Below are 280,957 nucleotides of genomic sequence, written 5' to 3'. Positions count from 1 at the left end.
TCTCTGACACTTAGGATTCTCACTAAATGGAAGCATACAGTTAACTGGAAGAACTTCCCAGCATAGACAGCGAGGAATTTTTATTCTAGTATTTATGGCTTTGCTCTCCTTCCAGAATGAGTCATACCTTCTTGCTTTCATTCTTACATTTATAAGACTCCTCAACCTCGGACTGTGTTCAGCTTTATGCCCATCACATGGTTTTTCCTTAAGGAACTTGCCAGGCGTTTAGCATGGGCCATCTTTGTCTGAAAGGCACCTACATGAACAGTTTTTAAAAATTGTTATTACTCTAAACAGATGACAACTATTAACTGATATTTGGTAGCTAGGGTAGTGGGGACACGGAGGTGAACAATATTATTAGTAAAGTTGAATGTTTGGGGGGGGTGGGGGGATGGAATGGATGAAATAGCAGCCCTTGGGGAAAAATGCAAGTGCCAGCTTTTTAGGGAGGGACTATTGACGAGCTGGGTGGTTTAGTACCATGTCAACTCGGCTATGCAGGAATTACGCTGCCGAGAAAGCCCTTCCTTATATGGTTCTAGGTTAGAATTGCTCAAAAGAGCAATGGGCGTGTGATGAAGGTGGAGTGAGCCACAGCTGTCTGTCTGATGCCATGGGGCAAGATGCATGAGTGAGGACACAGGGGCGCTGTGAGGTCCATCCATCCTCCTCCTCACCCCCCCCCCCCCCCCGCTTTGCCTGTAACTCTCTTCCCACTGCTGACCAGGTTGACCTTCAGCCATATCAGGCCAGCAGAGCAACGGGCTTCTCCAGATTTCTTCACGGACTCCCCTTCACAGGCCCTCTGCAGCTGGAGGTGCTTGTCCAGATTTTTCCTGAAGAGCTCTGATTTGTCCAACAGCGCAGAGCCTGAGGAAGCCTGATCAGTGACTTTTCTCTCATCCTCCAGCTTCTTTTCCCTGGGTCCCATTTCCCTAGTCTCTCCCACTAGGGTGTAAGGTCTAATCCCTGAGATAAAACCCTTGTACCATAATACTCATGGTGGTTCTGTTTCCCTGATCAACCCTTGACAGACAAACCCACCTTTTATCTTCTATCATCGTGCATTGGGGGAACACATTCCATTGCTTCCGAATGCAGACCCAGGCCCAGCAATGTGAATGCTTTTGAGCATGTCCTAAGACAATGAGTACAGGCTGTTCCTGCCCTAAGGGGATCAGGTTAGTGGGGGGGGGGGGGGGGGGGACACAGACATATAGGAATATATCAATCAGCATAAAAATTACAATGGTAGGTAGAGGTGTGTTTTCAGGAGAGTGAGATCCAGAAGGAAGAGTCAAGTTTGAGACCGTAAGCAAGCCATTGGGCAAGGTCCCATCTTGTACAGCATCATATTCCCAGGATCAAGGCATCGTGCCTTAACAGAAAATTAGGGCCCCAGAAACATTTCTTGGGGCGCCTGGGTGGCTCAGTCGGTTAAGCGTCCAACTCTCAGTTTTGGCTCAGGTCATGATCTCATGGTTTCGTGGGTTTGAGTTCTGGCAGTGTGGAGCCTGCTTGGGATTCTCTCTCTCTCTCTCTCTCTCTCTCCCTCTCCCTCTCTCTGCACTTCCTTGCTCACGCTGTCTCTCTTCCAAAACAAATAAACTTTTTTAAAAATTTCTTTTTTTTAAAAATTTTTTTCAACGTTTTTTATTTATTTTTGGGACAGAGAGAGACAGAGCATGAACGGGGGAGGGGCAGAGAGAGAGGGAGACACAGAATCGGAAACAGGCTCCAGGCTCCGAGCCATCAGCCCAGAGCCTGACGCGGGGCTCGAACTCCTGGACCGCGAGATCGTGACCTGGCTGAAGTCGGACGCTCAACCGACTGCGCCACCCAGGCGCCCCTAAAAATTTCAAAAAAAAAGGAAACATCTCTTGATTTGACTTGAACTAAACGGAACTCAATTTGCATATGGAGCAGTGTTAAGCCCAGGAATACGGCACTGAAAAAGACAAACACAGCTCACGCCTTTAGCTCACAGTCTAACGCCGTGGTTCACAAATGTAAGCATGCAACTGAATCTCCTGGGAAGCTTGTTAAAACCCAGATCGCTAGGGGCGCCTGGGTGGCGCCGTCGGTTAAGCGTCCGACTTCAGCCAGGTCACGATCTCGCAGTCCATGAGTTCGAGCCCCGCGTCAGGCTCTGGGCTGATGGCTCAGAGCCTGGAGCCTGTTTCCGATTCTGTGTCTCCCTCTCTCTCTGCCCCTCCCCCATTCATGCTCTGTCTCTCTCTGTCCCAAAAATAAATAAACATTAAAAAAAAAATTAATTAAAACCCAGATCGCTAGGGCCCATTTTCAGAGTTTCTCACCCCACAGGTCTGTGACGGGGACCTGGAGCCGAGTTTCTAACAGGTTACGGAAGAGTCCAGGGACCACACTTTTCAGAGCTGCTGTTCTCAGCCGGGCTACACATTAGAATCACTTGGACAACTTTTAAAAATACCTCGCTACAAGCATCCTCTCAGACCTGTTAAGTCAAGTTTTAAGAGCTCTGCAGGTGGGGCTCCTGGGTGGCTCAGTCGGTTGACTCTTGATTTCAGCTCAGGTCATGATCTCACGGCTCATGAGGTCGAGCCCTGCATCGGGCTCTGCACTGAGAGCATGGAGACTGCTTGAGATCCTCTTTCTCCCTTTCTCTCTCTGCCTCTCCCCTATTCATGCTCTCTCTCTCAAAATAAATAAATATTTTTAAAGAAAAAGAGCTCTGCAGGTGATTTTAACCTGTAGGTCAGGGTTGAAACCACTGATGTGCCATATGGGAGTAGTTACCATTTATTACCTGCCTGCTACGGGCTAACATCTGACGATCCCATACACAGGATCACATCAATGAATCCTATTTTTCAGGTAAGTAAACCAAGTCTCAAAGAGATGAGATGACGCTGGCCAAGGTCACAGATCAAGTGTCAGGAGGGGAGGCAGGACGGAACCCAGGTTTCTCTGACCCCGGAGTCCACGCTCGTAACCACCAATGACCGTGCCACACGAGCCTCACAGAAACAGTGCACCTGGTTTGAATATTGGATGATGAGTAGAAGTTCTGAGGCAGACAAAGGGGGAAGGGCATTTCAGGCAGGCGCACTGAGCTCCACATCTTTGGAGGTGCTGAAGTAGAGGCCGGAAGTCAGAGGTATCCGGAAGCATTTCTAGCCGGGCAGGAGGGTGGGACAAGATGACAGCTGTGGCCCATTCTCCCTAAGGGTCTAGAGTTATGTGATGGGGGCGCCTGGGTGGCTAGTTGGTTGAGTGTCTGACTTCGGCCCAGGTCATGATCTCACGGTTCGTGAGTTCGAGCCCCGCATCGGGCTCTGTGCTGACAGCTCAGAGCCTGGAGCCTGCTTCGGATTCTGTGTGGCCCTCTCTCTCTGCCCCTCCCCTGCTCATGCCCTGTCTCTCTCTGTCTCAAAAATGATAAAAATATTTTAAAAAATAGAGTTATGTGATGAAGCCATCTAGAACCTGATGGACCAAGAGGAGAAGGAGAAAGATATGGGTGACAATTTGCTCAGAGTTGCCCTAAAAGAATATTTAGCAGATGCCTCTGTCCTGTATTTAGTCTCTCTAGTTTGAACGGCTACTACTGCTCAGTTCTGAAACCATATCCAGGCCCAAACAACTTGATGCTCCAAATATGTGCCACATCAATATTAATAAGTAAAAGCCAGGACGTATGACAGGAAAACAGGAAAACGTAGGACTAAGATTGAGGCCATTCATATTTAAATATTCATTTAAAGGTTGAAATCCCCGATTAACGTCTCTCTCAGGTATGTGTGCTCTTTCTTTTTATATATCTTGTGGTATATCGTAGTTTAATGTTTCATGTAGGAAATTTAGAAAATACAGAATGAAAGGGGTGCCTGGGTGGCTCAGTCGGTTAAGCGTCTGACTCTTGATTTCAGCTCAGTTGATAATCTCACTGTTGGTGGATTTGAGCCTTGTGTCTGGCTCTGCATTAACAGTGCAGAGCCTGCTTGGGATTGTCTTTCTCTCTCTCTCAAAAATAAATAAACTTTAAAAAAAAGAAAAAAGAAAATACAGAATAATGTAAAGCAGAAAATACAAACTATTGTAATCTCACCAGCCAGATGAAACTGCTGTCGAAATTTCGGTTATAACTCTCTAGAAATGTTTTCTCCAAATGTCTGTAGGTGTGGGTATTCCAAAAACAGAATCATGCTGTAAATGTAGTATATAATCTCTATTTTTTACTCACCATATATCATGACCATTCTTTATGTCATTAGATTTGATTCCCATAAATTCTTTCCTAATCATATAAAGATATGAATATATTTTATTTTTATTTTTTATTTAAAAAAATTTTAATGTTTATTTTATTTTTTAAAATTTTTTTTTAGTGTTTACTTATTTTTGAGACAGAGAGAGACAGAACATGAACAGGGGAGGGTCAGAGAGAGAGGGAGACACAGAATGTGAAGCAGGCTCCAGGCTCTGAGCTGTCAGCACAGAGCCCGACGCGGGGTTTGAACCCACGAACTGTGAGATCATGACCTGAGCCGAAGTCAGACGCTTAACCAACTGAGCCACCCAGGCGCCCCTTTTAATGTTTATTTTTAAGAGAAAGAGTACGAGTCGGGGAGGGGCACAGAGAGAGGAAGACACAGAATCCGAATCAGGCTTCGGGCTCTGAGCTGTCAGCACAGAGCCTGACATGGGGCTCGAACTCATGAATTGTGAGATCGTGACCTGAGTGGAGGTCAGACACTTAACTGACTGAGCCACCCAGGCGCCCCCCACCTCCACATCTTTTAAAGATGTTTTTATTTTTAAGCAATCTTTACACCCACATGGGGCTCAAACTCCCAACCCAGAAATCGAGAGTCACATGTTTCCCCCCCATACACACCAGCCAGCCAGGCACCCCAAATACACAAATACCTTTTAATGGCGATACACTGCCCCAAACTTGCAGTGGGTTAGAACATCCAGTAAGTATGGTATTTGTTGTTGCTGTGACCATACTGACCAGGGGATAATAGTACAAAAGATGGACCCGTAAAATGGGTGGAGACCCCCTTCTGTTAGTCCCTTGACTCAGAAGGAGAACCAAGTCTTCACTTTTTGAACGCTTGAGAGGTGATTCAGCTGAAAAGGTGATCACTTAAAAGGTGATTCAGCTTTTTCTGGTGAGTGAGGGTTCTTCGCGAGATTCCAACCTCGGCAGGAAGCAGGTTTTCCCTCACTAGTGAAATGAGAAGCGGAGTGAAGAAGGGCTACGGTCCAAGCTCTTTTTCCCAAGGTTATGTTTCTTGCTTTACAGGGAACTGCTGCCCCCCAGAGGACAAACACGTGGCTGAAGGTCCTTCTAGGAAACCCCAGGCCGCTGGGAGGCGGCTTTCTCAGTGAGTACATTTCTATCCCTTTTTTCCTTGTTCTTACCGAGTTGCTGTACAATTTCCACTTGCCTGAGAGTTTACTAATTCCTTTTGTTATCTGGCTATGATCTTCCCCCATGTGAAAGTCCATATGTACCCAGGAGGATGTGGGACTCAGGAAGGGACTCTGGCCTTTTTTTTTTTTTAATGTTTATTTATTTTTGAGAGAGACAGAGCGCAAGTGGGAGAGGGGCAGAGGGAGACACACACACATAATCCGAAGCAGGCTCCAAACTCTGAGCTCTGAGCCGTCAGCACAGCGCCCAACATGGGGCTCGAACCCACCAACTCGGAGATCATGCCCTGAGCCAAAGTCGGAAGCTTAACTGACTGAGCCGCCAAGGCGCCATCAAGGCCCTTCTGAAGCCTGTGGCAGGAAAAGGTATCCCGTTCCTGGAGGGCTGGTGTGGATATGCCACAAACACCAGAGAACAAGAGGCTCCATTGGCAGAAGCCTTAGAATTATCTAGGATAACTCAACCATGGAGGACATTAGAAAACAATTTCCAGTAAAATATCTCTTATTCAACGGGGTGCCTGCAATTGGTCTCAAAAAACCGCTAAGACTTTACACGAATCTAGCAGAAAGGATGCTAAAGTTTCTCAAGAAAAGTGACCCATTAAGTCTGAAGGAACAAAATTCTCCTGGCTGGGAGGGAAGGCAAATAAATGCTTTTCTGTGACTCTGTCAGTGCCTGGCAATAAAATTACACTGTGTGGCTTGTAGAAATGCCTCGAGTAAGTTAAAGTTAGTCTTCAGAAGACAGCAAGTTAAAAGGGATTTTTTTTTCCCCCGGGAGAAGGTGACTTCCAAGTGGATAAGTTTAGGTTTAGATGAGAATTAATATTATGTCTGATTAAAATAAAGGTAAAAAACATAAATTATGGTATTAAGATAACTAAAGTATTAATAAAAGTTTAAACGGTATATCAAGTGTTTTCTAATATGAAAATCAAAAACATTTTTAGATGAGAGAAAGGAAAACTTAGCTTTCATTGAATGACCTGGTGTCCCTTTCAATTATAAAATAAAAAATAGAGATAGGCAAATTTACATTGAGCCAACAATTAGTAGTTATGAAAAGGGAATGAAAAAGACAAATTCATTTGTCTTTTCAGGAGACCCATTTCATTTGTAAAATATTAATCATAGACACAGCTTCCAATTGAAAAGACCCTAAGAAATCCTTTTGACTAAGATTTATAGGGTTTTCATTTTACTTTTAAAATATAAGAATAGGGGCGCCTGGGTGGCTCAGTCGGTAAAGCGTCCAACTTCAGCTCAGGTCATGATCTCACGGTTTGTGGGTTCGAGCCCCCCGTTGGGCTCTGCACCGACAGCTCAGAACCTGGAGCCTGCTGCAGATTCTGTGTCTCCCTTTCTCTGCCCCTCCCCTGCTCATGATCTGTCTCTCTCTGTCTCTCAAAATAAACGTTAAAAATTTTTTTTAAATAAATGAAGTATAAGAATAAAAAGTAAATATAAGCCAAGTTTATGTAATACTACTCAACTACTTGGATAAATCATGTTTTAAAATATTCATTTACTTTGAGAGAGAGAGAGCAGGGGTGGGGGGTAGAGAGCGAGAAGGAGGATCCCAAGCAGACTCTGCGGCTGACACAGGGCTTGATCTCACCAACTGCAAAATCATGACCTGAGCAGAAACCGAGAGTCAGATGCTTAACTGACTAAGCCACCCAGGTGCCCCTGTCTTTTTATATATTCTGGATGTGAGTGATAGCTATATATTTTCTCCTGGTTTTGCCATTTGAGAAAGAAAAATTAAAAAACGTAACATATAATTTCATGAGAAAAGTTTAGCATTTCACAAAACGGTAAATTAAATGCAAGTTTCAAGATTCCAAACACGCAGCTTATAAAATAATGCTTACACTCATATTTTAAAGTGTATAAAGATAAACATGGGCACGCAACTGGGTTTCTCCGTGTTTATTTGAATAACAGGTATAATCAGAAACCAGTCTCACAGACCTCAGACAACACTTCAATTTATGAGAACTGCAGAGTTCCTCTATTTACCCTTCATGTGTAAACTTAGAAGATAGGACATCTCTGTGATAAAAGTGTAAAAACAGCACTATAGCGAACTTTCCTGCCAACTTAATATTTTTTTCTAATCCACAATTGTCTTTAGAACCTTGAACTACTACACTATTGAGATACTTAGCTAATACTCAACATTTCACCTGGAGAGTTTAAAAAATGTTAGAGTTCAGACGGCCAAGAACTGAATAATCTAACATTTCACTCCAGTTTCAAGCTAACACGTTAGCCTCCACAGTTCTATGATCCTGACAGAAGGTATAGGACACCTGGATCAGAGACGATATTACACAAAGCCACCCCTGCAGTTCACAGGGTGACACAAAAGGGGTCAGCCGATCGCCGCGTTGCACGCACGGTGGATTGCACAGCAGGAGAGGACCCCCAAATTTTAAGAAGACAAATATTTTATAATAAGCAGTAAGCCCGCCTGACCTTTGTGCTGGAAGGAGACATTATCTTTATTATAATGGCCAGTAAATAAAATTGCCCTTTGCTCAGGAAGGAGACACAATCTCTACTCCCAGGGCCGTTCGTTGTACAAACATCCTTGAAAGATATTCCAGACCTAAGTTAGCCATTGCCTCCGCTCTTAAGATGTGCAGAATTATGAGAAACCCAGGGAGGCCTGTCTCTGAACAGAGAGAAAGAAAATATACAATGTATAGTTCCTACATAACACCTAACATGTTTTTTATAGATGTATTCTTGTTTATGCATAAATACTTTTTTCCTTCAGAATCCCCAATTAAGACAAAATAAACACCAAATTATGTATTTGATAAAGTTTTTTTAAAACCTAGAGTTTTAGGGGCGCCTGGGTGGCTCAGTCGGTTAAGTGGCCGACCTCAGCTCAGGTCATGATCTCGCGGTCAGTGAGTTCAAGCCCCGCGTCGGGCTCTGTGCTGACGGCTCGGAGCCTGGAGCCTGTTTCGGATTCTGTGTCTCCCTCTCTCTCTGACCTTCCCCCATTCATGCTCTGTCTCTCTCTGTCTCAAAAATGAATAAACGTTAAAAAAAATTTAAAACCTAGAGTTTTAAAGCTTTAAGTATTGTCATTTACATTGATAGGACTATCTAAGTGTATGCACGTGTACATATCAGAGCTATATCAAGGTTAATGAATTTTTAAAAATTATTTACAAAAGAGGAGAGAGGACTTCCAGTTTGGAAAAAGAAATTGGTCTCTGGGTATGTCATCTGCTGTCAACATGAAGCAGGTAAAACTTCTTTGCCTGAACGGTGTTCCCACATGGTTGCAAAAGTTTTCACACCTCTGGGTGTATACTCTCACTTCTCACAAGTGTGCCAGTATTTATCCTGATCCCTGCGATGTTTTTCAGTACTTCGTGACCACACGAGTGTGAAAACAGCACAAGTCCCTTGTGCTAAAAGGATTGTATGTCTGCTATTAACCTCCGAGTGGCTGTTATAAAATATCCATTCAAAAATTTCAGTTACCTTTTTTAGTATTTAATCAAGTGCGCAGCCCCTTAGGGCTATTTTTTCATATATCATCCATTTCTACAATTTGACCCCAAACTCAGAAGCTCTGGGCACTTACAGGATGTCCCACTGGCCAAGGATCTTGTAAAAAAAAAAGGGGGGGGGATTAAAATGGCCAGAAATACTGCCCCATAGCAAAGAGGTAAGTCGCAATGGTTACCTCGGGGGAGGGCAGCTGGAAGGGAATGGAGTATGAGAAAGACTACTTTGTAACCACTCACCTTTTCTTTGGACATTTTGTAAAAGGTGTATTATTACTTACCCAGAAGTGCATGTAATAAAGTAACCCTCTTCTAAATGACAATTTCACATACCTGCCCCTTGAGTCCGGCTTCTCAAGGACAGATCTGCACATGCGCAAATGATGATGGTGCGGGGCTGTTCGGGCAGTGTTGTGTGTAACAGCAACAGGTGCGAAATGTGCACGTGTCCGTGAAAGGGGATCAGTGAAATGAACTGTGTAACCATACAGTAGAATGCGGACGGAAGGAAGGATCAAGATTATGTACGCATATGGAAATAGTATCTCCAAATATATTAAGTAATAAAAGAGAGAGAGAGAGAGATGCAAAAAAGTAAAGTATCTCTCATTTTCCGTAAAATAGATATGCATTTCCTTGCGTGTGTGTTAACAAATATATCTAAAGGATACAGAAGGAATTAATATAATTGGTTGGATTTGAAGAGAATAATTAGGTGGCAGTGAGGCAAGAGTGAGAGGGTGACTCTTCACTGTATATACTTGTATATCTTTGACACTGTAAATCGTGGGGCACCTGGGTGGCTCAGCGGGTTGAGCATGAGGCTCAGGTCATGGTCTCACGGTTCCTGAGTTCGGGCCCCACATCAGCCTTGCTGTGCTGTCAGCACAGAGCCGGCTTCAGATCCTCTATCCCCTTCTCTCTCTGCCACTCCCCTGCTCACGCTCTCATGAGAATCAACATTAAAAAAAAAAAAAAAAACTGTAAATCACATAAATGTATTACCTATTCACAAAATAAAAATCAAAATTTTTAGAAGAGGAAGATACTAGTGAACCGTTACCAATTTCAAAAAAGCTCAGCGGTGTGCATTTCTACAACTCCACCAAAGTTCACTTGGTGTCCCAATAAAGTCCATCTACACTGTCTCAGAATGGATCCTGAGATTGTGCCAAGTAGAAAGAATTGAGCTTTTACTACTGTAGCAGTAAATGAGGAAACTCAGGTGGTTTTTTATAGATACATACTTCTTTAAATGTGTGAATAACCACCTATCACAGTGCTCTTCTTCCAATGAGCTTTTCCAAACTTCTAAAATTGTGACATGAGTTTAGACTGACAGAAGAGTTGCAAAAATAACAAGATAGCTCTCGTATACCACCTTTCACCCAGTTTCCCCTAATGTTAGCATCTTACATAGTGCAGTTATCAAAACTAGGAAATTAACACTGTATAGTATAATAAAATAGTAGACATCGTACACTATAACACAATATAATACATAGTTATAAGACTACTGACCACACTATAACTTTATTCTGATTTCCTGTGAGCTTTAAACATTTTTTTTTCAACGTTTATTTATTTTTGGGACAGAGAGAGACAGAGCATGGACGGGGGAGGGGCAGAGAGAGAGGGAGACACAGAATCGGAAACAGGCTCCAGGCTCTGAGCCATCAGCCCAGAGCCTGACGCGGGGCTCGAACTCACGGACCGCGAGATCGTGACCTGGCTGAAGTCGGACGCTTAACCGACTGCGCCACCCAGGCGCCCCTCCTGTGAGCTTTTAAATGATGTTTCAAAACCTACTTGATTCAAAAGGCAAGCCATTAGTAGGAGCATGAACATATTGTTTCTTTCTGTTCACAGCAAAAATTCTATTTTTGTTTTGGGTTGTTTTTTTTGTTTTGTTTTTGGGGTTTTTTTGTCCTCAGGTCTTAACTTTTTGTCACAGATATTTTTGCAAATGTTCAAAATAGCTAGACTGTATCCTGAAGATGTTTAAATTTTCACATGTATGTACTAGAAGGCACATTTGTGTTTGTAATGAGAAAAAGCAGGATGCTACAGAATTGTGGATCTGCCTTCAGGGAGTGCTTAAATTATGGCTGGAGGGAGCTGCTTCTCTGTTTCATTGCTTGATCACATTTCACTAGTCAACAATTCTGTTAATTATCCAGTTAATTGAAAAAATTTCAGTTCCATTCCTCAGTCTACCATCAAAAGCAGTGGCTCTCAAAGTGTAGTCCCGAGTGGGGCGCCTGGGTGGCGCAGTCGGTTAAGCGTCCGACTTCAGCCAGGTCACGATCTTGCGGTCCGTGAGTTCAAGCCCCTCGTCGGGCTCTGGGCTGATGGCTCAGAGCCTGGAGCCTGTTTCTGATTCTGTGTCTCCCTCTCTCTGCCCCTCCCCCGTTCATGCTCTGTCTCTCTCTGTCCCAAAAATAAATAAACGTTGAAAAAAAAAATTAAAAAAAAAAAAAAGTGTAGTCCCGAGACCAGAAGGTCGGCACCACCTGGGAACTTGTTAGGAATGCCGATTTCCAGCAATCTGTGTTTTAGAAAGCCCTGAGTGATTCTGACGGTTAAGCTTTAAAAGACTCTGATGAAAAGAATTGTTTTGATGACTAAAGGGAGAAGAGGGAGGGAAAGAAGAAACTAAAACAGAAATTCCCACTGGGACATTTAACCTGTCTGTTCGTTCATAGAAAGGTCTTTGTTCAAACTTTTTTTCTAAGAAATGAGATTGTATGTACTCTCTCTCTGTCTCTCTTTTAAGTCAAATTTTATTTTAATTTTTTTAGGTCATCTCCATGCCCAATGTGGGGTTCAAACTCATGACCCTGAGATCAAGAGTCCCATTGCTCTAATGGACTGAGCCAGCCAAGCGTCCGTATACTTCCGTATACTTGGTTTCTCTTAAGTACTGACACACTTCCCCAGGCACCAGGCTTTGACCTTAGCCACCTTTTGACCTGAGTGAACTAATTCCGAAGTAATTAACTTAGAACTTCTTTTTTTTTTTTTTTTTTAATTTTTTTTAACATTTATTTATTTTTGAGACAGAGAGAGACAGAGCATGAACGGGGGAGGGTCAGAGAGAGGGAGACACAGAATCCGAAACAGGCTCCGGGCTCTGAGCTGTCAGCACAGAGCCCGACGCGGGGCTCGAACCCACGGACCGTGAGATCATGACCTGAGCCGAAGTCAGCGCTTAACTGACTGAGCCACCCAGGCGCCCCTAGAACTTCTGTATCGATAACCTCTTCTGCCAGAAACCAATTCGACCCTATTCTGGACACGAAATGAGTACTGGCAATCATTACTTGGCACAAATTTCAGCAGCAGCAGTTGAGTTAAATTAAGACCAGTCCCTCAACAATACGGTGCAAATTGCAGTTACCACGGTATATTACCTGTGAGTAATTACATAGTACAAATTTCATGGTTCTGCAAACACCAGGGAAATAACAGACGTCCATCCTGATTAGTGGCCAATTTCATAGATTCCTGTTGACTCCGCTGATGGTTCGACACAGCACATCTGTTATTCAGTTCACGCAGTCTGCCAAGGTGTGTGGTTGCTGTGGAGGCTGCTTGTAGGCACCAACTTGAACAGTGGAAACCTGAGTAAGGTCAAAGGACGCACAGTGACCCCCAACCCCCGGGCTGAATACAAACAGGCCCATCAGGCGACCGCCTCAAAATAGCCACAAGCCCTAGCTGACCAATTGGTTACTTACATCCAGATGCAGGTTCCAAAAAAGGAAGATTCCATTGGTTTCCAAACCTCCTCACCTTCCGCATTTAACCACAGCTCCCCCCAACCTCATGGCAGACAGTCTGTGCTTTGCTGTCCCTGCCCCCTCCTCCCTTCCCCGCCCCCAGCCCTTGCGATGTATTCAGGAAACTTGTATCTCCCTTGTTCTGTCTTGGGTGAATTCTTTCACTGCCCGTGCTGCCTTCTTCCACCGGATTGGATTGCCCCCCATTTGGTGGCCCCTCCCATCCAACTGGGAGACACCACAGTTGCCACTGCATCTCCCAGTGATAAACCCACATGACGTTTTACAAAAATGGATGATGAAAAGAAAGAATTGTCCAACACAGATGAAAGGGCAGCTAAGAAAGGAAAAGTGGTGTCACTAGGAGAGAAATTGGGTGTGATTAGAAGTTACTGATGGGCTGGGGTGCCTGGGTGGCTCAGTCGGTTAAGCCTCCGACTTCGGCTCAGGTCATGATCTCACGGTCTGTGGGTTCGAGCCCCGCGTCGGGCTCTGTGCTGACAGCTCAGAGCCTGGAGCCTGTTTCAGATTCTGTGTCTCCCTCTCTCTCTGCCCCCTCCCCTGTTAATGCTCTGTCTCTCTCTGTCTCAAAAATAAATAAACGTTAAAAAAATTAAAAAAAAAAGAAGTTACTGATGGGAGAATGTTGATGAATCTGCCCGTCTCCAGACTCCAGGTATACAGCCAGGGGGATCTCATGAAGAGGAACTCACTGATAGAAACACAAAACTCAATGTGACACGAGGGATGAAGATGTCCCAGTGAAAGTGACACTTGAGTCCCTTCGCATCAGAGGACCCTCCGGGGTGTTTTATAACACTAAAAGCACGAAGGATGGAATCTTGTAAGCAAAAGTAAGCTGCCAAATTAAATACTCCCCTGAGAGCTGGGACCTGTATAAATGTCCTGGCAGACCCAGGGAATTAGGGCTGAAAAACTGTATAATGAGTTGGAAAATGGTAGTTCAGAGACTATTGCCATGGCTTGTGTAAGTTACTCTTTTTAATGTTTATTTATTTTTTGTATTCTGAGGGGGGAAGGGCAGAGAGATTGGGAGAGAGAGAGAATCCCAAGCAGGCTCCATGCAGAGCTCGATGTGGGGCTTGATCCCAGGACTTCGAGATCACTACCTGAGCCGATATCAAGAACTGGTCACTCAACCGACTGAGCCACCCAGGGGCCCCTCGTGTAAGCTACTTATATCCTCTAAAGTTGGATTTCTTCCTGGTTGTTATTCTTAGCAACTTACTAGTCTGGTTGTAATATTTAAATTATTGTCTCTTTTTTTTTTCTGAAAGATGTAAATACTTGTGATTTTTTTTTTTTATTATTAAGCTAGAAAAGGATTTTTGGCTCTCCTCCTGCATTTGTGGTGGTTAAAAGGAAGGAAGGAAGGGAGGGGGCGAGAAGGGGAGACAAAGAGCAAAGAGGAGCCCTGTTCTCCACCCACCTTCTGAATTGTTCTCCCTTGTCTAGTGTCTCCTTCTCTTCTTAGGGACTCAAGTCATCTATGTATTAATCATTTTACATGTTCTTATTTCACATTTTCTTTCAGATAGCCTTTCCATTATCTGAAGTTCATGACCACTGAATTGCTTGTTTTAAGTACACTCTCGGGTGTGGTACACTGTTTCCATGTGTGTCCATGTTTTGATTATGAGCTCATCTGTAGCAGAGATTGCTTTTTCCCCAGAGAATCCATTGTGCCCCGGGGTGAAAAAGAGTCCTGGAAGATCCATTCTCGGTTGATTCTGCCAAGAGTCTTATGATGTCACTGCATTTGACAGGTTCTTACGTTCAAGTCTCAATTTGGGGTGTGGGGGACTTCATTGTTGAAAGAAATTCAAACTCCAAACCTCTCTGAGGAGCTCGACTCTGAGATTTTAACAATGGGGGAATCCAGGCGAGGGGTACGCACAGGAACTCTGTGTGCTAGCTCTGAGACTTCTCGGCCGACCTAAAATTAGCCCAAAATCAAAAGATAATTTTTATTTTTTATTTAAAAAAATTAAAAAAAAATTTTTTTTAATGTTTATTTATTTTTGAGACAGAGAAAGAGCATGAATGGGGGAGGAGCAGAGAGAGAGGGAGACACAGAATCGGAAGCAGGCTCCAGGCTCTGAGCCATTGGCCCAGAGCCCGACGTGGGGCTCAAACTCAGGGACAGCGAGATCGTGACCTGAGCTGAAGTCGGATGCTTAACCGACTGAGCCACCCAGGCGCCCCTAAAAGTTTTTTTAAAGCCTATTTATTTATTTATTTAGAGAGAGAGAGAGAGAGAGAGAGACGTGGGAGGGGCAGAGAGAGAGAGAGAGAGAGGAAGAGAGAGAATCCCAAGCAGGCTCCACACTGTCAGTGCAGAACCCGAGGTGGGGTTTGAACTCACGATCCATGAGATAATGACCAGAACTGAAACCGAAAGTCAGACAACTGACTGGGGCACCCGGGTGCCCCTAAAAAGTTAATTTTTAAACAATGAAGCCCCCAGGTAAACACTTAGGTAGCTGTAGAGTCAGCTTGTATGCTTCCTGGTCCCATTTTTACCTCCTTCTTCCTTTTGGGTATCTGCAATATCCTTTTATCCTTCCAAGCTCAGCTATGAATGTATTTTTTTAAGTGTATTTGTTTATTTTGAAAGAGAGAGAGAGAGAGAGAGCACGAGCAGGGATGGGGCAGAGAGAAAGGAAAAGAGAATCCCAAGCAGGCTCTGTGTCATCAGCACAGATGACACAGATGTGGGGCTCGAGCCCATGAACCTCGAGATCATGACCTGCACCAAAATCAAGAGCCAAACACTCGACCAACTGAGCCACCCAGGCGCCCCTTGGCTCTAAACTCAAAATAATCTTTGCTTTCATTTATCTAGGATTTCTGGGAGTTGTCGTAGGTGGATATTGAGACCCTATCAGCTCACTACGTGTGGAATCTTAACTCCCTAGTTTCTCTTTAATCCACATATGTCAAGCTTTTATCCCTACCCCTGAAACTGCTCTGGTCAATCTTACCAGCAGCGTTCCATCGGCAAACAAGTGGTTGATTCTTAGTCATGAACTCCATCTTCCATCAGCGTCTGAACCGTTGTACGTGACTTCCTTGAAACCCTCTGTTCCCTTGGTTTGTCACTCTCTTTTTTACTCCTTTGCCGGCGCCTCCTCAGACTGCTTGCCGGACTCTGGCTCCTTGGCCGACCTTAAGACTTGAGTGCCTCTGGACTCAGTCTGCCATCCAGTCTCTTATAATTTTACCTCATTCCTTAGGTGATTCTATTCAGTTCAATGATTTTAAAGGCCATACATATGCCAGTGACTCTCACACTGAGATCTTCCGACCTGATTTCTTGTGCGCCCACCCCTGGGTCCCCCCGGACTCATGTATACTATGCAACTGCCTAGCCAGCATCCCTACTTGAATGTCAGACAGAACTCTGGGTTTGGTGCCAACAGTCACAGAATAGGTCATCCACCATATGCCTGTGGTAGGCCTGGGCCAGGCCTAGTCATGTGGCAGCAAAGAGAACTGAAAAATTAACCCCTACGGCACAGCAAAACCCTCTCTGTCAGGTAGTAGGTAGACCTTTGAGTTTGAACGTGGCCCTTCCCCAAGCCTAACAGTGTAAGACCGTAAAACCACGGTTCTCTGCATTAACCCCCAAATTTCTAGTGTATCTTCAGGAGGACCCTCGGTTCAGAAACCTACTACTTCATTATATTTGAAGTCAAACCTCTAAATTAGCCAGCATGAAGGAGGGAAAGTTGCCCAACTACGTGGAGTAGGGAAGGAATTCCTGGAATCTGCTTTTTTTTTTCCTTTGTCCTCACTCAATGAGTTCTCGTTGCATTGGGAAGGGGAAGAGTTGTGAGCACGTAGAATTGTTCTGTTCCATTGTCTTTCAGACAGAACTGGGATCCAGGTTCTAATTTTCTTTTAAGTTCAGGATCTGAATCAGAGTCAGAGGAGGCTGACGGCTGTTGGGAGAAAGGCGGGAAACAGAATGTACACTTGACTTTGAAAGTCGCAGGTCCCAGGGCTCCTATTCAGGTTCCTGAGGACCCTCCAGATAGATCACCATGTAGAATATGGATGGCCTGAGCCTAGGGCTGGTCTTGGGAGATGGGAGGTCAACCACATGTGCAAAGGAAGGACCTGGGAAGCCACTGTCCTCTGATCTGTACCCCCAGGATGCTGTGAAGGGCCTTTTCATAAAGAGAGGGCCAGGTTCGCTCCTCAGCCTCTGGTTGGTCTCATAAATGATAGAGAGTAAATCCTGAAAATTTATGAGCATCTGGAGACATTGTTGCCATTTTTCTTTAGGCCCCTGTCCCTGAGACCCTGGCCAAATGCTTTTGACCATATGTGGTTCTTCTTCCTCGCTCGTTCACATTCAAGGAGATCCCGTTCTTGTAGGAAACTCTGGATTTCCTAGTCACTCTAAGGTTTAATTAATGGGCCCATGGGATTTTCTGGTCCTTGGGCTTCTTTTTCCTACTTTACTTCCTAGAAGTTTCTGGTGATTTCAGCCTGATGTGCAACTTGGTCCGTTTTTATTCCTGAGTTTTCTCTGCAGCCACAGGGTTCTAATCCAAGGCTGGCAGAGACCTGGCACTTATTGGGTCCTGTTGCATTTCAGCAGAGTCTGGAGGTGCTCTGGTGCAGAAATGGGCTTGCTCCTCTCTGTTCTGGAGGTTTCTGCCTTTTCAAAGGATTTTCAACTTGTGTTCATGTTTTAGTCTCACATCCCATGTCCAAAGGAAGCTTCCAATTTCTGAGTCTTTTGGTTGTTCTACAATATAAATGAGCTGTCCATTGGCTTTCCCCACACCTCATTGAGGACCAAGCTTTCTCTCATCTGCTAATTTTGTCATCATTTCCCCTTTCGCTTTCCAATTTAAGAAGCCTTGTGGGCTGTTGTCTCCTTTCCAATTTTCTTGAGTGTTTAATTGTTTTTAGCCAGACTTTTTACCATTATTTTCATTAGCTCTTATCATCTTCCTTGAACCCAAAAGCAAGACTTTAATATATGGAGACAAAAAGTTCTTAAAGGGGCGTATGGGTGACTCAGTCGGTTAAGCATCCACCTTCAGCTCAGGTCACGGTCTCAAGGTCTCACGGTTTGAGCCCTGCATTGGGCTCGGTGCTGACAGCTCAGAGCCTGCAGCCTGCTTCTGATTCTTTGTCTCCCTCTCTCTCTCTGCCCCTCCCCTTGGCCTCTCTCTCTCTCAAAAATTAACATTAAAATAAATTTTTTTTAAGTTCCTCTTAAAGGAGGAGGTCAGGATGGAACAAAGGTGGGGCTGTTAATGCCCCTGGGGGCCTAAAGAATCTACCTAGATCCACAAACTGAATTATTCAGAGTTCCCTGGGAAGCTTAGAAACCTCACTTCATGCTTGTTAGCTTAGGGGATTGTCCATGGGAATTCTTATCTCTCTCCACTCAATCAAAGCATTCAGATGCGAGCATTTTGAGATAAATCATTTAATCTCTGTACCATCCAACCCCCCTCCACAGTTTTACCTCTAGGAACCAGGGTCCCTGCAAAGAAGGAAGGTCTCTCAAGTTGGAAAAAGAGGCACGCCAAAAGAAAATTTAGTAATTATGCCTCAATCTGTACCCCTCTGAGAGTCTGTCCCTCAGGGACTCCCAGTGTCCCACAAGCATCCTTCTGTCTTATCAGACAGCCTTTGATCTGATTACTCTAAACTCATACAGAAAGGCACTCCCTGGCTCTACTTAAAAAAATTTTTTTTAATGTTTATATATTTTTTAGAGAGATAGACAGAGTGGGAGTGGGGGTAGGGTAAGAGAGAGAGGGAGACACAGAATCTGAAGCAGGCTCCAGTCTTTGAGCTGTCAGCACAGAGCCCAATGCAGGGCTTGAACTCACAAATCCCAAGGTCATGACCTGAGCTGATGTCTGACGCTCAACCGACTGAGCCACCCAGGCACCCTCTCTACTTTTTAACCTGGGAACCTCATTTAGTTCATTTGATAGATTTTCCATTCATTACCTACTTCAGTGAGTCCAACAGATTCAGCAACTCATCCCCAGATGGAGACAGGCAGGAAAGACAGGAAGACTCTGGCTGGAGACCCCAGAGGATCGCTTCCTCTGGATTGTCAGGAGTTCTGTCTGGAGCATCTCCTTTGCCTTCTGGAGGCAGTTTGCCGGCTGAGCTTACCGCAGCCCCATCTCCAAACGCCCAGGTTTTAGGGTGTGTTTAGATGTACGCTTATTAGAATCAACATTTAATTTTACTTGCACAGCCAGCAAAAAGACAGCTAGACACAGAGGTCTGAGGTTTCCTAATCAACTAACACAAGAGACGTCAGGTTATGTAGAAAGATCGGTCATATTAAATCAAGGCTATCAAAATTCAACGCCAATTTAAGTGAATACATTCCATTTTCTACTGCAAACATATCCTGTAGATTAAAGAAACACGGCAAAGTTGTATTTGCTTTGCGATAGTAGGGAGATGAAATGATGAATGAATGAAGGAAACACATGTGAATAGCAGTGGACATCTCAGGAAAATTTTTAGTATTTTTTATTGACCACAAGAGATAGAGCCTTGTAAATTACAATTAAGTAAGTCCTTTTCTCCACCTATCTGATCCCCTATTCCTGAGATTACCAGATGGTACATACACTTTAATTTTTTTTTCATGTTTATTTATTTTCGAGAAAGCACATGGGTGAGCAGAGGAGGGGCAGAGAGAGAGGGAGAGAATCCCAAGCAGGCCCCATGCTGTCAGCACACAACCCGACGCAGGGCTTGAACCCACAAACTGTGAGATCATGACCTGAGCCAAAATTAAGATCTGGATGCTTAATGGACTGAGCCACCCAGTCGCCTCTATACATATTCTTGATCCCTAGTTTCTTAATTTACTGTGGAGGATAATAAGCCTAGTACTTTGAAAATTTCAAGTACTTGACATAACAGGTCGTGGTCATAATAGGTTGCTTGCCCCAAAGCTTATTTTTTAAAAGTTTTTTTATTTAAGTAATCTCTACACCCTATGTAGGGCTCAAACTCACAGCCCTGAGGTCAAGAGTTGCACACTCTTCTGACTGAGCCAGCCAGGTGCCCTGCCCCAAAGTTCATTAAATGACATTAGAACCCATATAATGTATTTTTATTGAGATCGAGTGTAAGTGTAAAATTTTAAAGTTACTTTTCAAAAGAATTTTAAAGGAAAATAAAAATAAAAGCCTCCAGCAAGGGGACGCTACCCCCTGACTCTTCTCTCTTCAGGGAAGACTAGACCTTCCTGAGGGGTCCCTGGCTGGCTCAGTTGGTGGAGCACGAGGCTCTTGATCTCAGAGTTGTGAGTTTAAGCCCCATGTTGGGTGTAGAGATTACCTAAAGAAAAAAAGAAACCTTCTTAAACAGAAACAGTCTCAGAGAGCACCAGTAAGTTATGTTTCGCCTCAGCCTTTCAACGGGGGTCAGGAAGATAGCAGAATGGAAGTTCTAGGAGGTTTTGGTTTTGTTTTGCTTTTTTTTTTTGCCCAAGTTCTATTGATAAAATAGAAAATAGTTTTCACCAAAAACAACTGACAATTAATGTTTATCGGGCTAATCACAGACTTCAGCAGGCTTCTCATTCAGAATTCAGCACTGGAAACCAAGATCTAATTGGCCTCTGCCATAGTCTGGCTGGATTTCGGGAGGCCCCCAGTCTGTTCCAGTGTATCCCCAAGGAGTCAGGAATTTTCAGATGGAGTATATTGACATACAGTATTTATTTTGACAGCTATGTCATTACTTTGATCAGCATTAGAAAAATACAACAAATTAAACCTATGATTCACTCAAGTGGAGTAAATACAAGTCAACTTGTAAAAATATCAGGTAAATATTGGTGCTCAGATCGTGCTCAAGCATGGCAACAGTCATGAAGCCTGAAGAATTGAATGGCCGGATTTGTACCAAGGCAACAAGGTCTGTAAACTCCTGCCTCACTTCTATGTCTACTGCACCACGGATTCCGATGTAAATACTGGATCTAAGGACCACCACCAGCAGCCCGTGCTTCAGATCCATCCTGCACTTTGGGCAGATTCCCCTTACAGAATTCACAAATAACATTGGCAGAAGTGACAATACCAAGGCAACTAATGGGGCAGCGAACAAGAGGAAATGTTCTGCTGCACTGAGCTTTGGTTCTTAATGCAGTAGGGTTAGGAAAAACTTCCCCCTTTAAATGTCCTTTATTGTTTTTAAGGTATTGCCTGGAGTGGAGCGCCTGGTTGGCTCAGTCGGTTAAGCAGCCGACTCGATTTCAGCTCAGGTCATGGTCTCACGGTTGGTGAGTTCAAGCCCGGGTCGGTCTCTGCACTGACAGCACAGAGCCTCCTTGGGATTATCTCTCTCTCCCTCTCTCTCTGCACCCCCCCCAAACAAATAAATAAACTTAAAAAAAAAAGTATTATCTGTACCATTAAAAAAGTAAGATTAAGAAATTGCAAGTAGAATTACAATTTGTTTCACAGGCCAGACAGTTTTAAATAGCTCCTTGTTGGGGCCCCTGGGTACTCCGCTGGTTAAGCGTCTGACTTTGGCTCAAGTCATGATCTCCTGGTTCATGAGTTTGAGCTCCGCTTGGGGCTCTGGAGACTGCTTTGGATTCTGTGTCTCCCTCTCTCTCTGCCCTTCCCTGCTCTCTCTCTCTCTCTCTCTCTCTCTCTCTGTCTCTCAAAAATAAACAAACATTAAAAAAAAAAAGTTCATGTAAATTATCACCACTCCAGGGGATAGAAATTGGCATAGAAGCTGGAGGGAACATGAGGATGTGTCCTTTTTGAATGTGGATAGTTCTCCATACAAGGAGTAATAGACTCTCTAAAAGAAATTGAACAGAATATCAACATTGCAAATCACTGTTGATAGATAGTGTAGAATAGATACTGTTCCTCTGTCTGTGAGTCCTACTATTCATTCTTCTAGTTATTCACTCATTCATTCAAAAAATAGTTGAGTGCTTACTATACGTGTAAGGAATTACTGCCAGCAATGAAAAATTCTTCTCCTAATCAGTTCCTTTGACCTACAAATCAAAGACGCAAAAAAATCATTTTGCCATTTTTGGACCAAAATTCACAACTTCTTAGAAGCTCTTCTGGATCACCTCTATTCTATTCTAATGATTTGTTTACTGTCTCCCCTCAATATTTATTGTAAACACTATTCAGCATGTTGATTGGTCATTGTTATAGGCAAAATAATGCCCCCCCCCGCCCCGCAAAGATGTCCACATCCTAATCCCCCAAACCAGAGTGATGTGCCCAGAAGCCAAGGAATGTGGGCAGCCTCTAGAGGCTGGAAAAGACAAGAAACAGATTCTTCCCTAGAGTGTCAAGGAGGAGCACAGCTCTGCTGGCCTCTTGATTTTAACCTCGTAAGATACATTGCAGTTTTCTGAGCTCTAGAATTAAAAGCTGATGCTTTTTGTTTTGTTTTGTTTTAAGCCATTAAGTTTGTGTAATGAGTGACAACCGCAATAGAAACTAATGTAAGCATCAAAGCATTGGGCCTCATGTTGTGGGAGATGCAAAGATGAAACCCTCCTCTCAAGATGCTTATTTATAGGTTAGAACAGATGAGATGCCTAAGCTAAACTATTAAGCTAGAACATGATGACTATCGTAAAAGAGGTACCACAGAATGGCTATGGGAGTCCAAGGAAGGAAATCGCTTCTTTTTTAGGGTATTTTGGAAGGGCGTGGTGGAAAAAAAGGCTTTTGGGCTGACCCTAAGAGGATGAGTACATTTTAAGAGATAAAAGGAAAGGGAGCACCTGGGTGGCTCAGTCAGTTAAGCATCCGACCTTGGCGCAGGTCAGGATCTCGTGGTTTGTGGGTTTGAGCCCCATGTCGGGCTCCGTGCTGACAGCTCAGAGCCTGGATCCTGCTTCAGATTCTGTATCTCCCTCTCTCCCTGTCCCTCCCCCACTCATGCTCTGTCTCTCTTTCTCTTAAAAATAAAGAAACATTAAAAAAAAAGAGAGAGATAAAAAGGATGGAGAAAGTGGCATAACTCTTACAAATTAAATCACATAATAAATTATTTTTTAAATCTATTATTAGTCCTTTGATAAAGGAAACACTGCTGTGTTAAAAAACAAAATCATGCCCCAACACATCTTTTTTTAAAAAGCTGTTTATTGATTCTTGACAGTGAGCATGTGTGAGAGGGGAGGGACAGAGGGTCTGAAACAGGCTGTGGACTCCGTGCTGACGGCAGACAGCCTGACGTGAGGCTCAGACCCACGAACTGCACGATCATGAGCTGGAATGAAGTCAGATGCTTAACCGACTGAACCACCCAGGCGCCCTATAGGTTACACCAGATGTGCTCGGATCTTTGAACCTGAAGAATGACTTCCATCAGTCTTCTAGGGCTGCCATGACAGGATACCGCAGACGGAATGGCTTCAACAACAGAAATTTATTTTCTCATGGTTCAGGAGGCTGGACATACAAGATCAAGGTGTCCCCAGGTTCAGTTTTTCTCCTGATACCTCTCGCCTGGCCTTGCAGACAGAGAGCCTCTCACTGTGTGTGCACGTGGCCTTTCCTGTGCGCATGCACACCCTTGGTGTCTTCCTCTTCTTAAAAAGCCACCTACAAAGCCACCCGTTCTTTACCAGTTCTTTTGGATTAGAACCGCCACCTTTATGACCTCACTTAAACTTGATCACCCTTGAAAGGCCCTATCTCCTAATCTAGTCACACCAGGGGTTTGGGCTCCTTTCTATGAACTTAGGGGAATACAGTTCAGTCCGTATCATACAGAATTATTGTTTTAAAAATTATAGATGTGAGATACACCAATGGTACAAAAAATACAAACCAAACAACAGTATGTCAAGTAGAAAATAAAAAAATTTTCTTCTCTCTCATTGCCTCTAGAGGAAATCAGTTTCCTTCTGGAAAAGTCTGATTGAAATAATTATAGCTAAGACACCGGAGAACTTGCTTCCTCTCTCTTTCTCTGCCCAAATGTACTTAAGAAAGGCCATGTGAAGACACAGTGAGGAGGCTGCCCTCTGCCACCCAAGGGGAGAACTCTCACTAGACACAGACCTTGCTGGCACCTTGATCTTGGCTTCTGGACTCTAGAAGGGTCAGAAAAAAATTTGTTGTCTAAGCCACCAGGCTATGGTGCTTGGTTATGGCAGCCCAAACAGACTAAGATAGCATCGTTCTCTGCATAAAACTATGCGTATATCTATCCATTTTTAAACACAAATGGGATCTTGCTAAACGTAATGTTCTTCAACAAACTTTTTCCGTTTACAACATATATTGACAATCTTTCCATACCGGTACAGATCTAGTGACCTCATTGTTGTTATTTTCCACTGTTGTTTTATTATTCCAGTATCCAACCTGGAATACCATGATACCTTTAGTGATTATTCTCTTTATTTTTTAGTTTTAATTTTGTTTTGAGGTAATGGTAGATTCACATGTAGTTGCAAGAAATAACACATGTACTCTTTCCTCAGTTTCCTCCGATGGTAAGTAACATCTTGGAAAACTACACATTATTACAACCAGGATATTGACAGTGATACAGACAAGACATGAACACTTCTGTCACCACAAGGATCTCTCTTGTGGCTTTCTCATCGCCACACCCACTTCTCTCCTGCCCCTTCCTTAACCCTGGCAACTACTAACTTGCTCTCCCTTTCTATAATTTTGTCTTTTCGAGAATGTGATATACATGGAATCATACAGTAGGTAACCTTTTACGTTGGGTTTTTTTACTCCGTCTAATAGTCTAGAGATTCATCCAGGTTGTGTGTGTATCAATGAATAGTTCTTCCTTTCTACTACTAAGTAGTTTTCCATGGCTAGATGTAGTATAGCTTAACTGTTCACCAGCTGAAAGATACCTGAATTGTTTCCAGCTTTTGACTATTGTAAATAAAGTTGCTACGATCATTCATGTACAAGTCTTTGTGTGAACATAAGTCTTCATTTCTCTCTGGTAAATGTCTAGGAGTAACATTTGCTGTGTCATATGATAGATGCTCTTTTAGTTTTGTAGGAAACTGCCAAATTGTTTTCCAGAGTAGCTGTACCATTTTACGTTCCCACCAGCAATGTACGAGAGACGCGGTTTCTCTGCATCCTTGTCAGAATTCGGTGTTGTCACTGTTTTTATTTTAGCCAATTCTATTAGATGTATAGCGATAAGTCATTGTGGTTTCTATTCGCATTTTTGAAATGGCTAATCATGTTTAACATCTTTGCACGTGCTTATTTGCCATCTATACATCCCCTTCCGTGTAATGGCTTTTCGTGTCTATTTCTCATGTTTCAATAGGATTGTTTGATTTTTTTGCTATTGAGTTTTTGAGGTTTTTTAAAATGTTTATTTATTTGGGGGGGGGGTAGGGAGGAACAGAGAGAGAGAGAGGGAGACACAGAATCCGAAGCAGGCTCCAGGCTCTGAGCTGTCAGCACAGAGCCCAATGCAGGGCTCAAACTCACGAACCACAAGATCATGACCTGAATGGAAGTCAGACACTTCACTGACTGAGTCACCCAGGCGCCCTGAGTTTTTGAGTTTTACTATATCTAGACACTAGTACAGTAGGCCCTTGAACAATGCAGGAGTTAGGGACACTGATCCCCCATGCAGTCAAAAATCCATACGTAACTTTTGACTCCCCCCGCCCCGAAAATGTTGACCAGAAGCCTTACCAATATGGACATAGTCAGTTAACTGGGTGTCTCAGTGGGAAGAGCATGTGACTTCTGACCTCAGGGTCATGAGTTTGACCCCCACATTAGGTGTAGAGTTCACTAAAAAAGAAATAAATTTTTAAAAACAGTCAATTAACACATATTTTGTATGTTATATATATAATATACTGTGCTCTTATAAAGTAGGCTAGAAAAAATGTTATTAAGAAAGTCAAATGGTAGCAAAAATGAACTACTGGGACCTCATCAAAATAAAAAGCTTCTGCGCAGCGAAGGAAACAATCAGCAAAACTAAAAGGCAGCCGACAGAATGGGAGAAGATATTTGCAAATGACATATCAGGTAAAGGGTTAGTATCCAAAATCTACAAAGAACTCATCAAACACCACACCTGAAAAACAAATAATCCAGTGAAGAAATGGGCAAAAGACAAGAATAGACACTTCTCCAAAGAAGACATCCAGATGGCCAACCGACACATGAAAAAATGCTCAACATCACTCATCATCAGGGAGATACAAATCAAAACCACAATGAGATACCACCTCACACCTGTCAGAATGGGTCACATTAACAACTCAGGCAACAACAGATGTTGGCGAGGATGTGGAGAAAGAGGATCTCTTTTGCACTGCTGGTGGGAATGCAAGCTGGTACAGCCACTCTGGAAAACAGTATGCAGGCTCCTCAAAAAACTAAAAATAGAACTACGCTACGACCCAGCAATTGCACTACTAGGCATTTATCCACAGGATACAGCTGTGCTCTTTCGAAGGGACACATGCACCCCGCATGTTTATAGCAGCACTCCCAACAGCAGCCAAAGTATGGAAAGAGCCCAAATGTCCATCGATGGATGAATGGATAAAGAAGATGTGGAATATATATATACAATGGAGTATTACTCGGCAATCAAAATGAATGAAATCTTGCCATTTGCAACTACGTGGATGGAACTGGAGGGTATTATGCTAAGTGAAATTAATCAGGGAAAGACAAAAATCATATGACTTCACTCAGGTGAAGACTTTAAGAGATGAAACAGATGAGCCTAAGGGAAGGGAAACAAAAATAATATAAAAACAGGGAGGGGGACAAAATAGAAGAGACTCAAAAATATGGAGAACAAACTGAGGGGTACTGGCGGGGCTGGGGGAGGGGGAGGGGCTAAATGGGGAAGGGGCACTAAGGAATCTACTCCTGAACGTATTGTTGCACTATATGCCAACTAATTTGGATGTACATCTTAAAACCTAAAAAATAAAATAAAAAAAAAGAAAGTCAAAATACATTGTACAGAATGGTACTGCATTTATTGAAAAATATCTGTGTGTAAGTGGATCCAGACAGTTCAAACACGTGTTGCTCAAGGGCCAACCGTATTTTGTCAGATATGTGGTTTCCAAATATTTTCTCCCATGCTGTAGCTTGTCTTTTCATCCCTTTAACAGAGTATTTCAGGGAGCAAAGGTTTTTTTTTCCTCGCACGAGGTCGAGACTGGGCTGCCCGTCTACCGGGCACCGGGGACCTCCCTGCAGCCCCATCCCGGGTCTGGCTTTCAGTGGGAGCACACGGAGCATGAAGTGGAAAAGGTGGGCAGGATGATGGGGCAGAAGACGAAGGAAGAAAAGGAGAAAAGGAAGAAAAAAAGGAGCTGGAGGGGAGAATGTCACCCGAGGAGACCCAGGAACAGATTCTGAAGTTGCCAGAGAAGCTTTGGGCCCCCCCCCCCGCCCCCCAGGAAGAGAAGCACCAGCTTTTTCTGCAGCTCAAGAAAAAGGAATTTTCCCACGAGGGAGAAACAGGGAGGCCCGGGGAGCAGAGCACCCTGACCACTAACTACATCAGCTGTGTACGAGCAGAGCCAGACGGTCAGGCCAGAGCTCACCTCCTCAGCCTGGGAAGACACAGCCAGCCAGGCGCCCTCAGGGCAGACGACCGCCAAACAGGTGTTGGGACCCCAAGTACTTACCACCCAGAGCCGCGTGGGCTCAGCGGCCGCTTTTGTAGGGACCCCAGAGCCACGGGCAATTCCGCATCCCGGGCAGTGCCTATGGGAGTGCTCGTCCCGCACCCGACTCAAGGCCCACGCAGCCCACCCACAGTGCTGGCGAGCAGCTCAGAGCACGTGAGCAGCACGTCCCGCAGGGCGAGACCGGTCTCGATCCGGCCACCGCCTGACGCCACGCACGGCCGCTTTCAGACCACCCAGACATGGGAGGCAAGAGCAAAAACCCAAGGAACTCACATGTCCGTCTCAAGGTTTCCAGCCAGCCTGCCCTCTTGTGCCCCTCTCAGCCTTCTTGTGTCTGCTCTATCCACAACTTCCGGGGGTTTTAGTTGTGCTTTGCTGGAGAAATAGGGAAAAGTGTGTCCACTGCATCTTCTTAGAAGAGAAAAGTGGACCTCATTGGTTTTCAATGGCTAAGTAATGTGCATGGCCTGCAACTCATTAACCAGTCTCCTTTTGATAGACATTCAGACCGTTTCTAGGTTTTTTGCTATTAAAATAATGATGAAAAGGAATAGATGTTCTCCTTCTTTGTGGGGGGGGGGAGCGGGAAATGGGGAGAGGGCAGGGCAGATTCTGGGTTCTTGTGCTGTTATACGCAGAGGCTAAAATTCCCAACGGGAATTGTTGGGTCAAGGGACACGTGCATTTTAATTCACCATATTGTCAAAATATCCTCAAAAAATGTTTCACTAAACTCCCACCAACAGAAGAGTATGTGTTTTTCTATTGAGTATTGTCAAATTTTCTAATCTTTGATCACCCGATTGAGAAATGTTCTCTTAAGCTGTTTTTGTGTGCTTGTTTTCCTTTCTCGGTAGGACTCAAAGTGAGAAGGGTGCCTTTTTCATTTTCTTGTTGTCTGCAAGGACCTGGCCCCAGGCTACATACCATAATAGTTATCTGTTAATAGTTTTAGCACTTCCAATAAAGGATTAGAGCTGGTCATACAGAATTCTGGCCAAGTCTCATGACTTCAAATAACACACAAAATTTCAACAGGTTTTACAAGCAGGTGTTTTTCAAAGTGTCTGTAGATGAACCTGAATCAGAATCACTTGGGGGTAACGGGAACCCTAACACCACACATCTCCTGTTATGATGGACTCAAGAGGATGCTTTGCCACCTAGATGTAATATTCTTGCCAAAAAATGGTGACACTGAATCTAGTAAGGAGGGAACAATCAGACACATTCAAAGTGTGAGACATTCTGAAACAAAGAAACAAAACCAAACAGGTCTGGAATCTTCAAAAACTGAATGTGCTATAAGACAGGAAACACAGCCACACTAGATAATGAGGTCACAAGAAATGCAAGCCAATCCACATACACATATACCATATATATATATGGTATATATATAATATATATAATATATAATAATAATATATATAATATATATTATATATAATAATAATATATAATATAATAATATAATATATATTAGAATTTCTTTTTTTAGGTTTATTTTGAAAGGGAGGCAGCGCGTATTCACATGTGTGCATGTGCAGGTGTGCAAGAGCGGGGGAAGGGCAGAGAGAGAGAGAAAGAGAGAGAATATCCAGGCTCCATGCAGTCAGCACAGAGCCTGACCTGGGGCTCGAACTCACGAACCGCGAGATCATAACCTGAGCCGAAATTAAGCGTCAGATGCTTAACCGACTGAGTCACCCAGGCACCCCTGTGGTAGAATTTCTGACGAGAAAATCCCTTCTCCAAAGGGGGGTACTGTTCTAGATGAAAATAGACTAAAGAGACTGGGTCACTAAATATAATGGTTAACCCTTGATCGAGTCCTAGATTTTATTTTTAAGGCTATAAAGTACATTATGGGGACATTTGAGAAATGATGAATATTGATAACTTTGTAGGTGTTACTGTAATAGCAAACTTGGGGGGTATAATATTTCTGTAGTTTTATAGAAGAATATATTTTTAGGATGTAGTGCTGAAGTATTAGGAGTCAAGTGTCACTACTGTGCCTAAAACTTCAGAAAGTTCAGAAAAAACTCAAAAGACAACAAATATAGTAAACGGTTAACAGTTGGTAAGTGCGAGAAACATTTGGTGTTCATTACTGTAATCTTGCAACTCTTCTTTAGTTTTCAAGATTTTCAAAATAAAAAGCTGGCCCTACCTCAAATCAGATCTGAATCTTGGTGGGAGGACAGCACCCATTTGTATCTGCATTTCAAGCAGATCTTCCCATTGATTTTTATGTATACTGCAGTTTTAGAGGTACTGATTTGAAGTACAATAATGTGTTTTTATTTTAGTCTTTATGAAGGTAGAGCTAAAAAAAAAAAAACAACAACAAACAAAAAAACCCAACCCTCCATATCTTGGTTACACAATAGAATTTAAGGATGTTGGGTTAACAGATTTAAACCCAGTCTTTTTCCACATTCCCTTCTGTGGTCCTCTTAATTTTCTCCATCTCCTTCAACTCTCTTAATCTTTACTTATCTTTATGCACAGTGTTTTCAAAGTTATTGTGAAGATTGTGTCAGTGAGTGCTGCCCTCTAAATTGCTGCAGTGGACACCGCCTATATTCAGGTAGAATCTAGCCTCTTATTTCCTCCAGCAACTGAATAATAAAGAGGTAAGTAGCACCACTGTCCCTATCCAGCTCAAGGCAATTCTTCTTAAACACTTAAATGACCGATGTAGGGACAGCACGTATTATGTGGTGTGTTTACCAAATAATAAATGACATTCACAAGTAATAAACTGGTGAAAGATCCAAAACACGTGCCTTAACAAACTTACACATATCAATAGCTTGTCAGGACACTGCTTTAAATGCGTAACTATCACCTAAGATCAACAGATGGACTTGAAATAATGTGGGAACCTCAAAAGAATACCTGGTACTTTCTGTAAGGAGCCATCACCATCAACATAAAGCCTACTGTTTCGAAGGTTCTGTTGTACTGACAAATTCGTACTAATTGCTGGATTTCCTCTGGTGAACAGTGGCTTACAATTGTTAGCTGGATTTAGAATGGTCAGTTGAGGCTACTGAAGAGTATACATGGCCTCACATGATCCGGGGTAGCAAAGAAGCAGATGCAGTTGACTTTGAGAAGGCTTTCTAATTTTAGATCTCAGGTAAGTAGAAAGTTTATCACAACCATAAAAGAATATGCTCTCTGGGGCGCCTGGGTGGCGCAGTTGGTTAAGCGTCCGACTTCAGCCAGGTCGCGATCTCGCGGTCCGTGAGTTCAAGCCCGGCGTCGGGCTCTGGGCTGACGGCTCAGAGCCTGGAGCCTGTTTCCGATTCTGTGTCTCCCTCTCTCTCTGTCCCTCCCCCGTTCATGCTCTGTCTCTCTCTGCCCCCCCAAAAAAATTAACGTTGAAAAAAAAAAAAAAGAATATGCTCTCTGTTGGTATACAAACTTTGTTAATATGTATATTTTGGATCTTTAACTCACTTACTACTTGGTGGTATTTGGTAACCACATGCAAATGTTCCGTAAGCACAGCATTTATTAGAAGTACATTGTAACGCTGCAGGCACTGTGGCTTTGGCTTTTGACTGTGGATTTTTACTGGATTTTTGATTGGGACGCTTTCCCCACCCTCCCCCCCCCCTTTTTTTTTTTACCTTGAAACCTCTTTAGCACTTGTGATCTAAACCAGAATCTAACCTTTATTTATTTTTTTAAAAGAGATTCTGGAATCCTCCACAGCATGTAACAGTAGCGCTAAATCTAAAGTAAACACTCAATAATTAGGTGTTAACTGTTGATTGATTTCACCCTGTGATTCATTGGTTTCACCCTAAGGACTCAAGTGAGACTAAATGGTTGGTCATTTTTCTGATTTAGTATTTCCTTGGGTTTCTTATATCCCCGGAGAGTTTTAGTAGGTTTTAGATGAGACAGTAGGGATCTTTGACCCATTCTCAGAAAATGTCTGGCATTACCTCCAATCTGAATTTGATCAGTATTACAGGGGGATGGGTAAGGAGCAGCAGCCCTAAACTGGGGCCCAAGTCTACTTTGTCATCTTGGTATTAGCTTTAGTCACAGTTTCTGGCACGCCAGGATTTTTCAAATAAATTTTTTGGAAAAAAATATATTTAGAATTAACTATCATATATATATAAAATTAAGAGTCAGTTTTTCTAGTTAGCTGACTTTAGGTGGTTGTCTGAATTAATGAGGAAATGTTTCCCTTGACAATATTTTGCAGTGTGGGTAGCATTTTAAAGTTAAATGACTAAATACATTGATTTTTTTTTTTTTTTTCAACAGGCCTGGGTTAGGGCTACGGTTGAAAATCTCTGGGGCTTAAAGAATCAAGCAGTTTATTTAAGCAGCAAGGGTTGTACTGCTCTCACTTTCCATTAAATCAACATGCATTAGGTATTAAACAACTAGAGTTCAAAGCCTTTTGAAAAAACAAAAACAAAAAGACCAACATAGACTAGAATCAAAAATCTATCTAGTCCCCAAGGGGCACGGAGCTGTAGCTGCCGGAAGCGTCCATTTACATTCCTGCATCACAGGAAAATTACTCGTTCCTTAGCTGTTAAGCATTTGCAAAAGTTCAGTGATTTTATCGGGCATTCCTCACACGTTAAAATTACTATTATTTTAAAAAGAGAACGAGAGAAGACCAGAGGCAACATGAGAACAGAGTTGCCTACTCCAGAGACATTTGTAAATGACACTAAACAGTTTTTTGCCGCTTGGCACAATGTACTCCGGTGCACCGGGTTTTCTGGGACGAGCTGGGTGGCCGACATCTTCCCTCGCAGGAAGTTTCACACTTTTAAGATCTGAATAGATGTTCAGCGCTCAGCTAGCGGCCAGAAGGCTCTTCACGGTCGAGTTGAACAGCGGCGGGAGGCGGCGGAAGAACCCGAACCCCTCCTCCCCACCCCCTCAGGTGCAGAGCGGGGCCGTGCCCCAGTCGCGGGCCCCGAGCGCCGGCGGCGGACGGCGAGCTCAGCCCCACTGGCCCGCGGGGAAACGCCGGCTGCCCAGCACGCAACCGCCCCAGGCTTCCGCCTCCCGGTCCCGCTCGGCTCCCCCGGCCGTCTCTGCTTCAGGGACGCGGAAACCCCGTAGGAGCGGGGCGGGCCGGGAGCTTGGTTTGGCCACCCCTTGCTGCAATATTCTTCCGCCGCAAGGCAAAGAGTCCCAACCTTCCCCCAAGGTCCTGGGATTTCCAGCGGCCCTGTAAGATCCAGAAATCACTAAATTTGGATTTTCCCACCCACTTGCTTAGGATATTTTCTGAGGTAAGGACCCCAGGGTCACAATTTGGTGGATTACCGAAGAGCGACAAGAAAATTCCTCCGCAGAAAACGGGTTCCGGCCGCGAGCCTATAAAAAACGGGTGGCGCGGTACCGCTGTCTTTCCAGTCGGGCGCTGAGTGTTTCTTCGGATCATGTCTGGTGGCTCCGCGGATTATAACAGGTATGGCGCTTTCTCGGTGGTGGTAGTTTGTGGTGAAGGTCATATGACGCGAGCGGACAGTGTAATGGACGGCGTGGGGCAGGGAGCTCTGGGTTCATGGGCGTTTCCTTGGGGTGCAGTACCCCCCTGCCCTTCGAGAAGCTTCCATGATGGGTAGGGCCTGGGTTGTGGGATGACTAGGGTACAAAAACGGAGTGGTGTTGGAGGGTGTCCTCTCTCCCCCCGAAGACGCTTTGAAACCGCGGCCGGTTTCCCTGCCACGGGGCCACGTTTAAAGGGGTGGCGCAGTCCGCAGTCGGTACACTGTAACGGGCCGAAAGCTTTATTGGCGGCGGGTGGCGCGAGTTGTAGTGCTCGACTTTGGGTGGGGTGGGGGGAAGGGTGGCAGCGGCGCCCGCTCGTCACCACCACAAGGCGGCTGGGACCGCGCCGGCAACGGGGTCCCTGCGAACCGTTGGCACAGCTCTTGCCAGGCCTCGGCCCGCGTCAATCACCCCGGCTTGCGCAGTGTAAGGGGCGGAGCTCAGCGCGTGGAGCTCTCGCGAGACGGTCTGCCGCCGAGACGGCAGCGCCCGGCGGTCGGGCCTGGGGGGGAAGGGCCGCCGTCCGTGGGGCCTTTCCGGGCGTCCCTTATTGTCGGCCTTCGGACTGGCGCGCACGGGCCCTCTTGTGCTTTAGAGAGTGTACACGTGCAGGGGAGGGTAGCCCGAGGAGGCCGCCAGGAATAGGGCTGTCCCTTGGTGTGCCCCTGAGAAGACGTGGGAAAGGGAAGTTCTCTAACTGCAGTATTCTCGTCGGCAGAGAACATGGAGGCCCAGAGGGAATGGACCCCGATGGTGTCATCGAGGTAAGGAATGTGTGTGGATTTTGAAACGGTGGAAAGGTGAGCTTGTTCATCCCACTTACTCGGTCTTTTTTATATGTAACTTGCAGAGCAACTGGAATGAGATTGTTGATAACTTTGACGATATGAATTTAAAGGAGTCTCTTCTTCGGGGCATCTATGCTTACGGTTTTGAGAAGCCTTCAGCTATTCAGCAGAGAGCTATTATTCCTTGTATTAAAGGTAAAAGAACTAGTTAGCACTTGATAGAAATGAATTAACTGTTCTACATAGACCTGGACCATTAAAGGGAAAATAACTTCTGGGGGACTAGCACCTGTTTGTATTCCTTAAAGTGAAATGATGGCAATCATCTTTCGGGACTGACCTGAAATGAAGAGAATGCTCATTGCTGATCACTTGATGATTTGGGCATAATTAATGTTCCAAACGGAATACACGGTGTGAACTAGAAGTGGCGGTTTGATGTGGGATCGGTAAATATGTATCCTACTTTTTTTAGGGTATGATGTGATTGCTCAAGCTCAGTCAGGTACTGGCAAGACAGCCACATTTGCTATTTCCATCCTGCAACAGTTGGAGATTGAGTTCAAGGAGACCCAAGCACTAGTATTGGCCCCCACCAGAGAACTGGCTCAACAGGTATTGATAGTGTAGTTCAAAAAAACTGCTTGCGTGTTGCATAGGTTTCAGGTTTCACAACTGTGAAGAATTTAAAACTTAGTGTAAATCGGTCCTATTAGAGCCCTCCTTTTAATTGTCCATGCATGCAGGGAGTTGTTGAAAGTTCAACATAGGAACTGGGTGTGCAGGTATGGTTTGCAAGGTTGTGTAAGAGGTTTGAGAAACCAAAGTGTTCTTTTCAGGGTGGACTAGGTCTGTTCCCATTTTGAAGTTTGAATGCAGTTGTGCAACATGAAAACTGCAGTGACATGTTCTTTGACTGTCTCAGTAGTTTGTGATGCATCTGTTGCATGCTATGTTTTCAAAGCTCACTGCTATATTGGCTTTGAAGTAAAACCTTGCTAATAAAACTAGGCTTTATTAAGGTCAAAATGACAAATTCCAGTACTCGGGGAAAACTTAAGTATCCACATGTTGTCCTAGATGTAATTGCAGAGATCATTCCACTGTTCCACTATTTACCCCTTCCTACACAATGAAGAGCAATGTAGGAAATGATTGAACTCAGATCTTTTAATTAACATAGCTGGTATCTGGGGCAACAAGATTCCAAGTTTGACAAGGCATAAGGAAGACACCTTAAGGGAATTTTATCAGGAAGCTGTTAGATCAGTCTGCGTTTTAAGCTTGGAAGTAGTTAAGTGCTGTGCATGCATAGAAGCTATTTGCAGACCAGATATTTGCCATTGTGCTTTGGAATTTTAGTCACAGCCTATGGTTCTGCTGCATAATAACTAAGGGTATTGGCTTTTAGATCCAAAAGGTAATTCTGGCCCTTGGAGACTATATGGGAGCAACTTGTCATGCCTGCATTGGTGGAACCAATGTTCGGAATGAAATGCAAAAACTGCAGGCTGAAGCACCACACATTGTTGTTGGTACACCAGGAAGAGTGTTTGATATGTTAAACAGAAGATACCTTTGTAAGTATTGTTGATTGAATATAATGTTTTTGCTATTACAAATTAAAATTTGCAATCCTATTCTTACCACCGATCGAGAGCTGATAATATGTATGGCTTTGTCTTTGTCAGCTCCAAAATGGATCAAAATGTTTGTTTTGGATGAGGCAGATGAAATGTTGAGCCGAGGGTTTAAGGATCAAATCTATGAGATTTTCCAAAAATTAAATACGAGTATTCAGGTGAGCTCTAATTTTACTCCCTCTCCTATAGTAGTTGGGACTTTGGTTAATGCAGGTTGCAGTACAATTGAAATGTTGGTTTTTTTCCCTTAAAGCAATTGGTGCAGAACTGTAACAGTTTCATAGTGAGGCTGGTCTGTTTTTTGAGTATTGTGAAAGTGTGTTATTTGTGCAGTAACATAAGCATGGTCTTTTTAAGGTTGTGTTGCTTTCTGCCACAATGCCAACTGATGTGTTGGAAGTGACCAAAAAATTCATGAGAGATCCAATTCGAATTCTGGTGAAAAAGGAAGAATTGACCCTTGAAGGAATCAAACAGTTTTATATTAATGTTGAAAGAGAGGTAATGTATCTAATTACTAGACATTAAGATGTAGCTTTTTTTTTTTTTAACCTTCTTGTATAAGCACTGTGCTAAAATTACAGAACCTAAGATTGTCTTAGTTTCTGTAGTAATGCTAGCAGAGTACACACAAGAAGAAAAATAACTGCACTAGATTGTAAAGACTGGGGTGGACCTCTTTCTTAATGTCCAGTGTCCTTTGTCTGAAGATTTGGTGCTATATGTATTAGGCCTAACAATGAATTTCTCATGGGAGTTGGAAACTAGATTTTAATAACTGTGTTAACTTTGAAATATTGTAGGAATGGAAGTTGGATACACTTTGTGACTTGTACGAGACCCTGACGATTACTCAGGCTGTTATTTTTCTTAATACAAGGCGCAAGGTGGACTGGCTCACTGAGAAAATGCACGCCAGGGACTTCACAGTTTCTGCTCTGGTAAGAGGTGTTGTAACCTAGCAGTGGTAATTATAGTGTTGTATTTTCATTAAAGCAGGATTTAGACTACAATATAGCTGTTAAGTGCTGTGTTGTCGTTCCCCCTGCTCAAAATAAAGTTGTTTCTTAACTATACCTGTCTGCTATACTCCTGTAGCAGCCAGGGACGCTTGGTCTCATACATGTCAATAAAGTTAAATATTGGTTTGACTGGTGATTCTTGAATTAAGGTTTGTTAATTTGCAGCATGGTGACATGGACCAGAAGGAAAGAGATGTTATCATGAGGGAATTTCGATCAGGGTCAAGCCGCGTTCTGATCACTACTGACTTGTTGGTAAGTCTCTTACCGTTCTGTTTAATCTACCAAAAGTTTGTTTTGGGGGGAAGGTTTTTTAATAACCTTTACCAACTTGGGCTCTTTGGGAGAATAAAGAACAGACCACACTCCACAGTGGGCTATACCACTTAACATAGTTCACTACTATTTTGTGGCCTACATTACATAGCTGTGTGGGGTTTTTTTTTGGGAGTTGAACATTATATTACTGTATTTCAGGCTCGTGGGATTGATGTGCAACAAGTGTCATTGGTTATAAACTATGATCTACCTACCAATCGTGAAAACTATATTCACAGGTGAGTAGGTGGCATCTTGACTGCATTGGGAAAAGGAATTCATGTATGTCTTTTCTACTGACTGATTTATTTGAAAGGTAACTTCAAATCAGGGAAGTAAAAAGACTTAGTAACTTGGTAAGGTGTAACTAAAATTGTACTTGGGAAGATTGGTCATCTTAACAGTGGGAAAACAGTTGTAAATGTTGCCCAAATTGTGGACTGAATACATACAAATCTGGTTGTTTAGATCTGTTGGTCTTAGCTTATTTTTGAGTTTTTAGTGAAGTTCCTGTGTCCATGTGCTTTCTCGATGATTCCTCTGTAGTTGGGATTTTCTTGGTGTTGTCTGGTAGCAATTTGAGCAGTCCCTGGTTTAGTTATAGTGGCTTTATCCCTAAGTAAATTGAACTGTACTTTGTTATATGATGTAAAAAAAGACTTTTTAAAAAATACAGGAGTCGATAGCAGCAGTTGATGACGAGATGGCGCTCAGAAACGGCGTTGACGTAATTTAGGACGTGGAATCATAAGCGAAACAGCACACTGTTTGAATAAAGAGCGAGTCGGTATTTATATTTGTTTTTCTTTTGTCATGATTATTTGATATTTTAAGTTGCTCCAGCCAAGGCATTTTGTATGTTAGTCTAGTAGGTGGTTTGTGTTGTCTGGTTTCTATCAGGAAGGTAGAAAGCTGTTTTGGAGGTAAACACGTTTTGAGTAATTTGAGTTACAACGTGTGAAACTGAGCAAAAAAGCAGTGATAAGTTTGGGTTACCATACCAAATACTTGTTTTCCCACTGGAAAAAGTTGTGAGTTTTAGGCAGTAGTTAACCTTGCAGCATTTGTATTTACAGTTTACAGTTCCAGAGGTGCGTCGAAATGGATTACATAACTGTTCTTTTTGTTTTATCCCTGGTGTTTACATCTGTCCCAGGCTGACATCTGCTCTTGGCTGGCCCACTTTGGTATGGGCTTTAATTTCACTACCCCAAACACAATACTGTCATCTGCTTTAAAAGTAGTGCTCAAGACACCTGATAAAATCTCATTTTGCAGCCAGACAAGCCTTGAATCCTTTTGGCACTAACTGCAAAGGAAGATTTTTTTCTCTAGATATTGATTAGCAGCTAGTGCTCCAATTAGAAGCACGAACTATAACCTTGTTAAGTAAACAGCAGCTGATGGTTAACAAGTGGATCATCATGTTCAGTAGTTCATTTGAATTTGAGAAGAAACATTCTAATTGCTGATTTTTTTTTTTTCTTACACAGAATTGGCAGAGGGGGTCGATTTGGGAGGAAAGGTGTGGCTATAAACTTTGTTACTGAAGAAGACAAGAGGATTCTTCGTGACATTGAGACTTTCTACAATACTACAGTGGAGGAAATGCCAATGAATGTGGCTGACCTTATTTAATTCCTGGGATGAGATAGTTTTGAATGCAGTGCTCGCTGTTGCTGAATAGGCGATCACAACGTGCATTGTGCTTCTTTCTTTGGGAATATTTGAATCTTGTCTCAATGCTCATAACGGATCAGAAATACAGATTTTGATAGCAAAGCGACTTTAGTCGTGAGCTCTTGTGAGGAGAAAGGCATTGGCTTTATCCTCTTTAGAGTTAGACTGTTGGGGTTGGGTATAAAAGATGGGGTCTGTAAAATCTTTCTTTCTTAGAAATTTATTTCCTAGTTCTGTAGAAATGGTTGTATTAGATGTTCTCTATCATTTAATAATATACTTGTGGACTAAAAGATATAAGTGCTGTATAAAATCAGCCAATTATGTTAAACTAGCATATCTGCCTTTATTGTGTTTGTCATTAGCCTGAATAGAAAGGCCTTTAAAATTGATTTTTTTTTTTTTTAGGAAGCATTTGAATGCATTTTGTTTGGTATTGTATTTATTCAATAAAGTATTTAATTAGTGCTAAGTGTGAACTGGACCCTGTTGCTAAGCCCCAGCAAGCAATCATATCCTAGGTAGGGTTAAACCCCCAGTAATTAAAATTGCCATATTGCACATGTCTTAATGAAGTTTGAATGTTAAATAAATTGTATATTCACTTTAAAGGTGTTTTGGTTATTTTATTTAAGTTTTAAACATCTTACGAACATTTCAGCAATTCTGAGTTAACTGCTGCATCACAGTAGCACAGAGGCTGATCAGTTGTAGATGTTCATCAGCACCATCCGCTAAGCACTTGTCTACTTCCTACAAGAAAATTAAAGGTTAGTAAAATTTCCCTTGGAGTTCCACATTTTGCTGAAGTGTGCAAACAGGTGCCTACTTACAGCAAGTTTTTCTGTGATGATGGATTTCTGTTTGTCGGAAAGGTTATCGTTTTCTACAACCACATCATGAAGTTGATTTACAAGCTGAGTGGCTGCATGGCCCTCATCTATTAAATTCTGCAACAGGAAAGTACAGCATTTGGGGTGATTCTTTTAAGTTTTCCCTTCCCCATAGTTATGAGTGAAGCGATGACTTACTTTTACCACACCTTCTAGTTTGTCAAAAGAGCCACTCTGACATGCAGCAAATAGTCCATCGATGGTCTCAGCTGGTATTACCTAAAAAGATTATAAGGTTTGGTTTCTGGGTCTGAACATGCCTGAACCCACTTTTCTCTCAGGCCTGGGTAGGGTAGTTCATTGTATGCGAAAAGACGTCCTGTGGCATGGGATGTAGAGCTGTTAACCCTAACTAAACCCATGCAGAGCTGGAAAGCCCCTTTATGGCTTCTATCCTGAACTCCAGACACATGATCCAGAAAGCTAGGGAGCTGAGTTTTCCATATGGCCCTGGCTTTTTACCCTGTGTTGGAGCACCTTAAATTAGTCCAGTCACTAATATCCAGGGAGATGCATTTTGCTTTCCTTTGCTCCTGAGAGCTTCAAGTTTGAGCCCATGATGAAACAAGAATAGCTGATCTGGGCAGTGGGTGAACAGCTAAAAATTGTCCCTACTGGCTGCTGTCATACCCCAGTGGCTCAAATGAGCCAAGTACTTTAAGAAAGGGACTTTAAAGGAGAGTGCCCCCTGCCCCTTTCCAAACAAAGATGCCACTAATAAGAGACTGCTCTCAGAAGGCCCAAAGTACCCAGAAAATTAAAGGCAACTAATGCCATCAATTTCATTACGGCACTGAAAAATACCTTTGGGAACTTATGTTTTAAAAGTAGTAGCAGTAGTAATCCTAATAGAGATGAACCCTGACAAATGATTTCTGTAAGTAGGATATTGCCCCTTTATATATGTATGACCTTTTGGCCAGAAGAGATTTGTCAGAACAGGGACAGTTGTTAAATCTATTTTAATGCCACATCCCTGAAGTGTTGTGATGCTTCCAGGTTGTTCCCTTATTACACGGTTTCTAGCACAGTACTTGGCACATGCTATAACCTAATAACCCCAAGACTCCTATTAAAAATCCCTATTGTGATGTTAAGAAGGTAGGAGGCTGTTGGGAGGTTGATTAGGTCCTGAGGGTGAAACCCCCATGAATGGGATTAGTGCCCTATAAAAGACCTTTCTGCCAGGGGAGGATGCAGTGAGTCTAGTCCACAAACTAGAGTCTAGGCACTAAGAAGTTAGTTCTCACCAGATACTCAATACATATATTTGACCTCAGACTGCCCAGCCTCCGGAATTGTGAAATTCTGTTTATAAGCCACTCAGCCTATGGTATTTTGTTAAAGCTGCCTAAATGGAATAAACCAGCACATATTAAGCATTCTGTATATATTTGACGAAAATTTTCTAAAAGCCACAAAGCCAACTAAAAATTTCAATCTTACCCCAGCAATGTCTGTGATCACCTTCTCTGTGATCTCCTTTCCACCTGTTAATCGAGTAGCACTTTGAAGAAATGTAATAGCTTTTCTTAAGTCTCCTTCTGACACTTTAACAAGATAAGCTATTCCCTAGGAAAAAAAAATTTTTTTTTTTTTTTAACAGTGATGGACAGCCAATTATGACTTTTGGCTTTAATAAAGGAAAGTGGAAAAACACTATGTTTTAGCCTAGAGTTAATGGGGAAAAAATGTATTTTCATTTTTAGGGGAATATTATCAGTCCTATAAAATGGCAGAATTCATGAAGACAGCATCAGTCCAATAAAAGGATATAGATCTTTTGCCTCTGAAAGAAATTTGCAGAGACAGAGATGTTCCACACTTCGAATCCTATTTTCTATTTAATACATGAAGCAAAAACGATTCAAATTATGGTTAAATTCTGTTAAAATGAATTAGGCCTTTATAGTCTCTTTCTGTACCTGAATTTCATCACCAAATTTCTCCTGAAGTGAAACATTAGCTAGGACACTAAAATGTTGGGGCGCCTGGGTGGCACAGTCGGTTAAGCATCTGACTTCAGCCAGGTCACGATCTCGCGGTCCGTGAGTTCGAGCCCCGCATCGGGCTCTGGGCTGATGGCTCGGAGCCTGGAGCCTGTTTCCGATTCTGTGTCTCCCTCTCTCTCTGCCCCTCCCCTGTTCATGCTCTGTCTCTCTCTGTCCCAAAAATAAATAAACGTTGAAAAAAAAAAATTAAAAAAAAAAAAAAATCTTGTCATTATGCAGAGATTTTTTGCAGAATTTGTATCAGGTGTATGAAATCTGCCCCAGTTCTGGGTCTCTGAAATATAATAAACTTCTAATAGTAACAAGAATGCTGAAGAGCTATATAATTCCTCGACATTCCAACTGTCACTCTTTTAGCTTAACTTTGCCTAAAGGTATCAGAAATTAAAGCAACACATTTGATGCTTTCAGGACCTCTTTACATGAATTCATCAAAGGAATTAGTAATTGCAATAATTAGGAATTACCTCATTGCTAATTTTGACATGTTCTTTATCAGCAATGTCTAGTAATCGCTGCTGTTGAATTTTATCTGACAGTGGTTTGAAGCGGAATTTAGAACATCTAGAGGTCAGAGGTTCAATTATTCTGTAAAATATTGGGGAAAAGAAAGTCAGTATCTAAAGAATTTCCCCCCAAAGACCTTTTTATCAGAACAAATCAAGATGTGATAGAGGAGAAATTACTGTAGCCTTGAAACATTTAAAGTTTTTTTCTCCCTAATTGGAGTTATCAAAATAAGGCTGCCTAGCATCTATCTTCAGGGCAATACACATACCGACTGACATAATTACAGATGAGACAGAATCGGGTGGTTTTAGACTCCTTCTCCATGGTACGTCGTAAAGCTGCCTGAGCAGCCGAGGTCATAGAATCTGCTTCATCCAGAATCACAATCTTAAAAGGTGGACACGGCTTCCCACTGATTCAGAGAAACAGGAGTTATAATTCACATATCATCACCACCACAATCTACTTTTAGAATATTCTCATGGTCCCCCCAAAAAACCCCATGCCCACTAGGAGTCACTTCTCCCAACTCTCCCAGCCATAGGCAATCATGGATCTCTACTTTCTCCACAGATGTGCATATTCTAGACATTTCATATAGATGGAATAATATGTTGTCTTTTGTGATTGGCTTCTTTCACTTAGCATGCTTTCAAGGTTCATTCATTTTGTTGCGTCATTACTTCATTCCTTTTTATGGCTAAATAATATGGCAAAGGGATATACCACAGTTTATTCAGTCATTCATAAGTTAATGAATATTTGGATTTTTCCATGCTTTGACTATTATAAATAATACCGCTATGAACATTTTTGTACATGTTTTGAACAGACCTATTTTTTCATTTCTTGTGGGTATATACCTAGGATTGGAATTGCTGGGTCATCTGGTAACTCTATGTTTAACTTTTAAAGGACCCGCCAAAGTACTTTCAAAATGTTTGTACCATTTTACATTATAGTCAGCAAAGTATAAGGGTTCCAATTTCTTAACATTCTTACCAATATGAATTATTTTCTTTTTGATAACAACCATCCAAGTATGTGTAAAGTGGTATCTCATCATGGTTTCCATTTGCATTTCTCTGTGGCTAATGATGTTGATGAGCATGTTTCCACATGCTTACTGGCCATTTGTATAGTAGTCCCCCCTTATCCACAGGGAGTACATTCCAAGACACCGCTGGATGCCTGAAGCCCGGGATAGTGCACCAAACAGCATACAAATATATATACCATGTATTTTCCTATTCACACATACCCCCTATATACTTACCTATGAAAAAGTTCAATTTATAAATCAGGCATAGGAAAAGATGAACAATAATGTAATTAATAATGAAATAGAACAATTACAATTATAGTGTAATAAAATTTATGTGAACATGGTCTCAGAATATCTTATGAGACTGTACTAACCCTTCTTGTGATCATGTGAGATGGTAAAATGCCTATGTGATGAGATGAAGTGATGTCAGGCTACTAATGACCTTCTGAGGATTATGTCAGAAGGTAGATCATTTGTTTCTGTACTTCAGCTGAGTGCAGGCAACTGAAACCACAGAAACAATATATAACGGGGGGGGGGGAGGCGGGGGGAGAACTACTGTATCTTCTTTAGTGTAAGGTCTATTCAGTTCCTTTGCCTTTTAAACTGGGTTTTCTTTTTATCATTAAAATGTTAGAGTTCTTTATATATTTTTGATCTAAGTCCCTTATCAAATACAGGATTTATATGCATTGTCAGGCCAAGGTAGATATCAAAAATCACTTTCTACAAATTCTTAAATATGCTCAGATACAAATTTAAATATATGCCAGCTTCCAAAAATTTTATCTTGGTACTTTGCCATCTAAGCAGTATAAGTAGCTGACTAAACATCACTGTTTAACTCAGGGCAGTCCTATTTAAATTATTAATAATACCTCCTCTTTTAGTCTAAAAGTGTCTGAGTTTGGACAAGAACTTATATGGTCACCTTAAGTATGAAATATACACTGAAGCTTAAGATACCTGAAATTTTTTTCAAATAACACAATAACAAAAATCTGGATTTTTTATTATGAGTGTACCACCAAACTATCAAATTTGATTAATACTCCTTAGACAAAACATCAGTTAAAAACTCTTGACAGTAAACAATTTAAAATTAGTTATTATAATAGAAAGGTCACTTGATGGGTTTAAATAATTTAGATAATTGGGCACCTGGCTGGCTCAGTCAGCAGAGAATATAACTCAATCTTGGAGTTATAAGTTCGAGCCCTACAGGGTGTAGAGATTACTTAAAAAAATAAAATCTTAAAAAGAGATATGATCCAAGGAGTTGGACAGGGGTGCCTGGGTGGCTCAGTCGGTTAAGCTTCCGACTTCAGCTCAGGTCATGATCTCACGGTCCTTGAGTTGGAGCCCCACATTGGGCTTTGTGCTGACAGCTCAGAGCCTGGAGCCTACTTCGGATTCTGTGTCTCCTTCTCTCTCTGCCCCTCCCCCACTTGTGCTCTCTCTCAAAAATAAACATTAAAAAAAATTAAAAAAGAAGGGGCACCTGGGTGGCTCAGTCGGTTAGGCATCCGACTTCAGCTCAGGTCATGATCTCACGGTCCGTGAGTTCCAGCCCTGTGTCGGGCTCTGTGCTGACAGCTCGGAGCCTGGTGCCTGCTTCAGATTCTGTGTCTCCCTCTCTCTGACCCTCCCCTTTCATGTTCTGTCTCAAAAATAAACATAAGAAAAATTTTTTAAAAAATTAAAAAAGAAAAAGGAGTTGGACATTTGGCAGAGAAGTATTTTACATGCAATGACATGGGATGAAGAAGGGAAAGTGAGCTTACTTACTCTGAACGACTTCCTGACACAGTTAATTGAGCAAAATTCTTCACTTTTTCTCTAACAACCTGTATTCCACGTTCATCAGATGCATTTAATTCAAGAACTCTCAATCGAAACAACTCAGGCCTATGTCAAAATGAAACAAATATGAAACATCATACAGCATATAAATAACCAAGGTTTAAAATACATTTTAAAAATGGCACATTTTGAAGTAGTTTAAAATCCACCTAGTAAACACTATAGATAGAAGGCACACAATCACTTGTGTATTTTTTCTTTCGCATAGACATAGGTTTTTTTCCATGCAGTTTAAAAAGCAGATGGGAAAAAAAAAAGATGGTATCACATAATTTATAACATTTTAAATCAATTTTTCACTTAGGATTATATCATGAACATCTTGCCATGTCATCAGAACCACCGTAAATATCATTAAAAAAAATTTTTTTTAACGTTTATTCATCTTTTGAGACAGAGAATAGAGCGTGAGCTGGGGAGGGGCAGAGAGAGAGGGAGATAGAATTCAAAGCAGGCTCCAGGCTCTGAGCTCTCAGCACAGAGCCCAACGTGGGGCTCGAACTAACTGACCGCACGATCATGACCTGAGGAAGTCGGACGCTTAACTGACTGAGCCACCCAGGAGCCCCATAAATACCGTTTTAAAAGCTTTATGATGTTCTATCCTATGACTGTACCATTTGCTTATTGTTGGACATCTAGATAGTTTTAAATATGTTCAATTTTAAATACTGCTGCAATAGAGCATATTTTCGATTATTTCCATAAGGTGGCTTTCTGTCAGCGCTATTACTGAATTAATACATGAAGTTTTTCTTAAGTGAGTTTTTAAAAAAATTCTTAAAGGTAGTTCACCAGGGGTGCCTGGGTGACTTAGTCGGTTAAGTGTCCAACTTCAGCTCAGGTCATGATCTCATGGTTTGGTTCTTGAGTTTGAGCCCTGCATTGGGCTTCACAGAAGCGCACTTCAGATCCTCTGTCCCCTGCCCCTCCCCTGCTCACGTGTGCTCGCTCTCAAATTCTCTCTCTCTAAAATAAATATTAAAAAAAAGTAGCTCACCATAGGACCATCTGAGAAATCAGAAGAAAATTAAAAGAACAATTAAAACACCCTGCCACACCAGTGTGTTGAAAATGGGTTCCCCTTTTTCATTATACACATATTTTTTAATTAAAAAAGAGTTGGGATTTAGTCTTCTCTTTATTTTTCCTAAACAGCATGAGATCCTAGGCATTTTTCTTTGGGCATAAACACACAAAGCTCTGTGTATATATTTTCTATTTTAAAACTACATATACTATGAAATGTGGAATTCATAATTAAAGTTCTTTTAGTTCTATAAGGACATTATTTTTAAGAGGATATTTTAAAAGTTATATAATTTGGATTGACCTCTCAAAAAACTAATAAAGTACTTAAGTTCATTATGACTACATTGCTAAGGCCGGTTCAGTTTGGACTGGAGTTGTGGAATAATCCAAAGAACTTTTATAATTTCCTTGAGAAACAAAAGTTGCTGTCAAATAAATAAAATATTAGGTTCACAGAAGCTTCCCCATTTTTCTTCCTTCACATTTCACATAGTTCCTTCACATTAGTTCACATAGAACTAATTATCTCTACATATTTGGTGCTTTCAGAGGCATCTGATTATTTTTACGTGTAGGATTTCAGATGTACCCTTTGACCTTATGCTTGATACAAAAATTGTGGAGAAATCCAAGGGCTGCTCTAAAATGGTTGGCTAAGCCAAGACAGTCAATCCAGAAAGAAGAATCTAAGAAACTGGCTCACAGATTTTCTGGTGTTCCTGGACTCCTACTGCATCAACTACCACATACTGTGCTCACTCAAGATACTTAAGGGCAAGGAGCTGGCCTAGTTACTCCAGAGGCAACGCTGGAAAGGCCCGAGCCAGAAGAAACTCTGGAAGGGGTGGTGTGGGTCAGTAGCATCAGACACAGCAGATTCTATCACACAAGGACATAGATGCGAACACACCATTAACAGACTGAGGTGAGTATTGGCATGATTGAAGAAAGATAGGATAGGTCCTCTGGGCTCCAAAAATCATAACGAAAAAGTTCAAGTGATGAAAAATCATGACGCTACTGTGTTGTAGTACATTCCAGCATCTGAATAAGGTTCAAAATGAAGATTACAAAAGATGTAGCCAAGCTTATTTATTGGAGGGGAAGAACTTGAAATGGGCCCGCCGAATTAATAAAAAATACAGAAATAAAAACAAAGCCAATAACCATGCAGAGAAACCAAATACAAGTTTTTAGAGAAAGAAAAGCAGAGATTTTTGGTGTCTAGGCCTTTTTAAAGAGAGAGATTTGAACTTACCCAAAAAGCTCTCTAGCTGCTGCCAGAATAGTGGATGTTTTTCCAGTTCCAGGTGGCCCATAAAACAAGAGATTAGGGAGCTGTAGAAGTTAAATTTTATTTTTTAAAAACTGTATTCTGGCACAAATAGATGAAAATGATGACTGAAAATGTCTATGGAACAGTGCAATGACTTCCCTAATAGTGCACATATCTCAATACAAATATTTCTTCATATAACCAGTATCACAGTATTAGCAGTTGTAAATCCTGCTTTTTCTTTTTTCAGGTAATACTGTACTTTCTTCCAAAATGTCTAATATCTTAAGCTGAATCCATATTTCTGACTGCTCTATTCCCAATATACTTAAGTGAAGCTTTCAAAGCTGGAATTAGGAACTTTTTTTTTTTTTTTTAAAGATTAAATTTCTTAAGTAATCTCTACACTCAGCGTGGGGCTTAAACTCACAACCAACCCTGAGATCAAGAGTCTCACACTCCACCAACCGAGCCAGCTAGGCACCCCAAGACTGGAATCTCAGGCTTCTTTCAGTGCCCTATCCCACCCTTTGCTCAGGATTGGGCAAGATTTTATATTTTATAAATATGTCAGTTGCTTCAAAGAGGAAACGGACCAAAGGAGAACCTGGATTTGGCTAATACTGAGGAAAAAGGAATGAAAAAGACTCATCAGGGCTCTCGATAATGTTCCAAGAGTAGGAGAAGAAAAAAAAAAAAAACATTTATTAAGTGCTAGGTAGTACTCTATACCATGATTATATACTGTGTAGGGATGCCCAATATGTCAGGGAGAATTAATTAGAGGAAGAAAGGATTAAACTAAATCACTATCTTTTTGTATACCTTAAATCTCATTAGCTTGGCTCATATCAAGCACACAATCTGTGGTACAGACTGATAAATCTACAAAAATCTAATGAGCTGTTACAAAACTGCATTCTTCAGTACGTCCTTTCACATACAGAAATCACCGCACATAGGAAACTAGGCAGCACAGTTCATGTGTTTCCACTCTTGTCTAACCCTCAGCCTTCCCATCCATTCTTCACCCAAATCAGATGCCACTCTGCTTGCCACTTAAAAACTATTCATTGACTTCACACTCTACTTAGAAAAACAAAACCAGACAAACAAAAATCAACCTATACCTACAAGGACATCCATGATCTGCTCACCAACTCTCTCACCTTCTAGGCTCCAACTTACAGTGAATTCTAACAACTAAGCACTTTATGGCCTATGTTTCCCCCATGAGCTAGGTAGGGTCTGTTTTTTTCTGTTTAGCCAACTCTTACTGCATTACAAGTCAGAAGCCTTCCCTGACCACCCAGTCTAAAGTGGAACTCTTGTGTTACTCTCTCATCAGTCTTTGCACTTAACACACTTTGTAATTATTTATTTATATACAGTAACTTACAGTTGTTAGTGATTGGGTTTGATTGTAAAATACCGGTCTACCTCACTAGATAGTAAGCGGTCTACCTCACTAGATGGTAAGCGTAAGAAGGTCAAGAACTTTATTTGTTCTCTTCATATCTGTGTTCTCAGCATCTTGTACTGTACTCAACATGTGTCAAATAAATAAACCGATGTACAAATGTATAGACTGAAGACTGGTACTGTCACATTAGTAACATAGCTTAAGACACAAGCTATGAGTTTCACTACTTAAAAACAAACACCAAAAACCTTCATTTTTTTTTTTAATTTTTTTTTTCAATGTTTATTTATTTTTGGGACAGAGAGAGACAGAGCATGAACGGGGAGGGTCAGAGAGAGAGGGAGACACAGAATCGGAAACAGGCTCCAGGCTCTGAGCCATCAGCCCAGAGCCTGACGCAGGGCTCGAACTCACGGACCGCGAGATCGTGACCTGGCTGAAGTCGGACGCTTAACCGACTGCGCCACCCAGGCGCCCCGCAAACACCAAAAACCTTCTAAGCATTTTAACCGGTTTTGGAATCAGGAAAATACTAGCCTCATAGAACAAATTTGGTAGTTTTCCTTCCTCTTCTACTTTTTTGATTAGTTTGAGAAGAATAGGTATTACCTCTTCTTTAAATGTTTAGTTGAATTCACCTATGAAGTCATCTGGTCCTGGACTTTTGTCTGCTGGGAGTTTTGGGATTACCAATTCAACTTCATTACTAGTAACTGGTTTATTCAGATTTTCTATTTCTTCCTGATTCAGTTTTGGAAGATTATATGTTTTTAGAATTTATCTATTTCTTCTAGGTTGTCCAATCTGTTGGTATATACTTTTCCATCATGTTCTCTTATAATTCTTTGTATTTCTGTGGTGTCATTTGGTATCTCTATTCTTTCATTTCTGATTTTGAGTCTTGTCTTTTTCTTGAGGAGTCTGGCTAAAGGCCTATCAATTTTGTTTATCTTTTCAAAGAACCAGCTCTTGGTTTCACTGATCTTTTCTACTGTTTTTGTTTGTTTTAGTCTCTATTTTACTTATTTCCACTCTAATCCTTATCATTGCGTTCCTTCTAGTAGCTCTGGGCTAGTCAACTTGGGTATGTCAATTTTATTAAAAAAATATTCCTGGGCTTCTTCGTCTTTAAGATTATAACTATTTTTTTAAATATTTATTTTTGAGAGAGAGTGCATGCGCTCATGCAAGAGAATCTCAAGCAGACTCCGTGCTGTCAGTGCAGAGCCTGACACAAGACTCAATCCTATGAACCATGAGATCATGACCTGAGCAGAAATCAAGAGTTGGATGCTCAACCAACTGAGCCACCCAGGTGCCCCTTTAAGGTCATTACTATTACTTTGATTCATGCATGCTTCAATATTTATAGTAATTCATCCATGTAACTATCACATACAATAACTTAAATTCTTTGAAACATGGCAAAGTTATTAAGCCTTACATTACATAACGGTGATATATATGGTGCGTTCAAGAACTGTATGTGGAATATTAGGGCTTAAAATTGATTTCTGGAGGTGCCTGGGCGGCACAGTCGGTTAAGCAACTGACTCTTGATTTCGGCTCGGGTCACGATCTCATAGTTTCTGAGTCTGAGCTTTACATGGGACTCTGTGCTAACGGTGTGGATCCTGCTTGTGATTATCTCTCTCCCTCTATCTCTCTGCCCCTCTCCTGCATACTCTCAAAATAAATATATAAACTGAAAAAAAAAAAAAGTCTGAAAAACCTCTATTATAATTCTACTTTAATAACTTCTAATCTAAATGAAGGAATGAGTACTCACTTCAGCAGCACCTACACTAAAGTAAATGAAGGTATGGATTGTTTTTCTTTACTCTGTAGAATTTAAAAGTTATTTCACCTTGGGACACCTGGGTGGTTCAGTGTTAAGTGTCTGGCTTGAGTTCAGGTCATGATCTCATGGTCCGTGAGTTTGAGCCCCACATTGGGCTTGTGCTGATAGCTCAGTCTGGAGACTGCTTCGAATTCTGTATCTCCCTCTCTTTCCCTTCCCACTTGCACTGTCTCTCAAAAATAAATAAACATAAAAGCATTTATTAAAAAAATATTTCATCTTTAAGTTTTCTAAAACTTGGTCTGAAAACAAACATAAAATATTAAACAAGGGTTTAAAAAAGAAACTTCTTAATTCAGCCTTATGAGATAGATGGTATAAAGTCAAGAACTGGATCATAATCCCACTACATATGCCTAAAGAGTTGAGAATACTACCAATTAAAATATATCTTGTCCTGCAGTCTGTGTAGTTATTACTATACAATTAAAATTGTATACACCAGGGGCATCTGAGTGGCTTAGTCAATTCAGCATCCGACTTCAGCTCAGGCCATGATCTCACAGTGTGCAGGTTCAAGCCCAGAGCCTGGGGCCTGCTTTGGATTCTGTGTCTCCCTCTCTCTCTGCCCCTCCCCCACTCACGCTCTGTCTCTCAAAAATGAATAAACATTAAAAAAAAATTTTTTTTAATTAAAAAGAAACTGTATACACCAAAATTAAAAGGTAAAGACATTTGTGTCAAGATCAAATCAAAACAAAAACTGGCAAAGATTTTAAATAGTTTGAGAAATAGAACTTCTTTCAAAATATGTACTACTCTAGTATAATTCCAGGAAGAGAATAATGGCAGCAAAAGCCAAAAGAACCTCTAATCCAAAGTAGCCAGGCAGACAGGAAGGAAGCAACTCTTCCTCGGGAAAAAAAGTAAAAACCACATCCCACTTTCATCTGCAACTTTTCCCCTTCTTTTACTGAGTTCTTAAAGCACTTCATAATACAACTTTAAACTGCTAATTCTTCTTACGGAGTTATCTTGCCCCTGAATAACCTAAGATGCAAGTCATTCAAAGGTTTTTTGGGTTTTTTTGTTTTTTAAGAAAGGCAGACTGCCACATGCAGCACCTCATTTGGATGTGTCTGGAGTCTTGGAAACTTGACTACCCTATATTCTCCTACAAATGGACCTTGAGAGCTTGTTTGGAGGTTTCGGCAGGGGAGCGCAGCTACTCGTACACCCTTGACCAAAGAACGGTCCTCCTCTATCGGGGAAGGTTGTCCTCTTCAACCGAGCGTGCAGCTTCGGGAGGGACACACATGGAGCGGTGAGGGAGGAAGGGGACACCCGCCTAGCCAGCCAGATCAGCCGAATCAACCCTGGCCATCAATGGGGTGACAGATGTTACAGCCAGATCACCCTCACATCCATAAAGAGTTTTTTTAAATCTCACATATCACAGCAGGAGACACAATGCTATAAGCAGAAATACTCATGTTTTTTATGTTGTAGTTCAAACCAAATCCTAACATTAGGTGAGCAATTAGAGTTTCAAAGAATCTCTAACTCTTCTTCAGAGCACAATTATCTATAATTCTCTTATTTATTTGGCTTGCAGATTCATTCTCTGTCACTCTCCACCAAAATAAAAGCTCATGAGCCAAAGAACCTAGCGTGTCTCGTTCAATGGTCTCCACTTGAGTATTACATAACAATGCCACAGGACAGAATGGGAGATGCTCAATCAATATTTGAACCAATCATCCACTGTACAAATAGTTATCAAGGGCATACTGTATGTACAGCTAGTATTTTAGGGGAGCAGGCAATTATAAAAGGAAGGAAGAGGGTAAGTAAATTAAATCTTCAATCTCCCAATGACGTGACACATCATTTGCTACTCACATCAGCTCCTTCTAAAGACTTTTTCAGTACTGCAACCACTTCTTCCTGGAAAGCAACTTCATCCACACATTTTGGGCGACTGGAAAAAAAACCCCAGAGATTATTTAGTATAATAGCCACAGTAATGTCTTAAGTGTTCCTTTTGCTAAAATACCAATGATAATTCTTATATATTGGTGATAAAATGGGAAACTTTCATAATTGGAAGTAGTGGAAGCCCCATTTGTATTTACCTTAAGCTAATATATACTGAAGGAGTGAAATCACTTTTCCTTTTACATGCATTGCTTGCATCTAGAGTACTTACAACAATGAAGTAAAAATATTTTGCTTTATTACACCACAAATGTCCACTGGTTAAAAACTTAAAGTAAACAATGGCCTAGAACATAATATATTTTGATAAGATCATGCACTTAAGCTGAAAAGAGAGACCTACTTAGCACCCCAGAATAAACACCTATTTTGGTTAATACAGTTAATACACAGTTAACATAGTTAATTGGTTAATACCAATTTCATCCATCACCTAACTGTGCAGAAAATGCATACCTATTCACTTGACTGAGGGCTAACAAAATAACAAGTTTAACCAAAATGAAGTATAACAACATATAATTTTCATCTTACATCAGTAGTGATTTTAAGAGAAACTGGAACAAAGTTATACTCCTAACCCTAAGATTAGGTACTGTACTTAGTTGGCTAAAAGCTCTTCCTTGATTTATACATTTCTAATTAATCAGGTCAATGCTGGGTGGGAATTTTATGTCAGATAATGCTTTCTAGGGAAACCAGTGTATGTTATACACCAGGGTTTCATATGCAAATACCTGCAGGGGCCAAGGAGAAAGCAAGAGTAAAGAAGGCAGAGTGTAAGGCAAGAGAAAACAGAAGAACGATGGCGAATTGAAGAACATATGACCTTGCCAGAACGAGAAGCAGTACTCAGGTCTCATGGTGTCAAGTAAGAATCTGCATCTAGTGCTGTCTAATCCCCTGAGAAGCTGAAAACCTAGGTTTCCCCCCCTCCGGTATATTTTTTAAATTAAAAATCTAGATTCGAATGTGAAATCTCCCATTTTAAAAACCATCGTTGGTAGCAAATAAAACACGGGAGGATTTTATTTGACCTATAAGTAATCCACAAACTTTTGGTAATAATTGAGGCTATATTATTATAACACCAAGGGTTATAACAACTTGTCATAATATCACTTAGCTGATTTAAATTTAAGCGCCACCTCAAGCGTTTTTGCCAAAATGCATAAACAAAAACTCAACAATGTCCACCTACCAGCAATGAAAGGGGGAACAGATTATTTGGATTTAAATGGAACTCCTGACAAGCCCTTATGGTCACCTTCTAGAAACTGTTTTCTTCTGCTGTATCTCAATCCCTAAACCACAGACCTGAGTTATACACAAGACCTTAGTTCATCTATAAAGTAATTAAACTAGATCATTCTATAGTAGTTTCAGCTGCAAGGCTCTATGACTTACCTAATTGGGTGATTCTTAAGGACATCTAAACAAAGCAAATCATCCCTCTCCCCGTAAGTTAAAAAAAAAAAAAAAAGTGATCAAAACTGGTTAGAGACGTAATATATTAACTATTTCAACAAAACCACAAGCATTCTTACTATTTTTCCACCCACGGAACAGGTTTGGCTTTCTTGTTCTCTCCACTGCTTCCAGCTGTGGCAGCTACTCGATCCTTCAGTGGTGGTTTAGTACTGACAGATGTGCCTTTTAGAAAAGCCTGCATGGTTACTTCACCCTGACCAGGTGCAAGACAGAAAAGGAAAAGCTCTTTCGAAATCATTATGAGGACATACGGCGTGAAAGCACGCTTAACCTTGTGCAAAATATTCCAATAATTACTTACCAAATAAAGGACATCACCTCGTGACCTAGCATCCTCTAAATGTATTGTGCTGAGAACTAAAGGGACCATAAAACTGGCCGAAGTGCTTAGGACACTTAGAATTTATTTATACTGAGAGAGTTACAGAACAAAGATAAATTTATGAATGAAAAATTCTGAATTCCACACTTTTTGACAAATATGATGTCATTAATGGCCAAACTATGCATGGGCCTCTACCATTTCGGCCAGTCTCTTCCATTTCAGTCAGGGGCCTAGCTTTAGCTCAGACCCAGGGACGGACTTAGCAATGAGGAGTTGGGACCACAAATGAGAACTTTCATTTCTTTTCTTGCGCCTAGAGCTCTACTCAAAGATCTGTTTTAGTGGCAGAGCCAACGACTACCGCTGACTCTGAAGAGGCTGTTTCGTGGGGAGGGTCGGGTCTGGGAATTTGTTGTTAAAATGGAAACAGTTCTTTTGCTTAATAACATGCTCATCCGAAGAAATCAAAACGAAGTGGGAAAGCATGAATTGTTCTAAAAAGTCATGCAAAAATCTCACCCAGAAGATAACCACTATTAACATTCAAATATACTTTCTTACAGGCAGCAGAAGGCTGTTTTAGGGATAAGAGAGCATTGTTAGCTTGCCCGAAAATTCTGTTTTTTTCACTGCTCTCGCTCAGGGCCTAGAGCAGTAACTAGTACATGATAGATGCTCCATAGTATTTGGTGACTGAATTACCATTTATGAGACTCAGCTTCCCCTTCTGTAAAAGGAGCTAAGGCCGACTCCATAAGGCAGTTAATAAAAGAATAAAAGGTAAATAAAAGAATTGTGCCAGCGAGGGCTGTTGGCCCTTTAATTCCCTGTTGGTGGGAATTAAATTGGCGCAGACACTATGAAAACCAGTATGGAGTTTCCTCAAAGTATTAGAAAACAGAGGTATCATATGATCCAGCAATTCCACTCTTGGGTATTCAAAAGATCTATGCGCCCCTATGTTCAATGCAGCATTATTTATAACAGCCAAGATACGGAAACAATTCAAGTGTTCATCAGTGGATAAATGGATAAAGATGATGTGATACACACACATGATGTTACTCAGCCATAAACAAGAAAAAACATCTTGCCATTTGTGGCAACACGGACAAACCTTGCGGATGTTCTACTAACCAAAGACAAAAGAAAGCCGAATACTGCATGATTTCACTTACATGAGGAATCTAAACAAAACAGAACAAAACAACACCCAGACTCAGCGAACAGACTGGTGCTTGTCAGAAGGGAGAGGGCAGAATGAATGAAGGGGATTAAGAAGCACAAACTTCCAGTTATAAAATAAATTGAACCACGGGATGTAACCTACAGCACAGGGAATGTAGTCAATAGTTTCTTAATGTATACAAACGTTTAAGCACTGTGGTACACCTGAAACTAATATCGTATGTCAATTTAATCTTTTTTTTTTAAAGAAATACACAGAAAAAGCATACTTCTGTGTACACATACCTCTATGCTTGGCATATGAGTAAACACTCGGTAAAAATGGTTAAAACCTGCATTACTGGATTTTTTAGAGTTACTGGATTATTCCCTCCATCCCTGCCACAGGTTGCAGCAATTACTAAACAGTACTACAAGCCAAAGCAGGGCTCTGAAAGATGCTGTACTGAGCTACCATTCTGCGAACTGGAGCGACGGGGGAAGACATCACAGGGGCATCAAGGGCGCAGGAGGTGAGGAGAGCGAAGGCCACCCTTGCAATTTCTCCTGCCGGTCGCCCGTTATCCCTGGCTCGCCTGCTCCTGGGCACTGCCTGGGCCTCTCAGCCGCTCGTCTCCGGAGCGAGGATGCCGCAGGGTCGTCCCCGGGGCTCCTGGGGATAGGGAAGGGGCGAGGTGGCCGCGAAATTCTAGCTCCGTTCCCCAATGTGAGACCATCAGGCCTCGGAGGCCCGGAGCCGCCAGACCGGGTGACACTTACAGTAGCCGCCGTCAGCACGGTCGCCCGGGTTCCCGCCACGGAACAGCCGGCGAAGGGCAGGGCGGGAATACGCGGGCACGGAGCGCGTCACTTCCGGTTCGCCGCGCGCGCTCCGCGCCTACGGGGCCCTTAACTTCTACCCCGTTTTATTTGCACAGGTGACACGCTTTGGGGGTCGCACAGACTGGGGCAAGAGTGACAAAGAGGTGTAGATTAAGTTCCACGCCGTCCCCGTGCATTCCTCGGACTGGAGGCTGCAGGGCAAGGGAAACACAGCGACCCAGGCGGGAGGAGCCGCGGGCACAGCGGCCCCGGCATGCTCTGCGAAAGTGGGCGGGGAGGGGTCTGCGACGGCTCCCACGAGGGGCCGGACGGGGCGTGGGCCTGCCCAGAGCCTGCGGTCCGCGGAGGGCCTCGGGAGTCCCGTTTTCCTCTACCGCACCGTGGACTTGATCGGTAGTCCTGGGGAGTCTCACTGACGTTTCTGCCTGGACACAATTTGGCCTGCAACCTACTTCACCCCAAGGAAAAAGGGGGGATTGGGGAGGGTGGAGTCGGTCCCTGGCCAGAAGAGGGCACCCTGATTATCCTGCCCTGTAACTCCACCTTGGTGGTTGCCTGGCAAACTTTGTGCTTAAAAGGGAGACAGCGGGACGCCTGGGCGGCTCAGTCCGTTAAGCCTCCGGGACTCTCGGTTTCAGCTCAAATCATGATTTCAGTTCGTGAGAACTGTCGAACCCCACATTGGGCTGCACGCTGAGTGTGTAGCCTGCTTGGGATTTTCTCTTTCCCCTCTCTCTCTGCTCCTCCCCTATTTGAGCGCTCTCTCTCCCTCTCTCTCTCAAAATAAATAAACTTTAAAAAAATAAAGGGGGAGGGGCGCCTGGGTGGCTCAGTCGGTTAAGCATGTACTTAGATTCAGGTCATGATCTCACTATTCGTGGGTTCGGACCCAGAGTGGGTCTCTATGCTGACAGCTCAGCCTGGAGCCTGCTTCAGTTTCAGTGTGTCCCTCTCTCTCTGCCCCTTCCCCGCTTGCACTCTGTCTCTCTCTCTCTCTCAAAAATAAACATTAAAAAGAAAAAAAAAATTGAAATAAAGGGAGAGACATCAGAAATCTGAAGTCGAGGTCTTTGCCCTTTTGAATGCATGTGGCTTATACCTCTATTAGTAACTGGCTGTTGGTGAGAGGGAGCACTTTTCCATGCAGCTGCTGTGATCATCTTCTAATCCCAGAGCCCTGCCCAGAAATCTGGTGGTGCAGATGCTCAATGAAAATCAGAAGATTGATAATAATGTTTAACCCTACCATGACACATGCCCTATGGGCCCTAGGCAAGTCTTTATCTTTACTCATTTCTTAGGTCTGAATTTTTCCTACATCTTACTGAAATCTGACCCCTTTTAAATGCAACCTTTGCTGCAGGGCTTTCCCCTAACTCATAAGGTTGATCTGGGTCTTCTCTAAATGAATGAGTATAAATTTTGTTTGATACAAGCTCAACATGATATTCATTGTTAATTTTACGCGTTTATTCATTTGTATTTTAACTAGTGCTTACAAAGTGCCTAGACACTTCCAGGTGGTGGGGTACACCAGGAAACAAGGTGGAAGGTCTTTGCCTTCAAGTAGCTTTACAGCCTAGGAGGGTGACAGTGTGATGTGTTAGGAAGACGAAGTATGGGGCTCTGAGTACATATATCCCAAGCCTAACCTAATCAAGGGGCTAACCAGATTAACTATCCTTTATACTACTTTCTAACTCTCACAGGGCCTGGTACACTTCCTGGAGAGTATAAAAAAACACACAGGTTACCTCTCTGGTCACTGGTTTACAATGTCAGGACCCATGAAAATGTAGACTTAATGTATGTGCATTTTACTGTATGTAAATTATGCCTCTATAATAAAGTTGCTAAAGATCTGTAAAGGTAGGTGGTATTCAGTTGCTACCTGAACAAACACCACAACCACACAGAGGGAGATATACCCCCATTTTATAGATAAGAAAACCAAGGCTTAGACGGATAAGGTTAACAGCAAATAAGCAAGAAAGCCAGAATCCACATCTAGGACTGTCTGACTCCAGAGTTAAGACTTATAATTAGTTACTGGGCAGGGTCAGGGCTGGCACAGAGATGCCATTATCATAAGTAGAAAAGAGAGACCTGCATGCTTGGGCAACTGGTTTTAAAAACTGTGCCACATTCCTCTGGTATATTCAGCCCCTTAATGGAGTGAAAAACTTGGTGATTAGAGGCTGGGCCAGATTTCAACCTCACTTGCCTTCTTAAGCAACCATTTCATTCCTGAACACAGCTATAGGTAGCATCCTAACCTAGGTATTTCATAATCTTTTTTTTTTTAAGAATAGATGGATTTTTTTCAAGTTTATTTGTTTATTTATATTTAGAGAGAGTATGTTCAGGAGGGGCAGAGAGGGAGGGGGAGAAAGAGAATCTCAAGCAGGCTCTACACTGTCAGTGCAGAGCCCAACGTGGGGCTTGAACCCACCAACTGTGAAATCATGACCTGAGCCAAAACCGAGTCAGACACTTAACTGACTGAGCCATCCAGGTGTCCCTAGCATTTCATAATTTTATGTGGCCGCCATGCACTGTCTCTGTCACCAGAACAAGAAAAGTCTTTATATAATTACATACTACTTTGTTTGTAGTATACCTGGGTGTTCACGTGATTAAACCAGTTAATAAATTTATAATAGCTTTTGCTTTTTTTAAAATAGCCATTCATTTACCATTATGATATTATGTGGAGATTTGTGAAGTTTTTAATGTTAAAAGAGGGCTTTTAAAAAAATGTTTAGTTATGTTTGAGATAGTGCAAACGGGGGAGGGCAGAGAGAGAGAGAGAGAGACACAGAATCCAAAGCGGGCTCCGGGTTCTGAGCTGTCAGCACAGAGCCCAACGTGGGGCTCGAACTAATGAGCCATGAGATCATGACTTGAGCCAAAGTCGGAGGCTCAACCGACTGAGCCACTCAGGCTCCCCAAAAGAGGGCTTTTAAAAGTTGAGTACAACTCTACTTAGCGTGTTCCCTTTTGAAACAGACAAGGATTATGTTTTATGGGCCCTCTAGAAAAAGATGACTGGGGTGGAAAATAAAAGAAGATTGCTGTTAAGAATGGGAAGGATTAAATAGTGAATGACAGTGTCAATTTTGAAAACAGGAAATGTAGGTGTAGTGGGTGCTCTGGTGTGCTACCTTTTAGGGCTGAGACACTCACTTCCCCAGCTGTTGGGACTGTCGAGAGCTGACAGCTCTCAGCTGAGTCCTTTCTAGAAATTGTGCTCAGCCACCAGAGCCACTGCGGCCAAAATCACACTTCCTTGGGGGTAGCCCACCTTCAAGGACTAGTCTAGGAGGAGGAGAGAAACTTAACCTCTCTGCCTTGGGGTGGCACAGCTCATGGACTGTCCCAGCTCCAGATCTCTATTGCACTTGCACCACAGTATTTTTGCCCAGTCCTGCTTCCCTGAGCCCTCTCAGGTATTGTCCCAAGAGTACCAACCAATACAAAACCTCCATTCAGATCTCAGAATCTGTTAACTATAAATTCAACTCATGATGGCGCGTATAAGAACTAGTCCTACAAAAAACTCTTAAGATGTAATTTTGTAGTTGGGTCACCTGCAGGCCTGCTGGTAATGAGAACCCATCCTTGGTGATAATGGAGCACCGATAGCCCCTGGAATGCTATGGCAATTGTTAAAACTTTCACTGGTGGCAAACTGGAATGGGATGCCTTTGGAAATGAGTACACCAACAGATGCAATATCTTAGGGATTTTAGGAAATAGTAATTATATGAATTTTGGAATTGGATGGCCATTTGGGGGAAGGGAGGGCTTATTAATTAAAACAAGACAAAGGCTGAGGGTGATTCATTGCTAGTACCAGACCAGGTGTGAAAGCCAGAGGGTCTAATCGGCAACATATAAAGTGATCACATATCCTACAGCCAGAGGGCAAAAAATAAAATTAAAAATCTGTGGCGGGGTATCTGGGTGGCTCAGGTGGTTAAGGGGTTAAGTGTCTGAATCTTGATTTCAGCTCAGGCCATGATCTCATTATTTGTGAGGTGGAACCCTGAGTTGGGCTCTATACTTACAACGCAGAGCCTGCTGGGGATTCTCTCTCTCTGCCCCTCCCCCACTCACTTGGGCTCTCTCTCTCTCTCTCTCTCACACACACACAAAGTTCTGTGGGCCAGACCCCAAAACTAAATTACAGGAGTAGGAGTTCCAGAGGAGGTTAAGTTTTCGACTCCATCTAGTCTCCCACATCAAGGTCAAGGTCCTGATTGGGAAAAAATGGGATGCTGAGACTTGAAATGGGGTCATCTGGGTTGATGTATTTGAAAGTCTTAAATTTCCATATTCCCTTGAATGCTGTTGATAACAGAGGTAGCGCATTCTTCAGTTAAAGGCTGAAGCTTGATTGACATAGAGGTTTCGGCCTTGTAACACAACACATATCTTCCCTTACCCCTCAATGGTCTACCCCACTCTCCACTCCTGACCACCAGAGCTATAGCCAGGATGAATAATGCTGGGTCAGCTAATGGTAGAAAAGGACTACCTACTGAAAAAGCTGGCTGGATGGGTGACACAATCCAGCTGAGCAAGCAGGAGAGACTATATGGGGCTGCACTGGATGGAAAAGGGAGAAAAACCTGTGGCATAGTATTTAATAGCTAGGCAAAGAATCCAGGTGACAGCATTTGGTTGTCCCTTGGAAACTTGGAAAAAGCAATCACTCACACTAAGTAGGAATGCTGGCCTGCAGTGGCAAGCAGTGGGGGAAGAAGTCAAGACACTTGATTGGGATATACTATGGAAGGCCAAAGAGCGATCAGCCTCCTCTGTTCTCAGGAAAAAGTGTTCTTCAAAGTGACAAGGGATTGGGGCGCCTGGGTGGCGCAGTCGGTTAAGCGTCCGACTTCAGCCAGGTCACGATCTCGCAGTCCGTGAGTTCGAGCCCCGCGTCAGGCTCTGGGCTGATGGCTCAGAGCCTGGAGCCTGTTTCCGATTCTGTGTCTCCCTCATTCTCTGCCCCTCCCCCGTTCATGCTCTGTCTCTCTCTGTCCCAAAAATAAATAAATGTTGAAAAGAAAAAAATTAAAAAAAAAAAAAGAAAGAAAAAACAAAGTGACAAGGGATGTGCTGATTGAGGGGGCTTCAGTATTGTTAAGAAGCTTGATGGTGGACTGTCCCCTGTAGGCCAAGACCACTGGTAGGAAATGTGGGGACAGAACAGGGTTTTCTGATAGCAATGGGGACAACAGAATTCCAAAATAGAAGCCAGATGGCAATACTTAACTCTCAAAAGCAAGTTATCATGAGTGACAATGTCAGAGGCAGTCAGAGAGGTCTGAGTCACAGAGAGCTGGGGAGGTGGTTAATACAGCATAGCATCCTGAGAGTCGTGATAGATGAATAGCAGATGAGAGTATTGCTCAACCTATAGAACCAAAATAAATCCAACGTATGATCAGGAGGCGAACCACAGTCATGACCATCAAAAGTCTTGGTCACTTTCTCTGTTTTCCAACCTGACCATTTTTCCAACCTAAATCCCACTTACTGACAGCAGCTCACAAAAGAGGACCCTGCAAACACCATGGCAAAAATATAATGATTTCCTTAGCTCTTCTCCAAACCCATCTACTCATATAACTACCCTGAAAGAAATAGGAATACAAAGACTTTCAGGTCTACTGGATGCATGGTCAGAGTTGAGAGATCCAGGAACCCAAACCATCCTTGTAATTCCCCTGTTGGAGTAGGGTGCATAAGGGGTAGCGTAATAAATGGAGTTCTTACCCAGGTCTGGTTCATGGTAGGTCCACCCACTCCACACACTCATCTGCTGGTAATTTCCCTGGTTCCCCAAACAATGGAATGGCCATGCTTAGGAATTGGCAGAACCCACACTGGCTCCTTGGACTGTGGTGTAAGGGCTATCATAGTGGAGAATGCCAAGTAGAACCCCGGGAAACAAGTGTACCCTTCCCAGCCAAGACAGTAAATCAAAACCCATACCATATGAAGGGATATGGCAAATACTAGTGCTACCCTTAAATACGTGAAGTAGGCAGGAATGGTCCTTATCATAGGCCTTTTCCATTCACGAGTATGTCCCCCACAAACACTAAATGTATCCTGGAGGATAACGGCGGGTTACCATAAATTCAACCAAGTAGTAGCCTCCCATTGCAGCTTTGAGCCAGATAGGGTATCTTTGCTAGATCAGATTTAAATGGCTTTAGATACATAGTAAACAGCCATCAATCTCATACATGTATTCTTTTCAATCCTCATTAAGAAGGATGATCAGAGGAGTTCACATTCACATGGCACAGGACATGCTATAAATTCAGTGTTGCCTTTGATCTATGTTAAGTCTGCCCTCTCACATAATATAGCCTTAAGGACCTGGACCACCTGGACATTCTGCAAAGACCACATTCATCTATGATATTAATGATCAGATGAGCAAGAAGTGGCCAATATACTGGAGGACAGGGTAAGACCTATGCAAGCCAGAGGACAGAAAAAAAAAGCTAAATGAAGATTCAGGGGATCACCCCATCGGCAAAGTTCTTAGGGATCCAGCGGTTTGGTGCAAGCTGGGCCATATTCTCCCATCCCCATCAAATTAGGACAAATTAGTACCTCACATCTCATGCAACTAAAAAGAAAGCACAATGCCTGGCAGTCCTCTTGGTTTCTGGAGGCAGCATATTCCATATTTAGAAATAACTGCTCTCATTTACTCAGTGACAAGGAAACTTGCCAGCAGGAAAGGGTTTTGCAGCAGATCCAGGCTGAGGTGCAAGCATCCCTGCCGCCGGGGCAGTACAATCAGTGGGCTATAAGCCACATAGACCCCGTGGTGTCCGAATTATCTGTGGTGAGAAAACATGTCATGTGAAGAAGAGCAGAATGACAACGTAAAGCCCCAGGGTCCTGATATAAGCCTGCGCCATCTGCAGCAGAGAATCGTTTGGAAAAGAGATTCCCATGTGCTAGTGAGCCCTGGTATAGATTAAGCACCTAACCATGGGACATGAAATGACCAAGTATCCAGATTTATCTATCAGGAGCTACGTTCTGTCAAATTCACCGAGGTTGGGAGGAACCGGCAGCGTTCCATCACAAGCTGGAAGTGGTAAGTCTGGGAACAGCCATGTGCGGCACCAGACAATACAGGAAGCCTGCATGAGCAAGTGACCCAGGCTCCCATGTCACCTACCATTCTGTACCAGTGCCTCTCAGCTCACATTTCTGGCTGTGTATTAGTTTTCTATTGCTGCGTTAACAGTATTACCACAAACTTAGCAGCTTAAGACAATACATATTTATTATTTCAAAGTTTTTGTGGGTCAACATTTGGGCCATGACTTACCTGGGTCCTATTCTTCGGGTTTTCACAAAGCTGCAATCAAGGCATTGTCTGGGGCTGTTGTCATTACCTGAGCACCAACTGAGGAGAGATTCGCTTCCAGCCCCGTATGGTTATTGTCAGAGTCCTTGCAGACTGCCACACTCAGGGGTTTAGCTTCTAATTGGCTGTTACCCAGAGGCCCCCTTCAGCTCCCTGTCACATGTTCCTTCCCATGTGGCAGCTCATAACATGACCACTTGCTTCTTCACAGCAAACAAGGCACAGGGAGTATCCTTGCAAGATGGGTGTTACAACCTTCTATAGTGTATTAAGTACACATGCTCATGTACTTCCCAACATCTTTGCCATATTCCCATTGATTAGAAGCAAGTCGCTGGACTTGCCTACACTGAAGGGAAGGGGATTACCCAAGACAGTGAACGCCTGGAGGTCATCTTAGCATCAGCCCTCTACAGACTACCTGGAAGGCTCCTATTTCTAGCTGACAGAGGAGGGAAAAGGCTAAGCTTGGTTCATGGACAGGTCAGTTGGTATGTGGGTGCAAGAGAAAAATGGGCAGCTACTGTAATGCATCCTCACTTAGGAGAACCTCAGGGACTGCAGTGAAAATCCCCTCCTAACGCTGGTATCAGGCAGTACATCAAGGCATCTGCTTTGTGAAGAGAGAGAAATGGCCTGAGGCAAGGATGCACAGAGGCTTGTGGGTAGCGGTGACTAGCTTGGTCAGTTGGTCAGGTACTTGAAAAGAGAAAACATTGGAAGATTGGGGATGAAGGTGCATGGGAAAGAGGCATGTGGTTAGTGGACCAAGAGCATGGAGTGGGCATGGAGTGTGAACATCTTCATAACCTACGTTAATGCCCAGCAGAAAGCATCTCCCATAGGACAGGCACGAATCAACCAAACAGAATGACTCTTCCAGTTGTCCTCAGCCACCCTCTTCCCTCGGCTAGTCTAGTGTTGGCACAATAAAGTCATGAAAAGAGTAGCCATGGTGGCAGAGATGGCGGCCACAGGGGCTGTTCTAGCTACTACACTGCTGAAAGTTCAAACTGCCACAGACAGGCCAGTGGTGGGCATTCCTCTCCCTTCGAGGCTCCATCTTTCAAGACGACTTCCCAACCTTCTTCCCACAAAGAAAGAAAACATCACTTGCTGCCACCAAAAAGAAGAAATTTCTACTCTTCGCATTGTCCTAAAAATCCTTACTTCTTAGAGTAATATTTCTCAGAGGCTATAGCTTCAGAATCACTTGAGGGGCTTGTTGCAAGCGCAGATTTCCACCCAACCTAGTGAGTCAGAATCTCTAATTTGGTGCCCAAGAATCTGTATTTGTAGAATATGGCCTTTGACTACACTTCAATATTCTAACTGGCCTTTGACTACACTTCAATATTCTAACTACATTTCTTCCAGTTACGGGAAGGGGAAAGAAAATATAAACTTAGGGGTGTCCAAAGTGAAACATATATGGAACTGATACAACTCAGCACCCAAACCACAAATAATCCAATAAAAAAATGGGCAGAACACATTAACAGATGTTTCTCCACAGAAGACATGTAGATGGCCAATGGACATAGGAAAGGATGCCCAACATCACTCATCATTAGGGAAAAGTAAATCAAAACTACAATGAGAGATCACTTCATATCTGTCAGAATGGCTCAAATCAAAAACACAAGAAACAAGTGTTGGCAAGACGTGGAGAGAAAGGAACCCTTGTGCACTGTTGGTGGGAATGCAAACTGGTGTGGCCACTATATAAAACAGGATGGAATTTCCTCAAAAAATTAAAAATAGAAGGACCCCACAATCCAGTAATTGCACTGCTGGGTGTTTGCCCCCCAAATGCAAAATCGCTAATTCAAAGGGATACGTGCATCCCTACGTTTCTTGCAGCATTATTTACAAATAGCCAAACTATGGAAGCAGTCCAAGTGTCCATCAATAGATGAATGGATAAAGAAGAGGTGGTTTATGTGTATACAGTGGAATATTATTCAGCTATAAAAAAGAATGAAATCTAGGGGCATCTGGGTGGCTCAGTCAGTTAAGCATCCAACTTTGGCTCAGGTCACGATCAAGGTTCATGAGTTTGAGCCCCACACCAGGCTCTGTGCTGACGGCTTGGAGCCTGGAGCCTGCTTCAGATTCTGTATCTCCCTCTCTCTCTGCCCTCCCCCACTCATGCTCTGTCTCTCTCTCTCAAAAATAAATAAACATTAAAAAAAAAAAAAGAATGAAATCTTGCCATTTACAACAACATGGATAGAGCTAGAGAGTATAATGCTAAGTGAGGCAAGTCAGAAAAAGACAAATACCACATGATCTCACTCATATGTGGAATTTAAGAAATTAAACAAAGAAAAAGAGAGAAAGAGAGAGAGAGAGAGAGAGACAACCAAGAAACAGATTCTTTAACAAACCTATGGTTTACCAGAGGGGAGGCTGGTGGGGGGATGGGTGAAATAGTAGATGAGGATTAAAGACTACAGTTATCATGATGAAAACAATAAATTAAAATTTAATTTAAAAAAAGCACAAAGTGAAAAATCACTTTATCTCATCAGTAGGACAAACCCGTTATTCAGTTACCAACCCAGAAATACATTTATAGGGTGTCTGTGAGCCTGGCACTGTGCTCTAGGTTGTGATGGGGACTAAAAGCATAAAGTTTAGAGAAGGAAAAAGTCTACACACATAAAACATCAGATCCGAAAGACAGGTCCAGAGGTATTGTCTGGCCCCTTCTTTTACAGTCTGGCAAACAAGGGGTCAGTTTCACCCAACTCTTTCGCAGCAGAGCCAGATGTCCTGAGTGTGGCTCACCAAACAGGGTCTGATGAAATGCCACTGAGAATGACGCCAACAGTGAGGGCTCTAGGAACTCAGAGGGGCCTCGGTGCACTGTGTGCTGGAGTGGGAGCTGGGCTGTGGGCTGGTCCCTGAGAAGACAGGAGACTCCTGGACAGAATGCAGACTCAGGGGCATCAGGCAATAGGGGAGGGAGAGGGAGGTTCCAGGATCAGGAATACCAGGATCTTGTCTGCCTAGCACTTTACAAAGCTCTGACACATGTGACATTGTCACCCCAGTTCATTCCTATACCACTGTTAACCCCTGGGATTGCTGGGCGTAACTTTGTACACTCTGGGCAAGGCACACAGGGACACCCAGTGACAAGGACACTGGCAGCCGCTGAGGGATGTGGAGACAGGGCCTCTGGAGACAGCCAGGAGGAAGGCGCCTTGGGCCCAGAGGGAGTTATGGACGCAGATGGGGCTTGGGTGGGGAAGCGCAGTGTAGCTTGATGGGTGGGACACGGCAGCACGACAAATCAAGGAAGGAGGCAGGCACTGTGGTTTGGGACAACTCTTCACTTGTGGCCTGACCACCTACGACTTGGGAGGTCTCAAGAAACTGGGGGAAAGCTTAGGCCCACCAAGGAAGGGCTATGGCGGCAGACAGCTTAGTAGGGGCAGCACGGTGTGCAGGATAGGAGGCAAGGAGCTAGTTCTGGCACAGTCTGAGCATGAGGCCAGGAAGTGAAGGCCACAGGCCCACTGCAGCAGCTGGGTAAGTTGTGCCAGCTGCATGGGGAATGAAGAGTGGACCCAGGAACCTCTGAAAATCATTGAGCTGCCTCTAAATGAGCAAGTTCAGTGGTGATTTGGAGCCCTGCTTGAAAGATTCATGGATGGAGTGGAAGGACACGAGAAGGAGGAGGGAGGTATCCTCAAATATTAGGCTGAAGACAAAGCATAAGAGACTCTTAAAAACTGAGAACTGAGGGTTGATGGGGGGTGGGAGGGAGGGGAGGGTGGGTGACGGGTATTGAGGAGGGCACCTTTTGGGATGAGCACTGAGTGTTGTATGGAAACCAATTTGACAATAAACTTCAAATATTGAAAAAAAAATTAGGCTGAGGAGTTGGGCTTTTCTGCAGGTGCAGGCAGTGGGGAGCCACTGGAGGCCGAGACCTGGTGTTACTCTCGTAGCTGGGACAACACCTGAACAAGACGTGTGTTTCCCCACCAGCTTCTATAGTTTGGGCTCATTTCCATTCTCTTTTGGTGCACACGGGGAAGAATGGAGAATGGTGGGCTCATTGCCATTCCTTACTTCCGTAGGAACAGAGCTAGCTGGGTGGACCCAGAATCAAGGCACACAGGGAACATAGCATGGTAGGTGGGCAAGTGGGAGAGGACGCCAGGGCCAAATGAGTCAGGACTACAGAAACATTTTCTGGATATAGGAGAGGAAAAAAAAGATCACAACAAACATTTATATACACATAAATAGATACAGTGCTTTATGTGTGTGGTGGCCTTATTCCTTTAATACTTGCTTACTTAAATTTGTGTGTGTGTAAATTAAAATTGGCTTCATTCTGAGTGATTTTTTTTTCTTTCAGCGTGAAACAAGCTTTGTCATGAAACATGCAAAAACTGCATGCTCGGGTAAATATTATTTTTTCTTTGAAAGAAATATTAACCATTTTGAGACTTCACACTGATTATTGTTTTTCTTAGCTTTTTAGTTTTTATAAGAAAGATACCAGTTCTCTCTTGGTGCTTATTAGTAACTCTGATTCCTCTTGGTCTTAGACTGGTTTGGGAAGGAAATACACACTTCAGAGATATACTAGTCTAAGTGTGCAAGTTTAAACTCTAGTTCACAGAGAAAAACTTTGCAAAAGGTCCTGATTCAGCCTGACAACCTAGACTAATCCTGAGACGACTCTTTTGAGACCTAGGTGGCTAGTGGGGCAGATGAGGCAGAAATCAGCCCGTGGTTAAACACCCACCAGGTAACAGCACCAGGCAGGTGGCACAGCACTGTGGTTAAGCGAAAATATTTGAGGTCCCAGAGTTCCAGACTCAAACTCAGCTCTGGACAAAGTTACTTACCCTCAATGTGGCTTAAGTTCTTAATGTTGTCTTTTATAACACAGAGGTGACACCTTACAGTCTCTCTGTGAAGAATGAATGAGATGGAACTCCTAGCCCAGTGCCTGGCTTGGGTACTTTCACTCATGTTACCACAACGGTACTAGCCAATGTTCCTCCAAAGGAACAGGACAAATCCCCCTGGCTCAGGCCTTCAGGCAAGGAACAAGAAGCTTTTTTAAGGCAGCTCCAGCTCCCCAGTTAAAATAACTCTGTTTGTATGCCACAGAGTGTCCTAAAATGTTCACAAAGTTTATGTTTCTTTCGATTGGGATGAGAGCAAAATCTGGAAGGAACAAAACAAAAATAGAGTTTGGCCATTTAAAATCGGTGCAGAAAGAGCTGCCAGGGCATTGGCAGGATCCAGAGTGGTTCCGATCCGCCATCTAGTGGACAAGAAGGGAAAGGAGAAATTTAGAGCAAAATAATTGAACCGAGGATTTTGTCAATGTCTGTACTTAACCAAAAAAGTGTTTTCTGATTAGTATAAACTCTGTACTGAATTTGCTTATTAATAGATGAACTTAACTTTTTTTAAAGTAAAACAACTCAGTATTTTAAACATTAAACACTAAAACTAAGTTCGCTAAAGCATTTTTATTTACAAACTAAGTTGTGAAGACTGTGGGAGAATGATCTTGAGTTCCTACCACCATGATTTTTTTCTGGTCCATCTTTCCCATTTATATTATCCATTTCTATACAGTACTCTTTGCATTTATTTTGTCACACAGACTAGGAGTAGCTAGAGCCTGTGAGGGTTGTCTTCCCCCCAATACTGACTGAAATCAGTGGGGAAATAAGTCATTCCATTAATTTTTCAAGAATGTACAGCAACTTAAAACGCTGATATAGCCAAGCTGAACATCTGTTAAAGTCTACATGCTTAAATTAGTCTTTTGCTAATTTATGCATGCACATATTTCCTCTGGTTTTATTTCTAAGGTCATTTCCTTATGTGTCTATGAGGATTTCCATTTTTATCTAGGATGAAGACATTGGCAGCCAAACTGCCCCAAAACGATAGTGACAGAGCATACCTGAGGTGGCGTTTCTTTACTCTTGTCACTACTAACGATAATAACAACAGGTGCTGGGGCGCCTAGGTGGCTCAGTCAGTTAAGCGCCCTACTCATGGTTGTGAGTTTGAGCCCTGAGGCAGGCTCTGCACTGACAGCTGCAGAGCCTGCTTGGGATTCTGTCTTCCTCTTTCTCTGCCCCTCCCCCACTCGCTCTTTCTCTCTCTCTCAAGATGAACATTTAAAAAATAATAATAGCAGGTGCTATTTGAGCTTCCATGATGTACCAGACATGTATATGTTCCTGATGCACATAGTGCTAATCCTCTAACTCTCCAAAATGGGTATTATCTTCAGTTTAGATGACAAACTGTTACTTGTGACCCACTGGGCAAATCTTGACTGTGCTAAATAATCACTGACCGGCTGACCCTCCAAGGCATTTTCCTCCCCCGGAAAATGGAAAGCTTTGACTACGGCCTGTTTTCTAAGACTGTGCCTCCCTCTGCTAGGAGGTGTGGGGCTTCCAAAGTGAAAAAGATTTTGTCCTTGCCCCCAAGTAGGCCGGGCTCTCATGGAAAAGGATGCCTAAGGGCACGCACAGGGTGGGGTGGTAGTGTATCTTAGAACAGATGCCCTGGAAGGGACATGATGGCAGGCACCTGTGTGACCTCCCACGAAACACCTTTTTGCACTCTGTCCTTGCCTTCTTGCTCTGTTCTACCTTTCCCATGCCCCTACCGTTCTCCTTCTTATTCTTTTCTTTCTTCCTCTGCCATGCCCTATAATGGTGCTTTTCTAACTGTGGGTTTTAATCCATTAGTAGGTAAAAATATCCATTCAGTGGGTGTAGACCAGCCTTAAAAAAAAATGAAGTTACACAATTCAAACTATTAAAGGGCATCACTCATGCTGAGGGTAATGTTTTTTTTCATTTAAATTTAATTATTCATTTTTTAATTTTAATGCCAGTGTAGTCGACATACAGTGCTTTATTAGTTTAAGGTGTACAATATAGTGATCCAACAGTTCCATACATTATTCAGTGCTCATCAAGACAAGCATACTCCTAATCTGAAGGTAATGTCTGATGTAAAACTTGTTTTAATAGGTGTATCTGTGTTTGTGAATACACTGTCAAGATGTAAACTTTGTATCTTAAGACATTAGGAAAACACTGCCCTAGAGTGGGGACCCCATCCCTTACCTGTGGAATTGCCAGCAAGAAGGCCACATGGACAGTCCCCAGCAGGGAGATGCTACCCGGGTCCTGAAGCGCTGGGAAGATCCTTTCTCCTTCCAGGCTCTGGCAGATCTTCCTGGAGGCAGGGAATGGCTCAGGTGGCCCTGAAATAATGCAGTCAACATGTGGCCAAGTGTGTGAGAGATCTTCCGTGCCAGTCTGAGGGTCCCTTCCCCGCCCCGCCCAGGGCCCCCAGGAGGGAGAGGAAAGCAGGCACCAGTGCCTGGTCATCATTTTACCCCAGGTGCCACTTACCTGTGGAGCGGTTGGAACTGGCTGGTCTCCCAGTTCCTGCGTTGTCCCCCAGCCCTGCCAGCTCCAGGCCCTGGGTGCTCCATGGCTGCCGGAGGCCTCAGAGCCCGGCCTCACCCCCGACCTCCCAGAGGGTGGCTCTGGGGTCCCCGGCCACTACCCCTAACCAACTCCCCCAACCCCCCATCACCGCCAGCCCGGCTTTGTCTGGGGCACTGAGGCCACGGCCCCTGGAGACGCAGCCCTTTCGTTCACAGGCGGCAGTGACTACATTGGGTGTGAAAGAGGAAAGAACAAACAGCAAATCTGTTAGCCGTTGCTCCTCTGACTTTCTTCTTGGAATTTTAGGCCAACAAACACAACTAAGGAGAACGCAGCCGTGCCCGCTGCCTTGCTCGGCCCTGCGGGGGACGCGACTAGTTTCCGGGCGAAAGCAGAGCGGGCGAGGGAAGGATGCCTGCGCACCCCCTCCCCCGAGAACTGACACCGGTTCTAGAACACCGCGGCTCCCCCGCTCGGCCGGGCCGCCCCACGCCGCCTCCATTCCGGGCCCGGCCTGCTGCGGACGCCGAGGGCCCGGCCCACCCTCCAGCGGGAAAGCAGCCAAGGGGGCGCCTCGGACCCTGCGGATCTGCAGCTGGGGGTTGGGGGTGGGGTGAGATAGGACCGCCTTCCAGAAGCCTGAGGAAGGGCCCACGGCCTGCCCGCGGAGGCCACCCTCCCGGCGAGGGCCGCTGAGAACCTGGGAGCTGCTCCACACGCTTCAGCGTTAGCCCTGGGGACTCGGCTCAGACTCCCGCGAACCTCGGGGCTGCTCCCCACGCGCCTGCGCGAGCGCCGGGACTCGGTGCAGTAGCCTTCGGGCTCTTCAGGCGCCTGCGCGAGCTGCGGGGCTCCGTGCAGACACCCGCGAACCTCGGTGCTGATTCACACGCGCCTGCGCGGGCGCCGGGACTCGCTGCAGACGCCCGCGAATCTCGGGGCTGCTCTACACGCGCGCCTGCGCGAGCGCCGGATTCGATACTGACGCCCGCGGGGCCCGGCAGGAATCCGAGCCAACTTCGTGCACCAGCGTGTGCGCGGGGTCTCTACTGGAGTCCGTGCCAGTGCCTGGTGCTGCGCTGGTCCCTGATCGCCGAGGCCGTTTACTTTCAGGGAGGGTTTGGTCCATGTAGACTTACGTGTAGACAGAGATTTACGTGTAGACTTTTTAGTTTTAGAATTAATTTTAGAGTTATTTGCTTCTTCGTTTTAGCAGTTACTGTAATTTTCATTTATGTTGAGCTAGTTTTCCAGTTATTTAATTTTGTAGTTTTCAGTTTGTTTTCGAAGCTTGTTTCCAGTTATCTGCAGGTATTTTTGAATTAGCTTTTAGGATTATTTACTTAATATTTAGTTTTAGACTCAGTGTTTAGTTCTTCATAGTTTCTCTTTTCAGTTATTGTAATTGTGAGCTTTTTTAGTTTTTTCAGTGTGACTTTTTTTGGTAGTTTTTAGCTCTATATTTTTACATTTATTTAGTTTTTGAATTAGTTTTTACTTTTTTTGAATTATTTTCAGACCTATTTAATTTTTAGGGTTTTTTTTTTTCCTGAAATTTTTGTCATAAATTTTCACCTTATGTAGTTTTGAATTATCTTCGGAGCTATCTATTGCCAATTGTTTTCTTTCCTTTTTTAATAAAAAAGCTTTTCTGTTCCTTATTTTTACTTGTTAAAGTTTATTTATTTTAAAAATTGCTTGGGGGCACCTGGGTGGCTCAGTCGGTTAGGCGTCCGACTTCGGCTCAGGTCATGATCTTGTGGTCCTGAGTTTGAGCCCTGCGTCGGGCTCTGTGCAGACAGCTCAGAGCCTGGAGCCTGTTTCAGATTCTCTCTCTCTCTCTCTCTCTCTCTCTCTCTCTCTCTCTCTCTCTTTCTCTCTCTCTCTGCCCCTCCCCTGCTCATGCTCTGTCTCTCTCTCTGTCTCAGAAATAAATAAACGTATAAATAAATAAATAAATAAATAAATAAATAAATAAATATTGCTTAGTTTTGGAGGGGCTCCTGGGTGGTTCAGTCTGGTAAGCAGCTGACTCCTGATTTAGACTTAGGTCATGATGTCAGGGTTTGTGGGATTCAGCTGGCCTTGGGTTCTGCACTGACAGTGTGGAGTCTGCTTGGGATTCTCTCCTCTCTCTGTCCCTCCCCTGCTTGCGTGTGTCCATGTGCTCGCTCTCTCTCTCTCTCTCTCCCCTTCTCTCTCAAAATAAATAAACTTTACAAAATTGCTTAGTCTTAGATCTCTGTCAGGGGCCAATCACTGATGGAGACACCATATGGATTATAATGGAAAGAATTCAACATAAAGAATTGTTACTCAGCTAGCAGAGAACTAAAATAGAAAAAAAAATGTGATAATATGAGATCATGGAGATGTTAACCACAAGGAGCAGCTACCAGCCCACTGGCTGAGGGAGCAAAGGGGAGAGGTTGGAGGTGGCCCATGAGACAGGTGTCCCAGGAGGGGGAAGTTGGTTGACAGCTGGATGCGAAACTCTGAAAGGGGGGGGGGGAGGAGGCGTGATGAGGCTGGTTGTGGAAGTGTTGGGAAAATGGCAAAGGGCAGCTACTGGAACGAGCTGTTGCTCTCAGTGGGAAGAGCAGTTGCGGGGGAGGCTGGGAGGAAGTCAGGCACACGGGGGTCCCTCTCCCCTCCTCCCATCAGTCTGCCCTATTGGCCAAGCCTCATAGGGAGCAGCTGGCAAAGGAGGTGAGTGGCCCCGGGGCCACAAAGCAGAGATTAGAAGGGTGGGCTGAAAGCTGAGAAATCATGGCTAATAACCAGCACATTGAGCTCTGGAGTTACTTAGTTTTAGTTCTGAATTTAGTTAATTTTGGAATTGTTAGTGCTCCTTGGTTTTAACTTTTTACCTGATGAATCTGGCTGAATCTTCAGTCCTCTGATGTGTTTCTGGAATGGAATGGGTCAACAAACACCTGAGGAGTGTCTCCCGTAAAACTAAAGAAAATCGCTTTAGAATCAGGAAAACAAAAATGAATGTCTCACTTTGTTCATAAAGAAGCCCTTTGACTGCATGGCCAAAATGGGGCAGAAATTAAGAAAACATACAGGAAGGGGTCCTTTGGCACAATTGTCCAGCAAACTGTTTCAGAGATTTATACTGTGTTATGGGGCCACATTCTCCCAGCCCCTTCCCTAACGACAACATAGCTCTATTCTTAGATACAGAGTATATTTCAAAATTTTTCCGGAAAGTTACTGTCTGTGGTTGCCCTGTGGAGAGCAGGATCAAGGTTTCCCCCCACCCCCTGCAAAAAAAAAAAAAAAAAAATGGCTCTGATGTCCAGGCTGCTGCTGATGCCACACATGAAAAGGTTTGTTACTCAAATGATAAGCCTTCGTGGGCAGAGCAGAGGCAAATATCCAAGCTAGTCTGAAGTGACTTGAGTGAAGGGAGAAGGGAGTGGCTTTAGTTTTATTTACTTATTTAACTTTATTTTTGGACAGTGTGTGAGCAGGGGAGAGGGGCAGAGGGAGAGAAAGAATCTCAAGCAGGCTCCACTCTCAGTGTGGAGCCTGACATGGGGCTCGATCCCATGATGGGATCATGACCTGAGCCAAAATCAAGAGTTGGATGTTCAACTGACTGAGCCAGCCAGATGTCCCACAGCTTTGATTTTTACTGTGGTTGGGGTGGGGTGGGGCCAAGAGAAAGGTTACCAGGCACAGGCTGGGTTTTGTGTGGTTTGAACGTTCCCTCTGGTACCAAGGGAGGGGATTTACACACTTTATCAGCTTGCTCAGATGTGGAACAAAAGGGAAAGAGAAAGGTGGAGTTTGAAAGTTGTCAGTAGTCAAACATTAAAAATGGAGCCAGACTCTCTCTCTGTTAAGGTTAAGCTATGTTGTGGGACTACCTTATCCTTGTCCATTCCCTGTCCAAATGACAAAATCTCTTTCTTGGGAGACAGAGTATGTTTCAAATTGGTAGACTACAATGATTTTTATCTGCACAACAAAATAAAGATCTTTCCAAATCCACAGGGAGTCTTATTTCCTTCTCCCTGCATTGTCTTCCACCCCCCATTGTTCCATATGGACCATAAGAACATTTCTTTATTTATGTATGTATTTGTTCATTTCAATCAACACCTATTTCCTGAGCACCCCTGTCCTCAAGAAGGTGTTGGCATTAGAAGAGACCACGGAGGCGTGAAGGTGAGTGAGAAACTCTCAGTGCAGTTGAGGGAGACAGATGTGGAAACAGATCATCACAACACAGTGTGACAAATACTATGGGGCACGGAACCCTGCCACTGACTTCCTGATGTAGTCAGGGATGGGCTGACATCTGAGCTGTTCTCCTGGAGCAAGCGTTTTCTCCAGGTGGAGAAGGAGAAGGATATCCTGGTCATGCATAGGCATGGAGGCACGGAGGAGGGATGCATGGCAGAGAGAATGCATTGACAGAGGCCACTGGGACACAGGGTTCAGAAAGTCCCTGGTGCTTGACAGGTAGGACCTCATCTGGTCCTCACAGCCAGTCTGCAAGAGAGTAGGGAGCGACATCAGGAGTCAGTGCTCTTCCTGATCTTAGGGTTCCAACCACAGCTTACAAGATCCTCTGACTTGTCATTCCTGGAATTCTTCATCTCATTCCTGGCTTTATCCATGATCCATTCACTCCTTCCCACTCACTCTTGGAGGTGAGTGCCTCCCTCTTCTATCTTTTGATTCCGGCTTCTTAAACATCCGTGGGGAGGGAGGAGGGTTGAGACCAGCCAGCTGTGAAGCGCAGGTGACGCCAGCTGCAGAGGAGGCAGAGCAGGTCTCTTGGGGGAGTTCTGCAGACCAGCACCGTGGGAACTGAGCTCTTGTCGAACCAATCGTAGCCTGTAACTGCATTCAGCACCCCTTTAAAGTTTGTGGGGATGCCTTCCCAAAATGGGGAACCTGCTTCAGATCCAGCCCAAGCTTGTGAATCAATAGAGAGCTTTTAAGCACACAGAGCCCTTTGCTGCATTAACAGCACTGGACATGTCTAACAGGTCAAAAGAAAGTATAGTCCTTCATGATCTATGATGGCGTATTTTCACACTTTTTATAGAACACATTCATTTAGTCAGTTTTGAATATGTTTCTCAGCATACTTCTCTACTTCGCTGTCTCCAGTTGTCTTACCCATCACCATATCCGTTTATCAGTGAGAACATGTAAGTACTGGGGCTGGATGGAAGAATCTTCTGGATCCTATTAGAATAGTCAGAAAATGCATCACCTGGATCCTCTTAAACACGTTGACCATTGATGAGCCCACTGCAGAGACAGCCTGAAGCTCTCCTAATCCTTTGGGCCCCGATCGTTTTCTGTATCTACAAAATCAGCCACCCTCGCTGGTGCTGGCAGAGGTCAAAATGCCCAGACCTCCCAGGCCTCACGTGAGGAGCCTCTCCACAAATCCTGCATCACAGGTGGGTGACAGAGGAGCCATTTCAGCACTGGACATCATTGCTGATGCTTCTGGAGGGCCTGGCCTTCCAATCTGGACATCACATTTTATTCCCTGTGGTGTGCACCCAGTAGTCACTCAGGAAATAGTTGCTGAATGACTTGTGATTGAAGTACATTTTTAAGACCTTTTAAAAGACACAAAAAAGGATGACTCTTCTCTGGGTAACATTTGTGTCACCTTTCCATTTGTTTAGATGAGAAAGAATACAGCACAATGAGATAAAAACAAGCAAGCAAACAAACAAACAAAAACCCTCCTGAACCTTTTGGAAGAATTATTCTGGATGGTTTTGTAATATTGCCTGTTGTCCCCTAGAGATAAATAACATGCTCTGACTGAAGTGGGTGGACTAAAGGCAGCCTTGATTCTGTGAAATTTGGTGGTGTTCTGAATGCACACTAAACACTTTGCTGTGCGTTATGTAATATTTAGGGCAAACAGAAATCATCGAAATCAGCATCTTTCAGATGTGTTTTTTCAGAACCAGTAAGAGAATGCAAGACGTCAGCCATTTTCTCCCTCAAGTTGCAATAGAGGAGCAAAGAAAGCATGTAGCCAGGTTCAGACACTCCCTATAGGAAGGGAACCTGCATACTTTTATTCCCCTTCATTTCCCAAACTATTTGACTGCGGTACTATTGTCTTTATGGAATACCACATGCCATGTGGGTTAGTAAGCGGCTGCAAAAGAGCTCCACCAATACAGTGAGGCAAACGATGAATTAATTTCTGTCTCATGGAATAGTCCAGGACAGGTAGGAAGCCTGTTCTGCTCCACAGTACCTCAGGGTTCCCAGGCTTCTTCTGTGTGAGTTTCCCGTCATCCCCTACAACATCATTTTTGTCTGTATGGTCAAAACTGGGTCACAGGCCTACAGTTAATAATAGGTGTTGTATACTTGGAAGTTGCTGAGAATAGATCTTAAGCATTCTCATCAACCCCCCATGCCCCAAAGAAGGAAGGAAAGAAAGAAAGAAGGAAAGAAAGACAAAAAGAAAGGAAGAAAGAAAGAAAGAAAGAAAGAGAGAAGTTACCTGTGTCAGGTAATGGAGGTATTAATTAATTTGATTTATTTATGTATTTATTATTTATTTATTTATTAAATGTTTATTTTTTTTTAATTTTTTTTTTCAACGTTTTATTTTATTTTGGGGACAGAGAGAGACAGAGCATGAACGGGGGAGGGGCAGAGAGAGAGGGAGACACAGAATCGGAAGCAGGCTCCAGGCTCTGAGCCACCAGCCCAGAGCCTGACGCGGGGCTCGAACTCACGGACCGCAAGATCATGACCTGGCTGAAGTCGGATGCTTAACCGACTGCGCCACCCAGGCGCCCCTAAATGTTTATTTTTTAGAGAGAGATTGGGAGGAGCAGAGAAAGAGGGAGGCAGAGAATCCCAGTCAGGCTCCGCACTGTCAACGCAGAGCCCGATGCGGGGCTTGAATTCACCAACCGTGAGATCATGACCTGAGCCGAAATTAAACGTTGGACGCTCAACTGGCTGAGCCACCCGGGCGCCCAACACGCTTTGAATATATACAATTACATTTGTCAGTAACTTCTCAGTAAGCTCGGAATAGAAAGGAAACATGTAGTTCTGTGACAAAAAAACCAATCCTCAAACCCTCCCCTCAAAAAACCGGGTCACAGGCATTGCAGTGCATAAGTAGAGAAGAAATTGAAGCATCACATATGCAACATTTTAAGACTCAGCCTGGAAGTAGGCACACATCACTTTCTCTCCTATTCTCTAGGTGAATATGAGAATATGGTAACTTATGTCATGTGGTAACTCCTAGCTTCAAGGAGGGGTAAGAATTAGAGTTCCTGATGATGAAGACCCTTTAATATGCATCATGGTCCTTTAATATGTATCATGGTCCCCCAACCAGCCTGCAGGAAAACATGCTCTATGATGTAGGTTTTCTACTCTTGGTCCACACTTCTCGTTGCCAGATCAGCATTTCTGTATGCCAGGCTTCATGTTAGAGTACAGTGGTGGAGAGTTTTATAAAATGGTCTCCTAGGGGCACCTGTGTGGTTCAGTGGGTTAGGCATCCGACTCTTGATATCAGCTCAGGTCATGATCTTGCAGCCGTGAGATTTAGCCTTGCCTTGGGCTCTGCACTGGGTGTGGAGCCTGCTTGGGATTCTCTCTCCCCCTTTCTCTCTACCCCTCTCCTTCTCATGCTCTCTCTCTCTCTCAAACAAAACAAAACAAAACCTAAAGAATGAAGCTAAACAGGAAGCAAAAAATTTTTGCGTAACCTATTTTGTAAAGGCAAAAGATAAATATATTTTAAAAAATATATAACAAAGGACTCATTTCCTTGGTATACAAACAATGTTTAAAAATTAATAAAAAGAACTCAATAGGAAAAATGGACAAAGGAAATAAACACACGAATAGAACACAACACACAGGAAAAGAAATACAAATAACCCATAAATATATAAAAATGTATCCTCACACCGAATCAAAGAGATACAAATTAAAACGAGATACTTTAAAAAAACCTATTAGAATGTCAAATATTTACGTGTTTGACAGTATCTGATATCGGTGAGGGTATAAGGAAACAGGTACTCTTATACCATGTTGGGAGTAGAAATCGCTATGGAATTCTTGTAAGTCAATTTACAACAACTTTCAGAAGTTAAGATGTGCATATATCTTGATCCTGAAATTCCACTTATCCTAAGTATTTACTCACACAAATGAGCAAAGATATACAGGCACAGGGATACTCAAGATTTTATGGACAGGTATTTTGGGGGGATGAATGGACAGGAGTGTGACGGCTATTTAATATTTTAAGAAACTGCTAAACTATTTTCCAGAGTGGCTATACCATTTTCCATTTCTACTGGCAGATTATGAGTGATCTATTTTCATCATTTCCTTTTCCAAATTTAGTATTCTCACCATTTTGCGATCTTTAAAAAAATGTGATCTTTATTTTTCACACCTTAAAATTTTGTTTTTAATTTTTTAATGTTTATTTATTTTTGACAGACAGAGACAGAGCATGAGTGGGGAGGGGAAGAGAGAGAGGGAGACGCAGAATCCAAATCCAGGCTCTGAGCTGTATGCACAGAGCACCATGTAGGGCTTGAACTCACAAACTGCAAAATCATGACCTGAGCCGAAGTTGAACACTTGACCCAGGTTCTCCTATTTTCCCCACCTTTAAACAAATTATCCACAGTCCATAGTTTATATTAGAGTTCACTCTTTGTGCCATACATTCTATGGGTTTTGACAAATGCATAATATCTACCCTCCATTATAGTATTTCTTACCATTTAAAATTTTAGTCATCCTAGTTGGTGCATAGTGATATCTCATTGGTGGTTTTAGTTTGCTTTTCCCTAGTGGCTAATAATGTTGAACATCTTTACATGTGCTTATTTGCCATCCATATATCTTACTTTATGAAATGCTTTTCATGTCTGTTGACCATTTTCTAACTGGATTTTTTTTTCTCTTTAATTTTAAGAGTTCTTTATGCAATCTAGATACAAATCCTTTGTCAGATCTATGGTTTGCAAATATTTTCTCCCAGTCTGTAGCTTGCTTTTTTATCCTCTGAACAGAGTCTTTCACAGAGCAAAATTTTTATTTTACTTATTTTTATTTTTTACTTTCACTTTTTTACCTTTTTTACTTTTTAAAGTTTATTTATTTATTTTGAGAGACAGAAGAGAGAGAGAAAGCAAGTGGGGGAGGGGCTGAGAGAAGGAGAGAGAAAGAGAATCCCAAGCAGACCCTGCACTGTCTGCACAGAGTCGGATGTAGGGCTTATACCCACAAAACACAAGATCATGATCTGAGCGAAAATCAAGAATCGGATGCTTAACCAACTGAGTCACCCAGGCTCCCTGCAAAAGTTTTAATTTTGCTGGAATCTCAGTTATCAGTGTTTCCTTGATGGATCATGCCTTTGGTATTATACATAAAAACTTTCCCTAGCTCTACTTCCCTGTATTAGTTTCCTAGGGTCGCCAAAAAAAAAACACCACAAACTTGGTGATTTAAAGAAGAGTAAACTATTTTCACCTCCTACTATGGCCGAATATTCACTAATTATTTTTTCTGTATGCCATTTCCTGTCACCTCTCTAAATATAACAATTATTCTTAAGTCCGCCCCCCCACCCTTTTTTGGCTATTAGCTTTGTTTCCTTGGGTGTAAATTCTTCTATTTGTTGAAGTTGTGGCCTATGTCAGATTATGTCTGTTGGTACTCAGCCCTATGTCTATTTTTCTATATTCCCCTTTCACTCCTGAAGCCGGGTGTCTGAAAGGACATATCCCAGACTCCCTTGCCAGATGAGCTCCTGTTAGGTTCTGCGAAGTAGAGACAGCTGTGTAAGATTGAAAGGAGCAAAACAGAGAAGCTTTGTGTTTCTGGTGGTGCCCCCGGTGGTGTCAGTGGCCCTAGCTGCTCTTCACTGCAGTGGGGGAGCCTCTAGGAGTACAGTGACTGTAGGCTTACAGGCTATGGCCCAGGGGCAGGGGCCGCTTCCTGATCTCTGGGCAACACCCTCTCCTTTCCTTTGCTTCTCCAGAAGTTCCAAAATGATTGTGGAAAATTCTTGGACCCAAACAGTACTTTGGTATCAGGAGGGGCCCCAGGACACAGGTTCTCAAAGCTATGAATCTAGGGTTGCTTATCTGGTCTTCTTGCCAATGGAAGTGCATTACTGTTAGTCCAAAGCATGAGTGGGAAAATAGGTGCTTAAATTAGTATCTGAAGTTGCACTTGGATGAAGTGCAGTTAGAGCCAGACTTTTTCCTTTTATAGCCAAGAATTTTTTCCTTTCTTGCCACTTATAGGTATTTGGGGAAGGAGCAGAAGGCTGCAGGGTATGCTGTCTGCTGCCTTGCTCCAGTGTTCTGGATTATTTTTCAAAACATAGTAATTATGCTTAATTATGTCGATTAAGATTATTTTTTGAGATCACAATTAAGCGAAAAATATATGGCAATATTTAGCCATACTTACAGGAAACTTAGTCATGCAGCCTGCTGTTTTAATATTGCCAATTCACAAGCTGACAGGGGATTGAACTGTAGCCATCATCACTACCTAGAGTGAAATGATCACATTAATGTGATCATTTCCTCTAGGGTGTGACAGTTCCGTCCTGGGAAAGAAGACTAGCCTCAAGGCACTCCTGGCTGAATGCTCTTCAGTTACAGTCTCTGAGCCCCTATGCCACAGAATTGCCTCTTTCCACATGGTGACCTTTGTAGTGGATGGCAGATTTCTCTGAGGCCTCAAAATGACAGGCTTTCACAATGTCACTGGCTGACAGCCAGACCCAGTGCAGTCCTGCTGTGCTTTTGGGGCTAAAGTCATTCCACCTTGTGCAACAGTTAAAGCCTGCTGTAAACAGCTGCATTTCCAGAAAGCCAGGAGAAAAATGGTTTTTTTTGGGGGGGGGGGGCGGGGGCAACCCGAAAGCTACACTAAAGTACAAGAGTAAATCTTAGGGTTTCATAGTCCATCAGGAAAAATGAGGGACATGAGGTATTAGAAAGCATACGAGTTTTGTAGTCAGACTGATCTGGCTCAAATCTTAGATCTGTGCCTTGGCCAAGTCACTTTATCTCGAAGAACTCCAGATGCTTTATTTGTAAAATATGAGACAGCCGTAGCTATCTCCCGGGAAGATTAAATATGATCACTTCCCTATTCATTTATTCAACATTTTTTATTGCCTACCTTGTACCAGATCATATTCTAGGGGCCAGGGGAGACCACACTGAAAAGGCAAAGCTCCTGTTCTCATGAGGTTCCTCCTGTAGTGAGGAGAGACAGATAGTAACACAAACCAAAAGTGATGTAATTGAGAGTAGCTACCGTTTCTGTTTTCTCTTTGGTCCAACCTACCTGGCAAACTATATTAAACCTTGTTTTCCCTGGCCCCTTAGCTAAGCCAGTGGGCCCTTGGAAAGGGACTCATGACTCCAATCTCAATGGCCTAATGTGACTTTTTTTTAAAAAATGTTTATTTATCTTGAGAGAGACAGAAAGAGAGCGCATGTGCTTGCATGCATGAGCTGGGCAGGGGGAGAGAGAGAGAGAGAGAGAGAGAGAGAGAGAGAGAGAGAGAGGGAGAGAGAGAATCTCAAGCAGGCTCTGTGCTGACAACAAGGAACCCGACGTGGGGCTTGACCCCATGACTGTGAGATCATGACCTGAGTCAGAATCGAGTCAGATGCTTAACCACCCAGGTGCCTCATCATGTGACTTCTCTAGAAAATTTGCATATTAGCAGGAGGCCTTAGGTCAGACTTTTACTTCACTTTGCTGTGGACTTTTAGGCTCTGTGTGGCCAGCAGAGGTGGTGTTTGGGGACAGGCAGACACTTGCCTACCTCTGCCTGAGAACATTCTGTTTCGGAATGTCTTGTAGAAGTTGCTGCTGGGATCCTGAGTCCTAGCTGGGGTTGTGATTTAATGCCTGAGAATTCATGGCTTGCAGGGGCCAGCTCTGATCCTGCATTTCAAAAACAAAACATGGGTTTGCCAAGAAAGAGTCTAACGTGATGAATGTTGCCATTTCAAACCTAAGCCTTCTAGCAACACCTATGTAGGTGGCAACCTCTGGTCTTCCAGGCCAATCCCATCCCAGAGCGGGGTTCACCAATAGGTAGATTAAGCAATATGCCTAAGGCACTGGCAAAATGAGGACTCACATACCCATAAAAAGTTAGTTTTCAAAACGTTATCTGGAATTTTGGAACCAGAAAATCTTGAAAGACATTCTAATATTAGGTCTTATGTAAGTTGTCTGTTGTGTTGAATTTGAACAGGGTTGGGGGCTCCATAATCTTTTGGAATGCAGGGTCTCTAAAGATCTTAATCTGGCCCTGTCACCCACCGCTTCAGAAACTTCCCTTTACCTCAGTTCTCAGAATGAACACACAAAGTCTTCCCCACATCTGAGGTCCAGGCCAGAGAGTGGAGGATATGTTCCATGTCTCACTTTATTGCAGCATTCTCCCTTCTGAAGTGGTGTGTCTGAACAACAAAATGTCACACTTCATCACGCACAGTGAGCAGGAGTGTGGTGGTGGTAATCGGGGTCCCTGACTTATTAGGGCAAAGCTATGGGGAGAGGGAGGTCCCCTGGACCACTGGGCAATTCATTTTACAGGAGGAAGTTTCTCCCACAGATGGAGAGATAGCTTGCAGCTTGCTTTCCTTTCTCTGGTCTTGACCCTTGTCCCATCTTCTACTGCTATTGTAGGAAGCCAAAAAAAAAAAAAAAAAAAAAAAAAAAAAAGGAGCCAAGACCTGACAATGTGAATGTTGTGACTGTGGATCCACTTGGCTTCCCAAGCCCAAGGGGGGTTGCAGCAGGTTCCCCAGAGTGGAGACCTGAGGCAGCTGCCAGGGGCAAGGTGCCCTCCCTCTGGCCTCTGGCCCTCACGGGGTTAGCCAATGGGAAGAGACAACTGTGGGGTGGGGACTGCCTGCCCCCATGAGTACCAGGCTGCCGAGGCTGGACCATCTCCTCACTTCCATCCTGACTGCAGTCTGTGGGTCTGATTCTACACCTGAGGGTAAGATCAAGTTGATCACAGTTCCAGGCCCGGGGTGGGGATGGCTGCCTTGCAATGGAGCCTCTGGCTGGGGTATGCCCAGGCTCTCTTGTACAGGCAAAACTCTGGTGAGGGCAGCACTGGTGGAGGCAGACAGACCTTGGGCTTCTTTCTTGATTCTCCCACAGCTCCAAGAGTAAAGGAGCTGTTCCTCTGGTGAAAATCTTGAATTTTGCCCAATTCACTCTGTGGCACAATGCCTACCCAGAGAAAAGGTTGGGATCCGTGAGGAAGGAGGGATGGTCCGGTGATAGAGTTCAATTAAAGAAGAAGAGAAGGAAATAAAGCACTCCTCAGCTTGACCAGGTAGGCAAGGAAAGTAGGCAGCTCGGGGATAGCCTGAGCTCTGACCTCAGGTTGAATCTGGAACCCAGCTCTGCTACTTGACCCTTCTCAGCAAATATTGATTGAGAAAGTTCTATAGGCCAGACATTGGGTAGACTTGCAAAGATGAGTGAGACATAATCATTGTCTGGATTTGAGGGAATCTGTAAATATGGGGATGTGGGGATATCTCACAGGACGATTGAGACATTCAAATGAAGTAATGCAAGCTTGGCATATACTGAAAACTTAGGAAAATCTTATTTTTAGAAGACATTTTCTGGCCAAAACCAATGGGTCTGCCTGGCCTTTGCTACGCCCAATCCTGCTCGCCCCAGCAAGTGCTGTGCCTGAGGCATCTGGTTGTTTTCAGTGTAGGAGGCAGACGTCAGAGCAGGAAGGATTTTAGAGATCAGGCCATCCCTCTTGTGTCAGTGGATGTGGATCCCTGGTCTGGAGAGGTTCTGGTTTTCAGACCAGTCCTCACAGGGAATTCAGCCACCTCACTCCTGGTGACTCCCTCCATTAGGGGTAAGGCCAGCTCCTCCAGACAAGGTAGTGGAGCAGGGGAGCCCTTTATGCTGGTAGAACATGCCCAAAGGAGCATGAAGGTGTCGGCTTTGCTCTTGAAGCAGAGAAATAGAAATGGAGCCCTGCAGCTCAATTGGCAGTCCTCGTTGCCTTCCTCCCTTAACTCTTGAGGAGTTGTAGAGACACAGGACTTGCTTCTTGTCCTTTCTAAGGTGGCTGCAGGGACAGACTTTCTACCTACTCCTTGTCAAGCCAAGAGATTAGTGGCCCGACTTGGCTGAAGTCAGAAGGTAGAAGCTTTGGAGAGCAGAAATTTTCAGTCAGGATTTTTTTCATGTGGAGAACGACTGATTCTAAAAATGCATTGGAGGGATTTTCGGCTTTACTAGTTCTTGAGAATATGTGTGTGCGTGTGTGTGTGTGTGTGCGCGCGCGCGCGCGCGCGTGTGTGTGTGTGTGTGTGTGTGTGTGTGTTGGGCATAGGAATGCTGACAGCTCTCCTAGGGTTGAGTGAAAGCTTTCAGGTAAGGGGTGCCTTGGTGGCTCAGTCAGCTAAGCATCTGACTTTGGCTCAGGTCATGGTCTCATCGTTTGTGAATTCAGGCTCCTCATTGAGCTGTCTCCTGTCAGCACAGAACTCGCTTCATATTCTCTGTCCCCCTCTCTGGCCCTCCCCTTCTCTCTATCTCTTAGAAATAAATAAAAAAAAATTTTAAAGTATAAGATTCTCTCTCTCTCCTGCTCATACTCTCTCTCAAATAAAAGAAAAAAAAAAAAAGAAAAAAGAAAGAAAGCTTTCAGGTAATCCTCCTGGGAGCTAGACCAAACTGAGTTGATTCCTGATTCTGTCATTCATCATTAGGTTGTACCACGTGAAATGGTACTCCCAATATTCTACCACTTTAACCTTTAAAAATGGCGAATGCATATAACCCACAAGAGTCGTATGATTTTTTTTCCTCCCCAGCCACCCCGCCCTGGATACTAAGAATTGCGTGATCTTAAGCCAACATCTTGGTCTCTTCAAGTCTCAGATTCTTCTCTATAGTAGAATCAAGAGCAGGGCCGTGGGGAAGGTTACAAGACATCAAGTTTGAAAGTGCCTTATGTAATTTCTACTCCAAAGTATCCTTGACCAATTTCAAAGTGTTCTCACGTCCCTCCTCTTACCTGATCGCGTTCAGTAGATTCTGAAGCTGAGTCTGAGAGGCTTTTTAGAGGCAGTGTAATGTGATGGGAAGCTTACCGGTTTGGAAGTCAGAACAGGAATCTCTCAGGGGGTCATGTCCTTAATGTCTCAATTTCCCCATCTCTAAAGTTGGGATTATTTTCCTTACTTCATGGAGTTCTTGTAAAAATTAAAATAAGTAATAAATAAAATAGTGCGTGAAAGCTGCTAGTGTGGGAGCTGGCCTCTATGAGGATCTAATAAGTGCCTTCTCCTTAACCTCCTGTTTGTAGAAGCAGGGCAGGGGTGAGATGATTTCTGGGGTTCATTCGGCTCTCAGGGACTGAGTGATCTGTGCTTTAATGCCCTTTCCTGCTGCAAGGGTTGGCACAGATTTGCTGACCTTCCCCCCCCCCCCCCCCCCCCCCCCGCCATACTGCTCTGTTTCCTGCCAGCCCTAAAGGAGACTCTGTCCTGTATTTTGTAGGATTCTGCTGTTGTTACTGAAATTCCAGCAGGTCAAAGTGGAATTTCTTATATATTAAACAATTTTTTTTAGCATGTATTCACCTTTAAGAGTGAGAGAGACCGAGTGTGAGCAGGGGAGAGGCAGAGAGAGAGAGGGAGAATCCGAATCCGAAGCAGGCTCCAGGCTCTGAGCTGTCAGCGCAGAGCTCGATGCAAGGCTCGAACTCACAGATCGTGAGATCATGACCTGAGTTGAAATCAGACGCTTAACTGACTGAGTCACCCAGGTGTCCTGGAATTTCTTATAACTTTTAGCATTGAAAATGAGAGATCATAATATGGCCCTTTAGGATCCAGAGAACATCATGGCCATCCCTCATATAATTCTTTTTTTTTTAATTTAATTTTATTATTATTATTTTTTGATATTAAATTTATTGTCAAATTGGTTTCCATACAACACCCAGTGCTCATCCCAACAGGTCCCCTCCTCAATGTCCATCACCCACCTTCCCCTCCCTCCCACCCCCCATCAACCCTCAGTTTATTCTCAGTTTTTTTTAATTAATTTTTTTAACGTTTATTTATTTTTGAGACAGGGAGAGACAGAGCATGAACGGGGGAGGGGCAGAGAGAGAGAGGGAGACACAGAATCGGAAGCAGGCTCCAGGCTCTGAGCCATCAGCCCAGAGCCGGATGCGGGGCTCGAACCCACAGACCGCGAGATCGTGACCTGAGCTGAAGTCAGACGCTTAACCGACTGAGCCACCCAGTCGCCCCTATTCTCAGTTTTTAAGAGTCTCTTATGGTTTCATATAATTCTAAGAATGAATGGATCCATGTCTATGCACGGTGTACCATGAGAGCCAGTGCAGTAGAAAGAACTCGGCCTTTGGATTTTAAAGTGCACCTCCACACTCTTCCTTGTTATGCATGGGCAGAAGTTATTAATCCTCTCTGGTCCTGGGATTTGTCATGTGGGAACTGAGTCCTACTTCCTGGAGTAGTAGGGCTGAAATAAGATTAAAGGGCAGGTGGATGTACAGTGGTCCAATACAGGTGGCCCATAAATATTTGTTAGTTTCCCTTCTCTTGACTTATATGTGTGGAAGTTTATAAAATGCTTCAGACTTTTAATCAACTGGCTCTCACAATAAGATTGTGAAATAGGTTGCATAAGGATTAATATCATTAATAATCATTAATAATATCATTAATAATTTGGAGGCAAAGAACATGAGATTTGGGGGTGGGGTGGAGATAAGTAAGTCACCCAGCGAGTTAACGGTGGAGCCTAGACGAGAAGCCAGGGCACTTGCATCATAACCTGGAGGGCTTTTCATTCTATTTTTTCGTATGTCCCCCATCCCATGGAGTGGAATATGAAAAGGCAGATGTGTAATCCTGATGCGTTTTTTTTCCCTCCTGTGAACTATGCCTAAGACTCTATTTTTGGGCTTTGGAAGACCAGAATTTGATTTCCAGCTCCTCCTCGTTTAAGAGCTCTAGGCTCTTGGATGAGTCACTTAACTTTCCTAAATCCGCTTCCCTCATCTCTAAAATGGGTACAGTCATAGCTAACATTTATTAAACACTGACATGTGCCATGCCCTGTTCTAAGTACGTTATATGGATTACGCCTCTTAATCCTCCAACAAATACATGACTGAAACACATTATAGGTAAGAACAAATTATTCCCACCCGAGCACGAAGATCATAGAGCATGTGATGTCCTTCTCTTTCACACCATCTCTCAAAATGGTTGTGAAGATTACATGAGACATTTTAGGCAAGAACTTTACAAATGGAGTTCTACAGAAACAGAATTATAAGTGTAGCTTGGGAGTTAGCTTCATGATCCATATAAGAGTTGTCTCTGCAGGCACCATTGAGTCTTAGATTACAGTTTCGTTTAATAGTGTTCTCCGCTGTAGAAATAGAAATCTCTCAAAACCAAAGTGTAACAATTGCCATATCTAAGCAAAGAACACAGATAATTTTGGAATACACTTTTTTAAGAGACACTTCTGCACTGGCCTTCAATTGTTATCAATTGCCGCTTTTTCCACTCAGAACTAGGTTAGAAGACAACTTTCTTCTGCAACCAGAATCTGTTCTTAGAATGACAAAATTCCTAGAATCGTGTACCCATCTTCACCCTAACCCCCCTTTTTAAATTTTTTTAATGTTTATTTATTATTGAGAGACAGAGCATGAGCATGGGAGTGGCAGAGAGAGGAAGAGACGCAGAATCCAAAGCAGGCTCCAGGCTCTGAGCTGTCAGCACAGAGCCCGACGCGGGGCTCGAACTCACAAACCGCGAGATCATGACCTGAGTTGAAGTCGGAGGCCCAACCAACTGAGCCACCCAGGTGCCCCACTCCACCCCTTTTTTCAGTACCTCCTCCACCCCATGCCACTGTCATGGAATCCAGACTGATTGTCCCTGTTAGTGGAAAAATCTGTCCATAACGCCAAAGTGTTGAGGGCTGAAAGCCTTCTCTAAGGCTGGGAGAATAGAATCTTGATTTTTCAAAGAGGAGGAGGAACCAGAGAACCCAGAGACCTTCTTACATCACACTCCCCCCAACAGTTTGGAGACAGCCCCCAATCTCCTTTTATCTTTGGGTCTTTCCATAGCTGCCCCACCAGTTCTTGCATTCTGGATTCTCTCTTCCCATCTCCCTGTGGAAAAGGACACAGCCTCATAGATTCTGCCCTCCTCATTTCTGGAGAAACCAAGCACAGAACCTCTCAGAGGTCTTCTTGGGACTTGCAATGCTAAGCCCAGAAGGAGAAAGAATGAAGGTGACAAATAGTGAGAAATTTCAAATGCATATGAAGTTTTCAAAGCCTCACAACAAGCATTCTTCCTAAACACGAAGGGGCTTGGCCGGCCTCTCCTCCTTGGCTTCTAATCTCACTCACCTCTTTCTTCTTATTGTGGGGCAAGCCAAGCCCATGCTGTGTCTCATTTTATTTCCAGGAGCTATGGACTACACCCTCCTGAGCCCTTGAAATCAGTAGAGGGCGACAACGATACATGCAGTTGGAAAGAGTGAGCCTTGGCTAGAGATTCACCACCACTGCGGAGGGGACAGAGTCTGTCCAGTCCTTTCTGTCTCAGCTGCCATGTTTCTTCAGCTTCTACCCCTCCTTCTATCAGTCAACCTCATTCTCAATTCTCACGTTATTTATAAGATCATATTTGTTCTTTGCTAAATGATCTATCAGCTCAATAGAGAGGGAAAAGATGAACTGGAAGTGTCTTTAAACAGCCAGTCTTCAAATAGGGAGAAATCATTTGAGTATTTTAGATCACAGCTTACACCAAAACAAAAATATCGAAGATGAATTAAAGAGTGAAATTTAAAATATATCAAACATCAGAGGATAAAAAAAATAGAATATTTACCAAAACATAGAATGGCTGAGAACTGTTTAAAACTTAGAGGCAAAGAAAAATATCAGCAGAGTTGACTCTAAAAACTAAGACTTCTGCCACTTAAAAATCAGGATAAACAGAAGAATAATCTACAGAATAATCACTTAAGAAAATAGTCATGGCATATATGATAAAGTGTTGGCGTAAAGAGCTCACACAAATTGATTCAAAAGCACATGGGGCACCTGGGTGACTCAGTCGGTTGTGTGTCCGACTTTGACTCAGGTCATGATCTTGCGGTTTGTGAGTTCGAGCCCCGCGTCGGGCTCTGCGCTGACAGCTCGGAGCCTGGAGCCTGCTTCAGATTCTGTGTCTCCCTCTCTGTCTGCCCCTCCCCTGCTCACTCTCTGTCTCTCTCTCTCTCAAAAACACATAAACATTAAACAAATTTTTTTAAAAAGCACATTGTGTCCCTAGTAAATTAAGTGACAAAACCACTAACAGATTGTATAATGAATGAGGAAATTAAATTGGGATAGGAAATTAAGTTAGAAAACAGGACTTTGATAAAATGTACAACTCACTAATGATCGAAGTAGCCAGGTACCATTTCTTTTGTTCCCTAAACTAACAACAACAAAAATAGGTTTTTAAAAATTTTGCTGGTGAGAGTAGTTAATAGGCTCTCTTATACACACACTAACACACGACCTAGTAACAGTATAACAAACTGCAATTTGGAAATATCCATCAAGAGCCTTAAAAATGTTCATACCTTTTGGTCTGCTAATATTACTTCTGAGAATATGTCATGACAGAATATGAGATGCGGATAAGCTCCATGACCAAGGATATTAGTTATGGATTTTAAAATAATACTTTAAAATGGAAGTAAGCTAAAAGTTGAACACAATAGAAATTGTTCCGTATAGTTGGCTATATCCACTTGAGGAAGGAGCACATACACCGTTAAAATGATGATTATGTGAACTAGAAAATGACAAGGCAAAAATTGGGAATGAATTTCTGCGCAAAGTACCTTTTTCATTATGTTTAAAAATTAACAGAGAAAGTCTTGGGACTGGGAATCCTTTTGTTTTCTGTGGTTTCCAAGATGTTTATGTTATTAGTTTTAGTGAATACATGTGTGTGTCTATATCTACACCTACATCCATCTCTCTCTCTCTCTCTCTCTCTCTCTCTGAAAAATGAATATATATGAATGAATGATGGGTTGGTTGTATCACATTGAGAGGGCACTATAGACCCCAGGTGATGGGACATAGAAATGGGATTCTAGGCGCCATGCACATCTTTGGGGGTAAAATTGCCAATCTGGGTCTTTCTTGCATCCCTCATGGAGGAACTGTTTCCTGAAACCAAACCCAATTCTGGAGACTTTGCATAACCCTTGAGAGATAAGCATATTGATGAAAAATAGTGAGTGCTCGGAGTAGAAAAATACACACAGGCTGTGTTTAACTTAGAAGCATGTTCTTGGGATTAGGCACCTTTCACACTCCACAGAGGGTTTTAGTAATGACAGTGATCCAGGATCCTTTTTCCTTTCTGTGGTGCTTTCTCTCGACTCCTTGGTGAGAGAAGGTTGAAAAGACCAAGAAGCTGGCTATCAGAGGCAGGGGATAAAGATCACCCTGATATCAGAGGCAGAAACTGGGAGGGGACGAGTATCATCTTCTAGGAGGGGGATATGAAGGAACGGTTCTGGGAAGGTGTCCCTGGCCACCTGTACCACTTGAACTTTTTGCTAGGGCTCCCAGAAGACACATTTAAAATCCACTCCCCTCTCCATCCTTCTTTCCCTCTTCCTACCTCCTTCCCTCCCCTCTCTGGCTCTCTTGCCCTTTCTTTTCTTCCTCAGAAAGTATTTCTTTAGTCCCTACTCTGTGCTTTAGTATGTCAGTTTTCATCCCTGGTACCTGTGGTTTAATGGGAGAAATGAATGAGCAAATCAGCAATTACAGTGTAGTGCAGGAAATGCAATGTTAGAGGTAAGTGAGGGCACTGGGGGTGTGCAAAGGAGGAACAAACAACCCAGATTGGGGAGGGAGGATTTCCTGAAAAAGAAGACATCCCTACCGTGTCCTGAAAGCTGCATAGGGATCAGGGAGGTAAGGAAGTGCTGCTAAGTGTGACCCAGGCAGAGTCAGTGCATATCCTCATGAGACAGTGTGTCTCTGGTTGTCTGACTCAGGGAAAGGCTGTGTGTGTGTGTCTTGTGCGAATGTGTGTATACGTGTGTGCACTCATGTGTATGTATGCGTGTGTGTGTGTGCAATAACCTAAATGGTCTATCATGTGATCTAGGAAATGGGGAGAGGAAGAAAGAATGAAAGAGAAAGAAGGAAGAACAGACATAAAAATGAAGGAGAGGGAAGTAGAGAAGATAAAAGGAGGCAGAGAGAGAGAGAGAGAGAGAGAGAGATTGGTTAGAGTTGAAGGAGAGGATCTGAGCCATCATCCTTGGAAAACTTAAGGGATAGATTCTTGACAAATGGACTCTTGGAATTTGATCTAAGGAGGCTGGTCCTGTGCTCAGACATGAGATAATTGGAAAAGTGTTGTCCTGCCCTCACTGAACTCACGATCTGTTGAGGAAAGGAGATCATACACAAAGAATAATGCTAAGTATTACAAATTTCAGGGCAAAAAGAGATCAAGGTGGGTGGAAATTGCTAGAACAGTCTTCCGTAAGAGGTGAGTGTTCAGAGAGCAGATCTCAGAAGTGGGTGCTGCTGAGATGGCCCTGGTCCTGCATAGGTCCTGATGGGGTGTGCTGTGTGGGGTCTGCTCGCAGGGCTGACGGTGCGGATCTGGGTTCCAGGGCTCAGGATGCTGTTGCTACGAGCTGTTCTATTGGTACTGGTCCTGCCCATTCGCGGCCAGAACTCCGAGACAGAAGGGCCTGGAGTCGTGGTTCCCCTGCCAAAAGGGGCCTGCACAGGTTGGATGGCAGGCATTCCAGGGCATCCCGGCCACAATGGGACCCCAGGCCGGGATGGTAGAGATGGCACCTCGGGTGAAAAGGGTGAGAAAGGAGATCCAGGTAAGAGCAAGGTTTTCGGCTTCCATTGTCATAGACTTCTGTGGGGTGGAAGAGGCATTAGCTATTGACTAAGGCCTAGACACAGGGAGGAAGTGAATTTGTTTTCTGTGACCCACGAGCAACCCAAAATGGATTTGGGTTCGCCTCTGAGAATAGGTGGTACCTGTAAAACTAGTACGCTCAACTCTGCTCTAGCCACATCATGTTCTCTGTACCTTTTCCCATCCCCACCTCATCCATCACTATGCCCAATCTGTTCACATTCATGTTACCCTTCATTTCCGCTAACTTCCCATTCCACCCAGGGGCATTCACACATAATGCACACTCTTACAGCTCACGGTCCTGCTCCTGCGGAACTCTTGGTCTGATTAAGGACATAAGTCTAATGCACAAAGCTGTTAAGGATTACTACGAGAAAGCCTATTCCAAATATGCCAAGTTGAATGTGGACTAATGCCCGAAGTACGGAACCGAGACAAAATGCTCTCAATGCAGATCTGGATTATTAACAATGAAGGCTTTAAGAAGGAGGTGGGACTGGAGCCAGGCCTTAAAGGATGGGTAGACAGAATAGAGAGAGGGCATTCCAGACAGAGGGGATAGAAGTATGGTTGGTTGAGCCAACATGTGAAGGGCTGGCAGGTGGAGGGTCTATGATGGAGACTTACAGGGAATGAGGTTGGAGATGAATTAACGGGAGCCTGCTGTGGGATGTAGAAGGAGAAGGTATAACTCACCTCTTTGGGAGCCCCCATTGTTTCCCTGCTCTGCAAGTCAGGCAAGTTGTGGGTAAGGGAGATAAGGACGGTGTTTTAGGTTAGAACTAACCTAGGCAGGAGTTCTGTTTCTGTGGTCACTGAAGTCTTCTCGTTCTCTAGGTCTTGTTGGTCCTAAGGGTGACACTGGTGAAACCGGAGTAACTGGAATTGAAGGTCCCCGAGGTTTTCCAGGAATCCCAGGCAGGAAAGGAGAACCTGGAGAAAGTGCCTACGTATACCGCTCAGCGTTCAGTGTGGGATTGGAGAGCCGGGTCACAGTCCCCAATGTTCCCATTCGCTTTACCAAAATCTTCTACAATCAGCAAAACCACTATGATGTTACCACTGGAAAATTCCACTGCAACATTCCCGGGCTATACTACTTCTCCTACCACATCACAGTCTACTTGAAGGACGTCAAGGTCAGTCTCTACAAGAGAGACAAGGCGATGCTCTTCACCTACGACCAGTACCAGGAGAAGAATGTGGACCAGGCCTCTGGCTCTGTGCTCCTCCATCTGGAGATGGGCGATGAAGTCTGGCTCCAGGTGTATGGGGATGGGGACTCTAATGGGCTCTATGCAGATAACGTCAATGACTCCACCTTTACAGGCTTCCTTCTCTACTATGACACCGTTTGATCACAACTAACTTAGAACCTCCACTGGGCCAGACAACCAAAAGTGAAAGAACAGTCTACAGTTTCTCAGTGTAGTTAGGAGATTAATTTTACTACCTAGTTGGAGGGCTCTGAACATTATTCATTCATTTACTCATTCATTCATCAAGTCCTTTAAAAAAATTATATACTATGTTCCTGAAGAAGACATGGTCCCTGGCCTCAAGGATCTGCTATGTAGTAGCAATGAAAGGTTAATAACATTTCCTGGGGTGCTTTGCACACATGGCAAGATACCTGACTACCATAAAGTATTTCAGTGTTACTCTGTGTCTATTGTTTTTCCTCATGTTCATGCCAATCCTGCGAGGTACACAGGAAACGTATTATTCTCCTCTTTTTGCACTTGGGTTCTGAGCCTGAGAGTGACTGCCTAAGGTGACACAGGTATTAAGTGGCAGAGTTAGAAATCAAACCCAGGTCTAGAGACCTTCTCCTCTAGACCCTGCCCTTGTTTAGGAGTACACGGCCTCTTGGGAGTGTTGGTAGGGAGTCAATCACCCAGCTCATCTGAGGGCCTCCGAGTTGGCCTTCATGGTGAGTTACGCCTTTCCCCAGTAGAGCTGTGTCAGAGAAGGTGATTCTATGGCTATGTCCCATCCCAACTGGACTACTAATGGCCCCTGAATGACTGTACTTCGGCTTCTCTGTGTCTTTCCTCATGCTCTTCTCTCTAGCTCAGAAAGCGACTTCGATCTCCACAGGCTGAAATCCTCCCTGCTCCTCAGAGCCACCTAGTCAGGAAACTTCTCTGATGGGCTCGCTCTTTCCTGCAAACCTTCCGCACACATTGTGCCCCTATGCCCCGCTATACGTTATGCTAGATGAGAGTTCTGAATGTGAAAGACATCCTTCCTCCAGGCCAGGGACGACAGATGGGAAAGAACTGAGCTTCCCTCACCACCGAGTCCCTTTGCAGGTCCTTGATAAGTGCCTCATGAAGACCAACCTTTGGAATCTCATCCCTATGCAGAATTATCTCCAGTTCAGTCTCTCCATATAACTAAACCTGATCTGTGAAACATTTTCATTTTAGGAACTCCCTGAATTTAAGCACCTAATCCTTGTTCCACTGGATAGTTTGACTCTTTTCTACTGAGGTTTGGGATGACTGTGCTTTCCAGAATACTTAAAGAATTTTCCCTCAAGGAAGTAGCTTCCGTCCACAATGCAAAACACACAAAGGAATTTGGAAACCATTCTTTCCTTCAGCACCAACAGGGTCTGGCAAGGCCTGAACCTTCTGAATCTATTCTTGTTCTTTAAGTGTTAAACAAAGAAGAAAAGAAGAAAAAAAAAGAACAAAAAAGAACTATCTGAGGTGATGGGCATGGTAATTAACTTGATTGTGGTGATCATTTCACAATTTTTATCTATAGCAAATCATCACATTATACATCTAAATATACACAATTTTAATTGTCAAAAATATTCCAAAAAAAGAAAACAGGTGATTGATAGTGGTAAATATCTTCCCAGGAGACAATAGCTTGAATAAAGCTTTTCAGCGTTTTTAGCAAAAGTAGAGTCAATAGCAGCATTCTTTATAAACAGAAAGGGGAAACGGTTTGTGTTGCTTACAGTTTTAAATTCTGAATGATTCCCTTTTGCATGTGTATTGCTAATCATTAAGCCACTATTATTTCTACATACAAAGCCCTGTCTTTTAAAATGTTTGCATACCGTCATTTTCTACAAGTAAAGGTACTCTTCAGCATTAAAAGTAGAAGCACTTGAGTCCCACGAAAGACATGGGGTTTAGACAGGAAGGAGTAAACTGTGTGTGAGGACGCCATGTTATGAATGACAGAAAACCCAACTGTAACTTGAGAGGAAAAAAAAAAAAAGATTCCCTTGCATGATGGAAAATACCAGAGCAGCTGCTCTGTCATGAGGCAAGGCTTAAACCAGAGGCTCAAGTGAAATCAAAGACCTTTTTCTATCTGTTCTTCTACTCTGCCTTCAGCAGCGTAGGCTTAACACCCAGGCTCTACACAGTATACTTCTAGACTTTTCCTCAGGATATCAAAAGACTGACTGGTAGGGTTGCCTGGGTGGCTCAGTAGGATGAGCGTCTGACTCTTGATTTTGGCTCAGGTCATGATCCCAGGGTCATGGGGTTGAGCCCCGCTTTGGTCTCTGTGCTGAGTGTAGAGCCTGCTTGGGATTCTCTCTCTCCCTCTCCCTCTGCCCTTCCCCTGCTTGCACATGCTCTGTCTCTCACTCTCAAAAGAGAGAGAGAGAGAGAGAGAGAGACTTAAAAAAAACCCAAAAGACTGACTGGTAGCGTGCCAGCTCTGGCACCCTCCCATCCCACCATCTGGCTAAAGGGATATCCTCTTTTCTGGTGGTTCCCAAGGAGGAGAGTGGAAGTTCTCTTTTCCAGAAGCCCCAGCAACTATGTCTTTGCACGCCATTGGCTCTGGCTACATTGTATGCCCATCTCTGACCAATTATTTCGCTCAGGACGATGGACTATATTTATTGACGTAAGTTGATTATGGCTCAAGCTGAAGAAAGGGTATTTTCTCTAAAGCAAAACAGGAGACGGTTACCAGAAGTGGGAGAGTGGATGATGAATTGCAAAAACACCTGCCCACAATAAACTCTCAGTGGCATGTTTGAATTTTCTTAGGTTTCTCAGGGAGATATTGCTGGAAAATTACTATCGGTTTTCCCTAAAATTTCAACAAGTAGCTAACGTCTGGCCATGCTCACAGTCCCACATCTGGGTAAGGTGGCTTCTTCACAGCACTGGACATAGTGCCACACTCACCGTAAGCTCCCTGGAGCAGGGTTAGTTCTTTGTGGAAACAGAGAGAGCCAATCTGCCCAATACCTCCTGAGAGAAGTTGTGGCCAATATTTTAGGATTAGTGGTCCTGTGTTATCTTCATGGCCCCATCATATCTTCAAATAATACTTATGGGTTTGTTTATTTCTCTTCAGTTCTGCCAGCTTTTGCTTTATGTATTTTGGAGTTCTCCTATTAAGTACATACTATTTTAATATTATGTCTTCTTGGTGAGTTTACTTTTTATCATTATATAATGCCTTTATTTATCTCCGGTGATTTTCCCTATTCTGAGGTCTATTTTGTCTGGAATTTATATAGGCACTCTAGCTTTCTTTTGATTGCTGTTTGTGTGGTATATCTTCTTCCATCATGTTGCTTTAAATCTATGTGGTTGACTCTTGAACAGTGTGGGGTTTAGGGGTACCAACTCTGCACACAGTAAAAAAATCTGTGTGTAAACTTGACCCTCCAAAAACTTGTCTACTATTGACCAGAAGCCTTAATGGCAACGTAAATAGTCGACTAACATGTGTTCTGTATATTATAGATATGATATGCTGTATTCTTACAATAAAGTGAGCTAGAAAAAAGAACATGTTATTAAGAAAATTATAAGGAAGAGAAAATACATTTACATTATTGTATGTGTATTTATTGAAAAGGAATCTGTGTGTTAGTGGACCCATGCAACTAAAACCCATGTTGTTCTGGGGTGCCTGGGTGGCTCAGTCAGTTAAGCATCCAACTCTTGTTTTTGGCTCACGTCATGATCTCAAGGTTCACAGGTTCAAGTCCTGCATTGGGCTCTGCCCTGGCAGTGCAGAGCCTGCTTGGGATTCTCTCTCTCTCCTTCTCTCTCTGCCCTTCCCTCCCCCATACCCCCCGACACACTCTCTCTCAAAATAAATAAATAAACTTTAAAATAGTAAAAATAAAACCCATGTTGTTCAAGGGTCAATTGTATTATTATACTTAAGATGTATTTTCTTATAGACTGCTTGTGATTGGGTCTTGTTTTTTTATCCCATCTGAAAACCTTCTCTTTTAATTGGTGTTTTAGACAATTCATATTGAATACAAGAGTTGTTATGGTTGGATTTAAGGCTACCATTTTGTTTTCGTTTTGCCTCCCATTTTATTCTCTTTCCTGACTTCTTTTGGATTGGTTGAATATTTCATAGTATTTCATCTTAATTTATTTATTGGATTTTTGTCTATGTGTTGGTGGTATTTTTTAGTAGTTGCTCTAGGAATACAATGTATATGCCTAACTTTTCACAGTATAGTTAGAATTAATATTTTAGCACTTCAAATAAAATATAGATGCTTATAATCACATAGCGTTCTTTGTCCGGATCTCTTTACATTGTGGTCTCTATGTATATTACATCTATATACATTGAAACATTACAATGTTAAAACTTTTGCTATTAAAAGTCCTCCTCCACTAAGGGAGGCTGGAGCCAAGTAAGGTCTTGACTTACCCCAGCCTCTGAATTTTACTGTGCCTGGACTGGTTGATGAGAATATATTACACCCTGTGCAGAGACTAAAGAAGTCAGCGTGACCCCACCCACAGGGACCAAACTGGAAATAGTAACCTCCAAATTCAGAAATTTTGTTCATCTAGTGTTTTACTCAGGAATTTCTAGAAATATCCAGGTTTTGAAGAATGTTTTGAAAGAATTAGATTTTTTTTTTCCCCTTTAACCTTTTAGTTCTCACTCGGGTATTTTATAGTAAGTAAACATGAGTTTGAACAAAATTCACATGTCTGGGGCACCTGGGTGGCTCCGTCAGTTAAGAGTCTGACTCTGGATTTCAGCTCAGGTCAGGATCTCGTGGCTCATGAGTTCAAGCCCCATGTCCCTCTGTCAGCACAGAGCCTGCTTAGGATTCTCCCTCTCCCTCTCTCTCTGCCCCTCCCCTGCTCTCTCTCTCTCTCTGTCTCTCTCTAATAAAGAAAAAAAAAAAAGAGAAAAAAATTCACATGCCTTTGAACAAAAACCACATTTTCCCAAAAGGAAGCTAAGTGAGATCTCTTCACTTTATCAGTTATGTGTGTTTCACAAGGTCAGTGTAAGTGGAGTCCCTGGGCCAAGATGAAGCCTTAGTGGGCAGTTCAGTCTGTGGTTAGAGTCAGGGCTGTGAACAGGCTCAGGGTCAGTGTGCGGTAAGGGCTACGTGTGGTGGACATCTACTGGATGTCCTGCCATTTCTCCCTGGTGCCCCTTCCCCCCCCCCCCCCCCCCCCCCCCCACCCCCCGGTCCTTCAGTTCAAGCAGTGAAGGTGGTCCATTCTGTGTTCCATTCTGATCCCTTTCTCCTAGAGGCTGTTGAATGAACCAGGGCAGGTGCTTGATCTAAGCCAGGCCAACACAATTTCCCTCAGGAATATGAATGAGGATACATGCCAAACATGAAGATTCAAGGCTCATGGGTGGCTACCTTCTGCCAGACGGTCTAGAGAGAGAAGAGGCTCATCTTGGTGAAAGAACCAGTCTTAGGAACAGAACTGAAGGGACGCCTGGGTGACACCGTCAGTTAAGCGTCTGACCCTTGCTTTCAGATCAAGTCATGACCTCATGGTTTGTGAGTTTGAGCTCCGCATCAGGCTGTGCGTGGATAAGGCGGAGCCTGCTTGAGATTCTCTCTCTCCTTCTCTTTACTCCTCCCCCCCTTATACTCACTTTCTCTCAAAGTAAATAAATCAACTTAAAAAAAAAAAAGAAAGAAAGAAATAGAACTGAAAGTTGGAGGGAGAGTGAGAGCATTCTAGTTCCCAGAAGCTTTCCCCTTTTTGTTTCCATTCCTTCTTGACACAGCTGTATCGCTGCCCGTGGGTCCCCCGAGAACCAGTTCCTAGATTTTTGTACAATTTCTCCTTTTAACTTAAGCCAGCTTGAGTTGATTTCTGTTACAGTAAAACCTTGCATTGCGAGTAACTTGTTCTATGAGTGTTCTGCAAGACGAGCAAACGTTGCTAATAAATTTTAACTTGATAAATGAGCGATGTCTTGCAATAAGAATAGTACGTGACGCTGAATGTCGCATGATCACAACATGATCACAATGGTTCCTCTCTCTCTGTCTCTGTCTCTCTCTCTCTGTGGGATTGTGGGTGATTGTCTCCCATGCTCAGATGCTTAGTCTCAGGCCATGGTGTTTGGCAGAAATCAGTGATTTTTCAGAAGGTTGGAAGGTGCCCACAACTGGCCCTAGTGTATTTTTTGTCACTTCAAAGCGCCTACGGACAGACCTTTGCTTTTCCATACAAAAGTAAGCTTAGGAATGCTTTGCTTCATTCGAGGTCATTAGGTAGGTTTCTTGTTAAAGTTGAACAAAAGAAAAAGATTCCATTGAGCCAATAGATAGCAGTGATTCTGTTAGTGACAGTGAAAGTCGTCCTACACAATAACCCTCCTTTCTCTTGTCTTCCTCACACAGGCCATGAAGATTTTCAAAGGTAAGGGCAGGTTAATTTGTTTTTCTTTATGTTTTGTATTTTCTTTGTGATTTTGTTTTACAGTATTGTAATCATTTTTACATGAATTTTTTGGGGTTGTGGAACAAATCATCTGAATTTCCATTATTTCTTGAGGGTAAATTCGCTTTGATATGCAGTGCTTTGGATTGCAAGCATGTTTCCGGAAATAATTATGCTTGCAAACTAAGTTTCTACTGTATTTGCATCCAAAGAATACAAGGGGTCAGAAATTAGTTTGTGACTCAGGAACCAGGCTGAGATCTAGTTAGGAAGAATACTTAGTAAAAAGGTAACATGGGGCGCCTAGGTGGCTCAGTCGGTTAGGCGGCTCACTTCGGCTCAGGTCATGATCTCGCGGTCCGTGAGTTTGAGCCCCACGTCGGGCTCTGTGCTGACAGCTCAGAGCCTGGAGCCTGTTTCAGATTCTGTGTCTCCCTCTCTCTCTGACCTTCCCCCATTCATGCTCTGTCTCTCTCTGTCTCAAAAATGAATAAACGTTAAAAAAAATAGAAAAAAAAAGGTAACAGAATTCCGTCATTAGACTGGAATTTAAAATAATTTTTTTTCAGGAAAAAAAAAAAGAATTAAGTTGCTAAGCCCCATGAAATCAAACCTAGAACTCTAGTTTCATCTAGATTTATTTTATTTGCAATTAATTTCCTAGCTGGTAAATCTTTTGTGGGCTTAGACTTTCTATTTCATCTCTGAATTTTTTTTTTAATTTTTTTTTCAACGTTTATTTATTTTTGGGACAGAGAGAGACAGAGCATGAACGGGGGAGGGTCAGAGAGAGAGGGAGACACAGAATCGGAAACAGGCTCCAGGCTCTGAGCCATCAGCCCAGAGCCTGACGCGGGGCTCGAACTCACCGACCGCGAGATCGTGACCTGGCTGAAGTCGGACGCTTAACCGACTGCGCCACCCAGGCGCCCCATCTCTGAATTTTTTATAGAGATCATTTATTCATTCAGTAAATATTTATTGAGTTTCTATGATGTGCCAGGCACATAATAATTTTTTTTTAAATAATAGCATTGAAAATGATATAAAGGGGGCGCCTGGGTGGCTCAGTCGGTTAAGTGTCCCACTTCGGCTCAAGTCATGATCTCGCGGTCCCTGAGTTCGAGCCCCGCGTCGGGCTCTGGGCTGACGGCTCAGAGCCTGGAGCCTGCTTCCGATTCTGTGTCTCCCTCTCTCTCTCTGACCCTCCCCCGTTCATGCTCTGTCTCTCTCTGTCTCAAAAATAAATAAACGTTAAAAAAAATTGAAAATGATATAAAGAACCATTTTGAGGTACGTGTTTAAAATGCATTATTGTATTTAATTCTTACAACCCCTTGTAAATTAAATATCCATAGACCCACCTGTGACGTGAGAACACGGGTGCTCGGAGAAACTAAGTTGTGGTTCAAAATCACGATGGGTAAATTGTAGAGCAAGGATTTGTACTCAGAGCTACCTGGCTCCAAAGCTCATGTGCATAGAAAAAATAAATCCCAGTCCCTCTGGCCTGTCCTTCTTTCTAGTTTCAAGACATTTGGGGGGACAGGGCATTAATACAACCTGTAGCTCCAGTGTCAGCAATCTTGTAAATACTGGTAGTGGAAAAACTTGCCTTTGTAAAATGAGTCATTAAGGTTGCTGTCTGACAGAAAGTCTGGTTGCTAAATGGAAATACGATGAAATGTCTCGCTCCTCATTCAGGTGGACAAGTTCGGAGGACTGGACTGAAGGTCTTTGTGAGTGTGGTGCGAGGGGAAAACAGGACCTTGCAAAATAACTTGTCTGCGCCAGCTGAAATAGGTTGAGTCAGTGTTCAACCATTTGTTGCCAACACATTATGGATTGGAGATAGAATGCTGAATCCTTCCCATGATAAAGCGTACCAGATTCTAATTTTTCTTAATGTTTATTTATTATTCAGAGTCAGAGAGAGACAGAGCGTGAGCAGGGGAGAGGCAGGGAGAGGAGGAGACACAGAATCCGAAGCAGGCTCCAGGCTCTGAGCTGTCGGCACAGAGCCCGACGTGGGGTTCGAGCTCACCTACTGTGAGATCATGACCTGAGCTGAAGTCGGACGCTTAACTGACTGAGCCACCCAGGCGCCCCAAAGCATAACAAATTCTAAATAGTGACTAGCATTATAATAAATAATGGACACCAAATATGTCCTTATCAAAACTGGGGACAAGACAAGACAACTACTGTTTCCATTCCTACTTAACAATGTTCTGGAAGTTCTGTTGCTTTACCCTCTTGTTGTTGGGCTCCCTCTGAACACATTATTTTACTCATGCTTTCATCACAGTCTTCCACAGAACACACACTCTTAGGCGTTTTGGTTTTTATTTTATTTATTTTTTTTTGCTTGGCTTATATATTTTTTCTCCCCACCTGGTTCTTGGTTCCTCTCTGGCACACTGTGCTTGCTTCTCTCCTTGTTCTTCTGTAGTATATCTGATTAATTCTAGCTTGCTGGTGGTGCATGTGGGCAGCTGTTTCCAGACCCTCACCTCTCCCCGCGACAGTGAGGATGAGTTCTCCGGAACTTGCATCCCTGACACTTGCAAGTCTCACCTCCAGGCTACAGGGTGGAGCTAAAATCTTGCTCTCTGTCCCCTCGTCTGAGACTGAGGGCAGAAAGATTAGGAACAGACCTCTGCCGGGGGCTGTATGCAGCCTTTGTTGAGTACCCTGGGTTTCAGTCTGTCTTCTGAACTGATGTTAAATATCTGGTCCCAAGAATTAAGCTGTCATGTTGGCCATGCTTCCTGTCCTCATGGTAGAATACCTCTGAGTTCCTGATGGTTTCCTGGGGCTTTTCCTGTGTCCACCAAGATCTGAAGTTGGGACCTATACTCTGATGAGTGTTTCCTGGGCTGCTTACTTCCTCTGTCTGTTTTCCCCTCGGGTGGTATCAGTGAGAACTCAGGAATTTGTCCAGTGTTCTTCCCTCCTCAGTGCCAACATGGTGGGGCTGTAGCGGGATTAGAAGCCAGGTCTTGTTCTGACAGAATCTTTTTCTTTCTTTCCTCAATAGCCACATTTTGAAGACGATAACTTGTAGCCATGCTCCTTTTCTTATTTTGCTCCTGCTGGTGAATTTTCAGAGATGTTCGTTTTCTCCTTTTGTGGTCATCACCTGAGAGCAAACAAGTGAGACAATATAACAACAAAATTAAAAAAAAATAATAATGTACAAGTGGGCATGGCAGCTAGCCTTGCCTAGATGTTGAAGCACATTACAAAATCATGGCAATTAAAGCAGAATATTCCTGGTGTAAGAAGAGACAGAATAATGGAAGATCAGATTGCCCAGAATTAGACCTTAAAATATGCAAAAGTTGAATATGTGGTCAAAGAAACTTTATGCATTCCATTTGTTTAGAACAAAGCAAAACAAGCTCATATGAGCTTGAAATGGATTGCAGGTTCAGGGCACCTTGGTGGCTCAATCGATTAAGCATCTGACTTTGGCTCAGGTCATGGTCTCACAGTTTGTGGCTTCGAGCCCTGCGTCGGGCTCTGTGTTGACAGCTCGGAGTCTGGATCCTGCTTCGGGTTCTGTGTCTCCTCCTCTCTCTGCCCCTCCCATGCTCATGCTCTGTCTCTCAAAAACAAATACACATTAAAAAAATTAAGAAAAAAAAGTCAAATTGATAAAACACAATGTCCCCAGGAAACACATGGGTAGGGACATGAAGAGACAAGCCACAAAAAGGAAGAAAAGAAATGACTTATAAGTTTATGCAAATACGTTTCTAATAAATACAAATTAAAACAAAGTTATGCCATGTTATTTTCAACTATATAACTAATGAAAGATCGTTTTAAGTAGTAATATTTAATGTAGTCATGAATTTGGCATCTTTAGGCGCTTTTGTTGAGGTTATTAACAATACAACAACTCTTTGGGTATAAATTACTAACATTTTATCATGGACATTAAAAATGTTCATATGTTTTGCCCAATAATTAAATTCCTGAGATTATATATGAAGGAAATAACCCTAAAGGCAGGAAAAAAATCTCTGGGTACAAAGATATTTATTGTAGTAGAATTCATAATGGAGAAAAATTGGAAACAAGTTAAGTGCCCAATAATGGAGGGGTGGTTATAATCATGGCATGGTTGCATGATGAGATGCCCATGAGCAATGATATTTGCAAATAATTCTGAATTACCGAAATGCTTATATAATTATGTTAAGTTCAAAAAATTTTTTTATGTTTATTTATTTTTGACAGAGAGAGAGAGAGAGCATGAGTGGGGGAGGGGCAGAGAGAGAGAGGGAGACACAGAATCCGAAGCAGGTGCCAGGTTCCGAGCTGTCAGCACAGAGCCCCACGCGGGGCTCGAACTCACAGACTGCGAGATCATGACCTGAGCCGAAGTCGGAGGCTCAACCGACTGAGCTGCCCAGGCGCCTCTATACTTAGGTTAAGTTTACAAAAAAAAAAAAAAAAAAAAAAAAAAAGGATACAGAATTGTGGGTATAGTTATTAGCACGCATAGAAAATGATTGGGGGGCGTCTGGGTGGCGCAGTCGGTTAAGCGTCCGACTTCAGCCAGGTCACGATCTCGCGGTCCGGGAGTTCGAGCCCCGTGTCGGGCTCTGGGCTGATGGCTCAGAGCCTGGAGCCTGTTTCCGATTCTGTGTCTCCCTCTCTCTCTGCCCCTCCCCCGTTCATGCTCTGTCTCTCTCTGTCCCCAAAAAAATAAATAAACGTAGAAAATGATTGGAATAAAAACTCAACAAAAATACTACAAAACTCCAGGTATCTTTGATGGTGGAATTAATAGTACTTGTTTTTCCCTTTCATACTTTCCTGTTTTATCGTCGACTCTGGGCTACAAGTAGCAGAAACACAACTCCGACCAGTATAAGCAAAAATCAAAATCTATCAGTCAAGTAACCAAAAATCACAGGGATAGAGCATACTTCAGTCTAGATCCAGGGGCTCTAGCGACATGGTGATGAGTCTAACTGTCCTCTCACTTCATCTGGTCTCTGCCTCTGTTAGTGGATCGATAACATTTTTCCTTGATACAGATGGCTTCTTTTGTGAGACCAGAGAAGACGGCAGGAAAAGATGTCTATTTCTGTCATTCTTTAGCTCCGCATCCCCGAACTGAAGAACTTTTCACTCTTCTGATGTCTGTACGTCAAACCCTCCTGAGGACAAACTGGCAGTTGCCAGAGAGAAGGGGGCTGGGGGCGGGGGGGGGGGGGGCTGGGCAAAATGAGAAGAAGGGAGTGGGAGGCACAGGATTCTAGTTATGGAATGAATAAGTCATGGGGATGAAAGGCACAGCGGAGGGAATATAGTCATGATACTGTTGTAGGGTGACAGATGGTGAGCTCAGCATAGCATACAGAGCTGGGGAATCACTAGGCACACACCTGAAACCAACGTCACATTGTGTACAAGCTATATTTCGCTTAAAACCCAAAAACCCTGCAGTCTGTGATTAACCGTGTTAGGTCACATGGCTGCCTTGATCTAACGGGCACACACCCACTTCTATTACTAGTAATGGAGGACAGCAGTGGCGGTGGGGGTGGGGAATATGTACAGGGAGTTAGTCCCACCTGAATCACTTTTGATGCGAGATCTGCAGGAAGGAGTGCTTCCAGAATGTGGGGAAAGAGGGGGAATACAGCAATCTTCCATACCAAACAAGCATCACATATAAACTGAAAAAAGAAACCTCACCTTTAGAGCAAACTATGACCACTCACCCACCTCTCCCCAACCCTTCACCAAGAAAGGAAAAAACCCAGCATTATTCAGATTTGACTGGTAAGAGCATGTCATTTCTCGCACCTAAGCTCAAGAAACTAAACCAATGAATTAAATAACCAAAAAGAAATAATTCTTACAATTGAAGGTGATACACAGTTATAAAATAGTTGGAGCGTCAAGCTTAGCAGTAAAGCGCAAAGCTATTTTGAGGTAAAGCTCATACTACTGGAAAAATATATTAAATCCTGAATTATGATATACAAAAGCAAACATTGAGTTAAAAGCCTGATCCATCCCGGGGCGCCTGGGGGCTCAGTGAGTTAGGCATCAGACTTTGGCTCAGGTCATGATCTCACGGTTTGTGGGTTCGCACCCCGCATCTGTGCTGACAGCTCGGAGCCTGGAGCCTGCTTCAGATTCTGTGTCTCCCTGTCTCTCTGCCTCTCCCCAGCTCACGTTTTCTCTCTGTCTCTCAAAACTAAATAAACGTTAAAAAAAAAAAAAGGCTGATCCATCGATCAAAAGATCCAAAAAACCAAAACCGAAAAATAAACTCAAGTAAGGACATGAGAAGGGGCTTTCTCTATATCGGCAAAGTGTTAGGGGCTCCAATGAGAATTTGGTGGCCGTCCCACTCGTAAGGCTTTCCCCAGAACATTTTCTTGCAAAGGGAACTGTTCTGATGGGGATAAGAGCTGAAGGCTTTTAGGTAAATAAGCAGTGCTGAGATTAAGACTCAGGACAGCCTTACCCAATCCAATCATTCACGTTTCTCGATTCCATGGCAGTTTGTTGGTTTTCATGGCTCGGTAATATTCCATCGTATGAATGGAACACAATCTGTTTAGCCATTGATGGGCATTTGGGACTTTTCCAGTATTTGGCCATTACGAATAAATCTGCTGTGAGCATTTTGGGCAGCTCTTTTTGTGGGCATATGTTGCTACTTTTCTTCAGTAAATACCTAGAAGTAGAATTTATGGGCCAAATGGTAGGGGAAAAATTAACTTTTAAAAAAGCTGTCAAACTCTTTTCCAAAGTAACTGTACCATTTTATATTTCCACTGGCAGCATATGAGACTTCCAGATGCTTCACATCCTTGCCAACACTTATTATTTTCAGTCTTTCTTCCTTTTAGCTATTTTAGTGTCTGTGAAGTGAGATTTCATCTTAGTTTTGGTTTATATTTCCCTCATGACAAATGAGGTTAAAATTTTTTAAATGTGCACAATGAGTATTTCTATATATTCCTTTGTGAAGTTCCTGCTCAAATCTTCTGCTCATGAAAAAAAAAATTGAGAGGCCATGGCACTTAAACAGCCTCCCTCATTATCAACATCCCCCACCAGAATGGTACATTTGTTACAAATGATGTTCCTACATTGACATCATTATTATGTAGAGTTCACGGTTTACATTAGGGCTCACCCTTGGTGTTTCACATTCAGTGGGTTTGGACAAAAGTATAATAATACTCGTATTATTTGGGCACCTGGGTGGCTCTGTCAGTTAAGCGTCCAACTTCGGCTTGGGTCATGATCTCACTGTTCGTGAGTTCAAGCCCAGCATCAGGCTCTGTGCTGACAGCTCAGAGCCTGGAGCCTGCTTCGGATTCTGTGTCTCCCTCTCTCTCTGCCCCTCCCCCCCCCCCCACTCTCTCTCTCTCTCTCTCAAAAATAAATAAACATTAAAAAAACTAAAAAAAAAACACTTGTATTATTGTATAATATTATCCTTTTAAAAAACATAATATTTGTCTTATATGTTTTATTATATGATCCTACGGAGTATTTTCACTGCCCCCAAATTCTCTGTGTTCCACCTGTTCAAGCTCTGACTCCAAATCCTGACAATCATGGATTTTTCTACTGCCTCCAGTTTTACCTTTTCCATTAGTTGGAATTATTCCATATAGTTGGAATCATACAGTAGGTAGCCTTCTCAGATTGGCTCCTCTCACTGGACAATACACAAACCAGTTTTTTTTTTTAATCTTTTACTATAAAATTGTCTTATGACCAATTAGTTATGTGGTGAAAAATGCTTGAAGCAAAAATGCCTATGGCAAAGATAGTTATGGCAAAAGTAGCTGCAACCAAATTTTCATTTCAGATATAGTACTTTCCAGTATCTAAATGTTCATTTGTTTTTTTTTAATTTTTTAAAATATTTACTTATTTTTGAGAGACAGAGTAAGACAAAGTGAGAGTGGGGGAGGGGCAGAGAGAGAGGGAGACACAGGATCGGAAGCAGGCTCCAGGCTCCGAGCTGTCAGCACAGAGCCCAACACGGGGCTCAAACCCACGGACTGTGAGATCATGACCTGAGCCGAAGTCGGACGCTCAACTGACTGAGCCACCCAGGCGCCCCTTCATTTGTTTTTTGTATTTGCATCTCTTATCTCATTATGTTGTTTTCCTTTATATCATTGAGAATATGAAGCATATTTATAATAGCTGTCTTCATGTCCTTTCATTTTGTTCCATCATCCCTGACCTTTCTGCATCTGCTTATATTGACTAGTTTTCCTTCTGGTTATGAGTCGCATTTTCCTTCTTCATAGATCTAGTAAGGCTTGGTTGAGCTCTGGACATTGTAAATTTCAGATCACTGAACTTTGGCTTTTGTTGTATGTCTTTAAAGAATGTTAGTTTTTTGTTTGTTTGTTTTGCTGTGCAGTTAAATTATTTGTGCATTCATACAATACAGGCATACAATAGCCTATATTGTAAAGCTAATTTATCCCCACTGTTTTAGCCTGCATCTCCTGGAGTCTCTACTAAAGGCCTGGTGTATTCCATATGGCCTCTCTGCTCTAATTAGTGGGGATTTGAACAATTCCGGGTGCTCTATAAGCTCTGTGAATTTTTTGGCTGTCTTTCTCTGGAAGTAATTCTTTAAACAAATCGTTCTTTGATGTCATGGGATTTCACCCTATCATGTACGGACTGGTTTTTAGTCAAATATGAAAAGACAATTTCTGTTTAAATTATACTTTAGTTTGTACACTTTATACAAATCCCTATTTCTGGGATTTTTTCTTTGTATTGTTCTCCTTTTTAGGAATTATGCCCTATAAATTTAGTCTCTGCAGCCTTCCTGAGCTCCAATCTTTATTTCCTCAGCTCAGTTTGGGTCCCCCTCTAGTTGTGCCACGATTTGGATATTGCCTCCAGGCGGAAAGGTTGGGCGAGTGTAGGGCTTACCTCATTTGTTTCCCTTCTCCCAGGGATCATAAGCCTGCACTACCTGTTGTCCAATATCTGAACTCTGTGTTTCCTTTGTTTCCTCCAGTTTTCTAGTTGCTTGTGGTGGGAGGGATATTTCCAGACTCCATTGCTCTACCGTGGCTGGAAATGCAACCCCAGAGTTTCATGATACTGGAGAATTATCAGTTGCTTAGCCTATGAATTTCTGGCTCTTTTGGCTTTCAGTTCAATGAATAAGCAGACTTTAAAGGGTATTTGGTATTTCTTCGTTATTGAAGTATAAAGGCACTTGGTTTTTTTTTTTTAATTTTTTTTTCAACTTTTTTTTTAATTTATTTTTGGGACAGAGAGAGAGAGAGAGCATGAACGGGGGAGGGGCAGAGAGAGAGGGAGACACAGAATCGGAAGCAGGCTCCAGGCTCCGAGCCATCAGCCCAGAGCCCGACGCGGGGCTCAAACTCACGGACCGCGAGATCGTGACCTGGCTGAAGTCGGACGCTTAACCGACTGCGCCGCCCAGGCGCCCCTAAAGGCACTTGGTTTTATGTAAGTTGCTGGTCATTTATCAGTGGCCAAAACATTTAATAATATATATTTTTCTTTTTTTTTTAAAGTTTATTTATTTATTTTCAGAGAGAGAGAGAGAGAGAGAGAGAGAGAGAGAGAAAGCACATGCATGAGCAGGGAGAAGGGCAGAGAAAGAGGGAGAGAGAGAATCCCTCAGTCTCACAAACCGTGTGGCTCAGTCTCACAAACCGTGAAATCATGACCTGAGCCAAAACCAAGAGTCAGGTGCTAAACTGAGCCACCCAGGTGCCCTTAATATATATATTTTTCTGATTACAAAGATAGTGAATTTTCATCGCAAAACAATTGGAAAGTGTGAAACTGTTTACAGAAAAACATTCCTAATTCTAGTTCCCAGAGACTGTTAGAATAAACATTTGACTCTATCAGTTCTTTGGTGTCTATGTATAAGTTGATAGTGATCTCTTAAGTTCCGGTATTGGAGGACGTGATAGGGTGTCACAGATAACCCCCAAAGTATAATTTAAACAAAAATTGTCAGAATATTTTAGAATATAGTTTGGAGGTAAAATAAGTTGGTTTAGAGTATATTTAACATTTAAACAACCCATGCCATCTATCTATCTATCCATGTATCTCTCTATATCAAATCATGTTGTACACCTGAAACTAATATAATGTCACACATCAGTTACATTTCAACTAAAATAAAACACCGCACTAGAGGCATGGATGTTCGTTTTACTCTGGCACAAGGGTTGCTAATCTTTCCTAAAGACCAGTTGAGTTTTCCTAGGGGTCACTCACTCAAAAACTGAAGGAACTGTGGGCTTTCTTTGTTCTTAAGAAATTTAACCAAGTGTGTTGAAAGATAGCTGATTCCTTTTATCGTAATCTTCATCCCTATGAATAGAAGGTCAGCATCTCTAATAATAAAAGGAATTCACCTTAAAATGGAAAAAAAAACCCACCCTAGGTTTGGGTTCTCAACATTTTTGAATTTATTGCATGCATTGAATTCTAGGAATTTTGGCAACACCCATGAAGGGCTTGCTAAACAAGTCAGTAATCACCACTATGGTAATAGTGCCTCACGGTGTGATGCAAGTGCCCTTACCTATCGCACTAGTTATTTGGTTACCTTCCACACTGTTTCACAATTTGAGAACTCTGAGTCCCATGACTGTGCTATCATATATAGTTTCCAGTAAATGGATCTGAAGGTGGAATGAATCTTCGTTTAATGTATTTTCTAAACTGCATAATTTTTACAGCAGAGAAAGAGGTGTTTGAAGGAAGGAAGAGCTTTAGGACCGGGGAGTCAGGTCAAGAATGGAGTTATTTTGCAAGGGCTCCCTGTGCTGGGATTAACTTTGGGGACTTTCTTTTGGACTTTGGCAAAAGCCATATTCTGAACATTTCCTTGGGATTGCTTTTCCTACAGTGTTGTAGTCTCCTCAAGTTTCCTGAGCCTGTTATTAAAGTCTTTTGTGGTGGGGTTGGGGACAAGAAAGGAGCAGGACAATCAAGGTGAGGCTTGGCCCACATTAACCTCTAGTGTTCGTGGAGAGGAAACAATGAATTGTGGGGCTAGCTTTCAGGAGAATGTAGCAGGAAACAGGTGGTCTGTGGCAAAGCTGGGAGAAAGTGCAGAGCGACTCCACCTGGAGTGACCTAAGACAGAACCTTTGCTTTTCCAGTATTTTTCCTGGAAGATATAGACCTGCTCAAAGGGATAGGAGGAATAGGAAAGTTGGAGTGTGCAGCACGTTTGTTAAAAAATTGGGATTGTAGTGAATAGCCAGTGTTCGCCCTTTCTCAGATAAGTTGAATGTCATAAAATATAGTTTGTAAATGTGATTTTTATATGGATGTATAGTGTTCCATTATATAGATGTTCCTCAGTCAGTCTGGGCTGCTATAAATAGGATATCTTAGGCTGCATGACTAAAACAATAGAAATTTATTTCCTAGTTCTGGAGGTGGGCAAGTTTGAGATCAGGATGCCCGCATGGTTGGCTTCTGGGAAGGACCCTTATCCTGGTTTGCAGATGGCCGTCTTCTGGCTGTGTCTTCACTCAGTGGACAGAGAGTGATCATCTCTCTCATGTCTCGTCTTACAAGGGCACTGATCCCATTCACGAGGGCTCTACCTAATCACCTTCCAATGGCCTCCAGATACCAACACATTAGTGTTTAGGCTTCAATAGTAAATAAATTTGGGGAGGGGACACAAATATTTAGTCTACAGCAGGGTGTCACAGTGATTGATCAGGATAATGTTTATACCTAGAAATGAAACATGTTGGCAGATGTGTAGGCAGACAGGGCAAAATGCCTGACTATTGACTATTTTGGGGAATGGTGTCAGAGCCCAGAAAAACTTGGAAATCTTCACTCTGGGCTGGTTGGCGGAGTATTAATTACGACTGGAAAGTGGAGATGAGGGGAATACCTCATAGACTCACAGATGAATTTGAACGATGGTTTTAACGGAGTAAACTATAAAACCCAGGCTTATGAAAGTGTAACTGTTTTCTATAATTTGAGTTTGTAGAAAACTTCCTTACTATTCCAGTCCTGTGCATGTATAGGTGTTGACTAGCTGAAGTCTAGCAAAGGGTGAGTCAGGGCTCAGATAAGAGGTGAAGTGGCAAACAAAACAAAACAAAACAAAACAAAACAAAACAAAAAACGGTTGAAGTAGCAAGTCTTTCTCCAACTCACACATTCCTTTTGACTTATTGGCAGCAAGATATTATCTAGTTCACAGTCTTGTTTACTTGGCAGGCACATTTATTTTAGTAAATATGAGTACATTACACTGAATCCCAAAGACAAAGATCTTACTGTCTTCCTTACTCATAACAAAATCACAGCCACAAAAAAGGAAGTACGAATTCTGGTATTCAAATGAAAAGTTCTATTGAGTTGCTTTCCCACCCTGGAAAACTTTCTCTCACAGAATAATTTCAGGACGGATAATTCTATGAAGAATGATACAATGTTGTAAATGTCTGCATGCCAAACTGCTTTCAACGAGTGAGTGTTTTCTCTGGAAACTGGAAATTGTTTCCAGCCCAGCCCAGGCAATAGCATACTCCCTGTCTTCAATAATAAAGAAGGAGCCCTGAGTGTAACTCAGGTGTAACAGAGATGTAGGATATTTATAAGTAGTAATCTGATCAAAGAGAAGATAAAGATACGCCATGACTTCCCATATTTAACAAAAGAAGCTATTGTGACACCCCATCTTTCCCTACTATAGAGCAGTCTCATAAAAAAATCTTCATTTATTGAGAGAGAGATATTCAAAATGTGTAGGGAATTAGTCTTTGCAGTGAACATGAGAACTGAGATGTGAGCGTGTGTTTCCTTTGCTGTTCTTGACTTATCTTTCTTGCACATGAGCTAATACCGAGGTTGAGTGTTATCCATTCTATAAAGATAGATATTTTTCATTCAATATAGCTACTGATGGCAACTACTTTGTGTATTCCCAAAATTCTTAAAAAGGATTGTTAAGGGCAATTCTAATAGATTTGGCTATTGCCTTAAGCATCGTGACAGATTCTTCTGGAACTCCCTGATATCTGCATGCTCCTCTGTATTTCCCAGGCTCCCTTGTTGGTCCCATAACTAGGTCCGGCCAATGGAGCAGAGATGGGTATCACTTCCAGGTTGAAGTAATGGAGAGTCTGATGTGCCTTCCCACACACTGTCATCTCCTTTCATAGTGAGAGTGGAGGTCATATGTTAATGATGGATAATGGGCGTCATGGAGTGAAAGGACCCTGTATCCCTGAGGCACCTTTGGAGGAGAGCCTCCTTAGAGAGCTCCTCAACGTACATCAGACAATGGCACATACAAGAAATAAACCTTTATTCTGTTAAGATGGATTGTGTTATGAAATGTCTGGGGTCATTTATTATTGCTTCTAGCATTTCTTATCCTTTAGAAACCAACTTCCCACCTTCACTGTCAGCTATCAAATAAACTCCGTTCTCCATCCATGTTTTCTCAGGACAGAGCACAGCAAGCTTCTGGATGTAGTTCTGGAAATAAACATTTAATTGTTAAAGAATACATCTGAGGGGCTCCTGGTGGCTCAGTTGGTTAAGCATCTGAGTTTGGTTCAGGTCATCATCTCACGGTTCGTGAGTTCAAGCCCCACATCTCACGGTTCGTGAGGCTCTGTGCTGACAGTGCGAACCCTGCTTGGAATTCTCTCTCTCACTCTCTCTGTGCCCCTCCCCTGCTCACGCTCTCTCTTAAAATAACTAAACATTAACAAACAAAGAAACTTTGTTTAAAGTTTTTCATAAATTGGATAAGAGAATTTGTCCTGCTGAAAAGTGATCTTTAAAATACCTCATGTATGATTTTGGGGATATAATATGATAACATTTTCTGACTCTTGAGTTTTCTAATTGAATTAAATATATCAATTTCATTGTGTTCTGAAATGAGTACTATGACCTCCAGGCCTCCTAGATACATTTGGGAAACCTTATATTCTTCTCAGGGCTAGAAAGCATGTATAATAACGGGAAGATCTTGAAATGTAAAATATTGATATTGTTTCCATCCATCCATTTAGCCATTCAACAAAAACGTATTGATCATCTAATATTAGGCAGGATCTGTGCTGCGCACAGAGTAGAACTGTGTTGTCCAATTTTGCAACCACTAAAACATGTGGCTTTTTAAATTCAAATTCAAATTAATGTAAACAAAATAAAATAATTCAGTTCTTCAGTCACACTAACCACACATCGAGTGCCCCATAGTTATACATAATTAGTAACTACTTTATTGGACAAGCACAGAAGACCATTGCCATCATCCAGAAAGTTCCACTGGACAGCACTTATCTAGAGGGAAGAGAGACATATAAACTCATAATTTCCCTTTATCTTAATAATTGTTTCCATATGAATTAATAAAATGTGGTTAGAAGTTAAGAGAGGATCAGAAAGTGCCCTGGAAATACAATTTGAGCTAGGTCTTAAAAAAAGGAGAAGAAATTTACTAAACTGAGGAGCAAAGGAAGACATTCCAAAAAGAGTGAAGGGTCAAAGTCAAAAAAGCATAAATGGGCTGATAAGGAAGGTGAGAAATTCAATGTGACTGGAAAGAAACATAGTAAGAGAAAAGACCAGAGATGACGTTCCACGTGGCAAGCTCAGGGAAAGAGACTGGTGGGGTAAAGTGTTTGGACTTCATCTTTGGTGATGGGAAGCCAACAAAAGTCTAAGCAGGAGCATAATATGATCAGACTGGTATCATATGAAGGTCACTTGCTGACATTATTACTGTTGAAAGACCAGATTAGAAGGTGTTTGTTATGAATCCCAGCAAGAGAAGACAAACGCAGTAGTGACTGAGTGGGGAGAAAAGACTCAATTCTAGAGATATTTCTACATTAGAATGATAAATTTAGGATATAACCATAGCCTACTTTTTGCTGTTCAATTCAGTTGGAGTGTTTGTATGCGTCAGGTAAAAGAAGTATGAGTGTGAGTTACCCGGATGTCTCAGCCTCTACTCACAGAATATAAACAGATGTAGGGTTTACACACGACTCTATCCTACCACACGAAGGCTGTGTTCTTGAGAAAGTGGTGGGTGTATCAGTCCAATAGGGAAAATTGTTCGTGACCTTCTTACCATTTGGACACCCGAAGCTATCAGAAGCCTACTTTCTCCTACGATATCTGTTTCATGCAAGGCACTCTTGGGATGTTATTTCTGTATTGAGAACTATTGCCTTTTAATGAATTTGTTTTGTCATCTTACATTTCCATAATGTACTCTGAGGTATTTTAACACCGGGCTACTTATATATTGAGGGATGATGTTATGGATAGCAGGGGTGAGGTATTCGGAGTTTATGGACATATGAGCCTTATGAAAATGTATTCTAAGGCGGATGGGTGTCTGTTTGTGATAGAGCTTCTAGGAGTTGATCACAGTTGATAGGAGCCTGCTTCTTCAATTATGGTGACTTTCCGATTACCTTTTTGACCCATCCAAGTACATTTTCAGGCCACTTACAGTTTTGCAGAAAGTAGCAGGAAGTGTTTATGGTAGTCAGTTGTCCAGATTAAACCAGAGGCACCACTTCCTTTCGTCAGTTTGTCACTGAGCCTGGTTTCCTTCTCTTTTGGGTAAACATCCTTTTTAGATCCCTGTTTTCCCTCGAAGTCAGCACTTGCTTAATGATTTCCTGTTTCTGAGCAAGATCTTCCTGAGATCAAACATGAAATCAAGTGGGAGAAATGGGTAAGGCTGCCGTGGCCAGAGAATCTGAAGTCCTAGAACTTGTCTGGGTTATGGCAAGTTCAGGAATTAGAAGGTGGAGAGTCCGGGGTCCTCAGCCTGCTATCCATTCCCTTCCCGCAGGACTTCATAGAAGGCACTGAGGTACCCAAAGCTTCCTGGAAGTTTCTTTATACAGCTCTGTGGAAAAACAGCATTTAAGCCCCTCTTCTTAAATGGAAAAAAGGATTAAGTGAGAAATAAATGTTTTTCATTGAAGAATGGCGGGCAGCTTCTAATTAGTGTAATGCTTATCTCTAAGATTGAAGGCTACAAATGTTTGGAAGGGAACACATTTGTTGCCTCCTTTATGCTGTGGTAATTTTTCCTGAGCTACTAACAATTTTATAAGGTAAGAACCTTCTCCAAAGTGATCATACACTTGATAGCTTATTTTTCTGATATGCAAAATAAATCTTTTTTGTTTGTTTTGAATGCTTCTGTTACATTGCTTATATTATTGTCACCAATCAGTGTCTAGTAGGAAAACTGATGATGAAATCACACTATATTCATGGGAGAAAAATGCTACCTAATAACTTTACTAATTCTTTTTTTTAAATGTGTATTTATTTTTGGGAAACAGAGAGAGACAGAGAGCAAGTGGGGGATGGACAGAGAGAGAGAGAGAGAGAGAGAGAGAGGGAGACACAGAATCCGAAGCAGGCTCCAGGCTCTGAGCTGTGAGCACAGAGCCCGACGCAGGACTTGAACCCATGAGCCGTGAGATCATGACCTGAGCCGAAGTTGGACGCTCAACCAACTGAGCCACCCAGGCGCCCCACTTTACTAATTCTTTCTTAAACTTGCCTTGTATTAAAACTTATAAAAATTCAACTTGCCATGGGGTTCAAGCCAAGTAACTATACTTAGTTACCTTCTTCTAACAGTAGAAATAAAAGTGATTCCAATAGTTCTCCGGAATATTAAACACAAGGAAAACCTTTGCTTTGTTTACATTGGTTTTGACAGCCCCCAAATCATCCTTTCCTCAATTCATCCTAAACACACTGTGACTGAACTGGTTATGCTTGCCAAGCCAGGTTGTGCTACACGGGTAACGTACAGAGGCTGGCTGGGGGTAGGCAAGATAAGTGCTGTGTTGCAAGAAACTTCTGTGGGCATCATCTGGAAGCCCTTACCCTTTCTCCATGCTCTCTATCTGTTCTCCAAGCTAGTATACCCTTTTTCAGGATTCCTGGACATATTTCACTGCAAACAAGACTACCCGCTAACAATGTAATGGTGAAGACGTCCCAGGGATTTTAGGTAGATTTACCCCCACTCTTCAATAATCAATCCATTCAGCGGTGCCTGGGTGACTCAGTTGGTTAAGCGTCCAACTTCAGCTCAGGTCATGATCTCACAGGTGGTGAGTTTGAGCTCCTCTGTGCTGAGAGCACTGAGCCTGCTTTGTATCCTCTGTCTCCCTCACTCTGCCTCTGCCTCTGCCTCTGCCTCTCCCTCTCCCTCTCCCTCTCCCTGTCTTTCTCTCTCAAAAATAAATAAACATTAAAAAAAATAATCAATACATTCAACAAAATATGTTGAGTTTCTCCTCTGGGCCTGACATTGGGTAGCTTGATGGAAATCAAAAGATGAGATTGAAAATAAGACATGGTTCATGCATGGAAAGACAGTATTATAAAAAAGATAATAATTTAAGAATTTATAAGAAAATCTCAAATTGATCTATAGAGTCAATGCTATTCCAGTCAAATTCCAATAAGGTTTTCATGGAACTTGACAGGCTGATTCTAACATTTCTATTGAAGAGCAAAGGGCTGAGAAGAGACAAGATTCCCTGAAAAAGGAACATGGTTGGAGATTTTTGTCCTGCCACATAATGAGACTTATTATGAAGCTATAGCAATGAAGACATGTGGCTTCATTCAGGAACAGACAAAGAAATAGAATCAGATATGAACCCATGCATGTATGAAAATTGTATTAATAATGAAGGCTGTTTCTCAGATCAGTGGGAAAATAATGGATAATTCAATAAATGATGCTGGGATAAATGGTTATGTAGATTTTAAAAACCATGAAATTGAATCTCTTCCTTGGATCATGCACATAAGTTTATTCTAAGTTAAAGACTTAAATATGAAAGAGAAAACTTTAAATTTTTAGAAAAAATATAAAGATAAGAAAGAATTTTATAAATAAGACTCAAAGGGCATAAATCATAAAGCAAAAGATTTTAAAATCTTATTATGGTAGTATTAAAGTCTACTATTAATTGGAAAATACCCCCAAAGAAAGTGAAAGGGACAAACCACAAAATGGAAGAAAATATTTGCACCGCATATCCCTGGTGGCAAACAATTAGTATTCAGAAGATATAAAGAACGAAAAAATAGTCCTATAAAAATTGAACAAAAGTATGGAAGAATATATAATTTGTTACTATATGGAAAAAAATTATTCTTATTAGTAATCTAGGAAATTAAAACTAAAACCACAGTGAGATGCCATTTTAAAAATACAATTTGTAATAACATCAAACTATTTAAAGCCTCTATGTTTAAAATTACAGAACATGTTGACAAAGTTAAAAAATAAGTAAGTAAATGGAGAGATATAATATGCTCATGGGTTGGGAGTTGCAATATACTTAAGGTGGCAATCCTTCCCAAACTGGTCTATAGATTCAATTCAACCCCCACCAAAATATCACCGGGCCTTTTTGTAGAATTTGACAAGCATTGGAGATTTATACTACCTGATTTCAAGATGTATTATTTGGCTATAGAAGTCAAGACAGGGTGGTATCGGTGGAAGGATAGTCATATAGATCAATAGATCAGAATAGACTATCCAGAATCAGACGTAGATATTAGAACCCTAACAATTCAATAATAAGACAAACACTCCAATGTGTTTAATAGGGTAAAAATATAAACAGATACTTCACAAAGACATATGAATGCTCACTAAGCTCATGAAAATATACTCATTAACATCAGGGGAATATAAACTAAAATCATGAAGAATGGCATTTCATAAGGACCAGAATGGCTAAAATTAAACAGGCTGACAACGCCAACTGTTGTGAGAATATACAGCAATGGGAACACTCCTACTTTGTTGCTGGGAATGTAAAATGATATGACCACTGCAGAAAAGCAGTTCAGGAGTCTCTTATAAAGTAAACATACACTTACCATACCACCCAGAGAAGAGAAAACATCTGCTACCAGAAGCGCTGTATATGAATATTGTCATGTAAGTCTCTGACATTAAGCTTTTTAATTTTAGTTTATGTGCCTGACATTAAGCTTTTGATTGCCATGGCATCCATTTCAAAATCATCCATCTTGAATAAACATCACCAGCTGTATGTCACAAGTGCTAGCAAAACAACCACATAAGAAATCGGGCTGCCCTCACCCATGAAGTTCTTTCTTTCAGAAAGCCCTGGGTAACCTAAATAACTGCCCATTTGTGTGAACCCTCTTCTCCCTTTCTATACCCCCGTCCCCCTCTTTGGCTTCAAATTAGCCGCTAAAGAGTGAGTCTTTGGAATTCTAGATATCTCAACCCTGGGACCCTAATAAAGGCAGAGCCTCAGGTCTCTCTCTCTCTCTCTCTCTCTCTCTCAATCTCTCCCCACCCACCAACGCATGCCCTTGCTGTGTGGGTGGACCTTGGGTGTTCCGTGTACTCTCCAAGACCTGTGGGGAATAAGTTTTGTTGCTCAAAGTCCCCTGGTGGTTTCTGCTAAAGTGCGTCCTGCAATTATAATAAGAACCACAGGGGCTGATCCAGCCACAACATTGACTCTAGCCGGGGAAGTATCTGTGGGGGCCTGCTACAAGTAATATGGGCCCAGGAGAGGACTTCAGGTATCCTAGCTAAGAGCATCACTAGCCATAGGCTGAGGCCAACACAACAAATGTTTGTCTCTGGTTTATCCGTAATTCATAATAGCCAAGCTGAAAATAACCCAAATCTTCAGCTACAGATAAATGGATAAACACATTGTTGTATAGGCTGAGCGGACTACCACTTGGCAATTAAAAGGAACAAACTTCTGATACTTCCAACAGCATAGCTTGATCTAAGAAATGTTATGTTGAGTGAGCATTATGTTGACCCAGAATTATCAATACTGTATGATTCCAGTTACATGGAGGTGTAGATCAGACAGAACTACTACATAATGATAGGCATCACATCAGCGACTGCTGCAGGGAAATCAAGCCATGGCAGAAGCTACCTTTGGTTCCTTGTAGTTGAGAACCGGCTCTTGGGAGATTTGCTGAAACGACTGACACTTTGAGAAGGGTGGCCATATATGAAAGCTGGAGAATCAGAATTTTCGAGAATCTGATGTTGTGAGAATCAAAATTCCATACCCTTTGGCAATTTATCATTTCTTCCTAAGCTCTGTTTCCTGAAATCTTTGTAGGGCTATCAATGGCTATAGTATGAGGTATGGTAACATCAGTATAAACATCCACTGTCATGCTGACTCCCCACAGGACGGTGACGGTGCCACTTCCAGTCAGGCATTGACATTGCTGGATTCCTTTCTGGAACTGCTAATACTTCTTTTTGCTCATTCACTGTATACGGATGTAAATTGTAGCCCAATCCAGGTGGGGAGGTCCACTGAGTTGGGGGAAGGGTGAAAAGAGACAGTTCAGATATGCACAGGGTGATCTGAGGACAGGCTACTGAAGAGAAGAGTCTGGGGAACCTGAAACCTTGCAGATGTAACCGGAGACAGGATTCAGGGTAAAATTTCTTCCTTGTAAATAGGCTGAGGCTTCCCTTCCCTTGCCACCTCTGACCTCTTCAATATTTATCTCCTTAAAGCTCCTTTCTACTGTGCCTATTGTCATAACTACTCAAGATGTCCTCGGAACACTCCTGTCACTGTGGTCCTGCGCTGTTGTTGAGGTAATAAAATCATAAGATTGCCGTTGAGTAATATGTTCATTCATTCATTTGGCTTAGTCCGTTCATCACTCTAGCCTTAAGAGCAGTAAGGACTCCAGAGGTCCTCTTGCACAGCCTTCTTAGTTTACAAATGAGGAAGTTGAGGCTCAAATTGGTGGAGTGATTTATAGTGACTTACAGTAGGATCTACAGGGGCAGTTCTTGGTATTGAGCAAAACGTAATTACTAATGACATTGAGTAGACTCAGTATCCTTCACGACTAGATGAAACATTCAGTGTGATTTTTTCCAATGACCAGAATCTACAGAGCAGCAGAATAACGTCATATACACAGCGCAGTCTGTTATGTGGAGTAGCAGGTGAAAGGGGCTATTTGATAATGTACACCAAACCTAGAGAGAAGCCTTAAGGCTTTGGGGGGCTCAAGACGAAATGTCTACATTTCAAAGAAAGAGCACAGGGGAACCTTTCAGATTCTAACTTCACAAAAACTCAGAGAGGGAAGAAAATGTTACCAATGATCATCTCAGCAATATCTCTATTTTTACCTACTGAGAGGGAGGTGCTGTCCAGCCTGCACAAGACAGACCTGGGAGGTTTGGGGAGGAGAATGATAGGAGGAATACGTTTCTTAAATTGAAAATTGTGCCAGGAAGGAGGGAGGCAAACGAGTTTAAGGCAATGACTAGAAATTGTCCTTTTTCGGGAAGACCTGGTTAGCTTGAGGTCAGTTCAACAGCCAACTGATCAAAAAAATATCATTACACCAAAAATACAATAATCTTGATGTGCATAAATATACAAGCCTGTTCAATATAGCAATGTTTGTATAAGAACCTAAATGTCCATCAAAGAGAATTAGTCAATGAATTCTGGTAGCTCTAATAGAATAAAATATTATGTAGGGAGTAATTAGGATAATGCAGTGCTCTATTCACTGGCATGGAAAATTTCTATAATCATTTAGTGAAAAATATTATATAATTTACATGAAATATATATTTAACATCGTGTGTGTGTGTGTGTGTGTGTGTTCAGGGAGACCTCTACAAAGATTTCCAGCAAAACTTCTGGGAGTTAGTATTTTTGTTCTTTAAATTTTTTTCATAGTGTTCTATATACCTTCAGTTGCCTGCATGAGGTTTTCTACTCTAATCAGAAAAAAATGATACAGGTATTTAAAAAATTTTTTTTTGGTTTCTAACTCTTTTTGAGAGCTGGTTGGTTGGAGCAAGGAAACCCAGGAGAGGAAATTGGAGTAGGATGGAGTGGAATTAGAGGCACCTGTGGATGCCAGAAAGCAGCCTCAGCTATAAACCACGGCGAGTGTGAGTGTCCCCATTTACAAACCTGTACGAGGAACGGGAGGTCGTCCAACCACAGTCTTTCCTGCGTTGTGTTAGATGTCCTACCGGAGTACTTGATGTTCCAAGCATGCAGTGTTTTATTTATTTATTTATTTTTGCTTTTTATTTATTTATTTATTTATTTAATGTTTATTTATTTTTGAGACAGAGAGAGACACAGCATGAGCAGGGAAGGGGCAGAGAGAGAGGGAGACACAGAATGTGAAGCAGGCTCCAGGCTCTGAGCTGTCAGCACAGAGCCCGACGCGGGGCTCGAACTCACGAACTGTGAGATCGTGACCTGAGCCGAAGTCGGACGCTTAACCGACTGAGCCACCCAGGCGCCCTGAGCATGCAGTGTTTTAAATTTAGGCCTTTTTATCTGTCTAGAATGGCTTCTGACTTGGCCTAATCCTGTAAGTACCTCGGGTATCACCTCCACTTTGAAATCGTACCGGATTCCTCCAGGTAGGTTCGGAATTGTAAATATTTGTTTATACGTCATCTGACTGAGCTAGACGGTGGGTGTCTTGAGACAACTACGGTGATGGTGATCATCCTTTGTGATGTCCCCTGTGGCATAAAGAATGGCATATACTATAGGAAAACAGGATTTGAAATACCACAGGGTGACAAACTCCTGCGGCCAGATTAGTGGTTATGGTGCCCAGACTTCCATGCAGGGTGGGAGGAGAAAAGGGCTGAAAATTTCAAATCTTAAGTTTTTTTTTTTTCAACGTTTATTTATTTTTAGGACAGAGAGAGACAGAGCATGAACGGGGGAGGGGCAGAGAGAGAGGGAGACACAGAATCGGAAACAGGCTCCAGGCTCCGAGCCATCAGCCCAGAGCCTGACGCGGGGCTCGAACTCACGGACCGCGAGATCATGACCTGGCTGAAGTCGGACGCTTAACCGACTGCGCCACCCAGGCGCCCCTCAAATCTTAAGTTAAATAAAATACTGAAAATTGTAAAAAGCCACTTAACTTTATCTATGATAAGTACAACATACTATTTTTCACCAGTATATTGGCAACAATCAAATAGTTTTATGATACCACATATTGGTGATGTTATGGGGAAACGGAAAGTTTTGCTGATTGGAGGGTACGTTGGTCATTTTGGAAGGTAATTTGGCAATATCTGCCAAAATTTTAAATCCATTTATTTTCAGGGGTACCTGGGTGGCTCAGTCGGTTCAGCATCCAACTTCAGCTCAGGTCATGATCTCACCATCCGTGGGTTCAAGCCCCACATCAGGCTCTGTGCCGACAACTTGGAGCCTGGAGCCTGCTTCAGATTCTGTGTCTCCCTCTCTCTCTGCCCCTCTCCTGCTCTTGCTCTGTCTCTCTCTTTCTCAAAAATAAAATAAAAACATAAAAAAAAAATTGAAAAAATTTATTTTCAGAGAAGTGGTTCTACTTCTAAGAATCTCACCTACTTACATCAAACGCATGTATGAAATGACTGTGTATACAAAGTTATTCCTTGTGACATGTTTTGGGTAATAGCAAAAGTTTTGAAACAATTGAATACCCATTAATAAAGGGTTAAATAATTTAATTACTAAATATCCATGCTGGGGCACCTGGCTGGTTCAGTTGGTAGAGCATGCAACTCTTGCTCTCAGGGTTGTGAGTTCGAAACCCACGTTGGGCATAGAGCCTACTGAAATCCATGTTGTGGAAAACTCTGCAGTCTTTTTCAACGTTTTTTATTTTTTTATTTTTGGGACAGAGAGAGACAGAGCATGAACGGGGGAGGGGCAGAGAGAGAGGGAGACACAGAATCGGAAACAGGCTCCAGGCTCCGAGCCATCTGCCCAGAGCCCGACGCGGGGCTCGAACTCCCGGACCGCGAGATCGTGACCTGGCTGAAGTCGGACGTTTAACCGACTGCGCCACCCAGGTGCCCCAACAGGCTAAAAAGCAACTCCATATACTGGCCTGGAGTGATCTCTAAGATGCAGTTTTAAATGAAGAAAGCAAAGTGCATAATAGTATATATAATCTGTTCAAATTGTGGGAAAAAAATGCACAGTTTAATCAATTCGGGCTGCTATAACAAAGCACCATAGATGGGGTGGCTTGTAAGAAACAGAAATGTATTCCTCACAGTTCTGGAGGCTGGCAGTCAGATCAGGGAGTCAGCATGGTCAGAATCTGCCAAGAACCCTGTTCCGGGCTGCAGACTGCTGACCTCTCATTGTGTCTGAAGAGTGAGCTAGCTCTCTCGTCTCTTATAAGGACACTAATCCCATTCACGAGGGCTCCAACCTCATTTTTGACCTAATCACCTCCCAAAGGCCCTACCTCCTAATACCATCATCTTGGGGGTTAGATTTCCACATATGGATTTTGGGGAGAAACAAGATTCAGTTCGCTATATATATATATATATATATACACACACGCACACATATACAGTGTGTATATATATATACACACATACAGTGTGTGTATATATATATATGCAGTATATATATATATATATATATATATATACTGCTCCCTAAGGTATACAGAAGTGTATCAGTTTGCTAGGACCATGGTTACAAAGTACTACAGACTGCCTTAAACAACAGAGAGTTATTGCCTTTATTTTTCACAGTTCTGGGGGCTGGAGGTTTGAGATCAGGATGCCATCGTCGGCTTCTCCTGAGGCCTCTCTCCTTGGTTTGTTGATGGCCATCTTCCCCCTGTGTCTTTTCCTGGTCTCTCCTCATGTTTGTGTCCCGATCTTGTGTTCTTATAAGGACACCAGTTATATTGGATTAGGGCCCATGCCAATGACCTCATTTAACCTTAATTATCTCTTAAAGATCCTATCGCCAAATACAATCATGTTCTGAATACTGGGGGTTGGGACTTTGACATATGAACTTGGGGGACGGGATGACACCATTCAGTCCCTAACAATAAGGTACACATTTACTCTTGTATGTGGCCCTCGGAGGCTACACAGCCAATGGTTTGCTTCCATGGAAGGGAAGCGTTGCACAGGCAACAGATAAAGGAAAAGACACCCTTCCACCCTTTGTAACTTTGAAGTATCCTATGCAGGTAATACCTATTTAAAATCCTAATTGGGTAAAAATAAAGGACGAAGTTTGTCTCTCAATCTTTCTTTTTTTGTCTGCGTGTTAAACATGTCTTCTTTTCTTTGCTGAAGATGGGTGGTTTAGGCATTAAAATAAGCCTGAAAAGTCTGGATCTGCATCCTTTTGCGTTTCTCTCACCTAAGAAAGCATTTGCTTTGTGCAATCCCAGCCACTACCTGCTGGGACTTGTCCCATATAAGCTAAGTGATCTATCTGGGAACAGATTCCTTTGAACCAACCATTATAGAACAGTGGTAGAAGTTCCTCTTATGGGTCTCCCGTCACAGCCAGTATAACCCCTTTAAAGTCAGATACTGTCACTCCTCTGTTCAGAATCCTGCAAAGGTTCCCGTTTCACTCAGAGCAAAAGCAAAGTCAGAGCGGCTACAAAGCCAGTGCCATCTGTCTGTCATCCTTCAAAGTGGCTCCTCTGTGCTCTCTGCCCCTTGCTCAGTGGCCCCGCCACCCTGGCTCCCCTGCTGTCCCCGGAGAGCCTGTTCTGGAAGGCTCCCGCCTCCATGCTCTGCTGTAGCTTTGGGGCTGCTCTCCCCACGATTCCCAGTGGTCCTCACCTGTACAATTTTGCTCTGGCTCACTTCCTCAAGCACCCCACCTACCTTACTAATGTATTTACCTTCACAGCCTCCTTCCCTCTGTTTCACTTCACTCCTTCAGTCCTGATTTCCCTTCATGCTCTCCTTTTGGGTTTCTTTTTTCCTCTGCAGCCAGCAGCCCTCCTCTCCTCATCACTGTATGCTTTTATTGTCTGCTTTCTCCTCTAGAACGTAAGCTCCCTGAGGGCAAGACTCTTTGCCTGTCTTGTTCACAAATGAATCCCAAGCACCTAGAGTCAGTCTGGCACACAGCAGCCACTCAGTGAATATCTTGAATGAATGACTGCACAAATAAATGACTGGTAACCACGTACCTTTGTTTTCTGCCTGAGGAAAGGACCTCTCTGTTCCGGATTTCGTTGCCTCTTCTCTCCTGCCATTCTTCCCCTGTGGTGAAACACGGCCCTCTGTTCCTATGAACAACTCTAGTCACCCCACCTCGAGTGTCATGCTGGCTAAGCACTTTACCTACTATCTCGATCCTTATAGAGCGCCTCGTAATTTATGTGATAAGAATATGCTCAGTTTGCACACTTACAAATGATAAGTAGCTAACTCAGGGTTATCGACAATGAAACAAGAGCCCGAGAGCTTTTACGCAAGCCTTTCTGTCATATATGGGGATGAGAAGCTATCTTTCTGGAAATGCCTCCGCTCGTCTCTGGCCCTCTCCTAGTCACTGCCTGCCTATCCATCTTCCTAAAAATAAAATCCGCTTTCCCTTTGACAGGAACTTAATGAGTGAGGGCAGAGTGGTTAACTGAGAGTTGTGCTCATCCCAGATACATTTCGTGATAGGACCAGATTCGCGAAGAAGTTTCCTTCCACAAACATTTTTGGGGTCCTTGGGCAATGTGCCAGTCTCTGGATTCTTAAAATGACCCTCAAAGAGACTTGCAGGTAATCATACAAATTATTCCTCAAACCCTACCTCTCGTCCAATTCACGTTTTCCTGGGCAAGGGCCCAGCCGGTCAGTGTTAGCCCCAAATCCAGATGGGCAAGGGTGTGTCCAAGGCTTAAGAAGCCCCCGTGTTCTTGATGGTCAGCACTCCTGATATTAGATGATTTCTTTTTTTTTTTTTTTTCAACGTTTATTTATTTTTGGGACAGAGAGAGACAGAGCATGAACTGGGGGAGGGGCAGAGAGAGAGGGAGACACAGAATCGGAAACAGGCTCCAGGCTCTGAGCCATCAGCCCAGAGCCTGACGCGGGGCTTGAACTCACCGACCGCGAGATCGTGACCTGGCTGAAGTCGGACGCTTAACCGACTGCGCCACCCAGGCGCCCCCTGATATTAGATGGTTTCAAGTGGGGGTGGGAGTCAGTTAAGACTTAGCACAGCAGAAAAATCCCCAAAATGTCTCTTACCAGGGAATTGCTGTGCAATTTCTTTAGAAGTAAATTTGCCTTTCTAATTATGGGTGCTCGGGGCTACAATTACAGATAAAGAGCATTTCCAAAATTTACACTTCTTCCTGCTTCCTTCTCCGAAGACTTGCTGGCAAACTTCCTGGGCTCTCAGATTCTGTAGAGGTGGGAGAGGCAGGCAAGCCTCAAAGCCGGAGGGGAGTGTGGGGTGGCTGTCACAGAGATGGGCTGTCTAGACTCCCTCCAAGGGAAGCCTTGCTGACCAGCTGCAGGGACTGGTCAGCAGGCAGGCGGCCTGCTGGGTGGTCACACCCTTCCTGGGGAGCCCGTGACTAGTGACCGAGTGAAGCGCGGGTACAAAGCCCTGGACTTCTGTGCCTCATCGGAGGCACGACAGACGTCCTCACTGCAGAGCCACCCACCAGGTTCTTGGAGCTTTTGCATCAGGGTTCACCTTGTTCTGGGCCGGATCCGACCTCCTCAGTCTTCCTTTCATAAGTGTCGATCCCTAATAAGATTGGGGCAGGTTGCTGGGTGTGAGCACTGGGGGGTGGAGGAGTGGAGCAAGCTCCCATCTGGGGTCCCTCACCAGAGGGTGACTCAGCTCTTGGACACCTGCCACACAGAGGACAAGCGGGCCCGGCCAGCGTTAGCCAGAGAGGCAGGGGTAGGACAAGGCGGGGTTAGGGAGCGCGACGTTTGCTCTTCCCCCTCTCCCTCCTGCCCGCCCCTCAACTGGAAGTGTTGTCCATCATCGGAATCCCAGATCCAGCCTGGGAGGGGGGGTGAGTTTGCAGTTTTAACCTGCCTTTTTATAAACCAGGAAGGAGGATTTGAGAGTGTGGTTGAAGACAGTAGTCGAAAAAGAGAACAATTTTGTTTCCGTCCCACTGAGTCGTATTTTAGAATCATGTCACCTTCCTTAAACTCCGACTAGACCACCTGCTTCCTCCTAAGTACTCCAGAAAAGAGTAGGGATATCAGGCAGGAGCCATTTCTGCTCCGTCTCTCCCACCTACCGACTCTGACAACCGATGGTGGACGCCACCATTTTCCCTTCCGTTCCATCTTAGCAGTGACAGCAATTGGTCACGTATGTTCCAAGTGGCAGGCAGAATTTTAAATTCTTGATGCGTGTTAACTCATGCAGCCTTTATGAAACCCCTTGAAGGTATATACTATCGCTCTCTCTGTTCCTAGCAGGGGAAATTAAGGCGCAGAGAGCTTAGGTAGCTTGTCAATCCCTTATTTAGTGTCTCAGCTCCCGCTGCTAGAACAAAATGCCATACACCGGGTGGCTGAAACAGCAATATTTATTCCTCCTAGTTCCAAGGCTAGGAGGTCCAGGATGAAGGTGTTGGAAGATTTGGTATCTGGTGAGAACCTGCTTCTTGGTGTGCAGACAACTGTCTTCTCGTTGTATCTTCACATGGTGGAAGGGGGGACAGGGATAAGGAGAGAGAGAAGCAAACCCCCCGGTCTCTTTTTTCAAAGGCAGGGGCACCTGGCTGGCTCAGTCAGTTAAGCTTCCAACTCTCGATTTCAGCTCAGGTCATGATGTCGCAATTCGTTAATTTGAGCCCAGCATTGGTCTCCAGGCTGGCAGCGCAGAGCCTGCTGGGTATCCTCTCTGTCTCCCTCTCTCTCTGCCCTCCCCTGTTCATGCTCTCTCTCTCTCTCTCTCTCAAAATAAATAAATAAACTTAAAAAAAAAAGGCACTAATCCCATTCAAGAGGGCTCACTCTTGATCTGACCAAATTATCTCCCAAAGTCTCATCCCTAAATACCATCATTCTGGGGATTTGGAGGAGGTTGGAGTTTCCAGGTACGACTTTTGGGAGGACATAAATATTCACTCCCTAGCACTTAAAGCAAATGACACCAGCAAGACTTGAATCACATAGTTGGGTTCAAAAGCCCTTCAGGCTTTCCTTCTATGCCCCACGGTCTTCTGAGCTCTAGAAAATCCTATCCTCTGGGCTTCTTGGGGAATCTTGCGCTGTTGTTTATGCTTCCCTTTTCTGAATTTTGAATTTCTGCTTCTCCTCTGGCCTTGTTCTCACCCACCATTAAACATGACTCTTCTCACTTCTGCCTGACCTCCAGCTAGTTACTTAAGAGCAGACCAGACCAGCTGCCTCTTTGACTTCTCCTCTAGAACCGCTGCCAGCTGGTCAGTAATGACCCCGTTGAATATCTTTAGAGTTTTTGCTTCTATTGAACACTTCCCTTCGTGAAAATTCTACCTTGCTTGGTTTCTGTGACATTCTTTCCTGCAAAGGTTCTCCCCCCCAACCCCCATAATCTTTTTCTGATTCATAGACTGGTTTCTAACCTGCTTTCCCAGTGAAACATCATCTCTCCTTGAAAGCCTGTTCTTGACATAATCCCCATCAGGAGAGTAGAACAAGACTGCTCTCTCTCTCTCCATCTCCACCAAACATTTGCCAAATCTTATTGTTTTTATCTTGTAACCTAGTAAAATTTTGGGTCTCTGGATTCTTTTAGGTTTAAAAATCATCAAGGATCCCCCCAAAGCTCCTATATATATGAGCCTTATTTATTTATTTATTTATTTATTTATTTATTTATTGTTTTTTTTTATATATGAAGTTTATTGTCAAATTGGTTTCCATACAACACCCAGTGCTCATCCCAAAAGGTTCCCTCCTCAATACCCATCACCCACCCTCCCCTCCCTCCCACCCCCCATCAACCCTCAGTTTGTTCTCAGTTTTTAAGAGTCTCTTATGCTTTGGCGATGAGCCATATTTAAAGATGTTTATCGTACTAGAGGGGCGCCTGAGTGGCTCAGTTGCTTGAGCATCTGACTTCGGCTCAGGTCATGACCTCACGGTTTGTGGGTTCGAGCCCCACATCAGGCTCTGTGCTGACAGCTCAGAGCCTGGAGCCTGCTCTGGATCCTGTGTCTCCCTCTCTCTCTGCTCCTCCCTCGCTCACACTCTGTCTCTCTCCCTCTCTCAAAAATAAATAAACACTAAAAAAAATTTTTTTAAAAGATGTTTATTGTATTAGAAATTAAATGAGAAATTTTGAGATAGTGATTTAAAATAATCATAGACCCATCACACATTAACATGAGTAACTCCATTCATGAAAGTAACTCCATTTTCAAGGCAAAAAAAAAAATTCTTGGAGCAAGTTGCATCGTTTTACATCTTTTTGCAAATCTCTTTAATGGCTAGGTTAATAGAAGACAGATGGGTTATCATATCTGCTTCTGCATTCAATCTGTTGCAATACATTATTTGGGTTGAAATATACGGAGAAAACCCAGCCTTAGACTGATAAATAGTTGGACAAGGGAAGGGGGTTTTAGCAGCCTTTTCAGCTAATTGTGGATAGTTTCCTTTGATCAAAGGATGAGTGATAGTTTCTTAAAGGTTATAGCTGCAATGTGAATTCTGAAACCTTACAGAGAACTTTTTGTACCCTGTTATACCGCAATGTATCAGGCCATTTTACACTTTGAATGGCTCCTTTACGTGCATGATTTTGTGACATTATACACTGGGTTTTTGGAAATACCAGTTCAATGAGTCATGCACATCTTTCACATGCCACACTTCACACTATCAAATAGTCACATTTGGTGTTATCATCCTTGTATTCGTTTCCTAGGGCTGGTATAACAAAGTACCACACACTGGGTGGCTTAAAATGACAGAAACTTGTTCTCTCACATCTCTGGAGGGTAGAAGTCTGAAGTTAAGGTGTTGGCAGCGTTGGATTTTTCTCAAGGCACCGAGGGAGAATCTGTTTCACGTCCATCTCCCAGTTTTGGTCATTGCTGGAAATCCTTAACATTTCTTGGCTTGATTTGACTTGACCTCAGTCTCTACCTCATCTTTACACAGCCTCATTCCCTGTGTGTGCTTGTGTTTATGTTTACAAATCTCTTTTTACTTATAGGGCCACCCTGATCCCGTACGGTCTCTTTTAAAATTGATCACATTTGCAAAGAGCCTATTTTCAAATAAGGTCACATTTATAGATACGGGGGGTCAGGACATAAATATGTCTTTTGGGGAGCTACAATTCAATCCATAGCTACCACCTCATCTGGAAAATCTTTAAGAACTGGTAAACACAGGGGCACCTGGCTTGTTCAGTCAGTAGGGCATGTGACTCTTGATCTCAGGGCTGTAAGTTCAAGTCCCATATTGGGTACAGAGCTTAAAAAAAAAAAAAAGAATTGGTAAGTACATTGGTGAGCAAAATTTTTCCAAAAGTCTAATTTGTTGAAAGCTTTTATTTTTTATTATTATATAGTTTTTAGTGTTTATTTACTTTTGAGAGAGAGAGAGAAAGGGCGTGAGTAGGGGAAGAGCAGAGACACAGGGAGAAAGAATCGAAAGCAGGCTCCAGGCTCCGAGCTGTCAGCACAGAGCCGGATGTGGGACTTGAACTCACGGACTGTGAGATCATGACCTGAGCCGAAGTCGGACGCTTAACCGACTGAGCCACCCAGGCGTCCCTAAACCTCTCTTAGAGCAGGACCCTCACCTGGGCCCAGCAGGCTGTGTACTGACCCACGTGGATGCCGTGCTTGGATACACACAGTTTATTTAGACAAACAGAAGCTGAATGTCTCACTCTGGCCACTTCACATGCTCACTGAGCAACAAGTACATGGACTGGGGAGTCAGATTATCGGGGTTTCAATTCTGATTCCATGACTTGTTAGCTGTGGGTTGGTTAGTTAACTTCTCTGTGTTTTATTTCCTCTTTTGTAAAATGAGGCTGGTAATAGACTATACTTTATGGGGTTATGGATGGGATTAAATAAATTAATCCGTAAAGAGTCTAGAGCAGTAAGCATACGGTAAACATCTATAAATGTTTGCAACTATTCCTTGGTATCTGCCTCCTGTGCTAAGATTAAGGGGGGAAAAAGGCTGATAAAAACCATGAAAAGTTGGACCATCACATCTTAAGTTTAAATACCAGCAACTGATGGCCTGCTAGAAGATATGAGACTAATGCCATGCACTTCTTTCTGCCTCTTTCTCCCCTCTTACCAGTCTTTGCTGGTCAGTGTCATTTCTTAGTAAAGGTTATGACCATTCTGTTCCGTTCCATTCCATGCCATCACTTTTCTATTATTTAACTTTGCTTTTATATTTAAATGGATTGGATGCTCACCACCAGGGTTTTGGCCAGCGTTTTTGTTTCTGACTTGCTTTATTCTGATTTAACTCTTGAACAAGTAGAGTTTGTGTTTTCAAGACGGGCTAGTGCATGCATGCTATAGTCCTTGAGTTCTTGCATATTTGAGAATGTCTGCCTTTGAATGACATTTTGATGGGATGTAATGTTTTGAGGTCGCTTCTTTCTTTCCCTTGGAACTTTGCAGATATTACTCTACTGTCCTCTTTCATTGATCATTGCAGTGGAAAATCTGATTTCTCATTCTTATAGATGATTGGATTTTTTTCCTGGATAGCCAAAGAACTCTATTTTTTTTTTTTAACGTTTATTTATTTTTGAGACAGAGAGAGACAGAGCATGAACGGGGGAGGGTCAGAGAGAGGGAGACACAGAATCCGAAACAGGCTCCAGGCTCTGAGCTGTCAGCACAGAGCCCGACGCGGGGCTCGAACTCACAGACCGTGAGATCATGACCTGAGCCGAAGTCGGCCGCTCAACCGACTGAGCCACCCACGCACCCCAGAACTCTATTTTTTAATCCTTCCACTTAAGTTAGCAAGCATAAATATAAATATCTTTTTCTATCAATGTTGTTGGAAAACAGTACATCTTTTTGATTAAAAGGTTGAATTCTCACACTTTGGAGAAATTTTTCTCTATCATATTTTCCTGTATTACAGTTTCTTTCCTTAATTATTGCAACTCTTCACTCCTAGGACATCAATAATTTTCGTGTTAGATTGTCTTCGTCATCTATTCTTTAATTGCTTTAAATTTAATGTTCTTTCCTTCAATATTCATTATGACTATATAAAGTTTTCCATCCATTAAAATAATTTGATGTTTAGCCACATCTCTTATGTTGCATGTTTATTTTTGAAAGTGATTTGCTAGATCTGAATGAAGATTTTGCCTGACACTTTGTCTTTAACACTTTAATCTCCCTTTTAATCTCATGCTGTAATTTAGTACTTTTGTCTTTGTGTTCTTATTTTATTAAAGTCACATTCTTTTTTAAAAAATATTTATTTGAGAGAGAGAGATCATTACCTGAACTGAGAGCAAGAGTTGGATGCTCAACCAACTGAACCACCCAGGTGCCCCATAAAGTCATATTCTTTATTAGAATATATATGTCTGAAAAGTGATGAATTCACACAGTGTACCTCTGTTGCTTGGTTTGGGCTAGGTGTTCTTCCAGACTGGATTGATTTTTTTTTTTCTATGTGGAATGTTTTCAGAGTTTCTGTCCAATTTCTTTTTTATTTAGCCTGTGACTAACATGGATTATTTGGCTTGATATAAAATATGGGTGACTTCTTTTTGAAAAGCTTCCTATGTTATTGAAAACTCAGTTACCTTCCCATCAGAACTGTAGCTGGAGGGCTGCGGTGGGGTGCCTGCTGTCTACTTCTCCGTAGTTTCAGGACATGGGAGAGGGGTGGGTGGGACTGTGTGCAACTGTGCTTTTTCTGAGAACCATGAAAACATCCAGTTTCAGTACCCATGCCACCCAGCTGGGTGTGTATACCACTCCCATGGGCGTGCCCCCAACCTAGCACAGTGATGTGGAAACTGTCAAGTGCTGGTTCCCTTCTTCACTCCGTCATGGTCATGGTCATGGTCATGGTCATGGTCATGGTCATGGTCAAGGTCAAGGTCATGGTCAAGGTCATGGTCATGGTCATGGTCATGGTTCTGCGGTGGTGTATAGGGGCTTCTGCTCCCAAGTGTTTTCTTTGTGACTTTTTTCCAAGATGCCTTTTCATTTACTTGGTCATATTCTCTCCAAATGGGAACGGGGCGGGCCAGTTCCTGAATGTTATCAGGATTTTGCCATTTCACCCGGTTTCCTCCATACCACTTCTAGGGAAGGAATGATGAGATTACTTATGATGCTCTGGCACTGCCTCAGAATTCTTTGCTCCTGTCTTCCTTTGTTTTTTCTTTTCAACGTTCCTGGCATAAAGTTGAACTTCTTTCCTTGTTACTGCTGGTGGATTTTTAAAGATGTTTTTACTTTGCCTTCCTTTTGAAAGGATAATTTCAAGGAATATAGAATTCTTGGTTGCTAAGGGCCTCTTCTACCCTTCCCCTAGATGTTCCACTGTCTTCTGGGGCCCATTATTTCTAATAAGAATTCAGCAGTGACTCATATGACTTTCCCACTATGTGATGTATCTTCCCCAACACCCCCCCGCCCCCCCCACCCCCCCCACGCCCCCGCACCCGGCTGCTTTCAAAAGCTTCTCCTTACTTTTGTTTCCAGCAGTTTGACCGGGTTTGCCCATGTGTGTCTTTGTTTACACTTAATGCTGCTTGGGATTCACTGAACTTCTTGAATCTATAAATGTATGTCTTTCTATAAATTGGGAAATGTTGAAGCCATTATTTCTTCAAATATGTTTTTCTGGATCCATTCTCTCTTTCTTCCACTTTTAGAAATCAAATTACACACATGCAGACATTTTTTACATTATTCTACAGGTCCCTGGCACTCTGTTCATATTTTCCCATGTTTTTTCTTTCCGTTCTTCAGATTAGAAAGTTTCTATTGATCTAGCTTCAGCTTCTTTAACTCTTTTAGTTAAGTTCTTCCAGAAATTTATGATTTCACATATTGTGTTTTTCAGTTCTAGAATTTTCATGGGTTCTTTTAAGGTATAGTTTCTTTTTCTCATCGGTGATTTCCTGCCTTTCATCCATTGAAAGTATATTTTCCTTGACTTCACGGAGCAGAATTATAATAGCTGCTTGACAATCCTTTTCTAATCCTAACATCTGGATTATATTGGGGTTGGTGTCAGTTGATTGTCTTTTCTTTTAAGCCTGAAATTATATTCTCAGGTTCTTTGTATATTGACTCATTTTGCATTATATCATAGGCATATGAATTTCACATTATGGAGATTCTAGATCCTGTTGGAGTGCTCTGAGAATGTTGAGATTTTTGGTTTAGGAAGCAAATTAACTTAGGCAGATCCAAACTGCAAAACTGCCCTTTGGGGAGCAACCGAACTCAGCTCATTTCCCCTGTCTTTGGCTTGGTTACTTGGAGTCTGCTTTATCCTCAAGTGGTTTGGGATCTGGTCAGAGTTTACACACAGAATTTGGGGCTTTCTCTCTTTGGACCATTCCTTCCCAATATTTCCCCTTTCTCCTTGTTCTCCAGCATACTCTGTCCTCTGGTTCTTTAGGCCAAAAAGACTCTGGATTTTTTTGAAATTAAAGTTTGAGGCAACCCTCATGGCGGCGACTTCAGCCTGTTCACAGGCTGAAAACTACAAGCATAGGTAACTCCTTCCATGTCTTTCTAGCAAGATTTGACTCCCCTCCAGGTTCTGTTTGCTTCTGTTTAGTCTCTTGTGCCTTCAGATTGTCAGTAATTGTATTTGATCCTGAGTGTATAGCCATTATCTGTGGGAAAAGCATGGTCTGGTAGGTGCTTGTTAGAATTTACTGATAATTTCTTCACTGTTTTGTGGTTTTCACTTTTGCTGTTCATTGTGTTAAATGTGGGGAGAGAGAGATGTTCTAAGCTCGAGCTATTTTACCATCTTTACCCAGAAGTTCTTCTGCGCAAATGTCTTATCTTTCCTGAGCCTCAGGTCTGTTATCTGTAAAATGGGGGAACAGTCCCTTCTTTGTGAAGTTTTTGTAAGGGTGAAATGGGGTAGGGCAGATAAAGCTTTGCAGCCCAGTTCTTGGCAGTGTATAAGATTATTGCCATTATCAGGGTGCCTGAGTGTTTCAGTCGGTTACGCATCCGACTTTGGCTCAGGTCATGATCTCACAGTTTGTGGGTTTGAGCCCCGCGTTGGGCTCTGTGCTGATGGCTCAGAGCCCGGAGCCTGCTTCAGATTCTGTGTCTCCCTCTCCCTCTGCCCCTCGTCCGCTCGCACTCTGTCTCTCTCAAAAATAAATAAACACTAAAAAGAATTAAAAGAAAAAGATTATTGCCATTATCTTAGGTGTCAGTATCTCATCCCTAACTTAGTCCCTGGCGCATGAAAGGGGTAAATAATGATTGCTGAGTAAATGAATGAGACTCATGAAAATGGAAGAGAATGGATATAAGACATGGTGGAATTAGAGGGAAACTGAGGATAAGCCCCAAGACGGGCATTTTCTCCTTGAATGTGGGCATGTAGCAGACACACAGGCCTGTGGCCAGGTAGCTCTTCCCTCTGGCCAGGCTTCTATTTCACAAGGTGTTCTCTCTAACTCTGTGGTGATTCACTTGTACAAGCCGCAGCACGAGGCCAAGCCTTCAGAAGTAGGTGAAGAGTCTCCGTATCCCCACTTTTTGTACTTTCCAGGAGGCACAAGGGACTTTTTTGGGATTCTGGAGCCTGAGGGAATCCCCGGCCCTCCCCCGGTTTGTGAGCATTGGAAGAAATGGCTGAATGTTGCATTTGTGTGGAGCAATACCAGAGACAAAATGAAGAGGCCTGGGGACGGGGGAGGCCGCTCGTTGTCCAGACATGACAAGCGTGTTAACACCCTGACTTTAGGGAGGAGTGATTCTCCACACTGGAGGGCCGAAGTGCCAGCCCTCAGCAGGCAGGAACATGCTCCAAAATCATAATGGTGCTTCCCAGGGCAAAGGGGTCGGTCGGGGTGTTCGGGCACGGGCAGCGGCCATGCTTCCCCTCAGCTTCTGTGGGACCATCGTAACAGGACAGCAGTGTGAACAAGGCCCCGGGCCTGGGCACCTTGTTCACCTGAGAAATATACAAGACTTAAAAAATAATACTATTAGTTGTACTGGACACGTAAACACGGTTCATAAAAGGGTTCTATTCAAAGCCCCTTCCCCAGCCAAGCTTACAGACAACACTCACAGATGTCTGTACTTGGCCCTAACTCTTTGTTTTTCTAGGTCACGGTGCCACTCATTCTCAGAAAATAAGCTACCACTCCAGAACATATTCTTCTCTGGCTCGACCACAACTCACATCCTGGATGAGCCCCAGACAGATTCACCGCCGGCCCCCTCCTGCCCCCATAACTTGTCACCTCCTTCTCTATCTGACCAAGTGTCAACCCCCTTCCCACACAGCCTCCCCCAAGACCACAGCTACAACCCTCCCACATCCTACAAACCACTTAAGAGGCCCAGCCTAACAGAGACTGGGAGCCAACATCTCTCTTGATGTCTGGCCCCTCTCCTTCCTTCGAGAGTGAATAAACTCTGTCATGCTTGTTAGTCTACTCTGTGCAGTTCTTTGCTGTCCACATCACCGGCCACCCTAACAGTTAAAATGGCTAATTTTATATTTTACCATAACTAAAAACAAACACAATTATTAAAATAATGCGTACCCACTGTAGACAATTTGAAAAACTAAGAAAGATTAAATCTTAAAAGGAACAAAAGTATTCACATTCCTTCCTTCCAACATTTTGGTAATTTCCTTTCTTTTTATATGCAAATGGCATTTTTACTCAGCTGAGATTGTACTGTGTATAATGTGTGGTGGTTCTTTTGGACTCTTATAAATTTTTTTTTAACACTGCTTTATTTTTGATAGAGAGAGACAGAGCACAAGTGGGGGAGGGGCAGAGAGAGGGGGAGACACAGAATCTGAAGCAGGCTCCAGGCTCTGAGCTGTCAGCCCAGAGCCCGACACGGGGCTCGAACTCACAAACCTGAGCCGAAGTCAGACGCTTAACCGTCTGAGCCACCCGGGTGTTCCTGGACTCTTATAATCTGAGCATATTTGTTATTCACTCTTGTTTGAAAATACTTTAATGGATTACAAGTAATTTATTTTACAGATTTATCAAATTGTGTTTGACTGTCTCACTGGCCATGTAGGCTTTTTTCAATATTTTAAAGAAAAAAAAAACCACTTCAATAAACATCTTTAGATATTAAGTCTTTGTCTAAGAGAGCTTCTGAAAGTGTAAATATTTTTCTTCTCTTCCTGTTTCATCCTGCGTAGACCTCACACTTCCCCCGCCCCCGCCTTTTTTTTTTTAATGTTTATTTATTTATTTTGAGAGAGAGACAGTGCAAGCACGGAGGAGCAGAGAGAGAGAGAGGGAAAGAGAGAATCTCAAGCAGCCTCCGTGCTACTAGCTGTGGACCCTGACTCGGGGCTCTAACCCATGAACTGTGAGATCATGACCTGGGCTGAAACCAAGAATCAGACGTTTAACCGACTGACCCACCCCGGTGGCCCCTATCTCACACTTCCTTACATGCCTGGCTCAGGTCTGGCCCCTGCTAGGACACCTTCCCTGAGCACTTCAGCCTGCAAAAATCCCTTCCTTCTCTGATTCCGACTGCATTCATTCAATTTCGTTCCATCATTCATTCATTTATTCATTAAATATCACTTGATGGCATATTAAGGATATATATATATATACACACACACATATATATATATATATATATATATACACATATACACACACACACTCATCAAATACTAATTTCTTCTCTAATAATGTGGTTGCTAAGAATAATAGTCATGGTCATGTCCTTTGAGTATTTACCCTGTGCTGGCACTTCTTAAAGTACGTTACATGGATTAGCTCATTTCCTCTCTATAGTACTATCCATGCTTTACTATGGGAAAGTTGAGGCACAGAGAGATTAGGTCACTTGCCCAAGATTGCTCAGCTATTCCTTGAGTGACCTGGGATTCAATCCCAGTCCCTTTGGCTCCGGAGTCCATGAACCGCATTCACAGTTACAGGCGTTGCCTTAGTTGAACTCTTCTAGGGACCGGAGATGGAACAATGAATGAAGCAAGTATACTTCCTGTATGGCGGGGGCTGCCTAGGCCTGGGTGCCCCACTTAGCTCTGGATCATGAAAGTCTTGAGCTGTTCCCACATGGTTGTGCCTCCTGTGAGGCATGGCTTCTCCATCCTGTGAAGTCCTGCAGGGCTGGGGCCCTCGCCCCCCTGCCTTGCACCCCTGAGAGCCAGTGTGCTGGGAGTACTCGGTAATGCTTCTAAACCGATGGTTGGAAGGGTGAAAGAAATCTGAGCACCAAGAGACCAGATTCTGCTTTGGGCGCTGTCATCGTGCACCACAGGGGAGGTTTCTCTACCACTGTGTTTCCTCATGAGGGAAATGAGATAACCTTTGACATTCCGTGAATGTGGTAAAATCTCCCAGTAATACCTTATGTTTCTCTCACATGGTGATGAGCAACCCCTCGTACAAGACCTTCCCATTGCCTCTAGCCTTCTGATTCAGTCCAAGGCTGAAGAAAGTCTTCTCTCTGTTGCTTCTTCTTCAGTATGTCAGGTATGAGCAGGAATCTTTCAAAAACTAAGGAGCAGTGCTACTTTTCTCATGGACATGAGTTTATTTCATAAAGTAGGTGTCTTAATCTGTTCAGGCCGCTATAACTAAAATACCATAGGCTGGGTGGCTTGTAAGGAACAGAAATTTATTTGTCACAGTTCTGGAGGCTGAGAAGTCCACACTCAAGGCACCAGCAGATTCAGTATCTAGCAAGGGCCAGCTTCCTGGTTGATAGATGGTCCTCTTTTTTGCTGTGTCCTCGTGAGGCAGAAGGGGCATGGAGCTTTCTCAGGGAGCTTTTATAAGGACACAAACCCCATTCATGACAGCTTCAGTCTCACAACCTAATCACCTCCCAAAGGCCCACCTCCACTGGAATACCATCACCTCGGTCATTAGGTTTTCAACATGTGAATTTTGGAGGGACACTAACAGTAGGTAATTGCAGTTACAATGTTGAATTTTTACAAGTGATTAGAAGAAGAGAGAAGAAGGAGGCATTTTAAGTAAGACCAAAAGCGTTTCATGTTCTTTTCTGAATTTTTAAGTAAGACCAAAAGCGTTTCATGTTCTTTTCTGAATTGACCCTAGGGAAGTTAGTTGTTTACCTCCTTTTGATTGGGGTCATGTCTAATAAACATAAGAGCTACTGTATTTTGAGTAGCTATTTGGTGCACATAACAGCATTATTGCTGATCCTTCCTGCAATCTTTCACACGCTATACTTCATAGGCTCGGAGGGGTTAAGGGTCTTTCTTGAAGCCACCTGGCTAGTAAAAAGCACTGTAGAGATCATTCTCCATTTTGCTTGGTCCAAAAGCCTGCTGAAGAGCCACTGCCACATGGTCTGTTTCCTGTTTCCTGTTTCCTGTTTCCATAGATAAAGCCAGGAGGGACCCCCACTTCCATACCCCTGTGATTCTGGGTCCACATTTGGGGAATGGCGGAGAAAGAAGATCCTGAACTGAATCAATTCACACCTCTGAATCTGTTAAAGGATGATGTGTCCTGATTTGTGGATTTGTTGATATAAAACAGTGTTTCTATGAGATATCAAATGTTTATTTATTTGAAAGCATATTAAGAAAAAACAAATCTTGGGGCGCCTGGGTGGTTCAGTTGGTCAAGTCTGACTCTCAGTTTTAGCTCAGGGCATGATCTCAAAGTTTCATGAGTTCCAGCCCTGCAGTGGGCTCTGTGCTGACAGTGTAGGGCCTGCTTGGGATTCTCTCTCTCCCTCTCTCTCTGCCCCTCCACTACTCACACTGTCTCTGTCTCTCTCAAAATAAATAAATAAACTTAAAAAAAGAAAAACAAATCTCGGGGCGCCTGGGTGGCTCAGTCGATTAAACGTCCAACTCTCAGTTTCAGCTCAGGTCACGGTCTCATGGTTCGGGTCCTGTGTCGAGCTTTGCGCTAACAGTGGGGGGCCTGCTTGGAATTCTCTCTCCCTCTCTCTCTGCCCCTCTCCCAGTCTCTTTCTCAAAATAAATAAATAGACTTAAAAACGACCTCATATAGTTGTATATTTAATGAACAACAACAACAAAAAACCACAGTCCTGGGAAATTCTACAAGTGTTTCTAAGACTTTCGAGAAGAAGGAGATGGTTTGGGACTCAAGCCTTCCTGCCGAAGCTCAGGCTGGAGTTAGACCTTAGGGGAGGGGTCGTGTTCACTCAGGCAGAGCGAGATGAAGAGGACATTTCAGAGAAACGAAAAAGTATAAACAAGTCAGAGATGATGGAGAGATGAGTCAGACCAACCTCACATCACTCCACTTCCAAGGAAAAACTGATGTGCACAGTGGTTAAAGAGTGGCTTTGAAATCATGTACGTGTTGGTTCAGTCCCCAGCTCTGCCACTTACAAGATATGTGGCCTTTGGCCAATTATTCAAACTCCTTAAGCCTCAGTTATCTCGTTTCCAAATGCTGCTAATGACGTGCACGCACAGGGTCTTTGTGCGGATTAGCTGTGGCAGAGCTCAGTTCCCGGTTCTGTGGTTTGAGGAGGTCGTTATTATCTCTCAGATCATCTGGGAATATCCAGATCCTAATCTTAACATGTTCCATTTCACCTCAGTAATCAATAACTGAGAACTATCACTTCTTTTAGCTCATGAGATCTCGGAAGCAGTAATCCCTCCTTACCCTCTGTGCCAAAAACGCTGAAGTGAAGGAAATGTATCGTCAGGGGTCTATGGTCACACAAAGCTACCTCAGATGAGTGACTTCCTTCTTCCCAGCAGAAACAAGAACATTCCACGAGGCTTCTGGCCATTCTTTACCACCTCCATTTATCACCTGATATGTTTTTCTTAGCCCTTTGAAGAGACAGGCTGAAAACCCAGCCTAATGATCCCTGACCACTATGAAAAGTCGGAAAATAATGAGCAAGGCCTGATTTCTCTCAGGCACCTCGTTATGGGAGGCTGGACCGTAGAAGTTTCTGCTTTTTAAGTCTTTGGTTCTCTCTCTATTTTCTGGGCTGCCTGTGGCCTCTTATTAGCATCTATAACAGAGGCAGAAGATGTCAGCGCTAGTCCAAACTTTGCCACTTATTAGCTGGCTCATTTTTGGCAGGCCATTTGAGTCTCTAAGCCTCAGTTGATTTATCTGTAAATTAGACCTCAATTGAAAGGTGTATAGGAAAGTGCTTTGGGAGTCCTCTATGTGAGGAACACATTTTAAAGGGAGTAGATTAAAATCAAGCAGGTGCACTCTGCCCCTTTCTTCTTAACCCAACCATGAGTCCCAGATTCTACAAATAAAAATCTCTCCTGTGTAGTTCACTCTGAATGTGAACTTAGGAACTTTGTGTCTATTTTGGGCAAGGAAATGAGTTTCCTAACTATCCATCCTTCCTGTGAGTTCGAGAAAGGCCTCACAGAGGAATTGGCCAAAGAGGTGTGATAGAAGGTATCTCGTGCTCCCTGCAATTACAGCTCGTTTGATAGGACCCCAAGCCAATGTGATACAACACTTTAAACACCATGGTATATATTTAGTACAAGTGTCTGTACCTCACCTCCTCCAAACTCTAGAAACACACACACATTTTCCACGTAAGCGGGCCTACCCTGGTGTCCCTGCCTCCTGGATGGAGTCATTCTAAGGCCTTCAAGTCATGACTTTGTGGTGCTCTGAGCCATTTAGGTTGAGAGGTACAGGCTGTAATTATCATTATAGACCACCTACTTGCTAATTGAACTTGACAGTTGAGTGCTTTATGATGTCATTGAAGAAGGACTGTAATGGAAAATGTGACATTGTTCAGAGGCTACTTCCTGCTCCGAACCTCATCGGTGCTTCCTCAAATGCCTATCTGATTGTCCACACATTTAGGCCTTAGCAGGGCTGGTTATGGATTAATTCAAATCACCAATCCCCACACCCACTCCTGACAGGGTAAGGCTGCAACTGTATACCCAGGTTTCTCATGGTATAAAAGGTTTTGCGTTGTACCCTATACAAAGAGGGGCTGGAAAGTTGATGCAGCTTTGCAGGAGACATTTGAACTTTAGGAACTATCTCAGTGATGGGAAATGTGGCCTTTCCCAAAAGGTTATTGTCCAGCTGTTTGTAGCCCATTAACTATAGGTGATGAGAGTCAGCAAGAATGTGGCTGAGGCTGCAGCCCTGTCTGAGCCATCTGAACCTCACAATTCCTTGGCAAAGGGTCCCTCACTCAGGACAATATCGGGAGAGAGGGCTCCCCTGGCCATGCAGCACTCCTATACTTAGGCATGGTTGGTGGCTTTTTAAAATTTTTTTTTAAGTTTATTTATTTTTGACAGAGACAGAGTGGGAGCAGGAGCTGGGGAGGGGCAGAGAGAGAGAGGGAGACACAGAATCTGAAGCAGGCTTCAGGCTCTGAGCTGTCAGCACAGAGCCCGACACTGGGCTCGAACTCACAAACTGTGAGATCATGACCTGAGCTGAAGTTGGACACTCAACCGACTGAGCCACCCAGGCGCCTCTCTTCTGTGAAATAGGCGTTCTTGATCAAGTCCTCTCCATAAGGGCGTGAAGGAAGACTGGCCGTCTCTGTATTTCCTACTGCATTGGTCCTTTGAAATCAGGCGTTTTGTAATCCCTGTCCACATAAGTGAACCATAGAGATATGTCATGGTGAAAATTCACTCCTCACATAACAAATGTGATATTTTTGTAACTGAATAAAGCTCCTTGAGATTCAGTCTTGTCTCTTGTTCGTCTTGGTGTCCCCTTTTTGTCTCTGTGTTCCCTGATCTAGCCAAGACCCTTTCCTGGTGCACAGAGCTCAACAAATGTTTGCCATAGAATTAAATGTCATCTCTTCAAGGTGACTGGATACCTCCTTCCAAGGAGAGTTTTTCTCCTGGGTTATTTATCCTGAATTTCTCAATATCTTATCTTGGCATTCGAATTTTTCCACAGCAGAGTTTCAATCCGCCTTTCCTCCACTAATGCATGCAGTAAATGGTTTATAGGACTATCTGTAATAGTGGAAAAATTGAAAACAATCTTACTGTCCAGCTGCAAGAGAATAGCTGAATAATTTATGATGTGACCACATATACCATAGATTGCTAACAGCTACTACTTAGCGCTTACCATGCCATTTATTATTCTAAGCACTTTTCATGTAATTAACTCATTTAATCTTTAGAACTACTCTGTGAGGCAGATACTATGAACCTCATTTTACATGTAGGGAAATGGAGCCAGAGGGGTAAATTAACTTGCCCAAGGTCATGTAACCGGGAGGTGGCAGAATCAGGATTCAAACCCAGGCAGCCTGACTCCAGAGTCAGTGAGTCAGTTTAGCCCCTAAACTGTCTCTCATACAGCCAACAAATAGTGCACTAAACCACTAACAACTTGCCTAAGAATGTCTGCCTTGCATCTAATAAGGGCTAGAGGGAATGAATACATGTATTATTATATACATACAGGAAATGTTTGTTATGCTTTAAATGGGGGACAAAAGCTGGATATCATTTTTATATATCATGATCTCAGCTATGAAAACTTGTAGAAAAATGCATGGCAAATAACTGGAAGAAAATAGGCCAAAAGGTTAATTCTGCCTGTGGCTGATGGGCTGACAATATCTTCCTCCCCCTTGCTTCTTTGTACTTGTCTGACTTTTCTAAATTTCCTAAAGCAAGTTTGATCTATAAAATTAGGAAAAAAAAAAAACCAAAACAGAGACAGGTTTGGGAGAAATCACCAACAGGCATGGGATAGTTTCTTTTTCCCCTCAAAACATTTGTTAATTTCAAAGACATTTCCTTGACCCACACACTCTCTTGCAAGAAGCCTGACCATTATTTGTGGGTTATTCAGAAGGTCATCCTCAGGTAATAAATACACAGGACTTTGCACTTTTGTTCTGATACAAGTCACTTGAGAGAAGCCAATTTCCTGGATCTTTTTGAAGGAATTTATTACAAGTTTCTTTGATTTCTGAGTCCTTTCGTCCCTGCACTTCCTTCCATTGCTGGTGACTCGGTCTCCTGGGCATGGCTTGAGTCTTGCCCTGGGGCACCAGGGCGACAGTTTTGGCAGCTGTAGCTGGGGAAGTGTTACTGACAGTTTGATGGGCTTGTCCAGGCATTTGCAGCCCTGGGCCAGATGTGGTCTGAAGGAAAGAGGCCTAGGTTTCAAGGTGCAGCTCAACACTCACTAGTGGACTTTAAGCAACTCACTTTATCTCTGAGCCTCAGTTTTCTCAGGTTATTCTGACTCTGAAAAGGGCTCAGGTGGGATAATGTATATGCAATCCATTTGTAAATGTAAAGATCTATATTCATGGGCATTGTCTTTTTTTTTTTTTTTTTTTTTTTTGCGGCTTCCTACTCTTTTTCTCACATCTTTTGGGGTCACTGAGAGAGGCTAGTTAAAATTAAGGGAGACCCCTAGAGGGAAGGACTTGGGAGGTGGGAGTGGGGGGAGCTGGAGGAGTATTATAGGAGGGAGAGGGATGCTGAGGTAGGCCTCTGTAGAAATGTGTGAAGGTGATGTCAGGAGTGGAATTCAGAAAAAGGGATGTTGTAAGTGGATATCTAGGAAGCCTTGCATCTTGATGTTTGTTGTGACACCACTTTGTCTCCTTAAGAAACCTGCAGGGAAGACCTCTCTGGCTTTTTAATGTTCCTAGCGTGAGATTTATAACCATACCCTTGCCTTCTATACATTAATTTCATGCTAAGATTGGCCTTCAGGCGACAACAGGAAGAGTCGCCTAAGAAGACTTAGGTACACCAGGGTTCTAGAATGATACCCCTCCCCCAGGTGAGGATTAAGTGAGAACATGCACATAGGCTGCCTTGCACCCAGTAGATGTTCAATCCATAGCAATTTGTGTTAATTATTTGGACCAAAAGATATTTTGCTAAAACACAAGTAATTTGAGAATTGGGACTTGGTTTCTCCTCATATCTCCTGGGACAAGGCTGGACACTGAAGCTGACTGGGTGAAGTGTAGTCCAATGAAAGCTTGTCCACCATGACATGCCCATTTCCAAGCCCACACCTGCTTACACAATGCCCATATCTAACGCTGAGGTCTTGAGGCTGCAAGGCCACTGCCTGCTGTACGAGGCACGGTCAGCCCAGCCATTTCCCTGTCTTGTGGCTGTAGTCCTTCCAAGGGGCCCATCTCTAGTGTCCAGCCTCTGCCCCTAGTGTTGTTCTCCCAGACATGCTGTTCCCCTATTTGTTTTGTGACTTGGGTTCCTTAGACTTCGCTGCGCATAGGTATCTTTATCCTTGAAGCTGAGAGCACTGAAGTCTAAGGTAGGGGGCGCAGGTAGACCACACGGCAGTTCCTTTAGCCCTCAGTCCGCCCTTATACTGGACTGTGGGTGTTGAAAGCGTGCAGAGAACTATGGACGCCATCGAAGGTTCTACATGAGCATCTGGAGAAAGATGAGGCAGAAGGGTTTGGGAAGATATTTTCAGCCTCCGGTGCTTTCCTTATTCCTTATAAGACTGTGCAATACCACCATCTCCAATTTAAGAGTGCTAGAAACAGCATGTCTGTGAGCGGCTCACTGTAAGTGAACATTATAAAGTAGGGCATTATTTGTATTAGCCAGTAAACCGCCTAAAATGATGACTAAGAAAGGCATTACTTAAAATATTATTCACGGGCAAAGACTGAGGTCATGGGGGTGGGGAGCTGAGGTAGTGTCCAGAGGGAAATTAGGTGTTTATATTTCTAAGAAAAATAACCTGTCAAGTCAGGGGCCCTAGAGACAATACATGAGGAAGCCTCATAGGATGGAGAGGACAGGTCCATCCCTCTCCTGCCTCTCATCTATAGGTCAGAAGACCCCAACTGCAACCTTGGGGGAGGGGCCCCCAAAGGGAGTAACTCCACAGCTGCTCCTTCCCTGGACATCTTCCAGGGATATCTTCCCTACCTGTCCACGCATCTACCTCACAGCCCCGGAAACTTCTTGGGGGCATCTGGGTGGCTCAGTTGGTTAAGGGTCTGACTCTTGGTTTTAGTTCAGGTCATGGTCTCATGGTTCCTGAGATGGGGCCCCGTGTTGGGCTCTGTGATGACAGCTCAGAGCCTGCTTGAGATTCTCTCTCTCCCTCTCTCTCTGACCCTCCCCTGCTTGTGCTCTCTCTGTCTCTCAACATAAATAAAGTAAAAAAAAAAAAAAAGTAACTTCTTGGGCTTTTCATGTCATCTGTGGTCACTTTGGCCCTGTAAGCCAAGAACACGGAGTGAGCCTCTTGCTTTGTTTTCTCTGTAATCTGGCTGTAGTTCTTCTTATAAAGAGTCATATGGAGTGGGAAGGGAGCTAAAAAAGTCTCTCCTCTGTTTCTTGTTCTTCATTCTTCTCTCTCTTTTTTTTTTTTTTTAACGTTTTATTTATTTTTGAGACAGGGAGAGACAGAGCATGAACGGGGGAGGGTCAGAGAGAGAGGGAGACACAGAATCTGAAACAGGCTCCAGGCTCTGAGCTGTCAGCACAGAGACGGACGCATGGCTCGAACTCACGGACCGTGAGATCATGACCTGAGCCGAAGTCGGCCACTTAACTGACTGAGCCACCCAGGCGCCCCATTCTTCTCTTTTCTTAAAGTTTGTTTGTTTTTTATTTATTTACTTACTTATTTACTTATTTATTTATTCATAGTAATCTCTCTACTCTATACTTGTGGGGCTCGAAGTTACCACTTCCAGATCAAGAGTGGCATACTCTTCTGATGGAGCCAGCCCGGCGTCTCCTTGTTCTTGAGTCTTAAGCAGTGTTGACATAAAAGTGATACTGAGGAAGGAAATGATTAAGGTTCTCCACGCATGTGGAAAAGGGTTCAAATTCCAGCTCTTTCATTTCCTTGGTGACTTCAATTTTCTTATTCATACGATAGGGTAAGGCCCCCACATATGGTATGAAAAGGAGAGGCAATATAATAAACAAATTGCTTTTGCTCCCCAAATCGTAGGTATTATTTGCATGTCCTCTTTTTTCATTCCTGCTGTCATTGCCCCAGCTCCTATTATATCTCCACTGATGGCAGCTTGCAAACTGGTCTCTGTGCCCCACGCTCGCAGTCTCTGCTCCTGCCATCCACTTTCCAGGAAGCTGGCAGAAAAATCAGTGTAAAACACAAGGATGCATGCCATGCCCCTGGATGAAATCTTTTAAGAGCTTCCAATTTTCTCGGAATAAAGTCTGAAATCTCCAAGATGGCATCCTCCCAGAAGTAGTCTCATGAGTTTGTCTTCTTTCACTCACTCACGTTACGGTTACCGTTAGGAGCACCTTTCAAATGCCAGATACTAAGCCAAAGGCTTCATACAGGTCATTTCACATAATCCTGAAGACAACACCATCATTAATATCTCCATGATACAGAAGAGGAAAGAGGCTCAAAAGAGGCTCGGAGAGGAGCGCCTGGGTGGCTCAGTTGGTTAAGCGTCAGACTTTGGCTCAGGTTATCATCTCACTGTTCCTGGCTTCCAACAGAGCATGGCATGGCACTCTGCAATGACGGTGGGGAGCCTGCTTTGGACCCTCTGTCCCCTTCTCTCTCTGCCCCTCCCCTACTCTCTCAAAAATAAATAAACATTAAAAAAAAAAAGAGGCTCAGAGAGGCTGAGGGACCCAAACCCATACTCAGCTGGTTGGTGGTAGAGATCTGAATTCACTCTGTGCGGCACCTCCTGGAACTGGAGCTCCGTGGACCCAGCAGCGACGCTTCCTCAGCAGCCGGCCAGCCAGCAGCCTAGCAGGAGGGGAAGGGAGGTAGCAATACCTGGAAGAAGGGTGTTGAGGGATGAGAGGAGGATGTGACCTCCCCTTTCCCAAGTTGAGTTGGTGGTGGGGAGTGGTCACCTCAATTTGGAGACAGAGTTCTGTGTCAGGGCTTCAGGCGCTGGGAGTGTTCCCCACACTGTGTGTTCCCAGAGGGCCCAAATGACTTCCACTCCCCCTTTCCCTCCAAGTACATAGTCCCGTGCCAAGTGGGTGCTCAAAACTCAGTTGGGTGATGATTGTTGCCGCCGGTGGTTCCATTCTCTCTATGGGAACTGGAGTGGTGGCCCAAGGCCCTCCTGTGGGGCGGTTTTCTGTCTCAGCGCCCCCCGGGGCACCGGGGATGGTCCGTATACAGCGGTGACACCTGCTCCACAGGCGGTGCACGCCTTCCCCTAGCAGCCCCAGTTCAGCCCCAGTGAAAGGAAGGAACTTCGCTCCCTTCAACACCGCACCTGAGGCCTCCCGTCCCGCCAGCCTGCAGGCAGCTTGGGGGCCACACTCCTCTTGTATCTGCAGTGTTTGTGAGCACCTAGCACATGCTACGCCCGGTGTTGGGCAGGATCGGGTCAAACCCCGTGAAAGAGATTTTGCCGTTTTATATGCTACATAAGAAGCGTTCAGAGACGTTAAGTGACTTGCTCAGTCACACAGGCAGTCGGTAGCGGAGCCAAGATTTACAGTTCCCGCTCCTGAGGACAGAAAGCCTGTGAGTGTAGCATTCGACCCTCCGGGACCTGGGGCGTGGTGGGGAGAGCCGGCATTTGGGGATCCCGGCCCTCCGCGTCGCCCCTCCCCTCGTTCCTCCTTCCGCCTTCCTCGGTGGCGGTGGCGGTGGGGGGTGGTGGAAGCGGGGTCCCCGCATCACGAGGTGCCCTAACCCGGCACCCCTAACCCGGAGGCCCGCCCGCGGGCGACCCCCGGAAGGCCAGGCCAGGGTGTCTGGGGCGCCGTGCGACCGGGGACCCACCCCGTCGGCCCGACTATTTGCATAACGGAGACCTTCGCTTCCCCCGCCCCTCCGCCGCGCTCTTCTTCCCTCCTTCGCCGTCCCCTCCACCCCTCAGCCCCAGTCCCCCGCTCCTCCCCAGCAGACCCTCCTGCCGGGACCTGGCGCCGGGCTCCCAGCTGCCGGGCTCCCCTGCGGCCGCGGCGCGCGGAGACGGCCGGCACCTGGGGGAGGGGAGTGCGGGGCCGGGCCGGGCCGGGGAAGACATCTGGGGCACTGCCGGGCGCTAACAAAGGGAGCGGCTGCGGGCCGGCGAGGGCGCGGAGCGGGCTGACGGGCCGCAGCCCCGGCGGCCGAGCGCTCAGCGAGTGAGTAGGGGTGCGCAGGGCGGCGGCGCGGCCCGGGGCCCGGGAGGAGGCGTGTGCGAAGGGGCACGGGAGGGGAGCGGGGCGGCGGGGCGCGCGGAGCCGGTGCCCAGCGCCGCCTCGGCAGTCTCGCCGGCCGGCTGGCCACCGTGGGGCCGGGGTGTCTCTGGCTTTCTCCCGGCCCGGGGACCGCCTTGGCTTTCCCCCGGGGCTCCGCGAGTCTGCGGACCCACAACAAACCCACGTGCGCTCGGCCCCCGGGAGCCCCGCTTCCCGCACCGCGCCACGGGTCAGGTGCGGGACGCCCCGCGCGCTCCGGGTTCCTGCGCATTCCCGCCGCTAGATTTAAGGACCGGGAAACTGAGGCCTGCGGCGGGGGTGGGGGCTCAGGCACCACAACAAACGCACGTGCGCTCTGCGCGGGGATCCCGGCGCCCGGCTGGCCGCGGAACGGCCGCCCTGCGGAACCGGGCCATTGTCTCAAGCCGCGGGGGAGGGAGAGGCGCTAGGGACGCCGCTGGCCAGAGGAGGACGACAGACACATTGAAAAGGTACCACTTGGCCCTCAGGCCAAACTGCCAGTCTGCCAAAAGGGGAAAACAAAACACGAAAGCGGCTACAAAAAGCTTTGCCCCAGGCCGAGAGCCTGTCCCCGGCCGTGGTGCATTACTGGATGTGACCAGGGCAGCCCCTCACTTCCAGCGCACCGGGGGTTGAATTAAGGGCCCATGGGTCCCTCTCCAAAAAAAGACCGTGCCTAGTGCACCATTGTCCCTGCACTCAGGCGACTGCCCCTGCTGGGAGATGGCGAGCGCCTCCCCAGCCTGCAGAAACAATAGTCCAATTTAAACAGCGCCCAGCGCGGTCTTGGTCTTCTCGGCCCTTTGCTTGAGCTTTGCCTTGTAGGTCCTTGCGTCTGGCACTGGCCCCTTTTGGCTTGAGACTCGCTTTGCGTTTTTAGTTTTTACAGGCGAGGCCAGCCGAGGCCTCTTGTTCTGGGTAGGGACGCTCTTATCTTGGGTTAGATCAGTTTGAGAGAAATTCCGAGGTCCAGATAAGAGGGCTCCTGTTTGTTTTGTTTTTGCTTTGCTTACATGTGCTCTGCTCACCTTGGCAGGTTTTGGTTCATCAGACCTGCTCGGGCAGCCGTGAAGTGGGTGGGTGGGTGCATTGGCCTGTTAGGGAATGGTGCTGGTGCAGAAGTAAGACCCTAAGGTTGCTGGAGTGGGGGGTGGGGGTCGGGGTGTGCAGGCATGGAGGCACCGCTGCTAGAGTGCTCTTGCTGAGCTCACTGGCCGCCGGTCCCTCTGGAGGTTAAACCTGTCCCTGGGGAGAACTGGAGGGCCTTCAGCTCCAAGCCACTGTTACTGAGGATCTAAAGAGGATCTAGGGAACCCTCTTATTTTACAAGCGGGTAATGTTGGCCTAGAAAATGCCTTGCGGGAGTTTAAACCAGTGAAATGGGAAAGAGAATTTGAGTATGGGTCTCCCAATTCTCACACTGCCCCTGGCCTTGACAGCCCCCAAAGGCACAACCAGGTGAGTCTAAAAATCAGTGGCCTTAGAACAGAGTTAAACAAAGAAAGTAATTCAGATGGAAAGCCGCACCCTTCCATTATCTCTTTTAAGAGTTCTTATTCATTTGGGAAAAGATAGATTTAGTAATTCTTTACTCTTCTGCTAGCCTTTCATAAACTTTGGTATTTTTCTCTTCTCCCTGTCCCTTTCCCCTCAATTTGGAATAGGGCCAGATATGGGGACTTAGATATTTGCCTCTCATCTCTGTGCCAGGAAGCCTTTGTTTGGGCCTAAGCATTAGGCTTAGTGTCTCTTAGCAAGCTACTCCTGAGCCACTTGTGGGAGAACAAGGCATTGTTTTCATTGATTTTATTTAATTAAATTCTTTTTGAGAGTTCCACGGAAGTAGCTGCCTATTTTTGTATTTGGCAGAGGAAAAGTTAGAAAACAAACAAACAAAAAAAAAACAAAAAACCCAAAAACAAAACAAAAAAAAAACAACAAACCAAAGAACCAAAACAAAAAACCAAAAAAATAAAAATTTAAAAACCCAACAACAAATACTTGGAGTCCGGGTTTCCCCAAAGCTAATGTGCTGTTTTGTCCTGTCCCTGTTATCTCCTAGCTACACTTGTTTCTTTTCTTAGGGTTTCTAGAGCGTTTCATTTTTGTGGTAATTCCACTGGGCACTTGAGTATAGCTTTCTTATCGGGATGCTTGCCTTATAAGGAACCTTAGGAATCATCTGGCCAGACCCTTTTATTTTCCAGATGGGAAAACTGAGGCCCAGAGAGGAGAAATCACTTGCCTAAGGACATGCAGCAAGGTGTCTGCTTTTAATTTCTCTTTGTGCGTAAAAGGAAAACCGTTGCATCAAATGAGTTGTTGTTGGTACCCCAGAGTAAAGTCAAAGTTATGATGGTTGTTATAACGACACTCTTTAAGTCTGAGAATGAATTCCTTAAGGAATTAAATAGGTGTTGGTTATGGTACAGAGCCATGGATCCCTATGGTAGATATGGTGAGGAGTATTGCAGTTATCATTGGGGATCACTTTTCTGTAGTGTTTACTAAGTGATTCACTCCACCCTTGCCCTGGCCTCCTACATGTTCCCCTGCTATTGCTTGCTTCCCCAGTGGGGACCTGCTTTGAACATAATCGTAAAGCAAAAGGCAGCAAGAAGCCAGAAGACAGAGACCCCACTTAGCTTTCTGTGCTATTAACCTTCCTGGGCTCCAGTTCCTCACTTCCTTGGACAGTGAAAGTCCTTCCTGCCCAGTCTCTGCACAGGCTGTTCCAGGGGAGTGGAAGATGCTTAGGCCTTAGGATCAGAGGAGTTTGGGTCAGCTCTTCTGTGTCCTGTGTTCCTTGAGAATATGATTGTTTAATGTGAAGGGAAGGATGGGTATGTATATCCTGGCGTTGTTGTGGGTATCCAGCCATGTGACACATGCTTATGCCTGCTCAGACCTCTTGGCAGGCTCCGGTGCTCACCGGCTTTTTAAGTGGCAGAGGATGTTGGTGGGAGAATAACCCCATAGAGTAAGCCCTCTACTCAAATTAGGAGACCCTACCTAATTAACAAAGAGGGGTGAATGCCTGCCACATTGTAAAGGGGGCCTTTGGAGAGTTGTAAAGTTTGTGTGATTCTAAGGTAATTAAACCTAGTAAGAAACAAATAAAAAACAAAGCTGTGCAGTCTAAAGTGATGGCATTCATTCATTCTGTGTTGCTGACAAACAGGCAGGCTAGGGCTGGGGTTTGGTGTTGACCTGGAGTTACAGAGAAGCCCTCCCACCCTTTTTTTAAAATGGATGCAGAACACATTTGGATCTCCCCTCAGAAGCTGTCTTCAGAGGGGCACCTGGGTGGCTCAGTTGGTTAAGCATCCGACTCTTGATTTCGGCTCAGGTCATGATCTCAGGGTTCCTGGGATCAAGCCCTGTGTTGTGCTCTGTGTGCTGACAGTGCTGAGCCTGCTTGGGATTCTCTCTCTCCCTCTCTCCCCCTGCCCTGGTCATGCTCCCAGGCACATGCTCTTGTTCTCTCTCTCTCAAAAATAAATAAATACACTTAAAAAAATCACTGCAATAAGAAATTGTCCTCAGGAACCCACAGAAAGTAGATCTAATTTATCTCAATATTGACTGGGGAGGGGGCATGGAGAGGGGTGTTCCCTTTTTCTCCGGGAATCAAACCAATGATGGAAAATGAGCGAGTGGAAGAGGAAGGCTTCAAAGAGAATGTAGCTCTCTACAGTTGTGAGGATGTGGTTGCATTAAAAAAAATGACAGGAGGGGCGCCTGGGTGGCTCAGTCAGTTAAGCATCCAACTTTGGCTCAGGTCATGATCTTGCGGTTTGTGGTTCGAGCCCCGTGTTGGGCTCTGTGCTGACAGCTCAGAGCCTGGAGCCTGCTTCAGATTCTGTCTCTCTCTCTCTCTGCCCCTCCCCTGCTCCTGCGCTGTGTCTCTATTTCTCAAAAATAAATAAACGTTAAAAAATGACAGGAATAGTTCATTAATGAAATTCACAGTACCTTATGGAACATTAGAATACTGAGGATTTGCTCAGACCTGGTATCAGTGATTTATTCACTAAAAACTGAATTGGGGAAAAATACATTTTCTTGCTTGTGTGCGTGTGTACTGAAACTACATGATGGCATTCTGATTCCAGTAGATGTACTTTTTATAGTCTCTTCTGTAACAGTAACATAGTAAGCAATGCAGTTTCACCGCATTAAAATACTAGAGAGGTTTTCGAAATCATTACTAGCCTTCAGAATCAATTTCGTGATTTAAATTTTATTTATTGTTCTGATTATAAAAATCAAGTATGCCCACTGGGAACAATTTGGAAAGTATAAAAAAGTATAGAGACACAGAAAAAGATTATGTTATTCAAAGGTAACCACTATTAACATTTGGCAGTTGTCCCTCTGGTCTTTTTTTTTTTTTTTTTTCCAAATGGATGTATTTTCTTTAAATGGTTGAGAACATGCTGTATGTGCAGTCATCTCTTGCCTTTCTTGCTTAACCTTCTCAGATGTACTTGACATAGTTTAAGTCCACATTAAAGCTGCGTCTCTCATTCATCACCCATATCAGCTGCTCAGCACCTCCAAGGTCACATGGCCCATGGGATCTGGTCACTTCAGTGGTATTTCAGTGAGGGCCTAGAGAGGAAGGCGCCTCCAGCTTCCTCCCCCTCTCCCACCCTGCCTCAAGCATTCAAACTCCAGTCATTTTTGTTACTTTTTATTTTAGAAAAAGTTTAAAGTCTAAGGTGGAGGCGGAAGGGCACTGCATGTGACCTTGGGTTCTGGTACTATCCTTTGTCCTCCAGCAGCTTAAGCAGTTTCTGTAGATGTTAAATCATCAACTCAACGGTCATTTACTAATTCCGTCCTCACGTATTCGAGTGCCCACTCTAAACCAAAGATGTGTGAGAAGAGCTTAGCTTTAAAGAAGCTCATGGTCCAGTGGAGGGGACCAGGAAACAAGAGACTGGTACAGGGTGCTGTGGGACCACAGAGGAGGGGCAAGCACCCAAGACTGGAGCATCCATGAGTAAGGCTTCTGGGATGAAGGCCACTGTGGGATAGCCCAGGCAATTCTCATTTGCCCTATGGTAATTGACACTGTGAATAATGTGTGTGTGAATTAATCCCTGTCTACATTCCAAGATAGTTTGCATCATGTAGAATCCTAAGGTTAAAATGACTGGGTTACACTGTGAAGGATATGATCATTTGAAAAATTTCATAGATTTAGTCCCAGTTACATAGAAAGTCCTAACGTACCAAAGTATTACATATTGTGGGAGCAGTAGGAGTTAAAAGCACATGGAATTCAGTATTTGATTTTTTTTTTTTACTGAGGTATAATTGACATACAACATTGCATTAGTTTCAGGTGTAGAACTTAGTGATTTGATATTTGTATATACTGTGAAATGATCACCACGATAGATCTAGTTAAAAGCCATCACCACGTGTAGTTACAGACTTTTTTTTTCTTATGATGAAGGATTTGAATTCTTGCTCATCATTCATCACAGGTGGAGACCTGGACAAGCTAGTTAAGCTCTCTGAACTTCAATTTCCTTCTCTATAAAATGGGCTTATAACAGCTCCAACTTTACCGGGCCACTGTGAGGATTAAATGAAATCATAGCTAAACGGTCCACTGCAGTGACAGGTAAACAGGAAGCACTCAGTAAGCGATGGCTATTATTGCTATAATTGGGATTTTCACACCCTGCAGAAACTTTGGCCCTGATATTTTTTCTTAACATGACAGCAGGCCATTGTGTGGCTTTGTGTGCCGAGGGAAGCAGCAAGTTGATCACAATGGAACCACCTACCAGGTGACAAATTGATCACTTGCATGATGCAGTATAAAAAAAGTCTGATCTTGGGCAATTTCAAATGTACAAAAGTAGAAAGAATGGTGTAATGAACCCCTGTAAACAATCACTTATCTTCAACAATTATCACAACTCATAGCTGACGTATATCCCCACAGGCCACCCCAGATGACTTTGAAGCACATCCCAGACATCTTATCAGCATGATGCATATCTGAGTCGTGCTGCTCCTGGAGCCTGTCTCTGCTGTCACTGTTAGGGGACTGTGTGTGTGTGTGTGTGTGTGTGTGTGAGAGAGAGAGAGAGAGAGAGAGAGAGAGAGAGAGAGAGACAGGGGTTGGTGGGGAGCCAACCCAAGAACTTAAGTTTTATCGCTCAAGTGAGGAGGCCCCACTGCATGCCAAACTGGCAGGCTAGAAGGAGCACTGAATGTAGAGTCAGGAGACCTAATTTTGCAGAAGGTCCCCACCCTTTCCCAGTTGTATGCTTTTGGCAAGTGACTTCTGAATTTCTTTGAGCGCATTTGAAAGTTTGGCGAATATCGAATGAGGTAATCCATGCAGCAGCCCAAGCAGCTTGGTGCTGGGGTGGGGGTGGGGAGCTGAGTCAGACTTGAACCCAGCCTTCCCCTCCTGAGAGGCAGGGCTTCCATATGGAATTAAGGTCACAGACTGCCGACCCCTTGGCCCAGGATGCACTCAGGGAGTGCTCCTGCCAGTCTCATTCTGAGGATGCGGAGGTCGCTCAGACGAACACCTGGCACCCACAGCACTCCGTGCCCGCCAATCTGTCCTTGTCCCTTGTCCCCTGTCACTTAGCCCGTCCCTCTGATTTATGGATGAGGGTCAGAAAGCCCAGAGAAGGTAGGGCCTGCCAGCCATGCCTGAGTGATAGGTCCTGCCTGAGACCCCTTTCCCTCCAGGTTTGATGACCTTGGTCTCTTCCATCTGGCTGTTCACCAAAGTAGGTATTTCTGACTCAACTGAAAGAATAAAGTTGATTTGATTTAGTAATTAAGTCAAAGCCTTCTTTTTAATCCTCTGGGGGTTCCACGATGTCAGGGCCTGTACTATGACTTGTGGTCTCTGGCTTTTGCTAGCTGGCTGTGTGACCTTAGGCAAAAGGCATGCCACCATGGGTACCCTACCTCAAGGACCTGTGTCTTAGTCCCCCGGACCCCTTCCAGCTCTGAGATGATCGATGACAAAGGGGGAAAGGTATACCTAAGGCCAGGTGGCTTCTTCATACAAGTAGTAAGTAAAATCTGTTTCCCTTTATGATATTCAGAGTAAAAAATTACCCCCCTCACCTTTTGCCATTTTCCCCAATCCCACTTCTCTCCAAAGTGACTACTGTTTGCACTTTTGTGGATCTTTCTGCCCCTTTTGTATACATTTACTTGTGTATTCATGGTTCTACACAGATATGTTAAAAAAATTTTTTTTAAGTTCATTTATTTTTGAGAGACAGCATGAGCAGGGGAGGAGCAGAGAGAGAGGGAGACACAGAATCCGAAGCCGACTCCAGGCTCTGAGCTGTCAGCTCAGAGCCTGATGTGGGGCTTGAACCACAGATTGTGAGGTCATGACCTAAGCTGAAGTCGGACACTTAACCGACTGAGCCACCCAGGTGCCCCTTCACAGATACATTTTTAAAACTCAGTAAATGGATCCCATAACAACTGCCACTTTACAAGACTGCCTTTTCCACCTGACTATATGTGTTAGAGATCTTTCCCTCTCCGTGCATGCAGATGCTTTTTTTGTAGTTGCATTACAATCTATATTATGATGTTTGCTTAACTGTAAAAATTTTCCATAAAAATATATTTCTAAGTATATTTAGACCTTGGACATAAGGAACAATGGCTGTAAATGTCAGTGGTTAAATGGAACCAGTCCATTAGGCTCTGGAAAGGGTGGCGAGGGACCAGGCACAGGGACGCTGAGGACCACACCCTGGAAAGCTGGAACGAAGGGCTCGTGGGGAATTACTAAGAGGCTGACTGTTTGGACAGGGTTATTTTTGGAGATAGCCTGCCGGCTTGGGTGCCCTTGGCTGCAAGTGCAAGGCACTGAGCTGCGTCATCACCTTCTCCTCCTCCTCGCACGTTCCCTGGCACCGTCAGGTTTGTTTCTGTTCCCAGGACCTGAGGGGACCCAGTGGGAGGCCTGGAACAGGGACGGAAGGGAGAGAGGGAAGAAGAGGAGTATTTGATCTCAGGCTTGGAGGAGGGAGTGCACCCGTGCCACTCTGCTCTGTCTGGTTGATCAGACCCATCTGGAGTGTTTTGTTTCCCTGGCTCTGATACAGATCATGGGAAAAGGAAGCAAATCCAGAGATGGGCTCCTTGGAAGACAGAAGTTTAGGACACCGTGTTGGAGGTGGGATAGGTGTGGGCATTGGACTTTCCAGCCTGCAGGGGATCGTAAGTGGCACCTGCTTCATGTGGAAGAAGGATGGGAGGAGCACTGAGTGGCTGCTGTGGAGGGGAGAACCAGCACAGGTTGGAAGAAAAGCAAAGGAGGATGGGAGATAAGGAAGAACTTATTCGGCAGAACTTCCCGACTGTGGAACAAACTGTGTCACGGGGCCGCGAACTCCCCCGGGGGGAGTATTCAAGCCGACGTTGCGTGTGAACTTTGCAGTTTGGTTGTGGAGTGGTTGACCGAAGTGCCTGCTAAGGCCCCTTCCGGCCTTGGGAGCCTATGGGACAAGAGCCTGTGGGACCAGAAGCAGAAAGAGGCAAACTAAGACTGCAGGGTCAGGACAGGTTATGGAGGGCGTAACTGGAGCTTTGTAAAGGTGGAATAAAATGGAAGCCTTCAAAGGAGGCTGAAACATTGTTTCCCCTGGATCTTGGCAACCTTCCTCCTGTTCTGTCCTTGGCTTCAGCTCTACTTGACTTTTTATTCATAAATTATTTCCATAGTAATAAATATATCACATACACTTTAGATGACCAGGAAATCTGGCAACCAGAAAAGAACTACGTGTCCCAGGAGGATGATTCTAAATTTTTTTTTGATTACGGTCTTTCTAAATTTGCATCCATCTCCTGGTTTCCCTAGCCCAGTGCTGAGATGTCAGTCAACTTTAATTTTAGCAACACTGTACCCTTTGCAACCTCTTGAATGTCCTCTGATAGCACCCGCCATATTTAATGCTTGTGCCTTTCTTTTCTGTGGTTTAAGAGGAGCCTCTTGGACCTAAGGGTAGTTGCGTCTTGGTGAGGGCAGCATGGCAAGCTTACCAGGTTCTGGGCTTTTGCTGTGCCCCTGGCCCTGATGAAGCACTATGTATGTTCTCTCATTCAGTCCTCATAGCGACACTGTGTCTTGGGGTCATTAGCTCCGTTTTGCAGATGAGAAAACTGAGCTTCAGAGAGGGGTAGAGACTCCCCCGAAGATTCACTGCTGCTGACTACTGAAGCTGGCCTGGGGCAAAGCTCTTTCTCTATGTTATGTTACAGGTTTATCCACTGCTAATCATTCCAAGTCCTTTGAGTCTGAGAAGGGCTTTGTCCTTAGTTTCACAGGGGGCTTGGCTCAATTTCTCCGTACAGGGGCTGATGGAAATTTTCTGTCATTCCCCTGAGAACATATGAAAGGAAGAATTCATGGGACATTCATGTGTGGATAGCATTTGCTGCTATTCGTTTTGGTTACGAGTTGTTTGCGTCAAGCCTGGTTTGGGTTTTTTGGTTTTTGTTTTTTAATTTTTTTTTTTTTAACGTTTATTTATCTTTGAGACAGAGAGAGACAGAGCATGAACGGGGGAGGGTCAGAGAGAGAGGGAGATACAGAATCCGAAACAGGCTCCAGGCTCTGAGCTGCCAGCACAAGAGCCCGACGCGGGGCTCGAACTCACGGACCGCGAGATCATGACCTGAGCTGAAGTCGGACGCTTAACCAACTGAGCCACCCAGGCACCCCTGGTTTTTGTTTTTTTGCTTGCCCTTTAAAGCTAGGATATCCACCTGACTCATTATCTGGTTATGACTAGGAACACACATACCGTTGGTGAGTATGGCCACAGATTAGTGGGTACTGCTGCTTGGCTACCTTAAATGCCTTTGGCTTGTAAATAGAACTCAGTATAGGCATTGTTATGGGCTTATCTTGCACCTGTGGTTTTAGGCTCTTAAACAGTTTCTTCTCTTGTAAAGTTTATTCAATGTTAATTGATTCATCAAGTATTTATTGAGGATCTATTATGTGCTAGTCATTGCGCTAGGCATTGGGAATATTCACACATGTTGTAGGTAATATATACACATATTCAGTGTAATTAGCAAGGCCTTGGGAGTTAGTGGCAGACAGACTTCTTGTGTCACCCTCTTCTTCTCAGAGTCCTTGCTTTGTTCATTCATTCAACAAACATCGAATGCCCCTTATAGCCGATGCACAGCGTGCATTTTAGACCAGACACCCAGATACTCCCATAGTTTTGTTCTTAGTTGGAGGTAGACACTTAGATGTTAATTACGATCTTGTGTGATAAACCTTATGAAGCCGGGAAGAAGGTGTAGCGAGTTTGGGAAAGCTTTCTGGAGCAGGTGATGCCTAAGCTGGGTTTCGGAGGGCAGTAGCTGTTAGCCTCCAGGGAAAGGGTATTTGCAGGAGAAGGGGCTGCAGGAGGAAAGGTGTGGGGTGAAGAATGGCCCGTTTGCATGTGCGGGAGAGCCACTAGGAGATTGGTGTTCCTGCAGAGGAGCACGACAAGGCAGGAGTGGGGATGAGGCTGGAACCGTCGCATGCATTATCTATGATTTTCACAACTTCCCTCTGTGGCATATTCTGTTATCTCTGTTTAGTAGGTGAGGAAACAGAGGCTGAAGAAGGTTGGGTGACATGCTCACAGTCAGCCAGAGAGTGACTTAAGGTGCTTTTGTACTTGAATGTAGGCCTAATCAGCTCCCACAACGGTGCCTGCAGGGGCAGGTTGGGAAGGCCTGGCTTGCTGGCTAAGGGGCTTGTTCCTTCTCCATTGATCTTTCAAGGGTAATACCCTGCGGAATCTTCTTCCTTCTACCTGCATCATGTAGGTCTGCGTTGAAGGCCTCTTCTAAGGGTTGTTCTGGTTTTTGCCCTTCTTTTCATTCAGGGACTCAGTAGTCCAGAAATCTTCAAAGGAAACCTTTATGTGCCGAACTTTGTGGCAAGGCCGAACTTTGTGGCAAGGGAGGTGAAGAACCTTCATGCCCTTTCTCACAAGTTCCAGGTTCACTTAGCAGCCTAAGCATTACCTGTGAATGTTTAGTCTGGAGAAACCCTTGGGTACTGGAGAGGGAGCAAAATCAATCTGGGCTGGAAGAATCTGGAACAGGTGGGTCTCGAGCTGTTCCTTTAAGAATGAGTATGATCAGGAAGGTGGATGACTCATAGATGACCTCTAAGATTATTCTGTCTCTCCCCATGAAAAAAGGGACACCTTTGTCCTATTCTTCCCATCTCCCAAGCTAATTAGTTTCTGGCTTGGGCTTGGCTCTTGGGTCGAAGGCAGTATCCATTCAAGCATTCAAATAAAGTTTATTGAAAAGTAATCAACGGAGAGCTCAGAGACACGAATGAATTAAAAGGGGGCTGTTCCAGAGCTAAGGAAACACGAAGATGCAGACATCATTGTGGAAAAGTTAATAAAGGAACAAAGTAGTATACACGGAAAACTGAATTGTTAGAGAGGGAAGGCTGAAGGAGGATCACAGTACATGCTGAGAAAAACGATAAGGAAATTAATCAGACAAAAGTCAGAGCTCTAAAGGTCACACAGAGGCGATCCCTCAGAATGGTGACTGAGGCATCTGAGAGATACACGTCACTTCTGTTCACGTTCCACTGACCAAAACGTGGACATGCCTGGCTGCAAAGGAGGCTGGAAGAACATCTCCGGGGGGGGGGGGGGGGGAGCTGGGCACCCTCTTAAAACTCAGATCGGGGGGGTGCTTGGCTGGCTCAGTCAGTAGAGCATGTGACTCTTGATCTCAGGGCTGTGTTCAAGCCCCATGTTGGACGTAGAGCCTACTTAAAAAAAAAAAAAAAGAAAAAAACCCAAAAACTCAGGAAGAGGAGGAAAATGGATATTGGGAGCAATTCGCCTATGCCACAGAGCAAAAGACCTGTTGGCCTCAGGCTCGATCAGCAGCGGAAGAAGAGAACATGGAGAAGAAGAAATATTTACAGGGTTCTGAGGGAAAGGCAGCATGACTGAAGACTTTTGCACTGACGTATATCACTCTACAGGGATAAGGCAGGTAGCCATTTTCATGCATGTTAGAACGAAGGGAATAGGGCCTACGTGAGCTCTTCTCGGGAAAACCTACCTGATCATGAGAAGGATGAATCAAAAGTGGGCTTAGGAAGGCATGGTTAAGGGTCATTTGGTGAACTCTTAACCAATCAAATAGAAGCTAAGCAAGAATGTGAGAAGTAACAAGAACGTAAGTGAAGAGGAAAGTGTATGTGCTAGCTTTCCTGCTCTCATACTGTCTAAAGAGAAAAAGTCATGGGTGGGACGCCTGGATGGCTTAGCCGGTTGAGCGGCTGACTCTTGATTTTGGCTCAGGTCATGATCCCAGGGTTGTGGGATTGAGCCCCTTGTCAGGCTCCAGGCTGAGAAGGTTGCAACTGTCCAGCCCTCCTCCCGCCCCCACCTCTCTCCCTCTCTGCCCCTCCCCACTCTCTCTCTCTCTCTAAAATAATAATTAAAAAGTCATGGCTCTAACCAGTCAACTCATTGTTTTCTTAAACTTGGAGGGATCTTTTTTTTGTTTGTTTATTTCTTTATTCTGAGAGAGAGAGAGAGCGAGAAGGGAGAGAAAGCGAGTGAGGGAGGCCACTTTGCGAAGGTGATGGAGAGAGAATCCCAAGCAGGCTTCTTGCTGTCAGCACAGAGCCGGACAGAGCACTCCAACCCCTGACCCTGAGATCGTGACCTGAACTGAAATCAAGGGTCAGACACGCAACCGACGGAGCCACCCAGGCGCCCCAAACTTGGAGGAATCTTTGGGGAAATAATATCTATTTGGGGGGGAGAAACATTTATTAAAAGTCTGGCATTTAGGAAATTTTACTTTTCCGTGGAATGGAAAGAAAAGAAAATTTAAAAATAAAAAACAGCTACTTTATTAAGTAGTTCCACCCATCCTTGTTTCATGCCTTCTTTCATCCTCCACACGTCCATCTACATGTAAAGGTAGAGACAGGTGAAGAATGATATTAATCTTTTTTTTTTTATTTCTGGATGGAGGGATCTTGGGTGACTTTTAGCTCTTTATAATTTTGTGTTAGGCTATTAAAAGGTATTTTTTTTTAAGTTTCTTAAAAATTTTTTTTCTAATGTTTATTTTTAAGACAGAGAGAGAGACAGAGTGAGAGCAGGGTAGGGACAGAGAGAGAGGGAGACACAGACTCCGAAGCAGGCTTCAGGCTCTGAGCTGTCAGCTGTCAGATCATGACCTGAGCCAAAGTCGGACACTCAACCAGTTGAGCCACCCAGGCGCCCCTTAAGTTTATTTATTTATTTTTGTCAGTGCAGAGCCAGGTGCAGGGCTCTATGTCATGAACCATGAGATCATGACCTGAGCCGAAGTCGAGAGTCAGATGTCTAACCAACTAAGCCACCCAGGTACCCCTCAAAAAGGTATTGTTAGATGCTGATGCTCAGGGTGTGGAGAGCAGGTGGGAGACACAATAGGTGAATCAGACATTGTCTTTTCATGGGGAAGCTGGTGAGTCAGTTGCATGAATGCTGAACTCTGAGCAGAATGAGACACTGTAAACCGGATGACCCACGGGGCGGTGGGGCCCAGAGGACGAAGGGGAAGGTTTCACGAAGGAGACGGAGTTTGAACTGGACGGTGGAAGAATGACAAGCGTTCTGATGGGTCAAGGATGGGCGAAGGGCATGCCTAGCAGGGGCGGGGGCACAGGCTTGGAGGAGTGAAGGCAGGCCATGTCTGGGTAGCTGTGAGGCATTTGTGGTGGTTGGGGAACAAAGGATGGACGGAAGAGTAGCCGCTGTTCACGAAGCGTGCACGGCGTGCCATGTGCGACACACAGCATCTCCCGGTTTCCCAGCAACCCTATAGGATGGTTACAATTACCCCTACCGTACGGATGAGGAAACTGAGGTTGAAGGATTTATTGGCTGAAAGTTGCACAGTGCGAGACGGTGGCTTGGACCCCCCCCGTGCTGCCTGGGCTCCAGAGCCCACGATTTTTCCACTGTGCTGGGATTTGTAGTGCACAGAAGACCCGAGTGGCCACCGTTGTGAGACATAAATTAGAAAAAGACAAGCAAATGGGAACAATATTTTGATAGGTCAAGACTCGCCAGGTAACTAAACTTCATGTATTTGCATACATCTCGACTTATGAAATACAAATCTATCTCACAGGTAAAACAGGTAACGATAAAAGCCTAAACTGTGGTCCAGACTCTGCCATCTGGCAGCTGTGTAGCCTCAGGCTACCTAATCCATAAAAGGGGGTAATAAAATTGTGGGGCTGCCTATCCCCAGGTTGGTCTTTATGTTCAGATTAGATCATAGATGTGAAAAGATGACAAAATGTGAGAGAGCCACACAGAAGGGTTTGTTATTGCTGGCACACCCCTTGCCCCTGTGAGAACGTACAGACGTCTGTTAGGGCACCCACAGGTATTCATAAAAACTCCCCCAGTCATGGCCGTGCTCCCTGCAGACTTGCAACAACTTGGCCAACAGGCGAGAAGCTGTGCTCTCCTGACTCAGACTACCGGCTGGGGACTCTGATGGGAGGTAGTGGAGAGGGGGGCAGGCCGGTCCTCTGTCTGGGTCTCTCCCACTGCCGGGTGAGGGGAGGCTCCTGCCTGCCTTCCTGCTTGCTGGCAAAGTCTGGGCCAGAGTGGAGTCGGGACAGCTGCGAACAGCTCGGTGAGTTGCACAGGGCCCAGGAGGGTGTTCCAGGCGCGCCAGGCTACCGGAAGGAGTGTTGGAGTGGCCAGGCGAGCAGGCCCCTGCCATGTCCGTCGGGTAGAGGCTTGTGGTCTGGAAAATGGACCGGAGGGACAGAGACGTCAGGGGCCTCTGGAGGGAGCAGTCTTTTCTTTTCGGGAGTGCTGATGAGGACAAGGCCTTGGGGAAATTGGTCTCTCACACTACCCACGAGGAAGTGCCTGAGCACCGACCTAGGGTGGCCTGAGGTGACTTACGTCTGCCCCAGGAAGTGTTGCGGTTGTTCCGGGGTCTGGGTGGGGCCTGGCTTGCCACTCACCGGGCATCCGAAAGCCCCGTCTTGTGTGCTGTGTGTGGGGGTGATGGGTGGTTTTAGAGAGAGCTAAGCTTCTCCTTACTGTTGGAGAAACCAGTTCCTTCCTTTTCCTACTGGTCTCTCTGCTGAGCCGAGACAGGCCTTTGAGCTCAGCATTAGCTCAGGATGGGCCCCTCAGACTGCCGGCACCCACATTTCATCTCGTATGCTGTCCTGTGTTCTGTGGAGTTAGCTGGGTTAGACAGTGGACCCCTGGATGGCAGCAGGCCGACTGGCTTCGTGGCACAGCCCCGGGCCCAGCCCAGCACCCAGCCCCTCCCCGCGCTCACCGTCTGCCCTCCGAGACCAGGATACAGATGCGCTCAGCCACCGGTGAGCGTGAGCAGGTGGCCCCTAGGCCAGGTCACAGTGTGGAGCACAGTGGGAGATTCGGGAGCCCAGGGTGGGGAGCACTCCGGGCTCTGGTGGACCCTTCTGCTCCACTGGACGGTCCTTTCCCCCTCACTTCTGGCCTTAGACGTGAGACACAAGCCGCAAGATGAAACAGGGAATGTTCTCTGGGCTGACCTGTGGGAGCCGAGCCCTGGCGGTGGGGAGGAGGAGTCAGGTTTAGGACCGCGCTCTTCTCTTATCCCTCGGAGAACCAGGGTCCCGGGAGTTTGTCCCAGGTGAGAGGGAGAGCAGGCAGTGAGGGAGCTCTGACAAAAGCAGCTGGGCTGGACCTCCATTTATCCAAACAGACTGTCCACACAGCCTTTGTCAATGGGAGGATGCTGGCCCCGGGCCGGAGCTGGGGGTGGTTAATGACAGCGTTGGGAATAAATCCCCAGAAGATGCTTCCTGCCAGAGGGCTTGTGGCGGTTCCTTTTTTGCTCTAGACAATGAACATTTTATTCTGGCTTATAAATCAAGAGGAGAGGAAAGATCAGGTAGGCAGGAGACAGATGAAAGGCACCTCCCAGGGACATGCTTCTGCACTTGGGAAAGTCCTACCCTTGTCTCCCAGACAGTTCAGGTAACCCCCCGGGGTGGGGGGATGGGGGCGTGCTGGAAGGCAACTCACTGGCTTCCCCATTACCATCTGCAGTGTCACCTTTCTCAGAAAGCCCTTATCATACTGCGGGGAGAAAAAAACCCCACATGTTTTGCAGGCAGATGGACGCGGGTTTAATTCCAGATGTGCCACGTCTTCGTTGCGCAAACTTGAGAACTCAACTTCTCTGACCCTCAGTTTTGTTTTGTTTTGTTTTTAAATTAAAAAAATTTTTTTTTGTTTTGGGAGAGAGAGTGAGAGAGAGAGACAGTGCAAGCAGGAGAGGGGCAGAGAGAGAGGGAGACACAGAATGCAAAGCAGGCTCCATGCTCCGAGCTGTCAGCACGGAATCTGATGTGGGGCTCGAACTCACAGACCGCGAGATCATGACCTGAGTTTAACCGGCCGAGCCACCTGGGTGCCCCTCTGACCCTCAGTCTCTCATCTGCAGTGGGTATTTAAAAAAAATTTTTTTTTTAATGTTTACTTATTTTTGAGAGAGAGAGAGAGAGAGAGAGAGAGAGAGAGAGAGACACCGAGAGAGAGAGCACGCACGAGCGGGGGAGGAGAAGAGAGACACAATTCAAAACGGGTTCCAGGCTCTGAACTGTCAGCATAGAGCTCGACGCAGGGCTTGAACTCACAAACCACAAGATCATGACCTGAGCCAAAGCTGGGCGCTCAACCGGCTGATCCACCCAGGTGCCCCTTATCTGCAGTGGGTATTAATCAGTGCTACCTCGTAGCATGGGTGCGAGTCCTGTGTAGTGCTTAACCTAGCGCTGGCACACGATTAGTGATAAAAAATTGGTAGCTATTTAATGTGATAGTTATTTTCAGTTATTGGCCACCCGACGGGCCTGACACTCTGCTAGGCACTGTGGATATGAGGCTACGTGTGTTCCAGCGTCTCCCTGGAGGAGCTTCTGTCTAGGAGAAGAGGCGGGCATGTGGATTCAGGGCACAGATGAACGGGAGCAAGAGACAGGGAGGGGCGGGGTCAGAGAAGAAGAGGTGAGACCCCCGGGGAGCGGTTTGCCTGGGCACTTAGGGTGGAGTAGAAGGGAGTTCACAACCAAGAATTGGCATGGTATCCATTGATAAGGGAGGTCAGGAGCTGATAGTAAGGGACACTGGGGGATGAGCAGGGGAGCTCACAGGGCTTCTGCCTTCCGCTGGCATGCAAGTGCACACAGTTGAGGCTCAGGATGAAGTCTGCAGTCTTTTTCCAGCAGTTGGTGGACACGGACGGGGACCTAGCCAGGCTTGGCTCAGGGAGGGAGTGTTGAGATGGCTCTTATCGCTACAGAGATCTCTCCAGACTCAGGGCCAGGATCAAGGGGGGACCTTCCCAGAGGGAGAAGGACGGATCACCAGATGGGAATTGCAAATATGGAACCCCTAACATGCAGGCTCCGAGGGAGTGTGGGCTGGAAGGGGCTTCACAAAACTTTGGCAGAGAACTGTTGTTATCAAATTGGAACCCAGGGACGTTGGGTGGGAGAGGTGACCTGTGAATTCCAGTGATCCCATGTGTAGTGCTAAATGTGACAAAAAAAGACCCACAGGACACTTCCTTAATATTTAAGGATACACGTTTGTGATTTTGGTTTTTTTTGCAAATGACTTGAAAACACTGTGACACATACAAATTGGGTGAATCATAGGATGACATAAAAGGAAAATTATATTTGCTACAAGGATAGTATATGCCACCTAGCTGGTGATAAAAATAAACACAGCAGCTTTCATTCACTGGACTCTTCCCACGTGTACTTTTACAGGTATGCGATACTTAACAGGTATCACATGGAACCCTCGTTAACTCCAGCTCATTCTCCCCAGCATGCCTGCGCCCCCCCCCCCCCCCAGCTGAATGTGACACTGGAGAAGCAGACCACTGTCCTGACTGGTCCCTCTCTCATTCATGACCATGACCATGATCCTTCAGTGGACTTGGGCGTTGTCAGGTCATCTTTCTCCGTTCCGTTCGTCGAGTGATTCTCAACTCTGGCTTCCATTAGCATTTCCTGGGGGAGATCATAAAAGGTATTGCTTTTATTTTCCTGGGTAATTCCACCCAGAAAGAATGAAATCCAAGTCTTTATGGAGATGACCTGGGCATCAGTATCCTTTTTAAAAGCTCTGTGGTTGGGGTCCCTGGGTGGCTCAGTCGGTGGAGCGACCGACTTCGGCTCAGGTCATGATCTCACAGTTTGTGAGTTCGAGCCCTGTGTCGGGCTCTGGGCTGACAGCTCAGAGCCTGGAATCTGTTTCGGATTCTGTGTCTCCCTCTCTTTCTCTGCCCCTTCCCCACTCGTGCTCTGTCTCAGAAATAAATAAACATTAAAATTTTTTTTTAAAAGCTCTGTTGTTGATTCCAATGGGCAGCCTTGGCTGAGAACCACTGCGATTCTCTAGGTGACTGTTCACAGCTTTTTCTCTGTCTTCAAACCTTTAACACCTCTTCTCCCATCCTTACTCTTAGTCAGAACCTCGGTTTCCACTTACCTGAGAAACTAATGGCAATCAGAGAACTTTCACACCTTCCCACCACCAAATTCTTCTTTCTGCCCGTTACCTTGGAGAATGACTTGTTTCTGCTCCTACATAAGACCAACCCCTCCACTTGTGTGCTGCATCCTGTTCCCTTTACTTAATTAAGGACATGACTCCAGCAATATTCCCTTCTCTTCCCAATGTTTCTCTCTTTCTGCTGGACCATTCCCATCTGCCCACCCCATCTGTCTATCCCTGGCTGTTGTTCCTCCCACTGAAACCCACTCACGTGCATATTGCACACGTGCTTCTTCCCTTAACCTCATCTACTCCTCCCGCTGCTGTCTCGTTTTTTGTTCCTTGAAGGAATCATCTGCGCTTGCTCCCTGTAGTTCCTCTGCTCTCATGATTTAAGCCCAGTCAAATCCATGTTTTGCCTCCATCACTCCACAAAAACCACACCTGTCAGGTTCACCAGTGACCTCCACATTGTCCATTCCAGTGGTCAAGTCTCAGCCCTTACCTTGATTCATCAGCAGCATTTGGTATGGTTGGTTATTCCATTTCCCTTAAAAAAGTACTTTCTCTGGGCTTCTGGAACACCACACCCTTTGGTTCTCCTCTTCTGTCACTGGCTTCTGCTCAGTCTCTTTTGTTGGCTCATCTTCACTTGTTCGCTTTGGAGCGTGTCAGGGAGCAGCCCTTGGACTTGACTTCTTCTCTGTCTCCTTACTCCCTGCTGCTCTCCTACCATCCATATGTCAACGACCCTCTTTGTAGCTCCATCTCAGACCTTGACCCCCAAACACTGTACTCCTGTCTTCAGTCACCTATTCACCACATTTCCTGGGATGTCTAATAGACATCTCAATGATGACAAGTTCAAGACTGAACTTTTCCCTCCAACGCAGCCATCCCCACTTCAGGGGGTGACAGCTTCATCTTCCAGTTGCTAGGGTTTCAAACTGTGGAGTCACTCTTGATTCTGATTTTCTCATGCTGGATCCAGGCTATCAGCAAACCACGTCAGCTGCCCTTGCAAAGTAAATCAAGAAACCAACTCCTTGCTTGATCCACTAAATTCACCCTGGTCCAAGACCGATCAATCTCTAATTTAAAAAAAAATTTTTTTTTGTTTACATTTTATTTATTTTTGAGAAACAGTGAGACAAAGTGTGAGTGGGGGAGGGGCAGAGAGAGAAGGAGACACAGAATCTGAAGCAGGCTCCAGGCTCTGAGCAAGCAGTCAGCACAGAGCCCGACGCGGGGCTTGAACCCACAAACTGTGAGATCATGACCTGAGCCGAAGTCGGACGCTCCACCGACTGAGCCACCCAGGCACCCCATCAATCTCTAATTATTCAAAGAGCTTCCCAACTGGGCCTCTTTCTTACATTTTTGCTCCTGTGGTCTCCTCCAAACGTCAACTAGAGTGATGATGTTAAAAGGCATCATGTCATTTTCTGCTCAGAAACCAACAAGGGCTTCTCGTTTCACTCAGAGCCAGAGTTCTTAGAAGGGTCAACAGGGTTCTGCATGATCTGGTCCTCAGGTCCTCACAGACTTCAGCTCCTATAATTTTCTGCCCCTCCATTCTGTCTTACTTCATATCCCTTAAACAGAAAGCCCCTTTTTTTTCCTCAGAGCCTTTGCACTGCTCTTCTGCTCAGTTGGAACACCCTTCCTTCATACACTGTCATTGAGTTCCCCTTCTTTTCCTTCAGGTTTCTAATTAGATGTCACCTTATTTGAAAGGCCACTCTGACCACCGTATATAAATTAATCTGGTACCAGCCTCCTCTCTCCTCCCCCCTGGTTCCCTCCCCTTTATCCTGCCTTGCTGTTCTTTAGTGGCACATATGGCCATCTGATTTCTTTACCGTGTCTCTTCTCACTAAGAAGTTGTTTCTACGAGGGCAGGGACTTTGTCTCTTTTGTCCATAATTATTTTTCTAGGACCCAGAGCAATGCCTCAGGAATAATGGGCACAATTATTAATAATGGGCACAGGTGTTAGGTGAATTTAACTTCATCTTCACAACACCACTTCAAAATTAGTTGGAATAACCCACAATTTAGAGATGAGGCTCAGAGCGGTTAAGTAACATTTTCAAAGTAACAGAGCTTGCTAGCACAGAACTGGGACTCACGCTTTCTAAGTGACTGTGCCGTTAGACGCTCTCCCTGTTGAACCTGGCCTCCCCCCACCCCACATTCCACCTTGCCTCATTTTTTTCATATCTCATTGCAAGAGGGCAGCCCCACAGCCTGACAAAATCCCTGTGAAAATGCCCCATGTGTGACTGGAGGTGTGGGAGGCGCATAGGAAATGCACATACAGTCTCTTATCTGCGATTTCCAAATCCAAACGTCTGGGAAAACCAAGTTTTATTTTTAACCCATTTGGTGGCGAAACCTGTCTGGACTAATGTGCAGCTATTTATAAATCTTTATTTAACCTACTTAGAATAAGCATCCATTTGTTTTGCTGCAGAAACATGAATCCGCATTATTATGAGGAGCTGCCCTGCCCTTGCTGTGGGTGTTACGCAGTATATAGTTTAGGGAACGCAGCACTTTTCCAAAATATGAAGCATTCCGAATTCCAACACTTATCTGGCCTCCAAAGATTCCTGATAAGTGATTGTGAACCGTAGTTAATGCTTTCCTAAATGTCTGGCCTTGGAAACTCTGTGGAAAACAAGTTTGTTGTTGTTTTTTTCTTTCTTTCCCTGGTAACTAAAATTTCTTTTAAGGATTTTTCCAAGAACAAGCTCAGTTTTAAGACCTAATTAAGATCAGGCACAGCAGGCCAAGCCGAGTCTGGCATGCGTGAGATGCCTTCCTGAAACAGAGGGAATGAATAAAAGTCTACCTACTGAAGAGTGAGACCACCCCTCCCCAACATTTTTGTTGTTGCTGGTTCTCACAGTGCTGGCAAGCTAGGAGTAGACCTCCTTTTCCTTGGTCACAAGACCTCTCTGCATAAACTTAACAGCCCAAGAGAAAAGGCCTATAGATATTGATACTTAGCGTTCTTACTCTCAGCCCTCTGGTGGTAAGAGTTCCGTCTATGTAAGTGGAGCTTCCGGTCCCTTTAGTGTCTCACTTGTAAATTTAAAAAGACCACTGAGGATCACCAGACATTGAAAAAAGCTCAAAACCTAAATCACAGAAAACAAAAGAGACGAACAACGACCACATGAAAAGAAACTCGCAAGACATAGAGACAGAGCAGGGAGAGAAGCAGATTTTACCAAAACCGTTAAGTACTGGTGTCCGTGAAGATAGCACAGTGATAACATAAAGACGGGGGTGCAACAAAAGGAATATTCAGAGACTAACAAAGAACTCTTGGAAATTAAAAGTATGACAGAAATCAACGAGTCAGTAGACTATTTGGAATACAAAGTTGAAGAGATCTTGGAGAAAGGCTAGAAACCAAAAAAAAAAAAAAAAAAAAAAAATTAAAAAGGGCTATGGAATGAAAAATAAGAAAGGATCATTCGGAGAAGTTCAACATCTGAATAGGAGGACATACAAAAGAAGATTAGAGACAACAGAGAGAAAGAGTTATCGAAGAAATAATACAAGGAAAACTCTGAGAACTGAGGAACATAGGCTTCTAGATGAAAAAACTCGCTTGAGAGCCTAGTGCTGTGAATGAAAAAAGACATGCATCAAAGCACGTCATTGTGGAAAAAAAAAAACCCACATAAACCAGAAGCAAAGCCTGAAGACACAAGCAAAAAAAAAAATCCCAAAGTAATTACATATAAGAATAGAAATCTTACAAATAAGAATAAGAAATAGAATAAAAATAAGAATAAGAATACATATAAGAAATAGATTCTACGGCAACACTGGAAGCTGGAAGGCAATGAATGGAGCTGTACCTTTAAGGTTCTGAGAGGGATTTATATCCTACTGAGCATTTATAGTCAGGCAAATTATTAATCAAACGTGAGGGAGGAATAATGGCATTTCAGATGTGAGAAAACTCAATTCTTTTACCTCCTATACATCCTTTCTGAGGAAGCTCCTCTAGATGTGTTCCTTCAAGATTAGGGGGTATTTAAGACAGGAGAAATGGAGTCTTCCTTTAAGCTCAGAGAGCAACCGGTTCAAGTTGGAGTAGGAGGACAGAAGATTCCAGAAGGGAGAGCATCAAGAAAAAAAAAAAACAACACAAAGAAGTTGGAAAGTTGAGGACTGAATTAGTGATAGGTACACAGAAGATTAAACAAATAAACAGACAATAATGGCCTCCAGAAATGACAGCTGAGGAATGTACATGAAAGAAATGAATCATAACACACCACAGAGCCTGGCTGTGAACAGTCATTTATCTGGTCATGATAATATATCTTCTAGTGTCGACTTAATAAAAAATGGTATAACTGTATTAGAAGAAGTAGATGAGGTACATGGGATAAAAGCAAGCTAAATTCTCATTTTTTGTAGTCGGAAGTAATGAATAATATCTAGCAATGACAGAAAATGCCATATAAGCATGCTATTTAGATATATACTGAGCTCACTCTAGAATTAGGTAAAAGAGCTGAAAGTCATAGCGTTTGGGTGGCAAAGATTACGGGGCTGGGGGGCTGGGGGAGGGCCTAAAATCATGTGTGGGTATCGCTCTGACACTAAAATAGGCTCAAGCCTCTCCCTGTATATCCACACCGGCAGCTCAAATAGGCACAGTCAGAACTGAAGGGTTGTTTGCTGTCGATGTGTTAACAACAAGAATGAATGGGTGTTTTGCACATGGCAGTGGCAGAGGACCTTCCTTTTTCTGATTCTTTGAAAAGGAATTCTTTACGCATTTTCTTTTCTTGTCAGAACCCGTGTATTCAGTGCTCAACTCATGTTTAATTTCAGCTTTTGATGAGAGAGCTTGGGGAGACAGGCCGGTGTGTGGAATTCTGTCTTGGTCACTTACCAGCTTTGGGCCCGGCCTAGTTCCTTCAGCCCTTTTCCTCCTCTGAAAATGGAAAAAACGGGCATCTGGGGCACTCCGTCGGTTGAGCATACGACTTCAGTTCAGGTCATGATCTCGTGGCTCACGAGTTCAAGCCCCCGCGTCGGGCTCTGTGCTGACAGCTCGGAGCCTGGAGACTGCTTCGGTTTCTCTGTCTCCCTCTCTCTCTGCCCCTCCCCCACTCACCCTCTGTCTCTCTCTCCTTCTCTCTCTCCAAAATAAATAAGAACATTAAAAAAAAAATAAAATGGAGAAAACACTCCTTGCCTCATAGGGTTGTGTGAGGAATAAATGAATAAATTAGTATATTAAGTGCTTGGCACGTAGTAGTTGCTAAAAACATTTAAGTAAAAAAAAAAAAAATAGAGGACTATTGTGGTTAACCCTTGGTCTAGTACAGGAGCCCTGTAATGTCGGGCCCGGGCCCCACAGATGAACCATCCAGAAGAAACAAGAGCTCGGGAGGGAAGGAGAAGGCAGAAATACACCAGGAAGTCTTCTGATTTTAGCAGAAATTCTTCTTGCGTTTTGGGTGCTGTGTCTTCTGATCTGACCGCAGAGCTCAGCAAATGGGTCGAGACCCAGATCCTGGAAAGTTTTATGTGTGTGGATCAATCAAAGCTCTTAGCTAATTTAGCTTCCATATCCAAACAATTGGAACGGTCGCTCGGTCGCTCGCTTTCCAGATAATGTGGAATAATGGATGGAGGGTTCACAGGGTTATCTTTTACTCCAGGGCTCCTGTGTGCCTTATGATGATCATGCATTTAAGCCAGGGACTTGGGCCCAGCCTACCCCTGGGATAGGCTGACCCATTCTCTGACTCAGAACCAAGCCCATTAGTAATGATCCTTGCCTGGAGGATGCTGGGCCATGAAATTCTTAAGGTGTATGTTCTTGGCTCATTTTATGAACTTCTTTGGTTCTTGGTGGGCTCTCTAAATCCTGGTTTATGGTCTGTGGTCAGCGCCCACACGTTGTACATCTGAAAGGAAACATCTGCATGCAGCATGAGGGAGTCAGTGAGGCCAAGGCAGCGTCTCATTTCTCTGCTTTCTTCCTTAGAATCATCTTCTGAGGCTTCCGGGCTGACCGAGGGCCTTGGCTGAGGAGGTGCCAGGGGCTGTAAGGTCGGGGAACAGTGCAGGCAGGAGTGAGGGCAGGGAGCGATAGAGCAGAGTAGAGGCCTCTAGCACGAGGAAGTTTTGGAGGCAAACTTTGGCTGGTTAGGCCGAGGGACAAAAGCAGTGAAACCAAATCCAGATATTAAGCCAGTGATTCATGTGGGATTTGAGCAGGGAGCAGGGAGCAGAAGACACACAGATTACAGTGGGGCATGAATTCAATGTATTAACACTGTGAGGAAGCACATGTGTATACAGGTGGCTTGAGGGACATGGGGACTCTGTGGCCAGCTGAATGGATCACACTGGTAGGGTGATAGGAGTTAGTATGAGCCACTTAATAGAAAAGCCTTCAAATAGAAAAAGCTCTTGTTATTACTGTTGTAATTGTTTATTTCTCATGTTTCTGCTAAGAACAAGTTGTACTTGCAGTCTAAGACTGGCCCATCTAGTTGCCTCATCTATCAGAAACCTAGTCGTAAACTTGGGAAGGAAGCTGGAGGAAAAAAAGGCTTTGAGTAGCCACAATGGATGGCCAAAGCCCGACTACAAAGCCATGCACTGGGTGATGCTGGGAGTGCCCCTCTGCTCTCAGTCATGGCCCTGAAAGACTTCAGTGAGCCGGAGTCAGCTGGGACCCCAGAGCCTATCTAAACCTAGCTCTTCAGGGGTTTATGGAGGGGATTCGGGGGATGCTTATAGGAAGAAACAGTAGGAAGTATAGATGAGCTTTGCAGTCTCTTGAACGTCACCAAGCATCTGCTCTCTCTGGACCTGCACAGTTTCCTGTCTGCCTCTCTCTGGGCCTCTGCCCTCTCTTTGTGGGCCAGCTTCCTCTCCTTCTGCAGGGCCCCACGGCCCCATCACTTGGTCTTGTGCATGGCATTCACTTCTTCTAGCCCTACGATTCCCCGTGAGCTGACTGTAGCCTTTGGTCACCGTTACTGATTGGTCCAGCACCCTTATGGGTGAGTTGCTTTTGAGTCAAAGTTCCACCCTGTGTCCATCCGGGGACTGCCCAGGTGTGAGTGTGGGTTGGGTAGCAGGAAGACCTGGCAGAATGACTTGAGCATTTGAACAGTACTGGAGGTCTGCAAGCCATCTGAAAAAGGATTTAAGTAGCATTAGTGGAGCCCCCACATTCCCTCATCAGTCGGCAGATTGCCGTGACTGGGGTGCAGGTGCATGGGGTGGAGAGGAAGGGGGTGCTGATCAGCTGGGAAGGGGCACGAGACTAGGCTTCTCAGGGTCTTTGCCTAGGTCACAGGGCCGCAGAAATCCAGGAAGTCTGTTTGGACAGATGATGGGGTGAACTATCCCTGTCTCGGTGAAGGTTTGGCCTGGAGCAAAAGGCGGGGTAAGAGAGTCTAGCTAGAGATGGGGAGGGGGGCCTCCCTCCTGGGAAGAGGGTAGGTGAGTCAGCAGGCCCAGAGTCCACCAGCCCTGGGAGCCCCTTGCTTTTGTTCCCTGGGGAAGGCTCATTACCAGCAGGCTCCCAGGTGGCCACCAGCTCAGCTGCGGTTTGCAGGTAGAGATCTCGTCCCAGCCTGACCCAGTCTCCCCACGGAGACTTTGGCTCCTGCTGTTTTGTCAGCATTAATTACAGACAGCAGCAAAGTGCCCATATGCTGCAAGTGACTTTTTATTTTTCCATGTCAGCTGATGCCTTTGTCCTTTGCTCTGCTCTGCCCTGAGCCTTTGTGGGACCTTGGCATTTCCACCCCCTCCATGGCTCATTTCATCTTCACTTTCATCTGATGATGAAACTTCCTATCAGTGTCTGAAGTCTCATGGGGATGACTGTTGTTTCTCATGGCATCTCAGGGTCTCTTCCCCCTGGACACCATGCTTGTGTGTTACCACTCGTCTCTGTCCCTCAGGGGGTTTCCCACCTTTTGCTCCTTACCGTTCTCACTCAGGTACCCCCTCCCCAGGCTTGATTAGGGGAGTGCATTTTATCAGTAGGTCTTATCTTCTATTTGGGCTAAGCTGAATGTGAACATGAAAAGTGAGAATCCACACGGTTGGCACTCCACTCTCATTTCCACTGCCAGTGTTACCCGTGGTGAGCCAGGATGTGGGTGAGGGAGGGGCCAGGCGGCCCTGGGGAAGGAGCAGGGGAGGAATGGGCACCCTTCTCCATGGCTGAGAGCAGCTTATATGGCACAGAAGTCCTGGAGGCAGCATTCCAAGATGAGATATTTGGAAACTCTTTGACCGGGCCTTAAGGAAATAACCTTGGATTTCCCCAAAGATTTACTTTTAAGCACTCTTTGTAATTACCATAAAAACATTGGAGATGGCCAGCCTTTGGGGGTGGGGTAACATTTATAGCCACATAGGTGCAAGTTATATCACTGTTACAATGGGGCTGCAGGAGAACGCTGATGACACAGAACCAAGTCATGCCTAGCTTTATTGCAGCTTTGTGAAAGATCTGGATAACCAAATAAAACCAGGAAGAGTGTGTTATCTGTAGTTATCTTGGGTGGAGAGGAATAGGTAATTTTTTTCCTTCTGTTGACTTAATTATATTTTCTGAAGTCTCTAGATTAAACACAAATTTCTTTGATCCTGGGAAAAAAAACAATTGCTTGAAAAACATGCTGTTCACCCAGACAGCTATAATAATATATGGACTGAAAATTTAGTTTCCGTTAAAAATGCTCTCAAAATAAATTGGGAATTGAATTCACATTCGTAACATTCCAAACAACATACTGTGGGTCAAAGGGAGACTGTGAGCAAGTTGGATGTGTTCGTTGATTGAAATCAGGTATCCATAAGCCTTATCTAAACACGAGACTTGGGGCCAGAACTGTACTTTTCTTTTTCTTGCTTTTCTTACTAATAATAGCAAGTAGCACAGGATTAAGTGACTGTGGTAGAATTTGCTTTGCTTCATCTAGAGCTCAGTGAAATTGCACAGCCCCCGAAGGGGTAGGTCTGGGTGAATAGATGGGCAGTTTGGGTCCTGGAAAGGTGCCTGGCTGTTTCAGGTGGGGCTGTAGTTCTGGAAGGGGCTCTGAGGTGTCACGAGTGACCAGGGCCAGGAGTGGGAGGAGGAAGGGGGCTAGCCCTCCTGCATGTGTTAACATATGCGCTTCTGGTGCTTTGTCGGCAACTTTTCTGTGTGTGCGTGTGTGTGTGTGTGTGTGTGTGTTTCCTCTGTAGGTGAGGTAGAGCCGATTGTGCAGAGCTTGCGGCCAGCAGCCCACAGAGAAGCAGTGAGCCCCAGCTGAAATGAATTGGCCTCCTTGAGTGTGCCCACACCCTGGTGCCCAGCCTCTGTCCCAGCAGTGAGGTAAGACCCCTTGAATCCCAGCTTGGGGACAGAGAGGGCAGAACGCCTCCTCTTTGGAGGTGCTGGAAACCTCTCCCTCTAAAGCTCAAGGGAGAAGGAGCAGTTGTTTCTAATATAAACCACCTGCTTCTACCTCAGCCCGTTGCGGGGCAAGGTCACTTGGTGGCTGCAGAGGCTTTGATTTTTCCGAGCAGGGCTTTTGGAATCTTAACGGGGAGTTGTGTTTTTCTCAGTTGCTGGTGAAATTTGAACTCCAGAGGGGATGAATTTATCCTCCAGGTAAGACTGCACGGGATTCACGTGACTGGCTTAACTTAGGGGGCACCTGCTCTGTTCTTCGAGGGAGCTTGAGCTCTTAGGATACTTTCTCTTTCTCTCTGTCTCACACCCAAGGGAGACAGAATGACCAAAATGATGTGAGGAGGTTAATACAAAGCATTCTGCTAAGCTCACTAAAAAATGACTAATTACCTAGATATGTTCTGATTGTAAAGGTAATATGTGCTCATAGGACACCTGGAGAAATACTGACATGGAAGAGAATAAAACAGGCCTGAAATCCTACCCCTGCTGACAGTCCTTCAGATAATTTTCATTAAGGTTACTCCTTCAGTCCTTCAGCCCCCACGGCATGTTGCCGCCCCCTGCACGGAAGTAGAGAGGTGAGGCCGAAAGAACCCTTAATTAGGAGCCCGGAGAATTTGCTGCTAGTCTGGGCACTCTCAGAGAGCTGATTTTTAAATATTCAGGAGTTTTGCAAACTGCTTGTTAAAAGCTGTTGACAGCTAGAGATTGGCCACGGTGGGGAAGTTTACACTGCCGAAGTTAGCCAGGTTTATAAACCAGGGCTTTTTGGTTTTGGAGATTCAGGTTACTTGCTCGTTCTACCACCGACAGGCTGGGAGGCATGAAGCAAGTCACTGTCCTGTGCATCTTCCTTGTCCTTCCTCTCCTGCGGAGAGTACTGCTCAGTAGCAGAATCCATTAGCAGAATGGATGAACAGATGAGATTTCTGTTCTAATCATCCCATGAGGCGGTCGTGAGGCTCCCTGCCCGTGGGAGGGGGCTTAGGTGATTGGTAAGCCTTTGGTTTCTCAGTGGAGAGAAGTCTGCTGGCCTTTCCCCACGCCTTGGCTTTCGCTTCTTGGGAAATCTGTGAATTACTGACACCCTTTTGTAAGGGCAGATAAAAACTCTCCATTTACTCATGGACATCTGGGGCATATTTCCTTCCTGGAAAAATCAAGGAGTCGGTCAAAGAAGTGTGAAAAGGAAGGCCCAGCACGGCTACATGTGAGAGCCAGGACTGAAATTAGAGCTTTTGACTCTTAAATTCTACAGGAGGGTATGAGGGGGGAGGAGGAGGAGGAGCACTTCCTGCCAAATGTAAAAATTGAAACAAAAGCCTCTTTCTTCAAGGCCCTGCTGTGGGCAGATTAGAGCTAATTAAATTAGCATAATGGAGCCCCAGCCTCTGCCCTTCTCCCTCTATTTTCCTGGAACCTTTGGGCTCCCTGCCTCCCCACCCGCGCCCCATGTATTCCGGGGAAGGGGATAGGGAGAAGGTGGGGCATCAATTAGGCACCAGTTCACTTTGTAGAATCGTAGTTCAGAGAATTAGAAAGGTGGGAAGGACTGGAGAGGCCATTTGGTCCGAAGCCCTCATTTTAAGAAGCCAGGTCGCACAGCTGGTGACTGGCGGTGGGTGGCCGATGGGAAGGTACGTGCTCCTCCTGGGGAGGCGGGGAACCAGGCTGGTGGGATGGGGCATGGCTCTGGAGGCCTCCTGATCACTGAGCCCTTGTGTGCCATGGCTAAGGGGACGTAGTGGATGGTCTCAGGGGCCGTCCCTGCCTCCACCTTTCTCAGACCCCTTCCCTTGCGTCTTCTGCCATAGCCTTTGTGCATGTGGGGCTTCTCTGGTGTGCTTGCAGTTAAGTCCCCTTCCTCATCAGGGGTTTGGTTTTCCACTGAAACCACCTGGGCAGATGCTAGTCTGGGGACTTACCTGTGTGTACGAGGGAGGGCAGGAAAGGGTCGGTGACGGCTCTAGGCACTGTGCTTGTACTCTTGTCTGCGGAATCTCATTTAGTTCTGCAGTGGCCTAACAGGATAATAGGTTTTTCCATCCCCACGAGGCAGATGTGGAAATGGAGTCTCTCGTGGAGGTAAAGAGACTTGCCCAAGATTTCACAGCCCACAGGCAACAGAGATGTAAACTCAGCCTGCTGTGACTCCACAGCTCTAGCGGATGCTTTTCACAGCAAGTGCTCGCCTCCAGGAGAGGGCGTTTCCGGATGATGCTGATGCGGTTCCAACAGGCAGGGTCCCTTCCCTTGGGGTACATCATTCCATCTCTGAGGCTATGTGAGCAGCTGCAGCTGCGTGCTTGGGGCTTGACAAAAGGCCACACTGTTCCTTTCAGATACCAAGGACTCTTCATTCTACAGCAAGATAGCATCAAAGCTGGGAGCATCCATAGAATTCTTTAGCATCGTCCCCTCACTCATGTGGTGGCCCCAGGTCTCTGAGTCATTTGGAAGCAGAGGCCCTCTCAGCCTCTGGGCTCCATGCGCTTTTGCCAGGCGAACATACTGAGGTGGATGTGCTCGGTTTTCCTCCATGTTTGGGTAAGTGATTATTCCTCTGGCAAGAGGGATTTACTTCAGTGTCATAGGTAGTTACCGAAAGCCAATTGGGTGCCTAGCCACATCTCGTGGCCCGTTCGGTCGGGAGATCCTGGCTGGGCCTTGAGTGCACTGGTATGGCAGGGGACCGGGGGAGGAGCCCTCCTACATCGACACGGTACCCGACGTCTGTTAGCCCACAGCCATACACCATTTCCAAGAATTCTAAAGGGAGAAATTGTCTCAAGGGTCTGCGTGTCCCAGGGCTCCCAGACCCCCCCAAAATTGAGTCTTCGGTGCTCCCCCTGCTAACTGCGGAGTAAAGCAGCAAATGGTGGGCCAGAGTCTTGGGAAGATTCCTGCAGAAGGGTAGCGCTGAGGGGAGGAGGCAGAGTGGCCAGAGGGGGGGATCTGGGAAGGCACTGCTGAGTGGGACAGGCGTCTTTGTGGGGCTGGGGTTGAGGGAGGCGTGGCGTGTACAGTTCTGTAGATAATCAGGAATACTTTTCCTTTGTGGCACCTGATCAGTTCCAGAGGCAGGAAAAACTCACTTCAGCAGGGCGCTCAGAACACGAGTCAGGGCTGAAAGAGGTCCTTGGAAAGCTGGTCGGTGGGCCTTCACATCTTCCATTTGAGGAAACGGAGGCCCAGAAAGGGGAAGAGCCTTGTCGGTGACACAGGTGGAGCTGGAGTCTGTGCTGAATGTCTGGCCAGGGTCTTTCACACCAAACCACTCTGGCTGCACGGGGAAGAATGTTCCCAGAGGCAGGTACAGCCCATTTCCTGCCTTGGCTTGTCTGGCCCCAAACCTGTGATGGGCGGGGTTTGGCTAGTGGAGGAATTTGTGGCAGTGGCCACCCAGAAGGTGTCCTCTCAATGATGTCAAAGATCTCCTGGCATCTCTGTGATGCCAGCTCTTCATCCTCCTCTGTTGTCAACCTTCCTAGAGGTCTTGTTGAGGCCGAGGTGTATCATTTCTGGCTTCTTGCTGGAAGCTCCCCCACTGTTGGAACAACTCACCATACGGAGAAAAGTGCCCCAGCTTTGAGGCCATTTGAACTGGGTGTAAACCTCGCTTGACCATAGCTGCACGACTACCTGGCTTTTCTGACTCAGTTTCCTCATCTGTAAAACGAGTGAAGATTAATAATTATTTATGTCCTGCTTTTCCCACAAAGTAGACGCCTGTTAAATGGTACCTCTGATTTTCTCCCTGCAGCTCTATTGAATCCTAACAACAACCTGCACTTATTTAAACTGCACAACTTGGGGGCGCCTGGGTGGCTCAGTCGGTTGGGCGACCGACTTTGGCTCAGGTCGTGATCTCGCAGTCTGTGAGTTCAAGCCCCGCATCAGGCTCTGTGCTGACAGCTCAGAGCCTGGAGCCTGTTTCAGATTCTGTGTCTCCCTCCCTCTCTCTCTGACCCTCCCCCGTTCATGCTCTGTCTCTCTCTCAAAAATAAATAAAACATAAAAAAAAAAATTAAAAAAAATAAACTGCACAACTTGATGAGTTTTGACACATGTTTACACTCATGAAATTCTCTGCACAGTCAAGTTAATGAGCATAATCATCAGCACTCAAAGTTTCCTCCTTCACCTTATCCTTCCCTCTTCCCCCTCTCTCTGTCCTGCCTCCCAGCCCCACGCAGCCCCTAATCTGCATTCCATCACTGCAGATTCGCGTGCGTTTTCTAGAACTTTAAGTAAATAGCATCATACAGCACGTGTTCTTCTTACACTCAGCATGATCGCTTTTAAGTTTTAATTTAAGTTTTTATCTCAACTCCAGTTAGTAAACATACAGTGTAATGTCAGTTTCAGGTGTACAATATAGTGATTCCTGACCTCCATATGCCACCCGGTGCTCATCACAGTTAGTGCCCTCCTTAATCATTTTGACATTCGTCCGCGTCGTGTGCGGAAGTGGTTCACATGCCTTTATTGCTGAATAGGGTCCTGCTGTATGGAAATACCACTGTCTGTTTATCCTTTTATCTATTAACAGACATTTGGGTTGTTGCCAATTTGGGGCCATTAAAATAAAGCCCCTATAAGCATTTGTGAAAAAATGTTGTGGGGACCTATGGATTCTTTTTCTTGCATCAGTACCTAAGAGTGTGATGGCTGGGCCAGATGGCGGGTGTATGTTGAACTTTTTAAGAAGCTGCCAAACTGTTTCCTAGAGTGGCAGTGCCGTCTTACATTGCCCCCCCTCCCCCCCGCCCAGCACTACCTGAGAATACCTGGAATAAACTAAATGAAGGAGGCACTGGACCCTCTCTGTACTATCTTTGGCAAGGTGCTCCATTTCCTTGCCAACACTTGGTATGGGCAGCCTTTTTAATTTTAGCTATCCTGCTAGGTTTGCGGTGATATCTTGTCATTTTATTCGCATTTCCTTAAAGATCAGTGCTGCTGATCATCTTTTCTTGTGCTTATTTGCCATCTGCCTGTTTCCTTTGGTGCAATGTCTGTGCAGAATCTTTTGTTCACTTAAAAAAAAATAGAATTTGTTTCTTTGTCTTCTTATGATTGAATCGAGCCCTTTGTCCACTCTACAAACAAATCCTTTATTGGAGATGTTTGGAAATGTATTTTCCAATTCCCAAGCTTGCATGTCGTGAGAGACTATGACACGTAAACTAATAATTACAATTTAGTTGAGTACGTACAGGGAAGTGCAAAGGAAGATGAGCAGTCTTAGGACAGGAAGTCAGGGAAGCTTCTAGAAGGTGAACGTATGAGAATTGGTTTGTAAAGGAAATTAAAAGTTAGCTAGGTGGAGGGAGGGCAGTCTGGGTGGAAGTTTGTACATGCAAAGGCATGGCCGTATTGAATGTCATGCTGCATGCAAAATTGTAAGTAATTTGATTGGACGACTGGGATTTTGGAGAAGGATGTGGGCTGGACTCCCAGTTGCCGGGGCTTATGGCCTGCGCGCTTCTATTTTTTTTTTTTTAATGTTTTGTTTTGAAACAATTGTAGATTCACTAGGAGTTGCAAAGATAGTACAGAGAGGTCCAGTGCATCCTTCATTTAGTTTATTCCAGTGGCTTCATCTTACATGATTATAGCACGATATCAAAACCAGGAACGTGAGATTGGGACAATGTGTGTCATTTTCTCGCATGGGTGGATTAGCAGAGCCGCTATTACGATCAAGAGATGGGCTGTTCTCTCACCAGAAAGATCTCCCTCATGCCACCCTTTCACTGTCCCACTGCCGTGGCCCCCCCCCCCCCCCACGTGTTTCCTCTCTATAATTTTGTCATTCTGAGAATGTTCTGTAAACAGAGATGGACAGTATGCAAACTTCTGAGACTGGCTTGTTTTCAGTCATCATAATACATTTCAGGCCCATCCAGGTAGTTGAATGTATCAGTAATTTGCTCTTTTTTTTTTTTTTTTTTTCCTGACTGGTATTCCATGGTATGGATGTACCAGTTTCACTATCGACCTTTGGAAGGACATTTTGGTTGTTCCCAGTTTTTGACTATTACAAATAAAGCTGCTGTGAACAATTTTGTGTAGGTTTTCGTGTAGACATAAATTTTTGTTTTTCTGGGATAAGTGCCCAGCAGTGCAATTGCTGAGTTGTATGGTAAGTGTATTTATTTATTTATTTATTTATTTATTTAAGAAACTGCCAAACTGTGACTGTACCATTTAACATGCCCACCAGCAGTGTGGGAGAGATCCACTTTCTCCACCTCCTTGCCGGTGTTTGGTAGGGTCATATTTTTATTTTAGCTCTTTTGATAGATGGGGGACCGTGTCTCATTATGGTCTTAATTTGCATTTCTCTGATGGCTAGTTGTGTGTCTCTTACCCTTTCTGCTCCTTAGGTCTGGCTGTGTGAATTTAGACCCCAGGCTATACTTTCTTTTTTTTTTATTATTTTTTTTAACATTTATTTATTTTTGAGACAGAGGGAGACAGAGCATGAACGGGGGAGGGTCAGAGAGAGAGGGAGACACAGAATCTGAAACAGGCTCCAGGCTCTGAGCAGTCAGCACAGAGCCCGACGTGGGGCTCGAACCCACGGACAGTGAGATCGTGACCTGAGCCGAAGTCGGACGTTTAACTGACTGAGCCACCCAGGTGCCCCTATACTTTTTAAATGTAGGAAGGAGGGGCGCCTGGGTGGCTCAGTCGGTTAAGTGTCAGACTCTTGATTTCCACCTAGGTCATGGTCTCATGGTTAGTGAGATCGAGCCCGCACTGGGCTCTGTGCTGACAGCATGGTGCCTGCTTGGGATTCTCTCTCTCTCTCTCTCTCTCTCTCTCTCTCTCTCTCTCTCTGCCACTCCCTTCAAAATAAATAAATAAACAAACTTTAAATGTGAGAAGCCAGAGGACCTAGTGCTGACAAGCCCCCTCCCACATTTCTGGAGTTGCCCCGAAGCCTGACTTCTTTGTCCTTTGACCTAGTTAGCCAGTTATCGGAGATCCTTCTTCATCATTCTGGGTGGCTCCAGGAAAGTGGTATTTTCTAGAGCTGCATATTTTTCCAGGGAAGTTCCCCCCGCCCCCTTCCGCAGATGAGCAAACAGCCTGTAAGTGTTGATTTTTTTACTGTGCTGTGGGGTAAGCTCTCTCTCTCCACCCTGTTCCTCCCCGGTGCCGGTATGCCAACATCTGTACTTACTGGCAGCTGAGATAAAGAAGCATCTGGAGTTAGGCCAGGATGGCTATTTTCTCAGTGTGTGGAGGTCTGAAATGCCAAGGGAATCTTGCATGGCCTCAGGCCTTCCTTGTGCTCAGCATCTCCTGATGTTGTCCTTTCACTTCTAGACGGACAGGCAGCGTTACTATGCTGGGAAAAATAATAATGGCAGCTAACAATCCTATAGCATTTATTATGCACCAGGTACTAAGTGCTTTCTATGCATTACCTCATTCATCCCAACAACCCTAAGAGTTTGGTGCTGTTAATACCGCATTTGACACATGAGGAAACGAAGGCATGGGAGGTCTCATAGCTAGTAAGTGGTGACTCAGTTGGGACTTGAACCCAGATGGCCTGACACCCAAGTCTTCTTGTTTTCAAATGTTTATTTCAGTTATAGTTCGTGAACATACAGTGCACAAGTCCGTCCTTCTAGTCCTCGCGCTCTGCTATCTGGGAGTAAGGGTGGGCGGCACCTTGTGTGATGCACACCTTACTGTGTGAAACTGTGGGCCTCAGGCCGTGCCTTTGGGAGCATTTGGGAGGCGGCGGTGGGGGGGGGGCATGCTGTGGGTGTTCTCTGGGGCGTCAGCACTTTGTGATGCTGCGGTGGGAAATGGAATAGCGGGGGATGTGCTTTCCTAGGCGGAAAGGAGAGTTTCTTGGAGGCCTGCACTGGCCATGGGCTGCTGTCCAGGTGTGAGTGAGGCTCAGGCTCGGAGCCACAGTCTTGTGGAGACACGATTCTGTTCTACGAGCCTGCTGTGCACTCAGGACTGGCTCACACACACTGTGGGAAGAGGCTGGCGGGGGAGGATGTGGGAGGCCCTGACCCTGGGGAAAGCACCCATCCTCACTGGTCCTCAGACTCTCAACCACCTGCCTGTGCAGTCATAACCTTGAGCTTGCCTGCCCCCACTCCCTCCTCAGAGATGACTGGGAAAGAGCTGGGGCTTTCTGGCCTGACAGATCTGGGTTTTGATTGCAAAACCCCAGTTTCTGCTATCAATAGGGCAATAACGATATCTAGTATCTAGATCGTTGTGAGGCTCAGTGGGGGCAGGTGTAGTGAATTACCCTAGAGCACATTGGTTCTCTCTCCTCTTCGTGGGGCCCTTTCCAACCATCCAGCTGAATGGCAGGGCTGTGCTGAAAGAAAATGGGTGTGTGTGTGTGTGTGTGTGGGCGTGTGTGTACCTTGTCCTGATTCCATCAGTGAAGAGTGTCCATTCGCTTACTTAGTACTCAAGCAACTTTTTAATGACCCTCTACCATGTGCCTGCTTCTGTAATAGGCCCTGTGAGCACAAGAGCCACATCCTTGACCTCACGTAGCGTAGGGTCTACAGAGAGAGACAGATATTAATTAGATAATAACACAACTGAGAGTGACATCGTGGATTGTGGAATTGCTCTGGAGGAAGTTCAGTGGTGCCTTGTAAGTGAGCCACGGTCTGAGGCCGGAAGACACTTCCTCAGGGCGCTGCTTCTGACCTGATTCTTTAGCCTTGATCCACCGAAGAGGCCCACGTGGAATGTTCTGTAGGATCAGTTCACTTGTCCTGACTGTAGGCTGACCTGATGCCTGGCCGCCCTGGTGTTCTCCCCACCCCAACAAGCCACACTGTCCTGGGAGGTTCCCCGGACCCAACCACTGACAGCTGCTGCTGGCCCACGGGGGCCAAGGCTTAGCTCAGAGCCACACCTTACAGGGAGGGCCTGGTTATGTTTTTGTTGTTGTTTGTTTTTAAGTGTGCTCATTACTCAGCTTATTACTTATCTGAACGCAGTGGTTTTGATCATCACACAGATATTTTAAAAACACTTTTACTGAGGTGTAATTTATGTTCCATGAAATTAACTTCCTTTAAGTGTAAATTCGATGGCTTCTAGTAAATGTACCGAGTTGTGGAACCATCCAGTTTTAGAACATGTTCATCATTGGAGGGGTCGTTCATCTTCACATGGAAAAGGCAAGAAAATTATTATTATTTTTAATGTGTATTTATTTTCGAGAGACAGAGCACAAGTGGGGCAGGGGCAGAGAGAGAGCGAGGGAGACCCAGAATCCGAAGCAGGCTCCAGGCTCTGAGCGCTCAGCACAGAGCCTGATGCAGGGCTCGAACCCGTGTGCCATGAGAATATGACCTGAGCTGAAGTCGGATGCCCAACTGACTGAGCCACCCAGGCGCCCCAAGAAAATTATTATTTTTTTAAATGTTTTTTTAATCTTTATTTATTTTTGAGAGAGAGACAGAATGTGAACAGGGGAGGATCAGAGAGAGAGGGAGACACAGAACCCAAAGCAGGCTCCAGGCTCTGAGCTGTCAGCACAGAGCCCGATGTGGGGCTTGAACTCACAAACTGTGAGATCATGACCTGAGCCGAAGTCAGACACTTAACCGACTGAGCCACCCAGGCGCCCCAAGAAAATTATTTTTTATGGAAATGTTCCATAATCATTCTGGGGTTAGTTCCGTTCTCCCAGCAGGAGGATCTAATTAATGAATTCAATTAGCATTTATCGAGTGCCCGCTGGAGCCACAGCTGGGCTAGGTGCAAAGGGGAATAAAGAGAGAAACTGTGGAGAGGGCAGTTTCTCTGTGGCTCACAATGTTCCCACTGAAGCTTCACTGTTCAGTGTCTCCTGTCTGCAGGTGTGGGTCTCATGGCGGTTACAGGGCAAGGTGCTTGCTTTTCACCCTGTAGCTCTTTGCTGAGGACAAGGCAAGGGCCTTGCTTGTGCAATAGTGACGTACTGAAAATACTGGCTGAGCAGAGAGAGGGAAGCGTACTCTCCAACATCTGCAAACGGCTCTAGACTTTCACAGGCCTGGATGCAGGATCTGGGAAGAGAGGAGAGTGGGTGTGCTGTTCACAGTGCAAAGATTCCATAAGGTGGGGTCGGGGTGCGCGGTGAGGATGCGCTGGGGGAAGAAAGCACGAGCAGTCAGAACAGGGGGCTTGGGGGAGTTCAGGGAGTAGTGGTGCCTTGGGTCACCTACAGCTTAGGGGCACATTTGCATGTGGTGGGGTGTGGCTCGGAGGCTTGCGGGTGAGGTGGGGGTGAGGAATTTGGACTTAGTGGAGCAAACTTGGAAGAGGCCATTTTGTCTCTAAGGAGGGGCGTAATTGTCCAGAGCCGGATGTGGAGCACAGTCTTGTATGTGGAGAGAGGTGGGAGGCAGGCATGGTTTGGGAGGCTACTGCAAGGGCCCTGATATTAGGTGATGTGGACCTGACTTTAGCTGCGCCGGTAGGGTGAGGCAGGAAGAAGTGGATCGGAGAGAAGATTCTCTCAAGTGCGGGGAGAAAATCTCCCCGTTCCAGCTTCTTCTCCTGGGGTCCAGACCTGCCTCATGCACTTCAGCCAATCCCTCACGCTCCGCGTGTTCAATACCAGCTTCACCGGCCCCTCCCCACACCGTGCCCTCCTCTCTGCCTGCCATGCTCTCCTCCCCTCCAGTTCTCTATTCCACTCTTCTTGCCCAGGAGGAAGGAGGGGAGCCAGAAAGCAAAACGCTACCACGGAAGGCAGTGCCGTGGAAGGTAGTGGTGAGAGATTTCCAGAGTGGGAAATGCCCAATGCCGAACAGGGGAGCTGAAGAAGGGCTGGGGACTTAGGGCTGGTAGTAGGCAGGCAAGCCAGATGCTTCAGATGCAAGATTTAAAGAGGCACTCATTCATGCTCAGATGCCAACCCTGGACTCACATGCCCCTGAGATTTTGCACTCCAGGTGCCTTCCTTGCCTTCCTCTAGTCCTGGACTAGGTTCCTGGAGAGAACTGGTCTTTGGGAGGACCCTGGTGACTTTGGACAAAGCACTGACTTTTAATTTTTTTTTTTTTAAGTTCATTAGAGAGAGAGAGAGTTGGGGGAGGGTGGGCAGGGGCAGAGAGAGAGAGACGCTCAAGCAGGCTCCACACTGCCAGCACAGAGCCGGAAGAGGGGCCTCGATCCCACGAATCGTGAGATCATGACCTGAGCCAACGCCAAGAGCTGGACGCTTAACCAACTGAGCCACCCAGGAACCCCCAAAGCACTGACTTTTAAAGGACTCAGGACAGAGTGTGGAAGCTTCAGTGGGGAGCTTCCTGAAGCTGTGTTAGGGCCCACTGTCTCCCACCTCCTTACCCCAAGACAGCCCTTCAGGGTCTCCACGGACTCTGTGGTTCCTGGAGCATGGTTTGAAGAATACGGATCAACCCCAATCCCCATCTAACCATAGGGAGTCCTGAGACCCACGGAAAATTTGACTTACCAAGGCCACCCAGGCAGCGTGACCTTAGAGGTCTCCCTGTACTTCCCTTTGATTCATCATCTTCTGTTGTTTTATATTCTTTTTATTATCTCTTCTAATCTCCCCCCCCCCCCCCCCCCCCCCCAAGGATTGGAAACAGCTGATACTGCAGGTCTCCAAGTATTTGAAGGCTGCGGTCTAATTCTGAGAAGTCCGTTTATTGAGTACCTGCTACCTACCAGGCATCATTTTAGGGGCTTTTACATTCATTATTTTAATTCTTATAGGCATCTTTCCAGGTGCATTATCCCATTTACCGGATGAGGAGACTGAGGCTCAGAGAGAACAAGTGGCTTCCTTAAATTTTCGGTTACTGACGGTGCTCCTGTGCCCAAAGCCTGTGTTCTTTCTCCACACCACGCCTTTCCTCAGTCATTCATACGGAGTGCGCTGATGCCAGGCCCCGTTTTTGGTGCTGATACAGCACAAAGGAGACAAAATCCTGCTGAACCCTACCCCACTAGTCCCTCTGCTCATGAAGGGCGGTTGGCCCGCTCTTCATAAGGCCTCCTGTTGCAGTCGTCTCTGGGCTGCCTGTGGTGGTCGCAGTGATTTTTGGCTGTTGCTGAGATGCAATCCATGGCCCAGTTCACTCCCCAGCCAACAAGTCACACGGGTTCCTTTCTGGGTGCCCTTGGGTTTCTGCAACATTCCATGGACAGGCACTCACGCAATACAGGCATTTTGTTCTCTGCAAGGACCTTGCCTGCTGCTCCCTCCTCCACCGTTCCCCCTACATTTCTTGGCACTTATCACCAGCAGCTTCCTCCGGCTGCCACCCCAGCCCAGCAGAGCTCTGATTCACTTGGTGATTTAGCCCTGATAAAGGCGAGTTATTTTGGCCTCTGCTGCCCTCAGCCCCAGTGAGAATTTGGACACAATGTTTTCACTTGTCACGTTAGACTGTTTGCCAGAGTTTGCGGAAAAAGGCCTGTATTATTGATGCCCTTGCCAGGAACAGCTGCGCCCTGCCAGCCTGTCATGTGAGCCCTCTGAGACTCCCGGCTGCAAGGCCCACAGCTCTCCTGGGCCCCCTGGCTCAGGTGGGAAATGTGATCCGATCTGACAGAAACTGCAAACAGCCCAGCAGGGCAGAAAGCAGCTTGGAAGGGACTGATCAGATTCCTCTCCTAGGAATCGACCACAGCCCAGCGTGTGTCTCGGGGGGGCTGATTCCATCCTGTGCTATAGTGGAGCCCATCGTATTTGACAATTTTATTTTCTTTGTTTTAGAGACAGAGAGTGCACACGAGTGGGGAAGGGGAGCGGAGGTGGAAAGGGAGAGAAAGAATCTTAAGCAGGCTCCACGCTCTGTGTGGAACCTGACTCAGGGCTTGATCCCACAACCCTGGGATCACGGCCTGAGCCGAAATCAAGAGTCGACGCTCAACCAACTGAGCCACCCATGTGCCCCAGGGGCCCCATTATATTTGAGGTCTTTTAGTCTGACGTCTCCCTCCTCCACAAGATTAAACAAATGGACCCTTAGCCACTAGAAACAAACAGACCTTTGGAATGAGTTTTTGATGTGGGGTTTATCTCCATTTAATGGATGGGAAAGTAGCCTTGGAGAGAACAGCGAAGTACCCGAGGTCTGTCCTCCTCGTTTCGGGATGCCGTGAGCCACCAGACACAAAAGGACATTTTCCCGGCTCGCCTGTAGGTTACCTCTGCAGCCGGTGCCAGCTGTGGCTCTCACCTTCCTCTCTTGCCATCACTCTGTGAACACGGATATCCCATTTCTGGAGCTTCTCATTCCGGTGGGGACTTGACTCAAGTTCAGGATCTGCCAGGTCGGTGGTTGGTGGGGCTGCAGGTCAGAGCAGGGGTAAGGAAAGGTAGTCTCTGGCACCTTCTCCTCTATCAACTGAAATGGCTTCTCTTCACCTCTCCTGCCCCATCAGAGCCCCTTTTTGGTGTCAGGAACTCAACACTGAGCTTAGAGAAAATGATAATGTCACTTGCTTGCTTAGAAAACCTCTGCCAGTCCCAGTTTCTTGGGTAAATTGGGACGAGAAACACTTCTGTCTGGAGCAGATAATTCTGAACCCCATTTCCATCACTGCAGCCCTCGTATCCTCACCCCTCATAGCTTCTCACCATTCTGTGACTACTACGGGCCTTCTTTCATAGCTAAGCCTTTGGACTACCATTCTCTCTGGATATGCCTTTTTCTGCCTGGCAAACTCCTATTCATCCTTCAGAGCCCAGGAGGAGCATTACCATTCCTGACTTCCTCCAGTGGAGTCGGTGGTACCCCAGCCTTTAGTTCTGAATGCCTTCCATGTGCTTACACCCATCATTTTATGGGTCTTTCTCTTCCTCCGAGGCCTCAGGGGCAGGGGCTGGACCCTGTTTATTTCTGTATCACCTGTACTTGAACAAAATGAATGGGGGCTCATGAATGAATTATTTGCTAATGTGTGAGTCATAGGTGGGCTCCACTTTAATTAAGTACAAAGTCCAAGGACTTCAGTGAGAGGTGATAGGCTGAGTCTGTGGTGCTATTGATTAATTGAGCCAGGTACTGTGCCAAGGACATTAGTGCAGGTGAGCCCTGCAGCCGAGAGGGGGTGGCACGGGAGTGAAGTAACGTTGCAAAAGCTTCGAAATTGTAGCGTGAGGCACAGCGTCCCCAGGTCAGCCTCTCAAATTCTCCACCCAGCCTGCCTCCCAAGAGGGGGGCTCCTTAAGGCTGGGTGCAGACCTGGAGAAAGAGTGCAGATTCTGGATGGTCCCAAAAGGAAGGGGACGGGGTGGTACTCAGAAGAGGAGTAGAAGCCGGGGTAGCAGGAAGTACGAGGCAAACTTTTCTTTCCTTACTGTGATACTGGGGGCATCTTGCTGGCCAGAGCTCCTGCCGGCCGCTGTGGAGGCTGAAATATGAGCTGGGGCCAGGCAAGAATTTGGAGCCAGACCTGGATATGCAGGTCCTTTTGTGCCCCTGCCTGTTTAATTCTGCCTCCCCCTACTGCTGGGTGTAGGCACGTAGGCTTTAAAGACAATAAGATCTGAGTTCAGATCCTGGTCTCAGACACTTGAACTGCGACTTGTGTAGCACTGAGTAAAACTACTAGGGTGGCTATTTTTATGAATTTATTTAATTTTTTACTTTTCCCTTTTTAAAAATTTTACTTTCGGTATCGTTAACAGGGTTATGTTAGTTTCGGGTGTACAGTATAGTGAATTAACAATTCTGTACGTTACCTGGTGCTCATCATGACAGGTGTACTCTTAATCCCCTTCAGTGTTTATTATTTTTGAGAGGGAGAGAGAGAGAGAGAGCAATCAGGGGAGGGGCAGAGAGAGAGGGAGACACAGAATCGCAAGCAGGCTCCAGGTTCTGTCAGCACAGAGCCTGACGCGGGGATCGAACCCACAGACCATGAGATCATGACCTGAGCTGAAGTCGGCTGCTTAACTGACTGAGACACCCAGGTGCCCCCTCTTAATCCCCTTTACCTATTTCTTTTTTTTTAAATTTTTTTAATGTTTATTTATTTTTGAGACAGAGAGAGACAAAGCATGAACAGGGAAGGGTCAGAGAGAGAGGGAGACACAGAATCTGAAACAGGCTCCGGGCTCCGAGCTGTCAGCACAGAGCCCGATGCGGGGCTTGAACCCACGGACCGTGAGATCATGACCTGGGCCGAAGTCAGACGCTCAACCGACTGAGCCACCCAGGCGCCCCCCCCTTCACCTATTTCACCCAATCCCCCCACCCACCTCCCTCTGGTAACCATCAGTTCTCTACAGTAAAGAGCCCATTTCTTGGTTTGTCTCTTTTTCCCTCGTTCATTTGTTTTGTTTCATGTGCATATGGGTGAAGTCGTATGGTATTTGTCTTTCTCTGACCGACTTCTTTCACTTAGCGTAATACACTCAAGCTCCATTAGGGTTGCAATTTCATAGGGTCATTAGGACCAGGAATGGCATCACTGCTGGGAGGCTGTGGGCTGAGACATCTAGTTTATTCCTCGGAATACCTACAGGCACGTGCTGTTATCATTCTGAAATCACAGATCCTTAACTGGGGTTCAGAGAGGTTCTACAAGCTGCCCAAGCTCCCGTAGCGAGTCAACGATAGTGGTGGCACAGCTGGGTCCACTAGGTCACCCGTCTCCAATCTGCGTGGTCCTAAGAACCACCTGGGGCTCTTGGTGAAGGAGCAGTTCCCAGGTTCTGTGTCAGCTGTTGATTGAGCTTGCTTAGCGTGGGGCTCCGGGAGCAGAGGATGAAACAGATACCCAGGATGATATTAGGATCTGGCAAGTTTAGGAAACGGTGTTGTGCTCTCCTGCCTGTTAGGTGTGGCTCACGGTTGGCCCCCTATAAATGATGGCTGTGAGTATTGTGACATGAACTGACTCAGAGGGTAGCTTACCGTGAAAAGGTTTTCATCTTTTAAAGGCTCATTAGTCCTACAGCTAGCTCTAAGATAGAAGTTAAGGGAAGTAGATTCTGGATCAGTGAGTCTACATTCTAAAACTCTAGACTCAGAGAACGATCTGCACACGGAATGAGCTGCCTTCAGAGGTCCTGTTGTTTGTGATCGAGCAGTCGGTGGTGACACCATGTGTCGGGTGGGCTGGTCAGTTCCTCGAGGACCCGGTGGCCGCTCAGCATCTGCCCCAGGCATGCACGCACCAGGAGTCCTTCATGTTAATGTACCAGCGGAGGTGGAGTGGAGCAGCTGTGCAAAAGTCAGGAAGGATCCCGACTCTGGGAGGGAACACAGGAAGGAAGGGATGGCAGAGGCCGAAGTGAGAAGCTGTCTCTGGGCCATCACTCCCTGCTTTGGGCCCTGGGAAGCTTCTGCAGTTTCCTCTGTAGCTGAGTCTCCGGACTCTCGGTCCTACCATGAGGGCACAGAATACTTCATTTTCCTTGGGGACTGATGGTGGGCAGTTGTCTGTCTCTTCTCTATATGTCTGGGTCGTGCCTTTGTTTTGAAGTTCTTAAGGCCCATCTTGGGGGCATATAAATCATAGACCATAGGGAACGTTGTCTCATCAGAGCCTGGAGGAAAGCTTGACCCCTGTCCTGTTTTTAACCGCAGCATTGATGACAAAACTCAGCACCGGCTTTCCTAGAGACCAAGAGCATCTCTAAGACCCTGCTAAAACTGATGGAAGCCTACCGAATAACTGCCTTGGATACTTTGATTTCTAAGATCCATGATAATAGCTGCCACTCTGAACACCGATTGTGTGTTGGTGCTTTATGTATCTTTTCTCATTTAATCCTTTCAGCAGCCGTGTGATATAGGGAACACTATCCTTGTTTTACAGATGAATAAACTGAGGCTCAGGGAATTCAGCTAAGTTGCTCTAGGTGACAGAGCTAGTAAGCAACGGACTTGGACCTCAGACCTGTGTCTGTGTGAATCACACATTAGAACTTATTATGCCTACGCTACTGTGTCTCATTGGGATAATATGAAGTTTTGCTTCTCTCGATGAGGAGGAAAGTTAGGGATTGGTTACCCTGACTGGTGACAGAGCGCAAAGCTTTGTTAAGAGTGCTTCAAAGGGATGGCTGATCCCTGTATTCATGTTTGAAGTCATCTGTAACGTTTATGAATGTGGATAACCATGACCTTCCTCAAGTCATGTCTTGGTGATTGCAGCAGAGAGCGATTTGCTGTCACTCCTGACTCTCGGGGAGGCTCTATCCCGGCTAAGAGTGTTGAAAAATGTGTGCACGCTGCTGGGCTCTGGGGCAAGGATGTTGAGGTCCAGGAATCTGACTGCCCTTGAGTGATGACAGCTGGGAAGATGAAATGAGAAGAAGGGAGCGTGAGCTGTGTGTCATTTCATCAACCTGGGGCTTGAGACCATGGGATACCTGTGTGTATTCACTTGGATAAGGAGACCATCTGAGCCCCCGCCTCTGTGTGCCGAACACAAGGAGACCGCATCTTCTAGTAGATAGATCTGCCGTGTTAGAGAAATAAAAATCCCCCAGGAGAGGTGAAGGAATCTGGGGGCTTTCTCCAGCTCAAGCCCTGTTTTCCTTGAACAGATTTTACTTTTTGGCTCTACGTTATGCGCACACTCATGGCAAGATGGAGGGTCCTCTGTCACACTCCCCTTTTTGACTACCTATCAGCCATCTTTCCCTGCAGCAGCTTTTTTGGCCTCCGTCTAGAAGTGGGCGCTCTCCACTTTACTGTCCTGTCTCTCCCTGACCACTGGCGAAGGCCCCAGTGGCCTGTCTCACTTCCCCACCTTCTATTTGAAAGCCCTGATCCCATCTTTCTGTCCTGAAGGCTTCTGGTTATAGCCAGCCATTCCAATAATAGTCTCTGTCTTCGTTTGTTTTTTCTTTGTTTCCTTTTTGAGAGACAGAGACAGAGTGTGAGCGAGGGAGGGGTGGAGAGAGAGGAAGACACAGAATCTGAAGCAGACTCTCAGGCTCCGAGCTGTCAGCACAGAGCCGGATGGGGGGCTCGAACCCACAAACTGTGAGATCATGACCTGAGCCGAAGTTGGACGCTCACCCGACTGAGCCACCCAGGCGGCCCATCTGTCTTCATTTCTAATCTAGCCCAGATGGTATCTTTTTCTTGGCGTTCCTTATGTAAATCAAGTCAATATTCTACAGCTTGCCCTTTCATTATAATGGTCTCCTTACATTTATTCAGCTGGCTTATTTTCTGCCTCGGGTGTACTTAGTTTGTTTCTCAAAACTCCTGAAAGGCAGGGACTGTAGTTTATGTGGAGGTAGTGGTGATTGTGTCTTAATTTCAGTGTCTAGCGGGTAACAGTAGCCAATAAAATTGTTTTTTCTTTTGGTCAACATGTTGATTGGATACCTATCATGGTCTGGGCACTGAACACAAGGCTCCAGGGTTATGGAGCTAATTATTACTTGGTGGTTGAAATTCCTGCGGTTTTAAGGGAAGAGGGACATGCAAGCAAATTAAAATTGTATTTTAATTTGCTTTGAGCAGTCATTGAGGTTGAGGGTTCGTAACATTTATTGGGAGCTCGGAGGAGAAATAATGAGAAAAGAGAGATGGCGACAGATTTAGGACATGTTTTGAGAGTAGAAATGGAACTTTGTTTCCTATTTAGTTTGATTGGCTTGTCGTGGGGACAGTGAGGTACCAGGACGAACAAGTGACCCAGGAGCCCTTGGGGAGTGGAATGCGTTGAATTTGGGGTAAGAAAGAAGGAAAACTCAAAGATACCAGGCTTAGCAAGATAGTAAGAAAAGGAGAGAGGGAGGGAGAGGGTTATAATTGCTAACATACACTGAAGGCTGATTTCTGTGTGCAGGGTAGTTAACGTGAATTGCCTCTTCTCCGACCCCCCTCCCCGCCCCATGAACCCCAAAGGGGTAGGTACTTTGGTTTCCTCCACTGTACAGGCGAGGAGGCACGCTCAGAGCAGTTGGGTAGCTTGTTTGAGATCACGCAGCTGAACAGTGCCAGAGGCCGGCTTAAACCCAGGAACTCTTGCTGGCGAGCAAACACCCATGCAGCTGCACTAGAACAACTCGACCACAGGATCCATTTATACCTCCAGCCTGGACCTTTCTCCTGACCTCTGGTCTCCTGTCGGCTGGCCTATTACACTCCACTTGACAGTCTGACCTCAAACTCAGGACTGCCCCACACTGGACTTCTGCTCTTCCCTCTCATCTCCCCTTTTCCACTCAGAGCAGCACCATCCTTCCGGCTGCTTGGGACCCAAGCCTTGGAATCGCCCTTGACCTTTCTCTCACACCCACATCAAATCCATCAAACTTGAGTTTCAAAGCACCCTGAAATATATTCCTTCTCACCACCTCCACTGCAGCCTCCCGCTCTCACACTCGGATCTCTCCAGTGGTCTGCTTGCTTTTACCCTTGACCCCTCTCCCCACACACTGCAGCCTGAGCTATCCTGGCAACTCTGAGTCAGGTCAAAGTTGATCTTTTTTGCCAAACCCTTGGAGTGGCTCTCACTTTTAGTTAGAACGACAGCCAGAGTCCTCACCATGACCTGTAAGGTGCTACCTGATCTCTTCCACCTCCCACCTGGCTGTCTCTGTTCCTCTGGGATCCCCTCCCTCTGTCCCCTTCCCTTTGTGCCTTGCATCTGGGCCAGTGCTCACCTGTGTACTCCTGCCCGTGCTCTTCCTGAGATATCGCTGGGGCTCACTCTTCACTACCTGTACTTCTTTGCTCGAATGTTCCCTTCCCAATAAGCCCTTCTCTGACCTTTTTAAAATGGAAACTTGCCTCAACCCGCCACTTCTGATCCTTCCCTTTCCACATTCCGCTCCGCTCTGTTTCCCATAGCACTTAGTATCCTCTAAGATCCTACATAATTTATTACATTTATGGGGCTTTTGTGTTTCACTCTGCCCTTTTTAAGGGCAGTGATCTTCATCTGGTTTATTCCCTGTTGCATCCCAAGCACTAAGATTCTTGTCGAGCACGTGGTGGCTCATGCACTTAAGTAAATGTGGAGTGCAAAGTTTCTGTACAGATGTTGAGTTTAAAAATGTTTCTTAAAAGATGTGGTGTAGAGTCTGAGGGAGATGCCAGAGGGGGCTGGCCACATGGAGGCAGGCGTTGTCTGTGTGTTAACAGAGGTCCTGCTGAGGCTGGGCCCCTGGGGACGTGGGCATTTCTGGGCTGCTCTGGAAGCTGGTCCCCAGAGGAGGCTAAAATGGGGAGGGAGGAGGGAAACCCCAAAGTATGCCTGTCAGACTTTAGAAGGAGGGAGTTTGAAGACGGAGACCTGGGGAGGACTCACAAAGAAAGTACTGGAGAGGGCTCTTCAGATTTTGCAATTAGAAATGCAATTTCAGTGGCATGATGGGGGCTGACTTCAATTATTTGAGGAACAAGTGGAAAATGGGGAAGTGACTCGAGAAGCTCTGCTATGAGGAAGGAGAGATCAGGCGGTGGCTTGAGGAAGTGATTTGTTTGAAGGATTTGTTTTTAGCTATTAAAAAACCGTCTTTTGGGTGTGGGTGGGTGAGTGAGTGGGGAAGTGACCGACAGTAAGCTAATAACATCCAGATTGACAGACGGAACCTAGTGCAAAGTATATCCTGTCCTTGCCCAGTCCAGCCCCCTAGCACCATGCCTGGCACATAGTGGGTCCACAGTTAGTATTTACTGAATCCAATAAAATCCTGTGGACCTTAGTGATCAGTCATTGTATTAGCAGCAACAATAAGACGACAAGAATGTGTAATGTAGAGAGATTGCTCTTTGACGCACTGACTGTTGGTTAGTGGCATTTCTCTCCCCTAAGCTATATATTTCTTAGCACTTTGAGCAGCTGTATGTGGTTACACTTTGGCTTTCTTTACTGCACAGTGGTTATGTGTTTAAGAGGTATATCTTCAGATGACTCATTTCAGTGACAAGTTAGTAAACAGTTCCGCATGGATGTAAAGGATGTGGTTGGTGTCTTCGTCCATTCAGGCTGCTATAACAAAAGACCAGATTGGGTGACTTAAACAGGAGAAATTATTTTTCACAGTTCTGGAGGCTGGAAGTCTGAAATCAGACCTCGTTTCCTGGTTCATAGCTGGTGCCTTCTCACTGTACCCTCATAGAGTTGAACGGGCAGTGGGGCCTCTTTTCTAAGAGCACTAATCCCATTCATGAAGGTTCCACCCTCATGACCTAATCATGTCCCAATACTTTCACCTCTGGGGGTTAGGATTTCAGCATATGAATTTGAGTGCTGGGGGGAGGTGGACACAAACTTCCAGACCCAAGCTGATGATAAGTCCCAGGAAACCAGAGGAAGAAAAGAGTTGGCCAAGGGTGGCAGACAGATCTCTGAACTGTTGGTCAGAGCCTGGCATTGAACCAGCTTCATCTCACCCCGACTCTCTGGGAGTTGGATTTCAATGATCTCAGTTTGCTTTCTTTGGATTTTATAAAAAGAATAGTGTTGGGAAAGGAAAAATATAAAAGGAAACATGATTTGAAATATATCCAGAACTAAAGTCTTTTTTTCCCCCCCTTTTTAAAAATGTGATATGCAGGGGCGCCTGGGTGTCTCGGTCGGTTGAGTGTCTGACTTCGGCTCAGGTCATGAACTCACGGTTCATGGGTTTGAGCCCCACATCAGGCTCTGTGCTGACAGCTCAGAGCCTGGACCCTGATTTGGATTCTGTCTCCCTCTCTCTATGCCCCTCCCCCACTTGCATTCTCTCTCTCTCTCTCTCTCTCTCTGTCAAGTAAATAAACATTAAAAACATTTTTTTAAATGTGATATGCAGAGCAGGCAGGTTTAATTCTCTGGTGGTGGCAAATGACATAAAATTCAGAGATGTCCTGGGAGAGAACAGAATCATTTGACTCCTTTTTTACTCCCATCTTCTCTGAAAAGACACAGATTGGCTGGCTGCATAGGAAAGAATGAAAGAAAGAAAAATCCCTAATATTTATTAAGTATCCTATGTGCCTGGAGATAAGCTAGCTCCCGTGTGCATGTTACATCCATCCTCTTTAGGTGAAGGACATTGTATCAGTATTTTCCATAACCTACCTGAGGGCTCACAGCTGACAAAGGGGAGAGAGCCTAGAACAAGCCCCGAGGAAAGAAAATTGAAGACTGTGGCAAAAGAGAGATCAATGTAAGAAATGTAGCTGCCTGGGAGCACCTGGACGGCTCAGTCGGTTAAGCGTCCAACTTCGGCTTAGGTCATGATTTCATGGCTTGTGAGTTCGAGCCCTGTGTCGAGCTCTGTGCTGACAGCTCGGAGCCTGGAGCCTGCTTCCGATTCTGTGTCTCCCTCTCTCTCTGCTTCTCTCCTGCTCACGCTCTGTCTCTGTTTCTCTCTCTCTCTCTAAAATAAATAAACATAAAAAAAAGAAATATCCCTAGTGCCCAGCCCAGTGTCTTATTCTCAGGAAAATCTTGAGAAATACTTACGAAAGAGGTGGTTAGTTGGCCAAATGAATTGCCAGGGTCCGGAGAAAACTTGTAAATATTTTTGTTGAAATGCTGTTGGGAGGTCTTCATTGTCTTCTAGAGAATGGGGAAACCCAAGGGAGGGAGAAATATAATTTAAATTTTCGAGAGGCATAATTACAAACCATGAGTATGAGGCAATAACTGAAATGTCCTGTGTAAAATGCATAGCATGTGGCAATACTTAGTAAGTGATAACTATGATACTAAGGGAACTATTTATTATATATATTATATAAGTCCATCCTATTGCTTCTCCTCACCCTGGGACGTGAGGCATAGAATTCCATGACTTGAGACTTTTCAATTTGGGGCTCATATGGGAAAGCACCATAGCCTCTCTCTATCCATAATATCTTTTTAAAAAAAATTTTTTTTTCAACGTTTATTTATTTTGGGGACAGAGAGAGACAGAGCATGAACGGGCGAGGGGCAGAGAGAGAGGGAGACACAGAATTGGAAACAGGCTCCAGGCTCTGAGCCATCAGCCCAGAGCCCGACGCGGGGCTCGAACTCACGGACCGCGAGATCGTGACCTGGCTGAAGTCGGACGCTTAACCGACTGCGCCACCCAGGCGCCCCTCCATAATATTTTTTTACGAAAGATAATCTCTCTCCGAGTTGGCGGTCCAGCCCAGCCCCTTGTAGCCTAGTTGAGTTGCTCTTTGTGGTGTCTGCACCGTGAGACTTGTGTATGGTCCCATAACCTATATTTTAAAGACCATCCCAGGTGTTCCCTTGAGGGCAGACATGTGATGTCGCATCAAAATACGTGTCGGTTATGATGATAGAGTAACTTAAAACTCTTGTGTCAGACACTGAGCATCTTTGTCTCCTCAATAACTGGGGGTTTCTATTCTCGGGAACACTGTGGAAAATGTGGCCCGGATGGTGTTTCCATTGGCTCATGCATACTGTTTCTGTGGCTGTCACTGAAGAATGCTTTTGTGTCGGGAGGCTAGTGCCCGTCCGTCCATGATTTAGAGGAATACATCGGGAGGACGTGCTGATTTATGGATGATGCACAGCTATCATTTGTGCTAGCAAATGTGGTATGTGCCAGGGTCAAGGTTCGGTATAAGCTTCACAGGCTAGGAGAGGGGCTAAGTGTAGAAAGAAAGAATGCACCGGGCTAAGTGGAGGATGAAATGTGAGGTCCGAATACCAGTGGCATAAATAAGGCAGCCCACCTGGGGATGGGACTAGATAGAGGAGGACTTGGAAAAAAGGCTAATGAACTCTACTTCAGTGGTCGCTCAACTGAGAGAGTCACTCACATGAGACTGCTAAAAACTACCTAGAAACTCTTTATATTTGCATTGTAGAGGTGTAGTCAGTTTCCTGTTCCATACTAGTTGGGCCACATCTGGAAACTGTTTAGTTCTATTCAGTGTGATGTGAACAAATGAGAGCGGGCCCAGAGTTGAGTGAGGAGAACTGTTAGGGGTTCAGAGTCCATGCCATTGAAGGAATGGTTCAAAGAAGGAGAATCTTTAGCCTGAAGAAGAGAAGGTTCAGGGGAGTGTAATAGTCCTGAAGGATTGCCCTCTGGGCAAAAGAAGAGACATGTGTTTTCCTCTAGAGAGTAGAATTAGAACCAGCAGGTGGACAGTAAGAGGTGTGGGGAGGAGATGAATAAAAAATTAGAATCCTAAAGTGCCCATCAGGTAGCATTTACTATTTGAAAAATGGTATAACTGCAAGGCACTTGAATTTGAATGTCTTCTGTCACAGGATCTCAGGGACCATCAGGACCTCCTGGATATCTTTCTAGCACTGTTCCAGCTGTCCACATCCTACACATCCTTCCAGCTCTGACCTTATTTCTTCATAGTTAGCCTTCCCTTCCCTGCCCTTACTTGTAGGGGTAGTCTTTCCTCTGTGTGCTGTAAACATGGGCTTTGGAGTTGGGTTTGAATTCTAGCCTTGTTCTACCTGCATGCGTGACCTTGGGCAAGGGGCTTAGCTCTTCCCATAAAGATGCTCATCTAGGGGCGCCTGGGTGGCGCAGTCGGTTAAGCATCCGACTTCAGCCAGGTCACGATCTCGCGGTCCGTGAGTTCGAGCCCCGCGTCAGGCTCTGGGCTGATGGCTCGGAGCCTGGAGCCTGTTTCCGATTCTGTGTCTCCCTCTCTCTCTGCCCCTCCCCTGTTCATGCTCTGTCTCTCTCTGTCCCAAAAATAAATAAAAAACGTTGGAAAAAAAATTAAAAAAAAAACAAAATTAAAAAAAAAAAAGATGCTCATCTATAAAATGCAGGTGACGTGCATTTACCTTGCAGGGTCATGATAATTGCAGAGAGAGAAACTGCCTAGCACAGCACCTGATACATACATAGTTCATGTTCAGTCAGGGGTATTGACATTTAAGATGATGTATTGATAGGCATCAGGATTGACCACTGTATTTAACTACCCTGTGAGTGGCTACCTGGAATGAAGAACCAAGTCCCTCTCTCTTAAACCATTGCTGTCCTTTCCCACGGCTCGGTCTTTCTTGATTTCCTGTAAAAATTCCAATTAAGAATACAAACCAGGTCCTGGCTTTATCTGGAACCAGCTGGCTCATGTACTTGACACAGTGAGTTCTCCATCACTACCTGTCATGGTTGCCTGACTTCCCACCTTTTCCGCCCCTGCTTTTAGGTCATCTACAAATAGCTGGTCAGGGTTGCACAGTGTTGGCAAGAATCTCCACCCCAGGCTTCTACCCTGTGCACCTGTTGGTAACTGACTAATTCTCTTTTTTCTCAGGTGACTTTAGACCTTTCCATTGAAACTTACAGTTTATAATATGGGAGATGCAGGTAGGATCTAGTCAGTTGCCCTCTCCTGGACTTGCTTTGATTTGGCTTTTCAATTGGGCCAGGCCTTTATTTTCTCTTGGGTAGAGTGTGGAATGTGGAATAGTACCTCATTCACGGTGTGTGCATTCGGGGTATGCAGGAGTCATTGCCTAGGATCCGGTCTGGACTTAGTGGTGTGGTAGGTGCCTGGGCCTCAGAAAGGTCTCGAATGGTTCCTGTGTTCTGGAAGGTCACACCCTAGCAGAGGAGGTGGACACGCAAACTGTAAGGGGGTGCTGTGGGACAGAAGGGGAGGACTCCTAACTCAGACTTGGGGTCAGAGAGACTTTGGTTCCTGTACTAAATTGCCTCATACTCAATATGTTCTTTACATCAGACGCACTGGTTTTTTCCCACACATTAAGTCAAAGAACACTTGTGACTCCTCCCTGGGTGGCCTGCTAGAGACCTAGGATTACCTCCTCTGGCCTCCCCAGGTCTCACCTCTGAAGACGTGTGTTCTTGTGACCTGGGTCCTTTGGAACCATGGGTTACCTGCCTGAATGCCTCATCCCTACTGGGAAGGTGTATGAGCTGCCCTGGTGCCTTCTGAGATGACCCATATTCATCTTGCTGCCTTTGCTCCCATGATTCCACTGCTTCCACGGTTGGGGGGCATTGAGCTTATGGGCAGAAATGAATTCTCCCGAGTCACCGAGTTTGGCCACTGCTCACAACAGAAGCCAGAGGGGGCTTCCATTCCCAGCTACCTCCCCTCCTTTCTGAGGACAGAGGGTAGTCTGCCCATGATCTTTTAGGATATCAGTGGTTTCCAGCCTTTGAGAGGCCTTGTGGGTATCATTCTATCATCTCCCTCATCTCCAGTCAATCCCTGATATGGCCAAATCGATTCTGAGGGCAGACACCTAGTTCCTCAAGCTGAGCCCTTCAGATTTCTGTTGTGGCACCTGAGAACAGTTTCAGTATTCAAAGGCAAATTAGACATGGTCCTTGTCCACAACCCGCAGTCCACTATTTTTCTCTGTCAGATGGTTCCACTGCTGGTCAGCACTTGTGAGACAAATCCTTTGCTAATCCCTCCAAAACTGTCCATCTCCTCTAATCTCCTGGAGATGGCAAAGGATAGTTTCCTGTGACAGCAGATGGCTGTTTTACCCCACACCCACTCCCCATGATGCCTCGAGCTACCTATGGGCTGAGACTCTGACTTCACTTTTACCCCACAATCCTTAGCGTGGGATGGGCACCTCCCTTTGCAGGCACTTGATAATCCCCTGCATGAGGAATTGTAGTAGCAAGTTCATAAAGGGATCTATTTCAGGATCAAACTTCCTGTGGGGTGCCCAAGTCACTGCTTGGCTGGCCTTTGGACAGAGCGTGTCCTTTGTCAGTTCACTTTCATAAATGGCCACTCTGACCCAATTATTAAGTTGCCATGACAACCCAATGGCTTTGAAGTTTAAAGGAAAAAATGTTATAAGGGACCTCTTTTTTGGGGTCGGGGTATCCTGGGATCATCTGAGTTTCTATCATTCCAAACCAAAGAATCATTTCTTGTTCTCTTAAGTGTGTCAGATGGATGTAAGGGCAGACATAATGGCGGCCAAAGAAACTGGAAGTGAGACTAAACAGGGCCGTAAACATGTAGAAGTCCTCCCATGGATCACAGAGTGGGGTTTTCTCTGCTTTTCAGTTGACAACTCAATAGGGTTTTGTTTTTGTTTTTGTTCTTTTAGAAATGTTTTAGAATGTTTTAGAAAATAAAGGGGTCTGGTTAAGTAACTGTGCTCAGGCCTCATGTGTGTGCAGGGTAGCACTGTGCTAGAAAGGGCTAGGCTTCGGAGCAGGACTTGAATCTTGGTTGTGTCCCCTCTAACTGTATGGCCTTCAGGAAATCACTCACTTACTCTGATCTTCAGCTTCCTCACCTGTAAAATAATCAACCCACAGAGTTATTCGGAAGATTTAAGATAAAATAGAAAGCATCTAGCACAGAATAAGGCTTCAGTGATACTTACAATGATGATATTGACACAAGAACGATAATAATTGAACGCGAGGTCCTGGTGCTTGCCGTGTTGCTGCAATATGGGAAAACACGGCGATGCTTCCTTACCAAGGATTATCTTTGTCACCTGAAAACTGCATGCTCCTTATTGTCCATGTATTTCTACGGGTTCAGATGTGGTTATCTTTTTTCTTAAATAGCAACTCTAACACTAGAAGCAACATATGAGCATACAGACTGGCATGTCAATGTAACCATATCCACTCAGCACATTTTTAAAAGGGGAGAGATTCAAAAAGAAAGAATAATTGAGATAGTGTCCACTGTTCTGATAGCCACTCAGCCAAATTAATCAAAGGCCTGCACAAGAGCAGGTTGGGGGCAATGAATCTGAGTTTCCCTCACTCTCAGTAGGATGAACATTTTTGTGCAGGGTGTGATCCCAATGTTTGTCTTTTTTGTGCTACGTGGAACTAAACTCAATATAATTAATTACTTCTTCTGTTACCCAGAGAAAAAAGTTGTAATTTGCTCCAGGGTAGGATGATAACCCAGCTGTGTTAGATTCACTGGATGAACTTCTGTGAGAGCATTCAGGGTTGTATAAACAGACTGTGTGTTCTATTTTATGGGTGATTTAAGGTAGGAGGACTTTTCATTTAGCTTTCGTTTACTGCATGTGATTATCCATACAAAATAAGATCTTATTTTAACTGACTTCTAATTCAGCTCTTTATTTTTTCATTTTGTCTGTATAAATAAATATTTTGGTATATGTTTAAAAGACAGGGACTGTTTAGGGGTCCCTGGCTAGCTTAGTCAGTAGAGCATGTGACTCTTAATCTTGGGTGGTGAGTTCAAGCCCCACATTGCATGCAGAGATTACTTAAAAAACAAAAATCTTTATTTCTTTATTTTTATAGTTTAATGTGTTTTAATAGCAAACTTACAGGAACAGCACAGAAGACAGACAACATTAAAAACGTACTTGCATGTAGGACAACTCAGTTAGAAAAGTATAGTGAATGAATGGAATCTACTGTATAATTAAAATGCTACAAACACCATTGTTGCAGTCAATAAGAAGTTTACTTGTTTTAAAAAAATCCAAATGCTGGCATTGTCCAGAAAAATTTAACAAATTTATTTATAATTGTTATAAAGGTGAACTGCTGAAATGTGTTCACTGAAACATTTTGACTTGCATTAATGCTTTATGTCCCCGCATTTATATTAAACATTCACACACAAATGAAAATGGAAAAACTGCCAATACCTGATTTCTGTCTCCAGTTTTCCCATTTGCAATCATATACTTCGGTACCTTTTGACCCCCCTGGGAAAAAAATATGTGACGTCCAGAACTACCAATAACAGAAAGAAGAGGAAAAAAAAATTTTTTTTTAATAGAATGAAATGTTTTCCATCAGAGCGGATTCTGAAGCACATTCTCTACGTATGCGGCATGCTAGCTGGACGTCTTTTGGCATAATTGTTACACGTTTGGCATGGATAGCATATAGGTTGGTGTCTCCAGTGAGGCCCACCAGGTAGGCCTCGCTTGTCTCCTGCCAAGCACCGATAGCCACGCTCTGGAAGCGCAGGTCTGTTTTGAAGTCCTGAGCAATTTCTCACACCAGACGCTGGAAAGGAAGTTTGCGGATCAGAAGTTTGTCTAATTTCGCCGAGTGCCGCGGTACCAGGCCTGTAACGATGAGGTTTCTTCACCCCTCCAGTAGAGGGCGCACTCTCGCGAGCGGCTTTTGGTAGCCAGTTGCTTCCTCGGTGCTTTACCCCGCCCCGCGCCTTCGATTCGCAGGCAGCCTGCTTTGTACGAGCCATGGTACTGAGACCTCCTCACTTACCCCCCTTCTCCTTCTGCCGAGCTTGGCGAGCTAGAGGCGGTGCGGCAGTGGCCGCCAACACAATTATAAAATCTTTAAAAAAATAAAAGACGGGGACCCTTTAAAAATAAAACCACAATATACCACTATGTTTAAATAATGAACAGTTCCTTCATACCATCAGATAGGGAGTTAACAGTCAAATATCACCAATTGTTATATGTGCATGTGGCTATGTGTGTATGTGATTTTATTTTATTTTATTTTATTTAAATTTTAACATTTATTTATTATTGAGAGACAGAGAGAGACAGAGCATGAGCAGGGGAGGGGCAGAGAGAGGAGGAGACACAGAATCTGAAGCAGGATCCAGGCTCTGAGCTGTCAGAAGGGGGCCCGTCGCGGGGCTCGAACTCACAAACCGTGAGATCATGACAGGAGCCAAAGTCAGACACTTAACTGACTGAGTCACCCAGGCACCCCTGTGTGTATGTAATTTTAAAAGCAGTTTGTTTGGGGCTCCTGGCTGGCCCAGTTAGTGGAACATGCGACTCTTGATCTCAGGATCACGAGTTTGAGCCCCATGTTGGGAGTAAAGCTTACTTAGTAAATGCTTAAAGCATTTTTAACATTCAGATCAGGATCTAAATACAGTGCTTACATTGCAATAGGTTGATAGGACTTAACATTCTTAAAATACTTGTAATCAGTAGTTTCCCCAAAGAGGGGGATTTGGGGTCCAGGCACTGATTTTGTATCCAGCCATCGGTAAGGTGTGGCTCATGGTCCCACTGTCCACAGGGATGGACACTGATGCCACCGAGGAGGCCACCTCCGCATGATGCTTATCTACTTTTATTGCTCAACTGTCCCTCTTAGAATCACCCACTTCCTGATCTTTTGTCTTTTTGTTCTTAAATGAAAATACGATCTTTTGAGATTCTTTACTCCTTTAAGTATTTGAACACCAGTCTGAAGGACAAGTTCAGCTTCAGAAGTTTCAGCCCCGGATCTTCAACCCGGAAGCTTTATGTGTTTGCTTTAACTGGGCCATGCAGTTAGAACATTGTGGTTTTGGTAGAGGTTGCAGCTCAGCTGTACTAGAAATAATCTGGCTCTTATTCAGGAACTAGGAAGAAACATTATGACGTGGCGAAGCCCACCCTTCCACCCACATGGTGGTGTAGGTTTGTGCTTTGCACGTCTGTTGGCTTGGGAGGTGGTAGAGTGTAGATGGTAAGGAGGTATATGCTGGCTAAAAATAGGAACAGGATGTTTTGAGACAGAGGCTTTTGCTTTCATAAGGCTCCGTGCACAAAGCTGAAGTTGATGCTGTCGCCACAGGTGTTATTTCAGCTCCTAACAGCGTATTGCACACATCCCTGAGTGGACCGTGAAGAAGCCAAGGCAGAAAGGCAGTAGTGCTCCGTCCGCAGGAAGGACCTCTTAATCAGGGGCTTCTCATGATAAGATACATATTTATTGTTAGGCGGCCCATTGGGCATCATAATGCTGATGTTTACTTTCGATGGACTGGTATAGCATTTCTTGCTCATTCATGCTTTTATACCCTTCTGTTCTGCACGTATCAAAACGGGTCCTTCCCGTTGGCCATTTCCTACATCTCCCCACCACCACACTTCTCTGCTTCTCCCAGGTGAGGAGCACCTTACTCTTGGTCCCTGGCGTGCTTACACTCACTTGATTCCTCCCTTACAACCGTGTTCTATGTTGTGTTGCCAGGTTTCCTGCAAAGCCATCCCCATCACCGAGCCTAATGCCTGGGGCACAGGACACACTGCGTTTGTGTGGTGGTTTGAGGGGGTCTACCCGTAGCACTCTGCTTTCGTTGGGGGCTTGTGAGAGGGAGGAGGCGTGTTCTTGGGGAGACTTGGTTTTAGAGACATGAGACGTGGAAAGTAGTTGTAACGGTACAAAATGGAAGGCAGAGTGTCTCAGAGGAGGCAGGCAAGAGTGCCCCACCTCCTCGCCGCGCAAATTATACTACTTAATCCTGACCTCTGCAGTCCTTGACAGTTTACCAAGCACCTTCACCTGCCTTCTCTCACGCCATGGACATATCATTAACCCTGTTTTGTAAGTGACAAAACCGTGGCTCAGGGGAGTGAAACGGCATGCTAAGGGGCTACTTGATTAGTAATGGTAGAGCCAGGATGGCAGCTCAGTTTCCTGATTCTAAGAAGCTAGTTTCCTTTCTACTTTTTGTCACCTGGCTCAGTTTGGTAACCTGGGGCCTGGGACGGAGAAAGGACGCACCTGGAAGGAGCCACAGATGCGATTAAAGACTTCAGACAATACTGAGCATGAGCTTCTATGCGCCAGTGAATGGGGAGGGCAAAACAGAGAAAAGACGAACGTCGAACGATGACCATGTTCAGTGGAAATAGAAAGCAAGCCGCAAATGTGGGCCATGTATGGAATTCTAAATTTTATAATAGTCACATTAAACAAGTAAAAATAAAAGATGAAATTAACTTTAATATATTTAATTTAGCCCAACACATGTAAATAGTATGTACTTTATCACATCATCAGCATAAAAGTTACGAATCCAACATTCTTACATTCTTTTCTTCCATATGAAATTTTCCAACTCCAGTGTGTTTTTCCATTTGCAACACATCTCCATATGGATTAGCCACACTGCTAAGGCTCCATAGCCACATGTGGCTATTGACTCCTGTATTGGGCGAAGGTGTGTTTTACGTATTTCATGTATTGCCACAGTCACATGAAGCATTTGTTACAGTACCGCCTAATAGCTGAGGAAACGGAGCCCAGGGGGGTCATATAACTTGCCGGGGGTCGTGAAGCTGGAACGTAAGAGCTGGGTTGTGACCCAGGTCTGTCCTTCCTCTTCCCGGGGCTTGATCTGGGCCTGGAAGAATGGTGGAATTGAATAGGTGGAAAGGAGCAGTGGCCCTGATGTGGTGGTATTACCTCTGAGCGTTTGATTTGCTGCTGGTGTTGACAGTGTTGTGTGCAGTGGGCAAGGGGGGCCGGGGGCAGAGTAGGTGTAGGTAATTTCCAAACCATTGTTAGACCTGCTTCTAATAAGGAGGTAGCCGAGGGGTCACAGGCGAGTAAAGGGGAACCGTTGTCTTCAAATGCAAGAGTGGAAGTTAAGGGAGCCCTTTCACTATGGGGTGAGCCTGTCTCACACGGACAATACTTTCCTTTTAGAAGTTGCGTGAAGATTCAGGTTCTAACACGCAGAGAGCGCTTGGCCGAGGCCGGCTTGTGAAGCGCCAAGTTAGATGTGTTTGCCCTCCCTGTGCTAAGGCTGGAGGTCCTGTGTTTCATCTGAGTTTTATCCCTTTCCTGGAAGACGAAGATATCCTGATGGAGGGGAAACGGGATTAGGAGGGCCATGTGCCTGCCTGTGGGCAACCGAGCAAGTTCTAAGTCTGTTTCATTCACAAACATTGCAGTAGTAGGAAAGATACGCTTTTTAACTCCTGGCGTTCCGACACATTAGTGTTCATCGTACAGTGTTCTCGTACAATCATCATCCATTTGCGGGAAAAAAAAAAAAAGGTTTTTACTATAATTATAATTTTAGTGTGGATGGAGTTTGTTTCTTCCTGTACCATAAACATTTTTCTATCTTTATAGTGCATGTGGTGTGTTAATGGCCTCAGAGGATAACACTGAATCCTATATAAAATTTGCTTGTTTCTATGGCTGGGTATTTAGATTGTTTCAAAATTGACGTATTTAATGCTCCAGCCTGTAGCCTCATGCGTACGTTTCTTTTCTATCTTTTATAATTAGATGATAAAATTAGACCACTGAGATTTATACATATATAAGTTAATTATGCTTAAGCATAATTTAATTACATTTAAATGTAATATGATTAAATATAATTGTATTTATAAATAATATATAATTATAAATTTAAAGCGATTTCTTTATAATAAACACCCCAGCTTTTGAATTCTAGGCCAGAAGGCGACAAACATTTTAAAATGTGTTGGTGGTTTGAGATTATTGCTTCTGTTTTCTCGAGGTGTTGCTTCTGGGTTTTCTTTCTCTGCCAGTTTTACTGAGATAGAATTGACGTAACAGCCTGGTGTAAGTTTAAGGTGGACAGCATACGATTCTAGTCTCCCAGTAACAAGGGATTATGTAAATTCATCATTCTTGCCCCTAAATCACCAGATTTAGGTGTGATACTGGGTGTGATACTCAGAGTTTTGCTAAATTAACAAAGGTAAAAATATGCCAAGTGTTTGTTTGTACTTCGCTTTTAGAACACCACTGATGTCACTGAGGGACAGGCGAGGCCACCATCAGTGTTGGGACGCCTTCCTCGAGGCGGGTTGGTTAAACAGTTTCCTTTGCAGACTGATGGTGAGGGCCAAGCCCAAATACCCACAGCCTCCAAGTCTGGACACGACACTCCCCGACATTCAGCCTCCGTTCCCCACAGCAGCACAAAAGCACAATGGAGCTTCCTCCAGAACTGGCTGTGGCCTGAGGAAGAGGAATGACCTTCCTGTTTCCTTCCACACCTACTATTGCACATGGATCTGTCACAGGCTTTGGAGTCCGAGAGATGTGTGGTGTTGGGCGTGTTATTTAATCTCTTGTTGACTCGTTTTTCATCTAAAATGGGGACAGTGGCATTATCCCTATAAGGTTGCCAGGAGGGTGAAGTGTATTAACTCTTGCAAAGTACTAAGCGGTGCCTGGCACGTAATTAGGACTCAACGAAGCTTGTAAATGTGGGCTTGAGTCTAGATGCCTTCTTTGGGCAATTCACTTGACCCTTCTGTTCTTGAGTCTCCTCATCTGTAAAGCGGGAATATGGCACCTGCCTCACAGAAGTGTTAGGGGGTGTTAGTGAGGTGATATATAGCACAGAGCCTTACACATCAAAGCCCCTGCGTAAATGGAGCCAAAAGAAAAGCACTGTGTTTTAATTTTTATTCTGTACCCTGCAGAAGGGAGAGCTTTGCCCTCTTGCATTGGTCTAACTTCTGTTGTAATGAGCTCCCAGATTTTGACCGTATTTGTTGTTACGGTGCATTTTTATGTCTACGTTGTAGGTTTGGGGCCATCCTGAAACAAAGGGGGAGCAAAGCGACATTCTCGTGTCCCTGAAGCTTTGAACGGGTTTTAACGAAATCTTGGTTTTAAGGTTAGCAAGTGTATAATTTCGCAGAGAGAGGGTGATACTTCATATGCTCATTAATTCAGCGGCTTTCCCCCTACAGTTGGTGTCACAAGGAATGGAAGGTATCGAGTGTTTGATGGTGCCCAGTGACACAGATGAAATTTGTCTGAATGGAAAGGTATAAGGCGCATTCCTTAGGAAATGCAAAGAAATGATTGGAGACGCAGTTGAACACAGCCCGCCCATCCCCTACTTCTATCTGTCCAACTCCTTCTCATCTTCCTATTTGAGATGTCTCCTCCAGCTCGCCTCCCTAAACCATCCAGACTGGTTGACTGGACCCTCCTCATGGTGGCATACTGGGCAGCTGTGATTCTCTCTTACCTGTCTTCCTCCCGAGGCAGAGACCTGCCTTAGGCACCCCTGTATCCTTATTACCTACCACTGGGCCTGGACAGCACAGCCAAGGATTTCGGGTGAGGAGGGTTCTGTGGTGTGTTCACGTCCAACTTGCGAGCCTTCCTGTTTCTGGGGCAAAATCTGAACTCTGGGCCCATCACAGAAGGGATGGGCGTTTCCTTCTTCAATCCTCATGCCTTGTGAGTTAGGGAAGAGCCACAGTGAGCTTCTGTGGCTTTCCTTGAATGGTAGTAGCTGGTAGAATGGGGCGCCGGACAGGTGTAGGAATAATCCTGGTGTGGCATGAGCTTTGCCATAGAAATGCTGGCGTTGGGGCCTTCTGCTTTGTCGCTGCTCATCTGGGAAGTCCAGTCTAGCGTAACAGTCATATTCTCTGCCAAACACCTGTTGTATGCTGGACAGTATACTGGGAACCTCACAAGTATTGTCTCAAATACGTTTAAGCACCAACGCGAATCCCCTACATCTTCTGTAAAGTCAGCAGCATGACAGGGTTGGAAGGAAAATTTGACAGGGAGCCAAGAAATCAGGGTTCCAGTCTGGCTCTGTCGTAAACCAGTGACATGGCCTTCTCTATGCCACTGGGCCTGTTTTCTCATCTATACAAATGGGATGGGGGAGGGGGGTACACTTAGATACTTTCTCACTTCCCTTCTGTTTCATATCCTCAATGTGTTCACTCCAACGCAACCTGCTCTCTTCTTTGCCTGAGTTATTTTGGACCACAGGTCAGAATTACATAGTTTAGTAGCACTGTAAGTTCTGAGTGAGTCTTATCTCCCAGCAATTCTCTGATCTTCCAGTGACAAAGACCTTATCTTGTTCTCTTAAACGCTTCTTAACTCCGGGCCTACACGTTGGTGAAATATGAGTCAGTTACCCTGGTGTGGGGCCCTGAAACATCTTGGGTACAAGTTGTCCTGAGATGGTTGTTTCTGGGCCTTGATCTTCAGTCTTTCTCACATTAAGAACTGAGATTGTCAGGGCCACTTTCACATAAATCGGACTTTAAATGTGATGAACTTCTACTTAAACTGTTTTTTTTTTCCCTTTTGTGATTGGTACCTTTTGTGTCCTAAGACATCTTTGTCTGCTCCAAGTTCACGAAGAAACTCTTCTGTATTTACTTCCAGAAGTGTTATTGTTTCCACTTTCACATACAGCTCTAAGATCCATCTGAAATTAATTGTATGGATAAAGTGAAGTAGAGGTCAAAAGTCGTATTTCTTCCCTGCATGGATCTCTAGCTATTTCAAAATAATTCATTAAGAAGACTTTCCTTTCTCCGTTGAACTTCATTGGTACCACTGTAAAGAATTGTTACTGTGTACGTGTGGGCCTCTTTAGGGATTTTGGTTTTCTCCCCCCCAATCTAGTTGTCTGTCCTAACTAACACCAACAACAAATTGTCTTCATTACTGAGGTTTTATAGCACATTTGTGAATGCAAGTCCTTTAACTTTGTTCTTTTAAGGTTGCTTTTGCTATTCTAGGCGCTTTGTATTTCCTTATAAATTTTAGAGTTAGTTTGTCAATGTCTCCAGCATCACAGTGGGGATTTTGGCTAAGAATGCATCCATGTGTTAGAGTTCTCCAGAGAAACATAACTTATTTTCTCGTTCCCTCTCTCCCTTCCTTTCCCCTCCCTCACACAGAGTTTATTCTGTTTTTGAAAAGCTGGTAGTGTTGCTCTGCATTGATTTGGAGACCAACTAACATAAGATACATATTTTGAAAAACACCGGTGCAGTGAACGAGAGAGGAAACCTATAAAATAAGTGATGACCATCTACCAGAAAGTGCCACCAGGGTGTCTAATGCAGAGAGCTCTGGGAACAAGGGAGGGAGTGAGGGCCAAACCAAATGGGTCCCGGGGAGTCTGGGAAAGCCTCCTGGAAGTCCTTGAAGAGTTGGCATAGGAGAGGAGGCATTTACACATTTGACAGGAGGGCAGGGAGGAGTATTTGAGCTCAAGGATGAGGGCAGTGGTGCTCTTGGGAAATGATGAGGTGGGATGGGTGAACTTTAGTTAGCTCAGTCCAGCTGGAATGTGAGGGCTGTGAGGGAGTGGCAGAAGATGAGGTTACAGATAGCAATGACAGCAGGAAAAAAATCACAAGAACTCTGATGTAATAGCCTAAAAAAGTTTGGATTTTATTATGCGTGTATCAGGAAGGCATTGGAGGGTGAACTGAGAAAGGGCCCAATTCCGTTTGCTTTCCACAGAGGTTCACTCTGTGAGCAATGTGCAGGTAGACCAGTCTACCCCGTCGAGTCATGATTTAGAACAGGAAAGCCAGACGCAGAGGAGACCCAGTTGTGGAAGGCAGATCTAACCCACCTTATACCATGAGCCTTCCATCTGCCACGTGGCTTCTCAGAGGGTCCCCACAGACACCCAAATTGTGCTCTTCTAAGTGTTTGTCAAAATAAAAATTATAGTCCCTTTTAGGGCTTAGTAAAAGGTGGAGATAGAGTTCATTCTCTCTGTTCTTTCTTCTTCCCTCTGTAGGGTTTCCTCATCTGCAGAGCAAAGTTGAGGTAAGCTGTGAGAGATGGCGAATCTCTTAACACCTACAACATGGCATTATTCTAGGCGCTTTATAACTATTAACTCGTTTCATCCTCACAATTGTCTGTAGTATTATTATTTCCATTTTATAGATGAGGAAACTGAGGTACATGGATGTAAGTGGCTCACCTAAAGACACACATCCAGTAATTAGCAAAGCTGGGGTTTAGGCAAAATCTGTTCTCCTAACCACCGTGATGCTTCTTGGTTGCATTTGATTTCATTCCAGCCATGTCCTTGAACCTAGATCTTTGAACAAAGATAATCATGAAAAGATTTGACTTTGACTCTCGATATTGCCAAATCTGAATCTTCCCTAATACAGAGGAAGAAGAAAGTTTTTCTAGCTGGGAGAAGAAGGATGGCTTCTTGGAAGGGAGTGCCTTTTTTTTTTTTTAAGAGAGAGTGCGTGTGAGAGAGGGAGAGAGAGAGAGAGAGAGAGAGAGAGAGAGAGAGAGAGAGAGAGGGAGGGAGAGAATGTGTGTGCACGCAGGAGGGACAGAAGGAGAGAGAGAATCGTAAACAGACTCCCTGCTCAGTGTGGAGCCTGACACAGGGCTTGATCTTATGACCACGAGATCATGAACTGACCTGAAATCAGGTAGTCAGACACCTAACCAACTGAGCAACCTAGGTGTCCCAGGAAGTGGTATTTTAATGGAGCTTTGAGAAATGAGTGGAATTTTAAGAAGTAAAAATTGCTGAGAAGAAAAGGCAGCCAAGATGAAGGAATCCAACTATAACCTCCCTCTGTTTACAACTAAAAAACTGGACAGAATGCAAAAACAACATGGGAGCTCTGAGAGACAGGTGTAGGATACTGGACCTGAAACTTGGATGATGACCCATCATGGCCTTTGTCACATGGAATTGCGTGACAGTGTGGGAAGCTACCACTCTGGGATAGCCCCATCTTTCCAGCCAGAGGATCCCAGCAATGGAGCCACCAGAGGGTGTGAGGAAATCCCTGAGAGGAGAGAACTGGAAAAAGGGCTCCCACTGACTCTGCACATGGACTGATCTAAGTCATGGGCATGCTGCAAGGTGTGTGTGCATGGAATAGACCCAAAGAGGCACAGCAAAGGTTTTGAGAGCTTAACTATAACAGTAACACCAACCAGGTCCCAGATAAACCCAGAGTTGCCTACGTGACAGGCAGACCCAATTAGCCCAGTGAAGGCTTTGAAAACCAAACTGGCATTGAAGCGATCAGTCGCAAGAGATGAGACAGAACTTTCAATCTGAACCTAAGTGGGTTAGTTGTCTGTTAAATAAATAAAGAAAAATATCAACGTTTTTTCTTCCCTAGAGAATTTTAGCAGGATTCAGCGTCTCATAATATATTATTCAAAAGTCCAGGATACACTCCAAATTTACTCAATATAAAAAGGGACAGGGAGTGCCCGGGTGGCTCAGTTGGTTGAGCGTCCAACTCTTGATTTTGGCTCAGGTCACGGTCTCACGATTCATGGGATTGAACCCTGCATTGGGCTCCACACTGAGTGTGGAGCCTGCTTGGGATTTTCTCTCCCTCTCTCTCTGCCCCTCCCCTGCTTGTGCCCATGCATGTGCATGCTCTCTCTCGCTCTCTCTCTCTCTCTCTCTCTCTCTCTCTCTCAAAATAAATATTTTTTAAAAAAGAGGGCTGTGGCTCTAAATAACCTGTTTGTTCACAGACCAAGAGAGAACCCAGAGTATTTTTTCTCTTTTTACTGCTTTTGATTGGTGGGAGGTGGGGGTGGCGAGTACCCTTGAGGTTATTTCAACACCAAGCAAGAAGGCCAGAAAACCCTACAACATGCAGCTCAGAGCACAGGTGCAGTTGACTGAGCAAAGAAATCAACATTGGGTGCCTGGACCTCAGACCTCTCTGCCTACCCTGTTTTTTTGTCCTGGGACCACTTCACTGACTTCCTGTTTTCTTCTCAGGTCACGTTGTAGCGGCAAGAGACCTAAGGGTGAGGCTGGGAAGGGGAGTGAGTTTGGACTATTCTCTAAATTGAGGGAAAATCCAGAGAAAAGGCAGTAGTAGGCTTTCTTGTGAGAATTTGGGTGTACCGGCCTTTCCTGTGCAGGCTGTGAGCCCTCCCTCCGCTCCTTGGAGGTGAGAAGAGAGCCCTCCCCTGCCCCTGCGTCTGCAGGGGCTCTGGGGGTACCAGCTCTTGAGGGAATTGAACAGGTTTACGCTCTCATGCTGATAATCACAGAGACATGATTCTTCTAACACAAGTCACCTCAATTCATAAGAATGACCCTTGAATAGAAGAAATCTTCAGTGTCTTAAGTAGGTGTTCCTTCAACAGTGTTTCTTTTTTTCTCTCTGAAATGGGAAGGTCCTCTACCCACGAGCTGTACTTCCATGGCGTTGCAGAGGTGATGAAGTTACACCACTGTCTTGGAGAAATTGAAAATGACAATAGTGTCACTTTGCATAGCTTGGAAGCTCCTTTTCTTGTGAGGAAACAGAGGCCCCAGGGGATAAGTGACTTGCAAGGACACATGGTGATTTGGGTGGACAGCTAGGGACCTCTCGACTGGGACCCGGTTTCAGACTTTTCCAGGAGTCCAGCCTTCCCTCTACCATCCCCTGGGCTCTCACTTCATCGAGGGTCCCAAATTCTGATTCTCTTGACTGGGGAGCAGTGTCTGAAAGGGTTAACACCGAAAGCAGCAGACGTCAGTTTTGTTGAGATGAACATCAAGGTCCTGTACGTAGCCAAAGAGAAATATTGACTCATGACACTCCCAGAAAATTCATCTCCTCTCAGAAATGAGGACTTCCCCCACCCATAGCAGCTAAGCCAGGTCCAAGTTTACCAGTCACCGTGTCGTAAGCACCTGCCCCATGCCAGGCACTCAGGCTCCTTACTTCTAACCCTCACAGCAGTCCCGTCACGTAGGTGGTTCTGCACACATTTTGCAAAGGAGGAAACTGAGACCCTGAGTACTCGTATCTCATTTGCCTGGGATCACAGGGATGAGTAATGAAGCGGGGATCCAAGTCTGGATTCGTCTGGCTGCAAAGCTGGGTTCCCGTGAAGTTTCGCACCACCCTTGCAGACTGGGCCTAGTCTGAACGTCTTCCTCGCCTCAGGCTTGCTCCTCGTTCTGCCCCACGCAGGAAGCTGCACCCAGGGTTTTCCTGGCCTCTGGGCCTTGAGTCAAATCTGCGTTGAGATCCTGGCTGTGCCTCTTAACAGTAGGTTGATTGTGGGCAAGTCCTGTAACCTCTCTGAGCCTCAGTTCACGGGTTCAGCAATTACTTGCCTGATGGTGGGGTTATGGTGAAGATTCGGCAGCTGCTTGGCCCCACACGTGGCACGAAGTAGATGGTGGAGGAGCAGCTGCTGGTACTCGTTTGTTGGCTGCTTACCTTCAGGGAGTGGAGGGGGTGTTGTAAGCCATGGCACCCACCCCGCCACCCCCACTCCTGCTGACCTTGCGCAGTTCCCGCTGGTTCTTTGCTTTCCTCTGAAGCTTTTTATCTGCTCTCCACTACGTGTCCGATCATCGCCAGACCCAGGCTACTCATGGTGCCGCGGGGTGAGGCCCGAGACTCCCTTTCAGTGTCACCTCCCGCTGCTCAGCTTTGGGCCCCTGCTTGGGCTGACCTGAACCTCTCTCTGTGCCCTGGTGCCCTGCCCTTTGCCCACCTCTGTGCTGTTTCTCTCCTGTCCTCCAGGTCTTCCCCGTCCATGAAGGCTTTGATCCCGGGCTGGATGTGGGCTCCTACTCCTGGGCTAAGATTCTTGAACACCTTGTTTGCAAGAAGAAAACGCTCACTTATTTGGCACATGAAGCTGAGCCACAGGCCCTGACCTTGTCTCTGGGAGCATCGAGGTAACTCGCTGGTTCAGGCGCTCACGTTCTGGGCTGGGGAGGGGTGTGGAAACAGACAGAGTAAATAGTGCATTAGGTATTTGGGCACTTGTCTGATTTCTCACGGTACTTGAGACTGTTAGCATCTTGAGAGCAGCGGCATGGCCGTTACCTCTGGGCCTACTGTTACCGGGCCTGAGCCCAGAGTTACCTCCATCTTGGTTGAACTGATTGATCCGAATGGATGTGGTCAAAAGGTAAGTTCACAGCCATTCCTAGGCCAGCACTGGTTGGGGGTGGGAGGGACTGTGGCGGCCCGGGGGGCAGCTGTCTTCCTTCCATGGTGCTTCTTTCTTTTCCATCCTCTTAAGTCACATTCCTTGGTTGGGTCAGCATGCAGGATTTGACAATCTTTTGCTGACTTGCTATTGGGCTTGAGGGGGGAAAGCTCACTGGCTTCAGGGCCAGACTTTCCCAGGCAGGTTACAGGACTCCCCCAAGCCTCATGTTCCTCGTCTATAAAAAGTTGGATCAGGAGGCTCAACATTCATGAAAGTGTTCTCTTGAGACTTTTGAGAATTCTTTTTTTTTTTTTTTAATATTTATTTTTGAGGGAGAGAGAGACACAGAGTATGAGCAGGGGAGGGGCAGAGAGAGAGGGAGACACTGAATCTGAAGTAGGATCCAGGCTCTGAGCTGTCAGCACAGAGCCTGACGCAGGGCTTGAACTCACAAACTGTGAAATCATGACCTGAGCTGAAGTTGGACGCTTAACTGACTGAGCCACCCAGGTACCCTTGATCTTTGAGAATTTTAAGATGAGGACTCGTGCACGTGCTACCAGGGCACAGAGGCTCCCCCCGTACATGCGGTCGTGCATAACTGAACCATTTAAGTGATTTTTGTCTCTGATTGATTTCGTGAATATAGAGCTGTGGGCATTTATAAATCTGTTAGCAGAAATTCATCATCGAGTATAAACTTTGCTTAACACGGACTAGCAATCTTATTTCTGTGGGATCTGTAGTTCACAGGCAGTTATCTGCATCACTTCCTAGTGCATGGGGGGCAGAGAGCCCCCTGTGCACTGGGTCATGGCCCGGGGATGAGCCCTTTCACATACTAAGGGACTGGCCCCTGCCAACTTTCTGCTGCACATACTTCATATTCGTTCATGAGCAAAATCTGCCTGCTTTATGTCTAGGACCATGGGGTTGTTCTCTAATAGTCAAAATTTCAAATGTTGACCCTGTAAATGCCAAAGGTCAACTGTGAGAACAGCAGCCATCCAGGGCTGCTGAAAGATCCAGTTCGACATATAAAGTGTGTGTGGCATCCTAAGCGTGCCCTGGGCTTAGAACTCAATACTGCTGGTTTCCTTATTAACTGAAACCATTTGCTTCTGGGGTTAGGCGGGCACGGCTGTGGCTGAATCACAGGTCCAAGGAGATGGTCACTGGCGAAGAGGTACTGAGAGCATGGCCTTTGCATTCAGACAGTCCTGGATTGTCGTTTTGGCAGTGCCATTTATCAGTCAAAGCCTTTCCGCTTCTTGAAAAATCAGCTTCCCTCTCTGCGAAATGGAAACGATAACCGCGCCAACCTCGGAGGGTGGCCGTTGGGGCTGAATGAACGGTTCTACGTGCAGGTTTAGCACAGTGCCTGGCACATAGGGAGCCACCAAAAGCAGTCATGGTGACTTCTCTGTCTTCCTCTCTCTCTGTATAGGGAGGCACGCCCAGTAGTTGCTTCGTGTTCACTGGTGATTTTGGTTCAAGTCTGAAATCATTTTCTTATGTAAAAATTAACCACCTTCCACCCTCAACATAATGCATTTACAAGCCCGGGCGGTGAGTCCTGGTCCGGATACTGAGTACTGTTTGTATGCCTTGTGCTTAGCGGTACTGAAGCAGCAGAATCCCCATAGAGCCCTATCTCTGATTAGAAGGAGAATAAGATTAGCAGCTCCCTCCCCCCCCCCCCCCTCCCCCCCCCGCCCCTCACTCCCAGCACCTGGAATGCCTGTAAGAGAGCATTCACCTAGGTCGAGAGTGTGGTGGGAGTCTACACGGCGAGGGCTCCAGCCTGGAGAGTCTGGGAAGCTTCCTCTATGGAGATGGGCTGGTTATGGGCATGCTCTTGGATCCCGGAAATGAAGGGGAGGGAATGACCAAGTAGGGAGGTTTGGGGGTGAGATTAATTAGGGCTGAGATTTATGGATCTGGCCCCGAAAGAAAAATATCCAAACTGTCCACCGTCTGCTTGCTCCATTAAACACCAAATAGGTGCAGCTATAAAGTGGTCTCTGTGTATGTGTGGTGGGGAGGGAAGTGAATGTAGAAAACTCCAGAATACCAGCCCTTCCCCTCTAGGAGAAAATGACCATTCGCGAGGAGTAGAAGTTGAGTGTGAGCCCTTGTCTGTGATTGCCCAGAATGGAGCACACTCCTTTGCCCATTAGATTATACTTTAGCCACATTGCTACCTGTGTGATCTGGTGACCTAAGTCAGGTTCACAGCTGGGAGGAGAGAAGGTGAAAGAAACACACACCTTGATGCCAGGGCAATTAGCACTCTCTCTGGTAGTCGTGACTCCCCGCCTCTGACCTCAGGACAGACCTGAATTGTTCACATTTCCCGTTGGGGTGGGGAGCCCAGAAGTGACAACAGATTGGCCTGAGATTCCCAAAACCCTGGACTGAAGCCCCGCCCCCTTCTCAGTAACTCTGGGCCATGAAGGGACAGCAGACTCCTCGGGTTGTGGAGGAGCCTCTGCTAAGCAGGGATTGCACACGCTTGAGGCCATGGTTTTTGGCTCATCCCCCACCGTCACACTTAGCCTGAACTACATGGCTTCCTCCCACTCTGCCTGAGCCCACCCTCCTGTGAACGTCCATATTCCTCTAGGCCTCTATTGGTCTAGACCAATTAGATCAGAATCTACTAAGGACAGTATTGGACATCTGTATTTTTATTAATTTTTTTGTTTATTTATTTTTGAGAGGGAGAGAGCACGTGCCCGCGCATGCGCAAGTGTGTGAGCGGGGGAGGGGCAGGGAGGGAAGGAGACACAGAATCCAAAGCAGGCTCCAGGCTCTGAGCTATCAGCACAGACCCTGATGTGGGGCTCAAACTCACGAGCCATGGGATCATGACCTGAGCTGAAGTTGGATGCTCAACCGACTGAGCCACCCAGGCACCCCTGCCATCCATATTTTTAGATGCATCCTAGGTGATGTTAATGCCCAGGTGATATGGAAAAGTAGTACCTGCGTGGTTCCTTTCACCTACACTGACCCTTATGGCTGTGGGACTAGGGGTAGGGTATACCCTGAGGACAGACTTGATCAAACCCTCGTTCCTCTACATTCTCTTCCCTTTTCTCTTTGTATGGTGGCCCAGTTGGCCTTGGGCTGGTCCTAGGAAAGAGATCAATTTGCCAAGGTGAGAGAGGTAAACATTTCATTACCTTGGTGGCTGCCTCTAAGAACAGCAGCTCCCTTCAGTGACTCTGGGCTCCAGGGAATGTCAACAACTCTGGCCCTGCCATTCTCCTGTCTGGTTGGGTAAAGCCAAAATGGAAGGGAATAATAAACAGCCCCTGGCACGATCTCCAGCCGAGGAGTTCCTGGTGACCGTCATGTTTAAGACAACATTAGCAGACATCATTGTTCTCACTAAAGACAGTTAAACTGGGGCTCGAAGAGACAGATGTGGGTCATCAGACCCTCGGTATCAGGATTTAAGAGAAAATTCTTCATCTTTGGTCTTTCAGTAGAACTCTTTCCCTCGTGCGTTGTTGCCATCTGGTCCCCTTTTGCTCTTCAGTGAGAATTCTGGGCCACCTAGTTACTGTGCTCAGTTGTGACAGTTCTGTTCTGTCCCAGAGCAGGGTGTCTTTCTGATGTAATGGCTGCCTGCCTTCAGCTGCTGAGCACTGAGATGATGGGTGAGAGACCTGTATCTGATCTGGCAGTCAATAAAAATCTGGTTTTACATTGCTGGGCTCCTGACTTTTAAGCACTTGGGGGCCAGATTCTTCCAGATAAGCATAGAATGACTTAATTCTGCCTAGTTGAGGGCAGTTGTGGGTAGTTTTTTTTAAGTACCCTGCATATCTAGCCAACCAATAAAACCTGTTTTTCAGGAGGCCAGCTGGGATCAGAAAGTCATGAGTTTATTGGGGTAAGTTTCAGGCCACACAAACCAGCATTCCTTGCCCACGAGACTCTTGGAGGATTTCAAAAAGCCAGATGGCAGAAGCACATTTATTCAAAACAAAACAAAACAAAACAAACCTGTCCAGGGCAAAGAAATCATCCATTTCTTTGTATCACGCTGAAATTTTACCAACTGATTGTGATAACAATGGTAACCTCATGCTGAACAGAACCTCTTACCGGCAGCAATATCTTTGTTCATTTGACAAGTAAGAGCCCACATTCTTAATTAAATGTGGCTGATAGCATCTTTTAAAACCTGGGGATTGATGTGATTTGATGACCGGGAGCGGATGGTCAAGAAAGAAATCTTGAGACGTTTTTTTTGGTGGTTTAATTAAAGCATGGGGATAGGACCCTTGGGCAGAAAGACCTGCAGTGGGATTTTGAGGAGCAAGTGATTATGTACTTTTAAGTTGGGGGCCAGTAGAAACCAAGGAAGTTTCCAGAAGGATTTTCCTATGTTACAGAAGCCTTACAGGATCCTGGGGCCTAGCTACTGTCAAGCTAAGGTTGTTTTTTGCCTCTACAAGAGCATTAACATTAAAACAGTCGGGAGTTCCTGGAGGAAAGCATCCTCTGCCTGCCTCAAGTAGTTGTCAGTGGGCTGCAGGTTATAAGGAAATTTAATTGTGTCTGCATTTCTTTTGCCTTTGTCCTTCACATCAGGGAATCACAGCAGGGGGAAACAAATCGGAAAGGTACTTGGTATGGAGGACTCAGGAACCTCTGGCTTTTAATACATTGAGGAGAGCTTCTGTTAATCCACTGTGCTCAGGGAAGTCCTGGGATGATGGAAGAATCTACTGCAGGGAATCTGCTGATGCTCCCAGAGGAGTAGGAATAAGGATGCGGGAGGTCTCTACCAAGAAGCTCTGTTAGGGTGATGCTAGCTACACTTCCTAGTCATCTTGGCCTAGCAGAGGCACCTGTTATTTTTGATCCCATTTCGTAGGCCACCTGTCCCACCTTGGGGCAGAGTGTGTATGTGTGTGCATGTGCGCTTGCTGGAAAATGGAACCCCTGGGTGGGCCGCCACTTTCAACAACTCTGAATGGCAGCAGGATCCCGATGTCGGTGGGCAGCCAGCCATCCTTGACATGAGAAGCAGGGAGAGGAGTCATTACAGGATTAAGTGGCAGCACAGTTGGCACAAAGCAAGAAAGGGGAGCCCTCGGGGCACCTGGGTGGCTCAGTTGGTTGAACGTCTGACTCCGGCTCAGGTAATGAACTCATGGTTGTGAGTTTGAGCCCCGCATCGGGCTCTCTGCCCTCAGCACGGAGCCTGCTTCTCTGCTGTCAGCACGGAGCTTGCTTTGGATCCCCTTTCTCCCACTCTCTCTGCCCCTCCCCAACTCGTTCTCTCTCTCTCTCTCTCTCTCAAAAAAAAAAAAAGTGGTGTGGGGGCGCCCATTGTGGTGAAGGTTTCTGGAAGCCGGGACACATGGACTGCTTCTTGGAGGTATTGTGGCTGGCTGAAGTACCCTCTGGGGGTTGTAGGGGGTCAAGGTCTCTAGGGACAGAAAGTTCAGGTTCTAAGGTACAGATGAGGGTGAGGTTTGCACACTGAGGGGTTAAGGAGTGGAGATCAGGGCAGAGTAAAGAGGTGTCACCAGAGGGTCCAGGATGGTGACCAGCACCAGTAGTTGACCTGGTAAAGCAGCCAGGCTCTTAGGAGCTCTTTAAAGGGTCCTGAGAGACATCTGTTGGACAGCAGAGCAGTTTGGGCAGTTAGAATAATCTAGTTTGACCACTGACAATGGCATCTTGAGCAAATGGCTTCAACTCTCTCAGAACTTCCTTTTTGTTTCTAAAAGAGGATCACATTTGGTTATATCTCTAAATTGCTAGCACCCAGTAAAGAGTAAGTGGTTCATGGGCCGTTTGCACCTGGGTTGTTGCAATGGGCTCTTGAAAAGTCTTCTTCTTCTTCTTCTTTTTCTTCTTCTTCTTCTTTTTAACCTCCTTCAGGCTGCTGCCTACCACATTTGCTTCTCAGTTCAGCAGCCCAAATGATCCCTTGCAAACATAGGTCAGCCAAGTCTTACTCAGAATGTAAGCTGGAATCCTACACCTGTCTAAGGCCCTAGGTGATCTGGCTCCTATGCTCCCGACCTCATCTTCTGCTCCCCTTCTCGCTCTGCTCTGTTTCTGGCCTCCGTGTTGTTCTTGAAACAGGTCAGGCCTGCCCCTGCCCAGGGATTTTTGCTGTTCCGTCCACCTGAAATCCCCTTCCTTCAGACATCTGCATGACCCCCTCCTTTCACCTCCCTCCAGTCTGTCTGCACCAGCGCCGTGTTCTCAGTGAGGCTTTCTCACCATCCAGTTGAACACTGGACCATCCAGTTGAACAGTGATCTCCATCCTTCTCCCATACACCCTGTGGTCCCCTGCATTAACTTTCTGCACAGTGGTTATCCACTTCCAAAACATGACGTACGTATTTGCTTTGTTTTACTCTTCACTTATCCCCTCACTGGAAGGCACATTCTGGGGAGCGTGGGGTTTCTGGCTGGTGTCTGCATTGCCGTGTCGCTGGCTGGATCACAGTATAACTGTAAACATTTGTGTATGATGTTCTCACTAACTCTGGAACTTCTGCAAAGTGGGGGAGCTCAGGCCTCTCCCCGTGTCCCTCACCCTGCACTCCCCCAGGCAACCAGGACTTAGGCCCTCCTACATATAAACAACTTGGGAGAACCATTCAACTTGAAACCACTGAATTCCAACAGGCCTTGAAATCCAACACTCCGTTTACAGGAAGGAAACACAGAACAAAGAGGAGTAAGTTAAACAATACCGCAAGGAGGTCCTCCGCAGGATTCCGTTCTAGGCACATTCCTGGGACAAATGACTTAGTTTCTTCCACAAATATATGTCCTGAAAAGGAAAAATCAGGGAGTGGGGAGCGATTTCACATTAAAAGGAGTTGAGAGTGGTAGATCATCGAAACAAAATGTGCCCACCTCGTTTGGATCCTCATTTAAGGAATTTAGTGTAAAAGACACTTTTGAGAGAACTGGGAAACATTTGAAAGTGGATTGGATATTAAGTGATAATGGGATCGGGGTTTTATATATATCCTCACATATCCTCTCACAGACCCGGTGCATGCGTGCGTGTGTGTGTGTGTGTGTGTGTGTGTGTGTGTGTGTGAGTTATAGAGAATTAAGCTCCATGGAAAATTATTCGAGGGCCTGTGGTCCCACTTCTCCCAAAGATGGCACATAGCTGACACCATCCTGGATGCCAGGGAGGTAAGTTAACTCATTACGTAAATGGATGTCATACGTAGGACATCAGGGCTTAATTTTCTTATGGAACCCCAATGGAGAAGATAGGGGAGCTGGCATTTGCTTTAAATTTCTCCAGAGGAAAAAAAGGGGGAAAGAGATAACACGAAGTTGGCAAAATGTTGGTAATCCTTGGAGCTGGGCTCTGAAAACAGGTTCATTGTGTTACTCCCTATACCTTTTTGTAGGTGTAGAGACTTCTGTGATATAAACTTACTTCTTTTTTAACTATTAAGGGGAGATGAAACAGTTCCATTTCCTGAGGAGGAGGTAGGCCCATTTTCTTTTCTCTCTGCTTCTCTGTTGGGTGTGGGTTGAAGTGTGGAGGAAAAAGGGGTGGACCTGTCGCTTAGGAGGCGTGCAGTATTTATTTAACCCTCCTTATAGGCCCTTTTGCTCCTTCCTTGGCTCAGTTCGGATGGAGTGGAGTGCACGGTGGTTCTCAGTGTGGTAAGATGGGGCAAGATGCCTGCTGGGGCTGGGGCTTTGATTGCTTGTCCTGGGCAGTGGGCATCATAGGGAGAGGGAGCTGAAGGGGTGTGACGTGCCCCCTTTCAGCCTGGCACCTGTCAAATGGGAAGGCAAACATTTCTACAAATATACATCCACCGTTGAAAGGCGCAAGGTTGAAGACAGTAGCAAAAGGCCAGTGATTTCCCTTTGCCGTGGCTCCATGAATCCTGAGTTCAGAGCTCTCCTTACCCGTTCAGGGTGACTGGCTCTGGTCAGAAACCACAGGGCAACCTGTCTGTGGTGGGGACTCAATACCCGCCCACAAAGCTCTGTTCTCATGCTTTTGGAAAAACCTCAGGGAAATGTCCTCAGGTGTTCCTTCTCCATTAGTGCCTGCCTGGCTGGGAAAAGATCTTATCTCCATGAAGACACACTTTTTGCAGCCTGGGTCTGGAACATTTGGGGCAAGCAGGAGTGAAAGCCCCTTTATCTCCGGGGCTTTGATCCGGGCAGGATTTCCCCCTCCCCACCACGAACTCCTCCGCAGCTGCTCTGGCCCTCAGGTAAACACTTGCAAAAGCACAGCTACTCAGACCCCCCTGTGAATCTTTCTGGAGGCTTCCTTTCACTCGCTTTGCAGATTTACTAACTGCAAGTTGGTTTCCTGTGGCTTAATATGTTTCTAGCTTGAGCAGATTTGTGACTTGTCAGAAATATTTTGACACAACTATTAACTTTGTGACCTCTGCTGGCTCCCACTAATAGAGCTCGGTGGCCAGGGGCTGGGAATGAGTCAGCAGCCTGGACCACCTCTCCGGGGACTGTGGAAGCTGCTGAGAGCGGTACCTGCCTCAGGGACTGTTCTTCAGGAATTAAATGAGCTTGCTGAATTACAGGAGCTTGGCCCTTGTGTAGAGTACTCAGCACGTGGTGAAAAAGCTCAACAATTATTAGCTGGAACAAAGCGATTGAAGTCTATCATTAAGTTGTCGCTATAACCCTGCAGGGGTGAATTTTTAAAGTATTATTATCCATCCTCTACAGATGAAGACACAGGCTTATTAGAAGCTGATGGACTGGTCTAACCTCATATAACTGACAGGTAGAAAGGTCAGGATTTGAATCTGGGCTTTTGAGATGACAGAGCGTGAACCCTTTCTCCCAAGCCAGGGCATCTCGCACCATCTGTGAAGAATCCTTTTCTTTCCCGCCAACCTCTCCCACATCAATAGCTTCTAAAATGCAATGAAGAGGAATTTTTGGAATACTCTTAAAGTTATTGTTAGGATCAATAGGCATAAAATTACTCCTTCGAATTAGTATAAAAGTTGATTATATTAGATTCCTATCCTAGAATCCATCCCAGATCTTGAGAAAGCGTTCTCAGACTAGCCTTAACTGCGGATCTCACTTTGAGTCATGGTGCCCTCAGCTGCCCTTTTCTCAGAACATGATGTGTGGGTGGGACCACTTGTGTCAGAATCACACGGGTGCTTGCTAAATGCCCATCTCTGAGCCCCCATCCCAGACCACTTGGATCAGAATGACTGAGGGAGAACTCAGGAATCTGCATTTCAATAAGTAATTTGATAGTTTTTTTTTTTTTAATGTTTATTCATTTTTGAGTGACAGAGAAACAGAGAGACAGAGATAGAGCATGAACAGGGAAGGGGCAGAGGAAGAGGGAGACACAGAATCCGAAGCAGGCTCCAGGCTCTGCGCTGTCAGCACAGAGCCGATGCAGGGCTCGAACTCACAGGATGTGAGATCATGACCTGAGCTGAAGTCAGACACTTAACCGACTGAGCCACCCAGGCGCCCCAGTTATCGATAATTGTGATATGCTCGAAGTCTGACCATCAGTGCTCTGGGCAGTGCTGCCTCCCCTCACTGGTAATAGGTGATAGGGAAATAGTCAAGTGAGTATAGTATTTTATTCTACACCCCCATCCTGACCCTGCTGTTTTGTTGGTGTGTTTTCAATTCTTAAGGACTTCCTTTTCACAGAAACTCACTGACATAACCTGTTTTCTGATCTCATTCTGGTGCATGTCAGCAAGCATGGATTGAGTGCAAAATGGGTAGAGGAGGGATAGACCCGACCACAAGGTGCTCACAACAAGCAGACAATGAGTGTTGCCAATGCCAAGTGCAGAACCCAGGGGCACTTCTGTGTGCAGAGATGGGGGAGATGAGGAGGAACTAGCAACGGAGATTTACGGAGGAATGACCAGTAAGGTGGAGGAAAACCAGGAGAGTGTGTAGGTTTTGGAAGCCAGAAGCAGGAAATGACCAACTTCTCAAAATACTGCTGAGGAGCCAAACACGGTGCAAACTGAGCACTGGCCATTTACTTAGCAGCATGGAGGTCACGGAGGTCTTTGGTGACGTAGACAAGAGCCGTTTCCTGGAGATGGCGGAGGCCTGCTGGGGTGGGTTCAAGTGAGGATGGGAAGAGGAAAATTAGAAACCGTGAGTGTACAACGTTCTTTCAAGGAGTTTTACTGCGAAGGAAAGAGGGCAGCAGCTGGAAGGTGAAATGAGGTCAAGAAGTTACGCAGGAGGGACAGGGAAATGGCGATTATAATGTAGAAGGTACGCCGCGGCGAAATGTGTGACCGTTGTAAAGTCATGTGTCTTTTTCAGCGAATTCCTTCAGCAAAACAGAAAAAATTGTCTCCCGTGCTTTTTTTTGTTCGAGCTTAAACTCTGCCCACTCCCACCCAACGATATTGTCCAAGAAGAGTCTGCAAGTCTCTCTTATTTCTGACCTAGCCTAGTTTGAACACACTTGAAAAAATGACATTACGTGTTTTTCATATTTGCTTCATCTGTTTTGTGGCTGAAGTGTTGTAAAGTAGATTTCGTCTCTACTTCACATGCATGGGACTGACTGTTTTTAAAAAAACCACATATATAATCATACCTAACAGAATTAACAATGATTTCTTTTTTTTTTTTTTTTTTTTTTAAAGAGAGAGGTTAGAGTGAGAGAGAGCCAAAGCATAAGAGACTCTTTTTTTTTTTTTTTTTTTTTTTATTTTTGGGACAGAGAGAGACAGAGCATGAACAGGGGAGGGGCAGAGAGAGAGGGAGACACAGAATTGGAAACAGGCTCCAGGCTCTGAGCCATCAGCCCGGAGCCCGACGCGGGGCTCGAACTCACGGACCGTGAGATCGAGACCTGAGCCGAAGTCGGACGCTTAACCGACTGTGCCACCCAGGCGCCCCCAATGATTTCTTTTTTAAAAAAAAAAAGTTTAATTTATTTTTGAGAGAGACAGTGTAAGAGTACGAGAGGGGAAAGGACAGAGAGAGAGGGAGACAGAGGATCTGAGGTGGGTTCTGCACGGACAGCAGGGAGCCCGATGCAGGGTGCAAACTCATGAACCGAACCATGAGATCACCACCTGAGCTGAAGTCAGACGCTTAACTGGCTCAGCCACCCAGGCACCCCAACAATGATTTCTTAATATCATTTAATACCAGATCTATATTCAGATATCCCCATTTGATAATGGGACCCCATTTGTCCCTGGTGGTATTTTGTTCAAATCAAAATTCAAGCAAAGTCTGCATATTGCATATGGCATTTTTGCCTTTTAAGCCGTTTGTTTTCCATGCCCATTGACCTGTTGATGAAACTAGTTCAGTTCTGTAGAATGCCCTGCTTTCTGGCTTCTGTCTGTGGTGTCATTTAACTTGTTCTTTCGCCCGTGTTTTCTCAAAACTGGAATTACATGTAAAGGCTTGATTATATACAGGTGAAACATTTTGGATGAGAGTTTTTCGTAGGTGGTGCTGTGTGTTTCATGTTGCCTCACATCAACCAAGAGGGGTTTGTATGTTTGTTTAAGATAGGAGAAACAATAGCATGTCTATGTGCTGATAAGCATCATCTTTGAGAGAGGGATACATATGACGCAGAAGAAAAAGGGGAGATTATATAGAATATCCTTAGGCAGAGAAGAGTATGTAAGTTCTAGTGGCACATTGGGGCGCCTGGGTGGCTCAGTTGGTTAAGCGTCTGACTTTGGCTCAGGTCATGATCTCGTGGTTCGTGGGTTCGAGCCCCGCATCGGGCTCTATGCTGATGGCTCAGAGCCCAGAGCCTGCTTTGGATTCTATGTCACCCTCTCTCTCTGCTCTCGCCACTCCCCCACCCCTCCCGCCCACCCCTTGCGCTCTGTCTCTCAAAAATGAATCAACGTTAAAAAATATTTTAAAAAATAAATATGAGTTCTAGTGGAGCAAATGTTGGGTACGGCAAGTGTTGGGTGCATCCATAGTAACAAGACATCATTTGGACATAAATGCAGGTAAGGTGAATAGCTGTGGTACAGAGGTGCACATGTGGTGATTCGATTCTGGTAGCTTCTTTTCTCTCTATGAGTAAGTAGCACGTTCACCAAGGAAAGGGGAAGATGAGGGGACTTTTCATGGGGATGAAGTCACATAGTCCTCTAGGCAAGTGGCAGGTGAATTGACTAGAAAAGTAGCATGTGATTACTAGGAAGCCTAAAGCAGCTACCGGCAGTTTATGATCATGAACTTGAGGCAAACTCCACTAAGTATCGTTTTTTGATTTTCTTTACATATGCAGCTGTATGCTTGCAGGTGTGGAGGGGCACAGAGAGTTGGCTTTAACCAGGATTGGGGTTTATCCAATATTGTGTGATGGAGGAGCTCAATTTAATGAGTGACTGTGGAGTTTAATCTGGGAAGGAAGGGAAGTGGGGCTGTGAAGGAAGTGCGAGACCATGAGAAGGTCATAGGAGGAACCACAGAAGACAGTTGGAGGTCAGAACTAGTTGGACAAAGCTACGAAGATAGGAATGGTGTGTGGGGGTGGTGGTCCTGAAAATCAAGACTGTGGAGTCTTTTATGAAAATGATAAGATCGGAGATATGACCTTGGGGGTGAGTGGCTAAAGGCACAATCACTGGAATAGAAGAGGTTCACTGAGAGACCAGGGACTAGAACCATTCTGTAGGTGGATGTTGATATCACCACGAGTCAGGACAGAAACAGCGTGGGGAGAATTACAGTGAGCCAGCTGCAAAAATATTCAAGGGGTGAAGAAGAGTGTCCCGGTGGAGGGGAAATGACTTCACCGATGCCGGTAGCAGGTGGTGTGGTCTGCATGGAGTTGTGTGAGGATGAAATGAGCTGGTGCACGTGAAGTTCTCAGCACTGAGCACAGGCTCCACATGTCAATGTGGTTCTCATTCTGAATCTTTGTGGTTCCAAAAAGCAGAGCTTAACCCCCTAGTTTATTTTTATGGGGGAGCTGATTTCTCTTCATTTTAAAGGACCTTCGAAGGGGCAGAGCTGTTCACAAAGCTATATGCGCCCCCCAGGAGGTGGTGAATTCCCTCTCACTCTGTGTATCCCACAGACAAAATAAGCTTCTGCAGCGACAGTGCTGCAAAGGGGGTTCTAGCAACTGAAGGTGACGGACGGGTGCGAGGATGAGTGTGGATCTGATCGTTGAAGGGCATGGGGAATGGGGAGGGGTGGTGTCAGAGCTAGCTTCGCTCTTTCATTCAGACACAACTGAGCACGTCCCACTTACGGTTCCGAACCTGGCTAGATGAAGGAATTCTCCGTCTGGGTGGGACAGACCTGCAAACAGCTAAATGTCACGTAGTCTGATGAGAGCCAGAACAGGCACAGTGGAGTTGTATGGATCTCTGGGGGGCGGGGGGGGGGGGAGTCAAGAAAGTCTTCAGAGTCCAGGGACACATAAGCTGGTGCAGGGGATGGTGGGGGACTGAGTGGGTGTGGCCCCGTGTGAACAGGGGAGGAAAAGACGTTTCATCAGAAGGAAATTTACTTGCAGGGCAACAAAGGGTGCAAGAGCACAGGGCATTTGGAATGCCATAATTGAGTTACTCTGAGAAAACTACTCCTCTTCCCTATTTCAGCTTACCCATGTGTAATCTGGGACAACCATGGGGTGCACCGGAGGGGATGGTGAGGAGTAAATGAAGTGATGCCTATGGTCTTTGTCACAAGCCTATTGTAATCCCTATGGGTGTATCACCTTACTTGATTATTTAAACAATCCTATGAGATAGGGTCTTTTATTATTACTCCCATTTTACAGATAAAGAAGCTGAGTCTTAGAGGGTTGAGTAGCTTGCCAGAGGTCATGTAACTGGTGAGAGAGTTTGGACTCTTGCCCCCAATCTGTGTAATCCCAGAGCTCTTAACCTCAACCCCTGCGTGCTGAGCACACAGCTAGTACCAAATAAATGGTAGCTGATGGCCAAAGTTTCTCACCCAGAGAATTGAGGATTCTAATTCCTGCAGCTGGGTGAAGTTCACCACCACTGCAGCCTTACGAGCAGCAGTGACTACTTTCGGAAGACTCTCCTCACCTATGGTAGATGGACATCAACAATTGGGCCACTTTTGTTTCAGCTACTTGGTTTTTGGAAATCGGGCAGGGAGTGGTTGTTACACCCTAGGAGGGTGAGTTGTTCTGAACAGGTGCAATCGATAGGGACAGGAAGATTTGCATTAACTATTTGTGCCCTGAATTCAAACAAGTCACATGGTCTAGCAGCTTGTGGGGGTGGGGGGGGGTTGGCAGCGAATCAGCACTCATAGGCAAGAGGCGTCACCTAGAGGGCAGGGGGCTACCCTCAGTGTTCCTCATGAGGGTGCCGAGAAAGAACCTTTTCCATCAGTGTGGCCTGAGGGAAGCATAGGCCTCTGAAGGCCTGGTAATCTTTCACTCATTCAACAAATAATTATCGAGTGCTTACCAGGTGCCAGGCACTCATCCAGGCACTGAAGATCGTAGTGAAGAAGTCTGAGAAGGCTCCTACTTAAGGAGTTTACATTGTTAGCAGAGGAGGCAGCTGGTAATCAGATAATGCGTAATTACAAACTCTTATGCCACAAAGGAAACATACATGACATGAAAAGAGGAAGAGGTCTCAGCGCTATTTTAGGACTTGACCAGGAGTGCCTGGGCGCCAGTTCTTTGATCTGATAAGGAGCCCCCTGAGTTTTTGACAAGGAACACCACAAGGCACCTCTCGCTTTTGCCCTGTGTGGCATACCCAGGGCCCGCCCACAGCTGTCCTCCTGCCGGTATGAACCCCAGGCCTGCAAGGTGGGCGGGTGTCTCCTCCTGGGTCAAGGGAGGGAGGGAGTTATGGCCACTCTGGCTTCCTCTGAGTTCTGTTAACGCTGCATCTTCCAGGACAGGCTTCAAGGCCAGCCCAATAGTGTGCGTGGGGTTGATACACAAGGTTGGAATGTATTTTCAGTGTTGTCCCTAACAGTTTTGCCAGTAACATAAGAAGCGTAATAAAGGAAGTCAGACTGAAAGATGAGAACTTCGCTCTGCTCACCAGTTGCTCATCAGGTCTCAGTCAGGTACATTTTTTCCTAGATATTTGGACGTGAGTAACTTTTAGTCACAACGATGGATGCACAGATAACATTCTCTGTTTCACTTTTTTTTTGTTACAGTGTTTGAAGAATTTTCCCCCTGTTGCTACATAAATTCATACACAATTATCTATACATTTTGTATATTATTACATATTACCTTGTATATTTTAAGTTAATTAATATTGTGTTATATATGTATATTTCCTTTCTTTTTTTTTAAAGTTTATATATTTATTTTGAGAGAGAGAGAGAGTGAGCGAGGAAGGGGCAGAGGGGAGAGGGAGAGAGAATCCCAAGCAGGCTCTGCCCGGTCAGCACAGAACCTGACGTGGGGCTGCAGGGCTCAAAAACTCATGAGCCGTGAGATCATGACCTGAGCTGAAGTCAAGAGTCAGACGCTCGAATATCGAATTCTGTTTGTAGCTTTTTAAAATTTTATTTATTTTTGAATATTGTTCCAACTCTAAGAGTAATGCATATACATTTTAGATATTTTGGAATATACAAAAAATTGTAAAAGCTGAAAACATTATTCTACCATCCAGTGTTGTTTTGTTTTTTTCTAGTCCTTTCTCTCACATGTACATTAAAATTTTTATGTTTTTGGATTTGACTAGAATATTATATATAGTTTTACAACCTATTTTTTCCAGTTAGCATTATACTGATAGAAATTTCACATATCACTAAGTGTTCTTTGATAAGAAATAACTTAAAAATATTTTTTTAATGTTTTTATTTATTTTTGAGACAGAGAGAGACAGGGCATGAGCAGGGGAGGGGCAGAGAGAGAGGGAGACACAGAATCTGAAGCAGGCTCCAGGCTCCGAATTGTTAGCACAGAACCTGATGTGGGGTTCGAACTCATAGACTGTAAGATCATGACCGGAGCTGAAGTCTGACACTTAACCGACTGAGCCACCCAGGTGCCCCGATAAGAAATAACTTTGAAAAATCTGTCTAGAGTGTCTTTAGGGATGAGCTGAATCTTCTCTCCCCAAATTGCTATTTACCCCTAAACCAGTGACTAAACAATCCTTTTCTTTCCCAGGTTGCTCTGTGGTGCCTGCTTTATCCTTCTAGCATGTTCTTATCTAATATAGGTCTGTTTCCAGGACTTCTCTGCTGTTCCCAACCCTGAGCTCAGCACCTGTACTGGGCTCTTGTCTCTTTGTGTTTCTTTTTTTGAGCCCTCCGGGCTTCCTGGATTGAGCCAAAAGACTCTCAGAGGTGCTTGACCACCTTGTTAATCTTTAACCCTGCCCCTCCTGGAAACCAGCTCTGAACCTCCTCTTTTTTTTTTTTTTTTTTTTTTTTTTTTTTGCTTCTTTTTCTTTTTTGGCCTTTGCAGATGTGTTTTGATCATCCTGAGAAAAATGAGCCTTGGCCTCCAGACCCCATAAAGCCAACCTTCCTCCTATGGAGAATAGTGCTGGTTCCTGAGGACCTGCTGGGCCTGCAGCCCCAGGGGGATTAGCCGGGAGCAGGTAAGGAGACCTGGAAGCTTGGACTATGGAGCAGCAAAGGGGTACATTCCTAATTAAGAAATGGGGTGGTAGAATATGGGGCCGGGAGTCACACGGTCTCGATGTCTCACTGCGGCTTCGCTATTTTCCTCATGTATTATCTGTACCGATTCGGTGAGTGGTGAGAATAGGTGGTTTGCCTGTTTTTATAAATAGGAAGTGGGAGACTTGAAGTTATTCTGTGATTCAGCCCACCTTTTTTGAGCACCTTCTTTGTGCCAAGTCCTGCCTTTGGTACCGGGCATGTAGTGATGAGCAAACCAGGGCAGGAACCTTACTTTGACTGGGGTTTTCTTAATGTTGGTTTAGTGTTGGCTTGTTCTTTTTATTTATTATTGAAAAATAATTTTTAATGTTTTATGTATTTATGTGTGTGTGTGTGTGAGAGAGAGAGAGAGAGAGAGAGAGAGAGAGAGAGAACGACAGAACGAGTAGAGGAGAGGCAGAGAGAGGTAGACAGACACAGAATCCGAAACAGGCTCCAGGTTCTGAGCTGTCAGCACACAGCCCGACGCGGGGCTCGAACTCATGAACCACGAGATCATGACCTGAGCAGAAGTCGGCTGCTTAACTAACTGAGCCACCCAGAGGCCCCTGGCTTGTTCTTTGTAGGTGATAATGTGGGTTGTTCCTGTTCTTCTAGAAGCCTGGTGGGGGTAGAAAAGATTTATTGACCTAGTCCCATCAGTTCAGTAAGCCTTTATTGAGTACCCAGTCAGTTTCAGGTCCTGTGGGGGACACTGGGGTTTCAGGAATGAGCCAGGAGGGGTTCCCCTCTAGCAGGGGGTCAGCAGGAAAGGCAAGCATTGCTTAGCACCTGATATAAACCCGAGGGGGTTCCATGGGAGGGCAGAAGCAGAAAGGTAACTCTGGTTGACAGGCAAGTGGACAAGCGAGAGACTATGGCAGTGCAAAGGCCCAGGGGCTAAGACCTCTGGAAAATCCAAAGCTTGGTGTGTTTCCCCAGAGAAACAGGGGAGAAAATTTTACTACTCCTTTCCTTCAGTTTGGGCTGCTTAGATGGAACTGCTTTAGTCCCTGTCTCTTCAGAACAGCAGGAGAGAGGAAAAAGGGTCTTGAAATACTCTGTGTTCATGACCAGAAACTCCAGCCGGTTTTTGGACTTGGAGCCTGAACAGAGGGTGGTGTTAGGAGACCTGGGGAGCCCTGAGGTAAGCTTTCCGATGAGTGCACTGGGGCCATGACCCTAAAGGCTGAGGCTGTCTTAAAGTGGCAGGACTGTTGTGCCGGGCTTTTTGGAGGAGGTCTTCTTTTTTGAGACCCTCAACCTTGGGACAGTAGGTGATGGCCAGAAGGTGACCACCAGCTCCTTCCAAGCCTCAGCTCCTAGATAGTGAATCAGGTCTTACCTCCCTACCTCCTGTTTCATTTCACTCATACATAGAAGAGTTAAGTCCCAACTTACTGCACTGCTTTCTAGTCACACATGCAACTTTGGAAATTCTTCCTTCCCTCCCCTGCCCTCCCCTCCCCTTCCCCTCCCTTCTTCCTTCCTTCCTTCCTTCCTTCCTTCCCCTTTCCCTTCCCATTCCCTCCCTCCCTCCCTGCTTCCTTCCTTCCTCCTTCCCTTCCCTTGTCTCCCCTTCCCCTTCCCCTTCCCCTTCCCCTTCCCCTTCCCTTTCCCTTCCCTTTGCCTCCCTCCCCTTTCCCTCCCTCCCTTCTTCCTTCCTTCCTTCCTTCCTTCCTTCCTTCCTTCCTTCCTTCCTTCCTTCCTCCTTCCCTTCCCTTCCCTTCTCTTCCCTTCCCCTTCCCTTTCCCTTTCCCTTTCCTTCCTTTTCCCTCCCTCCCTCCCTTCCTTCCTATAACATCAGTTCTTTCGATTATAAATGGAGCTAATATGATTTCCTGTGCTTACCTGACAGGGTTATTGTGGATCTTATAAGCCTAATTTTTGTGAAGGGGCTGCCTGAGGGTAAAACAGTGCACACTGGTCAGGGCTGGGACATTGCAGATGGCAAAGGTGGTTTTTTCCTGTGATTGTCTATGGGTTAAGTTGTCCCTCTAGGGACCCTGATTTCTGATTTCTGAGACCCTGATTTCTGAGTTTGGTCAACACTGACATTTCATTGTTTTTCAACACAGATGTCTGTCTTTTAGTGCAAAGACCATACACTTTTAGAGTCAGATAGACCTAGGTTGGAATCCTGGTTCAGGCACTGACTACTGGTTGACTTTGGAGAAGCCCCGTAACTTTGCTAAGCATCAGTGTTTTCATTTTCTCAGATGGGGCTGTGAATATCTATCTCATGGTGTTATAGTAAAGATAAAATTAGACATTGCAGGGGTGCCTGGGTGGCTCCATCAGTTAAGTGTCTGACTTTGGCTCAGGTAATGATCTTAAGGTTCTTGAGTTTGAGCCCCGCATTGGGCTCACTGCTGTCAGTGCAGAACCCATGTTGGATCCTCTGTCCCCCTCTCTCTCTGCCCCTTCCCCGCTTTCTCTCTCTCTCTCTCTCTCTCTCTCTCTCTTTCTCTCTCTCTCAAAAATAAATAAACATTAAAAGAAATAAATTAGTCATTGCAGCTAAAGTGCCTACCATACCATACTGGAGGTGCTTTTTTTTTTTTTTTTTTAATTTTTTTTTTTTCAACGTTTATTTATTTTTGGGACAGAGAGAGACAGAGCATGAACGGGGGAGGGGCAGAGAGAGAGGGAGACACAGAATCAGAAACAGGCTCCAGGCTCCGAGCCATCCGCCCAGAGCCCGACGCGGGGCTCGAACTCACGGACCGCGAGATCGTGACCTGGCTGAAGTCGGACGCTTAACCGACTGCGCCACCCAGGCGCCCCTGGAGGTGCTTTTTAAATGCTCCTTTCCCTTCTTCTGAGTTCTTTAGCTATTGTAGTCATGCGATTAGCTGGGCTGAGTGTCTGAGGAAATTGAATTCCTTAATTTTCTGACATGTAACAAGGCCCCTCCCCGATTTCACGATCGTAGGTTTGAATTTTTCTCCCTTTGTACATTTCGTCACTTCCAAAACTTCTGCAGCCCAAGGCGAGAGCCCATTCTCCCCAGAGCCACTGGTTCCTATGGTACTTCCCATGGGTTCCAGGAACGGTCTGGAAGCCACTTACATTGAAGAGTCTCAGATGAGGACCTGAAAGTCAGGTGTTCCACTCTGCCATTTCTCCCTGTCACACATGGCGTCCACATGGCCCTGAGCCAAGGGGCTGCTCTCTGGTCTGTTCAGAACACTTCCTATGCCTTTACAATGACTTGGTTCAAACACCATTTTTTTCTGGTCCTCCTAGTAGTCTGTGCATGAGAGAGGGATTACTCTACGTAAACCTAGGTGCCAACAGGTTTAGTGACTTGCCCAAAGTCATCAAGAATGGAGAGAGACCAGGTTTTGTGAATACCTAGTCCAGTACTCCTATATCTTGGGCCAGATATCCTTAGCTGTGGGTTCCATGGGAAGGAACTATGGATCTCTAGTGGGTTAGCAGAACCCCAGAGGTGATTGCTTAGACTCATTATGGTAAATAAACCCAGTTATTTAGGAGAGAATTTAATGTTTTCTAAAAGATACAGATCATTGTTTGAGTTCAAAGTACTTCCATTTGCCATCTAGTTACACAATTAATTCCGGGAAAGCCAAGTAGGTCTTTTCCCAGATGTAAGGGGGCATATTAGGCTCTATGCGTGTAATAAAATCCACATTCCAGAACTTGCAACAGTTTAGTGCAGGTTTATAGTGAAAGAGACATGGATTATGGACCCCGGTGCACTTGGATTTGAACTTCGATGCTACCATTCACTCAGCTTTGTGACCCTAGGCACTTCTCTTAACCTCTCAGAGCTTCGGGTTGCTAACCTATGAATATGGAGACTCTAATACCTTCATGGCTAATGATGGTCAGGGCGTCTCTGCACGGCTCAGGGGATGCCCTTCCCATTAGACACTTGTGCACGTGGTACTGGCTAGGGTTGTGCATCACAGGGGCCCTGGTTTATGGTGAAATTAGATGAAATACCGTCTTAGGTGCTTCCTGCGTCTTTGTTTTTATCTCCCGAGTTGGTCACGTGTGTGCTGTCTTACCAAGATTTCCTCCGCTTTACCATGAGGGGGGTCAGCATCCTGCCACCTGATAGTACTCTTGCAGGGCAAGCCACGAAACTGGATGTCATGTTGCAAGCTAACCGTCGGTGGTCTTCTCACGTAGGAGTCCAACACCCAAGCCCTTAGAGAGATGCGCCACACCCAGGTCTGTCTGTCACAGCCTCTGTCTGTGGACCGAGGTCTCTTTCTGGCAATTGGTTTTTAAAGTTTATTTATTTGTTTTGAGAGAGAGAGAGGCAGAGGGAGAAAGAGAAAGAGAGGGAGAATCCCAAGCAGGCTCCGCACCATCAGTGCAGAGCCCGACCTGGGGCTCGAACTCACAAACCGTGAGATCATGACCTAAGCCCGAATGAGGAGTCAGACACTTAACTGACTGAGCCACCCAGGCGCCCCTCTTTCTGGCAATTTTAAAAAGGATGCTGGGCCCCTTAGGATTTCAGGGAGTTCGGACTCTTGTGATGTAGACCAGTTATCCTGCTCTTCCTTCTTTCTGCTAGTTTTTCAAGCATGCGTAAGGCCCTGACAGACCACGTAAGGCCCTAGGAACCCAACGATGTGTAAGATATGGTTCCTGACCTCACCTAGCTCGAGAGTATAGTCAGGGAGCTAGGCTAAGACAACGCAAGACCAAGACTTAGGGCGTACGAAGGAGTGGTCGGAGAATACAGGACGTGTTTATGGTTCAGAGAACAAGGGGTGTCTGAGGACTGCTTGTCTACGTTCAGAGCCCAAACCGAGGCCGAATGCAGACTTCAAGCTGCTATGGGCCGCGGGCCTGGTGGGAAGTGGACCAAGGTTGGAAGTGAGTCTCCTCACCCTGAATCCGCTGCCTGGCTCATCGTCCCACCTCTTACCTGTCACTACTTTTAGGTTTCGTTTTACCTAACAAAGGTTTGTGTACCTAAACAAAATTTTTGCCTCGTCTTACCTCTTTTAGGGCTGTTTCCTGCTCAGAACAGAGTGGCTACCTTGAGCACATCTTTCATTATGATTCACGCCAACTTGAAGAAAAAGTTCAGCTGCTGTGTGCTGGCCTTTCTGCTGTTTGCAATCATCTGTGTGTGGAAGGAGAAGAAGAAAGGGACTTACTATGATTCCCTTAAGTTGCAAAGCAAGGATTTCCAGGTGTTGAGAGGTCTGGAGAAACAGGCTGAGACTTCAAGCAGCACCCAGGACCCCCACAGGGGCAGCCAGGCCCTCAGCAGCCCCCGGGGCCCAGCCAAGGCCAAGCCGGAGGCCTCCTTCCAGGTGTGGAACAAGGACAGCTCTTCCAAAAACCTCATCCCCAGGCTGCAGAAGATCTGGAGGAACTACCTGAATATGAACAAGTATAAAGTGTCCTATAAGGGGCCAGGGCCGGGGGTCAAGTTGAGTGCCGAGGCCCTGCACTGCCACCTCCGGGAACGTGTGAACGTCTCCATGGTAGAGGTCACAGATTTTCCCTTCAACACCTCCGAGTGGGAAGGCTTCCTGCCCAAGGAGAACATTAGGACCAAGGCTGGGCCATGGGGCACGTGTGCTGTGGTCTCATCGGCAGGATCTCTGAAGTCCTCCCAGCTCGGCCGAGAAATAGGTGGGTTCTGGGGTGTTAAGGTGAGCTGAGCAGCCAGTGCCCCCGTGGAGCTGGGCATGTGGGCGGGACTGGAGAGGAGGGGCCCACGTGTGGCTCCGTGGACTGGCAGAGTGGGCCCACGACAGTGTTTTTCAGCCTTCTTGTATGAGTCAGAGGTACCATAGGGCAGGCAGCTGAAAGGGTGGGGATCCAGGCTGCCAGCATCTTTATCAGTGAGAACAGCTTTGCTTGTCTCTTTTGTACTAATTAATGGATTAATTTCATTTTAGAGGGAGAGCATGAGCAGCGGGGAGGGAGGGGCAGAGGGAAAGAGAGAAAATCTTAAGCAGTCTCTGCGCTCAGTGGACTGCTGAGCGGACTGCTCAGCGGACTCAGCAAACACTCAACCTACTGAGGCACCCAGGTACCCCTGCCAAATTTTATTATAAAGCTATGACCACTATAGGTGCAAGAGCAGAGAGGATGAGTGTCCAGGCCTTTGAGTCAAAGGACCCGGTTTGTAGTGACAGTGCATTGTTTACCAGTTGTGTAATCTCTGAGCCCCAATACTTAGTTGATCAGTTCAATGGGAACAGTAATTGTCCCGACGTCACGGGATTACTGGGAGGATTAAAAAGCAAGGCACGCTGGGCACACAGCAGGTGCACAGTAAGCATTATCCCTGTTGGTTATAATGTTTTAGAAGTATGCTATTGTTTCAAATGAAAATGCAAACAAATCTAAGAGACCTTACATATATGTGTATCAAAATTATTTGAGAATTACTGTGCCCACCATTGGCTGGTTTGAGGTTTGAGGCTGGAGACACGGCACATTATCACAATCCCTCGGGCAAACAGTTTTACAAGGGACACAAAAGGAGCCATGAAACTTACCTTACTTTGTTTGGTCTTCTGGACCCACTGCTGTGGATATTTCCCCTCTCGTCACTTAAGTTATCCGCCCAAAACCCCTGTTAGTGGTGCAGTGTGTAAAAGCAAACCATTTGAAACCATCCAATATGTTCAATAGTGGAGAAATAGCTGGACAGATTCCAGGTAGAGTGGGAAGGCTATGGGCGAGGCATGCTGCCTGATGCTCCCAGGCCTTCAACAAAAGGCCTACCCCCTTTCTTTCCCCTCTGGATTCTAAGCTCCTGCTCTGTGTTGTTGATAGATCCGTGAAGGAATAAAAGAAGGAATGAGGGACGCCCGGGTGGCTCAGTCAAGCGTCTGACTCTTGATTTCGGCTCAGGTCATGATCTCACAGTTCTTGAGATCGAGCCCCGCATCGGGGTCGGTGCTGACAGTGCTGAGCCTGCCTGGAATTCTCTCTGTCTCCCTCTCAGCCTTCCTGCTCTCTCTCTCTCAAGATAAAAAAAAATAAACTTACCAAAAAGTTTGTAAAGAATGAATGAATCCCTTAAAACATTTGTTAGGCTAAATGCCCAGAGGAGATGCCCTATTAAAAAGCAGAACATTTGAAGTCCAATGTGCAATTTTTGTTACGTCTCAAGATCAAAGTTTTTCCAGGGAAATACACACTTGAAACTATAACTCTCGTCTATAGAAAAAGGTTATTCTAACGTTTATGCACATCACTCCAAACTTGTATGGAGTGCATAAAAATACAGGCGGTTCCAGTTCATAGAAGTATCGGGCTCTCCCTGAAACCACAACGCAATTCCATCACCCGGCAGACAGTGATGATTTCACGTGAAAAAGAGCATCAGCTAGCACCTGGGACATTCTAAACATGACCACTACAGAGCAAAAATCAGGAAGGAAGAAAGGATGAAGGAAAGGATCCATTCTGGATGAACAAAAAAACCTCCACACTGAGTTTTTAGAAAACACAGCCCCAAAGAAACCAGAAAGGCAAAAGCAGAAGTGGGGGTGGGGCCAGTCACCTTGGCAGCTTTTATTAGGAAGTACTGACTATTTGGGGAAGCACAAAATGTGATCTCACCACTTCTTTCTGCTGCAGAGAATCCCATTTGGGTCTACTTTTCTTCCTTTGAGAGACTTTCAGACCATTTTTCCTGGCAGTTATGTGCAGGGAATAAAAAAAGGAGACATATGACCTCACCTGCTCCAGGACCTTCCAGAGCCTGACAGAAGGGGAAGGCTTCCTGTGCTTTGCTTTCTTTAGCCTGATTCATTTCACAAGGATGGAAAACACATTCTCTCCAAGTAAGGGAACTAAGGAGCCTAAAGCAACTGCATTTCTTTGTGTTGCACACATGTTTATAAATATGGACAGGCTTTCCATCTTTATTAACTGTGAAGGATTTCTTAAAAAAGCAAATTGAGGGGCGCCTGGGTGGCGCAGTCGGTTAAGCGTCCGACTTCAGCCAGGTCACGATCTCGCGGTCTGTGAGTTCGAGCCCCGCGTCGGGCTCTGGGCTGATGGCTCAGAGCCTGGAGCCTGTTTCTGATTCTGTGTCTCCCTCTCTCTCTGCCCCTCCCTCGTTCATGCTCTGTCTCTCTCTGTCCCAAAAATAAATAAAAACGTTGGAAAAAAAAATTAAAAAAAAAAAAAAAAAAAAAAAAAAAGCAAATTGATAGATTCTGACTTTTAACCTTGTGGGGTCACAGAGACCTCTAAGAATAATTGGCTGGAAGCTGTGGACTTTCTCTCTGGAAAAACGCGTAGACTGATTTAATACACACACACACACACACACACACACACACACACACACACACACTTTATACACACCTAACCCACAGGTATTTTGCACACGATTTTAGGGATTCATGAATCCCATGAAGTTGGTCCACAGTCCCCAGGTTAAGAATTCCTACTCCACTAATGGTTTTCAAACAGAAAGGCTGAAAATTATTCAGGTAGGTGAGGCCAAAAGAGACAATTAGTCCTCATGTAATCAGTAAAATTACAGAATCTCAGGACCTGAAGATACAGTAGGAATCAGTGCTTCTATTATTTTTAAATCTCCATTATAGTGTTGTGCTTATTGGTAGTGACAGGATTCTTCTAACAAGGTCTTCTGCAGAATAGCAATATTTAAAACAGAGACAGCGGGGTGCCTGGATAGCTCAGTCGGTTGAGTGTCCAACTCTCAGGTTCCAGGGTCGTGGGATTGAGCCTCACATCGGGCTCCATGCTCAACATGGAACCTGCTTGAGATTCTGTCTCTCTGCCCCTCTCCCGCTCACTCACTCTCTCTCTCTCAAATAAAACATAAAATAAAAATTTTGATGTGATGAATCCCTTATCAGCTTAAAAAAAAAACCCTTCATATTCTCACTTACTTGCTCTCCCATAGGAGAAGGGCATTCTAGTTGAGAACTTCCGGGGGAGAAGTGCCAGGATTGTCTGAGCGGTGATCGTGGTGGTGGGTCTGATTTGAGAAGAGGCAGAAACTGGTGTCTAACTAGAAATGACCTCGAGTGATCAGCAGGAGCCAGAGTTTCTAGCCTGGGAGCGGGCTGTCTCCTATCACAGGGGAGCCTGCTTCTAGAGGAAGACAGGTGGTGTCTTGGAAATGCTGAGTCTGATGTGTTTGTCAATTCCCTGGGTAGATACCTATGCGATTTGGTATTTGATTCCGGGGAAGGGTCGGGGTGGGAGATCAGATTGAGGAGTCCTTTGTGCTGAGGTGATAGTTTAGTCCAGGAGAGGGCTGAGGAGAAAACCTAGAGAAAGTATACATTCAAGAGATGGAGAGGGGTGCCTGGGTGGCTCAGTCGGTTGAGCGTCCGACTTCAGCTCAGGTCATGATCTCGTGGTTTGTGAGTTCGAGCCCTGCGTCGGGCTCTGTGCTGACAGCTCAGAGCCTGGAGCCTGTTTCAGATTCTGTGTCTCCCTCTCTCTCTGCCCGTCCCCTTCTCACACTCTGTCTCTCTCACTCTCAAAAATAAATAAACATTAAGAGGTGGAGAAAGAACAGGGAAGGCGGAGACATTCAGAAGGCCAGTGAGAAGGAACAGGGAGAACTGGGTGTGTGTCATATGCAAGGCAAGGGGAGTGGAGTTTGGGCAGATTCTGGGCAGATGGAGTTCTTGTGCAGAGTGAGGACTGAGAAGACATCCCTGGATCGTGTAGCTCAGAAGGTATGATTGTTTGTATCAGGGATCGGCAGACATTTCCCATGAAGGGCTGGACAGCAAATATTTTTGGTTTTGAGGCCATAGAGTGTCTCTCACAGCTACTCAACTCTGCGGTTGTAGTGGAAAAGCAAACTAGACAGTAGTAAATGAATGAACCTCATTATGTTCCAATAAAACTTTATTTGCAAAACAGAGACTGGGCCAGTTTTGGCCTTCAGGCCATAATTTCCTCGCCCTGATGTGTATTATATCTAGTTTTCCTGACCAGAACCAGAATTCAGCCTTCCAAGTATGCTTACATGATTTATTAAGCTCATTTGAAAATACACAAAGAGGTTGGTCTAAACTATGATAAAATTTCTTTCATTATTATTTCCAGCTATTTAGAGTTACTATACCTGGAGGCAGTAGATTTTGGTGTATTGATGAATTTACTAATGAGCTGATTCTGTTGAATATTCTTGGCATGCAGTTATATCCTGAGCATATGGTGGTGCATTTATTTCTTCATTTTCTAATTTGTGTCCCTCTCTTTCTCTCATTCTAAGTTAAACAGAAGTGGTGGCCCCTGTTTTCTGCAGCCTTCCCCTTGCAGGGCTCATTTGCTGGGCTCCCAGTAGCTGTGGCTTTTTCCTGGCGACTTCCTGGAGGCCTATTTGATTTCAGAACTTCTTCGCCTTCACTAGCAAAGCACTGTTTTGGCAAACGAGGATGCTGTCCTCTTTCTTTATGGGCCCAATTTAGTGGCCTGTTTTAAAGTTTTCTTCTTTGATTGGTTTTTTTTTTTCTTCCTTAGAATAAAATCCAGACTTCATACCTGTGGCCTCCACAGCCTGTGTGGCCGGGTTTCTGCCAGCTTCTTTAACGCATCTTTTCTTTCTCTCACCTCACTCGTCTCCAGACAAGTCCTTACTCTCCTTAGGGTCCCCACAGTGCTGCACCCTCTGGCTGAAATATACTTCCCTAAACCCTTCTTGTGCCTGGCCTCCCTTTGGATGGCAGCAGCATGTCCCAAGTCATCACACCATACAAAGGAGATCCCTTCAGGGCCCCTGTTACACAGCTCACTTTATCTGTGCCATAGTATTAATCACAGCCTGTAATTATCTTGAGTAGAGGTTGCTGGGCTCATTTATTGGTTTCCTCCTTGCAGTAGATTACAAGATCTAAGGTCTAAGGGCAAGGACCTTATTATCTTTCTTGCTCACGGCCATTGTCTCTAGCACCTAGAACTGTGCCCGACAGAAGTAGGTGCTTAGCCAGTATTTGTTGAATGAACAAAAACATGTTGTTTCCTGATGGTCAATACCAAGGACGTATCCCTAAGCCTCTGGTGCTGGGTGTTCTCCATTTAGCCCTCCAGACCCACTCTCTTCCTTTTCCTGTCTGACTCTGTGCCCTGGGAATTTACATTTGGGACCGTGTCAGCTGGGCTTCCTTCTCCTCTGGCTTTTATTTGGGACTGGACAATACAAGTGCTGCTGTAAAACTGAGAAGGGAGAGAGTGAAGTCGGAGTGCCTGTCCCCCCCACCCCCTGCCCCCAGCTCTTTCCGTGCAGAATAACCACAGACTGCTTCTCTCCCCGACTAAAAGTTCAGCTCCTTTCAAGCAGCCCTCTCTGTCTCTGAGCCCTGCTCTCTCTCTTTACCCTCAGGCCGAGAAATCAGAGGCAAGGAGGAGAGAGAGGTTGAGGAATCGATTCCCTTCTCACTGCCTAGACATTAGCAGTAGCTGTATTCCCCTAACAGCCACCAGTCCCGACAGGTGGCCTTCTTCAGTTCAGGGCCTCTGCTCTGCTTGCCACGTCAGGTGCAAGGGTAGGAATGGCTCCCACTGTGGTCATCCCTGGGGTTTCGCCCATTCCTTGTTGATTTCTTTAATTTCTACCTGCCGGGTGCCTGGGTGGCTCAGTCAGTTAAGCATCTGACTCTTGGTTTTGGCTCCGGTCGTGATCTCACGGGTTGGTGAGTTCGAGCCCCCTGTCGGACTCTGTGCAGACAGCGCGGAGCCTGCTCGGAATTCTGTCTCCCTCTCTTTCTCTGCTCCTCCCCCACTCGTGCTGTCTCTGTCTCTCTCAAAAATAAATAACGAAACTTAAAAAAAAAAAAAAGTAAATTCTACCTACAACTTTGGAAATAGTCCTTTTATTCAATTCTCAGTTACTCCATCTGAGTTTGTCATTTTTTTGGTACTGGGGTGCTCAGATTAGTCGTTTGCTCGCCTGTGAAATGGGGGAGCTGACTAAGTCAAGTTCCTGATGCATCTACGTTTCTGGTGTGATTACCGCCGGTCACTTTTGAAGCCAGTGACCAGTTCTGCCAAATGTGTTGCAATCTGAGTTGTGTAAAGATACGCCTTCTGCCCTATTTGCAGTTCAGTATGACTGCCCTGTAAGCTGATAAAGTGAGGACTATGGACATGTCATGTAACTTCCAAGCCCATTTTGATAAAATTTGTCCTAGGATTAAGATCAGGTTGTTTTTGTGGCTGAGATGTCTAGACTCCTGAGGCTTAAGACCTAGATTAGAATTGAAATAAAGAGGGAGGATTTCATCCCTTAACTCTATGGGTATTCTTTTTTCGGATCGTCTTGTATTGTCCCGACCCCCTCCACCTTTCGATGCCACCTCTGTGGATGACGAACCACCCCAAATAAATTTCCCACAAGGAGGGAAATACAACAGCAGAGAATTGGGCTGACCTCCAAACCCTGTGCAGATTTTACGGGTGAACCCCAAACTTGCTTGATCAAGTAAAATGGGATGAGCTCATAGGAGGTTGGCTCAGGGTTGGGATAGATCTTAAACGTTGTTAGTTCTCTCCTCCATGAGATTGGTCAATGCCACGTAGAGAAACTTCTCCAGGTCTTCCAAGCTCTGCTGAAACAGCTACAAGGACGGGGAACTAGAGACAGGGAGTGAATGGATTTTTAAAAACATGTCCTGTTTGATCTTGCCTGGATTTAAGACATTGCTTCTGACAAAGAGGCTTTTTTTTTTCATTTATTTTAGTATTTTTAAAGTTTATTTGTTTATTTTGAGAGAGAGAGACAGCAAATGCATGTGCGAGCATGGGGGAGGGGCAGAGAGAGGGAGAGAGAGAATCCCAAACAGGTTCTGTGCTGTTCGCACAGAGCCCGATGACACAGAGCTCGATCTCAGACACGAGGCTCGATCTCATGAACCGTGAGATCATGACCTGAGTCGAAACTAAGAGTTGGATGCTCAACCGACTGAGCCACCCAGGTACCCCAAAGAGGTTTTCTTTTTAAATAGGAAATGTGGGGTTCCGTTTAGATCTACGACCTGCTGTTCTGTCTCTGCCACCACCCAGGTTTGTGACCCTTCTTTGGGCCTCAGGTTCCTAATGGAACACTTAGGGAGGTGTCTTGGGTGCCATAATAAATGCTTCCAATTCCCTGAGCACTGTAAGCTTTTCAGAGTGCTATGGGGACTTTGCACTCGTGGGTTACCCTGAGTTACGGTAGAGTCTTTGTTTTTCTGACAGGGATTGAGAAGTATGACCTACTGGTAATACCAAAAGATTATTTGGTTTGCTCCTTTGGTAGCTGGAACAGTGATTGCACTTTCGGTAGCACACTGGCCCCGTTCACTTTTCTGTTGCGCCCAGGCACACTGGAACCATTGAGTGGATTTCAGGGATGCCGCAATATGAGCCTCCTTAGCTTTCTCTGTGGCCGGGCGGACAGGTGGTCCTCTCCGTCTGCAAACTGCACCTGATTGCCCCATACGCATGTGACCCTTTCCCCCTGTGTGCCCTGATGGGATAAAGGTTGGAAAGTGTTATTCTCTCACCCCTCCCCTTCCTCCTGCCCTGTCTCCCTCCAGACCGTTCTCTGTTTCTTCATGTTGCTGGTGCTCATCACCTCTTTTCTGTTTCCTTGTGGTTTATAGATGATCATGACGCAGTCCTGAGATTTAATGGGGCGCCCACAGCCAATTTCCAACAAGATGTGGGCACGAAAACCACTATTCGCCTGATGAATTCTCAGGTAAAATTTCTTCTGTGCAGCTCTGGAGTGAGGGAAGGACCACAGGATGGGCTCCAACGTAGAACCATCTGCTAGGAGCACATCCAAGATGCCAAATGAATTAAGTCCCATGACCTTCCTGAGTCCTGGATTCCTCACTGGAGAAGGAGAAGACAGTGATCCCAAGACCCAACCTGGTGATGTGTTCGTGAAAAGCTCCCGGGGCATTAGTTTGTATTAACGGAGGTGTCCAGTGCCCGGAGAAAACAGAGTTATGCAGTCCCCATAGCTGCCAGGTTATATCCGGAGTTTTGCATGAGGGACAACGTAGCAGAGAATATCAGACAGTGAGGGCTGCTGTGAAAAGTAAGTGAAGCAAGAATGTGGACATGTTTCATAAGCTGTAAAATAGTCTACAAATATTGAAAGACACCATCACCACATGATTATGTGTTATATGGCATTAGAATTCATGTATTACCTCATGAATTCCCCTAGATAATTGGCTTCCTGAAGTATTTCCAGGTAGCATATGCTGATTTCTCAAAACGAATAGAAACTGGAGACATACTCTTGCCACAGAGTTCTGTTAATAGATTTTAATTAGTGGTTTCAAAAAACCCCCAAAAACTGGAAGACATGAGTATCAAAACTAGCATGAGACGTCTGGACACCCATTCACCTCACTCATGACCGTCAGTGTTTTCTGTTCTCTGAGTAAACACACAGACTCTGGCTGTTTTACGTCAGGGTTTAGACTCTGTCCGTTGCCTGGGACTCCGTGGGCATGGAGTGCATTCTGGGGTGATCATCATGCCCTTTCTGCGGTGTTGCAAGAGGCCTGCATTTCTCCACTCCTCTGCCAGGGCTCCACTTCTGTTTTTCTCAGACAGTGATCTCTTCACTGCCTGCCCTTGAGGAACTCCCCAGCTGGGCAGAAGCTGCCTCCTACACGGCCCACTTTCCATTTGAGGCCCACACTCCTAGGAGCCTTTTTATGAGGGAACTAGGATTGACGAACTGAACTTCTTTGCAAGTGGGTGCCATCTTGTTTTCCATTCTTACTCAAATCCCTTGATGATGATGTCACTTTCTGTCACTGTTCTATCCTCAGTAGCCTCTAAGTGCTTTCAGTTCCTATTTATTATTTAACCTTATACTTTGGGTTTGAGTCTACTTTTGTTATAAACTATAAGAGGGCAGATTAAAAAAAAATAGAATGGTCGGCAAGGGGCTTTCTGAAGCACGTGGCATCAGAGCTAGACTTTGAAAGATGGGCAGGATTTGGAGAAATAGTGATAGGGAGGCATTCTAAAAAGTGGTATTGGCAGGACAGAGATGCCGATAGGAAATGAAGGAGACAGACAGATCTGGCTATCGTGGGGGTGGGGTATGGATTTGTGTTGCCCTGTAGAGGGAGATGAGGCTAGAACTTCCTGGCTGCTTGGACCCTCCCAAATCTAGGAAATCGGGCAGAGGAGTTGGGACGAGATTTTCCTTCTTTCTCCTTTTCCTTCTTGTAACCCAGTCCAAGAAATCCTGGAGCTGGAGGGCACCTCAGGAAGTGCTAAGGCTTAACCTGTTCTTCTATGTAAGATGGTTCCTGAATATCCAGGAGAGATGTTTATTCTGCTTCCTTCTCTCCCTCCCATCGTCCCCTTTCACAACTGTGGGCAGTACTGAGTGGAAGGTAGGAGGCGGTATGTAGAGCCGCCTAGGGTTGAAACCCGCTCTGCTTCTTAGTGGCTAAATGATCATGTGGAAGTTACTTAAGCCTCCTCCGTCTGTTCCTCTGTGGAGAGGGGAGGATAATAGTACCTTCCTCACAGCACAAGGTCGTTATGGGGAATAAGCCAGAAGACCATGCCGAGCGCCTCGTACCCGGCACATACATCGATGGATGATGGCCACTCTTACGTTTACGTGGGCAGACACTGAGATGGGCTTGGGGGATACAGTGGGCCCTTTCATGTGCTGCCTACAGATACAATCGTCATGCAGGGACATAGAAAGTTGCTACAGAGAACTGCAGAGGACAGGATCAAAGTGCTACCAGGGCTCACACAGGGAAATTTTCCCTGATCAGGGATATCAGGAGTTGCGAGGAGGTGACACAGCTATGTAGGTGTAGAGGATGAGAAGGGCTGGGGCCTCTCACGAAGAGGCAACAGCCTGGGTAAGGCCATGTGTGGAAGGGGGCAGGGGAAGGCGAGGGCCCGGGGAGGGAGTAATGCGCATGGGGGTGTGGTGAGCGCTGAGGCTGAAGGTAAGGGTGCTCCGAGCCAAGGCGCTGTGGTCAGGAGTATCCTCGGCGGCGTGACCAGACTTGCACTTGGCAAACGTCACCGGCATCCATCCGAGCAGAGGCCCTGCAGCGCGTGGAGAGAGGCACAGTTAGGAGGCACAGTTCACCACAGTTAATGAAATGCCGGTAGTTGCCTCAGAGTAGAAATGAGGGGGAGGGTGGGAAGAGAACAGGTCCAAGAGCTATTTGGCATCTGTGGTCCACAGGTGTTAGTGAGGGGTGAAGGGAGAGGGGCAGCAGGTGGTACCCGGCTTGTGTGGCTGGCTGGCCGGCCGGAAGTCACAGGGATTGTAAGTAACTTGAAGACGTTTTGGGTTGTGAGCCCTCTGGCTAGGGTCAGAGAGGAGGGTAGGATAGAAACCGTGGCTCTGGATAGGGTTGATCGGAGCTGCCTGGTAGATACCTGTGAAGAGATGTCAAGCAGGCAGCTGTACAGAGGGGGCTGGAGTTCAGTGGAGGGCTCTGGGCCGGACGTGGGAATTTGCGAGTCATCTTTATCTGTGAGGCGATGAAACAGCGGGGCCGGATGAGAGCATGAAGGGACAGGGTGTAGGCAGAAGTTCTACGCAGGGCTTTGGGTAACAAAAATAGAAAGAGGAGGTAATCAGCACTGTCTCTGCTGAGGCCAACAGAGGTAAAGATTGAAAAGCACTCTTCTCTCGTTGGCAAAAGCGAGGCCACCCAGCACCTTCAACAGCAGCTGTCGGGGAGAGTGGTGAAGCCAGAAACCACACTGGCGCATAGGGTCAAGGGTGAGTGGGAAAGGCAAATGTGGATAGTTCTTTCAAGAAGGCTGGCTCTGAAGGGCAGAAGCGAAGTAGGACGATAGCTGTAGAGGGTCGAAGGCTCCAGGACCAGTTTCTGTTCTTCTCATTCTTTAGATTGGAGAGAATGGAGTACATTTAAAAGACAGTGGGAAGAGAGTCACAAGAGGGCACATGCTACGTGGTTACGCTTACATGAGGTTCCTAGAGGAGTCAAATTCATAGAGAGAAAGTAGAACGGTGGTTTCTGGATCCTGGGGCGGGGAGGAGGAATTATTGTTTAATGGGTGTAGAGTTTCAGTTTGGGAAGATGAGGAAGTTGTGTAGATGGAGGGTGGCGATGGTTGTGTAACACCATGAATTGACTTCATGTCACTGTGCTGTACGCTTAAAAATGGTTAAAATGGATCATTTTATGTTGTATTTTACCACAATAAAAAATGTTTTTAAGTCAGTGAGGAGAAACCAGTTAATAGAGGGAGGAAGTGAATATAGTAAAAAGAGGCGATAGTAAGTAAATCATGGGGAGGAGGGAGTTGATCCAAAGCCCAGTTGAGGATCAAGCCCCATAGGACGGAGTCAGAAGGGAAGAAGCCTAGGAAAAGTGTAGCTGGAGGTGGTTTATAGTGGAAGGACGAAAGGGCTTCTTTTTTCTCTGCAAAGGAGGATGTAGAGAAAAGGAGGCTTTTTGTAGGGAGGCTGAGGGGAAGAGGGATTTCCGTAGAGGAGGTTTAAGCAAAGAAAGCAAAGAGGAGAGCAGAGGAAGGGGCCAGCTAGAGGAACAGAGCAGGATTTCCAGGCCATGCTGGCCACTTTGGGGCTGGAGAGTATGACCTCGGAGAGAATAGGTATGATCTCCAGACTGGTAGGCGGCAGCGATCGAGAAGAGAGAGCACGGAGGAGCCCTGCAAAGTCTCTTGGATCTGGGAGGCTGCCCCCTTCTTAGGCATCTCTTCCAGATGATTAGTGAAGAGGTAAACCCCATCCTGTAAATATTTTAATTTAAGGCTATGGTAGGTTTGCCTACGAAGTTCTTCCAGGCTGGGGAGAGAAAGCCTACATCACGTGCATGGCCAGAATGTGTGCTGATTGGATTTCAACTGGGACATTCTCTGATCACATACGGGGGCTTATCCTGAGACCATAGCCTGTGCCACTTGTTCAATACTTGTTTCAGGCCCAGGTTGGTATGAGCACCATTTCAGTGAGGCCATTTCAGTGGGGGACACAAGGCTCAAAGAGTCTCAGTGAGTTGCTCAGGGGAGAGCAGAAAGGAAACGTTAGAGGTGGGATTTGGATCAAGGTTCATTTGCCAATTTTCTGGAAAAGTTTGTGTAGAACTAGTATTCTTCTTTTTCTTTTTCTTTTTCTTTTTTTTTTTTTTTTTTGAATTTTGGTAGGTTTTGCCAATAAAGCCATCTGGACCTATAATTTACCATGTGGGAAGTTTTTTTTTAGCTACAAATTCAATTTCTTTAATAGACTTAGGGCTAATCGTGTTACTTGTTCCTTCTTGACTGAGCTTTGGTAGTTTGTGTCTTTCAAGGCATTTGTTCATTTCTTCTGAGTTATTGAATTTATTGGCCTAAAGTTGTTCATAATATTCCCTCATTATCCTTTTAATGTCTACAGAATCCAGTGTGATGTCTGATGTGATAGGACATCCTTTGTATTGGAATTCACAGGGCGTAAAAGGACTTTGGAGATCAACTAGCCACGAATTCATGCCACAAATTCTCATTGATTACCTGCTCTGTGCCAGCCTCTGTGAAGGGAGCTGGAATTCAGCAGCCCGCAACAGCAGTAAAACAGAGACAGACGTGTTCCCTGTGCTTGTGGAGCCCATGATCTTGTGGGGTCGTTTCATTTTCCAGACAGGATGACCGAGGCCCAGGAAGAAAAGGTGGTCCGCACAACCCACATAGGGTAACGGCAGACCCGTGCAGGATGAAGGCCTCGTCACAGCTGGGTCAGGCTCTTCCCTGGCTCCCTGCTGGTACCTTCCCAGTCCACGCCTATCTCTACCATCATCCTGGTTATCCATCTCATTTATTGCCTGGCTCTCCCACCATGGCGTATGGGCTCCAAGAGGAGGCGTGTTTGTCTGTTTGGTTCACTCTTAAACCCAAATGCCTGGACCAGTGCCCATTATGTAGTCGGTGTGCAATAAATATTTGTTGAGTATAGTCCAGAGAACCTTCTGCTCCTTCAGCAGACTGCCTCCAAACTTCTCCAAATTCTTTAAAAAAATTTTTTGAGCTTTGTATTTGCAAATACTTGAAACTTTCAGCAAAGTTGCAATAATATGACCAAAACCAAGATTGCCTGTATAGCCTTTATCCAGACCCTATTACTTTTTCATTTTACCCCATTGCTGTCTCATCTGCTCTTTTCATTCTTCAGAATAGGTTTTCATTTGAGAGTAAGTTGTATATATTGTAGACATTAATTCCTAAGGACAGAAAGTTTATGCCCCTCCCCCCCCCCCACTGTATCAACTCATTTGTTGAAGCTCTAACCTTCAATGTGATTGTATTTGGGATGGGGTCTTTCAGAGATAAATATATTTGGATGAGGTCTTGAGTGTGGGTCCCCGTGATATATCTCCCATGTGAGGAAGGTGGCTGTCTACAAGCCAGGATGGGCAGCTCTACCAGGAACCAAATCTGCTGGCGCCTTGACCTTGGACTTCCCAGCCTCTAGAACCATGAGAAGTAAATGCCTGTCACTTAAGCCATCCAGTCTATGGTATTGTGTCATAGCAGCCTGAGCTAAGATTTGTTGGTACTGAGAAGTGGGGTGCAGCTATAAGAAAAACCTAACAGTGTGTAGTGGCTTTAGAACTGGGCAATTGACAGAAGCTGGAGGAGATTTGGAGGGCATGCTAGAACTAAAGATGCTAAGGGACATTCTGGTGAGGACTCGGAAAGAGGAGAGCCAGGGTGCCTGGGTGGCTCAGTTGGTTGAGCATCTGATTTTGGCTCAGGTTGTGATCTCATGGTTCCTGAGTTTGAGACTCACATCAGGCTCACTGCTGTCAGTGAAGAGCCTGCTTCAGATCCTCTGTCTCCTTCGCTCTCTGCCCCTCCCCTGCTTGTGCACATGTTCTCTCTCTCTCTCTCTCTCTGTCTCTCTCTCTCAAAAATAAACATTAAAAGTTAGAAAAAGATGGGAGCTGGAGAGATAGCTTCTATCTTTCTAGAGAATATGGAAATAGTCATGAACAGAATGCTGGCAGGTATATGGATGATAAAGGCCATTCTGTGAGATCTCAGGTGGAAATGAGGAACATGTTATTGAACAGTGGAGAAAAAGTGATCCTTATTATAAAGTGGCAGAGATTTTGACTGAGTACTAATGTTTTGTGGAAGGTAGAACTTTTGAGCAAAGAAATTGGATATTTATCTAAGGTAATTTCTAAGCAAAATGTTGAAGGAGTAGCTTGGTTTCTCCTGACTGCTTTCAGTGAGATAGGAGTAGAGAAAAATGAATTTAAAAAGGAATTGTTTAGCAAAAAGGAAACAGAGCTTAAAGATTTGGAAAATTCTTGGCTTATCTATACTGCAAAAAAAATGAGAAAGCTTGTTCTGAAGAGGAAACTAAGGGGTGACCCAAGACCATATGATAAAGAGATCAACAAGGGTGTGAACCACAGACCTAATCAGCCACCTCAGCAGAAACACCGCCAGCTTTAGCTGAAGGAAACGGATACAGGACGAAGTGGAGGAAGGCTCCTGGGCTTCTTAGATACTACAGGACCAGACCACAGAGCTCTTTGGCTGCAAACTGTCATTGTGCCTTGCAGCAGGAAAAGTATGATCCCAGATGTGATTCAGAAATCATCAGGGCTGCGTCCTTGGTTTCAAAGGTGGGAGGGGGGCATTGCTGTGGTTTTATTAGGCCAGATGGCAGCTACTCAGAGCCTTGGGGGTATGACTGCTGACTGGCCCCAGTGGGTCCATGAGGCATGACATTGAACCAAAGTGGATTTTTTAAAATGTTTATTTAATTATTTTTGAGAGAGAGAGCAGGGAGGGGCAGAGAGAGAGGGGGAGACAGAATACCAAGCAGGCTCTGCACTGTGAGCACAGAGCCCAATGCAAGACTCAAACCCATGAACTGTGAGATCATGACCTGAGCTGAAACCAAGATTCAGACACTTAACCCACTGAACCACCCAGGCCCAGCCCCAAGAAGATTCTTCTCAAACCTCTGCATCTAGTGGGATTTACTTTGCTAGGTTTTGGCCTTCCTTGGGACCTGTTACCTCTTTCTTCCTTCCTTCGGATTTCCCCCTTTGGGAATGGGAATGTCCATCCTATGCTGTCCCACCATTGTATTTTGGAAGGACATAACTTTTCTGGTTTCATGGGTTCACAGCTGGAAGAGTTTTGCTTCAGGATGAACTACCTCACCCTTATGTGATTTAGATATTTACATGAGACGTAGGACTTTAGACTTTAGAGTTGATGTTGGCATGAGTTGAGGCATCCGGGATGTTGGGTGGAATTAATGTATTTTGCATGTTGGAAGGATGTGATTTTGGAGGATCCAGGGACAGAATGTTATGAACTGAATGTGTCTCTCCTGAATTCATATGTTGAAGCCCTGACTTCCAGTGCAATGGTGTTTGGCAGTGGGGCTTTTGGGAGATGACTGGATGTAGATGAAGTCTTGAGGGTAGGGGATCTATGATGGGATTAGTGTCCTGATAAGAACAAAGAGAGGGAGGGAGAGAGAGAGAGAGAGACCAGAGCTCACTTTCATTCCACCAGGTGAGGACACGGAGAAAAGCAGCCATTTGCAAACCACAATGTGGGTTCTCACTGCGAAACCAAATGTGCTGGTACCTCAATCTTGGGCTACCCAGCCTCCAGAACTGTGAGAAATAAATGTCTGCTGTTCAAGGCATCCAGTTTCTGGTATTTTGTTATAGTAGCCTGAGCAGACTAAGTTAATACACACTTCAGTCTATATTTCCTAAGAATGAGAATATTGTCTTACTCAACCAAAGTACAGTTATGAACTTCATACATTTACACTGATAACATACTTTAATCTGTCTGCATTCCAGACAGATCTGTTTCCTAATTGACCTAATAATTTAGTCTTTTATGGCATTTTTTTTTTTTTTTAGTACAAGAGCCAGTCCAGGATCGGGATACACATACACATAACATTTATTCTTTTTCCTTTATGGTCTGTGGATGAACACTTGAATATTGTGCCACTGTCCCGCTCCTCATCAAAATTTCCTCCTATATTTCGCATTCATGGCTCACTTTTGCCTGAACCAGTCTTTACTGTGATGGTTGCAAAATGGTACTTTCTAACTATAGCTCTCCCTGCCCCGCATCACTGGGTTGGCACTCAGAATTCTGCTGTAAGTGTAACCCTCACTTCTCCTCCTCCCATTTATTTCCTCCCTCCCGCCTCTCCTTTCTTTCTCTATGTTTTATTGGTAAGAACTCATGGATTCCTTATTTTTTTTTTCAATGGTTTCATTGAAATGGTTTTTAATGGTTTTTCAACGGAACACCAGTGTTCCAAATTACTTTGGCATTCACATGGTTTCAGATTTGGCCAGTGGGAGTTCCTTCAAGCTAGCTCTTGTTTCCCCATGACATACATGCTCTTATCATTTTTCTTATCACTCTGTATCTTCTGGCATAACAAGATATTCCAGTTCATTCTAGACTTATCTGTTGCATTTTAAATGTTTGATCGTTATTCGTTTTATCCTGAATATATGCATACACAGTGTCATGGATTAGAGACAGCTTTCTTATTTAAATACTTCATAGTACCTAATGAATGCATTGATCCATCTTTGCCCAAGCTCCTACTTCTGGGGCAGCGCAGCGAGAGCCAGATCAATTTTCTTGCGTGACTAGCCAGATACCCCATAGGCAAAGGACAAAAAATAAATGATCCCCTCATACCCCACTTATAAAAGGCAGGAAGTGGTTGTCATCTACCCTTCCAGAAAGGGGCTTTTTTTTTTTCTTAGAGACAGAGCAAGCAGGGAAGAGGGACAGAGGGAGAGAGAGAGACTCTTACGCAGGCTCCATGCCCAATGCGGAGCCCGACTTGAAGCTCAATCTCATGGCCCTGAGATCATGACCTGAGCTGAAATCAAGATTTGGCCACTTAACTGCCTGAGCCACCCAGGCGCCCCATACTTATGGTTCTTTTGATGACTTCCTGGGATGCCTGGTAGAATTCAGGCCCCTCTGACTTGGTGGCTTTCCATTTGAGGTGCCCTGGGCACCTCCTGTCCAGGTCCAGTTTACCATGGTCAAGACTTCATTTCTCATATCTACTCAAGACGCTGACCACCCTTTGTTTGTCTCCCTATAGCACTAACCCCCTTTGTGACTCTGGCAAATTCGCAAATCAGCTAGAACACACTCTTTCTTCTGTTATCCCTTATTATTTCGAATGAAGGTTGTCTAGTGCAGTGGGAAAAGATCAGACAGGCCTTGATTTGCATCCAAGCTCCATCCATTCCTGGCTGTGTGGTCTTGGGCTAGTTATGGAACCTTAGAGCTTCCTTTTCATACTCTGTTTGGGGCTGGGAAATACCGTGAGGGATACGTGAGAAGACATTGACTTTAATTGCTGTGTGAGTTTAACAAAACGACTAAGTCTAGACTGTATAGTTAAGATATCAGTATCTACACACACACACACACACACACACACACACACACACACACACACAGAGTATATTAGTTTCCTAGGCCCGCATAACAAAGTACCAGGTAACAAGCCATCAGGTAGGGTGGCTTAAACTACAGAGATTTGTTTTTTCACAATTCTGGAGGCCGGAGCTACAAGATCAAGGTGCCATCAAGGTTGGTTTCTGATGAAGGCTCTCTTCCTGGTCTGTGAATGGCCACCATCTCTCTATGTCTTCATGTGGTCTTTCCCCTATGCGCATGTGGAGAGAAAGAGATCTTTGGCATCTTTTCCTTTTCTTGTAAGAATATCAATCTTCTCAGATTAGGGATCTATCCTTGTGACCTCATTTAACCTTAATTACTGCCCTGAAGGCCCTATCTCCAATATAGTCCAGTTGGGGGTCAGGGTTTCAACATACAAAGTTCAGTCCATAACTGAGGGAAGAAAGATTTGGGAAGAATAAAAACCATTCAGGTAAGATCTGCAGAATGCAATGATTGGGGTTATTTTTTTATTCTTCCATATATAGATATATGTGTATATTCTTGTCTTTTCTAACTTTCCGCAGTGACCATTTCTTACTCTGTGACTGGAGAGAGTATTTTAAATAGGTTTCCATCTCCCTGGTGTAACCTTTTCCTGGCAGGTGTTCCTTGGGGCTCCGTTGCTATGGCAGTGACTTATTTTCCTCATCATGAGGCTCCTGGGATCCCTTGAACTCAGGTCAGACTCTGCACAAGGTTAAGTACAGGAGCATTTGGAAAGACTTTGATTCTCTCCCGTGTGCCCTCTGCTGCAGCTGAAAACAAGACAGACTGAGATGCTGTCCAGGCATGGCTGGTCATGCAGGGCCTTACAGGGTGATAATGTCCTAAAAATAAGCTACCTTAGCCTGGAGAGGGGCAGCTGCCCTCCTAAGACCACAGAGTGGGTTAGACATGAAGCATTGCCCCACTTGCCCAAGCAGTTTTGAGGCTCTCTTGTCTTTGAGGACATCTTTAAATCTCACATCAGAATTAATGTGGTAAGTACAGAGCCCGGTCCATGTAAGGTTGAGGAGTGCTTTGCTAGTTTCTTCCCTCTCCCCGCACGGGTCCTGGCTTTGTTCACTTTCTGTTCCTCCTCTGGATAAACTGGCACTTATTGTCCTGCTTTGTCATTTGCCTCATCAAGTGGCTTGGGTGAATAGCCATTTCCCCACCATATGTGGTGAGAACTGAGGGTGGCCCGGCCCCTGTTGGTGTGCTCACTTATTTAAGGGCCTCGTGGTTTATGAATATAGCCTTGTGGGGGGGAAAACAGACACTCGGGGAGGAGCCAGCCTCTAGACTCTGGTTCTGGCTCTGTCCCAAGCTCACTTGGTAGCCTTGGACAAGTCTCTTTTCTCTACGGAACTCAGTTTACCCCTCTGAAAATGACAGATTTGGATCTCGTCCCTCAAGGATCTTCCCGCTGTGACTTGCTACAACTCACACAAGAAGCAACATTCCCATTGACATGTCTATGTCCCTCATCAAATGCTTTCTTTGACATCTCCTCCCAAGACCCATGGGTGACCCACCCCTGCCCTCTTTGTGGGAGGCAGTGTAGTATGTAGGTCAGAAGTATGGGCTCTGGAGCCAGACAAAAGGGCTCTAGTTCAGACCCCTTGCTTACTAGCAAGATGGCTTGGGTGAGTTTCTTAGCATCTCTGTGTCTATTTCCTTATTTATAAGATGAGCATATTAATAATTACCTCCTGGGGTTCTTGCGAAGATGAACTGAGATACTGTATGAAAAGTACCTGGCTTGTAGTAAACATCATTAAAGGGCATCTGCTGCAATCGTCGTTGTTCTCCTTTATCGTAAAGGAGAAGACTTTTGAGCAGCTCGCTTGGGATTTCTGAGGACAGTGAAGCCACAGGTGGTGGCAAAGTCTTAGGGTGCCAGAACTTGGCTCCACCTGCATCCTGCTTCGTATACTAAGAAGATTACTGGAGAGGGGCTGGAGACATCTTAAAAATTCCAGGTCTCTCTAATCCTCCTGAGTACCCATACATCACCTGGTGTCAGTACTCTGCATAGAAAGAAGCATGGCTCAGGAAAAGACTTATGCTCTCAATATACCTGCTGCTTTGAGGTGGAGAAGGATGGGAATAGGGAGTGAAGCAGTAGAATTCTGAAGACAAGTATAAAACAGCAGGAGGTTGGCCGCTGCTCTCTGGGCCTTCCTGCCACCAGCTTGTTGGGACACCTGCTCTGCCTTTGGACCACAGCACTGAATATCTGTGCCGGGACTTAACAATGTTCCTCACAGACCGAGGACCGCCCTTAAAGTCAGAAGATGTGGGTTCGGTTCCTAGTTCCTGTGGTCCTCAGCTGTGGAACTCAAGGCCAGTTGTCTCATCCTTGAACTTCACATCCCTGCCTCGCCCCCAGTGGCACATGCCCATTGCTTTTCTTTCCATGTTACCATTTTAGGAAATGACCCGAGGTCTGGAAGTCACCCTTAGCCCCCTTTCCTTCACTTTCAACACCCAACAAGTCTGCAGGTCTACAGCTGACAGTTGTAACTCTTTGTCATCATTCCTTCTCCATCATTTCTTAGGCCTCAGCAGCAGCTTCCGCCTGGTCTCCTTTCTCTGAAACTCTAGAGACTCCAGAACACTAGTCTGTTGAGATCCTTCTCACTTAAAAGACTTCACGGGTCCCATAATCTACTGAAGAAACCCTAAGCTCCCTGGCATGACCCCTGCTTACGTTTTTCTGGTACCTTCCAGCTCTCCCTTTGTATCCTAGCTGCACTGGACAACCTGCAATTCCCAGACAAGCTCCTCATTGTACCAAGTAGAACTAAGTTTGTCTCTAAGTGCCAGGAACACTCTTCCCACCCCTCAACACTAGGTTAACAAGATAAAAATGTATTTCTGTCTCATGTAAAAGAACTCCAAGGGTAGACATTTCAGGGCTGCTATGGTGTTCCAGTGTGTCAGGAACCCAGGCCCCTGCTACCTTGTGTATTTGCCCTTCAGTCCTGTGGCTTCAACTCCACAGTCCAAGATGACTGCTGAAGCTCCAGCCATCACATCTACTTTGAGCCAGGAGGAAAGAGGAATGAACAAGGAAAGGCATGACTTTGCCTCTAAGGACACTTCCTGCAAGTCACACTTGCTCCCACACCCTCGGCCAGAATTTTATCATGTGGCCATGCTTAGCTGTAAGAGAAGCTGGGACATTTTTATTTCAGGTAGTCTTTATTTTAGATAGCCATGTATTGAGGCAAGCAGAAATGTTTGTTTCCAAGGAAGAAAGAAGGGATGAATATTGGGTGATGCCCAGCAGTCTCTTTCACATAATCTCACATTTGGGGATTTGCACACATTGCTTTTTCTGTCTGGGACACCTTCCCTCTCCCTACACCCCCCTTCCCTGGCTTGGCCTGCTATTATTTGTCCCTTAATACTCACTCACCTCATGGCCATACTCACCCTGGCCCCCTGTGACTGTCTGGGGACTCCTTGACACCCAGTGCAACTCCATAATCCCCACCACTAATATTTCTTGTCTCAAAGATGTGCTGAGGAAGTGGGGTTATATTCTTCAGGCTTCCAGGGCCTTCCTACCTTTGGGGGAGGTTTGGGGGCGACGAGATGGCTGAATGACCTCCGAGGCCAATGACAAGTTGGTGTTCCCTGGGTTGTACACAGACCACCCACCTTCCCACAGTCGCTCTTGAGACACTGCAGTGACACTGATTAGGTCGCCCCTTCGTGATGGTGAGTGGTCGAGGTGGGGAGGGATTATTGTGATTCTGGCTTTTATTGTCAAACAATTCTTGATTTGATTTCCGCCATTTGTTGTCTCAGTTTCCACCTGGGCAACATGTGCCTTTTAGGGTGAGTGTTGACAGCTGATCTCATATGTCATTGAAATTTAAGTGCTGCACCGAAACTTAGAAGCCTCATGGGCCCTGGGGCCTCAGGTGGTACTTGTGACCTGTCAGTTACTACCACAAGCAGAATGTTTACATGTCGACATCCAGGTGACAGTTTGCTGCTTCTTCTTGCAGTTGGTCACCACTGAAGGGCGCTTCCTCAAAGACAGTTTGTACAACGAGGGAATCCTAATTGTGTGGGACCCATCTGTTTACCATTCAGATATCCCAAAGGTAAGTGGGTATCCATGGGACGTAGGGATGAGTCTTCTATTTGCCTGTAGATGTCCCTGAGTTCCTGGGTTTGAGAGTCATGGCTGACCTGGGCCATCCCTGAGGACTGGCTCTTTCAGTTTGAGGACAACACACTTCATCCGGAATAGCAGCGCGGAAGTATTCCCGTCCTATACCAGTGCCCTCCGCGCCCTGCCCCATGGTGCCGTGTTTTCATCTCTTAATTATGGTATGGATCAGGAGTAACAGGGCCCGAATTTCTCACTGGAGTGGGGTTGTGTTCATCTAATTCAGTTATTTCTTTTTTTTTTAAATTTTTTTAATGTTTTTTATTTATTTTTGAGACAGAGAGAGACAGAGCATGAGCAGGGGAGGGGCAGAGAGAGAGGGAGACATAGAATCCGAAGCAGGCAGGCTCTGAGCTGTCAGCACAGAGACCAACGCAGGGCTCGAACTCACAGACTGTGAGATCATGACCTGAGCTGAAGTCGGATGCCCAACTGACTGAGCCACCCAGGCGCCCCTAATTCAGTTATTTCTGGCGCAGATCAGCAGGAATAGACAATGGTTACTCTTACTCCTATGACAGAATCACCATGCTTGATCTACTTCCGGTCTCCAGAATTCTTCCATTTCACTCTGGTAACAACACAGGGAAGTAGGTAGAAGCGTGGTTATTTCCCTTTTGCAGGTGAGGAGACTGGACTGTGGAGAGGGGAAGTCGCCTGTCCCAGGGCTTGGTTTACTAAGCAGGGGGCACTCTTTCAGAAAGGCGACAGAAGTCTCGGGCCTGCTGGCTCCTCAGCCTCTCCAGATTGGCGCTCTCGCTGTTTGTCCTGCACGTCGGTTGGCCTCTCCCTGATGTGGCTTCAGTGCCACAGGAGAATGGTTTTAGGGCAGAAGGACGGGGTGCTTGGGGACCCTCTGGGGACACTTGATTCTGGAGTCAGACCCGGCAGGAGCCGACAGGCTCTGGTGACCCCTGGTACCCTCACCACCTCAGCCCCCGCAGTGTGGCACTGATCTCCCTGAAAACAGAAGTTGGCCAGGGTCAGGACAGGGACTTTGAACCCCCCAGATGTGGCAAGCTGTGCCCCAGTTTTTGCCCCCTTAGAGGTGGGGTTAGACGGTGCCAAGGGCCCCTTTGAGCTCTGGCAGCTTTCCCAGAGACTATGATCCTGAAGTCTGAGGCTGTTCCAGGGTCACCAGGCTCAGAATCCCCTGTGAGCATAGGCTATGTGCTGGGTCCCCTGTGCTATCAAGTGAGTGCTGTGACGTGGAGGAGTCTGGAATCTGCTCCGAGCCGAGGCACATCCCTCTCCTTGAGAAGACCATTTCCTTCTCTTTCAGTGGTACCAGAGCCCTGACTACAGCTTCTTTGAGAACTATAAGAGTTATCGCAAGCTTCATCCCGATCAGCCCTTTTACATCCTCAGGCCCCAGATGCCTTGGGAGCTGTGGGACATCATTCAAGAAGTCTCCCCGGAGGAGATTCAGCCCAACCCCCCATCCTCTGGGATGCTTGGTGAGTCTGCATCTGGGGAAGGACCTCTCGTGTTTGTTTCTAGAAGCGGTCAGCGCTCTTCTGGGATCTCATTCGTTCATTCGTTCATTCGTTTCTTTGCTCACCAAACAATTGCTAGGTTTTTGTTGTATTTGTATACTGTGCCAAATTCTAGCTAAGATCCAGAGATCACAAGATAGAATCCTTATCCATTAGGGTCTTTGGTGGTGGAGTTCAGTCAGGTGTCCAAGGCCAGGAGGGAGTAGCTGCCTGGTTGTGCCAGGAGGGAGCTTTGTGGAGGGGTGGCGTCAGCCCAGGCCTGGTCAAGGGGCAGATTTGGTGGTGGGGGCTGGGCAGGAAAGCAGAAGAGCAGGGCTGGGATTTGGAAGATGAGACGAGGAAGACACTTGCCTCAGGTATACAATTTAAGGGAGCACCAAAAAATTTCAGTAACAAATAACATCAATACAGACTCTCTTCAAAACCACAACGAATGCAAGATTTGATGCTGAGTGAAATATCAAACATTTTAAATAAAAACAGGATCAGTAATAATGTTCTGCTGAGCCATATTGGCATCCGAGGAAAAATCGAGACTCAGTAATACTTTATTCTGGATTTCAAAAATTTGTTTAATCCAGTGAGTGCCCCAGTTATGTTCCTGAAAGAGGAATGAGCTGTGAAGCTTTATTGGGTTTAGGCGTCATGAATGGAGCTGAGGGAGCTGGTGAGGGTGGGCTGAGGTCTGAGTCCAGACGGTCCTGAATGCTGGCTTCATACTTTCTTCTCGGATGCATGGAAGGGAAACTCTCCTCTGAGCCCCCACAGGGGACCCCTTTCCCTGGGGATGGATGGACAGAAAGATGGATGGATGGTTGGATGGCTGGCCCCTGCCACCCCCCATTGCATGATTTGCCTGCTCTCCTTCTGGAATGCAAACCACCTCAGGGTGGGGACTGAGTTTGATGCATTCTTCTGGGTCTGGCATAGGATAGCCCTGTGGCAACTGTACCCTAAGTTAATGAACAAGTCAGCGTTGAATGTCAGAGGCACTCCTTATAGAAAGGGATGGGGGCCATTTCAGTATCACACCTTCTTCATACTTTTTTCTTCAGCGTTTAGATGTGTGTGTGCATTTGGGGCTCTTCCAGGAGCCCTTTGGAACAGGAATGGTTGGAAAAGCACTTTCCCGTTGCCACTGCCCTGCCTTTGCCCACACAGTCCCCTGTACCACCAATCCCCCTTCGTGCCCATCCCTACTGGCCCCTGCCGGGCCCCACACCTGTGCTTCCAGGAAGTTTGTGGAAGACCTCTCCCATAGGAAGTGCTTCCTCCCGTAATTTCTGGAAGCACTTCCATTGTGCCTTCATCAGTTCATTGCAGAGCTGTCTTTTTTCCCCACATTAGACCAGAGGCAGCCAGAGAGGGCTTTCCCCATAACTGATTCCTCTGGAACAAAATTGCTGCTAAGCAGTTTACAGTTTTGCTATCAGTGAGAACTGCTTCATCGCAAACGCTCCCCATATTTATGGCTGACAGAGGGGTCTGAGAGCCACCATCTTATTGTATCCTGGCAACAGCCTGTGTGGTAGGAGGAGTGGGCGGATCACCCCTTGGGGCAGATGGCGAGGGACGTGTCCTGCAGGCGATGTCTGAGCCAGGTGGGGACAGGAGGGTGGTAGCAGGAGTCTCCAGCCTCTTGTTGGCACAGTGTTCTGGAAGCACCAGCCTGGCAACACCGCTTCGGCTGCATCTCCTGCCCAAAGGAGCAGAGCCCAGTGATACAGACCATGTGTGCTCCTGTTCCCACTGCCCTCCTCCCGGCCCGGGGGAAGGTCCATCTCCCTAAGCACTGCAAGAAGCAACTTCTCCCAATGAGCACCATCCACCAGGCTCCTATGGGATGTAAAAGTGCTAGAAAGTACTATCTATGTGTGATGGTCCCGTCACCTCAGTCGTCTTGTCCTCTCTCTGCATATAGCTCATTCGCCCTGATAAGTTCGGTGACCGGTGGAGCGCTTCAGTCCTCTAGTGCTTAGGGGGGGACCTGTCACATATCAGCCTCTGACCTAGGTGCCAGGGATACAAAGGCACACAGGACACAACGTCCCGAGGAACAGCTTGTGGGATTGGCCTACTGGCAGAGCTTGGGAATCACAGCAATAAACAGAAACCCCGGATAGACATCTCCCCAGATTTGGGTCCCTGAGCTGCCGGGCTCATGGGGCACAAGCTCAGGATGCTGGGGTGGGTCGCTGGGCAGGACTTACCTCCGCTCCCCTTTTCAGGCATCATCATCATGATGACGCTGTGTGACCAGGTGGATATTTATGAGTTCCTCCCGTCCAAGCGCAAGACTGATGTGTGTTACTACTACCAGAAGTTCTTTGACAGCGCCTGCACGATGGGCGCCTACCACCCCCTACTCTTTGAGAAGAATCTGGTGAAACACCTCAACCAGGGGACAGATGAGGACATTTACCTGCTTGGGAAAGCTACGCTGCCTGGCTTCCGGAGAATTCGCTGCTGAGCGTGGGCTTCCTGGTCAGGTCCCCTCACCCTTCTCCACCGAGCGTGGGCAGATCACATTCCCGAACAATCACAGCCTGCACCGTGGGCCTTCTGTCAGCAAGAGCCTCGGGCTGCAGGAGTCCCAAGAGCAAGCATCCAGGTCCAGCCTGCCCCGTAGCTGCAGAGGTGTGTGTGTGACCCCCAGAGCCTCCTGCCACACACATGTGCACACACACCTAGCATTCTTTCCACATACAGGCAAATGCGGGATCCACCTTTCTCCCCAGGGCTGCCAAAGCTGGGCTGTTTTCCCCACGGGAGTGGCGTTATTCTCACAAACCAGCACTCTCTGTTGCTTGAAATCTGCTCCTAGATACTGAATTCGTGTTTTAAAGAAATTCTCCTAAATGATGATTTGCCCTAAATGATGATAAGGTGGCTCTGGGGACCAGTAGGTGGTAGGGAGCGTAGGACACATCCTCGATTCCTCTAGAACAAAGCTGCTGCCAAGCTCCATGCCCTCGGGAGAGGTGGCATTCCTGTCACTCTAGCTGGTTTGGCGGGTCCTTAACCTGGGTGCTTGTGGGCAAAGGGTCTTGCCGAACGCACATCCTCTCCACAGGGCGATGAGAGGCACAGAAGGGCACAGGCTCCATCCTCCAGCTGCTTGCGAGCTCGGGAGGGGCCGCACACTTGCTCTGTCTGTCGGTCGGAGAGGGCTTCTCTGAGCTGGGCTGTGGAGGAGATTTTAGAGGAAGAGGAGAAACAGGCCAAGCAGACGCTTGACTCATTTGAGTTGCGTTTTCCTTTCTGCCTTTATTGCCCACATTTATTCTCTTAGGTCTGCCTGAACTTAGGGGCTCAGATGATTTTTTGAGGAACCCCCCCCCAACCCGTCTGAGGCAGGGAGTGCAGCCCCCTGGCAGACACCAGGCAAGCCAGATGCCAAAAACCTGATTTGTCCATGCTCAGCCTGGCCTGACCCTACCCTGCAGTGGGATTTGCACACTGCGCCCACTGCTTCCTTAACGCCCACCCCGCCCCACCCCTGACTGCCATCTTGTTTTCCCCTTTAAAGCAGTGGGTTTTTTTTTTTTTCTCTCTCGCTCAAATTATTTTTCAACATTTTCTGCTTTACAACAGTATCCCGATCTGATGATTTCTTTGACCTTCCCGGGCCTTTTGCGGGATGTCTCTCAGGGAGTGGGGATGTGGTTCCCTAGCATTTAAAGTTGCTCTCGGAAGTCAGAACCTTAGAGATCATAACCGATTCTCACAAGGTTTATCAGACGGCCATGCCCTCTGGCCCTCCAGCAACGGTGCAGCGTCAGAGTCTCCAGACAGAGGCCCTCGCACCCTGGTCTGCCAACAGGCTTCCTGGGTAGTTGTGCTACCCCATTCCCTGGTGGAGAAGCATACTGGGCTAGGCCAGCCCTGCCGTGTGGAGAAGGCAGAGCGCTCGCTCAGGGTCACAAAGTAATGCTGTAGAGCCAGGGTTCCTAGACCCGGGCGTTTGGACTCCTGGCCTCATGTGCTCAAGGGCCCCTCAAGCTTGAGCTCTAGATCAGCTGTCTGGGAGCTGGAGCTGGCTCACTTGCTGCCAAACCCTTGGTTGATAGAAGAGTAGAAGGACCCCAGAGGAAGAAGCCCCGGGTTTTCAAATTGATGCTCCCCCCGCCCCGTTTACCAGCCATGCCACCATTGGTGAATTCTCTCTGAGCCTCTGTTTCCACGTCTTTAAAATGGGGGGATGATGAGCCTACCTCACAGGGCTGTTCTAAGGGTTATATGAAACACCTATCCTGGTTCTGTCCTAGGAGGTTCCCTGCGCATGGTGGCTTCCTCCCTCCCTCCCTTCCTTCCTTTTCTAAGGACCTGCTGTGTGCTCACACCTGGGCAAGACCTTGCTTTGAGGGAGGCCGGAGAAGGGGTCCTATCATCAGGGAATTAACTCTCCTATTGGGACACCTGCCTGGAATGCCCAGGAAACCATCTGAGGCAGTGGAACGTGCAGAGGGTGTCCCCCCGCCGTACCCCCCCCCCCCCCGCCTCCTTCTCCTCCTCCCCCTCCTCTTCCTCCCTGCTTGCAGTTCTGACCTCTCTGCTTGGGGATAGGCAGCGCACTTGGGCCGCTTCTTGCTGTGTGGGGAGTCTTTCCCCTCTCCGGGCCCGGGCCCATAAAACATTGCTTTATGTTCTGATTTGACGTGCTTGCTGCAATCTCTGAATCACAGTGAGAGGCAGGTGGCATTCCATCAGCAGGAGGTAGGTGTTGGTGTGGACAATGAGACTACACTGGGTAGATGCTAGCTTTAATTGTTATTATTCATCTAAGGGATCAAATTAATTTAATTCTGTGTTGTCTATGGAAACTAGTAAACTGCAGATAAGCTAGGGGTATTATTGTTGGTCTGGTGAGATGTTTAATGTTTGCGACAGATAATTCAGAAATGGTGACTGCACGCTGCGTTTGGAAAGTCCCCGTCTTGAGGGGGTCGCGTCTTCGTCAGTAGCCATCGCTCTATCCTATATCATGAGGTCCCCTGGCTCTTCAGTCGCAGAAACTGTTCACGTTGGTCTGGAGACCTCGATCTCAGAAGTGTCTGCACCGTGCCTGATCCGATCATGAATTATCCAAAGATGATGTAAAATTTTAAAATAAACGTGTTTTTCAAAAAGTTTATCCCTCTCTCCTTACTTGCTAAGGGAACGAACTACTGGTGGTCAACTTTTATCTCCAAGGAGGACACAGCTGGAGTCTCGGAGCCCTGAATCTCTCCACTCCCCCGGGAAGAAGGATGCTCACCTACGTAGCAAACAGCATCTTTGAGATATTGACCGATTGTTGTTGTTGTTGTTGTTGTTGTTGTTGTTGTTGTTGTTTTCCTTTTGCTCTTGCTTGGGTTCACGTGACTAAGTTGTTTGTCCAGCACCTCAGGGAAAGGATGCTGTAGGACAGGAAGCAGGATGGAAGGAAGGTCTTTACCTTGGTTTCCAAAATCCTAAAACCCTTAAGGGACTGAGGTCCCAAGAGGATAGCCAAAATGTTTGGACAAAAAATCTCAGAAGCAGGAATAAGGAGAGAGGAGAATTCCTTTTCTCTGTGAACTGTGCCCCTCCCGTTAGGGATTGGATATGTCCCCCTAAACCACATGACACTCACTATACTGTAGTCTATTAAGGGTGCAGCAGCACTGTGTCTGCAAAAACTGTTTGATCAAAAGATATTTTATTGTGGGACATCTGGGTGGCTCAGTCAGTTGAGCGTACCACTTTGGCTCAGCTCATGATCTCTAGGTTCCTGAGTTCGAGCCCCATATTAGGCTCCCTGCTGTCAGTGCAGAGCCCCCATTGGACCCTCTGTCTCCCTTCCTCTGCCACCGCCCCCCCCCACCACCATTTGCACTCTCTCAAAAATAAACATTAAAAAATATATGTTATTGCTAAAAAATGCGAGGCATCCTCTGACCTTTCAGGGAGTCCTAAGTGGAGGGTCTTGCCTGGGTGTTGCTAGCTTCTGCCCGCTCGGGGTGCTGGTGGCTAAAGGCTGGGGTGGCTGTGCCCGTTTCTGAAAATACGACAGCTGTGAAGTTTGCCACACCAATTGACTCTTCCTTTCACAGACGATTCCTCTGTAGCATGCGATCCTGTTTGACACCTTTTACCCACAGTAGAACTTCTTTCAGATTTGGGGTCAGTCCTCTCAAACCTTGCCGCTGCTTTATCACCGAAGCGTATGAGGTTGTCAATCCTTTGTTGTCATTTCGACGGTCTTCCCAGCGTCTTCACCGGGCGTAGAGTCCATCTCAAGAAACCGCTTTCTTGGCTCGTGCATGAGAAGCAACTCTTCATCCATTCAAGTGTTATCATGAGATTGCAGCAGTTCAAATGTAATGATAGTGAACAAGTTTGAAATATTGCGAGAATTGCCAAAATGTGACACAGAAACAGGAAGTGAGCAGATGCTGTTGGAAAAATAGCACCGACAGACTTGCTTGATGCAGGGTTGCCCCAGACCTTCAAAAAAAAATTGTTTTTTAATGCAGTGTCCACGCAGTGCAGTAAAGCAAAGTACAACAAAACAAGTGATGCCCGTATGTACTTCGGACCCCAGCACCCAATGCCTTCGTGTTGTACGTTCCCTGGAACTCTGATGTAATGCCCTATCAACAAAGATTGGGTTTCTGTCTGGATCCCAGTAGAAAGGGAGCTCAAAATAGAAGTGACAGTCAGTTTGGGAACGGAGATTTGTGCTTGCCGCATTTTACAGTGGCCCTCATTCTCTGTAAGGTCCTCTTAGCTGGTGAGCTGGGAGGGCGGGGACCCGCTATCTGGGCCTGGAAGGGACCTTCTGCAATACCTCAGGCTGCCTCCCCCACCCCCCACACCTATTCCTAGCTCCCAGGCCTCCTGTGTGGCCTTGGTTTCCTCTTCTCCTGTGACCCTCGGGGCAGCCTTCCTGGCTGTGATGTGATGTGACAGGGAGTGCACTAATGCTCCAGGGTCACTTTCCACTTTTTCAACCCATAAAATTCATCCCTGTGAGCTGGGATCATGGCATCAGCTGCAAGAGAGAGGAAAAGACCTTCCTGGCGCCTACAAAATCCCACCACCTCATGCATTTATGCCACCATCCAGTCCCTCCTCAGGATTGGCTAGGAAACAAGCTGATAATGGGAAGAGGAATTCTGTTCAGCCCAGTGAGTCCCCAGGAAACACCTACTGTGAGTGGCACTGGGAGACAGTGATGAATAGTCACAGCGCCTGTCCTCCAAGAATTTGGGGCCTGGGAGAATGGGCCGGCCCGCCTGTGAGCAGTGTCATGGTCACGTGAGAGACGAGTGGTGCCATTTCCTGGAGAACTAAAGCTAGGCAGTACACTTATGTTGTTCGGCACGCATTTGTAACGGCATAGAAGGCAAACACCATGCAAATGCCAAAATGGGGAAGTAGGATCATACAAGGAAAAGTACAATAATGAAGTTATAGAAAATAAGATTGATTTTGACAGGAATTGGGGTAGTCTTTATCTCTAAAAAAATGTTAAAGTTTATTTATTTTGAGAGAGGTGGGGGGATGGACAGAGAGAGAGAGAGAGAGAGAGAGAGAGAGAATCCCAAACAGGCTCCGTGCTATCAGCACAGAACCTGATGCAAGGCTCGAACTCACGAACTGTGAGATCATGACCCAAGCCAAAACCAAGAGTTGGACGTTTAGCCAGCTAAGCCACCCAGGCATCCCGGATTTAGGTAGTCTTAATGGGTGACAGTCTTAAGAGATGGACAAGATTCTCTTTTTACTTTAAATGCTTTTTCTGAGTATAAAAGTAGTACAGGGGTGCCTGGGTGGCTTAGTCAGTTAAGTGTCTGAATCTTGATTTTGGCCCAGGTCATGATCTCACAGTTCGTGGGTTCGAGCCCCGCGTCGGGCTCTGTGCTGACAGTTCAGAGTCTGGGGCCTGCTTCGGATTCTGTGTCTCCCTCTCTCTGTGCCCCTCCCCGCTCATACTCTGTATCTCTCTCTCTCTCTCTCAAAAATAAATAATAAAGATTAAAAATTAAAAAAAAAAACAAATAAAAGTACATATTTGCTGTCAAAAGCACAAAACCATAAAGGGAAAAAGTCATCTGCATTCTTTCATCCAAAGATAATCCCTGCTAGTAGTTCCCAGTTGTGTTTTAAAATACTATATATATACACACATACAAAATACCACACACACACACACACCCCTCACTTTTTTTTTTTAATTTAAAAAGACATCATAAAAGTGTCTCCAAATCAGTAAGGATCTCTTTGTAATTATGCCTTGTAATGGTTGCATGATATGCTATTATAAAAATGTGTTATAATTTATACAATTTTCTTTAGAATTGGACATGTAATTTCTTTGCACTTGTTCCCCCTCCCCCCCCCCCCCCCCCGAATACCTGCACATATAAGCATATGTCATCATCTCTGACTGCATTTGGAGGTGGCAAGTGGGTAGGATAGGTAGTCTTTTCCTCTCAGGAATTGTGGCTGGAAGAATCTTAGAGGAAAGTGCTGGAATAGTCTTAGAAAATCAGAAAAGGGAACAAACCAAAGGAAGCACTCTAAGATTGCTAGAACCTTTGTGACACTTTCTGGTTTATTATTTTGTTATTCCTTTTTGTCTTCTCCATAGAAATTAGTGAAAGCCTGGAAACGGAAGAGTGCGTATTAGTTACATTAGTTTTCCTAACAAATGGCCAGCCGCTCAAACCACAGTAAACGTATTCACACAGCGTCTGTGAGTCAGTTGGGGAGTAGGTTAGCTAGGTGCTTCTGGCTTGGGATCTCTCACAGATTGTGGTTAAGATGGCAGCCGGGGCTGCAGCCATCTGAGGGCTTAACTGGGAGCTGGTTGGTCTCCTCCCAAGACGGTTCTCTTACATGGCTCTGAGGTCCGGGGTGGTGCCACTGGCTGGGCTCTGTGGTCAGAGGGAGCCACTAGCTGGGCTCTGCAATCACTTCTGGTTGGGTAAGGTCTCAGGCCGTGTTCCCCAGCGGGCTGGTGTCACTGGACTCTGTGATTGGGCAGGGCTATAGGCTGGACTCCACAATCTCTCCTGGTTGGTTGCCGTATCAGGCTGTGCTCTCAGATGGTTCCGCTGGCCTTACTCTGTGTTCAGAAAGACTCTGGAGAGGGCCTCAGGTTGTGCTTTGTGATCAGTCAGGGCTGTAGGCTGATTTTTGTGCTCTGGCAGGCTGCTGGCTGTGCTCCACTGGTACTGTGAAGGGAGGAAATATGGCTGGTGGGGAGCAATTAGGATTTGGAAGCTTTGAGTGTATTTTGCATGTGGTAGGGTTAAGGTCAGTAAGGCAGACTGTAGTAGCCAGGCTTCAAAATGACCCCCAATGACCCTCACTTCCTGGTATTCGTGTCCTTAGGTAAGGACATTCCTTCCCCCACTGAATAGTGCCAATCTGTGTTACCAATAGGATACTGAGGAAATGACAGTGTGTTGCCTCTGGGGTTAGGGCACAAAGACATTTGGATCACTTGCTCTAGGTGAAGCCAACCACCAAATCATGAGGACACCCCGGCAGTCCTGTGGAAAAGTCCTGAGAACTGAGGCTTCTTGTCAACAGCCAACAGAAACTTGCCAGCGGTGTAGAAGCAAGGTTTCTGGCCAGGTTCTGTGGTCGGAAGAGGCCTCCAGCTGTATTCTGCAGTTGGGTGGAGCTAGAGGCTGTTCTGCGGTCAGGCAGAGCTCCTGTCTGGGTTCCTTCATCAGGTTGGGCTGCAGGCTATGCTCTGCGACTGAGTCCAGTCACCCTCTGGGCTTCCTGCCTGCGTCAGGCCACAGGTTGTGCTCAGCAGTCAGGCAGGGCCACAGGCTGGGGTCTTCTGCTGGGCGTGGTTATAGGCTGGGCTCCATGGTTTGGCAGGACCACAGGCTGAGCTCTGAGCCTGACTAGGGTCACTATTCAGGCTCCCTGGTTATGCAGAGTCAGAAGCTATGCTTAACCGTTGGACAGGGTGGCTGGCTCAGCTCCCGGCCCAATCAGGGTTGAAGGATGAGCTCCACAGTTGCCCTAGTTTGTTGGCAAGGTCTCCTGGACAGGTGGTACTGGAGCCTGTGCTCAGCAGATGGGTGGGGCTTGCACATTTGTTTCCCTGCCCCAGCAGAGCAGAACAGGCTCCCCAGTCTACATGGCCCCTTGACTGGGACTCAAATTGGGCAGAAGTGCCAATGGAGCTCCCTGGCCAAACAGGGCCACCAGCTTGGTTCTGCAGATAGATGGGCAGAGCCACCGGCTGGAATCTCTGTTTGAGTGCTGCTGCATGCAGAAATGAGATCCACCAAGATCTGAGCACTGGTTGTGGTAGGCTCTGTCCCCTTCTTCAGCCCAGCAGATTCCCCCAGTGATCCCCTTGAAATGAAACCCAAATGCCCCTCCTTCCCCCCCCCCCCCACCAGGAAGCATCCCACAGTGCTGGGGGAGCTGGATGTCCACCTTGGGCTCTCTTTTCCCACTGGAGAAACCAGAGTCTCAGGGGCACCCACTCTGTAGCACTAAGTGGGGGAAAGGGCAATGCATTTACAGTGAAGGGTAAGGCTCTTCTTGTGGTCCTTTTTGGTCTCTGTGGCCCCAGGGAGTGCTTCAGCCTCCCCTCTCGGTTGTGGGATTTTCACAATAGTGTTTTGTCTACAGATAGTTGCTAGTTCATCTTCCTGTGAGGGGAGCTGAAGTAAGGAATGACCTGTGCCCCCATTTTCATGACATCACCCCATGTATCTTTTCAAGTATTTACCAGATATTTGTATATCTTTTTGGAGAAATACCTATTCAGATCTTTTGCTCATTTAAAAAAAAATGGGTTAATTTGTCTTTTAATTTTTTTAGAGTTTTTGAACATTTATTTATTTATTTTGAGAAAGAGAGAGAGCACATGTGCCCGCACAAGTGAGCAGGGGAGAGGCAGAGAGAGGGAGACAGAGAGAGAGAGAGAGAGAGAGAGAGAGAGAGAGAGAAAGAAAGAAAGAATCCCAAGCAGGCTCCAAGCTGTCAGCACAGAGCCCAGTGCAGGGCTCCATCTCATGAACCATGAGATTATGACCTGAACTGAAATCCAGGATCAGACTCCTAACTCTTAACCTGGGTGACTGGGCCACCCAGGCACCCCATAATTTGTCTTTTTATATTTGGATTTTTTTTAGAGTTCTTTATAAGTCAATTGTCAGATATATGATTTGCCAGTATTTCTCCCATTCTGTGGGCTACCTTTCACTTCCTTAATGGTATCATTTAAAGCATTTAAAGCATTAAAGCATGTTTCTATGAAGTTTATTTTTCTTTTGTTGCTTGTGTTTTTGGCATTGTATCTAATAAAACCTTGCCTAACCCAAGGTCATTAAGATTTATTTCTGTTTTCTTCTAAGAGTTTTATGCCTTTAGCTCTCATATTTAGGTCTATGATCTATTTTGAATTAGTTTTGGGCTAGGTATAAGGCAAGGAGTCCAACTTCATCTTTTTTTTTTTTTTTTTGGTATGTAGATATTCAGTTACCCCAATGCTGTTTGTTAAAAAGATCTGATATACTCACGACCATCCTTTTGCTTATAAGCTTTTTTGGGGTCTCATTTGGTTTTAGGTGTGTTTCTTAAAAACAACATATTACTAGATTTTGTTTTCCAACTCAGAATGTTAGCCTTTTAACAGGAATATTTTAACTTAATTTAAATTCATCTTAATGAACCATCATAATTGTTATCTTTTTATTTTTATTTTTTTTTTATTTTTATTGAGAGAGAGTGTAAGCAGGGGAGAGGGGTAGGGGGAGAAAGACAGAGAGTCTTTGGAGCTCAATCCCACGACCCTGGGATCATGACCTGAGCCAAAACCAAGAGTCGACTGAGCCACCCAGGCACCCCCATAATTGTTATCTTTAACTGTCACCTTCTTTCATTCTGGTTTTATACTTCCTTACTTACTGTTTCTTTTGTTTTCTCCTTTTATTATATGGGCTTCTCATTTTGTCATTTTCAGAGCTTTGTATAATATACACTCTATATAGTGTACTATATATCTTATATTTCATTCTAACTTGAAGTTCTACCAAAGCACTTTAATTCATATTTCACTCCTTGTCAGAGTCAGAAATGAAATGATATCTTATATTTCTGTATGAACAAGATAAGATTATTCTCTATTCCTTATCCTTAATCTTTGTTAATATTAAGATTTTAGATTCAGAATATGACTGTGGTTTGGAGAATTATTTTTGATGATATCATTCAGTTTTATAACCAGAGTTACAGTGTATTTCAAGGAAGATTTCTATTTTAAATTGATTACTTACTCAGCAACAATCATTTTATATGCTGCAACATCCCCCAAATTTTTTTTAATGTTTATTTTTGAGACAGAGAGAGACAGAGCATGCGCAGGGGAGGGGCAGAGAGAGAGGGACACACAGACTCTGGAGCAGGCTCCAGGCTCCAAGCTGTCAGCACACAGCCTGACACAGGGCTCGAACTCACAAGCTGTGAGATCATGACCTGAGCTGAAGTCGGACGCTCAACTGACTGAGCCACCCAGGCTCCCCTGTAACATCCCCAATCTTAATGCTCTTAATTTGTTCCATTTATCATTCTGGTGTACATCTTCAAAAAATTGTTTCAAGGATACACAGGTACTTACATATCTGAAAGTTTCTTTCTGTTTTCATGAGAAACAATTTGCCTGGGTATAAAATCCTAGGAATAAAAATGTTTTCTTTCAAAAACTGCACAATGGAATCATATTCCTATCTGGTTGTAAGGTTCAAAAGTTAGTATAAAAGGCAAAAAGCACACATAGTCAAAATTTCTCCCGAAAAATTCCTTAAAAGTGCCCTAACCCCAGATCTGGACCCTCGAAAACTCAAAAGCCCAAGATGATCTTCTAGATGTTTCTCCTCTCCCTAAAGCAGTGAAAGCCCAACATCTGCTAGCCCAACATAATTTTGAAAGTGGACTCTTGCTAGGCAAATCATGAATTATTTTATATAGTTAAACAGATTGCTCCCAAAAGCCCAGTCCTGGGGTGGGGGGTGGGAGGGGGTGGGTGGGGGAGGAGTCTCTCTTTCTAGGCTCATCAAGCTTGGCTCAGGTTCAAGGGGTCACAACAGGAGGGGAAGGGAACACTGATTGTCCCATAGCTCTGTTGTGGAATTAGGAAGAGAGGACTGTGGTGAAAGCTGGCAAAAACTCTAGAAGTTCAGATTCCCTGAAATATCCGGGAAATTGAAAACTCAGTGTGGTGTGAGCAGTCTGTAGCTCCAACAACACGGAATATAGTAGTGAGGAGAGGTGGCAAGAATGGCGGGTGCCTGGCGCTGGTGTTCATAGAAGAAAAAAGAAGGGAGGAAAGTGATGGCTGTCGTGAAGACAGGTCCACTATTTGGGTTGAGATTTGAAGGGGCTGGAGCTTCAATGAAAGGGCCAAGGTCAAAGCATGAAGCAAGATTTGGGGAAGCAAGAATGATCTCTGACAGAGAAGTCCCTTATGGAGGGGGTGCGTGTACGCACCTCGGTCAGCCAGGAAGTGGGGGCAGGGGCAGCGAGAGAGTGGAAGCTACAGACTAGTGTGGTTGTTTTGAGCAACTGAATTTTTTGCCTTTAGCTATGAAAGTGACCCACTCTTCCCAGTGGGAAGACCAGTGAGATCTGGTCTGTCCTTCTGTGGTAATGAGGTCTGTGTTTGTCTCTAATGACATCTCTGCTCTGGGGCAACCTACAGGTGGGCCTGTCTAGCTGGGCCAGCCCAGCCAGGACTGCCGCCTCAGATCCTGGCATCACCCAGAGCTCTCCCTGTGCTTCCTCAGATATTTATTTTTACCTCTTTCCAAAGAAAGATTGAGCAGGACACTCTAAAACCCACCCGCCAAAAGTCTATTGGAGGCGTGATTAGATGAAGGGAAAGAACCAGTCTTAGGCCCAGACGTGAAAATGGCTGAAAGTCTTAAACTCTGCAGCTCAGGTTGAGACAAAAGCTGTGAGCCTTTGTGAATCTCTATGGAAAGAGATCAAAAGAGAAATATCTGATAGGTCTTTACACGAATACCTCTTTTCCAAACAGCAAACCACCCGTTCTCGGAACATATTGCACAGGGGAAGTGTGTGGCCCTGGGTACTGAGTAATAAAGTAGTATTCAACGGAGAGTTCTAGATGAAAGTGAAAACACAGAGAAACCCTGAGTAGCCACTTTTATAATAAAATAATGCAACCGCAGTTGATTCTAATGCTCCAGGCTGTGCTTACTTACCAAAAGAAGGGAGTTAGTGGTTTGGCCGGTGGGGACCATGCTGATCTCACTGTCTGCTATATACTTGGCCAGCAGTTAGTAATCTCAGCTTTTTCCCCTTCAGTTTCACTCATGGGAGTTATTTCCTATCAGGCCCTGGTAAATTCCATCAGAAGCCACGTTGCAGTATTCCCCGTTTACCAGCTGGGAGGACCCCAACACTGCCAGCCCACTACTCAAGTGTGGGAACACTTTCTAGGTTTAATTTTACACCGGAGTTTCTACTGTTGCCCAACTCAGCAATCTTCACTTAGGACAGACTCTCTAGTTCAGACCCAAAGTTCACTTAAAACTCTTTGACTCTAGTGCCCACTAATCCTGCCGGCTATCTCTTTGCACCCTCTTATTTTAGAACTTTTAAAAACTATAAAATTTGTTTGTCCATCCACCCACCCATCCACCTGTTATCCAACTGCTCAATGCTGATGTATATAAATTATGCCCCGCAATGGTGCCATGA

The 280,957-nt window shown here is 45.2% G+C and overlaps 4 protein-coding genes, 1 long non-coding RNA gene, 4 other non-coding genes and 1 pseudogene across 17 annotated transcripts; 8 read left to right on the top strand and 2 right to left on the bottom strand.

Moving 5' to 3' along the window:
• The first annotated feature begins 2,891 nt into the window (after positions 1 to 2,891).
• On the top strand, positions 2,892 to 27,655 carry LOC122490992 (annotated as a pseudogene).
• A 5,150-nt stretch (positions 27,656 to 32,805) lies between these two features.
• On the top strand, positions 32,806 to 39,064 carry EIF4A2 (eukaryotic translation initiation factor 4A2). Of its 2 annotated transcripts, XR_006299400.1 has the most exons (12): positions 32,806 to 32,919; positions 33,721 to 33,766; positions 33,853 to 33,985; positions 34,266 to 34,405; positions 35,202 to 35,370; positions 35,482 to 35,591; positions 35,791 to 35,934; positions 36,237 to 36,374; positions 36,621 to 36,710; positions 36,933 to 37,012; positions 37,450 to 37,556; positions 38,267 to 38,393. XR_006299400.1 is itself a non-coding variant. In XM_043594640.1 (11 exons), the coding sequence occupies exons 1-11, from the start codon at positions 32,891 to 32,893 to the stop codon at positions 38,409 to 38,411; spliced, it is 1,224 nt and encodes a 407-aa protein (XP_043450575.1). In that variant the 5' UTR covers positions 32,806 to 32,890; the 3' UTR covers positions 38,412 to 39,064. The 2 variants fall into 2 exon arrangements, 1 of the variants encoding a protein (XP_043450575.1); XM_043594640.1 differs by lacking the exon at positions 37,450 to 37,556 and having other exon boundaries at positions 38,267 to 39,064.
• LOC122492542 lies at positions 34,096 to 34,164 on the top strand. Its single transcript, XR_006299714.1, has one exon. It is a non-coding gene; the product is annotated as a small nucleolar RNA SNORD2 (small nucleolar RNA).
• Positions 35,984 to 36,159, top strand: LOC122492536. The gene has a single exon (XR_006299708.1). It is a non-coding gene; the product is annotated as a small nucleolar RNA SNORA81 (small nucleolar RNA).
• LOC122492507 lies at positions 36,427 to 36,558 on the top strand. Its single transcript, XR_006299682.1, has one exon. It is a non-coding gene; the product is annotated as a small nucleolar RNA SNORA63 (small nucleolar RNA).
• Positions 36,737 to 36,876, top strand: LOC122492516. The gene has a single exon (XR_006299690.1). It is a non-coding gene; the product is annotated as a small nucleolar RNA SNORA4 (small nucleolar RNA).
• Positions 38,814 to 56,380, bottom strand: RFC4 (replication factor C subunit 4). Of its 3 annotated transcripts, none has more exons than XM_043594643.1 (11): positions 56,073 to 56,380; positions 53,857 to 53,993; positions 52,214 to 52,292; positions 47,070 to 47,149; positions 44,705 to 44,824; positions 42,137 to 42,280; positions 41,826 to 41,946; positions 40,793 to 40,918; positions 39,485 to 39,565; positions 39,287 to 39,403; positions 38,814 to 39,206 (listed from the first exon to the last, which is right to left on the bottom strand). In XM_043594643.1, the coding sequence occupies exons 2-11, from the start codon at positions 53,979 to 53,981 to the stop codon at positions 39,111 to 39,113; spliced, it is 1,089 nt and encodes a 362-aa protein (XP_043450578.1). In that variant the 5' UTR covers positions 53,982 to 53,993; positions 56,073 to 56,380; the 3' UTR covers positions 38,814 to 39,110. The 3 variants fall into 3 exon arrangements, with proteins under 3 accessions (XP_043450578.1, XP_043450576.1, XP_043450577.1); XM_043594641.1 differs by having other exon boundaries at positions 55,768 to 56,085; XM_043594642.1 differs by lacking the exon at positions 56,073 to 56,380 and adding an exon at positions 55,599 to 55,729.
• An 11,364-nt stretch (positions 56,381 to 67,744) lies between these two features.
• Positions 67,745 to 71,922, bottom strand: LOC122491628. Its single transcript, XR_006299399.1, has 3 exons — positions 70,974 to 71,922; positions 70,683 to 70,822; positions 67,745 to 68,842 (listed from the first exon to the last, which is right to left on the bottom strand). It is a non-coding gene; the product is annotated as an uncharacterized LOC122491628 (long non-coding RNA).
• A 12,026-nt stretch (positions 71,923 to 83,948) lies between these two features.
• On the top strand, positions 83,949 to 94,752 carry ADIPOQ (adiponectin, C1Q and collagen domain containing). Of its 2 annotated transcripts, none has more exons than XM_043594638.1 (3): positions 83,949 to 84,063; positions 92,826 to 93,047; positions 93,929 to 94,752. In XM_043594638.1, the coding sequence occupies exons 1-3, from the start codon at positions 83,982 to 83,984 to the stop codon at positions 94,447 to 94,449; spliced, it is 825 nt and encodes a 274-aa protein (XP_043450573.1). In that variant the 5' UTR covers positions 83,949 to 83,981; the 3' UTR covers positions 94,450 to 94,752. The 2 variants fall into 2 exon arrangements, with proteins under 2 accessions (XP_043450573.1, XP_043450572.1); XM_043594637.1 differs by having other exon boundaries at positions 83,951 to 84,063; positions 92,799 to 93,047.
• Positions 94,753 to 150,832: 56,080 nt separating this feature from the next.
• ST6GAL1 (ST6 beta-galactoside alpha-2,6-sialyltransferase 1) lies at positions 150,833 to 271,362 on the top strand. 5 transcript variants are annotated; one of them, XM_043594636.1, is made up of 9 exons: positions 150,846 to 150,940; positions 178,891 to 179,020; positions 220,028 to 220,185; positions 236,892 to 237,027; positions 242,087 to 242,722; positions 250,690 to 250,787; positions 264,568 to 264,666; positions 266,017 to 266,191; positions 266,654 to 266,718. In XM_043594636.1, exons 5-9 carry the CDS (start codon positions 242,137 to 242,139, stop codon positions 266,674 to 266,676), a joined length of 981 nt encoding a protein of 326 aa, XP_043450571.1. In that variant the 5' UTR covers positions 150,846 to 150,940; positions 178,891 to 179,020; positions 220,028 to 220,185; positions 236,892 to 237,027; positions 242,087 to 242,136; the 3' UTR covers positions 266,677 to 266,718. The 5 variants fall into 5 exon arrangements, with proteins under 5 accessions (XP_043450568.1, XP_043450571.1, XP_043450567.1 ...); XM_043594632.1 differs by lacking the exon at positions 266,654 to 266,718 and adding an exon at positions 268,459 to 271,362 and having other exon boundaries at positions 150,853 to 150,940; XM_043594633.1 differs by lacking the exons at positions 178,891 to 179,020; positions 266,654 to 266,718 and adding an exon at positions 268,459 to 271,362 and having other exon boundaries at positions 150,833 to 150,940.
• Positions 271,363 to 280,957: the final 9,595 nt, after the last annotated feature.

Source organism: Prionailurus bengalensis, chromosome C2, assembly GCF_016509475.1.
Source record: "Prionailurus bengalensis isolate Pbe53 chromosome C2, Fcat_Pben_1.1_paternal_pri, whole genome shotgun sequence".
NCBI classification, from domain to species: domain Eukaryota; kingdom Metazoa; phylum Chordata; class Mammalia; order Carnivora; family Felidae; genus Prionailurus; species Prionailurus bengalensis.
Note: the sequence above shows the minus strand (reverse complement) of the source record. Positions and strands in the feature narration are given on the sequence as shown.

Excerpts from the sequence above, each read along its gene's own strand:
- EIF4A2 (XM_043594640.1), top strand. The coding sequence starts at position 32,891 with ATGTCTGGTGGCTCCGCGGATTATAACAG. Across the intron at positions 33,986-34,265 it reads TATTATTCCTTGTATTAAAG|GGTATGATGTGATTGCTCAA; the intron begins GTAAAAGAACTA and ends TACTTTTTTTAG. Across the intron at positions 34,406-35,201 it reads CCAGAGAACTGGCTCAACAG|ATCCAAAAGGTAATTCTGGC; the intron begins GTATTGATAGTG and ends ATTGGCTTTTAG.
- RFC4 (XM_043594641.1), bottom strand. The coding sequence starts at position 55,800 with ATGTCTTCCCCCGTCGCTCCAGTTCGCAGAATG. Across the intron at positions 47,150-52,213 it reads AGTCTTTAGAAGGAGCTGAT|CTCCCTAATCTCTTGTTTTA; the intron begins GTGAGTAGCAAA and ends TAACTTCTACAG. Across the intron at positions 39,207-39,286 it reads TCATCACAGAAAAACTTGCT|GAAGTAGACAAGTGCTTAGC; the intron begins GTAAGTAGGCAC and ends ATTTTCTTGTAG.
- ADIPOQ (XM_043594637.1), top strand. The coding sequence starts at position 83,982 with ATGAGTACCAGGCTGCCGAGGCTGGACCATCTCCTCACTTCCATCCTG. Across the intron at positions 84,064-92,798 it reads GTCTGATTCTACACCTGAGG|GGCTGACGGTGCGGATCTGG; the intron begins GTAAGATCAAGT and ends GTCTGCTCGCAG. Across the intron at positions 93,048-93,928 it reads GGGTGAGAAAGGAGATCCAG|GTCTTGTTGGTCCTAAGGGT; the intron begins GTAAGAGCAAGG and ends CTCGTTCTCTAG.
- ST6GAL1 (XM_043594633.1), top strand. The coding sequence starts at position 242,137 with ATGATTCACGCCAACTTGAAGAAAAAGTTCAGCTGCTGTGTGCTGGCC. Across the intron at positions 250,788-264,567 it reads TTCGCCTGATGAATTCTCAG|TTGGTCACCACTGAAGGGCG; the intron begins GTAAAATTTCTT and ends TTCTTCTTGCAG. Across the intron at positions 266,192-268,458 it reads CCCATCCTCTGGGATGCTTG|GCATCATCATCATGATGACG; the intron begins GTGAGTCTGCAT and ends TCCCCTTTTCAG.